The following is a 288,358-nucleotide window of genomic DNA, read 5'->3' on the forward strand; positions in this document are numbered from 1 at the left end:
CAATTTTGCCCATTTTATTGTTTTCAGTATTAACCATTATGTAGCAAAAGACTTTATTTGAGGAAATACCTCCTCCAAACATTTCCTGAGTGAAAAAAAAGAGAAATGACATTTGTATATTGCCTGTTTTAGCAATTATTTCCAGTTTTGCACATCCCATCTATTTTTAAAAAAACAAGTCCATGTTCTTTGTACTATTCAACAAAATGAAAAATGAGTATCTTTCTTATTTAATAAAGGAAGATGAACCAAGAGCTCAACAAGAACAACATGGACTTCTGTCAAAATCTTTCAATTAAATGTGAAGATAACCAAAACATACTATTCCATACTCTTCTCTCTATCTTCCCTTGAGCCATCTGTTCTTTCATATGTCCTGTCAATTGTAGATAGCTTATATCCACTGTGGCTGTGATTATAGCGTATGTCTCAACACTGTTTCCCTTAGCCAGATGTTCATATAAATATACTTTTTAAATATTTCATTGTACTGCATCTACAAATTAGCAGTTGTGGCCCAGATTTTGAGAAACAACTACGATTCAGATATAAACAGAGAGGTGCCAGCCAGGATGGGTAATTTGATGCTGATGATGAAGGCATCAGATTTAAGACCTAGTGTATATTCTTGTGGATAAGCCAATAATTTTAGGTGCCAAGATGCACCTAAAAATCAGGTTTGGCTTATCCATGGATGAGCTTATCCATCAGTATATACAGTAATACTTTTAAAAAATACCTGCATTTCCCATATATTCATGTATAAGCCCATCTGTGGATAAGCAGACCCTCAAACTATAATGAAAAATGTGGGTCGGCTTATCCATGGGTGGCACATAATAGCTTAACATGCTGTCCTGCTCTCAACATAAGGTTCAGACTGCTGACCATACCTTCTGCCTCTTAAAAACACAGGCAACCCACAATGACAGAAAAAATGATGACAAATGTACAGTGATGTTACAATGCAACCCCATCTTACATATTTTCTTTCCACCCCTTGACGCATAAGTCACATTGTTTGTGTCCTGATATCACCACATGCCATCACTCTTCCAATCTTGCCTCCCATAGTAGATACCTAAGGGTATGAGATACCACCTTAATGTGCTTCTTAAAGGAGCTGCATTTTGTTTTCAGGATCACAATAAAGTCTTAAAACATTTGAGCAAAGAGGTCTTGGATTTGGGTTTGCATGAGGTCTAAAACATTTCTAAACATTTTCAAAATGTGCACAACCCTAATAATTATCCTATTCTACTTGTGTCTCAACCCACAAAGCCAGATGCATTCTGGACACATTAAGCTCAGTTTCTATCAATACCTGAAGCTAATGCAGAGGAGAATAAATTAATACAAATAAGAATATGAAGGAGAAAGAGAATCTCCAATCCAGGAATCAAGATGAGCTCAAGTGAAATTTTATTTTAACCTAAAATCAGCTGTTGATATGTGGTCTGCTTTTACTACTATTGGCAATGATGAAAAAAGGTTCCAGGGGCTCTTAAACTTTTTTGCCATCACAGCTCCTTTTAGTGTCTTAATGTACATCCCCCCCCCCCCCAAATCCAAAGACCAAAATGAACACAAAATGAAAAATGAAAACAGTACATTGAAACTTTGGGAATAGGTAGATTTATTGTAACAATATAACTAAAAAGTTCTTCACACCTCCCCTGGACTCTGTCTGTACCTCCCCAAGGTAGGGACATCTCACAGATTGAGAAACCCTGGGTTAAACGTTATAAAAATGAAAATTATACCAAATGAAACTTGAAATATGATAATGACCAAATGAAATGCCTGGGGATTTCAGCAAATAGAATCCAGAACCAAACAACAAAATCTTACCAAGGGGAGGGGGCTCCAGAAATTAGAATTATTTTAAGGGTCTCTGGTTCACAAAAAGAAAGGATGACTGTGATAGGTAGTAGCTGCAGAGATCGTACATGCAAGCATAGTACAATTTTCTTTCCAGCCAAACTCATGTATATATGCTAATTGTGGCCAAATGTATATTTGTTTGTTTGTTTTCCATCCCATCTTTATTATTTTTATAAATAACTCAAGGCGAGGAACATATCTGTTACTCTTTCCTCCTTCTATTTTCCCCCCAACAACAACCCTGTGAGGTGAGTTGAGAGAGAGTGCCCAAGGTCACCCAGCCAGCTTTCATGCCTAAGGCAGGACTAGAAGTCTCATGTAACCCTGTCATTGCCGGCTGCCTCTTCAGGCTTCTGGTGCAGATCCCAAACTGTGGAGTCCTTGGTGTTCTCTGAGCTTGGTTCTTTCTTGCAGATGTTTCATTGCCCGAGTAGGCAACATCTTCAGTGCTAGAAGGAAGTGGGGTTTGCTCTCTGTTTGTATAGAGTAGCTTGCCCTGCCTGTGTTGGTGGTGGTGGTGTTCTCTCCTTGGTAGTTACTTGATTAGGCTGTTGTTTACTGCTTGATTGTACATCTGGTGTTAATCCTGGTGTTAATCTTTGCTTATCTGGGGGTTGATTGCTGGCAAGGAGGTATTCTGGTCTTTTTGTTTCCTTTTTAGCTTCTTAATTGTCTCTTTTGAATGGTATTCAGAAGAGACATTTACAGTGAATGGTAAATGTTGTTTACCTCTATTTGCCTGTTGATGCCTGAAGTGTCTGAATGCCAAGCTTCCAGAAATTCCCTAGCATTTTTGGATTTAGCTTGGTCTTCTAGGATGCTCACAGTTTCCCAGTTGAAAGTTTGGTTGAGTCTGTCCATGTGTTGTGAGATTAAGGAGTTTTTATCGTGTCTTCTGACTGCTAGTTGGTGTTCATGGACGTGCTCTGCATCTGCAAGAGATCCCAAACTCTTCTCAGATCCAAAAGCAAAGAAAACTATAACTATCTTACATGATAGCATGGCTCCACAGTATTATAAATTTTTGGCAGATTTCCTAATTGCCATTTTTCTCACACATACCTAAAATAGCTTGTTTGATTTAATACAAATTTTCTTCTTGATGGTATTTCTCAAAGCATTTGTGGAAATTGGCAGTTATAGCTTAATTTAGCTCTCACAAAGAATGAAGTGATTCAGTGAAAGTACCTATGGTCAAGTCTTCCTCTTATGAATGAATAGAAGAAACACATCCTAATGTTACCCTGCTAAAGTCAAAAAGAATTGAAAACTATTGAAATTTGACATTGATATTATCACAGTTAGGGTGTTTAATGATCACTCTAAATCCATCTATTTTATATTTGTATATATCCAATCACATATGTTCTAAGATAGATAGATGCACACGCACACAAACACACACACACAGACATACAAGAACACTTTCATACTTCTGTACACATCTTTCTCTAAGGTAAATATTTTGAACACATTTTCTAATATACATATGTTTTATATATAATATGTCCCAATACACTTCTGAAATAATGTTTTGAGCTTAGAATTATACTGTAAAAGGTAGAGAAGTACAGAATTTAGAATAATTGTGAATTGTGAATATTTATTAAAGAATAATAAATAAAGAATAAGAATATAGAGAATTATAGTACATAGAATTAGAATGTAGAATTAGATCAATTCATTTTAAAAACTGGATGAATCAAAATTCTCCAGTATTAGCATTTCTTCATTAAATTTCTCTAGGTTTGTTTTAAATGTCAAACTGGAGAAAGAGGGAGATACTTCAAATATTGCAGCTGAAGCTATAATTAAGGATCTACTTTATGCAGGGCAAAGGTGTGCCTTTTTCAGTTAGAATATATATTCCAACTGCAGCTTTCATTAAAATGCAAACAGTAGATAAAAGCAGAGGTCAATTAGATTTACTCAGTAATATTTGCAAGGAAATGTTTTGGAGATACTATTATATATGATAAAAATAGCATGCTATTGAAAGCAGTTGTAAGAAAGAGACAAAGAGACCGTTCACAAACAGGTTAAAGAGGGATGAAATATTTCATTTCTTTTTAATTCACCCACAGGAAATGCTATGAGGTGAGGGAACTGTTGAGTTCTTGGTGTTCTTTGAACTTGCTGTTCTTCTTGCAGACCTTTCATTGCCAGGCTAGGTAACATCATCAGTGCATGTGGAAGTGGCTGCCTATAGGTTGCAGCTACTAGTCCTACTAGTCTGATTGGACACTGTTTCTTCCTTGATTGATCCTGCTTATCTAGGTGTGATGAGGAAGAATGTCTTTAGGACTGTCGTCCCCTTTCTTTAACCTTTGGTGGCTTCCTTTTTTGAATGGTTTATAGATGGAGCCTATTTCAGTGTATCTGTTAATAGCTGATTTGCCAGAGTGCCCAGCCTCTATGAATTCACTTGCATTTTTGGATCTGGTGTGGTCTAAAATGTCTAGTTTTCCAATTGAAATTTTGTTTGAATTTATCAATGTCAAAGGTAGACTAGAATCTTGGGTCTCCCTGCTCCTTGTCCAACACCTTAACTACTGCACCACAGTGAATCTCATTAACAGTGATAGCAAAAGAAACAAAAAATCCATAATTGAAATTCATAGAACAGTAAAATAAAACACACTGTTTAAAAAAATCACCTTACATTTAAAACCTGGCAAACTGAAAGAGTCTTTCCTCTTTTGTTCCACTTTGGATGTTGATGGGGAAGCAACTGAACTGGATATATGCTGCGTCTAACTCACTATTCACTAATTCTAGTGCCACCCATCCGCTCCTTTTCCCCAGCCGCAACTTCCAAATACCACTAGCACAGCAACATGCTTCTCCTCAATGAAGCTTCACCTATGCTGGATGACCAGAAAGCTCATGAGACCCTATACAAAAGGGAGGGTAGCTTTGTGCTGCAATTCCACCCATCTCTCCACTTTGCAAGATGGCTGGAATGGGGCACAGCAGATAAAGCCCCCAAAACACACTTCTAAGTGCTTGGCTCACAGCAAAATGGAAACTCTTGTTCTCTGAGGTTTTCATGGACTAGAACTGTAACCACCAACTACTGACAGCAGGAAGAATTGTGAGGTCATTAGAGGGCTGTTCCTATGTTTGAGGTACAATTTTCTGAATACTGTGTGGACACTATTCCATGCAACAAATTGCTTATGCATCAGTGTCAGTGTCAGTTTTATTGTAAACTCTGAACAAAAAGAGTGTGTATTGATGTCCCTTGCTCACATGTGTCTCTGTGTGGCAGGGGTAGGTTTATACATTATCTAGTAGCAGAGCAATTCTGATAAGTACATTAGGCTATCAACATTTATTTTATTTGCAGGATTTAATCCCAACAAGCCATTAGTTTTTCTAAGGTAGGAATTTAGATCCTTGCTTTCAGAAACATACATGCAGGCATACAGACATACAAACATACACAGTTCTGTTCTTCTGTTGATATAAATCAATAGATTTGAGATAGATACTGGATCCAGCTGTTGAGAAAGGATACATGGTGCAGTTTCACAGGATTATGCCACTTCAGAAAGCATCTTTGATACCTTCTGTTTCTCAGACTTGCCAGCTAACTTTGACAAATAGTGTATACAATTGATATAAACTGCATTATCTAGTTTAGTATCATCTAGTTATAGATGATATCCACTTTATATAATCTAGTTCAGTATTGTCTGTTCCAGCTTCCTCCAGCATGGCTTTTAGGTAAGACTGTTGGGAATCCTGGAAGCTAAGTCCCAGCCCACATCTTGACAATGTCCAATTCAGGAAGGGTCACTGCTATAATGCTACACTGACCACCAACTTCAGGCAATATTGTTCCATATTATTCCTAGGGATATCACACATATTGATGTACAGCTTTTGGTTCACACACATACATGTATGCCAGAAATGTATGTATGTGTGTGTGTGCGCACAATATATTTGGGTATATTAATGCACATATAAGAAACCCTCCCAAAATAGTCCATAGAAGCAAAATAGTTTGTTCTGGAAAATTTTAGCTTATGAACATGTGGGAAATACCAAAATGGAGACTTCTAAGAGAACTGAACAAGGGAACTTCCGTTGGGGACATGGCAGACTGAACAGCTGGGCCCATGGGCAGACAACGTGGCAGTTTTTTTGGGCTCAGGCAGGTTTTTCCTGAAGCCCAGGAGTGTTTTTCTGGAAAAAAGGAAAACACCTGGAATCACCCCATCTGTCCTATGGATGGCTGCTTGCAGCCAGAAGAACACAGTGTTCACGCTCAACTGGTAAGAGCTAGCCGGGAGGCTGGGACATCACCATTTCCAAGCTGCGCTGTAGCCTTAAAGGAACACTAAGACCAGCCACCCCATTTCTAAATCACCCAATTTATATTTCTTTTAAGTATGCGTACCCTAAGAGAGGCTTTCTACAGCAAGGAGAAGTGGGTTCCCTTGGTGCTTATTGTTACTTTGGGGATCAATTTTTTTTAAAAAAATTCTTTTTAAGATTTGAACTTTGTTTTCCATCCAAATACTAAGGAGGATTGAGAGTAAATAAGTGTTCCCCTGTTATTATTTTTGTACTAAATTTGAAGTTATTAGCATTTTCCTACACATTGAATTGGCTGTTTTAAACTTTCAGTTTTCTGCTTCTACTTTCCCTGGGGAACTGTCTGCATATCTCACTTTTGCTTATGTAAACACATTCTGGAATGCTTTCATATCTTCAGCTTTCACTGGTTAAGCTCCTAGGGATGCCATAATCTACTGCTGGAGACATGGAGGATTTTAAACAGACTTTCTCTGACTTCCACTAAGATTTTAAACAGATTCTTTCTGATTCCTACCAAGTTTTTATGCAAGGCATTCAGGACATCATAGGAAACAAGAAGTCTAAAATGTGTCATCTGGCTGGGGATGTCATGAATGAAAGTGAGGAACTTAATAGCAATAGAAATGTTTCTTCTAAGAGTGAGATTGGGACTTCTGTTGAAATGCTGGATGAAGATCGGAGAGATTGAGTTGCAGGCCATAAATGAAATTGATCTTCTGATGGAACGCCATGGAAAAGAAGATGTCATTAGGGCAGAAGGGGTTATTATATATGGGAGGTCTCCTGAAGAGGAGTTGGCGTTTTTGAGGGGGGCAGTTGGGCTGCTCAATTTTTTAAAGAAAAAAGCTCTGTGTTCATTGTAGGGATATGTTAATGCTCTGGTCTATTTTGAAGTGGGATAAAGGTTTAAGAATATTTATCTGGATTGCTTTTAGGGTTTGGCTGATTTCATTTACCTTTAATGATTTGGATTAAGATTATTAAAGTATAATAAAAATAAAAATAAATGTCTATCTGGATGGTTTTGGGTTTAATATGATTAAGATTATTAAAATTGTTGTATTATCAAGTACAATGGCAGACAATTTATATGTTTTTAGTTTGATCTTTATTATAGTAGATAGGAATGTATCTACTATAGTAGTAGGAAGGAAATAATTAAATAAATGTTATCTTTGAGGGGCAAGTTGATTAGGAGGTTTATATATACTGTATATTTTTTTGCTTTTAATATAAGGGGAGGGAGCAACTGTATTTAGTGATTTTTATAATTTGCCAATGGAAAGATTTATAGAAATAATGTGATTTTGGTTTAATATAGAGTAAGGGATTGATTATGGAAATTTGTATATCCTTGCTGTTAAAAGTTGGAAGTCACTTCTTTTTGTAATTTTGAAATTTTTCTCTTGTGTTTCTACACTTTTTTAGTTTTTTCTTTTTTTTCTTTGTAGTTTTTTGTTTTTCTGTAACTTTTATATTTGCTTGAAACTTAATAAAATTCTTCTAAAAAATCAACAAATGTGTTTATCCTATTGTGAGGAGAGTCATACATTCTTGACTTACAAGACACATAATTGTCATAAATTGTTGCCGCATTCAGCTCCACCTTAATAATGTGCATATGTATGCATTTGTAGTGTGGGAAATACAGGTAGTTCTCATGGTTCTTAGATGAGAGCTATGGTTATAGAGCTAGATCTGACCTAATTTCCCAATATTATGGAAGAGATCAACTCAAACTTCATATATAGCTAGCTATCCTTTCTCTGCTTAGAAGAGAGAGAAAAGGAAAGAAAAGAAATCAGGGAGAGGTACGATGTCTCCAGCCCTTTTCTCTTTGCATTGTTTACTGGAGCTTATCCACTGAGAGATTCCCAACAGAATAGTCCCCAGGGAATGTGGGTTTTAACAGATGAAGGGGAGTGATCATCACCCTGTGTGGGCTGAACCAGTAGAAGACAGTTCTCCTTTGGTGAAAGAATTCTCTCCTCTGCTTCCTCTGCTAAACTAGTAGAAATAATCTGAATGCAAATTCCCTGGGGGCGGAGGGGGGACTACATTTGGTGAAATGTATCCTCAGTTCCTAAAAATACATACTTAATATATTTTGCAAGACTCTATGGATAGGTCTAAATGAGAATTCATAATTTGGAACAATAGCAATGACTATTTTTAACAGAAATAGAAAGCCATTTTTACTCAATAAATTTGCTTTAAGGGGCATTTAAGGAAACAAAACCAAAATGCTCCAATCTCTTGACACTGAGGAAGTCCCAAGAATTGCTGTTAACAATCTAAGTGGACCACTGATTTCTTTCTTTTTAGGAGGTCTTCTGGAACAATGTATATAATTTGAAATCTATTTAGGATGTTTTTGTATAGAATATCCTGGATTTTACCTGATCAGGAAGGTTTAAAACTCCAAACCACTCTCCCTAGTGTTCCATTAATTCTGGCAAACCTGTTAATTTCTTCCAAGCCACAAACCATCAAAGTGTCCATGAAATGGCTTGCAAATTTTAGCCACAGCTTTGATGAAAATTGGTAGTTTTTAAGTGTGTAATGAAACCCCAAATGAATAAAATTTCACTTGGTTGCAAATCTTCCTTCCCGCTCTGATCAAAGATGTATTCAGAAAGGATGAGGCTTTGATACTGCAGAAAACACATCTCTTGCAATGTTCAAAGTAAAGCCCTGGGATTTGGCTGAGAGTTTCCTATTGGGAGTACTGCAGCTAAACTTAGCAAAGCTTAGCAAAAGGGGATTGGAGGTGGAGGTGACAGGAAAATGTCATATTTTTAGACCCTTCTGTGTCTTTCCAGGGACAGTTTTTTAATTCCTTCACATCAATGTTCAAAATGCAGACTGAACCAAAATGCATTACAGAAAAGGAATAGCTGCCTGTCTTACAGCACTCTCTCTCTCCCTCCTCCTCCTCCTCCTCCTCCCCTCTCCTCCTTCTCTGCCTCCTTTCTGTAGTTTTAGTACTAAGCAGTGTAACCAAATTTATTGCTCTGCTCCTTGGAAATGCATTTTTAAGCAAATGAAAAAAAATGACAGTAGGTTCAGAGAGAGTGAGCAAATTCTCTTTCTTAAATTAGTTTCTGACCCATATTTCAACTATCAGAGTCCAGTGAATTTTCAGCCTAGGTAAGAGCATTTACCATAACTTGAAATAACTGTCTTCTGCTGTTTATTCCAACATGGGGTATATGTTCTTCCAACCTAGTACCAGCCAGAAGAGTTGGGTTTCCTACTCTCTCAGCATGTTGGCTGAGTGATTCAGTGGAACTGAAGGCCAAATATTTGGAAGGCATCAGACTGGGAAAAGCTGATCTAGTACTTGACAGCATGCTTCTCCCAATCCAAGAAGTACAAGCTTTCTGTTTGCAGTTTCTGCACGTGTTTATCATTGCCTGCGTTAGGCATCAGAACAGGGACCAAAGTTCAAATAAATGTTCTTATTGCACAAGGGAGAGTTTATTGTTTCCGTTCATAACAATGCACCTCCAAGTGTTTTTCACGTGCTGCCTTGGTTGACTATAAAGAAAAAACAATATAACCATCACAGCCATTCAAAACCACACATCCCTTCTGAAATGTGGATCAGACAGAGAAGTAATTATTGTGCTAAATTTGGATCACCAGACCCATTTCCATAGCAACAGACAGTAATATTACTAACAGGATTATGGTCCCATTTAGCCAGAAAATGTGTTCTGATAATGGGAAAAAATACATATCAGAATTATACTTCATAAAAACCTCTGAATGACACAAAGTTCATTGAGGAGCAATGATCCTATGGACTTTTGTCTTCTTTATATGTTTGCTTGTTTATCTTCTGGAAACTCTTCAGATTTATAGCCTCAAGCAAGGCAGTCTGTTCCTTTACATCAGCTGCCATGGGCAGATTTGCTGGCCTCAACAAACAGCCTCATTAAGTCTTTCATTAACCCTGGTTATCATCCATTAGTAGCATGATGATTCTTCCCAGGGATTCTTCCCAGTAATTCTTCACAATTACTGCAAAACAACTGATCCTTTTTATCTGCTCCCATATACAAATGTGGGAGCTGAAAGTTGTACAATCTTAATGTAGTTTGCCCCTGTGCGCTTCTGGAGTATACTGCTAAGAAGAAGACATTCTATTCTTCCATCAACCTGCAGGTACAAAATTCAATATTCCCCAGTCTATCTACAGATAGAAAGCAGGTGGACAGCCTGCAGCCCCAGAACTGCCTGCTTATACTTCCTGGCCTTCTTCTTTGGATGCTTCAGCATCAAGCTGATCCCCCTGCCAAATCAGTCTACAGCATGGTTTCCCTTCCTTTGACATGGGAAACATGTCATGTGAAGAAAAGATATGGTAAGGTTTTTTAACAATCTGAACAGTGAAGAACCAGAGAAAAAGAAAGGCCTAATAAATCCCATCCTTGGTATGAAAGAATTTTGCGCACATAACATCACTGCGTCCCCCAGCCCACAGAAGGAAGGATTCTGCACTAAAGCCACTTGTGTATGCAAAATACCACTACATACCTTCAACCATGTAAAAACTAGTCCAGAGTGAATGAGGCTGTTTTTTTATTCTTGATTAATGTTACACATATGTTTTGCTTTATTTTTATTTGAAGGCATGATAGTTATATTACAAACACAAAATATTTCCCCCCTCCAACATACGTTCCAGAGTAAATAACATTATAAATTGATATATTTATCAATTGATATATTTATCAAGTCCCTCCGGTTGGAGGAGATGGGAGGTGATAAATTTGATAGATAGACAGACAGACAGACAGACAGACAAGGCTAGTTCCTCTGCCAATACAAGGCAATTTTCAATGGAATGGAGAAGGGATTGATTTTCACAATTCTTCCTCCTCTCTGCCCCCATCCCAATCCTCATGCCCTGTCCAAATTTGATCTAGAAATTTGTGGTATTCTTTGGAGCAGATTTTGAGGAGCAAAAGTTACAGTGGAAATGGGTAATTATAATCTCCCTCCTAGTTCACAGATTGCAGATTTGGATATCACCCAGTGTTCTAACTAATTGGATACCATCTAGTTGGAATATTATCCAGTATAATAGTTGGATTTCATCCAGTATTGTAATAACATAAGCAATGGACAAGCATTTATTAACAATGTTTTTATTCTGTGTTTCCTACTTAAAATGATTGTGGAAGATGAGCATTGTTTATTTAGAAATACCCTGAATTCCTACAAATAAGTATTACTTTTACTGTAGTTTTAACTCATTATTTAAATATATTTCTTAATTTGGGTTTGGGGAAGTCTGTTCCCACAGTGCCACACATTGCTTCAGCCCCACTTTCTAATGTCATGTTGTACACAGTATACTCTTCAGCAAAGGATCGTTACCTTGTCATGGTGCTGGAGCTTGAGCACCTCAATGATGCCATGAGCTAAACCGTGAAGGGCCACCCAAGACGGGAAGGTCATGACAGAGAGGTCAGACTAAATGCGATCCCTGGGGAAGGTAATGGCAACCCACCCCAGTATTCTTGCCGTGAAAACTAAATGGATCAGTACAACCAGAGATATGTTGGTATACCATTGGAAGATGAGACCCCCAGGTCGGAAGATGGTCAAAATGCTACTGGGGAGGAACAGAGGATGAGTTCAACTAGCCCCAGATGTGATGACGCAGCTAGCTCAAAGCCGAAAGGACGGCTAGTGGCCGAAGGTGCTGGTGGTAAACGGCGAATCCAATGTTCTAAGGATCAACACACCATTGGAACTTGGAATGTAAGATCTATGAGCCAGGGCAAATTGGATGTGGTTATTGGTGAGCTGTCAAGATTAAAGATAGACATTTTGGGCAGCAGTGAACTGAAATGGACTGGAATGGGCCACATCAAATGACTACCAGATCTATTACTGTGAACAAGAGGACCACAGAAGAAATGGAGTAGCCTTCATAATTAATAGTAAAGTGGCTAAAGCAGTGCTTGGATACAATCCAAAAAACGATAGAATGATCTCAATTTGAATTCAGGGCAAGCCATCTAACATCACAGTGATCCAAATATACGCCCCAACCACAAATGCTGAAGAAGCTGAAGTAGGGCAGTTCTATGAGGATCTGTAGCACCTACTGGACAATACACCTAAAAGAGATGTTATTTTCATCACAGGAGACTGGAATGCTAAGGCGGGCAGTCAAATGACACTTGCAATCACAGGTAAGCATGGCCTGGGAGAACAAAACAAAGCAAGACATAGGCTATAGAATTTTGCCAAGACAACTCACTCTGCATAACAAACACTCTCTTCCAACAACCTATGAGACGGCTTTATACATGGACATCACCAGATGGACAACACCAAAATCAGACTGACTACATCCTTTGCAGCCAAAAGTGGCGGACATCTATACAGTCAGTAAAAACAAGACCTGGAGATGACTGTAGTTCAGGTCACGAACTTCTTATTGCACAATTTAGGATCAGACTAAAAAGATTAGGGAAGACCCACAGATCAACTAGATATGAGCTCACTAATATTCCTAAGGAATATGCAGTGGAGGTGAAGAACAGATTTAAGGGACTGGATTTAGTAGGTAGGGTCCCGAAAGAACTATGGACAGAAGTCCGCAACATTGTTCAGGAGGCGGCAACAAAATACATCCCAAAGAAAGAGAAAACCAAGAAGGCAAAATGGCTGTCTGCTGAGACACTAGAAGTAGCCCAAGAAAGAAGGAAAGCAAAAGGTAACAGTGATAGGGGGAGATATGCCCAATTAAATGCAAAATTCCAGAGGTTAGCCAGAAGAGATAAGGAATTATTTTTAAACAAGCAATGCGTGGAAGTGGAAGAAGACAATAGAATAGGAAGGACAAGAGACCTCTTCCAGAAAATTAGAAACATTGGAGGTAAATTCCAGGCCAAAATGGGTATGATCAAAAACAAAGATGGCAAGGACCTAACAGAAGAAGAAGAGATCAAGAAAAGGTGGCACAAATATACAGAAGACCTGTATAGGAAGGATAACAATATCGGGGATAGCTTTGGCAGTGTGGTCAGTGAGCTAGAGCCAGACATCCTGAAGAGTGAGGTTGAATGGGCCTTGAGAAGCATTGCTAATAACAATGCAGCAGGAGACGATGGTATCCCAGCTGAATTGTTCAAAATCTTGCAAGATGATGCTGTCAAGGTAATGCATGCTATATGCCAGCAAATTTGGAAAACACAGGAATGGCCATCAGATTGGAAAAAATCAACTTATATCCCCATATCAAAAAAGGGAAACACTAAGGAATGTTCAAACTATTGAACAGTGGCACTCATTTCATATGCCAGTGAGGTAATGCTCAAGATCCTGCAAGGTAGACTTCAGCAATTCATGGAGCAAGAATTGCTAGATGTACAAGCTGGGTTTAGAAAAGGCAGAAGAACTAGGGGCCAAATTGCCAATATCTGCTGGATAATGGAAAAAGCCAGGGAGTTTCAGAAAAACATCTATTTCTGTTTTACTGACTATTCTAAAGCCTTTGACTGTGTGGACCATAACAAATTATGGCAAGTTATTAGTGGTATGGGGATACCAAGTCATTTTGTATGCCTCCTGAGGAATCTGTATAATGACCAAGTCGCAACAGTAAGAACAGACCACGGAACAACAGACTGGTTTAAGATTGGGAAAGGAGTACAGCAGGGTTGTATACTCTCACCCTACCTATTCAACTTGTATGCAGAACACATCATGTGATGTGCTGGGCTTGAGGAATCCAAGGCTGAAGTAAAAATCACTGGAAGAAACATTAACAATCTCAGATATGCAGATGATACCACTTTGATGGCTAAAAGTGAAAAGGAACTGAGGAGCCTTATGATGAAGGTGAAAGAAGAAAGTGCAAAAGCTGGCTAGCAGCTAAACCTCAAAAAACCCCAAAATTATGGCAACCAGCTTGATTGATAACTGGCAAATAGAGGGAGAAAACATAGAAGCAGTGAAAGACTTTGTATTCCTAGGTGCAAAGATTACTGCAGATGCTGACTGCAGTCAGGAAATCAGAAGACGCTTAATCCTTGGGAGAAGAGCAATGACAAATCTCGATAAAATAGTTAAGAGCAGAGACATCACACTGACAACAAAGGTCCACATAGTTGAAGCAATGGTGTTCCCCGTAGTAACATATGACTGTGAGAGCTGGACCATAAGGAAGGCTGAGCGAAGGAAGATAGATGCTTTTGAATTGTGGTGCTGGAGGAAAATTCTGAGAGTGCCTTGGACTGCAAGAAGATCAAACCAGTCCATCCTCCAGGAAATAAAGCCAGACTGCTCACTTGAGGGAGTGATATTAAAGGCAAAACTGAAATACTTTGGCCACATAATGAGAAGACAGGACACCCTGGAGAAGATGCTGATGCTAGGGAAAGCGGAAGGCAAAAAGAAGGGGGGCTGACCAAGGGAAAGATGGATAGATGATATTCTAGAGGTGATGGACTCATCCTTGGGAGAGCTGGGGGTGGTGACTACCTACAGGAAGCTCTGGCATGGTCTGATCCGTGAAGTCACAAAGAGTCGGAAGTGACTAAATGAATAAACAGCAACACGCAGTATACCACGATATACTAATTATATACTTACTTTTCTATATGCATGACTGTAATGTATGTGTGGGTGACTGCATGCCTGGGTGTATGTGTGTATGTGTGTATGTGTGTATGTGTGTGTGTATAGTGTTTGTGTGTATACACATTACACACACACACGTACACACCTCTTCTCTACCTCTTTAATAAATTAAAATCTTGGTCATCCTTCTTTCCTTTCTCCTCAACCACTTGCTATTCCTCAATCACTCTATCTTTCTCTCACATATGCTCCTCTTGGATTATATTCTATTTTTCAATCAATCAATCAATCAATCAGTCAATATTCTAGTTTCTTTTGTAATACTTTTGATCTAATAAAATGTAATTTATTTTGCAACAGCCTTGTGACAGTAAAGTTTCTTACTCTGATCAGTTAGCAGAATTACTGGCAGAAGATGCAGAATTGAACAACTGTTCTCAGTCCATCATCTTTGCAGCAAGAAAGTTATTCATTTGGTTTAGAGGAGGACTTTTTCTTCAGACATCACAACATGTTTGCTCTCACACCTAATATATATCAGGTTGTTGTCTGATAAGAACACAAATATCCCACAAACATCACCACTGCAGAATCCTCTCTGTTAATCTTTAGTTTTATTTCTTGAGATAGCATCAGTAGAAGAGTTTTATTTCTCCTTGTTGCCTTCTTGGGCTCTCAAGTGCTGCTGACTTAGTGGGAACATTCATTACAGACACCCACTTAAATTCTCCCATCCAATTTCTTGGACAAATTCTTGTTTGCTCTTCCTATTCACTGTCTCAATGAACTCATTTCTGGAAGATAATGTCTTGTCATACTGCTTAATATTGCAACTGCCATTTATGCCATGAACGACCTGTAGTAGTGATGGAAACTGAGATACATTTTGGTTTTTGTTTCAGACTACATATCATTTTTTCCTCAGGTATGCTAAACCTCTGAAAGTTATGAGACAGATAAAACAGCCACCGTGTTGTTCTTAAAACAGTGATTCTCTGGCTATGGGTTGCAGACCATTGGTGCTCTGTGGAATCCCACCAGGTGCTTTGGGGATTCCCCCTGGCCAGAACCTGCTCACTGCCTCAACTTGCACCTCCTCATGTTCACCTGCAAGTCAGCTGATCAAAGCCTCCTCACAACCTCAGCCCTCACCTTTCCACACTCACTCTAGTCAACTGCCAAACCCTTTGATCTCCCCTGACTCCTGGCCTATGCCTTAAACTTTCCAACATCAAGCCAGATAACAATCTGCTGGCACAAGAGTAAAAAACACATCGTCCCTCTCACTGGAAGGAAAGATGTTGTATTTGGAGGTTTCTCCTGTAAAATGTTCTTGATCAGTTTGTGCTAAGAGTTTTATTATACAGCGTTGGGTACATAAAATAGTTTGAGTGGTAAATTAATAATTTGTTTTAAATTTTTGGTACAAAATTTAATTTTAAAAAACCTTTAAAAATGGAGGGGGTAGGAAGGCATACACAAATGCAACTGTTAACATTATCTTATTCACCAAATGTTCTTAAAGAAGAAAATGTAGGGAGAGTAGTCCCCATATTTTCTAAATGTTTATTTAGTGATCCATGATTGCAGAAAATTTTACAAACACCGCCTTGAACTATATAACTATACAAAAGCATCTCCTCAATGTGTGTGAAAACATAATTTTGAATCTACTTGCAAATTTTACCATTCTTCCATATGGTAGCTATGCCTGTAGCCATCCTGTATGTTCAATAAGCTACTCATTTCAATTTTCCCCTTCAGTTGAGACACACAGTCCCATCTCATACAGTTTCTCATGCACACATACCTGTCACACTATTCTGTTTTAGGTAAGCAACATTATGCCAAGCACAGGAAACAAATAAGAAATAGCAGGTGGAAAAAAATAATAAAGTCATGAGATAAGAAAAGGAAACATAGCTGAACCTAGCTAACACCATTCACTACACCTGGCCATATATGTCTATGCTTGCAAATCATCTTTGCTTCTGTCATAGCCATATACTGTTTAATATTGCCTTTGGGTCTTCCACATATTTCTTTTTTAGGCTCTTATCATCTTCATCCAGCCAGACCGTTCCCAGTCTTCCCTTGCTCTTGATCCATTCACTCTTCCTTCATATCTTTTTGTTGTGATTCATTCATTTGTTCCCTATGCCAAACCATCTCAATTTTTTCTTTTGTACTGGTCACTCACTATTGTATTCAGTCCACATTCATTCAGTGCCCATTCATCCTTGACCTTACTGCCCTTTGTTTTTCCATTCACACTTCTTAAGTGCCTCATTCCTTCTCCATTTAATTTACTTTTATGTTTATCCTGACATACCCAACTCTGACTTCCATACAAAGTGGGCAGAAGTATGCTGTTATGTATAGTTGTATTTGCTGCTTTCAGCAACATGCATTCCTCACAAGCAGGTCACATACCACACACTTCCATTCTACTGGCATTTGTATACCTTAAAATTTCTCTATTCATTTTCCCATCTCTAGTAAACATTCTGCCAAGGTACACATCTACTTCCTCTACCTACAAACTCAACAGTACTCTCATTTGTACTAGCTTTCTGTATCCCCTTTCACTTAGATAATATAATTTGAAATATTCATTTCTACTAAAATAAATACTTTCTAGGAATTAATATCCCCAGATATTTAATTGAATCCCCACAAAATATATGCCTCAATTTTTTTTTACCTACCTCAACAACCACCTTGTTAACCCATTGGCATGATATTAGACTTATTCCAATTTACCCTCAGGAATGGTTAAGAAGACTATAGAGTGCCAGTAGGCATGTCTTATGGTCAGGCAAACAGGAGTTCTAAATATAATCAGTTGCATAAATTCTGGTAAACCCAATTGTTTCATCTCAATGAATCTTGAGAGAACTCTATATGAATCTTGCTTGGAAAAAAAATACTTGTGGTTTGAGGAAACTGCCAAAGAGCCTGAGAGCAATTTCCTTTTTCATTTTTTCCAATCCAGTGGAATATTGAAAAGAGGTATGGAAAGGGGCTAAAGATATGGTCTGTCCATCAGCAAGATAATTCTCTAAAAAATGAACATGACAGGACCATGGTGGTATGGTGGGAAAAGCCAGAAAAAGAACATTTGGGCTTGAAAATGGTCTGGATCTGACTGGAAGCTGAAGAGGAAAAAATATCCCCAATGCCCACCAATGGGTGAAGCAGTAGCGCAGCAGCTCAGAATATTGCTGACTGTTCCCTTTTCCACTCCTGTATCTGTAATGATTGCCTATCCTGATATATTCAGACTCACAAGCAGGTACTTAATGATATCTGATTTATTGAAAGAATAGTATGCAAATACAGAGAAAGCTGAGATGACGAAAAGCGCGCCAAATACAAACTAAAAACCCTCGGCTCCAAACGTAATCCCTCCCCTCACCCGGCCATAGCAACCACCCCCCTCCCAGGTGCTGGTAACCGTTTTCCACACATCCTGGGAAAGCAACCTTGAACACATGAGATAACCCAAACACATTCCAACCCAGCAGCCAACAGATAACAACTCCCCAAAGAGGAATCCTCCTCCCTCCCGAGATCAAACACGCATCAGGCAAATGACATGCGAAAAGTTACGATGTACCAGGAACATTGGAACAGTGAACATGACAGTATCATGATAGTATTAATTTATACAAAAGAGAGACTGACACAGGCTCTGTGCCTTCATGGTTCAATTGTGTACATTGACACATAGGTAATACTCACTGGCCTTACTCTTGACATGTTGGCCAGGTTTACACAACATGCTTGATTAAGCTAAAATAAGAATGGATGAATGTGTGTGTTCAGCATGTAGTAGGAACCCAGCCACTGCCTTAGCGTATTGTGTGAACTAGGCCATCACAGTAAGTCAGACTAGTGTATTCCTTTGGGCATTGCATATGCCCACACAGCAATTATTATTGATTTGATTTATAGGTCACCTGAGTCCTAAATGACCCTGGGCCATTTACAGCTAAAAAGCTGTGTACTGTTAACCAAGATGTAAAGTATAAGGTGTCATGGAAACCCAGCTAACAGAAGGATGCTTTTGCACAGAAACTTTCTTGCTTCTGGGACTCAATTTCATCACCTTCAGTTTGATTAATGGTTTATTTATTAGTTATTTATCGAATTTATATAGCTGTCCATCTCACAAAAAACGACTCTGGGCAGTGTATAACAATTAATTAAAACAATAAATATATAAAAACAGTCATTATTAAAATGTAAAAAATCACAAGGTACAAGAGAGAGGGACCCCCAGGCCTGATGACATAGCCAGGTCTTGAGGGACTTCTGGAACATTAACAGGGATGAAGCTAACCTCAATTCAGGGGAGAATGTTCCACAAGGTGGGCGCCATGGCAGAGAAGGCCTGCCTCCTGGGATCTGCCAAGTGTAGTTCCCTAGTAGACGGGACCCACAGCATGCCTTCTCTACCAGATCTGATGGAACTGGCAGATATAACTGGGGAGAGGCAGCCCCTTAGATAATTGGTTGCAGGAGGTTTTAACTTTATGGCTGTGGAAGGGGGACAGGATCCCCAAGTAGAGTAATAACTGCAACATCATTTTCCAGGGCTTTAAAAAAGGCCATGAGGTAGACATCCCTCGAAGGGACTGGAATTGCAATGGCAGCCAAGTAGGAAGAGCACAGCATCATCAGGGAGATTTTTTAAAAAATCTGTTCAGTCATGTCCTATTCTCATGGACTGACTGGACAAGTCCCTGCAGTTTTGTTGGCAAGGTTTTTTCAGAAGTGGTTTGCCATTGCCTCCTCCTAGGGCTGAAAGAAAGGACTGACCCAAGGTCACCCAGCTGGCTTTGTGCCTAAGGCAGGACGAGAACCCATAGTCGCCTGGTTTTTAGCCTGATGCCTTAACCACTATACCAAACTGGCTCTCTGTCAGGGAGAACAACTTCCTTTTAACATTTCTCTTTCTGCATTTTCCCTTCCATTGCTGTTTGTCCTTGTACTGGTTATGTCTGTCAAGCTGTCTGCAAAGGTAGCATTATGGGGAAGGGGGAATAGGATGCCAATGGAGGAGGGGGGGCTAGAAGGCACAAAAGCCCCTTTCAATTTATGCCAGTTCTCATGCCTTGGAATCCTAGAAAACTGCCTTGAGTTTCATCATATTAAAAACCTAAGATATACAGTAAATATGATAAAACAATAAAATTTACTAACTTGATGTGATCACTGGATCTTAATTATCTCTGGAGTATCTACTTCTCTCTTTAAAGAGAAGCAATATATGATTAATCCATGATTAGGCCACCCTTTTGGGGTTGGTGGGCACATTAGAGTATTATGTGACCACTCTTACAAAATGGTAGGCATCACTAAGCATTCAAGTATGGAAAACCAACTGATGAGATCACAAGATGCATCCTAGTACCTCAGCTTAACTTTCTGCTTCTCTGGTTTTAGACTGGGCTGAAGTCACCCAACTGTTTGGGCTGTGACTTGGTTTTGGAACTTCCCATTTTTTAAAATTAAGATAACCTTTTAAAAAATTAAAATCAGGTGGGGCAGGGAGCAAGTGGGTGCCAAGGGAAGTGTCTATCCCTAGATTAGTCCAACCATCCTAGTAAAAGAGAAGGAAAAATGGAAAAAGGAAGCACATAATCTTTCTCATAGCAGAAAATCATTTTTTAAATTTTTCATAGCTGTGGGACAGAAAACAATTTCATCTAAGCTCCATTAGTATGCCCTGGGATGTGATGGTTGTAGAACCAATCATTCAAAGTTTAAAATGGTTGATTTTTAAATTAAATCAGTAGTTCAGGGGAAATGACCTCCTCTGCTCTGTAAGGCAGATCTTTGATATGCTGCTTAAATGAAATGTGTGACAAAATGTTTATGTTTCTTGGATTCTTGGTAACAATAACTGATATAACTAAGGCATTTTGAACAAATTGTGTGTGTTTGTGTATCTCTTTTTCTCTCTCCAAAGTCATTGTTGCAAACAGTGAATACACACTTCAGCTCACTCATCATTATTATTAATGTTTAATGTTTGTTTAGGCAGCATTTGTTATAATAAGAAAATAGCAACAAAATGAATTGGGTAAATTTCCTTGGTCTCATCTTTGTCTCAACCTGTAAGTAACTGTGAATAAACTTCATGGCATAAAAAAAAACAAGTTTCCAGTAACTCTGGATCAGAGATGTAATCCCTAAACTGCTTCCCTGCTTTGAAGTGGGCTGCGTATGAAGAACATTTTCCCCCATTGGAATAAGAACAATTTCTGTACTCCAATCTGCTCTAGTTGCCCTACAGCTCCTAATGAAGCCCATTCCTATCACTCCAATCTAATGACCTTCAAACGTTTGCAGAAATGAGCTCACTTTGCCATATAAATTAAACAGGACTTTATTGCAATGCATTAAAAAGAAATCATGAGCTTGTTTCATCTGTTTAAACTCTCTTCAGATTTTTTTTTTTTTTTTGCTTCCTCTAGCTTCCTGGTGAATCCAGTGAAAATCAGATTGATAGCTTCTATAGCATCTCTCTTATGCTACCCTGAAAGTCTGGCAGTGAGTTGTGCTGTGTGTGGTGACATCACTGTGATAGATTACACAGGCACATGTGATATGCTATATTTTTCAAGGTCTCTTGACAGCCTTCTTTGCACTGGGTCCATTAATCCAGTTCAGTGAGCATCTTCCAACAGGAAGTATTTTTAAAAGTGCTGTGTGAAAGAATTGTAATCCTCCTTCCACCAAACATGAAATTCTCTTCCCCTTAAAAATGATCCTGAGCAATGCATCAAGAGGGCCAGTAATGTCAAACATCATTTTGGATCTTAGCCATTCTAGAAAGGATTTGGTGTTACTGTTCCTTTATTGGATTCCCTCATGGATGAAGGGAATGGATGCGCAATTACCTGCTGCTGAATATAATTCTTTTATGTAAAATTGTATACTTAAATTTATAACTAATTTCTTTGCATTAGTTTTAAGACATTCAGCCTAAGACAGCCATGTTTAGCTGTGTTATGCTGGTGTGAGAGAAATGAGTTTTACTTTCCTTTGTGATTGTATGTTTTATTGTTAACCACCCAGAGTCAAGTGATAGGGGAAGCATAAAAACTGAGTAAATAAATGGCCCAATGGGAAAAATGCCTTCATGCTGTTATCCATTGGAATTTAACTGTGGCATAGAGAACCAAGGGACTGCAAACGGCTGGAAAGATGATTGTCTCATTTGTCCATCTCATGAGTAAATAAGTGCAAGAACATCACACGCCACCCATGAGAATATTTCACTAATGTTCTCTTCTCCTTTGAATGAAAACTTGAAAGCCAATTCTCCTTCACAAAACTAGTACACTGATAAATGAATACAATATTTTTATACTGTATTTCACCTCTTGTTGTATTATTATATTTTAATGGTTTTGCAGTAACTGCATAGAGAGTTACAAGAATCAGAATGGGTGGAAGGAAGGAAGGAAGGAAGGAAGGAAGGAAGGAAGGAAGGAAGGAAGGAAGGAAGGAAGGATCTATTATTCCTCATCTTTGCTTACAGTTCTGAATATCTTTCAGGTAATTCAAAATCCTGCGATTTTTTTGACCAAAGATAATGACATACAGAAAAGACTGAATAGTGTATGAGAAGAAATCAATTATGTAGCCTTCAAATTGCTATAAAACCTGGATCTGTTTTGTTATTCTTTCTGTTATTTCAGATTCTTGGTGCAAATATAGCCACTGTTGTTGGGACTAAACTGCTGTGAAAATTGCAGAAATCAGTGTGAATTATTTCTCCACATTGGCTATAAAGTAAACGGATGCAGTGCTGAAATCTGCTTTGCAATTCCGCAAAAGTTTACTTGACTTATGAAAGAAGCTTCCTCTTCTTCCTCCTCCTCTTCTTTTAATCATGTTCACTAAGCGCTTGGGAACTTCTGTAATATTTTTCTCGCTGTTTTCCCACTCCCATTATTATTGGAAGAAGCAGAAGTCACTCTGGGTGTATTACTGTTTTCTGTAACACATCTTTCCATCCCTCTGAAACCTGCCTAGCTACCCACAGTGTCAAATAGGAAAAAGCTCCCTGAGAGGAATTCCCTCCTAATGTCTTCCTTGGGATTTAACAGAAGCATAGGAAGTCCAGGATGCTGCAGACCGCCACAGAGATTATCCTGTTATGACAAATAGGAATTTCACACGCATTCCTTTATTACTAAGTAAGTATGAGAGAACCACACTTCTCCTTTGGGGGGGAAAAGTCAATTTCTCTTTCATTCGACTAAACGAAAATGGGTGGGGTGGGGGAAACAGTGCATTATAATAAAGTAAGTTTAGCTTCAGAGCACATTGTTGCCCCAATATCTAAAAGCTCTTTCCAGAATGGGAAGGAGAGCGACTTGACCTTACCCCTTTTTTATAGCTGTAAGGAATTATTGCCTTCCCGTTAATGTCTGCCTGTGCTACAAGGAGTGCCTTTTATTGACCTTGTAGCTCAACTACCCTTATAATTGAGTAATTATTACAAATGAGCTTGCATGGGTGGAGCAATTTGTTGAGATGCCGGAGTGCTGAACTCAAAAAGTAAACAAAATGCCATTTTTGTACATTTCTCCATACGTCTATGTTAATCATCCCCATTTTTGTGCTCATTTTGTTTAATATGCTCAAGAACACACTGGCTTTTAAGTTTGGTGAGGAAAGGAGAGCATTCACCAACAATATAGGGGATACCAAAGCTGGGCTACAAAAATCCAGATGGCCATTTTTTTGTTTTGTTTATTCGTTTAGTTGCTTCCAACTCTTCGTGACTTCATGGAACAGCCTACGCCAGAGCTTCCTGTCAGTCGTCAACACCCCCAGCTCCCCCAGGGACGAGTCCGTCACCTCTAGAATATCATCCATCCATCTTGCCCTTGGTCGGCCCCTCTTCCTTTTGCCTTCCACACTCCCTAGCATCAGCATCTTCTCCAGGGTGTCCTGTCTTCTCATTATGTGGCCAAAGTATTTCAGTTTTGCCCTTAATATCATTCCCTCAAGTGAGCAGTCTGGCTTTATTTCCTGGAGGATGGACTGGTTTGATCTTCTTGCAGTCCAAGGCACTCTCAGAATTTTCCTCCAACACCACAGTTCAAAAGCATCGATCTTCCTTCGCTCAGCCTTCCTTATGGTCCAGCTCTCACAGCCATATGTTACTACAGGGAACACCATTGCTTTAACTATGCGGGCCTTTGTTGTCAGTGTGATGTCTCTGCTCTTAACTATTTTATCGAGATTTGTCATTGCTCTTCTCCCAAGGATTAAGCGTCTTCTGATTTCCTGACTGCAGTCAGCATCTGCAGTAATCTTTGCACCTAGAAATACAAAGTCTTTCAATGCTTCTATGTTTTCTCCCTCTATTTGCCAGATATCAATCAAGCTGGTTGCCATAATCTTGGTTTTTTTGAGGTTTAGCTGCAAGCCAGCTTTTGCACTTTCTTCTTTCACCTTCATCATAAGGCTCCTCAGTTCCTCTTCGCTTTCAGCCATCAAAGTGATTTCATCTGCATATCTGAGATTGTTAATATTTCTTCCAGCGATTTTTACTTCAGCCTTGGATTCCTCAAGCCCAGCATGTCGCATGATGTGTTCTGCGTACAAGTTGAATAGGTAGGGTGAGAGGATATAGCCCTGCCGTACTCCTTTCCCAATCTTAAACCAGTCCGTTGTTCCGTGGTCTGTTCTTACTGTTGCTACTTGGTCGTTATACAGATTCTTCAGGAGGCATACAAGATGACTTGCTATCCCCATACCAGTAAGAACTTGCCACAATTTGTTATGGTCCACTCAGTCAAAGGCTTTAGAATAGTCAATCAAACAGAAACAGATGTTTTTTCTGAAACTCCCTGGCTTTTTCCATTATCCAGCGGATATTGGCAATTTGGTCCCGAGTTCCTCTGCCTTTTCTAAACCCAGCTTGTACATCTGGCAATTCTTGCTCCATGAATTGCTGAAGTCTACCTTGCAGGATCTTGAGCATTACCTTACTGGCATGTGAAATGAGTGCCACTGTTCAATAGTTTGAATGTTCTTTAGTGTTTCCCTTTTTTGATATGGGGATATAAGTTGATTTTTTCCAATCTGATGGCCATTCTTGTGTTTTCCAAATTTGCTGGCATATAGCATGCATTACCTTGACAGTATCATCTTGCAAGATTTTGAACAATTCAGCTGGGATACCATCGTCTCCTGCTGCATTGTTATTAGCAATGCTTCTCAAGGCCCATTCAACCTCACTCTTCAGGATGTCTGGCTCTAGCTCACTGACCACACCGCCAAAGCTATCCCCGATATTGTTATCCTTCCTATACAGGTCTTCTGTATATTCTTGCCACCTTTTCTTGATCTCTTCTTCTTCTGTTAGGTCCTTGCCATCTTTGTTTTTGATCATACCCATTTTGGCCTGGAATTTACCTCCAATGTTTCTAATTTTCTGGAAGAGATCCTAAATTGTGCAATAAGAAGTTCGTGATCGGAATGACAGTCAGCTCCAGGTCTTGTTTTTACCGACTGTATAGGTGTCCGCCACCTTTGGCTGCAAAGGATGCAGTCAATCTGATTTCGGTGTTGTCCATCTGGTGAAGTCCATGTATAAAGCCATCTCTTAGGTTGCTGGAAGAGAGTGTTTGTTATGCAGAGTGAGTTGTCTTGGCAGAATTCTATCAGCTTATGTCCTGCTTTGTTTTCTTCTCCCAGGCCATGCTTACCTGTAATTCCAGGAGTCATTTGACTGCCCACCTTAGCGTTCCAGTCTCCCATGATGAAAATAACATCTCTTTTAGGTGTGCTGTCCAGTAGGTGCTGCAGATTCTCATAGAACTGCTCTACTTCAGCTTCTTCAGCATCTGTGGTTGGGGCGTATATTTGGATCACTTGATGTTAGATGGCTTGCCCTGAATTTGAATTGAGATCATTTTATCATTTTTTGGATTGTATCCAAGCACTGCTTTAGCCACTTTACTATTAATTATGAAGGCTACTCCATTTCTTCTGTGGTCCTCTTGTCCGCAGTAGTAGATCTGGTGGTCATTTGATGTGAAGTGGCCCATTCCAGTCCATTTCAGTTCACTGCTGCCCAAAATGTCTATCTTTAATCTTGACAGCTCACCAATAACCACATCCAATTTGCCCTGGCTCATAGACCTTACATTCCAGGTTCCAATGGTGTGTTGATCCTTAGAACATCGAATTCGCCGTTTACCACCAGCACCTTCGGCCGCTAGCTGTCCTTTTGACTTTGAGCTAGCTGTGTCATCACGTCTGGGGCTAGTTGAACTCATCCTCTGTTCCTCCCCAGTAGCATTTTGACCATCTTCCGACCTGGGGGTCTCATCTTCCAATGGTATACTGACATATCTCTGGTTGTACTGATCCATTTAGTTTTCACGGCAAGAATACTGGGTGGGTTGCCATTACCTTCCCCAGGGATCGCATTTAGTCTGACCTCTCTGTCATGACCTTCCCATCTTGGGTGGCCCTTCATGGTTTAGCTCATGGCATCATTGAAGTGCTCAAGCTCCAGCACCACGACAAGGTAACGATCCTTTGCTTAAGAGATGTCCATTAGATGGCAGCAAATAATTTGACTTTTCTGTATCTCTTTGCTGCCATGAAGTGCTCATCTGGATTTTTGCAGCCCAGATATCATATTACCTAAACAACAAAGCCAGGCAATGATGGTGGCACAAATGCTTGGCAAAAGGTTTGCTGATAAGCCAAATGTACTTTATTTTGTCCCTTTCTTTCTTCCCCAGAATACCCATCAAGGTACAGAATGTCAGTTATGAAGCTAGAAATTGATCTGGAAAATGATCAATTACTAAGTATAGTTGGCGGGACCCTACCCCCCCTTTTTTTTAATGGCAAGCTTAAATGTCTATTTGACTAGCAACTAAGCTGTAAAAAAAAATGTACTTAACATTTTATCAAATTGCAGAACATCCAGTATATTGGAGCACAGCAAGAAAATATTTACAGAGGTATGAGTTACATTTGCAAGGGTTGACAATGAGCACTGATAATTAAAATAGTTCACATGCTTAGTTTTCAAATTCTGAAGTCCCAAAGAGTGGAGACTGGAACTAATGATGAGCTTCTACCCACTATTAAATAAATGTTCTATCCAAATCTGTAAATCAGCAGAAAACTATAGCAATATGAAATTTGCAGTCCCCATTTGCCAATCCATAACCTGTCTTTTTTTCAGGTCACTCCCGTCACTTGACTTCCCTCCAAAGGAAACCTTTGGTGATAAAACCTGACAGATTTTATACACTTTGAGGTCTTGGACAATGTTAGAATAAGGGGGTCAATTTTAATTTAGCACCAATACAGCTAAGGACAGCACACTTATGGGCTAGGAAGGAGATGAGACAAATTATGGGAACTGGTAGAAAAATGTTGCCAGGACCTGTTTATACCATGGCTAGATGCCAATAGGGACATGACCATTGTCTAAGTTGAAAGGTGGTCCCTTTAAAGATAGGAGAGCTTCAGGTGGTTATAAAGTTAAGAAATTATTTGAAGACCTGCAGAGTCTGGGACATTTAACAGATGATAATATTGTTCAGGCCTCAGATTCTTCCATCCAGAGATATATGGGCCACATGGAACAGCAGATGGATTTGGAGATGGCTGATCATAAAAATATCAGCTCACAGAAGCAGCTCATTGTTGATGTGCACATCTTCTTATCCATCAGTCTATAGAACTAGCAATACATGAATGATATATCCTATATCTGTCACTTGACATATGGACCTTCTGCCACATGAGGAGAGGCTCCATGATAACTTGCCAAAAACCACCAATAGTATGCAGAGACTCCCTCTGAATACATTATATCCACCCACGATTTGTCAACTTACTCAAGCTAAGAAAATCAAGCAAATCCTTGCTTGTCCAACTTGCTCCTCCTCGCCTGGTAAAGCCACTTTTGTGGTAGTTCTCCCCACCCCAAAAGTTTCCTAAAAAGTAGCTCAATCAGGCCAGAACCTCATGAAGAGATGGGTTCTTCAACATGTCCTCCCTAAATTATTTCATAAATGTCATGCCTTAGGCATGAAAGCCGGCTGGGTGACTTTGGGCCAGTCACTCTCTCTCAGCCCAACTCACCTCACAGGGTGGTTGTTGTTGTTGTGGGGAAAATAGGAAGAAGAAGGAGTATTAGGTATGTTTGCTGCCTTGAGTTATTTATAAGAATAATAAAGGCGGGATAGAATGAATGAATGAATGAATGAATGAATGAATGAATGAATAAATGTCTGTACCGATGCACTGATTATGTTGTGGCCTGATATAAGCTGAAGCTGTGCTCTAAAAAACTTTCTAGGTAATTTTATTTTATTTTACTGGGCCTTATATGATGTTCCAATCCAGCAAGACTCTAAGCAGCTAATGACTAGCACTTTGAACTAGGCCCAGAAGCATACTGGTAGACAATGCAGCAACTTCAAAATTGCTGTTATTCTGCACTGATGGGCCAAACACATTAGCAATCTTGGTGCTGCATTCTGCATCATTTGCAGCATCTTGGTTGTCTCCAAGGGCAGCCCTTTGTACAACATGTTACAATACTGTAATACTGTAATTAGGTGGTGATCAGTAAATAATTGTTGCCAAGGTATCCTGGTCAAGGTAAGGTCATAAATGAAGCACCAGCTGAAATGGGCGAACCCCACCCCCCACCAGCTTTCACCTGCTTTTTCAGCAGAAGCAAAGAGCCCAGGAGGACCCGCAAGTCATGAACCAACTCTTCAGGAGAATACATCAAGAGTGACTACCAAGTCTCATGTTATTGGATTGCCCAGATGTTTACTGTCAAACAGAAACTGTTTGAAGGATTTACTTTTTTCATGCTTTTTAAATATAAGTATTATTTTTATTTATTATTTTATCTCACTTCCCATGAGATGGATGGCTATAAATTTATTCTGAGCTTGTTTTGCCCCATCCAGACTTTCACATTTTCCAAGCACTGATTCAAGTGATGTATAACAAGGTGTCATCTACATATTGATGATTCCTCACCCCAAATCAATGAATAGCCTCCTCCAGCAGTTTAAGGTAGATGTTCAGTACCATAGGGAGAGGACCAAACCCTGGAGAGCCCCACACTGGTGCCCCCAGATGTTCAACTGCTGCCCTTCCATGACTACCTACTGGAACTGCTTACAGGTTGGTAGCCCACCTCCTAAACATTGCATCTGGTCCAGAAGGATACCATGATACCAAACGCCACTGAAATGTATAATAGGACAGTACTCCCTGTCCTCACAGATTTCCCATCCTCATAGCTTTGTCCTAATCACTATAGTATTTCACTGCCTTCCATACTGCCAATTCCTGAACCTTCTTAAGTTGCTTCATTCCTCCCACAATCCCATGATCTATAGCACTCCTCTCCTTTTCTGTGATGTTTATTCATGTGACCTATCTGAAAAAATGCCTGAAGGTGTTACCTCATCTCTTTTTTCAGGCTTATCCCTTTTTTCAGCATTTCATACAGTATCTGTTGCCTGATTCTTTGCTGTGGCTTGACAATGATCTCATACAAAGTGACCACTTTCAAAGAGGTAACTTAGGTGACATGGCCCAGTTCTGATCTTCCTGGGGGGGTGTGAATTGTTGAGTGAGTTTTGCTCCATTTTTGGATGGGCAGGGTAGGCAGAATGACACATTTCTAGCTTTCTTGGGTGGGAAGGAGACCTTCATAGCAAGGCTTAGGGAGCAAAACTGAGAATTCTGCGAGTTGAAGTCCACACATCTTAAAGTTGCTAAGGTTGAGAAACCCTGCTGTAAACTGTTGTTAAAAATCATTGCTGCAGGATATGCATCTGTAGCAGAGCAGATGACAGTTGTAGTCATTATGTAATTTGGCAGCAAAGAATGCATAATTAAATTTTGCCATATCAGTTATTTTCCTATATAATTATAAAACATTTCATGTATTACAGATGTTTGCCATAAATCTTTTCTTCTTATGTATTCACCACTGATTCTATTTAGAAAGCTTATCAAACTTACAAGAGAATTATTCTGTTAGTTATTTGGGTGGAATTGTGCATAGTTTCTGATAGAATGCTATAAAAGATTTACAAATTAGGACTGTGTATGCTTCAAAAATGATTCAGAAGAAATACCTCAGAACTCATGTAAAACAAACACAGCATCTCTCTGCTGTTCTCCAACATGCTGGCTGGGGAATTCTGGGAGTTGAAGTCCACACATCTTACAGTTGCTGAGGTTGAGAAACACTTAAAGAAACTTCACCCTGTACTTCCACACAAGCCTGAAAAAAGAGGTGATGCTGCTAGTCATAGCCACTCACCACCAGCATTATTTTCCTGCAGCACTAGCTGAGGATGGAGTTTGCTGATTGGATGGCTCCTTCCTGCTTCATTCCACACCCCTCCTCTGTCCTGAGACCCTGACTGGGAGGATCACAGATATGGTGGAAGGGCATGTGTTGAAGAGAGAGGAACCTCTTATCTTGTTTACTTGCCTACCAAATTCCATGTATCTTCTAGGGGGAGATACACAGAGGAGAGGTATGGAATGAAGCAGGAGGGAGTCATCCAATCAGCAAACTCCATCCTCAGCTAGTGCTGCAAGGAAATAAGGTATGTATGTATGTATTGAAAACATATATGTTTATGTGGTACTGCAAATAATAAATAATAATTTATTATTAAATAATTTATTATTAAATGATTTATTATAATAAATAATTCCGCCCTCTGGAATAAGCTACCCCCGAAGGTAAGGCAGGCCCCCACTCTCCCGGCCTTCTGGAAGGGAGTTAAAGCCTGGTTATGCCATCTTGCCTGGGGTGGGAGGGGGGATAGCCAATCATGAGGGGTGGTTGGCCCCTGATGGGACCAACGATAACATCACTATTTCCCATCTTGAATTTTATATTTATAAATTTTATGAATTTATTCTATATGACATATTTTATATTTTTATATTTTACATATATTTATATTTATATTGTTTAATGACATTTTATTCTTTTATTCCTAATTGTCTGTAAACTGCCCAGAGTCATCATAGCATGAGTTGGGCAGGGAGAAATATGACAATAAAAAAATAAATAACTTTGCAGAGGAGGTTAATATGAACTACGAACAACATTACAAGTGTGGGAAAATTAATATGGGTAATTTTCAATTTTGTTTGCACCCAGCAGTTGCCTCTCTGTATCTAGTCCTTCAGATTTGAAGAAGACATGCTGCTGTGCAGTGAACACGGAGGTGGCTCTGCAGTCCCAGTCCGGAAGCACAGAGTCTAGCAGGATGGGGGCACTGGAAGTCTGTTGTTACAATAACACTGGGTGTTGTCCTTGGATGCTGCTCACAGTTCTCCATCAGGTTTTGCAGTGCCTGTCTTCAAAGCTGGTGTAGACTTCATAGCAAAGGGCTCACCAGTGGGTTCTGTCAGGAGCCACAACTTCTAGTTCCCTTTGCTGGATGTCAAAGTAGCATAAGGTTTCCTTCACAGCATCTTTGTAGTGCTTGTGTGGACAAACTTGAGGTTTCTTTCCAGTCTCCAGTTCGCCATAGAGCAACTGGTAAGGCATATGATGGTCGTCCATTCTAATGATGTGTCCCACCTGCCACATCTGGCTCTGATAATTGGGGACTCGATGCTGGTGGACCCCACATGATCCAAGACCTCCAGGTTGGAGAGACACAGTCTTGCCAATGAATGCTGAGGGTGCACATGAGAAATTTATCCAGTTGTTTGATGTGTCATTGGTACAGAGTCCAGGACTCACATCCAGTTTAGTTTGCACCCAGCACATGCCCATCAGTCTCTGTATCTACATCAGAGCAATGTAGATGCCCCTCAGTTTGCCATTAGAGCAAACACAAATGCCACTCAGGTTGGTGAGCAAAATTATAGCTTGATGTTTATTTATTAAACATCAGTAAAAATTTAAAAAAAAAATTAACTGGCAAAAATAGACAAAAGACAGGCAAAAACAGAGGGAAAGAGAGGCATGGACAACAGGGAAGAATTTACATTCTCTCTCTCAAAAGGCACAGAACTTGTTAGAGCTACTGGAAACAGTACTGGCATGGAGAGTCCCAAGAAGAGTGACTTTTATTTTTTCAGCTTTAAACTTCTTATGTACATTATAGCGGCAGAATAGGAATAGAAAGTATGACACTAGGTGATCCCTCTGCTATTTTGCATCACTAAAGAAATTAAGAAGCTCTTTTAACAGCCACATCCCTAAATGGATTTGGGAACCTGCAGCTGCTTTAAAGGCTTATGTAGAAGGAGAGAGAATTCTCATTTATCCTTAGTCCAGCCAGGATGAGGAACCTCTGTCACTACTATTGAGGCTTCACAAGCTCCATAAAGGAGGAGGTAGAGAATGATGGCTCAAAGTGTTTTGCTTGAAATGCCTTACTCCGGATAGAATGAGGTAGTGTGACATCACTCCCCTCCTGCAAAGACCAAAAAATGAATAACTTCAGGAATTAGGCTGAAGTCTTCAGTACTCAGACCTAATTTATTAGCAAGTTCATTAAACACCCTATTCAAAATGATGCAATTTTGTTTTCAAAGTAGCTTTGCATGGAGTTCAGAAGTGTTGAATTAGGCATTTGTAAGAGATTCATACATCTCCTCTGTGGTTTTCTTTGTTCACCAACCTTTAAAAAAGGCATTCTCACATCTGCCCCCAAAGGAAGATCGCTGAGGGTTATCAAAAATGCAAAGTTGCCACCAAATGTAATCTTAAAAGACTTCAAGGTGAATTTGAAGGTTACTTCTGAGGAAAAAGTTCAAGAGAAACAGGAAGAGTAAACATACATGCATACCCATCCTTCTATTCTTTTTCAGGTTAAGCAACATTGTGCAAAGCACAGAAGCTGAATAACAAATAGTAATCAAAAGAAATTAAAAACATGAGATAAGAAAAGAAAATATAGAGCACACCAGATGGGCCCACCAGATACTGACCTCAGCTGCCCAACATGGCTTTGGTCAATCTACACTTTCACTTAACCCTTTTTAGTAAAATAGAGAAGATATAGACTGGGTTATCAGCCTTACATACATCTGCCACACACACCATTCCCTGCTAATAATGTCACTACTGGTCAGCTTGGACATAATTGGGCCATGTGCTACAAGCATAACTAATTCTGAATGATAGAATAACAATGTCCTTCTCTGCATTCTGGCTCACCAAATTACAGATTGGGACTTGAGAGTTGGTGCAGTGCAGTTGGTAACTGGAGTGGCCATGCTAACTGATGTAGGAGAAGGACATCCTTCAGGTAACCTCCAAAGCTAGCCTCATATATGCTGCTAAGCTTCCAGAAACTATTTTCATTTTCTTCTCCTATAATGTTTGATAATACAAGGTGCTGTTTGCATGATATAAACATATCTTTGGAGTACATTTCATGAAGGCATGTCACTAAATTTTATGTATTACAGTGACATTCATCATCCACATCCATTTCACTTTCCTTTGTTCCTTTGCTCAGATACCCTACTATTTTCATACAAAGGATGCTGACATCCTTTAATGATGTCTTGTACCTGCTCAATATTTTTTTCAGTAATTTAAGCACTTTGTGGGAGGTGGGGAGAACCCATACATCTGCATACAATTTTGGAAGGAATCGGTTTATTTTCATCAATATATACAATGTACACTCAAGGCAGTTGACTGAGGACTGATTTTTTAAAAAAGAGAATCCATTTCTTAAATGGCTGAAACATAAGCACCATGTACTGAAGCAGCGTGCTAGCACACAAGATTTGGCATAATTCTCTTTCTGAAATGCTAGTTTATTGCATGTAAACATTTTTATTTGTCACGAATATTCAAACTAGCAATTCCCACCAGTTGATCCCCACTTGCATCATGATTAGTTCAGTATTTCTTAACTTTCATAACAAAGCGTGGGGAATTTTGTTTCCTAGTTGTGGCCTCCGTTGAGATGGGCCCTGCAACTTGGTATTTGAAAGCCTGACTAAATTAGAAGCACCCATGTTTAAACAGTATTGTTTCTATATATTTCTGTTACATGTTATAAAAAGTTACACTTTACTCTCCCTTGTATAGTCAGATAAGAATGTACAATCTAGAAAGTATCACTTGTCGCTAAGGAATCCACAGGGGTGGAAAAATTGATTTTTAGCTAAACTTAATATTGAAACAATTGTTGAGGGGAGCACAGAGCTATTGTTAATTCTTTCTCTCTAAACTTTTATTGCCTGTGTTAAAATCCTTGACACATGCTGTGCGAAGGGAAGAGATAACGTTAGGAACATGGAGGAGGTTAACAAAGTTAAAAGGGATGGTGTGAACTGTTCCTTTTCTGGCCAAGCATCACTGTCAGATAGAACTAACCTTGATGGTCCAAAATCAACAGCTGCCTGAGAGTTCAAATCCCAAAGGAGAATCCACAGAAAGCAAAGAAGGGCTGGAACCAAGCAGAGCCTATGAAGGAGAGATCTCTGAAAAAAAATATATTCTTTTAAGGAAATAAAAAGTGATGGAAATCTGCTTGCATAATCAGGAATCTTGACATGTGCTTTATCTCTCAGACTTCAGCCTTCCCTCCAGCAGGATACCCTAATTTTCTACACCTTTCATCAGCTCTCATCTCAATGCATGGGGAGCTTAACGGCCAGAATCTCTCTTTACACCTGACATTGAAGTACATTACTTCATAGACCTTGTTATTTAATCATTCTTGAATAGGAACTGCTAGGCAGAAAATTCAGTAACTGGACAATGGCTAGGTAAATAAAAACAATTTTATAAGGAATTGTTGCTGGTGAGAGTGATACCTGCAAGAGAGTTGAAGAAGAGGACAGGATTCATAGTCCCCATAAAGGACTATGAGATGAGATATGCATAAACTTCAAAGATTCAGATTTCAGCATAGCTTGGACTTCACAAACTGAGCTGTGGGGATAAGGCAAGGCCACGCTTGGTGTTAGAGGATCTATTGCAATTTTGCTCAGTTATCAGTGCTCACTCTGGCATAATCTAAGGCAAGAGAACTCTGGCAGCCCATTTCTCCAGTGACAATTTACATTTATCCACATACCATTGTAATAAATATACCACATACCATTGTAATAAATACACATTGTGGAGGGAGGGTGTGAATATATGAATATTGATGTCATTGTTCGATTTGTCAGTGTAAATTTATCTTCTGTGTTCACCCTCTCCTCTGCTAATATGAGCATGCAGCCCCCTTAGAACAGGAGGGCTACAAGACACATCCCTGGTAGAACTAATTAAGACACATCCCTTCCTCTTTACTCCTTTGAGGAAACAGTGTGATTGACTGTGGATATCTCTGGGCCATTTGTGCTGAAACTGAAGAGTGCACTAAAGGGGCAGGTGTATTGTAACTAGGAATCACCACCTATGTAATAGCTGTTGAACACATCCTGTTGACTTCTGAGGTTGGTGTGCTCACTAGAGACACAGATCCAAAAATAGACTGAGAGCTGACAGGTCGAACAGCCACAAAGGGCTTTCTCAAAAAACCCAGTAATATCAAACTCTAAATAGAACCCTCCCATCCTTCCACTGTTATCAACTATTTACCCTCTATATTTACTCCCATCCCAAATATAGAACCCACGATGAAAAGTTGTGGTGGCAGAAATTTGATCTTTGAGTGATGATATCTTCAGTTCAGTGTAGTCCCCAAAGAAGGAGAGGGGTCATAACTTAATGATAGGGATTATGCTTTGGTTATAAAAAGTCCCAGGTTCAATCTGTAGCATTTCTATATATAGCTGAGAAAGACCTCTAACTGAAACTTGAGAGAACTGTTGCTGCGTATCCAGTCAAAATACACAAAATACACAATACTGAGCTAGATCAAGAATGGAGAACCTATGGCCTGCAACAGCTAAAGGTGCCCATTGCATCAAATAAACCTTTCTTTCTTTCTTTCTTTCTTTCTTTCTTTCTTTCTTTCTTTCTTTCTTTCTTTCTTTCTTTCTTTCTTTCTTTCTTTCTGTAGAATTGTCACTGCCCCATTTGTATACATAGCCCTTCCCTGCTCACTCCCTAACATTAAACCATCTTCACCTACATCTTATGTGTCCTCAGCCAGAACAGAAAATCATAGTGTGATCCTGAAGATGAAAAAAGTTGACCACTCCTCAGCTAGATGAACCAACAGTCTATTTGATATAAACCAATGCTTGTTTAGAGACATCCATTGCTACTGGGATGCCTGAAAATTTGTTTAGGCACCTTTCCATGCTGGAGCATTTGGGTCTGAAATTGCAAGGGAGCTATAGTGGCTTGACTCTCATATCCAAAAGATCACATCAAAATATCCACACACTCACAGTATTATACTGTTCCTGTGTGAGCTTCAGTGGTGCAAAATAATATTTCCTGACCATATTTCCATGATTTTTGTAGTCCCTCAGAGCACGATTTGAGGTGTTGGGGTGGGTGTGGGTGTATTTTTCCTAAGGAACATGAGAACACTGTGCATCCAATCTATGGGACCTCTTGCTGATTTCATGACAAAATTTGTAGTCACTACTAGTACGAAGGGGACGTGGATTTCTGCATATTTCCTGCTTGCAAGAAGATACTTGCAATTGCAGATTAGAAAAGGTGTGTAATTTTGGTAACTGCTTTTAAGGATATGGACAAAGATAATGTTTTATTTTTAAAAAAGCTATTTTCTACGTGAACTGTACTTTGTCTTATATATTTTATGCCATTGCCTAAAAATGTTCAGGTAGAACATCCTATTCTTCACTTCTTCATGTTGTTGTTTTTCCCCTTACACAAATAACCTTAGTGAGATCATGTAGGTTACACCTGAATAAATGGTTTTGGCAGTAGATGGTGACTAAATCTGCCATCCAATAAGTTTCACTGAACAAAATGGGATTGATGGTTCTGAGTATACATTTTTAGGTTTGTGCTTTAAAGTTAAAACTGGATCCTCCTGGAGTTTTCATCAAATAAACCGAAGATTGTTTAATAACCGAATTAAATAACTATATCTAATGCACTCATCTCTAAATAGATGCAGGGAAGAACTGTGTTGGCAGGCAACAAAAGGGAGCATAAAGAATATGCAAAATATAGGATGTTAGGACTTGACATTTACTATCATTTTTATAAAGATATCTAATAAGTTATAAGCAGCTGTAAATGTCACATTGCTAAAGCACCTCCTTGCTATCATCCCTTATAGTAAACGTTTACAAATGCAAACATAAAATACCAGCCATATGAATCATGGAATAAGCTGAAAGAAAAGACAATAGTGCTATAACTGTCACCACAAGCACTTGATGGCAAGAGCAATGCCATGGGGGAAGTTAAGTCCAGATCAGATTGAGGCCTTCACTTGAAAAGCAATCAAAGTGAGCCAAAGATTGATGTTGGGTAATCTGGTGGTACGTACACTTACTAGGGTTTTTCTTTTAACTGTTACATGCCAGTCAGGAATCAAATCAGAATGGCCTTTTCCACCACTTTTAGAATGCTGTACCCATTGAAATTTTTACCTCAAAAAAGAAAAAAGCAAACATTCTGGCATAATATTCGATACCACTAAGACATAACATTGAGGGAATTATTATTATTATTATTAGCAGTAGTACTAGCAGACAAATCAGCAATGACTCTAAAATGGTATCAGGTGTTACAGGTTTGATTTAAAACCTGAAAATTGGAAAGCTGTTGTTAAAATGCTAAAAGAAAATGCTTCATTGATTTCATTGCATTATCTGGATTGCTTCAAGGAAATCTTAAAGACATTAACTGTTGCCAGCAATAGTCAGAATCCTGTTTATTGTTGGGAGGAGAGGAATTATTGTTTCCATTGAGAAGATAGGGTTGGAAGCATAGGGCTTCTTCTTGATACGTTGTAGGAAAATAGAGAAGTTTGTGTCTGCTTAGTTAGAGTTAAGTGCTGTTATGGACATAGAGCAGCGGCGCATAGTGCAGCCTGGCACATATCACAGCGGAGATGAGAAATGGCTTGGGGCATATTTGTCCAAAATGTAATGTGCGTGCTTGCCTTAGCATTACTTCATCTGCATCTGTATATGGAAGGGCTTGACACCTGCCTTGTAACCAGTAATTTGTTTGTAATTTGAGTCTCTTTGTTTCTGTAAAGTAGACATAGCTTATAGCTGGTGATGGGAGGGGATCTTTCACCTTAGGCGTGTTGCTAATGTGTCCTTTGGGTGACTGACCTAAACTAATTGGGAACTGAATATTGGTTTTGTATCTGACTGAGTAGATCAGCGTTTCTTGACCTTAGCAATTTTAAGATGTGTGGACTTCAACTCCCAGAATTCATAAGCTGGCTGGGGATCAACTGAGATCAACTGCTCTGTATTACAGCTGGCATATGTATGTGTGTGTGTGTGTGTATATGTATGTGTGTGAGTATATATGTATATGTGTGTGTATACACACACACACACACATATACAGATAGTCTTCACTTAATGACCACAATTGGGACCAGAATTTCAGCTGCTAAGCAAAGTGGCCATGAAGCGAATCTGACCTGATTTTATCACCTTTTTTGTGGTGGACATTAAGTGAATCACTCCGAGTGTTAAGCGAACCACATGGTTGTTAAACAAATCACGTGATCGCCCATTGATTTTGCTTGTCAGAAGCCGGCTGGGAAGGTTGAAAATGGCGATCACATGACCATGGGACACTGCAATGGTCATAAATGTGAACCGATTGCCAAGTGCCCAAATTGTGATCACATGACCGTGGGGATGCTGTGATGGTCATAACTGTGAGAACTGGTCATAAGTCTTTGTTTTTCCCACACCATTGGAAGTCTGAACTGTCACTGAATGAATGGTTGTTAACTGAGGACTAACTGTATAGACAGAGAGGGAGAGAGAGAAATAACAGAAAATACATGTCAGGAAAGAGTCAACATGTGTCTGATAACTTGGTATAATCAAGCAGAGGATTTTTTAAGGCTCTGAGAGGACTGGGATTAGATAGTTAATTTGAGCATGTGCGCGCATGTGCATGCACACACATATACACCATCTTTCCTGTATCACTGGAAGTTTCCCTCTTTGTTTCTGGTCCACTGAAATCAGCTACCTATAATCCACATGGTGTGTGGAAACTTGAAACAGTGAAAAGAAATTCTGCATTGTGTTTTAACTGATCGGTTTTGCTGCCTTGAATAGAACACTATTGATCTATCTTATCTTTCTTAACACTGAAGTACACTTTGGTTGTGGCCACTTCATGTGTGCAGCCTGGAGCTGTTGTCCCACTGACTCCTTAAAGGTTCCTGCTCAAGTTGCTTGAATTCTAGCTGTGTCCTCTTTTGCTCAAGGCAATACCAGACTGATTATGGCTTATTCATGAGCAACATGGAGGAAGGAAAGAAGCAGATAAGACATTTGTCTCTCTCATACTTTTGTATACATACACAGAGAGATTGACAAAAGTCCCAAATTAATGAAGAAAGATATTACACTAAGGACCAATAGATTGGTTTATCTCTATCTGACTCCATCATCTTCAATATTTCCACCAATGCTATCTCTGCTCCTAACCAGCAGTGGCTCTGGATTTGTGGCATAAGACAGGTCTTCTCACTGCTCTTCAACTGCATTTTCCGTTGCCTTTTTCCTAGAGCCATACCAAGGGAAATAGCAACGGGGAAGCTGCTGCTATTTCTGTTTACTCCTGACCATAGGAGGGGAGTAAGGGAATAGCAGCAAGGCAGATAAAGGTGTTTCAGGGGTTGGCATTATCTCCTTTTAAAGTGTGGGCCTTGGCAAGTGTTGCCTGGTGTTAGCCTGAACATCTTCATCTGACATCATTGTGGCTTTTGGTAGTCCATAGGCTGCAAGTGGGAAGCAGCTAGAGGAAGCTGATTCTAGAGGAAGCCAGTCCTAGCAGTGAAGTATGTGCAGTAGAGATGTCCCCCACCTGCATGCAGCCTCCTGGCCCTCCCAGGCCTCCCCCAACTCACGTGCAGCCTGCACCGGGCCTCCCAAGCCCTCCCCAGCCTCCCCCCCACGGCACCCCCATGTTTCTTACTGGGACTCCTACCGCTTCCCACTTAATGACCCGGACATCTTGGAGTTACAATGGCAACTGGAACTGCACGGATTGCTGTTGCTAAGTGATGCAATCACGTGATGTCACGCTTTACAATCACATCACTTAGTGATGGCAATCCTGGCCCCAATTGCCATTGTAACCTGAGGACTACTTTGTAGCGTGAAAAGTAACAGGAAAGTAATTCCAATAGTTTATGAAAAGCATTTTGGTGTAAGGGTCATATTGTAATTGTAATGTTTCTTTTATCTTACTTTCTATACTGTAACAAACCAAACATATATAATCTGTAGAGCTGCTTTATTTGGGGGTCTGTCTCCTGCAATCTGTTGGCAAGGAGCCTAGTGATCACTGTAGTGTATTCCTACAAAAGTACACTTTGTTGCATCCATCTCTGATCACTTTGGTTTGTTATTTCAGTTAGCATTTTCTCACAACACTGTTAATAAAATGTAGGTCTATGGAGTCTCTACCTCATTTTTGTATTCATGCAATTTCCTTTATTACCTTTCCTTTCTGCTTGTATTGTTAATTAATATATCTGTTAAAAGCAGTGCTCATTAGGGTTTTGAGCTCTACATTGTTCATAATAACATTTCATTTGAGCCTTTTAGAAATTCAAATATATTAAAATTTTGCTAAAAACTAACAACTCATTTAGTATTATTGAAAATATCTAATGATTGAAAATGAAACTCCCACTCATGCCTAAACTCCAGTTAGTTGTTAGCTACATGAATATGTCCAGTTTTATATGGTCCTTCTGTTCTACAATGCAGATTTTAAATCTGAGTATAATTTTGACAGCAAAAAATAAAGTAAGACAAGCATAAATAATGCAGTATTTTAAAAAAGCTAACTTATGCATGAGAGATATCCTTCTTTGATCTTATTTTAATTGGAATTTATGTTTTAGGTACAATATTTACAACATGTAGAAATAGTTGAATGCCAATCTATAGTGGGATCTTTACTGAATCAAAAAATGAGAGGGAATATATTCCAAGAATGAATTGAAGGCACATGGAGAACATTAACATGAAAACTCTGGATATATCTTCAATTAATCCATTGAATTACATTGAACCTAAGATCTTAAATCATCATAAACTCCAGCTAAAAATGCCGAGAGAGAGAGAACACTTACTCACTCACCTTTCACTAATTATTGTTTGTTTATTTATATTTCAAATTTAGTCACCGCCCATCTCACTCAAACAGCGACTCTGGGCGGTTTACAATAAAACCAGAGTAAATAGCCATTAAAATACAATAAAAACAATGTTCTTAAATAAAAATATATAATCCAAGATATACCTGTTAAAAAAGACTTCAGATCTTTGAAGTCTTTAACTAAGACTTTAATTGTATTAAAGGGACTTTACTGGGCAAAGGGGGGAGAGTGTCCCTCTCTGAAATGTGCACAGAGGGGTTTCAGGTTTGGCATCAACCACAACTCCAAGTCCAAGGGTGGGGGATGTGTGGGTTTGATATTGTCTATCTATCTGGAGACTCTGAAGGTCATCAGAGATGCAGGCTGCTGCCCTGCAGATAGCCAGGTATGAGACCCTTCTGGTGATGTTTGGCCTGAGAAATCAGTTGGGAGTTCTGTTATTGTACCAGCCTCTCTGCCTGCTCTGTTTGAGGCCATCTCTGGGCTGACAGTGGAGTTCCCCAGGGGGACTTCAATCTGCCATTCTTGGAGGTGGACTCAGAGGCAGTACAGAAATTCATGGCCATTGTGACAACCATGGACCTGACCCAGCTTATTGCAGGTCTGACCCACAGAAGGCGCCACACATTGGATCAGGATTTTTTTTTGGGGGGGGGGGGTGGCTACGTGATCTGGAGCTGGGGGACATTGTCATCTGTCATGAATGGATCACTACCTGGTGACCCTGGAGTTTACCATTGCACACACATACACACACACACAGCCTCCACAGGGACATAAAGCCTATTTGACTGGCCTGTCCCAGACACCTATTGGATTTCAGTGGGAGTTTGGTTTTTTTCCTGAGGTTTTGATACACAGTATGACCAAGACCTTGATTGCTGCCTGGAATGTGGTGGCAGCAGTATCTTTAGACCAGATCACACCTATGCAGAATCTCTCTGGATATAGACCCCAATATACCTCTGGTTTTCAGACTGCCTTAGGAGGATGAAGCAACAGAAGAGATGCCTAAAGCACCACTGGCAGAAAGCTAGGAGTGAACCTGAACAAATGTAGGTAAAAGCCTTTGTTAGAGCCTACCTTATAGTGATAAGACTTCTTTCTCCACCCTTACTGCTTCCTCTGAGTATCAACCAGTGGGCCTGTCCCAGGAGAAAAGTCCCTTCTAGGTCAGGAGGGATTGGTGGACCATCTGCAGGTTTGCTGTGAGAACTGTTGTCCACACTTGGTGGGTAAAATTGCTCAGATTCACTTGGAATTGAACTCCAGCTAGGCAGGTCCTAAGGAGGTGATTGAGGCATAGACTTGTGATGTTATCTCGGATGAGTTTGAGCCTGTTAGTCCCAAAAAAGTGGACAGGAATCTTGGAGCTGTAGGTGTGGCCACCTGCGTATTAGATCCATATCCCTCTGGGTTGGTACAGGCTTCCAGGGACGGAGCATGTGGGTCGATCCATGCAGTGATAAATGCCCCTTTGAGGGGGTGGAATTCTGCCAGCTCTGAAAGAGGCAATGGTGCATCCCTCCTCAAGATGCAGTTGAGCAGAGTTCCCTTGTGGTTGTTTAGTTATTGTGTTTGGTCACCATTTTAATTTTGTATTTTATATTTATATAATGTGTTAGTTTTATGTTATTTGGTTATTTTGGTTTATTGTTTGTTTTTCTGTTGTACACCACCTAGAGTCACATTGTTTGAGTTGGGTAGCCTTATAAATTCATTAAATAAGTAAATAAAATTAAAGGGCTAAAGCAGGGTCCACAGAGATTTTCTTCTTCTCCTCCATTTTTAAAAAAAAAACAAAAAACACTCAGCACTTATAAAGAAGCTGCCTTTAAAATGTTTTCAGGGATGTTTGCTTTCTCCCAGAAAATATGTTGCAAAAGGGAAAGGGGGGTGGGCATAATTCACCTACAAGTTCAAGAATTTGAGATCCCTTCACTAGGGCTTTCAGCATTTAATTCAAAGAGGATTAAGGGAGTGGGCACTTGACTGCTAGTTCTACAATTATGCATAAAGTAGAAAAAACGAATAAAGATACTTTCCCCCCAGCTTTTACTATAACATTAAAACACAGAATGCATAATATAAATGATGGTAACTTCAAGTGACCCAAAAGAAAGTTCTTTGTACAAAACACGATTAACCTGGGGAATTCTCTTCCAAAAGACTTCTCGATGTTCTCTGTCATAGATACCTTTGAAGTAAATTATCCAGGTGTATCAGTTGTTTATTTAAATAATTTTAGTCCACTCACTATCCTAAGGATCTCAGAGCAGAGATCCTTACAATCAATAAACAGCAAACACCACCATAGAGTAATAGAGAGGCATGTGTTTTTACAAAGGTTCACAAGCCATGTTCAGGCTGTGCCCAGTAAGTCCCGAATACAAAAGTAAAAAACTGAGTCTTCACTGACACCAAGAAGCAGAGAAGATTAGGGCCACTCTGGACTGACTGAAAGGATATTTGAAAGCCACAATGCCATGACAAAAAAAGGGAATCTCTCACCACTCCTTATAATTTTTATTTCCATTGTTACGATATATGTGGTTGATTTATTTTTTATGTTTATTGTCTTTTTATATTGTTTCTGTTTTAACCTTATTGGGGATTTTTTTCCCCCATGTCTTCTACCCTGCCAAGAGCATGTGGTGGGATATCAATCCAATAAACAAGCAAAGAAACAAATCACCTCTCCCACCCTTGGGGTGCTGAGGTACTCTCCTCTGAAGATCTTAATATTCAGACAGGTACCTACTGGAAACCTACTGTTTCAAGTATCAATGCCATAAACAACATAGACCCTTAAATGCTATTACTAAAACCTTGTAATCTAGCATATATGAATCACAGATTTATCAATATCTGTTAACTAAGATAAATTTCCACCTTCAGTGGCATTTTATTCAGTCTCTTTCTGAATCCAGGAGTGAATGTGGCATCATTCATACATAAAAAGGAGATATCAGCAGGCTTCAGAGAACGGATTTTCATGAGCACTGCTCCAGCTCTCCCCTTCTGCTTCCAAGTTCCATTTGCTAGAAGGCAAAGCACCAGAGAAGAACACTGCCTTGAGAGCTTGCTTGTGTGTTTGCAAAGGCATCTGCCTGGCCACAAGTGGAAACAGGTTGCCTGATGCAATGGACCTTTGGCCTGATCTTGGAGGAATTTTCTCGTGTGGCAGGTTTTTCTTCAGGTATGATTATTTTGCCACTTTACAGATTAGGTAGTCTTATGACTTTTTTTTTCAAATGGTACAGATTAGAAACTCTGTTTCACCGTATCTTGCTGAAGATCATTCATTGAGCTCCAAAGTTGATACTGCAATGATTGGTTGTGTGATAACAAAAACAAAATAGGAGAACTGAATAGGGCTTTCCACTCTAGAGGCATATCCACGGTGACCTTTTAAACTGCTCCTCTCTTGTGCTTATGCTGGCTTGACTCTAAACTGGCTTGACTCTAAACTGGCTTAGGCAAATCCTAGAATATTTTGGCAGCTACCATGGTCCCCAATTGGACAATTTCCCTGCTGCTATGCACTCCCAATTTTCTCTTCCAGGAAAGCAAATGCCAGTTGGTTTCCTTTCTGGGGAAGCTCTTACTGGACATATGTTTATGTCTGTGTCTGTGTAAATGTATGTATATAGATATGTGCAAAATTAAAGCATCATAATGTACAGATAGGACCAAAAATCCTTTCCTGCCTTTTCCCAGTTTTTTTCTGAAAAAGTTTGCTGCTGCTTTTTTGCTAGGTATTTCTCAGTGGCATAGTGGGTACAATACTTGCTTGATATGCAGAAAGCCTTCAGTTTGAAACCTGGAATATTTCATTTTTAAAAAATTACTATTTTTCTTTCCTTTACCTATCTACTTTTCCACTGGGCTTTTTTTTTTTAAGTTCCCCAATTATGTTTCCAGTCACTTGAAATAGAAGGATTACATACCCACCCCTACCTGGGCTATTTGGGAACTGGGGGGCAAATTGTTCTACTTCAAGGGGCTGGAAAAACAATGAAATAGTGCACTGGTGAACTTACTGAAAAAAACCAGGAAAAGTAGATAGCTTGGGGGGAAAAAAGTACTAAACATGCTAACCTATTATAAAAGCAGCAGCAGACTTTCTTCAGGAAAAGCTGTGAAAATAGCTGAGTTGGTGTTTTGTGCAGTAGAATCAAACTACAAAGGATTACCTAGAACAAAGTAGAGCATGGTAGGCAAATCAGACAACAGTGCTTGAGCTGGCACGTTACTTTCAACTTGGAGCAGAAAAACATGACAGGAATTCACATTCCCAGTGAGTTTTGGCTGAGAAACAGGGACGCAACAGGGACTTCGCCATAGAATTTCCACTCATTAAAATCTTTATGTTACTCTGGATATTTCTTCATTTATACATACCTGCCTTTCTGCTCTGGTGAGCAGTCAAGATGGCTAAAAATGGCTAAAAATTAACATAAAGATCTAAAAATACGAATTGATGATAAACTAAACACTAAAATAACCTAACCATTAAAAGTCTGATGAAAGAGATACATCTTTACAAATTTTCTAGTTAGTAAGAGAATGGGCCAAACACAGTTGTTGAGGAAGGATGTACCATAGCTTAGGACTAGTGCAGGAGAAGGCGATCTAGGTATGTATCTATTTCCTAGCATATGGAACAGTTCTGGAGTCCTCTTTACTGAAATTTAAAAGTTAAATACCCATGCTCGTATGTATATAAACTGCAGAATTATATTCAAAATTAATTCCTAAAAGTCATTCTTAACTCTTCTTTTCCTAGCTCACACTTCATTCTTGACATGTCCTAAATTAAGGTGACTCAGGAATAATGACTATTCAGTTCTTTGTCAGACATACATATCCTACTCTGATCTGAACCATATAATGTTTTTGAAGCTACTGTATTCTAGGTCATTAGTCAATGAGTTTTGGACCCCTGATAGTATATTTAGAAGGTGTACAAGTGGAACAGATCGCCCCTGAATAATTCACCAGATAAGTATCACATATCAGCAATCACCATGAAAGCTGCTTCTTCATTTCCAACTTGTAGTCACATTATGCCTTCACAAGTCAAGCAAGCAAGTGAGCCAGAGCCAGCAAGCTTCTGCCTCTTACGGAAAGCAATTTTAAAAAAGAGATCAGATTGAAAAGGAGCTCTTAAGTCAACTTTAATGATCTGCCTGTAGATGCCTCCAGGGCCCCAGAGAAGTGAGTTGCATGAATAAAACTAACATGATACATTCTCCTGGCATGGCATCTGAGCTACAAGGACAAATGGGAAAGGTATGGTATCACTTGCAGCAAATTGTAGAGCCAAAGTTTCACTACAAATTACAGAAGGAGGGAACAAATTAATTAAGGACTGCAGAAGGTGCAAAAATTTAAAACCCTTTTTCATCTATGCCACAGACTTGGTCCAGCTTGCTCATTTTTCTGCCGTGCACACAACATGATGGTGAATAGTAAAGATGCTTTCAAGTCTATTTTGACTCCTGCTGTAGGCATCCATGCAATTTTCTTACTGCATTATAGAAATGGTTTGCCATTGCTTTGTCTGTTGTTGTTTATTCGTTCAGTCGCTTCTGACTCTTTGTGACTTCATGGACCAGCCCACGCCAGAGCTTCCTGTCGGTCATCAACACCCCCAGCTCCCCCAGGGACGAATCCGTCACCTCTAGAATATCATCCATTCACCTTGCCCTTGGTCAGCCCCTCTTCCTTTTGCCCCCCACTCTCCCTAGCATCAGCATCTTCTCCAGGGTGTCCTGTCTTCTCATTATGTGGCCAAAGTATTTCGGTTTTGCCTTTAATATCGTTCCCTCAAGTGAGCAGTCTGGCTTTATTTCCTGGAGGATGGACTGGTTTGATCTTCTTGCAGTCCAAGGCACTCTCAGAATTTTCCTCCAACACCACAGTTCCAAAGCATCGATCTTCCTTCTCTCAGCCTTCCTTATGGTCCAGCTCTCGCAGCCATATGTTACTACGGGGAACACCATTGCTTTAACTATGCGGACCTTTGTTGTCAGTGTGATGTCTCTGCTCTTAACTATTTTATCGAGATTTGTCATTGCTCTTCTCCCAAGGATTAAGTGTCTTCTGATTTCCTTCTTGCTCCATGAGTTGCTGAAGTCTACCTTGCAGGATCTTGAGCATTACCTTACTGGCATGTGAAATGAGTGCCACTGTTTGATAGTTTGAACATTCTTTAGTGTTCCCCTTTTTTGGTATGGGGATATAAGTTGATTTTTTCCAATCTGATGGCCATTCTTGTGTTTTCCAAATTTTCTGGCATATAGCATGCATTACCTTGACAGTATCATCTTGCAAGATTTTGAACAGTTCAGCTGGGATGCCATCGTCTCCTGCTGCCTTGTTATTAGCAATGCTTCTCAAGGCCCATTCAACCTCACTCTTCAGGACGTCTGGCTCTAGTTCACTGACCACACCGTCAAAGCTATCCCCGATATTGTTATCCTTCCTATACAGGTCTTCCGTATATTCGTGCCACCTTTTCTTGATCTCTTCTTCTTCTGTTAGGTCCTTGCCATCTTTGTTTTTGATCATACCCATTTTGGCCTGGAATTTACCTCCAATGTTTCTAATTTTCTGGAAGAGGTCTCTTGTCCTTCCTATTCTATTGTCTTCTTCCACTTCCATGCATTGCTTGTTTAAAAATAATTCCTTATCTCTTCTGGCTAACCTCTGGAATTTTGCATTTAATTGGGCATATCTCCCCCTATCACTGTTGCCTTTTGCTTTCCTTCTTTCTTGGGCTACTTCTAGTGTCTCAGCAGACAGCCATTTTGCCTTCTTGGTTTTCTCTTTCTTTGGGATGTATTTTGTTGCCGCCTCTTGAACAATGTTGCGGACTTCTGTCCATAGTTCTCCTGGGACCCTATCAACTAAGTCCAGTCCCTTAAATCTATTCTTCACCTCCACTGCATATTCTTTAGGAATATTAGTGAGCTCATATCTAGTTGATCTGTGGGTCTTCCCTAATCTCTTTAGTCTGATCCTAAATTGTGCAAGAAGTTCGTGATCGGAACGACAGTCAGCTCCAGGTCTTGTTTTTACCAACTCTATAGATGTCCGCCACCTTTGGCTGCAAAGGATGTAGTCAATCTGGTTTCGGTGTTGTCCATCTGGGGAAGTCCATGTATAAAGCCGTCTCTTAGGTTGCTGGAAGAGAGTGTTTGTTATGCACATTGAGTTGTCTTGGCAAAATTCTATCAGCCTATGTCCTGCTTCCTTTCGTTCACCCAGGCCATGCTTACCTGTAATTCCAGGTGTCATTTGACTGCCCACCTTAGCATTCCAGTCTCCTGTGATGAAAATAACATCTCTTTTAGGTGTGTTGTCCAGTAGGTGCTGCAGATCCTTATAGAACTGCTCTACTTCAGCTTCTTCAGCATCTGTGGTTGGGGCGTATATTTGGATCACTGTGATGTTAGATGGCTTGTCCTGAATTCAAATTGAGATCATTCTATCGTTTTTTGGATTGTATCCAAGCACTGCTTTAGCCACTTTACTGTTAATTATGAAGGCTACTCCATTTCTTCTGTGGTCCTCTTGTCCACAGTAGTAGATCTGGTGGTCATTTGATGTAAAGTGGCCCATTCCAGTCCATTTCAGTTCACTGACGCCCAGAATGTCTATCTTTAATCTTGACATCTCACCAATAACCACATCCAATTTGCCCTGGCTCATAGACCTTACATTCCAGGTTCCAATGGTGTGTTGATCCTTAGAACATCGGATTCGCCGTTCACCCCCAGCACCGTCGGCCGCTAGCCGTCCTTTCGGCTTTGAGCTAGCTGCGTCATCACGTCTGGGGCTAGTTGAACTCATCCTCTGTTCCTCCCCAGTAGCATTTTGACCATCTTCCGACCTGGGGGTCTCATCTTCCGATGGTATACTGATATATCTCTGGTTGTACTGATCCATTTAGTTTTCACGGCAAGAATACTGGGGTGGGTTGCCATTACCTTCCCCAGGGATCGCATTTAGTCTGACCTCTCTGTCATGACCTTCCCGTCTTGGGTGGCCCTTCACAGTTTAGCTCATGGCATCATTGAGGTGCTCAAGCTCCAGCACCACAACAAGGTAACAATCCTTTGCTGAAGATTGCTTTGTCTAGGATTATATTTTAAGGTATAGCCTAGTTTGCAGCCAAGACTTTCTGGATAGTCTCCCATACAAGTACTAACTATGGCCAACCCTGCTTAGCTCCTGAAATCATCCAGTGTCAGCTAGGCAATATTATTTGCTAAGGCAGCATGCTAACTATTTATTAAATACAAAAAAGCCAAAACAAAGCCAAACCACATAATTCCCTTTGGTTTGGTTGTTAAGAGAAAACAATTGCTCTGCACTCTTCCTTCCCAGGAAAGTGTCAAAACCAAACTTTTTCCAAATAACTTAAGCCAAGTTTATTTATCCTTATCATACCCTATAAGTTGCATTTGTGACTTTTCAATAGCTGACTTCTTTGGTGGTCACAAACCCCACACTCACTCGCACTGATGATGTCACCTAGTTGGGTAATGAAACATCTGCAAACTCAGAGAGCACAAAGAACCTCACAACCTAGAGTTCCCCCAGGCATCTTCAAATGCAAAAAGTGAAGAGGTGTTTTATTTGAGGGAGAAAGGGCGTTTTTCAAAATCTGGGTAAGGTGTGCAGTTCTATGATCTTGTGGAAAATAATGTTCCCAAAGGATTTGAACTTAACCTGGATCTGACCATTGTAGGCATGACAAACATTTGATCATACTTGTTTGTGTGTGCAATACTGTACCAATTGAAGTAGATCAATCATATATCATTCTATCTGGATGTGAATCTTGACATCTTCAGGTTTCCACTGTATTATCTTGGGAATCTCTGCCAGTTTTATTGCTGCATTTTAACTTTATTCTTTGAATCTAACCTTTTGAGGCTATGACCAGTAATGGGAGAAGCGTGGAAAGGCACAGAGAATTCCTTAAAATATATGCAGTTAATTGTATCTCCTGGCTCAGATGCATTCCCTCTTTTCTATAAGTTTGTAACACACTTCCAGTATATTTCCTCTTAATAATACATCAGTGCTTAGCCCTGCAGGAAAAAAATGTTAAAATAATTTCCTTCCTTCCTTCCTTCCTTCCTTCCTTCCTTCCTTCCTTCCTTCCTTCCTTCCTTCCTTCCTTCCTTCCTTGCTTGCTTGCTTGCTTGCTTGCTTGCTTGCTTGCTTGCTTGCTTTTACAGTAATAATAACAGTGTGGGCAGGTACAATTCCAGGACTACATTTGCAAACAATCCAGCTGGGGGGAATAGCTATTGGTATTCAAAGTTTCCCAATAGCTATTTCCAACAGTGTATCATTGTCTTTGGTAAGGAATTTAGGGCTGGAAATGAGCTAAACCCCTTTAGAAGAAGAGAGATATTTGGAAAAAGTGGGGAAAGCCTCACCCTAATGTCTTTTGCAATACTGACCTGCTTTCCTGCTGCATCTAACAGTACCTCCGGAATGCAGCACATAATGGAGATAGTGGTGCTTTGCATGCACCCTGCCAATGATACTGTACATGACACATGATGGAGTCATCTTCATACATATTGCTTATTGTTTCAATTTTCTCACTGCACTGCAGCCTCATATGAGCACCAGTAGACATGATATCTCCTTTTGTCTCACCACACCTAACTCCCCACTACTTTCCATGTCCAAAAGGATATCTTAGGTTTCAGAGTCCCCGAGAAAATTATCCTCAGAGGGTGTGTGGTTTAACACTGTCACTGGTATTCTGTCCCAGAAGACAGTGTGCAGGGCGAAAGGAAGATTCTACTCCATTTTTTACTCTAGTTGCTGCCTGTGAACTTGGAGAGGGAAGTAAACAGTTGGGTTAGCAAGGACAAGGATGAAAGCCTTGGCAGGCAGGTCAGCCTGACGCTGCTTTCTGATCCTGCTTTCTTTTATAGAAGGAATAATTGGTTCACTGTAGCTCCTGTCCAGATATTTGAGTCTGCAAATCTCATCAGTCCCAGTCTGTATATTAATGGTCAGAAATCAGAGAGTTCTAGCCCAAAACGTCTGAAATTCATTAGATTGTCTATGCTTGCCTTATAGGATGCTGAAAGAATGTGCAATGGTAATGGAACTTTATTACTTATAGCTGGGGTTTTGAAACTTTGTGGTGCCATGACCCACTAAAATAATATGTGTGAGCCTTCTCATACATAAAATGGTCAGACTACTCTCTAAAAGGCCTCCCACTGCAAACCAGCTCTGCACATACAAACCAGGCTTGTAGATTCAAAGTGGGATTGTAGTCAGGACTTCTAACAGCAGCTTCTGCAACAGCCCCAACTCCTTCCTGAGTGTTGTTCAAAGGGGACCTGGCTAAGACTGAGGTGTTCCTGCCTAGTCTTACCTTCACCTCTTCAAAGGACAGCCTTTCCTGCTTCTTCCTGAGGGGGTCACATTGGATTCTGGACCTGAGATTGCATGCCAGCTCCAGGTAGCCTAAGTGCTGTCACTTGTCTAGTTCTTGCAGGAAAATGACATCTCGCAATGGGAAGCCAACATGGAATGGAAGCCAAAAGGGGGACCACTCAGTCTCTGAAGTAGATAAAGTAAATAAAGAAGGGATCAAATCTATTTTCCTTATCTTAAAGGCTGCCTTGCCTAAGGCGTGAATTTGTGTCAGTTTAATACATGCAGTTGTAATGGTTGTCAAAAACAAGTGACCACTGCTTAACATGCTTTTACTCTAAAAAGCTGCTCTGGATGTGGGCCTTTATGTCTTACAATCAACCTGTTTAACAAAAACAGGAGGTCACAGGCAAGATCCCCACTACTGGCTTAATAGTGTCTTCTAGTGTTTTCCATCCACTGTTGAATATACTGTAATAATATTAATGAAGACAGGTTTTTATTGTCTCATCCATCCATCACCTTGTAGACTTTGTATGGTATACATTATATTGGTTGGGTGATTCTGTAAGTCATTAGTGGGGAAATGGCTGAAGGATACAGGATAGCTGTATCATCCTGGAGTGTCCTCATAGGCTTCATGGTCATGCACACACATACACATGTAGCTTTTTGTTATTTCTCCATTTTTTTGTAGGAGAGGGTAGTTGGATGTAAGCCACATGACAAGGTTATTTTGTTAGTCAATTTGGTAAATGCCAATGACAGGAATATAATTAAGCACCAGAACATGCAGCTAACACAATTACTGTTCTGTATTGCACTACATGATGGACTAAAGAAGCTTATAAAACTGTTGTGAAGAATATAAATCAAGGGCATGTATGCAATTGGGGAGAAAAAAAGCCCATTCTCCCACTTAGAATTAACATCCAAGAAAGAAGAGATAACTTTAATGAAAAATAAGTTTTTAACATTCAGTCTCTGAGCATAATAACTATATTTCATCTTTAGTATTGCAACATTCAAGAAATGAAAGAATTGCATATTCTTCCCCAGCCTCTTTCTTCCATATGCCTTTTGCATCTTAGTTTAATTTCAAAATACAGTTCTTCTCTGAATACTACTTTGCAATTCTATGATCTCAAAAGTGAATTCAATGTGAAGTGACTTTTTACTGATGTTTCTGTGTGATAGAGAAATCTTCTGAAGGTACATTCACAATGTAAGGACTTAAAAGTCTTATGTAGGATATTCTATGTTTTACTTTCATGGTTTAAATATCATTTCAGATAAATAAATCCATGTCAATGCAATGTATATATTGAATTACAGTGCATTGTATTATACATGATTAAAATGTAGAAAAAGATTATTATTTAAAATATAAAACTAAGCAGATTTCAGAAGACTTGTGGGTATACATAACAAATCTCCTGCTGTCCACATTGTCCTCTTCAGCAGTTATTCTTCCTCATGCCACATCCATTTGCTTTATGTCAATACATGCATATTGATCTATATTTAAGGAGATTATCCATCTATCACCCTCTAGACTCTGTGTAGCATAAAACTGGTATCCAATAAATAAATAATTTGAGATAAGTGCTGTGCCATGTGAAATTTTAAGTTGATAAGTACTTTTTAATATCACATGGTTGCAAAGTTTTGAAAGGTAAAGGTGATGGTAAATTGATGCTTATATTTCACCTCATTATTGTAGTATGATTATAGCTCCGACTGAAAGCCCACAATATTTCTATGATTTTTTAAATGCCATTCCAATGTATAGGTATAAAGAAAGTTACAAAAGCAACTGGGCACAGCTGAGGCAAATTTTTGAAAGGTCAAAAGTCCAACTCAGATGGGAAAGGGGAATTGGAAGGGTATGATTATTGTAGGGAAAAAATGACCAGATTCCTGCAGTCTTATTCAGAACATATCTCCCATAATGAGAACAACACACACAAACACACACACACACACAGTGTATATTTGGTGGCATTTAGCATTTTCCTCCCAAATTAACAGTCAGAGTGGAACTTAATGGGAAAATTAAAATGGCAGACTCCATCCTGATGACACACTCAATTTATATTTATTCATCTTAACAAAATATAACTCAGAAGTCAATAAAATGACCTCAGTTTCAGAATAAGGGAGGAAAAACATAGAATATTGGATGACATTTTGTCCAGACCTTCAGTTTTTTGTTTTTATGCTTGTTTGTTTTTTTGTACACTGCATTTCAGAACATACATATACTTTGTTATTAGTATGATCCCCCAGATTTTCATCCTGGAAACTATACTTTTTCCAATGACTATGTGATTGAAGACCTTTAATATACATAGTATATTTATATTATGTCTTGGTTCTGAGATATCACCCACTCTCCAGCCTGGCTGCCTCAGCTTTGAGTGGTACTGTAGATATGGTAGAATCATAATCATTCCATAGCAAAGGAAAAGTGGGACAGAATGAAGTCAAGGTTAGTAAAAGTCCAGACATATTGAAATCAGTTAGAACTGATCAGGATCCTGGCAAAGGAGCCCTGATTAATAGCATTTAGTGTACAAAAGGAGAAACTGTTGCTTTAGTAGAGTGCAACAACCTCCTCAGTAATTATAAATTAGTAGTGATACAAATTCATTGTGATAATCTAAAAGGTAAATATTTGCTAAAGTTAAGCTCATTCCAGGTAAGTGCATAAACATGTTTTCTTGACAGCAATAAAGAAGTAGTTTTCCACTGCTTTCTATCACCTGCTGTGGCCTAGTAAGCTACTTGGATTTTAAAATGGGTTATTGGTTCTTAAAATAATGAGTGTGAAAATGTGAGCTGCATCAGCCAAGTAAGGTTGCATCTTCAGCTGGAAGGGTGGGGTAAAAGGGACAGAAAGATCTTATCCAGGTTGTCCTCAGATCTGGAAGAAAGTTCAAGCTTATTGAACACAAACGCAATCAATATTTAGTAAAATGGATGCTATTCCAAAAGCAATTATCAGCTAAATGTTCCAAATGTCAAACGTACCAAAAGACAAATGTTCCTTGCAGTGAGTTTGTCCAATTTTTAAGTCTCATGTCTTTGTATATGTTTGTGTAAATTAGGCATGCTGGAAAGTAAAGCCAGTATCTTTATAGATAACAAAAACTATTGCTTATGATTATGCAGATGTGTAATTTGCTTGAAACTAGTCAAGCTATTACTCACTTCATATATTACTCTAATACAGTCTTATATTGCAATTACTGCATCTACAATTTTTTCAGAACCCAATTATGCTTTTGCTAATGCAATCCAATACAATAAGCAGGTGTAAACTAACAAAGGGCCATGAAGACCAAGTTATGTGCCCAGACCTGGGGCCCCAAGTGTGTTAAGGGCCCCATTTCTTGGCTATATTAATATCCATACATTGCTTACTTGGCAACCATATATATTTATCTTGTGCTTTTAATTGGTTTTAATTATTTTAACTGTTTTATGGTTTTTATGATTGTAAGCTGCCCAGGGTCACTTGTTCTGATGGGAGGCTATAGAAATCAAACAAACAAACAAACAAACAAACAAATAAATAAAAATGATTAAAAAATAATTTCAAAGAATAGATAGGAAAAGGAGTTAAAGTTGTGGCTCAATGAAAACCTTAACCCAACGTGCAGCTTCTCAAAAACATGGAAAAGTCGTAAGGACTCCTTTATACAAATATATGGGATGATTCTGTTCACTGCTTCTCAAGAAGAAGAATTCTATTAATACAAGAAAAGGTGCAGAGAAGGACAACCTAAATGAGGTGATTCCTTTAATAATTGCATTTTAATCCTGAGAAATCTGCACTTCTTGAATTTCTGATTTTGTGCCTCTGAAGACAATGAACCTTGACTGAGAAACAAATGGAGGGAGTATTGCTCAGAAAGACAGCACGGAACCTGGATGCAGGGTGTTCTTAGGTTTTATCCCTGTATTTCCTTCACAAAGGACCCTTGGAAGGCCTCTTCCAGAAATTCTGTGGAGCTGCTGTTGCCATTCAAAATGGAAAATGCTCAGCTGCCAGTAGTATCAGGCAGCTCCCTTTGTTCCATTTAGGGACCAATTAATATCAGTAACATTCATATCTGTTCTTTCATATCTCAGATATATCCTATTTCTTCTATTAAGCAGCATTTTTGTAAAGACCTCTTTAAAAACTGCATTGAACTTCAAATTCAAATATTATATTTTAAATGTATTTTCTCTTAAAAAAGAAAAAGAAAATCCAACCACACAACATTTACAAATTTTCCCCCACAAGAGAATTCTCTTGGAACATATAGGAAAGACAGTCTGACTTTTCTGATCAGCTTGTGAATTGTGGGGCAGGCATCGTGGAAGTTCATATCCGAATTTACCTTCTGCAGTAATGGACTACAGAAGGACTAGTGTGAAAGTCTGTCCTGTGATGACATGACCTTTTTTAGCGTACAAATGAAAATCAAGTGAAAATCAGGGCAAAGTGAAAGCCTACCAAACTATCTACCACATTTTAAAATGTGCTTGATGCTTTATAAGAAAAAGATGAAGTAGCTTGACATTTCAACCAACCAGCCCATATTCCTCTTTCCTGGTTTATAACTTCAGATGAAGCCTGACATGCTGACCTGTAACTACAGACAAATATCTTGTACATCAAATAATCACGCTTGGAGGTATCACTATTCATTCAGTACATCACATGGCAGTCATTGTAAAAAAATAAAATTTAATAAAATTTAAAAATGAGAGGGGAGCAGAGGAGAGGTGAGGTGAGGGGTGGAGAGTCTGCCCTTTCTTATTTTTGCCCTCTGCCTATGCAGGCTCCTCTTTGTGTCCCGATCCTTGACTCTGGAAGAAGTCCAAGATGGCCTGCGTCACCCTGGAACATGGAAGCTGGCCTTGATTTAGTCCTGATTCTTGATCAGGAGATAAAAAAAGGCAGAGTTGTATTGTCTCATTATGAAGAATGGGGAAAATATAAATAACTACCTGTGTGTGTGTGTGTGTGTGTGTGTAAATAAAACCAGGATCAGATAAAATGTTCAGGAAGGTAGAACATTGGTAGGGAATGAGGCTTTGAAGGAATTAGTGCAGGGCTTTTCCAATTTCATTCAGCACTCATTCATTCTTGACCCCATATCCTTTTGCTTTACCACACAATTTATGAGTAGCCCGTTCCCACCACATTCAATTTTCTGTTATGTTTCTCCACACATACCCAACTCTCAATTTCCTATCATAAAGTTGGTAGGAACTCCCTTAACAATAGCCATTTTTATTTCTTCCAACAAACAATCATTCCACAGAACAGATCACCTTTTACCCACTAGCCTTCTACCAGCATTTGTATGTGTTAAAATGTTGACTTATAAATAGTCACAGTTCTTAGCTAGAATCCATTATTTGTGCTTTGAGCAATGACTTTTTTTCTCTTACCACACACATTTGAAATGGATGAATATATGGGAAACCAAGGGTTAAGCCACTCAATTTTTGAAGTAGATCAAGACAGCATCAAATAGAATTTGAAATGTTGCCTTGCCAGAGGCTTAGATCTATGTTGGTCTAATAAGCTCCCCCACCCCCACTTTAGATGTAGTGGTTGTTAAAAATAATTAAGTACTCTTTAATGTATTTTATTTCCAAAATAAGTTCTGGATATGAACCTTGTTGTCATACAATATCTGGTTAGCAAAAGCATAACTGATGCAGGAAGCTGTATTCTCCTGGAGTGTCCTCACAGATGTCAAACAATTTATTCTTGATCTCTCTGAGGACATTGCCTAATACACTAACATGCACTCACACCCATGCACATGTTTAGGCACAAGGATTCACACATTCCTCTCAGTGAAGCAGAAAGAAATGGGGAAAATACTGCTTACCAGAACAAAAGGCAGGAGGAAGACAACATATGCCTGTATTATAATGTAAACATGGAAATGAATTGGGTCATCCTTTGCAGGAGGAATAAATGAATGGTGACAAAGGGCTAAATTAAAATTAGCACAAATGAGAAATTTCACTAGTTTATTTAAGCAAAATATAAGATTGGAATATAATACCTATTGTGAAAGGAAGGAAGGGACAGACCAAGAAAGAAGTGGAATGTCAGATAAACAAATTAACTGATGAAGAAGCAAAACAGTGGTGATGAGCAAGGTGAATTGGAAAAAAAACCCAGTTATTGCAAGAGAGAAAGCACTGTATATAATCAAGCTGTCAAAATAAAAGATCTGGATGACAATCAAGTGTGATTATAATGGTAGTCAATATACAGATCTGTCTTGTCTTACTTCCTATCGAAAAGGATGCACTTTTCGATAATGGGATCATTTTGATTTGGGAATGGACCTTTCTATCCATTAATCCAATACTATTATTTTATAGCAATATTTTTTTAAAGCATCCACAGTTTTTGTAACCCCCCTTTTTTTCTAAAGAGCATCACCCTGTGCGCTGAATTCTTAAACAATGTATTAATGAAAAGATCAGAGAGTGTTTTGATGAAGATAGGATGAATGAGACACCTTATCCTGACTTTAAGTTAGACACCATTCCAAATTGCCCCATTTGTTGCTGAGTTGAGACTTCATGCCAAGCTAAAGCAGAGCCCTAATCAGAACTGACTTAGTTTGTTCTTGGTCTCATCACATTTTCACATTTGTGGGCTTTATTGTTAGTACTTTTAAATAAAGATATGAATTGTGATGACAGACTTTTCCAACACATGGGGAAAAAAGAAGTATGCCATTTGTCCACCTTTCCTGCTTTTGATAGCATATTCATCTGGTTCCACCTCAGCATCATTATATCCTGTCAGTCTCAAATCCTGACTGTGTTATGAGCATAAAATAGTGTTGCTTCTGCTTCTCCTTTGGATATTATAAGCAGATTTCTATATTATGAAGGAAGGCTATACTATATGGTCATTTCACTTTTGGCTTAATATTTGTTTTAGTCATTCAAGGATCAGCCACTAGTTAATATAGTATTTTCCTGCTATTTTTTCTGTCTTATTTTACTAATCTTTGTTTATTCTGATAAGAACATTGTGCCTAGGGTTTGTTATATTTCACTGAACAGTGAAATATGAGAAATGCTTTAAATAAAAATATGGTTTGTTTGCTCAGTAGAGTAAGTAGCTGATACTCTGAAATCTTGATCTTTCAAGTAAATGACAAAATAATCTAACACCAGTCACAGTCTTGACAGTCTACTTGGCTTTGACTAATAACACACTTTCAGTGGATTTATCATTTGAGAAGGGGAGTATTAAATACAAATACCTTGCGGAGGTGTTAAAGGTAACTTGCAGAGGTATTCAGAAGAAGACACTGTACAAAAGCGCTATTACAAGGTTATCTATTCCTTTCCTTATATATGCTTGTGTTTTGACATCTCATGCTGCTAAAATCTCTGCATGCAAATCTTATTTTCTTATGTGTTACTTATAACCCTCCTCCCGCCACCCAGCAATATCTAAGAGAAATATGGCACATTGATTTAGAAACTTGGGGCAGCCTCAAACCTTGACTCAAACCAAACCAAAGAAACCCAACTCACTGAGAACAATATTTATTTATTTATCCATCCATTCAGTGTATCTAGATGCCCATCTCACATAAGTGACTCTGGACAACTCACTGAATTAAAATCACAGCAAAATATAATCAACAGAATACAAATAAACCATAAAACCATATTAAAACAAGATTAAAAACATAAAAACATAATCAGTGGTATTTACAATCTATACATCACAAACAGTACAACCGAAGTGAATATTTGTAGATCAGGGTTGAACTGTGGAGTCCTTGGTGCTCTCTGAGCCTTGTTGTTTTCTTGCAGACATTTCATTGCCAGACTAGGCAACATCTTCAGTGCGAACAGTGCAATGAAATGTCTGCAAGAAAACAACAAGGCTCAGAGAGCACCAAGGAATCCACAAACAGTACAACCACCTAGCAGGCTCCATATCACAACCAGATCCCCCAGCACAATAGCAAAACCATGTCTTCAGTGCTTTCTGGAAGGCAGGTAGGGTTGGGGCCAATCTAACTCTGGAGGGATGATATTCCAAAGGGAATGTATTTTGAAAACATATGTAATGCCAGTGTGTCTGTGTGTGTGTGTCTCTCTCTGTGTGTATCTCATTTCATGCTGATTTACTCATAAAGAAAGATGGATGTGAAAATAGCAGGATATGTACTTATAAGTAGATACATGCAAAATGCTACAGAGTAATAATATACTAACTGATCTATTTGAAAAACAATGTCAGATGTCCTTGAATAGACTTTTTTTGTGACTGTTTTGTTATTCATCCTCAAGTTAATGTTATTAGGTGGACCATCAGAACCGTTTGTTCCAATTTCATTTAATACTCTCTCTCATCAGCTAATGATGAAATCTGATTTCTTACATTAGCGCATATATTATATTCAGACTCATTATGTAAATTGTACTTTTTAGTATTTATATTAGACATGAAATAAAGCTACTCAGAATATTTGAGTATTTACTTTTGATTTATGAGTCATCATATTCATTTACCCTTATAACATCATTGTGTTGGTTGACTTGATTGACCACATATTGCTGTGATTTTATATGATTCATTGCTGGACTACATATTGCATATTCTCATCCACTATGACTAATTCAGGAACAAACAAGAACTGTTGAAGATGGAAAACATGATAGCAACGCAGTAACAGTAAAAAAAAAAAAAAGACACCAACTTACACTTACAGCATTTTTACCATACTGTTTAACCAAAAAGCTTACATAAACTTTAGTTTCAGATGCTTCCATCTTACTCTGATGCCTATTTCCAACCTAAAATCTGAAATAGAAATCTATTTTAATGCAGAGGCAAATATGATTGCCTTTAGACAACTTTCTGTTTTGTAAAAGCCCAATATTCTACCAATACAAACCTTCTTTGGGCAAGCCCCCCCCCCTCCAAAAAAAAAGAGAAAAGAAATACAAGAAAGAGGAAAGCAGGGATACAACTGTGATGCAATTGACTGGAAGTGTCTTCCCTTGGTCTCTTCTTTTTATTTCCAATCACAATGGTTTTAGGAGAAATATAGGAAAAAACTCTGATGCCATTTCAGTGTGTTCACTATTTTCCTGTGAGTGGCAGAAGAGGCAGCAGTAGAATTCAGGGCTTTCCAGTGTAAACACTTTGGGGTCTCACTCTATACATTAAACTGAATTTCACGGAATTCACTTAATATGAATAATGTGCTCTTCTATTCAAACAACACCCCTCCACCCCCCATCTGCTGGTATAGTAAGGATGTTTCTGCTAAAAATGATGCTGGCCTTCAAATGGAGGAAATTTATAGTAGGAACTACATATGGCTTCAGGTAGCCAAGAAGCAAGCATAGGCGGGGTTGGGGTGGGGAGAGAACTGGTTGTGTCTTGTCCATTCCAACCAAATCAGTTCAAGTCTCTGAGCTGAACTCAGCTTCTGGTGATTTGAAGGGCATATCCATGTTGGGTTTTATGCCATCAATACAGAAGTGATTTTTCAAATGCTTTTACCTTCCAGATCTAACCTATAGCTCTGGAATTCCCTGATGGTCTCTCATTAAAGAACTAACCAGGCTTGATCATGCTTAGCTTTCAAGCCCATACACTGCCACTTGTCAAGACTATCTCTGACAGCTTAATGTCAAACCACAGTGATGAACCAGCATGTTGGATTTCCTTAGTTTTAATGAGATATCCTGTAATATCTGAGATATGATGTAACAAAGTTTTTAGTTTAATCAGAACCCCTCTTCCCTTTAGCTTGCCCTGAGCAAATCTCCCCACTGAAATCCAAATACTGTACTGAATCATTTTAGAGTTATATAGGAGAAAAAGTCTTCATATTAAAAGAGACCAAGAGTTACTATGGAATGAGAATATTATGAGAAATTCTTCTTTTCTTAGTCCCTATCTCCCCTTGTAAATGTGACCTTTTGCTCAGGATTAATACCTCTAGGAATAAGACATCCATTGTGGGGAGATGGAGCAAATATATGGGCATCCTGTTATAAGGTTGATTGGAGCAGCACCTGCTGAATTGGGTTTCACAACCTGGCATAGTTAGGCAACTATGGGCAGAGAAGAAACTGGAACACTTAGAGATGTTATCTTCCTAGGCTCACAACTTCACAGGGATGGTTAATGTAGCCATGAAATACTTGGGAAAATGTCTATGACAAATGTAGATAAAATATAAAAATGCAGGAGCAACTCACTGACAACAAAAGTACATATTGTCAAGGCTATGGTTTCCCCAGTGTACCATGTGGCTGTGGAGGCTAGACCTTAAGAAAGGCTGAACAAAGAAAAAAAATGATGCCTCTGAATTGAAGTGCCAAATATGGAACAAATAATTCAATTCCATTTGAAATAAAACTAGACTCTTTACTAGAAGCACTAATAGTGAAACTAAAGCTTAAATAGTTTGGGTACATAATGTGAAAGCAAGAATCATTGGAAAATACTGGAAAAACTGAAGGCAACCAAAACAAGCTGACAGAAGACAAGGTGACTAAATACTATAAATGATGGCACAAGTGTGAATTTACAAGAACTCTAAGAAGAAGTTACTGATAGACAATCCTGCCAAAATGGCATTCATCAAATCATGTATAGTTGGAAATGAAAATACCACTCTTTTTACTAGCTTACAAAAAGGCAAGAACTGGTGACTATAATCTGTGCCTACTAACTGGAATTTCCTCCATGCTTTTGAATTCCTTCTGTGAATCAGCTGTGTCTTTGTGAGGTCAGATGCGAGCTAGGCTGCACTATGGTTAGCTTTCATAAACTATTGGAATGCTTTTGGGGGAGGGTTGGTTTCCTGATCATTTTTATTCATTCCAAATTACCCTGTGTTCCATTAATTTGGAATTAAACTGTTGGAGAGAATACTGAAATGTATCAACTTGACTATGGAAGCAACAGATATATCATGCAACTTTAAGAGGGCCATATAAACTGTGATAAAGAGTGTCTATTTTTAGCCCTATTCCAATTTTTAATATAAGAATAGAATCAGAATCACATGGGACTCTCTGGTCCTCTTTCCTCTTTTATAATGCTCCTCCATCCTTGCAAGATGCCAAAGAGAACAGTGATACTGGGCATTCAGATAGAATGGGCTTGCTTTTTAAAAGTGTGGACAACTGAAATGCTCATGTTTGCAAGGTCTTTTTCTAAATGTTGATGTCAGCAAGTTCAAAGCAATAAAGAAATGTGTGTGAGAAGCAACACAAAAACTATGTTGAGATACAAGCTTTCTTTTGTCCTATGCCATTGATTTCCTGGTTTTGTTTTCATTGTTGTCACTGACATTTGTTGCTATTCCTTGAATTAGTCATTATGAACCTTATACCTTGCATGTTGAAAGGTCCCTCTGGAATTAGTAAACAAACCAAAAGCATGTTTAAATATAGCGTGTAAAAACCACAGGCATTTTCTTCAACATATACTGTATGAAAAGTCCAAATATACACATATGGAACAATTGAGAGTGGAATCAATAAGCAAAAATTTCAGATAAATTGTTTAGAAGCAGAACTCAAAGCTTCACTCAGCAAGAAAATCATGTTGTCATTGGTTGCTGGTGGAAGACAACAGATCCTTTGGGTAATGATAATAAGATCAGAGAAATTTAAGCTCTTGAGCAGTGGAGAGGCAGAAGAAAAAACTTTAAAGTGAGGTTATCGTTTTAATAGCAAAAGCAGCTATATTTTTCTTGCTGTTCAAGTTTAAATAAGTAAATTAATTGAATCTAAAGACCTACTGGTTTGGAGATAACATCTGGAGAAACTATGTACAAGTACAGTACAATTTACCACTTCTCGTAAAAGTGTTTGTCTCCATTTCAGTTTCATTTTATAGATTCCTTATTATAGTCTGGTTCTATGTATGCCCAGCTCCTTTTCTGTTTAGACAGTTACTTAGTTCTAGGGCATGATGATTCAGTGTCCTCTTTCATGTTTTTTGTAGCAAGAAATCATGTTAGGTCCCAGAATAATTTAAGGGGACAGGTAACACAACCTTCTAATCAGCAATTTTGGGGGAACCTCTAGAGTCACTTGAAGGGGAAACCTCCAGAGTCATTTGAAGGCACCAAAACAAAACAAAAGTCACCCTTTAGAAAAGTCTTATTACCTGCCTAGCATTTCATGTGAAATTAGAATTCTGATAGGAATCTAGTAAATCACTGCAATGTTTATGGATACTTTTATGGCTCAGTGTTCTAGAGGTCTGCTCTCACTTCTGAGCCTATTCCTTCCTTTCTTCACTCCTTCCTTTCCTTGAAACTTCTCCATTCTGGTTGAATTATTATCACTCACATTAATTAATCCTTATTAAAATTTGTTCTGTGCTTCAATGCTCCAAGCAAACATGGTTGGCTTCTTGGTATACTATCAGTTCCTCAAATACAGAATATATAACATTTTAGAGATTGCAAAGGACTTCGAAACAGTGTAATTTTGTACTCTGGCAACCCTCCATTGGTGCAGTATCCCTTGATGATCACATTCAGTTCAACTGGAGTAAACAAGAACAACCTTGGCATGCACATGTACTAAACACACCATCAGGTCAGGAAATTAGATCCCACTGCTAAAGTATCTGGAATATTAACGGTCTGAACCTCATAACATATCTGCTATTTAAGTCAATATATAACCCACAGTTTGAAGCAACAACTTAGTAATAGGAGTAGCATAGAGATTTTCAGCATTGCCCCTATAAAATATCCATTTTGCTCTTGAATCAAAGCCTTCCCACTGTAGGCAGGAAAATTATTTTACTACTAAAGCCCCAAGTGGCAAAATCTGGTAATTGCTACACAGCTTAGATGATATACTAAGGGGGTGGCTGAGGTCTTAGATTGGATCGTGCCTATGAGACCTCTCCCCTCTTGTGGATCCCACAACTCTCCATGGTTCACAGAAGAGTTGAGGGAGATGAAACAGGAGAAGAGACATGTAGAGCGCCACTGGTGCTCAGCAAGGGATGAACTCAACCAAACATGGGGTAGAGCTGCTATCAAGGCCTACCTTGTGGTGGTAAGGGCGGCAAAGCAACAATACTTCACCCTTATTGCATCTGTGGATAGCCATCCCATGGCCCTGTTTTGGGTGACACATGCCATCTTAGGTAGAGGGGGCTCAGACATCCTGTTGCAGAGTTGTGCTGAAGAGTTTGCTCAGCATCTGTCGGACAAAGTCACTCAAATTCATTCATAGCTGGATGCCGGCTTTGTTGCAGGTCCTGGGGAGATGCCCAGGGCAAAGTCTTGCCCTATTATCTGGGAACAGTTTGAACCTGTTGGGCCTGAGGAAGTGGACAGGGTTCAAATAACCATAAGCTGCTCTTTAGATCCGTGCCCCTCCTGGTTCCAACCCTCCCCGTGCCCAGGGGATGTTATGTGAGTGGGTTCTAGTGGTGGTGCACTCTTCCTTGAATGAGGGTGTTGTTCCTTCACCCCTTAAGGAGGAATTGGTTCACTCCCTCCTCAAGAAGCCATTGCTGTACCCTACCAGCTTTATCATCCTCCCCGAAGTAAGGTTGGCCCCATCCCTGTCAATTTTCTGTAAGTACCTCAAGTTTTGGTTGTGTCATCAGGCTTGGGGGTCTCAAGGGAATGGTGAGTTAATGAGATGGCTCCATTGTTTGTAAGAACTGATGCTCCCTCCTAACCTTTTAAATCATATATTATTGCTTTTAATTGTTGATTGTTTTTATATTCTTATTTTATAGTTTTTATTGTAAGCCACCCAGAATCACAGTCTGTGAGATGGGTGGCTATATAAATATGATAGATAAAATAAATAAATAAATAAATAAATAAAAATATATTCAAAAGTATAAAAGTGCTACAAGAATACTTTCACTCCTATTGCAGTTTTTTTTTTTTTTAAGAACACCTTATCTTCTATTTTTGACAAAGGATACAAAGATGGATATGTCCTATCATTACCATACTGGGCCCTAAATCTCAGTGAGATGGTATATTCTTGCATCATATACCACATTACAAATGCTGGACAGTAAGACTATATTTATTTATTGTATGGAAGAACTTTCAGTTGTTGGGGAATGGTGGGGGGGGGGGCTTTTTGTAGTATGAAGCAATGTAATCCAGACAAAATTTATCACTTATGGGAGAACATGACCCAAGTAATCTTTTCTAACTGGTGTGAGATGAGGTCTCTCACTATTTGATATATACATGCCTAACTTTTATTTCCTGAAAAACTTTCAAACAATCCCAGCTGCTGTGCATCAGAAAGAACACACCAATTATTTCAGGTGCATATGGGAGAGATGCCTCTCCTTTCTCTTTTTCGTAGGCAGCTTACAGATGGTGCAGTGGTTAAGGTGTTGCACTAGTAGCTGGGAGACCCAGGCTCTAGTCCATTCTCAGCATGGAAACTCACTGAGTGGCTTTTAGCCACTTGTTCTCTCTCAGCCAAGCCCACCTCAAAGGATTGCTGTTGTGGGGATAAAATGAAGAGTGATCCTGATGTAACATATACATCTAGGAAATAAATAAGCATCTAGACCAGTGTTTCTCAACCTTGGGAACTTTAAGATGTGTGGACTTCAACTCCCAGAATTTCCCAGCTGGCTGGGAAATTCTGGGAGTTGAAGTCCACACATCTTAAAGTTCCCAAGGTTGAGAAACACTGATCTAGACAAATGGTCATTGTGGCAGGTATACAAAAAAGACTAATCTCCTGACAATCCTCCCTTTGTGCTTCCACTGTATGCTACCCTTAAGCCAAGAGACAGCAGCCAGACCTACTGTATTTCTTGCAATACGGACCTTGAGAGACATCATGTGCTTTGTGCAGTAGGAAGAACAGCTGAATCCAAAGGAAAGCTGATTTTATTCCAGCAATCAGGATAAATGTAAAAACAGATACAGATGAGGGGTTCGAGCTGAAGGACACCCGAGATGTTAACAATAATGATCAAATGACATACCCCATTCATTTCTTGTCCATATCTCCCCCACTTAAAAATACTTGTGTATTATTTTTACATAAGGACCAAACACAAATTTAGGTACAAGAAAAAGAAAATAAGATCGTATTCCTCCTTCTTGTTCTTTAATAATGTTTCTTCATTTAAGAGAATGTATCATGCCCAGGTTTGTTCAAGCTCTGGAACATGGCCCACAGAATTCCTCAAAAATTTGATACCACACTTAAATGTAATTGTGGTAAAAAGAAGAAATTATGAAACAGTAATTCCATTAACAGTATTTTTAAAATAAAATGTAAATAAGCCAAAGTTTAAATTAAATTAAACTTAGTTTTTGAGGCTTTTTCCTTGGCCTCTTCTAATTCTTTGTCTTTTGAAATGTGACTCCAGGCTTTCTACTGAGAAGCCAAATCAACTTCTGGTGGAAGTAGATTATTAGTATTTTTCCCTGTTGAAATAGTTATTTTGGCATATCTTTATTGCTTCAATTAGTACTGTATTGTTAAGATAGCAGAATAATATTATTATTTGATCTATATCCTTTTGACTTTTTAATATCCACTGAAACCAGTTTCCAATAAGATCTGTTCTTTGGACAGTAAAATCATTGGTTAAGTTCAGAAAGGAAGAACATATTAATTTTCATTTATGCTTCAAAAAATGAGGAAATAGGGAAATAAGAGCAAGCTCTTACAAATCTCATCAGAAGATACAACATATTTGCTAAGCCTCATGTGCTGTAATGGGCTGAGAAATTAGGATCCTTGCATCTACAGAGTGAATTGGTCTTTTAGGTCACCCCAGAGTTAGGTCTCAGTGTTTGCTTAATTATTACTTACTGAGAATTTTACATAAAGTAAAAAGCAAATCTAAGAAGAAGATATAGTAGAAAGAAAAAAGAAGAAAGAAAGAAGTGCAAGAAAAGAAAAAAGAGAAAGAAAAAAAACTAAAGTTATGAAATATACTGACTTCCGACTTCTCTTTAACAGATATTAACAAACCTGCAAACTATTAACAAACAAGCAAACTATCGTCTCCCCTCTCTCTTAACTCTTCCAGAAATCCCTTCAACTCTTTATTTAATTCTCATCTGTTTCAATCATTAAATCCATAAACCATCATTTCACTTTTTTCTTCTTTTAGCAGAAAGTCCATAAAAGGTTTCCAGTCTTTTAAAAAAGTAGTTGTTGTTTTCTCCCTGAACAAACAGGTCAGTTTTGCCATTTCTGACCTTTTTACGATTGATTCCTCCATTGTGGGAATTTCAATATTCTTCCATTTTTGTGCATGTAATAATCTCACTGCCACCCTGGAGCTAGGAAAGATGCATCCAAGCAAACAATGAGGGGGCAGTTTCCCCATCACTTGACAGAGATCATTCTGATGAAATTATGCTTCAAAGTACCAAATACGACATACAAGTAGATCATGTATTAGGTACGATGTAAAAAGTTTCTAACTTAAGAAATGGTTGTATTATTGGGAAATCCAGCAAGAGCAGCATACAAATACATCAAAATGTTTTAATAAAATAAGAAGAAGCTAATGTTCACCAATGAAATAATACTAACAAGTCACCTAAGGGTAGAAGATTCTAAACATGGAAAGAAGGGAGTCCAATTAAAAGATTTCAAAATTTAATAAACATTTTATTTTTAAAAAAATCAATGTAATAAATATTTTGGTCCAGTTCTTTTGTTCACTTCCAATATAATCAAATCAGCATAAATTATTTTTATCAGTTGTGTTAATGGGATATTCCTTCCCCCAGCAATAAAGCATGCAAGAAAGTTCATTAAGTTTATTGCCAAGTGCTAAAATCCACTGTCCCCCAGACACTGAATTTTTGTGCCTGCTGCTCTCCAGTAATCAGGGACAATTTATCTCAAAAAACTCAGCTACAAACTTTAACCCACCACTAAGGGTATTGACAGTGTGGTTGCCATTTTATATTCTTTACAGCTTGCAGGATGAGGCATCATTTGGTGTTTATGTGAGCAGCTACCACAGAAATGGGGGGAAATGTTAAGAAACGATTAGTCATTTTTTTAAGGAATGGGGAAGAATATCCACAGCATTTTTTAAAGAAAATGTTAATAATGATAATGATATAATATTACATTTATATGTTGCCTGACTTCCAGTGACTCAGTTGACTCAACTCTAAGTATCACCCTTTATGTTGCTGAACATATAATACCCCCCCCCTCAAAATATTGAAGGGGGAAACAATGACGTACTTAATTTAAAAAACCACCCAGTAACTCAATATTTCCATATTACACTAGACAAAACATATGCCCTGAATTGCAAAGAAAGAAGATTGGGGCTGAAAGGTTAATGGACCATGGTGATATATAGAGGCCAAGTTGTGAGCCAACATGATAGAAAATCCCTAGCTTTGCTACATCAGATGAATCCTACCTTGCTGGGTTCTCACAGTGCCCAACAAGATGCCTTGGGAAGTCCATCAGCAGGACTATAGACTATGGTATGTTTACCACCTACAAGTTGCAGAATTTAAACTCTAGGACTAGAACCTGAATTCTTCTTAGTAACTCATTCATTTTACACTGCATCAGTTATCCAGAGCTTCATTGCTTCAGCTCTGAAAAAGAGAAGTCCAGAATTATGCTGCTCTGCTTTCCTTCACATACTATTTCACAATTTTCAAAAATTCTATTTTGTCTGGAATAAGAATCAGTGGTGCTGTGCACACTTAGCACTGAACAAGAAGATTTCGGGAGGCATTCAGCCCCAAAATATGATGATTAAAAATGGACAAGAGACATGAATGAACACATGAGTATAGCTCCATCATCTCTGCATCTCAGTTCTTGATTTTGGAGCTGCTTTCTGTTCATTTGATCATGAATAAAAAAAAAAAACCTCTGTGAAAATTGGAACCCTGCTTTATCAACATTCCCAATCTGGCAGAGATTTTTGTGCATTAAACAAATATTTATATATGCATCTTGCAGATTTTTCTTCATAAATGACTAAGATAACGGAACCAGGATTTAACCTAAAGGGGGTGAGTTTTTATGAAAATAGAATGTGTACTTCTAAAACCTACTAATGAATAGTATTTCACCATGAAACCCATCCTTTTCATAATTTTGCTCTGCAGTGTGAAACTCAAAAGTTGTATATTAACTGGAATGAAGTATGGAACTCTGCTTTAAAAATGTATATAATGGGAAACCTTTATGATGAAGTTGCCAGCATAGGATTTCAAAGTCTGTCCTCAGATCTCTCAGGCTAATGCATAGAATGGTATTGATTTGGATTTTGCCTCCAAAGGAGATGGCCTAGCTCTGAGGAGGGTATGGTTTTCATGCTATCATTGTCATATAACATCTGGAGAACTTTGCTGTAATGGCACCTTTCATTCCCCAGAGCTTAAGTGACCATTAAGACCCCTAAATGAATCTGGTGCATTATTGAATGCTATGAGAAAATTTCCAGAAGCCAGTGCTGATGTTTTGCCAAGACCCTTGTTGATCTATGAAATATTAACAGATCATTGTAATGATGATTCCTAAGTGCCCACTCTTTAGCGTACAATGCCTTATAGAGTGCCATGATATAGTGCCATATTATATTTGTGTGTATTGACACTCATTCGTATATTTGTATGAATGGTCATGTGTGAAAATGGAACATATGAGGAACATAGTTTAATTGGGTTATTTGGGAGCTGGAAGTGAAACCTTTCTACCTGGAAAAATGATGAAGTAGTACATCATTGGACTTTTGTAAAAAAAATCACAGGGAAAAAGAAGAAGTTAATGGAAAGAAAATAATAATTAAAAATCTGTCATGTTTTGAACCAGCAATTTTCTATTTACAAAGTAACTGCTATAACCATTATTCGTGGTAAAAATGCAGGTCTGAAAGGTATTCAGACATGGTTAACAGTGACTTAGTTGAAGGGTTGTGCCTCTGTAAAATAGCCAATGAAATGCTGGAGTTAGCCTGCAACAAACTGAAGCAGACAGAAGCCTTGAGACAACAGAACATGGATCACTGTACTTCAGAAATGGAGCAGAAAAATGCACCTAGTGGTTGCTTTGACATGAATGTGAGATTTAAAGAGCTATGTCACCTCTTTCTGCTCTCTAGAAATGGTTGCCAACCCATTCTGGCAATGGGCAATCAGGCAGTGCAGATAAGACCTTAGTTAACATCTAGGTCTGTGGTAAGGAAATTGGTGAGGGAAGGTTGCTTGTTCCTGCATGCAGTACCTCCTGGGAAGAAGGGTGAGATCAAAAATAATAATATCTGTTACTATTATATACTATACCATTGTACTTTACTATGCACTGGCTTTTGTTTTATTCTTGCAATAAAACTGAGGTTGCTTAGCCTTTTTATGCCCCTGAATAGGTGCTCTAAGCAAGTTGTTTGAAGAAGGATATTTTCCCTAGACACTTTTTTGGTGAGGTAGCCTGCAGATTACAGGCAAAAAATATGGATGTCTCATTTCTTCCTTGGTACTATTGAAAAATGTTTCTATGTGAAGGATGCTGTTTTAGTTAAACATTGACAACTCTTTTGTGACATGGAAAGTTTCAACTGTTGGTGATATCCAGCATGTTATCTTGGAAGTGTCCCATTTAGTGTCTGTGTTCTCCTTGTAATGGAACTGTCATGCTCAGAAACCACTGCAAGCAACAAAGGCTTGACACACACACAGTTTCTCTGCATGGAAGGAAGTTAACTGAATATATGCATGAAAATCAGGAAAAATAGGGGAGAAACTAAAGCCTGTTTGAAAGTGATGGGAGTTGCAGTTCTGTTTTACATGATTGGTAGCTACAGCTGTGATCAAAAATGCCATGGACTGAGGTATCTCAAATTTAAGGCCAGAAACTGGTATTATTCCCTATTCCCCTTTCAGGTTAGTTTATATATGGAATTGTAAGCCCTGCATTAAAATTTCCTTGTTGTAATGTGCACTTCTAGTATTCATTTCTCAAATATTCAGATGTTTCCTTATTCCCATGATGCAAAATTAGCAGGAAATTTACATCTACCCATCATATAAAATTGAATACTGTGCTAACATTTGAAAGTTTTCTTCTGTAAAACTGGTTTCCATTTTTCTATCTTAGTTTTGTGTATTAGATTGACATTACGATTGCAATGGTGGTTTCGAATTTACTGTATGGTTTCAAGATGGCAGAAACCACTGCTATCTTCACTGATGTTGTTCCACACCCTCTGCCCAAGCTTCTTCACTGGAAAAGCCCCACTGGAGGAGCTCTTCCTGACATCTTCCCTTGGGATTGCATTAACGTTCAGGTAGCCCAGAGTTTTCACTTGAAGCACAAATGACCAGGCTCAAATTATTCTACTTCAGACACATTATGCGAAGACCTCACTCTCTGGAGAAGACTCTAATGCTGGGAAAGGTGGAAGGAAAGAGAGGATGACCAGCATCAAGGTGGATGCACTCAGTAACAGTGGCAATGCCTGCACTATTAGAAGACTTGAAAGACCAGGTTAGGGACAGATTGTCACAGAGAAAATCTATCTATGTGGTCGCTAAGAGTTGACAACGACCTGATGACACATAATCAAGCAAGCAAGCAACCCAAGGCAGCTGTAGACTGTTAGAGGGATGATTCTGCAATGTGAAGTAGGATGCTTACAAACACACGTGCACATACACACATACAGAGAGAAAACTGGTTTTGTTTAGTAGAAAGTTGTGCTAGAAATTTAATGCTAAATATTGCACAACAAATCAGTAAATCTTTCAGGTTTGGAGGCACTATCTCACAAATTCTAGCAATGCTTCAGGTGTCAAAAATAAATACATTTAATCATTTAGAATAAGTATCTTTGAATTACACATTTTTATCTTTTAATCAATTTTAATTTAAAAAAATACCCCACATCTCATGCAGTCTCGTGGAAGAATACAGAGCTCTTGCAAAACCTAGCAATCTCATGAGATTTTAATGCACAGATATGCACCCACATACATACACGGTAGAAATCATCTAGTGGAGTTGCAGACAATGGTTTGGCAAGTATCTGAAATGTTGGAACCCGAAACAGACGACAGTCTTAATCATACATGTATGTGGATGAAGGAGGCTTTTTCAGATCTTATGTCAATAATGAGTGGAGGTCATTTGTGTATAACTCAGTTCCTGAGGGTGATTAAGAAATATAATTTATGGGTTGATATCATGGGACTTACATTTCTTCTGCCATTATTTCTGGTAAACAAGTTTTGCAGGGATAGTCTATTGTCTTAGAAATTTGGGAAATCAATCTGTTCAAAATTAGTAATGCAGAGTTCTTTAGTCTGATGTTCTCCAAATATGTTTGGGCTAGGTCCTCCATGCTGGATGAGAAACATAACAACAACAATAACAACAACAACAACAACAACTGTCCTATGTGTAATGGTGCCTCTATCATGTTAGCTTCACCTTCTAAGTTATTGTCAAATGGAGACATCCTTGCCTATGTTTCAGATACTTCTGTTTTATTAAGCTTAGAACACTCCAGTGTTTGGGCTGAAAAATCAGCTATCTATTTTATGAAGAACCCTACACTCATCTCCATGTAATTCTAGATGAAATGAATGAGAAGAATGGGGAGATGTACCTGAATGGCATTCACATCTATTTCAGGCATGCTTTTCCATATCTTTATCATGCAGAGTGGGCAGGAGATGCATGGGGAAACACATAAAGAATGAAAATAAGAAAAAGTTAAATGCAGAAATAATAAATGCCTGCCTGTTTGAGTGACTATAGCTAAAGGTATGAAGTACATGAACACGTGAAAACTAATGGCATTGTTTGAAGATTTTTTGATTTGTTCCAGCTGTTCAAATAATGAATTTGAAGCTGCTCAAGAAGGATTGTCATCAAATGGCTAATCCAAAAGATCTGTGTCCTATCATCTCAAAAAGGTAGATAAGATGAAGCACTATCTCAAGTTGCTTCCAGGGCAAATAATCACACCACTCATCTATTTATAGGATATAACCTTTGTACCTACTGGCATGTTGTTGGACTTACCTTCAAAAAAACAAATCACAATGACTGACCATTCTTTTACCATTGACTAGCATAAGCAGCATACCTAATCTCTATGCCAAGATCTCCTGGGAATACTTTAACCAAGTCCATTTTAGGCTTTCCGTGTGCATTACCTAATCCTGCCATAAGTAATTTGACAGCTATTCTGCAATTGCCTACACTTTGGCCAATTCAAAAAGGTTGAGAACAAGAGGCAAAAATAACTGTCCTCTCCCAAATGACTGTAAGACCTGTTTACAGTCAAACCAAACCACCCACTCCACTGTGCAGAGTTGAAACATGCTAGATATATTGAATAATGGACAGATACAGTACGTTCCTGAAAAGGTGTGTGTAAATATCACCATGCTGCATCTTGGGGGAATTTTGATTTGCTTGGTCCTGATGTGACTATTTTCTATTACTCTGAATGTTCCATTATCAACAATATTTTCAGTCCCCTTCTTTCCGGTGCCTAATTGATTTAATCTTCTATTTGCTCTTTGCTTCCATTAGAGTCATCTAGGCAGCTATAACCACTGCCCATTCTGACCTCACCAACAGTTGAATGCCATGACCAAGAAAACTATTCAAAGCTGATCTATTCATCCCATACCATTGTGAATATAGTTGAAATGCACATATGAGAATTTTAGCCTGGAGAATTCAAAGCAGTGCTCCCCCAAACAGTGAATTTTATTATTTTTTTCCTACCTTGCTTCAAATGCACAGGGAAGCTTGCCATCACAACAGCCAGCAAAAATACATTCAAATCCATTAATGCATTAATGGAGGCCTGTATTAATGGACTGCTTCATTTTAAATTTGCTTCCAAATTGCCCACTGGTTATTAACTGAGGCTCCAATGTATGCCAGCGTTTTGATCATGTCCTTTTAAATACTGTGCTCATGGAATACAATGGTAGTAGAGGAAAACAAATTGTTCTGTTGGTATGAATGTAACTTGGGCTATTATTGATGAATAGTTTGCTCTGATTTGGAATATATTGGGATATATACACACACTGTACATATACATATATACATATACATATACGTGTATGTATGTGTGTTTCATCAAGCTATCAAATTGAGAAAAGGACAGAAAGAATGGAGGGTTTTTTTCTGTGTAGCACTAGATGAGAAGGATTAAGCTGACAATCCCTCTTTCCTTTTTATATCTGGTGTGGTCGATGTATGTAACAGTAAAAATGACTGCAAGTGCTACTCATTTTATATGGGGGAGGCCAAGTTTTTCACCTATTTTTTAAAACTTCACACAAACAAGAATCATATGGCTTTGCTCTCAATATTTGTTTTCTTCATTATGGTTGTGTTTGTCTTTATTTTTGGTTTATTAACTCTGTATGATTAGTTTTGTCTTAATGTGTTTGTTCAGTAAAAAAGCAAAACAAATCATGGTAGGTTTTCTTACTGTGCCAGTTTTCTATTCACAAGGAGGCTTAAAAAACCTGGAAGAACATTTAAAGTAATACGGCTGAGGTAGATTCTGAATGGGTAGTGTGCATCTACAACTCAACATACTCCTGCCTTGTTCTGTCCCCGGTTGATACAACTACCCTTTCTATCAAAGGCTTGCAAAAGTAAGAACAAAACAGTCTAAATGGGAGTAAGTATGATCCCTCCTCAAAATATAAATGCACAGAGCAGTCCATGAACTATGTGGCTCCTCCTTCAAAGGATAACTGTTAGATGTTTGTGAGAACAAGGTCTTTCCTACAAATCAAGAGCAGAGTGCTTTCTAAGCACAGGAGATCTCTACACAAGTGGTAAGTTTATATGATGGTGTGCACAGGACTAAAATATGCATAGCATTGTAAGCTCCCCCCACATTAGTGCATTACATGCAAGGAGTCATGGAAACTCATGTGATAAAACTAGATTAAAAAAAAAATAAGAGAAAACTTGGTTTTTAAAGAGAATGTTAGTTTGTGGTATCCACTTAGTAGACTAAGCCAAAAAGTTGAATTAACAAGGAAGTGGGCATCACCATCTTACCTCCTATTACATGTAGCTCATTAACCAGCATTAGGATTAATTTGTTATCCAATCCCACAGAAGCTGCCATTTGGGGTTTATGGAAATCAGAATGTACAGCATGACTTGGTTTCAAATTCTTGTATCAGTAAATCCAAAATGGTGGTCATTTCAGGTTGGACAACACAATAACAGAAGATTTGTTTTTTTAAAAAAAACACTACATTATTAGAAGTGAGGGTAAAATGATGGTGTGTGCATATATTAACCAGACTTTTGGCTTAAGATGTCATGTGAATGCAGTTTATGTATTATGACCTGATTTAAGTCTTCCACATTATTCTAGTTACTTTATTCAAAATAAAGTTTTAAAAAAATCACAGAGTTTCTTATATTAAGAAATGTTACCTTGCAACATATTTTCACATTATGAAAAGATACGCAATTCTTATTACTATTAAAACATCAAATACTCAGCAGGCAAGGACCTGCTTAATTTCAAAACTGGAACAGAAACAAGGATTTTGACATTATTCTCTGAGTCTCAATTTTTGTTATTTCCATTTCCATTGCACAGTAGAGGACATTCATGTTGCTTTCCTTGGGGGTTTTTAGTCAGACCATTACGATAATTCATCAACCATTTCTTCCTCTTTGCAGTTTGAGCCAAACAGATATCCCCATCTCTGCTCATCACAGCAGCCATGTGCTGTTGGAGGCCATGTCCCGTCAAGCACTGATTTCTCTCCATACCTACTCTTCCAAGATCTAGCCTTAGTAAAAATTATAGCTACATTTCTCTCTGCAGGCAGATATCTTTCATAATGCATGCACAAAGTATATTTTATTCTGTTTTTTTTAGATCCCTGTTTGCATTTTTTAAAAATTTCTTTCTCAGAGGTGCCTTGCTGGGATATGTGACTGCAGGCCAACAGAGACAAAAGAAACCTAGCCTGTGACTATGTTGAGAATACAGGGCATGAAAAACAGAAACAGTAATCAGTCTTATGTCTAAAGTTGCTCCTTAAAAACATTTGAAAGGTTTGATATGATATCCAAACTGGTCCTGCTGCTAGGAAATTAACAAACCCTTCACAGTAGCTTTAATTTTTGTTTTAAAAAAATGTCTCTGTTATATCCATAAAATATAGTGTACTTTTAGGCATTATTCTTTAATTATAGATTTTGGTTAATAGCGAGAAATGAATTAAGCAAAAGATTGTCATGCCAAGAAATTTTGGCTGCATGCTGTATTCCCAAGAATTTTTCCCAATACTCTTAGGCAGGTATATTTGCTTTATTCTGAAGAAACAAATGCAATTTTAAGTTTCTAATACATGAAATACTTCTATGGTTCCAAACAATTCACAATTTGCAATAAGTGGACCACTTCTGCAAGTTCTACTCCAGTATACCACTTGAGTGATTGATTGATTGATTGATTGATTGATTGATTGCTTATGTGCCATCAAGTTGTTTTAGACTCTTAGTGACCACACAGATAGATTTTCTCCACAAAGATCTGTCCCTAACCTCATCTATCAGGTCTCCCAATGATGCACCCATTGCCACCATAACTGAGTCCATCCACCTTGCTGCTGGTCATCCACTTCTTCTCTTTCCTTCCATCTTTCCCAGTATTACAGAGAGCTAGGTCTTTGCAAAATGTATCAAAAGTAGGATAATTTGACCCAAATTAAATCCCAGGGTATCATGATCCCTGTGCTATTTTCTTTCATGGTGAATTAAACATGTAGTATCACTTTATTTCTACTAGATGACTATATATTGTTTTTACACAAAACTGTCCTCTAGTTAAGGCATTCTGTATTTGAAGGGCTATTCAATCTAAATCTGGTTTAGAGATAACTTACGATGGGAGGAGAGGAGAGGTTGTTACAACAGGTAATAATTAGAAATCAGATTGAGCAGTCACACATCTGATTAGTATTGGATGCGATGTCTTGTATTCAAGCTTATTTTTGTGATCAAGGTATCATTCCTGCCTGGTAGGTAGTTTCTGAATGTGTGCATTAATTTATTGACCCTCTTTTGCCTTTTTTTTTATTGGGGATGATGGTGAAGCAGTTTATTTTTCTGGACAATGCATATTCAACATCCTAGGTGACTAGCACAGAAGATGGGGAAAGTTTTACCGATACTGTGTGGTGATTCTGCATCTAGTTTTCATGCACAGGCTGCTGTTGAGATTCTACTCCATAACTTCATCATCACATGTGGGATTCATTTGTTTGTTTTATAATTTTAGGAATGAACCATCCTCCCACACAAATTTGGTTGCAGAAAGCATAATGAAAGCTTGATGATGAATGTATAGCAACTTTCCCAATACAAATATTCGAGCAAGAATTTGTTAATTTTGGTTACTTTCAGTGTGGATTAGTAGCTGTTTTGCATCAGTCCCAGTGTCTATTAGTTTAGGATTCACATCTCCAATGATAACTTCAGTGTTGGTCTAGACCAGTGTTTTTCAAACTTGGCAACTTTAAGATGTGTGGACTTCAACTCCCAGAATTCCCCAGCCAGCAAGTTTGCTGAGGAATTCTGGGAGTTGAAGTCCACAGACCTTAAAATTGCTAAGTTTGAAAAACACTAACCTAGAATAAAGCATCTTTAATTGAGGCAATTTCATTTTACTCTTGAAGGTGAGCTGACAGATTAAAAGAGCCACAAAAATCTTAATTCAGTTTAAAAGTAATTTTTTTATTAATTTGTGGTTGTTTTTTATACAACTCCCCATAAGATATTACAATTCTGTAGAATTGGCATGTTTCAAAATGCTGCTTGCTACCTCCAGTGAAGTGTTCAACCTTGGTCACTAAATTCTAACTTCTTGTCCTTCAAAGCCTAATGAGGCTTCCAGCTGATATTATGAAGAAGACAAACCGTTATACATTCATGGTAAATAAAAAGCCCAGCAAACTGCCGTTTCACCTAATTAATCAGAACTGAATGGGATATTTCACTAGTACTGAAGTATATGTTTAATGGGACCCAAATATCATAGACATCATATTTAGCATGTTCTAAGCTGCCGAGCCTTAACTTTGTTTCATAAAATGACACATGTGCTGATAGTCCTATTATAATAAATAACAAAGACTAAATAAATAATGGAAAAGTCACATTTGTAACAGGAAGGATCCAATTTTATAGGGTGACTCTGTAAGTTCTCCAGGCCTCCAAGTTCTCAACGTGCGTTGGGACCAGGATGTTAGTCACTGGAGCTCTGGGTCTGGCATGAATATATGTGATATGTGTAATTGTGATGTCTGTATTTTGAGATTTTAAATGGGGAGGAGGGTTGATTTGGGTTCTTCTTTATGTTTTACAATTTAATGTTTTTATTGTTGTTATTTTGTTTACCACCCAACCTTTCACTGGATAGATGGGTGACCATATAAATCTGATAAATATATAAATACACTACATTAATACCTAACTTAAATTAACCAAGGGACAATTAGAACTTTTAAGGGAAATGGCAGCAAGAACAGAATAGGGGTACATGATGAATGAGCTCGTGCAAACTGTGAATGAACTGAATTGACCATGGCCTTGTGAGCTCGCATGCAGGTCAAAATATAATTATTCAACACCTACATATTTCTCCAGTGTTCTAATTGGAATCTTAGATTTAAAAAAAATGCCTTTAAAATGTGTGTGCAATGAAGTGTTTTAAAACAACAATTTAAATAAATGTTTGTGAATTGCTATGATGCTCTTAAAATCTATAGGTTCATTTCCTCCCATCGCACTCTGAGAGCCCAGTTGGTGCACAGAAATTTACACGCCGCATCACTGCTTTTAGTGATGGCTGACATTCCTAAGGTCAGAAATAGAATTACTCTTCTTGTCCCACTTTTATATCATCCGGACGACAGAGGCTAATAGAAGACAAAACAAACCAAGTGTATTTAAAACACTATTTTAAAAAAATCATTAAAGACATTGAAAAGGGCGGGTTGAACAGATGAGCTTCTCTTTTCCAAAGACAGAGAGCAAGGAACATGGGCACCTGGAGCTCTGTCCGTTTTCATCAAAATTATGAAAGTGGTGTCATGTTGTTGTGTGGCAGGTGCCACCCCTTGGGACATAATATGAGGCCAGAGTGCACAGACAAAGGGGGCCGGGCATGCACCGTGGCAGCATCTTTGAGAGGGCCTGTTGAATGGAAAGTGATCCACTTCTTGGACTATAGCAAACTTCTTTCTTCCTCTTGATGCTGTTGAGAAAGCAATTAAATTAATACTGAACTCTTGTAGCAGTGTATAAGAACTCTTGTAATCCAGCGGTGAGCTGGAATAGGTCATGATTCTTCTCGGTGAAAAGGCAGCCACGTGCAATTGACAAATAATTGGGATGTAGCTCATCTGGGACATTGTGTACATGGTGGGTGAGGATGGCAGCTATGAATACGCTACTGGGTAGCAGATCATCCTATCCATTAGGATGAACTTCATCATCTTAAAATATATTCCAATTGTTCATTAAGTGAAACCTCATTTCCTTTCCTTTTGTTAAGGCTAGTCACATCTGGTATGGGTGTGCAGGTCAGATTAATCAGTTTCCTGCTCTTCTATTCCCATTATCTAGGTTCAGCATTTGGCTAATATCAGAAAAATGTGCTATCAGAAGAATGATAAAGTAATTATCACCAGACATTGTAGTATGACTGCCCCACCTTTCTGTTAATGAGTATGCAAAACACACAAAGCTGACTTCAACTCAATATTTCCTTTATTCATACAAACATGCTAAAATCAAACCAAGGTTTGGTAGAACGTGTATTTTGAGAAAATACACTGTCTGCCAAATAGTTGAAACTGCTTTATAAGTTTTCTTCCATGGGAGAAAAAAGTGGTGTCATAGAGGAGACATTTTATGAGACAATAATAGTAGGATAAAAGATTAAGAAAATATTCTTATCACTTCTAGTTTTTAGGCCCTAAACATGCTTTCATGAAAAATTACAAGCTAAAGAAATCAGTCAATATGTATTAATACAATATAAATTATCTCATCAGATACTTTAGATTGTATAAAATAGTAGAAAAGTCTTCATCCAAAAGACATAAATATTGTAAATATTTTATTTCATCACTATCTTATTAGCTCTGAATGTACCTTATTTCCTATCCACACGAAGAAAAGATTTCAACTAGCTAGTCCCTGAGTATGTAGAGTTTTTTTTCACTGTGTTTGCTTAAGATTGACAGTATGCTGCAATGCAATTTTATTTAAATAGGTTTGAATACACTGGAAGACATGGTGTTATGTCCAAACATTCAGATTGTACTGAAATCTTTTCTCCCACTATACAAACAAGCCAACATATTGAAAAACTGATATTCATACACAACAGCGATATAGTTCAGTGTGAATGAGCTAAATTCTATTAGAACTAAGGCCTGATGCCTTATGACTGATTTTGATTATCTGCCGTCAAGTCAGTGTCAACTTTTAGCAACCACATAGATTTTCTCTATGAGAATCTGTCCCTAACCTGGTCCTTCAAGTCTTACAATGGTGCACTCATTGCCACTGTAACTGAATCCATCCACCTTGCCTTATGACAGAATATTCATCTCCCCCTCCTCCTTCTCCCTAATTATCCTTCCTTGTTTACAAAGAGGTTGTTCTTTTCAGCCAGTTGTCTCTGTCACAGGTCTTCTTGACCAGGCAGGTGCCTGTAGGTAGCCTAGAAGGAGTGGCAGTGACAAAGAAAAGGCTTTGGTACAGTTGGTGTGCCCGGAGAGTAAATATCTGAGAGCAGATCAGACTGAAACTGGTATTTTGAAGACTGGCAAAATAGAGGAAGCCACGTGGACACTCCTGCTGCTATTACTGTTGTTTCAAGCCTGCTGGTTGAGAAGAGCTAATAAAGGAAGACTGCTGCCCTCTGGGTGAAATGTGGGGAGTGAAGGATGATGCCTCCCTCAAGAGTGACAGTAGAGGGCACCTCTCTCAGACAAGCACCCTAGTGGGAGTAGGGTCCCAGGGGTGGGAAACCCAGATGTGGAGGTTCTGTAGTTTGGGTAGGTTGTGGAGGTTAACCTACTGTAGTTGTAGCGATTAGGGCAACAGTTCTAGTCTATTATCCCATTGGGTTGTGAGGTGTGGTTCTATATGTGATGGTTCCATTAGAGATAGACGGGAGAAGCCTCAGGACAGTGAGAATGCCAGGGGGATAACGTCTACAGGGACTGGTGCATATAACGGGAGGTGTTGGGCTGGCTGTTTCAGGAGAAGGAATGACAATAATTTGGCACAGATCCCTACTTCTAGCCATCAGCGTCTGTCCTGTGACCATCAGGCATGATTGCTGGGCACCAGGTCTCAGGCTGCTCTTGCCAGAACTATGCATCATAAGACTGTGTAATAAGTCTGTATCCATCCACTATTTGACGGTAGTTGAGTATGAAGTATACATCACAGAAATCTGATTGGGTGAGTACAGAAATATTACCCTTTCTAAGATGTGTCCTCCTGTGTATCAAATACTTCAGCAGCCATAACAGTTCAATAGGGGGCATAGTGGCATTTGAAACATTGGTAGTAACCAGATACATTGCTCCACAGGTAATCTGGTATGAGTACCTGCATATAAAGTAGGGCCATAGAGCCAAACTAGGGGTACTACGCTGTACCAACTACCCTCCTGCAACCCTTTTGGATCTCATAGCTAGGCTGCTGTTGGAGTCACCCAGGCTTTTAGTACTTGGGTCTGGGATCTGCAGGGGTTCATATTTTCAAGTCCTCTACAGAACTGATGGGCTTGACCCAGATAATCTGTGGCCTGATGCATATAGGCAGGCATAGGTTAAACCCAATTGGGAAATAGAGCCACAGCATCTCAAAATAAAGCCAACTATCTTTGCTAAGGTTTCAACTTCATAGCAATGGAGCCAAAAATAAATTGGCTCAGCTCTTCAGCATTAGATGTCTGGAACTACTTTCAAACTTGCACAGAATCCTTGAGTAAAGTTTCCTTATCCTTGTTCATGAAATTACCCTGTGCCCATTTTTATTCTCTTACTGCCTTTTTACTCTGGAAGTGATCTTTAAAGGAAAACAGAAAGAATTAGAAATTACCTTTTGATTACCGCAGCTGATTATAGGATTTTCCAGTTAAATTAATTCATGATTTACCTTTATCCCTCCAGTTATTAATTTAATTAAAACTGCTAGAAACAAATTGTGAAATTAGTTGAATTCAAAAGACCTCTAATCTTTTAACTTTTAGGTATATACTGCACTATGTGATTTTTAAAAATAACATGCATTTAGCTGGAGAGGATTATTGGATATACTATATAAAGGGAGTTCTGGATAATTGCATAGGGGTATGTATGTACAGATAATGTCAGAAAAAACAATTCTGAAACTTTAACATTTCTCCAATTTTAACTTAAACACTCTGAATCAAGAATGTTTAAAGACCAAAAATGTGGGCAAGTAAGGTCTGTCCTCTGCTTTGGAGGGTGGGTGCCCATTTTGGTGGATTACAACAGGTGACCAATGCAATAAAAACCTAACATGCTATTAAGTCAAGCCCAATTCCTGGTGACTATATCCATAGACTGACTCTCTGGAAAAAGCTCTAATTCTGGGAAAAGTGGAAGGAAAGAGAAGTAGAGGATCACTAGCATCAAGGTGAATGGACTCAGCTACAGTGACAATGAGTGCACCACTGGAAGATCTGAAAGATCAGGTTAGGGATTGTCATGGAGAAAATCTATCTATGTTGTTGCTAAGAGTCTCCACTGACTTGATGGCACATAATCAATCAATCAATCAATCTGACATGGTTCCTGTTTCAATGTTCCTGTGAACATTGTAACTAGTTCCCATGCCACGCTGGTGTTGACACGTGTTACTGTTTGGGAGGGGGCTGCTCTTGTTCTTTGTACCAGGCACTGATGTAGAGACTTTGGAATGTCTATTTAGGTTATCTCGCCTGTTCAAGGACACTTTCCCGAAGACCGGCAGGAACCGTTAGGAACACCTGCAGGCTGCAGGGAGTGGACTCTTTCTGACTCTGGGGGGAGGGATTGGAACTGTTTAAGCTTTAATTGTTTGAAGGACAATTACTATCCAGTAATCAATCAGATATCCATAAGGTTCGTGTGTGAGTCTGGTTGGAAACTTGGGTAGGCGTTCATCACACAATAATCAATCAATTTCCATAGAAGAATTATAGAAGTGGTTTGCTGCTGTCTTTCTTCTGGGTTGTGGTTTCAACCTCCTAGTCTAGCTAACAGACTTGCAATCCACAAGAGATCCCCCATCCAAGTACATAGCAAAATCAACCCACCTTAATTCCTGGGATAGCCAAGTCAGTTAATTGCATAACAGATGCCTCAAGTACATAAAAGTAATGCTTCTGAGCACACCTATAGAGGTGCGTTTAGAAAAAGGAAAGGTTTCTGACTATGCAAGGAAAGTTTTGCTTTTATGATTCATCCCAATGTTCATCTCTAGAAAAGAAATGCACTCAGAACCTCCTTTTATTTATCATTTTATTTTATTTCTTGTTCTAAATAACTCTCCTAAGACTCTTGTCATAGCTCCATGCTACCATTCTGGCTACCTAAGGAACTGCACACATCTTTGAATGTCACAAATAGACACTATCAACAAAGAATGCATTTTTTTCAACACATAACATTCTAACTGATGGTTGAGTGCATGGTTAGCTGCACAGATTTTGAAATGCTGATGGAGTGACTAAGGGTGTATGCTGATAATACTTCAGTGCTGAAAATAATTGTCTCATTTCTGACAAACTGCTCCAGAACCCTGAGCCCATTTCATTTAGGGCCTTGATACATGCTTGATTTTCCTGTGGATTGTATGTTGTTGTTTATTCATTTAGTTGCTTCCAACTCTTCGTGACTTCATGGACCAGCCCACGCCAGAGCTTCCTGTCGGTCGTCAACACCCCCAGCTCCCCCAGGGACGAGTCTGTCACCTCTAGATTATCATCCATCCACCTTGCCCTTGGTCGGCCCCTCTTTCTTTTGCCCTCCACTCTCCCTAGCATCAGCATCTTCTCCAGGGTGTCCTGTCTTCTCATTATGTGGCCAAAGTATTTCAGTTTTGCCTTTGATATCATTCCCTCAAGTGAGCAGTCTGGCTTTATTTCCTGGAGGATGGACTGGTTTGATCTTCTTGCAGTCCAAGGCACTCTCAGAATTTTCCTCCAACACCACAGTTCAAAAGCATCGATCTTCCTTCTCTCAGCCTTCCTTATGGTCCAGCTCTCACAGCCATATGTTACTACGGGGAACACCATTGCTTTAACTATGTAGGCCTTTGTTGTCAGTGTGATGTCTCTGCTCTTAACGATTTTATTGAGATTTGTCATTGCTCTTCTCCCAAGGATTAAGCGTCTTCTGATTTCCTGACTGCAGTCAGCATCTGCAGTAATCTTCGCACCTCGAAATACAAAGTCTTTCACTGCTTCTACATTTTCTCCCTCTATTTGCCAGTTATCAATCAAGCTGGTTGCCATAATCTTGGTTTTGTTGAGGTTTAGCTGCTAGCCAGCTTTTGCACTTTCTGTGGATTGTATAGGATTTTTATATATGTAAAATGATTGTGAGAAATAGAGTTCAATATAAATCTATTTTAAAATCTCTTCATATGTAATTTCTTCCCTTTGTATTGAAGCACTGTCCTTCATACATACAAACAGACATGTACAGACACACTCACACACATAGAAATGAAGCTGAAATGCCCAATACTAATCTGTGAATTCTGCATTCTATGTAAATTGGCATTTTTTTCAGGCATGATTTAGCTTTTGCATATATCACTATTCAAATCCTCATGAGCTATCACATCAAATATTGGTAGGCAGCCTATTGCTCAAGTCTAATTTCTTAAAGAAAAATCACATCATAGCAATTTCTGAATGTAAGTAATAGGAAATTGACATTAAGGCTCTAATCCTATTCTTACCTTGCAGTAAACCCCAATGGACTCAGTGGGACTTACTTCTGATTATACATGAGGAGCAATTGAACTCTGAAGTTAAATCCTTAGCAGAGGAAATCCGTTCTCAACAAAAATGAAAAATTGGACAGAGAAATTTTGCATGTTGTCATTTCAGGATCTGTATTTTACAGAGCTTGACACTTGCTGAATGTAAGTGGATGTTTCTTCCAGCTCTTAGTAAACATTCCCAATCTTCTATTCCATATTACAAGGTACTAGAAAAGTGGCACAGTCTGACACAACAAATAGTTGCAGTAGTTATGCCAACCCCACTCCCGCTTTTGCAAAAGTCAGACAGCCATTGGAGACTTGGTTATGGATCAAAATGTCCTGCTTATAAAAACAAGATGCTTAATCTTCCTTTTTAATCTTGATTTTGACTTTCAATATAAATTACTTAGTCTCAGGTGTCACCTTAAATTGATTTGTTATGCTAAATACCTGCCAAATAAATAATGAACTCCTGAATTAGTCTATACGCAATAAGTCAAGAAGTGAGTTATTTCTAACAATTCCTTTTATCAGGTGAGGATTAAATTATTTTTATGCTATGACGCTCAGGGCTGGGCCCCCTCTGGAAATCTGCTAGAGATACTTAAGAATTCAAGTTTTCTCTGAACACATTTTCTGTTATTAAATGTCACTCACTTCAGCATTTTATCACGTTAGTGTAGCTGCCTAAGCCAGAATAATATACATCAAGAGAGACAAAGGAAATCCCATTATGGGCAGAGAGTTCTCTCCTGGTGTTTCTTTACATTCACTTATGTGCTCTCAGATGACACCATACAGACTGTCATGAGTGAGGATGGCGAGCAGGGGGCTCCCATCCAGGCTGTAAAGTGCATACGTAGTACTGAGGAATTAGGTGGCCATTCAAAGAGACACAGATCGGGCCCGCCTTAGTCTTCGGGGTTTATATGTCTGGGTTTTCCCACGCTTCTTCAGTTTGTTAGGATTCTCTGTTATGTAGCAGTAAATAAACACTAGAGACCTATTCCTTGTCTCAGCGTGGTTCCTGGCTGTTGGGACACAGACTATGAGAAACTTCTCGTTTCTTTCCCTCTCATAAAGCAAGAACTCAGGGTTTTCCAATGAAATATATGAGTGGTAGGACATAAAGAGAACAGACTTCTTTTCAGATGGTGGGTAGTTGTTTGTGACAGATGAGCACAGCTCAAAGTGGAAATCATGTTGATATTGCCATATCTGAATGTTCAGATAACCTCTGAAGAGCTGTGTCAAAAGAATTGTCAAAGGGTGAGAGCTAATGAAGTCCCAGCAGCCAGGAGAGAGTTACCCAAGACCTCTTGTGAAATATAACAAATAGTTCCTTTCTTAATAGATAATATGCAAATTAAGAAAATTAACTTCTTTACGGAAGGCTGAAAAGAAACTTTAAAATGACATGTAAGATCTATTCAGACTGAAGAAACAGACTGCCTCTTCAAAGGAAACTGTCAGAAAATTTAAATACAAATCTAAATGATCTCTTGATGCCATTACCTTCCCCAGGGATCGCATTTAGTCTGACCTCTCTGTCATGACCTTCCCGTCTTGGGTGGCCCTTCACGGTTTAGCTCATGGCATCGTTGAGGTGCTCAAGATCCAGCACAGCAGGACATAGGCTGATAGAATTTTGCTAAGACAACTCACTCTGCACAACAAACACTCTCTTCCAACAACCTAAGAGACGGCTTTATATGTGGACTTCACCAGATGGACAACACTGAAATCAGATTGACTACATCCTTTGCAGCCAAAGGTGGTGGACATCTATACAGTCGGTAAAAACAAGACCTGGAGCTGACTGTAGTTCAGATCACAAACTTCTTCTTGAACAATTTAGGATCAGACTAAAGAGATTAGGGAAGACCCACAGATCAGCTAGATATGAGCTCACTAATATTCCTAAGGAATATGCAGTGGAGGTGAAGAATCAATTTAAGGGACTGGACTTAGTAGATAGGGTCCCGGAAGAACTATGGACAGAAGTTTGCAACATTGTTCAGGAGGCGGCAACAAAATACATCCCAAAGAAAGAGAAAACCAAGAAGGCAAAATGGCTGTCTGCTGAGACACTAGAAGTAGCCCAAGAAAGAAGGAAAGCAAAAGGCAACAGTGATAGGGGGAGATATGCCCAATTAAATGCAAAATTCCAGAGGTTAGCCAGAAGAGATAAGGAATTATTTTTAAACAAGCAATGCACGGAAGTGGAAGAAGACAATAGAATAGGAAGGACAAGAGACCTCTTCCAGAAAATTAGAAACATTGGAGGTAAATTCCAGGCAAAAATGGGTATGATCAAAAACAAAGATGGCAAGGACCTAACAGAAGAAGAAGAGATCAAGAAAAGGTGGCAAGAATATACGGAAGACCTGTATAGGAAGGATAACAATATTGGGGATAGCTTTGATGGTGTGGTCAGTGAGCTAGAGCCAGACATCCTGAAGGGTGAGGTTGAATGGGCCTTAAGAAGCATTGCTAATAACAAGGCAGCAGGAGACGACCGCATCCCAGCTGAACTGTTCAAAATCTTGCAAGATGATGCTGTCAAGGTAATGCATGCTATATGCCAGCAAATTTGGAAAACACAAGAATGGCCATCAGATTGGAAAAAATCAACTTATATCCCCATACCAAAAAAGGGAAACACTAAAGAATGTTCAAACTATCGAACAGTGGCACTCATTTCACATGCCAGTAAGGTAATGCTCAAGATCCTGCAAGGTAGACTTCAGCAATTCATGGAGCGAGAATTGCCAGATGTACAAGCTGGGTTTAGAAAAGGCAGAGGAACTCAGGACCAAATTGCCAATATCCACTGGATAATGGAAAAAGCCAGGGAGTTTCAGAAAAACATCTATTTCTGTTTTATTGACTATTCTAAAGCCTTTGACTGTGTGGACCATAACAAATTGTGGCAAGTTCTTAGTGGTATGGGGATACCAAGTGATCTTGTATGCCTCCTGAAGAATCTGTGTAACAACCAAGTAGCAACAGTAAGAACAGACCACAGAACAAAGGACTGGTTTAAGGTTGGGAAAGGAGTACAGCAGGGCTGTATACTCTCACCCTACCTATTCAACTTGTATGCAGAACACATCATGCAACATGCTGGGCTTGAGGAATCCAAGGCTGGAGTTAAAATCACTGGAAGAAACATTAACAATCTCAGATATGCAGATGATACCACTTTGATGGATGAAAGCGAAGAGGAACTGAGGAGCCTTATGATGAAGGTGAAAGAAGAAAGTGCAAAAGCTGGCTTGCAGCTAAACCTCAAAAAAACCAAGATTATGGCAACCAGCTTGATTGATAACTGGCAAATAGAGGGAGAAAATGTAGAAGCAGTGAAAGACTTTGTATTTCTAGGTGCAAAGATTACTGCAGATGCTGACTGCAGTCAGGAAATCAGAAGATGCTTAATCCTTGGGAGAAGAGCAATGACAAATCTCGATAAAATAGTTAAGAGCAGAGACATCACACTGACAACAAAGGTCCGCATAGTTAAAGCAATGGTGTTCCCCATAGTAACATATGGCTGCGAGAGCTGGACCATAAGGAAGGCTGAGAGAAGAAAGATCGATGCTTTTGAACTGTGGTGTTGGAGGAAAATTCTGAGAGTGCCTTGGACTGCAAGAAGATCAAACCAGTCCATCCGCCAGGAAATAAAGCCAGACTGCTCACTTGAGGGAATGATATTAAAGGCAAAACTGAAATACTTTGGCCACATAATGAGAAGACAGGACACCCTGGAGAAGATGCTGATGCAAGGGAGAGTGGAAGGCAAAAGCAAGAGGGCCCGACCAAGGGCAAGATGGATAGATGATATTCTAGAGGTGATGGATTCATCCCTGGGGGAGCTGGGGGTGTTGACGACCGACAGGAAGCTCTGGCATGGGCTGGTTCATGAAGTCACGAAGAGTCGGAAGCGACTAAACGAATAAACAACAACAAAGTGACTTTACAACCACATCGCTTAGCAACAGAGTTGCCAGTCCCAATTAGCATAGTTAAATGAGGACTACCTGTAATGCACTGCTTCCTTGCACATCTGTGTTTTTTTGTAGGCCTCTGCAGGGGAACCCTATATGCATTGAACTTTTCTAATGTAAGCCATTTCCCTTCAGTAATCCAATCATAATCACTGAACACTGTTATTAGACAAAGATTTTCAATCCATGAATCTAATTAGCTGGGTTAGTCCCAGGGCCATGAGGTATCCACTTTGTGCATGCCCATCTTTTTCCAAGGAGGGAGGGAGGGAGGGAGGGAGGGAGGGAGGGAGGGAGGGCGTGTAATAGCATGCCCCGCCCAAGAAAAAACAGTTTCTTTGAGGTGCTAAGTGTGTACCCATGCCTTTCGAAACTACATCTTACCCTTGAAATCAGCATCTCTGCACAGCCATGCCCCATATATCTTCAAATACTAAAGTCAAATACCACTTTTAGTGACCGAAAGCAGATAATAACTGAATTTCTTTCTGGCTAGTTTTCATCTGTTCTCGAATCCAGTTTTATGTCAGGATTATAGGCAATCTTCAAACTTTTTTTTGTGGTGGTGCGAGGACAAACTTTATTTTTATCCTGATTGGTCAGTATAGAATAAATAACAATAATAGAGGATATTAAAGGACATATTTGGAGGTGGTGCCTTCAAGTCAGTGTTGACTCCTGGTGACTGCCTGGACCCCTGCAGTTTTCTTGGCAAGGTTTTTCAGAAGTGGTTTTCCATTACCTCCTTCCTAGGGCTGAGAGAGAGTGACTGGCCCAAGCTCACTCAGCTGGCTTTGTGCCTAAGGCAGGACTAGAACTCACAGTCTCCTCTTTCTAGCCTGGTGCCTTAACTACTTGTCAGGCCTAGCCCAAGAATGACAAGGAAGCAATCTAGCCAAACTTCAGTTCTTTATTTGCTCACACTATATAAACAGAATCTTGCCAACTCAACCTTCTCTACTCTAACCTAAAGGGAATTAACCTGGGAGGCTCTAGGGCAGGGCTAATCTGAATCTCTTTGTCTTCCCATGGTCGCACTCTGGGCTGGGCTGTCTCTTGTCTTGCCTCTGTCCTTGGAATGTGCTCCCTCCTTCCTGAGAACCAGCTGCGCTACTGTAGTCCATCACACCACTACACCAAACTTGCCCTCCAGAGATACCTTTAATAGATATTAAAGAATGCTAAAGATAAATTAGCAATGTTTAATCAAAAGAAAATATGGACCCTAACAACACATCCACTCATAGGTAGAATCTATTCAGGGCCAGCCTGAAGGTTACAAAAAGGGGGATTGGGGACTGCATATGGCCTAGGGTACATATTGTCCTCCATACTCTAAGACATTGACAAGAACAAGAAGGTAGGAATAATGAACACACATAAGCAGCAAAGTCCCTGAAAGACTATTACAATCAGTGCCATTATAACATTCCTAGTGATCTGCAGTCAGGACAAAGCAGTGAGAGAATTATAACTATGGATGGTTCCAAATGATTCACCATGATGAAATCTAAACAGATTGTAAGGAGCTTCAAAAGATTTTTTTCTGAACTGGGTGAATGTATCAAATGACAAATGAGATTCCTTCAAAGTAGAGGCACTGTGGTGTGTATTAGAGTAATTGCGGAAGACCAATTTTTCAAAGCAGTAATTCCTGTTGCCACTTTTGTTGCTTTGAGTGGATATGATCAATGGATGTTCTGCTAAGAACTCTTATAACTTTGGGGAAATTGTTTGTAGACCTGAGTTCCAAATCATGTTGATGGTAACATAAATGGATTTATTTATTTGGAAACTTTATATGGCCACCCATCTTAAGCAAATAACTCTGGGCAGCTAACAATGCCAACCAACATAAAACAAACAAAAAAAATTAAAATATTGTATTTTTGACATTGATATTGTGAGCCACCCAGAGTTGTTTTGGATTCAGGTTGTGGCTAAATACAAAATACAAAAGCTGAAGCATTGCACACGTAACTCATAACACATAACTCACAATCCCAGATACACCTGTATTGGGCTCCATTAACAACCCAGCCCTAACATCTGAGGGCAAAGCCAGGTTATTACAGCTTTCCAGAAGCCAACAGAGTCAGGGCCATCCAGATCTCCATGGGGGTAGGGGGTGGGTTGGGGTGGGGCTGTTCCATACTAGAAATCTTCTAAGGGTGTGTATTTAGTTACTCTTCTGAGTCCTGTCCCTAGTCCAAGTGATCCTGTTACATTGCTGCCATAGCAATGTAACTCAAAATGGCAGATTTTAATGCATTACTAGCTGGGAAAGTAAAAATGATATTACTGATTGATAGAACACATCTTGCCTTTTTTGCGGGGGAATAATCAAGTGGAGTTAATGGGACCTCCTCTAATTTGATCACCCCATAAGGTAAGTAGGCGAGACTTAAAGAGAGTAACTCATCCAGTGAGCTGCATGGGTCACTCAGTCAAGTTCTCATTGGCAACAAGGTTGCCATAGATCAGGTAGTGTCATGAGTAAGGATGGCGAGCAGGGGGCTCTCACCCAGACTGTCAAGCGCATGCGTAGCACTGAGGAACTGTTCAGCCATTCAAAGAGACACAGATCGGGACCGCCTTAACCTTTGGGGTTTATATGGCTGGGTTTTCCCACACTTTCTCAGTTTGTTAGGATTCTTGTTAAGTACTACTAATAAATATTAGAGACTAAGTCCTCGCCTCAGTGTGTTTCCTGGTAATCAGGACAGGTAGGTATCCTGCTGTCGTGAAGATATGGTCTGTTATTTACTCAATGTATACCCCACTAGACTATTCAAGGCAACTTACTTCACAAATTAAATAAATAAACAAACAAACAAACTATACAAAAGATTAAAACAATAATTGAAATTTAATAATTATCTTAATAATTATAATAATAACCAATCTCTGCATAGTTCAGTATTCCTTTACTCTGCAGTAGAATGGGGAAGCTGAAGGAAGCCACAGTCTTGAAAAGATTGGTTGGGCCATCCTGTTCAACACTCACTGAAAATTTGTTTAGTGTTTGAATATTGCAGAGGCTCTGGCAAAAAAGAAGCAGCAGCAGCAGCAGCCAAGGAAGATGAGTGGTTCATCATGAACCTTCAGGTTCCTACTAACTAGTTCCAAAAAGAAATAACTTGATAGAAGAAATGTCTCATAGGAAATGCAAATCTTCCCATTGCTTTATCCCTGCATGTTGAATATGAAATATATTTCATTAAAAAAAGCTGGAGAGGGCATTTCTGTTTTATCCACCTGGCTTGTGCCAAACGCACACACAGCATTCTTGATTTGGCAGATCTTCACATCCTGAATGCATGAAGGTCTACTGCGTGGTCAAGGAAGGAATGTTATTTAATGCTTTCTCAGTTCACTAATTTGTGTGCCTGAGAATAGCTACATAATATTCTGAACTAGATAGGCATTGAGTTGTATCTATCAGACTCATCTTATGTTATCATAACTTAAGAGGCAATGTGCATCCCCAGAGATTTATCGAGTTTCTAGCCAAGATGGAGCTGCAATGCTGGTGGAAAAATTCCGAATATTAGATGTTTGCATAAATATTACAAGTGCTTTCTCATATTCCTACAGAAAGTAACATGCTAGTTTATATGTATTTGCTTTTCAGAGTTATACACTGAAAGTGCTACTCTATGCACACTGTTTGAGAACAAGTTCCATTCACTAAAAATGCATAGCATTTGCATTAAGTTGTAAATTCCATTGTTGGCATTTTATCTAAATCTGATGACAATTTACTTGTGAGAAAACAGCTGTCTATATTATTCTTCTACAAGTGTGTATACACACCACACACATAGAGTCTATTTCTTTAAAAAATTTTTATTACATATGCAATAGTATATACCATAGTGCATTATGTAGCCTATAGTGATAATGGATATTTCCCAGAATTTTTGTTTCCACATGCAGCACGTATTTTCCAAAAGAGGCTAATCTTGCCAGCAAACTATGCCAACAAACCTGCCAGTTCAGGAAAATAAAAATGGTCAGTGTGGTAGATTCTTAGATCTTTAGTTTACTTTAAACAGTTTTTCAAAGTTTCTGTTTTAATTTGGAGTAGGAAACTAGGTGTATTGGTTCCATTCAACTTTTCCATGAGCTTCTTACTAGATAATTTGGAGGCTGTTGTGTTGAATTTTCCTCATCCCTGCAATTTCTATTTTTAAAAAGTGAAGAGGAATGTTTCAAAACACTTGAAGATATCTTGTTGAAACTTTTCAGGGTTAATCTCCTCTAAAGGATCTATTTACCACTCCAATGTTTGCATTCCTTTATGGCAAATACGACAGCCAGTTTTGTGTAGTGGTTAAAGCAAAAGACTAGAAACCAGGAGACTGTGAGTTCTAGTCCTGCCTTAGGCACAAAGCCAGTTGGGTGAGCTTGGGCTGGTCACATTCTCTCAGCCCTAGGAAGGAGACAACAGCAAACGGACTCCAGCTAAGTCACTTGATACTAAATTTACAGCTTTTGAAAAAAAGAATGGATGAAAGACTTGTAAAGATGGAAGAGGAGATGAAAGAAGAAGTTAAGAAGATGAAAACTGTAAACAAGTGTCTGAAGATATAAAACAAATCAATGACAAAGTGGAATTTTTGGAGAGTAAGACAGAAGTTACAGATAGAGAGTTGGAAAGAGAACCAGATAATCTGGCTCTATCAGAAGTGAGAAAGAACGAATTTTGTTTGAGACTTAGAGCTATTCCAGAGGTTTCTGATGAAGATATTAGAGAAAAGATTATAAAAGCTTTGGCAAGGTTTTTTTGGGGGGTGGGATTGGGAAGAGGAGGATACAGAAGCAGAAAGATTTAGTAGAAATGTTTCAAGGGATGTTCTGGTGCATTTTGTTAGGGAGAAGACAAGGGATCAAGTTTTGAAGCAGCATTTTAATACAAGACTGAAGATTTATAGTATAGATATAATTGTCCTAAAAGAAATTCCTATTAGAATTTTATGTAAGAGAGAAGAGTCTTTTTGACTGAAAGTTTAAAGCAGAAAAAGATCCCATTTCAATGAGACAAACTGGAAGGTATGATTTTTACTTTTAAGCAGTCGAGATTTCATTTGAACTCTGTTCAAAAGGTGAGAGAGTTTGTAGAAAAATTCAGTGAAGATCTGGAGGAGATCCAAATGGAGGTGTCAGAAGAGACCAAAAGTGCAACAGATGCAATAGGAATCAGATTAATTTACAGCTGAAACCGGAGGTTTTTCTTCTGAGACTGATGGATAAACAGTTGGAAAAAAATCATGGAATTTTGTTTTTATACATGATAACTGCAGCGAGATTATTATGCACAGAAAGGTGAAAAGACTATACTCACAATGCAGGAATAGATGGTGAAGATGATGGAACTTGCTGAGATGGCTAAATTGATTTCTTTGATTTGAGAAAAGGTGTTAACTACCTTTATGGCTGACTGGAAACCCCTTTTAGACTTTTTGCATGAAGCAGAAGAAAATGAAGTCATGATTTATGGATTTGATGATTAGACAGAATAGATTATAGAAACAAGTGAGTTACATTGTAACCATAGAGTAAGAGGTAAATTTATACTTCTAACAGCTGTAAAGAAAACTGGAAGCTACTTCTTTTTCTTTTCTTACTTTTGCACCTTTGACTCTTCCTTTCTTTTTTTCTCTCTTTTCTTTAATCTACATTAGTTTCTGTTAGTATTTATCTTTCTTTAATTTCTTAAATAAATTTTTTTTAAAGGAATGTTTAAAACAGTTTTAGCTATATTTTTAATTATGTGTTAATAGAAGTGCTATTTTTCATTCATTCTTTTCCATTTGTGCATTTTGTGAGTGTGTGTATCATATGCCATCTCGTTAATCCAGTTTGGTGGAGAGGCAGAATATAAATAGAGTGACAGTAACTGAATGACTAGGCAGGCATGAAAGTTCATGGTTCTTCCTTCTGCCCCTTGAGGACCTACTTCCAGTACCCCCCTGGTACTTTCATTCTCTCATAGCTTTCATGATTAAAGTGGGAAAAGACCCTTAAATTAAAGTGCGTGAACTTTGTGACTCTCCAAATAATAACAATAAAAAAAATGTCTCAGAGAAGGTTTGTCTGTCTGTTTTTCTGTGTAGAATACCAGTTTGGAAGAGCTGCCATCCTGTAAATAATAACAATAATAATAATAATACACGTGCAAGAGGCTAGGGAGGAAAAGGGAACTTTTCTTTTTTCTTCTCTGTTACCATAGATGGGACCTGAGAACAGGTGTCAGTGGGTGAGAAAGACTTCGGGTAGCATAAACAAGTGGGCTGCTTTTCAGTTTGCGCTGTCCTGAAGCCTGAGGCCAGGCCAGCTGGGTGTACCTAGTTTGCTCTGACTTGCAGAACACTTGATTAGGTTGTGCTAATTATGGCACTGGGATGAAGCAGAGAGTCACAGTTAAGCTGCTGTGTTTAAATATCACAGCATCCACCTTCTGCTCTGAAATTCCCAATGTGCTTACAAAGCATCAGCTGAACTTTACCATTTGCTGAAGGACTAACCACCCATCTTAGAGGCACCCATGTAAGTTTCCAAGAGATTGGAAAAGTACAGACATGGTACTGTTTCATATATTAAACAGCAGGAACACCGGCTTTGTTGTGAGATATCAACTGAATCTATTGTCCATGACCCGTCTCTGACAAGTATACCTAAGTTTGTTGGCACAAGTGGCGTAAAAATACTTTCAATCATTTTTAAAACTCAGGATTGCAACAGAGTTTTAAAAATTTATTGAAAGTATTCATGTACCACCTGTCATTTGTGCTCTCACATGTTGCAAAGCAATTTTCTTGGAATCAAAACTGAAACACTCCTAAAGCGTATTAGCTGATTATGTAATGAACAGTATTACTAGATCAAAATACATAGAGGGAAAAATTAACCAAAGAGAAACCTTAATGATCTAGAAGAACATTGAAGTTCACCGATATTTACAGTGCAACTTGCCTATTTTTAAAACTATTCGTGAAAGGAGATGAAATTGTCAGAGATGCCTTTATCCATCCCTTTCTGTTCTTGCCTTATCCTTTGTTTGTTACTCTTTCCTCTCCTGATTTGTAAATTACCTTGAGTCTTATTTACTACAGCAAGCTAGGGAAGAAAGACAATTTGAAAGAATCTTTGGACTATAATCAGGTAACCCAGCTGTATCAGTGTATATGAAGACTTGACTTCCTTTTTAAAAATCTTATCCCCCCCTTTAGCCCCAAAGGTTCCAGAACAACTTACAAATATCAATAGTGAGACAATCCTTCCCATCAGGCTTACATGTTAAAATACATAATGTAAAAGGAAAAGGACAGACAAAAAATTTCTGACACTAGTTTTTTAAAGTTACAGTACAGTTCTACTAAAAATCAGCTGGGATAGAAACAATTCAGAATGCATGCTGGAATGATTGACAGCTAGCTGGAAAGAAAACGGCTGAATGGAATGGAATGGCCCTACCCCTCTTTTCTTTCACTGCTATACAATCTGTTGTAATGGTTGCCACTGAGTATCAGGCAAATTTTCAGGGGAGGTGTCAATATCTGGGCAGCTTCCAAAAAGCCTTATATTGGTGCAGGATCCACACTGATACTTGCTCCAGTCTCCTCAATATCTTTTTCCAATCTAGATGTCTTTATTTAAGCTTTACAACACACACATACAGAATATATTGCATTGAGTAAAACAATGCTGCTGCTATTGTGATGCTGCTCTCTATTTCCTTCTAGATAATACATCTTCCAGGTAAATCCTTCAGGGATCACTGATGGAGAAAGGCCCCAGAGAGGCAATTTGCCTAAGTTCTCTTCTGATTTAAAGCCAGCCGTATACATGATGTAGGCTATCACTTATGAAGTTCAAAATAAATTGTATGTCTCAGGGCAGAGGATCTGTATCTTCTAGATCTTGTTTTATCACAATCCCTACCGGTATTGTTTGGTGTAGGAAACACCACTTCAGCAATATCTGGGTGGACTCAGACTCTTCATTATCTAGTTAAAGAAGCAAAGAACAGTTAAGATGAAAAGTGGCAGAGAAACGCAGAGCAATTTTGATGGAAATGAAAAATGGTTTCAGGAGTGGGGGAAGAGAATATAACAAGATGCCTCCAGCAGAGGGTATGGGATTAAAACTAAAAGTGGTGAAATAATTTGGAATGAAACTCATGAGGAAATGCTGGAAGGAACATTTTTGAGATTAATAGGGGAATGATAGTGACATGTTAAAGAGTAAAATAGAAATGAATGCTATAAATATTAGTGTACAGGGAAAATGATGAAAAGGAAGTCATAAATGCCATGAGATTGTTGGAAAATGACAAGATGTGAGTATGAATGGTGCAGCTGGAGAAATTCTAAAATATATATGTGACTTATTTATGAAATGTCTGTGTAACTTGTTTAATGTATGTGAAGACTGTATACTGTCTGATGATTGGAAGAATACCATTATTCATTGCCCATATAAAAAAATTGTTTGAAAGACTATAAGAGAGGACAGTGAACAAAAATTGGGAAGTGTAGTGTGGTTTTATGTTGTGCATATTGTTGTGCAGGGATGTACAGATATTTGTTCTTCAGCAGATCATTAAAAATTGTATAAATGTGAGAAAGTAAGTTTATTCTGCATTTGTTGATTTAGAGGAAGCGATGATGAAGTGGATGATCACTTTTGTGACAAAGGCAAAGCTATCATTTCATAGTGCATGGGAGAAGGGAATGGTAAACCCCTCTTATATACACATACACATACACTAATCCATTCAATCTCAGAGACTGCCTGGACAAGTCCCTGCAGGTTTTTCAGAAGTGGTTTGCCATTGTCTTCATCCTAGAGATGAGAGAAAGTGACTGGCCCAAGGTCACCCAGCTGGCTTTGCGCCTAAGGCAGGACTAGAGCTCACGGTCTCCTGGTTTCTAGCCTGATGCCTTAACCATTACACCAAACTGGCACGCATATATATATATGGTTTCTGCAATCCAATGATTTCTTCACTGCCAACAGTCTTCAAACAACCAAAATGATATCTATATACATGGACATCACCTGATGGAGTACAAAAAAATCAAACTATATTATTGGCACAAGGAAGTGGGAGAACGCAGTTATGATAGCAGAGTTGTGGTCGGGGACGACTGTGGAACACACAACAATCTGCTCATGTGCAAGTTCTAAGTCAAGTTTAAGTGGAAGAACAAAGCCAAGTAGTTTCCATTAGATGCTCTTGAGCATTTTCAAGGATAACACCAGCAACTGCTTTGAAATCTTGAACCTCATTAATACAGAACCAGAGGAACTGTGGAATGAATTCAGATAAGTTGTTAAGGATGAATGTGAAAAGAGATTGCCAAAGATCAAGAAACAGAAGAAAGCAAATTGGATGTCAGAACAAATGTTGCCAAATACGATGTCAGAACAAAGTTGCCAAATAGAAAAGAGAAGCCAAAGCCAAGAAAAACAAAGACCCCGGAAGAAACTTAACAAAGAATTTTGGAGAGCTGTTAGAAAACACAAGAAGAAGTATTACAACAACATCTATAAATACACCAAAGATATAAATAGACATGGAAAACCAAGGAAAATCTTCCAAATATCTCTGAATTCAGAAGAAGATTCCAACCTAAAACTGGTATGCTAAAGGACAGCAATGGACCGACAGTAACCAATTCAAAGGTCAAACAAGGGGTAGGAGTATTCTGTACAGTAGAGATGTCAAGATCCAAGATACCTTAGAACAGCGTTCCTAAATTTTTTGCCATTCCACCTCCCTTTACTGTCATCTTAGTGTACACACCTCCCCTAAAAATCCAAACACTAAAATGAACACAAATGAACAATGAAAACAATACAATGAAACTTTAGAAAAGGTGGATTTATTGTAACAATGTAATTTAAAAATTCTTCACACCTCCCCTGGACTCTGTTTGCACCTCCCCAACAGAGGTACATCTCAGTTTGGGAAACCCTGCCTTAGATGTTCTTCTTTAAAAGAACCTCTAGTACTAGAAGATAAAGTTAGCTCAACACTCCACATTATCAAGTTGAAAAGCTACAGGACTTGATGTACAATCTGATACCAAAGAAAGGAGAATGTGCAAACTGTCATACAATATCCTTATTTTCACATGCTAGCAAAATAATGCTTAGGATCATCCAATGCAGAACAATAATACCTCCCAGCCTCCATCCAATCTCTGGGATTATGACCGAACACCTATGAATCCCCCTTAAACATAATGATAGGTCAGTTTTATCCTACTGTTGAAGCACTGTTGCGCTAGTTCTCCTGCTCAGTACAAGAGGCACTGCAGGTTCAGACCTTTGGTGTATGTGCTTGGCTGAGGAACCAATAGGCAAAGCTACCAATGGGGCAAAAGTTTATGTGATTAATATCTTAATATTTAATAGTTAATTATGCTATAGATAAGATGGTTGTGAAAAAGCAAAACCACACTCATCAATGCTCCAGAGCAAATACTCTGTTTAAGACCTTATTCAATTTGTTGTGTAACACCCAGGGTTGTAACAGAATCCTCACTCCCTGAGACCTGAGCTCCATTTTAAAGCTTGCTTGTGCACCTCCTTGTCTGTAGCATTGTTTTTGTTTTGGAAGGCAAGTATTTCCACTTTTTCTGTGGTTTCACATAAATCAACCAGACCTTTAATTTTAATTGCTTGAAGATGTTTAAGTTGTTTTATGCTCACAATGTGTTGAGAGCTTTGGTGATTTATTGGGAGCTTAAAAGGAGACTCCCAGCAATAAGACATTCCTCTTTCTCACAAGGCTGCTGTGGACAGTTTGAAGACTTTCCTGCACTGAAGTATGTTCTATGGTTATCTTGAAATATTTGCTTGTGAGCTCCTTAGGATTTTAATAGTAATGCTATATCATAATACCCAAGATGTACCCAATGAAGGGCTTTTATTCTTTTTTTTTTTAATTGAAAACATATGATTTTGGCAATTATGTGTTCCTGTAGGAAATACATTTTCCTTATGTAGGAAATAAGCAGTCTACTCCTTTAATTATCCCTCAGCTGTAGTCTATCTAGAGAACCAGGTTCAGAATGAGGACTATGCATGCTTCTTGTTATTAGTATACCCAAGCAGATACATAGACACATATACTGTACAAATCACAACACTTTTATTAACTGTATGCTGATGAACAATAAAACATATATTAAGGTGTTATGCTATACAGAGCAAAATACCCATATTCCCCTGTTACAGATAGTCAAAGACTGAAAACACATACCTCATATGCATCGGGACAGCTCCTCCAGTTCAGGACCCAAGTTCAAAGGAAATGATATGAATCTATGTTTTATAACCTCTTGATTGAACCATATCATTTTCCTGGACAGAGCTGGTGTGCAATTTGGGGATCCTCTTGGACCTGGAGCAGCCGTGGCTAGCGGGGCCTTTGCACAGATTCACCTTGTGCACCAATTGCACAATTGAGTGGGATCTAGGAAGTGTGCCTTTTCCATAGCCCTTGCCCTGTGGAACTTGAGTTGAGCTTGACTTGAGAGAGATCTTAACTTCAATATATATACTTGTATGCACCCACAATTGACCTATAGGCCAACCTCTTTTCTCTCTGGTCAGGTAAGTTGAGTGAAGGAGGTGGCTGCCTGTGAACCAAAATGAGAAAACTAAACAATGGATTCTTACATATGATATCAACAAGCCAGGGAAGTCTCCAAGAGTACAGTTTGGGACCATTGTACAGGGTTATAGGTGCAGACAATGGTGAAGAGAATGGACTACTGATAAAAATGAGGCAATCTGCACTGCAAGGTTGCTCTGTCGTGAGTACGGGCTATCAGCTAGTTAAATCAGTCATTTGAGAGTAACAGGTTTTCACACACACAGCCCCAGTCATTTGAGTAAATTGACTTTTTAAAATTGATTATATGCCATCAAGTTGGTGTGACTCTTAGAAAGCACATAGATTTAAAAGGTTGGATGAAACTGCATGGTTGGGCTTAATAAAAAATAGTGGAAAGAAAAAGTGTAATTAAAATGAAAACGTTTTTGCCAAGTTTCAAATTAGCAACATTCTGTAAGTCTGGCAACTGTTATAACTACAGTACTATTGTAGAACTGCTATTAAATATAATTGACACTAGCGACTAACAGGGTGACAAAAAAAGTTTTTCAAAAAAATTTTGAAGCTGGTTGTATCCGCATATGTAGTAAGTATAGAGGATGGCTTTGAAGGTCAGAGGGAAGTTCCATTCACAGAGAGAAGATCCAGTCACAAGAAAGTGGTTTGTGAAAACATCTCAGATGGGCCTCTCCCCATTCAGACTTGCAAGATTCTGTTACTATAACTGTTCTAATAAAAATAGCTTTAGGTTTACACAGTGTCTGTTTCTTAGTCTGGTCTACCTTACAGGGCTAATATCAATCTTACAAATCTCACTGTGATTTCCTTTCTCCCTCTTTTATCGTCATGTGAATTAAGTGGGGGAGGGCTGTCTGAGGCATTTTCACAAACAACTTTCTTGGCCTGGGCTCAAGCCTTATTTTTCTGATCATTGCCTTGGTAGTGGATCTTCCCTCAGTCTTTCAAGGCCATCCTCTATACCCACTACTCTCTCTCTCTCTCTCTATATATATATATATATATATAGAGAGAGAGAGAGAGAGAGAGAGACTTTTAAAATTGATTATATGCCATCAAGTTGGTGTGACTCTTGACACACACACATGTACATGTTTTAATACTTTAACTTTGTATAAGCAAATTTAATCTGACTTTCCATATTTATTTTGTATGTGGATATGGGTAGGTATGCCACAAGTTTACTAGCCTGTAGTTCAGATGGAATCTTTTACCAACTGTTGCTGAGATTTTCCCATCTGGATGGGACTTTCTTAAGCCAGTTTACAGCCAAGCTGGCATGGACACAGGATATGAGCAGTATAAGGATTCAGTGCAGATATAACCCATGGTGTTACCGACTCAGCTTGAAAAACTCAGCTTTACAACTTTTACAATAAAATGAACGTACATCTGAGGATAATTCCTAAAATAAGAGGAATATTTATTAGCTTTATATCCTGCCTTTCTATCAGGACTTAAGTTGGCACACATGATGCTTTCTTCTCTCATTTTTCCCCACCACAATAAGATAGGTTGGGCTAAGAGAGATTGGCTGGCCCAAAGTCATCTAATGCCCAGCACTGTGTAAGTGACACATTAACTTTTTAACAACTTTCAAGAAACTGGTTTATGTTTGGCTTTGAATTGAATACCTCTGGCTTTCTCCTTGCATTTTCCTTCAATCCTGTCAATTTAGAGGATTTCCAGAGTCTTTCCCTGAGATAGATGCAGGATAGGTCAAGCTAGTGTTTTCTTACTTATCAGCTGTTCTCTGCTTATTCTAATGATGCTCTCCTGAGCCTATTCTTTTCCCCTGAAATTTTCAGAATGATTTTTAAGAGCCCCAATTTCTGTTCACTGAATGCATGTATTGATAAATCAGCAGAGACAGAGAGTTGGATAGATTTGGCCAATCACGGTCCATTTGAATCTCACAACCCACTGATTTTTTTTTTTTTGGCTGTACTTTATGAGCTGCCAAGATGGTGAATACTTTATTATTCAAGAGGCACATGTCATATACATTTCAAGTGAAGCTCCATGGTATGGTAAATATACAATCTTTATTATTGCTCTCATGCAATGATTGGAGAAATTATCTGAAGCAGTTTTCGCAGTTCTTCTGCTCAGGATTCTGAATATGCTGACTCCAACCTACTCATTTATCCCCATCCATCATTTTCTCTTTCCCTGCTGCTTTTGCCTCTGGTTTTGCATAGCTCAAGTAATGCAGATTCTCACAGGGGCAACAGATTCCCTCCTCCTCCTTAGCTATCTCTCAAAATGGCTGATATAGGTGCATACATAAAAATACTATGTCCCAGAAAAAGAAAAGGTTATTTTTAATCCTCATCAATCTAAAGGACAGCCCATTGTTATATGAGAGGTACTGAATGGAAAAGGCAATGTCTGAAGTAAAAGGGGAAGATGTCCACTTAGAATATCTTTAAAGTGTTTTAAAGTGAATAGATACAAGTTACCCAGAGCAACAATTAAGTAAAGCAAATAAAAGAAAAGAGACAAGATCAATAGCAGAAGTCCAGAATAGACAGAATATGCACTATGTAGAGATCAAGTCAAATTTTCTCTAAATATTTGAATTTTGATAGCATGATAATTATGAGGGCATATGTAGCAAAGTATCAATATTTGGTTGACCTGAAAAAAGCAGACCCTGCACATGCAGGAAAAATGCTAGGATGGAAAAAAAAATGTGGCAAAGTATCCCACAGAACTGAGTGCTGTAACTGACTGAAGATTTGGTGGATGTTGTAATAAGCTATTTCCTTTGGAGAAGGACATGTGCCTAGTATTGCCTGTTGATTATCCATTTCACTGAAAGGAACTGTAACCAGTACCCCTTCTACCTTGCTAGACTATTGCTGAAAACAAAGAGAATGTCCAGATATAGATACATAAATATACATCTTAGAATCACTCCCTATTGCTTAACCCTATGCTAAACAGATACAATAGGAATCACTTACAAAATATCTGATCAGGTCAGGTTAATTAGTCAATTTGAATGTCCTGTTTGGAAGATATTCTTCTTAGATGAAATTCCCATTATTATAAACTTGGTTTGTCTTCAAGTGGCTGGGGCAAAGAAGAATTGGAAACTGGAGTTTACCTAATTCTTAAAATGATTAAGGGAAAGTTCTTGAAAAAGGACAGATACTTTTCTAGATATACCCTATAGTCCTGGATAGTTCAGGTGAGGATGATTAATCGCTATTAAACATATGAAGGATGGTGGCATACCCACTTCTAAAATAAACAAAGGTTGCTGGGCAGCCAATAGAGTTAGAGGAACAGACTCCCTGCTTCTTAAGGATCCCAAACTGCTAAAGCATTTATAGAATGAATGTTCAAAAGCCTATAGATATTTGAATGCCTCATCTCCTAAGAGGCATTTTTTTATCTGCTGAGTTCTATTCAGGAGTAATGCAGTTACCAATTTGGCTGGAAGCCGACCACACTAATAAAATTTAGATCTTATTAACAGAGAAGAGAAGAAAAGCTGTGCTATTTCCAGATAGCAAAGATATATTTCATTATGGCTTTGCCAGACATTTTCCTTTTCTATGCAACTAAATGGTTCTATGCGAAAAACTTTGGTAAATAAGCTCTTCCAAAGAGACAGAGAGACCAAAGCTCCATAATTAAAATTACAACTGAGGAACTGAATATGTTATAGTCCAAAATTCAAGGTTTAAATATCATTTGCCCAAGATAATTTTCAAAGCCAGCAGTGTAAATTAGGGAAATTCCATATAATAACTCTGGGCTTAGCTGCATTCCCCAGTTGCCCTATTGCCATTTTTGGATGGCAGGAGTAGACAACATAACTCTGTATTCACTCACTCCCATTACAAACGTGGCCTCTGGGTGCATTTTGTGCTGTGGATTTAAAGTAGTTTTACCCTCCCTGAAATAGTACAATAGTATACATATAGGTATAACACTTGTGTGATACCATAAGTAGAAGGCTATTGTTTTGAAGTCTGGGAGATTTTTTAAAAAATTTCCTGAGCTAGCTACTTTTCCCTGAACTGTTTTTTTTTTTTAAAGTAAGTGCAGAGGTGCATGCTTTCATTTTTCTGGTCATTGAGCTCATTCATCTAGCCTAGCTGCCCTGTCACTAGAACAGGACAGCAACAGGGTCAGAGCAGAAGCAGACAATGTCATCTTTTACTCAACTCTCTCCCAATGCAGATTTGATTTCAGGTATGCTTTTCTGCTGTTGTTTTCCTGTTATAGTGCCTTGAGTGCTCCTGCCCATTTCTGCTGGAGAGCTTTCCTTGCTTATAAGCTAAAATCAGCAATTCATTAGCTACTTTGCAGAGGAAGCAATGCCCTCTCAAGTTAGGCAATAGTTGCTTTAATCAAAGGGCTTCTAAAAAAACCTGCCTTTATCATTAGTATTAAAATAGCAGGGTGTTGTCTAATATACAAGAGATTGCTGGATTGAAATCCTTCAGAAAGCTAGCTAGCTAGCTAGCTTTCCCAAGCTAATTGAGAGAGGGGTTTATTTTTTAGTCCAGGGTTTCAGCATTTCATCATTTCTCCATCATTTTCTGAAATAAAAGGGTTAAAGTGATCCTTCTTGATTCAAAGCTCCTGCTCTAGGAGCAGGTAAAAGCTGTGGCAATGAAAGCCTCTGTGCAACTCCTTGCTCACTTCTAGTTTGGACTATTGTGGCTGCCCTTGAAGACCATTAAGAAGATATGGCTAGTTCAGAATGCAGGAACTCAGGTAGCTATGGATTCATATACATAACATCTCTAAGTCAAAAGCTGCATGGTTATCAGTTTGCTTCTGGGGGCAATTCAAGGTGTTGATGTCAAGCCCTGTATGTTTGGAACTACCTTCTTGCAATTGTTTCTACCCATTCAGTAAGATCATGAAGAAAAGATGTCCTTCAAGTCCCTTAACTCAGGAAATGGCACCTTCAGAAACCTTGGAGAAGTACTGTCTCTTTGCAATTTCTGATGGAGGTTTTAATCCAAATATTATTTCAGAGGAGTATAAATAATGTAAAAAGAAACAGGATATACCTACCATAAACATGGATGTTGTACTAAGCAATGATAGCTAATAGCTTCCAAGAAATTGCCTAAACCTCCCTCCCTCCCTTTCTAAAACATCTACATGCTGGAAAAGTGTAGCTGTGTAAAAGTCTGGTTACAGGACAGAAATACAAAATCTGTGGCCAGTAAATTGACCTTAAGACACATGGGTGTAGTTTCCATAGCATAGCAAAAAGTTAGGAGTGAACTGCAATTTTTAACATGACAAAATAAAAAAATAATTAAATTTGTGGGAAGTAATCATGTGTTAGAAAATTATAGTGGGTAATTTCCAGATTAGTTTGCACTCAGCACACTGCTAGTCAATTCCAATATCCAAATCAGAGCAAGCACACACAATATTCAGTTCAATTAGCAAAAAAAAAAAAGGCTGAAGTTTATGTATTAAACATCAAACATTAAAAATAGTTAACTGGAAAAACAGGTTAAAAAAGCAGCTAAAGGAAGGGACACAGAGAGGGGGGGGGGACAAGAATCACAGGCAAGAGATAAAAGTGAAGAGGAATGAATGTAGGTGGTTGATATATCTATGTATAGCTCTATAGCTATCTATATCAAAAAGCACAGAACTTTCCAGAGCCTCTGGAAACAATACTGTGGGTAATTAACATGGATATTCCCCAAAACTATAGCCTTTGGTTATTCCAGCTTTAGCTCTTTTATTTACACAGCAAAACAGAGATAGAAAATTAGACACTGATCCCTCATCTATTCTGCACCATAAAGGAAATGTTTTTTGTGGATAGGGATGATGTATCCAGCAATAAGAATGAACTTTATGTTATTACATTTTAAATAAAGTATATTTAAATTAGCTCAGCTATGTAGCAGTGCTTAGTTGACTTGACTGATCTCATAACTTTAACCAAGAATAAACCTGGTTAGTTCTTGATGGGAAATCCCCACAAAATTCTAAAGGTGCAAGCTTTCATCTGTCTCCTGGAAGAAGATAATAGCAAGTACATTCTGAGCTTGACTCAAAGGAAACTGTACATTTTCAAATTTAAATACTAATAAATCAAATTTAAGTTTTCGCTCCTGCACTACCTACTTTTTGGACTGTGGCTCCCAATGAGTCATAGAAAGATCTATTGCAACCTAATTCCCTTCCCCTAATTTCAAACTGCTGGTATAAGATATTGGAATATCCTATTGGATATTGGAAGCTTGTTTAATAATTTTTGTGAATTCCAGTTTCACAAATAGATCACAACTCACAATGATGTTGGGCATGCTGCAAATTATTTCTATAAGGAAATTATATGCACACCATCCTTTGAAGCTTTCCATTATTTAATCATATCTGCTAATGTATAAGAATAACTATGTAGGCAAAGCCTTTCTCTGAACTTAGAACTTTGAAAAAACACTTCATCAATGTGCTCTTAAACTCAGCTAAGTTTTTTCCCTAGACAAGCAAAATTATCAATTTTCTGAAGCTATGCCTGACTACAAACCTTTAAGAAATATCCCCAGTTGTTCAACATACGATGTTATAGACTTAAAATAAGAAAATGGTTTATTAAAGTTACAAATCTTCATGATCTTGATATCTTTAATAAAACATTTATCTGTTAATAATGGATGCTATTTCTACAAGTAATTTCATTGGGCTTGGTAGGAAGTGGAGAAAATGACCACTAAAAAGCTACTGATGGGAGCTATTTCATCCTTCCCTCTACAATCCCCCCTCCAACCCAAAATTGACACAGAAATACAATTACACTGGTACATTGTTTATCACTGAGAAAGGTTTAAAAAATTTAACATGTTTAAGAAGTTTAGCCTTCAAGGCATGCAACTAGAAAAAGTAATCTCATGAGACCATGAACAGATATATTATAACTTCCTAGCATGTTGCATACAGTAAATAGCAAAGTTTTGCTCATGTGAAACACAGTTTGTATTACACCCAAGATTCACACATGTTCTTACCCATACATATTTATTTATTCATTTATTTATTTTTCCAATTTTTATCTCCGCCCATCTCCCCCAAAAGGGGGACTCTGGGCGGTTTACAATAAAATTAACAGTCAAAACCATAAAACATAAAATACAGTACAAACAGCCAAATATAAATATAAATAAAATAAGTATTAAATCCAAGTAGTGATGAAATCTAGTTCAGTGGGGAGGGCTCTACAGCGCCAGCCACCCCCCGGAAGAACTATTGCCCTTCCCATCCCAGGCGAGGCAGCAGAGCCAGGTCTTCAAATTCTTCTGGAAGGGTTAGGGTTAGGGGCGAAGGGGCCTGCCTCACCTCCGGGGGCAGAATATGCACACAGACATCAGTATAATTTTGATTTTTTATGTATATCATGCTGGGACACCATATGGCAGATGTAGTTTTAATATTTGTTAGCAGAAATGGTCCTAACAGAATAATAATAAGGTATTATGGATGGGCAACAGCAGATTGCTGTGAAATTATAGGGTGGTTGTACAGAAACAATTCTCTGTGCCTGAAACATACAGTAACTGCAGATGCCTTCAAAGTATCTTTTCCACTCTGCAATCAAAATCAGCAGTATAAAAACAGTGCCAGCACCATCCTCCACTTTTCATTATGGGATTGCTTTTCTTATTATGGTTGGGAGCCTTGAATAAGTTTTGGAAGGAAATGCCATTTCGTGACTGAGTTTCCTTTTTGAGGTTGTTTGCTGCAGTTTCCAGCTAACGAGCTGAGGTTTTTATTTCTGAACAGCCCCAACCCCAAGGATCTGGGGGAGGGGGGCGGAATGCAAACAGCAAGAGAAATAAATAAATAAAAACAAATGTCACAAACATGATAAGTTTCTTTTAAAGCCACTGTGATGTCCTCCTTCAGTTTGGGCCAAAGGAACAATAGAATAAGACTGTTTTAATCCACCTGGAAAGCTAGGAGGGTAAAAGCTGCTCATACCACCAGGGGAAGGGAATTAATTAAATAAAGTGGCGGCTACTACTGAGAAGCTCTGCTGCCTTGTCCACACCCCATGGAAGTCAGAATGAGGGGCTCCCTCAGCAGGTCTTCCCTGATGTCCAAACTTGATGAGCAGATTCTATTCTGGCAACTGGAAGCTGGTACTGTGCTGTGTAAGCAAAGAGATCTCTAAGGCAAACATCACAAGGCTTTGCACTGGCAGTATCAGTGAACTGTGAAGAGTGCTAGGGAAGGCACTTATGGAGAACCATCATACTTTCTTGAGATGAAGATGATGGATAATTAGGCCCCTATTAAATATAAATACCAAAAAAGTATTTATATTTAAAAGCTGGGATGAACCAGAATGAAGTCTGTGAGTCTCCAGTCCATCTGCCTCTGACACTGACTACTTGGCTGATTTGATTCTATTGCCTCCTGAAGTTCCTATTGATCACTTCCTCTGTGCATCACTGAAACTGGTCCTCCCTCATTGAGGATCCCTGTATCCTGTGACTGAAGAGGATCCCTTCTATTACCTTGTCTGTCATTTCCAATTGTTGTGTAAGAGGAAGCAAGTCTGGAATGTTGGACTGCACAATACAATCATAACAATTTTACTCTAAAAAATTACTTATAACATTGGAAGTATTCCAAAATAAGAAGTTTGGTGACACTAGCCTTGCAACAAAAGGAGGGGGAAAAAAAAGAAAACTGTTCATGATTAAATGAATGCTGCATTTAATGCAAGTTTTTCCTCCAAAATTCACATTTTAGGTTTTCACAATCTAAGGAAAAGCAGGTCCAACTGCACTCATCTAAATGAACAAATTAACAGGCAGTAGCAGCCCTGCTATGCTTTTGGAGCTATTAATTAATCGATTACTCCAACTTTTATGCTGCATCAGTTGCAATCGTGGCATATACTCCAATATTACAGGATTCATTTCTTTTCACACATTGCTTTGTGGAAGATTTATTCTGGTTACATAAAGGGAATCTGCAGCAATATTGCTATATCATATTCTGAACTAATACATTGTCTCCCAGAGTTATTATGTTTTGCTGCTACCCAGAATGACCAGCTGCAAATATAACTTTGATCCTTTCTCTCTTTTTTTCTCTTAAGATCAACTATTGCATTTACATTTTGTTATTCACTCTCTTAGCTAGTACAGTAATGTTAAGTATCATGATGGTTTAAATGGACATCAGCTATGCAACTTCATCTCCACTGCATGACCAGGTTATTGCAATGCCTGGTCTGCCTTTGAAGATCACTTGGAAACTGCAACAGGTGCAAAACGTGGTGGCTAGATTGCTAGTTGGGGATCCCCAGTACAGCAGAATAATGTCCATCATGAGGTTACTATGCTGGCTCCCTGTAGGCTTCCAGGCCCAATTCAAAGTGCTGGTTATCAATTATAAAACACTGTATGGCAAGGCATCAGGTTATATCAGGGACCAATTTGCCAGGCATGATTCTTCCCATACAGTCTGAACACCTAAAATTCCTATCTCTAGGTGACATTAATGTGGCTTGGTCCAGAAGACAGATTTTCATAAGAATAGCCCCCGCTTTATAACAGATGATGCCCCCAGACCTATAACAGGATGCTAGCGTACTCCTGTTTAGCACAACCCTTAAAGCCATATTGTTTCAACAGGCCTTAAAAAGAGCACAAGGTGATTGTGGCTAATCATCTATTATTTATAATCATGATTATTATGATAATTATGACTTTTTATTACTGTAGTTTTTTATTTATTTATTTATTATATTTTTCCACCACCCATCTCAAAAACCCACTTGTTTTCAGATTTCTGTTTATATTATTTCATTTGTCTGATGTTTGTTTTATTTTTATACTGTTCTCCCTCCCAGAATGGTTTACAAGATAACAGAAGTTTTCTTAAACCAAATCATCAGAAGAAAATCACAAATACTTAAAAACATATTTTCTTTCTCTTTTCTAGTTTGGTTTTAGAATCTGTTGCCTGCATAATTAGAAATTCTGAAAATTCTGAAAATATCAATGAAGGTTCTTTGTATACTGATATTTTATGGTTTAGAGATGAACCAAAAATTTCAGTTCCTAAACTTATTACATTAATGCATGAGGTAGTATCTTACCCCATTATTCTATAAAATGTCATAAACTGGGCTTGATGCAGATTTTTTTTTAATATGTTCAATCATATCCAATTCTCAGAAATTGCCTGGAGAAGTCCCTGCATTTTTTGGCAAGATTTTTCAGAATTGGTTCACCATTGCCTCCTTCCTAGGGCTGAGAGAGAGTGACTGGCCCAAGGTCACCCAGCTGGCTTGTGCCTAAGGTGGGACTAGAACTCACAGTCTCCTGGTTTCTAGCCTGGTGCCTTAACCACTACCCCAAACTGGCTCTCTGATGCAGATAGGATATAGTAATAATCTAGAAAAATATATGTATTAGGTTTTCAGTAATGTTCTGACTTCTTTGGCTGTTGTGGCATAAGAATTTTCAAGTAGCCTTTTTAACTTTTAACTTTTTCCTTGTTTTGAAGCAGTTGAAAGACAGAGTCAAGGTGTTCATTGCAAACTGAAATTATGTCAAAATGTTGACCCACACACAGTGGAATCATGACACAAATTTCTTATTTGCATCCTAACTTCTGAAGCAGGTATGTAACTTGTAGGGTTTGAATCATGAAACTGTGATGCCTATTTCATCACTTTCCCTTGCTTTTCCTCCTAGATGTCCATACAGAGGGTCTAGAATTCCTAAAAAATGATTAAGTTGTATATGAATCCAAGGTTGGTTTATATTTTGAAAGGCCTTCCCATTTTTATTCCATCACACTATTTTAAATGAATTTAATGCTGAATAAATCACTTTGGCAAGGACATCGTGTGAGATTATCACAGCATAAATTACAATTATCTGTTGAGAAAGATTCTTTCAGGTTATAAATGGGCACTTATCCCCGGTTTGGTAACAGCCTAGAATAAAAAACTTCAACATGCATCTTCCCTTTGGGCTCAACTTGAGAGTTATGACCCCACTGGACTTCTGGTGGGGACATGACAGACTGAGCAGCTGTGCCCGTGGGTTCCACAAGTGGAACTGACAAAGCAGCAATTTTTTTCGGGCTCAGGCAGGTTTTCCTGAAGCCCAGAAACATTCTCTGGATGAAGGAAAGCACCAGGATTCACCCCACCTGCCCTCTGGATGGCTGCTTGTAGCCAGAAGATTGCAAACAGCATTTCATATTCAACTGGTAAGAACTAGCTGGGAGGCTGGGACATCACCACTTTTCAAGCCGCACTGTAGCCTTAAATGGACACTAAGACTGGCCACCTCATTTCTAAATCACCAAATTTATATATATTTTTAAAGTATGTGTATCCTAAGAGAGGCTTTCTACAGCAAGGAGAAGCAGGCTCTCTTGGTGCTTATTGTTATTTTTGGGATTACTTTTTTAAAAAATTCTTTTTTAAGTTTTGGAATTTGTTTCCCTTCCAAATATAAAGGAGGATTGAGAGTAAATAATTGTCTTCTGGTTAATATTTTGGTATTAGTTTTTGAAGATAATGAGCATTTTCCTACATGTTGAATCGGCTGATTTAAACCTTCAGCTTTCTGTTTCTATTTTCCCTTGGGAACTGTCTGTTTATCTCACATTCACTTTCTGTAAACATACTTTGGAACTTTTTAAAATAAATTTTATTAAGTTTCAAGAGAAGAATAAAAACTACAAAGAAACTACAAAGAAAGAAAAAGAACTAAAAAGGTATGAAAACATAAGAGAAATTTTTTTTCAGATTTACAAAGGACGTGGCTTCCAACTTTTAAGAGCAAGGATATACAAAGATTTCCATAATCAATTTCTTATTCTATATTAAACTAAAACACCAGATTATTTCTATAAATCATTCCACTTTAGCACATAGTAAAAATCATTCAGTACAGTTACTCCACCCCCTTATATTAAAATAAAGAAAAAAATTCATATAAACCTCCTAATCATCTTTCTCCCCTCCAAAAGCTAACACCTATTTAATTATTCCCTTCCTACCACTATTCTATACATTTCTGTATACTATAATAAGAATCAAATTAAAAAGCACATAGGTTGTCTGCTATTATACTTGATAATATAACAGTTTTACTGATCTTAATCTTAATAAACCTAAAAGATATAGACAATTCAAAACAGTAAATCCAAATCTTTAAAAGCAAATAATATCAATCAAATACTTAAAGCAAACCAGACAAACATCCTTTAACCCTAATACAACAGTTTTAATACTCTTTATTTTAATAAACCCACCCAAAAGACATTTTGAAGCAATAAATCCAAATCTTTAAAAGCAGATAACAGCAATCAAATCCTTTAAGGGAACCAAATAAATTATATCACTTCAAAATAAACCAGAGCATTTACATATCCCCCATATGTAAATGCTTTGGTTTATTTTGAAGGGGGGTAAGGGCTAAAGAATGTTTATCTGGATTACTTTTAGGGTTTGACTGATGTTATTTCTTTTTAAGGATATGGATTAAGATTATTAGCGTATAAAAATGTTTATTTGGATGCTTTTAAGAATTTGATTTAAGGTCATTGTGAATTGCTTTTCTTTTTTGGGTTTATTAAAATTAAGATTATTAAAACTGTTGCATTATTTAGTATAATGGCAGACAATTTATGTGCTTTTCAGTTTGACTTTCATTATAGTAGACAGAAATGTATAGAAAAATGTATAGGAAATTATTCATTTCCTACAGAAATGTAGGAAATGAATAATTAAATAAGTGTTATTTTTGGGGGGAGAGTTGTTTAGGAGGTTTATATGATTTTTTTTCTTTATTTTAATGTAAGGGGGGTAACTGTACTTAGTGATTTTTATAATGTGCTAAAGGAGAATGATTTATAGAAATAATGTGATTTTGCTTTAATATAGAGTAAGAAATTGATTATGGAAAAGTTTTGTATATCCTTGCTCTTAAAAGTCAAGTCACATCTTTTTGTAATGTAAACATTTTTTCTTTTGTGTTTTTACAGCTTTTTAGTTTTTCTTCTCTTTTTTGTAGTTTTTTGTTTTTTTCATAGCTTTTATCTTTCTTTTTAAACTTAATAAAATTCATAATAAAAAAAGAGAGTTATGACCCCACTGAAATAATGCAAATATATGAGATCCATGATTCTGTGAGGACACTTGTATTTAAGGCTGCAAGGCATAAACTGATTTGCAGATATAACTTTGACCTATCTACCCATGAAAAGGTCACATTATGGTATCATCCCAGTTTAAAAATAGGATCTAAAACTGAAGCTTTTATTTAAAACTTTTACAGAATTAAAAAAAAGTTTGATGTATGTAGAGTGCTTCTTGGTAGTATATGCAATTTAAATGTGTTTTGGCTTATTCAGTTGCAATGGATGCTTTTGAAGTTTCACAGTGGTTAGAGGTTAGTGGATAGAAGCTAGTACCCCTTCTTTATAGGAAGTTGAAAGTAGTTGATGAAATTGATATTAGTTATATAAATGACTTTTGAAATATCAAGCTTGAACATTCTGTCCTGTTAAACCAATGAAGAGTATCATTAAATATTTTAATTCCAGATTCTCTTAAAATGAAGTCAATACAACAACATAAAATGCTTTTGTGTATATTGGATGCCTTGGAGAATGTTCAATAAGAGTTGGTTATGATCTCTGCTTTTGGAGATGTAAATCAGGAGTTGGAATATTATTGTGTTTTGAGCTAACACCAACAAGATTTTTGATAGGACTCAGGATCAATCACTGTATGATAAGGATGCATTATGTTCCTCTTGGCAATATCCCCAGTATTTACAATCTATTAAATTATCAAGAACTATAGATTTGGGGGGCATGGGAACTGGCTAAAGCAATTATTATATAACTCTGTCAGAAGAAATCCATAGTTGATTTGCAGTGATGGATTGTTGGTGTTTGTGGCTCATCAACATTTGCAAAGGGAGAAAAAGAAAACTTTGAAGAATACCATCAAAGTTTTCAGGTTTGTTTGTTTGTTTTGCTTGTTTTCCTCCCCCCAACTTTTTTTATTGCTAAGCTTGCTAATTTTACAGTTGTGATCTTTTAATGTTGCTGCATACATTTTTACTTTTTAGTCAACTAGTTTAGCATAATTAATTTACTTTTTTTTTTTTAAAAGTTCACCTAAGAGAAAAGCAAAATAAATAACAAGAAGCTTAAAGGCAATCTTAAAGACAGACTAGAATTTCTACTCCATAAATGCTTTTTTGTGATTATTTGTGATTTAATGGAAACGTGAGAAGCTGGGATAGCTGTAGAGCATTGGAGAGATGATTGTACAATGAAAACTAGTCCTCTCATAACTAAAGACAGTTAGTCCTCAGTTAATGACCACTCGTTTAGCAACTGTTTGAAGTTATGACAGCATTGATCAAGTGTTACTTACAACCAGTCCTTGAAAATGCAGCCATCGCAGCACCCCCACAGTCACATGATAACAATTTGGGTGCTTGGCAACTGGCTCACACTTATGACAGTTGCAGCCTCCCACAGTCATGTGATCACTGTTTGCAACCTTCCCTGCAGCTTCCCACAAGCAAAGTCAATAGGGAAGACAACAGGGAAGGTTGCAAGTCGCTCCCATTCCCATCATCTTTTCTCCCAGCACCCGCCCACCTGCACTCCATAGTATATGCCCACATGTTCACCCATGCTCATACTGGGGTGCAGCACCCACCTGTGTGCCCACCCCCACTCTGTAGCACCCCCCTCCTGGCCACACTCAAGCTGGGCCGCAGCATCCACCCTCCACCGTCCACTCACCTGCCCGCTGGCCTGCTTGGAAGCTGCCTAAGGAAAGGCTTGTAATCAGGACTTTCAACTTCCTGCCTGCCTCCCCATTGACTTTTCTTGTTGGAAGCTGGCAGGAAGTTGCCAGCTGCAGCTCTTCCATTATGCCTAAACAGCCGGTTTGGTGGAGTGGCTAAGGTGCTGGGCTAAAACCAGGGGACTGTGAATTCTAATCCACCCTCAGCCATGGAGACTTACGGGATTGTTCTTGGGGGAAAATAGGAGGCAGAAGCATTAGGCATGTACACTGCCCTGAGTTGACCAAAGGTGGGATAAAAATCTAATCAAAGATAAATAAATAGTATTTTCTCTGCAAAATTTTGGCGATTGCTTAACATACTAGCCTTCCTATCTCCAGCCTTGTGAAAATGTTGGATTTTTTTTTCTTCCACTCTGCTGCAACCCCTAATTTTTTTTATAGTGTGGAAGTAAGGAGAAGATTAAAAAAAAAACCAAACAAACTTAAATTCGTTGTCCCTTTGTCTCACAATCTCTGAGCCTACATGACATACCATTCATTACTCCTGAATCAAAATAAGGCTGTCTTTTTTACAGTAAATATCCAGGGTATTCATTGCAAAGAAGTTGTTACAGAAGATTAGTTTCTGAGCCAGTTCAGCCTATTAGCTGAACTTTAATTAGAGGGACTGGGTTCAGTCAGATTTTGGGGAGATTTTTCCCTTACATACACTCCCCTATTTTTTAGAGGTGCTTGAGAGGATAAAATCTATGCCACTGCTAATGTCTCGGAAGCAGGGCAGAATACCAACAAGAAAATAACAAAAAAGCTTTGGTGATAACAACATCTATCATAGAACAAACAGATTATGCAACTGGCATACAAGGAATACAACAGTAAAAATAAGTACTTCCGTGGACTGGGAAGGAACAGAAGAAATGTTTCCAGACAGCCAATTTACAATACGCAAGGTTTATTTGGAAAAGCCTTAAACCTACACTTTATTCAATTTCTAAATTTAATTCTTGTAGGGTTAAATGCAGTATGTATAAATGATTGTACAGTACTTATTGCCAATAATTCAGATACATACCAATTTTTCACCTGAAGTTACAGAAACTGGCATGTTTCGAGAGTCAATACTATTAGAGGACATTTATTAGAGGACATTTTCCAATATACAGTAATCTTACATGGGTCAGGACTCTGAAGCACCTTCTTTTCTATGGTGGTCTCAGTGATAGCCACTTAGATGAGCTCTGTTCCTCTTTTAGTTGAAAACTCTTAATTTCCTGCTACTTCACAAAATGATGGGTGCTACATTTCCAGAAAATTCAGCCCTATAGGTTTTTGGTTATGCAAAAGAGACAATCAGAAACAGGAAATGAAGGACAGAGAGTGCAGATATGGAGCTGAATAATTTTGGCTACCTTCAATAATAATGATAATTATTATTATTTAATTAAAATGATGATGATGATGATGATGATGATGATGATGATACAGGTGGCTGTGCTTCAAAGTAAAGCAGTGGTTTCCAACTATTTGCCACTTTTATCCTTCTAAATGCCTCTGTCCATACAACAAAGCTATATACTACTAAAACTCTGTCTGTTTGTAACCTTCAATTGGGTGAAATGGTGCATCATAGGGCAACAATTTTTGAACCAAGGTACCTCAAATGGGCTAACTTACAGAATGTGCCCAAAATACAGGACCCATTACTCCCATGGGATTGGAATTTGGCAAAGTCATAGCTGCTTCAGTGCCACCATGCCTTCTGACTATATCTCCCAGAAACCCATAGGTTGTGTGGCACAAGGGAAGATGGTAGAGCTGTATCCCTGTCCTCTTTCCTGCCTCCCTCTGGCCACTGTGCCACTGGTGGCAAGGCCTGATGGCTGAGTGGCGATTGGCTGCTTTGGAACAAAGGCTGAAATTTGAAATCTTTTAATGGCAGTGGGCAGCAAGGGAAGGATGAGGGAGCAACTCAGCTGCCTGCTGTGAAGTAGGGCTGGCTGGGGGCACCACTGCTTGATGGGTGAGCCCTCTTCTTCCCTGGATGGAGGGGACCCTTGGGGACATGCCAGGATGGGGAGCAGGGGTGCAGTTTTCCTTGTAGTCTGCAGCTCCGTTTGTTCCCCCTCCCCCCAACAAAGTGGCAGGCAGTTTTGCAGGTCAGCCAAGAAGGAGAAGGAGTGATTTCCGACACTCTCTGCCAGCTTCCCACAGGCAAAGTCAATGGGGAAGCCGGCAGGAAGTCAGAAGCTACTTCCGCTCCCACTGCTTTTTTGCTTGCCTGTGGTCATTCTGCTTCTCTGTTTAAGTAAGGAAATATCTCTGAAAGAGTGACCCAATGGGTCACAAGTTGTCTGGTATGACACAATTTTAGAGGTGTGGATGACAGGCAGCTATGTGCTACCATCTTGTTTGAAGTGCCCCAAGCTTCCCAGTTAGGGAAAATCCTAGGAAGAAAGAGATGAATTCTAAAGCCTCAATCTTGTCTCAAAGCTCAGCCAAAATAAACTAAAATTCATCCATCAAAATGGAAAAAGCAGTACCTCAGTCTATAACTAGGTCTGTCAAAATAAGTAAGTAATTTATGCACAAGGTGCCTTGCATGCATACCATAGCTAGTTTTAGATTATTTCTTGACTCTTCTGGGAATCAAGTTGTAATAGCTCCATAACTCACCAAAACAAATCTATTGGAAAACACTTTGTTGAGATAATGGAGATGCAAATAAATATTTTGTACTGCTCTCACTGCCATGGAGTAAACCTTAAAATGAGTTCTAACCTGTGTTCACTTGCATTTTCACTACTTGTTTGCTTTGATTTTGTTCTTCCCTTTCTCTCCTCTTGTCTTCTGCTTGGATACCCACTGCTCAAACCTTCTAGAAAACCAAGAAACCCATCTGTTGTGTTCCAGCAGAGCCCATTTAGGAGTTATTATTATTAACTGCTTGAGTCATCTTCCCTTTCCACAGATCAGTTATTGAATTGCCATTTCAGATGGTGAGAAATTCCTTTATAGTTTTCAGAAATCCATTATGATCCACCAGTCTCCAAGGATAAACTAAGTAGAAAACGAAGTCCTTTGCTTTAGTTATCCTTTACTTTATTGGTTGACTTAAGCAATAAAACCAAAGTCAAGTATTTCCAGTATCATTTAGATTAAGGCTGTTGGGTTTTTTTGTGTTTTTTGTGTTTGTTTGGTTTTGTTTGTTGGTTTGTTTGTTTTGCTTTATTTAATAGAACAAAGAGAGGAAAAAAGAGAAAATTAAAAAGAGAAAAAAATAAGGGAATTACAAGATAAATTGTATATGTAAGGTCTTTTCATGCATACTTAGAGTTTAATACACACACACATACATATATATGAATTTTTTTATATAACAGTTTCAATTTTTAAAAAAACGTGTATTTCATTGTAATTGTTCGATGTGTGATCTGTGCCTGTAGCCAACTTGTTCATAGGACACAAGTAACAACAGACCTTCAATCCACTGGATAATTGGAATCATAAATTTGTATTTCCAATGTTGAAGAACCAATTTCTTGGCAATAATAAGGGCACAGAGAATCCATTTGTATTTTCCATCATTTTCTATATGGTAGGTATGCAGTTCAAAAGAATATGTGTATCTGAAAATATTAAACTTTGTCTGAAAATGAAGTTAATATATGTAATTACTTCTTTCTAGAAGACAGTAATTTTAGGACATTGCAAAAGCATAATTTTTAATGAATAGTTATTCTGGTTATATCTCCAGCAACACAATGATTTACTTGTTTTAGTTACTGATTTATTTTTCATATTTATATAGCCGCCCATCTCATATAAAAGTGACTCTGGGTGGTGTACAACACTTAATTAAAAAAACAATAAATACATAAAAACCAGTCACAATTCAAAAATAACTATAAAAAGGCACACAAAACAAGAGGGGATGATATTAACCACAGTAACGGAGCCACTGCAAGATCTCCCTGGTCCCCTGGGACCTCCAGGCCTGAAGGCATAGCCAGGTCTTGAGGGACTTTTGGAATCTTAAAAGGGATGGAGCTAACCTCATTGCTGGGGGGAGAAGATTCCACAAGGCGGCACCGCGGCAGAGAAGGCCCACCTCCTGGAACCCACCAAATGTAACTCCATGGCAGACGGGACCCGCAGCATGCCTTCTCTGCCTGACCTGATGTATTCTGTAAAGATGTAAAGTTGTTCCTGTTCCTGCTTTTCTGTACAAATGCAATGGAGTCACAAATATTAGGCTAAGCTGATTTATAAGTCTCTTTATGCATAATTACAGCTTGTACATGGTATGCTTCTGCTGAGTTCTGTAACTTGTGTGATTGCATAGATACTGGATATTGTTAGGATTTCTCCTAAGCAGTTTTATTCTGTTGTTGGTACTCATTTGCAAACTGGGCAATTTGCAATGGCTACTATTTTGCATAATTTGCCATCACTGGTGATCTTCAAAACTCTTACCCTTCTGGAGTTCATGAAATTACCAGGACAGTTTGAAGCAAAAATGAGATCTAAAAATTTGTTTTAAATCAGAAACAAAGTTAAGATTTTAGACAGCTGAACTTTTCCAAAATAGGAGCTTCTGCTTTTCTTGCCCTCTCCAGAATTGTTATACATACATACACCGAAACTTGAGCCAGATTTATAATTAAATCTGGCTTAATAGGACTGACCAACCATTTCATGATCAGAACTGCATTATATTGTTAATTTTTTTATTTACTTCCTCTCATTATTTCTCTACTGCAGTTCATAAGACCTGATGCTATGGTATTAAATAATGAAACTCCATCCTCTAGAGAGAGAGGAAAGATATAAAGGGAACAAACAAGGAACTGTGGAAGCCAGGAAAAACAACAATATAAAAAAAAACATATAAATACTTCTGAGGGAGAACTTCACTTCAAAGTGTTGCAAGTGTAGCTTATTTTAAAACTTATTTTCTCCAGGGAATTTGGACTTCTTTCCAGCAATCAGCTAAAGATGTTGATGCCAAGAGTGAATTAAATATCTACCTACATTTTGCTGAAATTGCCTTAAATGAGATTCCCCATCCTATCTCCATATTTTCTCAGGCTGATCTGCATTGGGTGGAATAAAATAAAACAAAGCAGAATAGAAGGCTCTGCTCAAACATAACCATCTCTCTGTCTAGCAGCTGTTGTAATGGCTGTCACATCCCAGTGCAGACTAAAAGTAAATGTCTCTGAGCAAACATTTTCCTTCTATTGGCATAAATGTAGTGCTGAGGCTGAGAAGCAGGGCCGTGTCCAAAGCCAAGTCTCTCCTAAGCAGCTGCTACATGGAGTCCCTGTTCGTAACATGACTTGGCCTTGGGCGGAGGGGGAGAGAAGGGCCCTGTCCCATTTTTTTGTTATTTTCAGGCTGCATATTTTAGGGTTTTTTCCCCCCTAAAATGTTTACAAAATGAGGTAGCAGGGGCCCTCAGGGTAGCATACAATAACACTAGCTTTAAGTTTTGTACAAAAAACAAACCCAGCACTGTAAAGCAGTAACAAAAAATCTATTGACAATCAATAAACAACAGTGGTTAAAACAGCACAAATAAAATTGTTGTCCTGCAATTGTTCTACTTTTACTCTAGTTTCTTTTCCTTCTCTGCCCATTTTTCCAAAGGTTCACTCTTGACATTACCAAAAAGTGGTATGTCCCACATTCAGAACCTCATCACCCTTTTATTCTTCATCAATTTTTTCAGTCTTTTAGTTGCTAACTAAATAGTTCTGATGTTAAGCAGATACATCCTGGTAGTTGTGTTTGTAGCCCACACTACAGAGACAGCTTTGCAAGTCAATGAACCATTTCCCATATCCCACCCACTAGAAGTTATATGCAGTACACTGACGCATTCTAAATACTACTTATATTTATATGGTAAACCATTATGATCAAACTTCAATGGCTTGACCACATTCCTTCATCCCAGGAGCAAAAGAAAGCTGTAACAAAATCCTCCATTGTCTCATCCCACAACTCCCTCAGTCCATGTGCTGGCTTCTTTAGGGCTCCTATCTGCTGCTTTCCATAGAAACAAGTAAACAAAATTCTAAAGCTTTGGATTCAGAGCAAACACAATATGTTTTTGGCAGTGGACTCTGCTTTTCTGCCCCCACACCCTCTAACACAGAATACAGCTCAGTACGAGCAATTGGTTTTTTCCTAAATGAATGACAACAGTTCCATTAGCAGGATGCTTGAAATGACAGGACATGGATATGCTTTTTATTTTGTACCCTAAATGTTCCCAATAAAATCACCTATCTGCCTCCCATCAGACTACACATCCCATTATATCTAGCTCATAGTTGGCACAGCTTTCTGTTAAACCTTTTTGAAAGGTCATTATAAGTACAGCATAGACTCCCCTTCCATTTTGTAACTTGTCCCTTGCTGTTGCATTCAATCCCACTTTTCCAAACCAAGCTTTTATAAGAAGCCTGCTGTGCAATATGAATAGGATCCATCTGTGATGAAAATCCAGTGGAAGCCAGATGTTTTAACTGTGACATTGCAAACCCATCATGTGATACACTACTGATAAAGCATTTTCTGTGATCAACTCAAAATGAGAATGCAGAGACTTTCATTTGGCAATGAATGGCCCAAAATCTGACAAATAGGAATATGCTGCTATGATATTTCAACATGTGAGTTCCCCCACCTTATTATTTTGTGTAATATGACAAAGTCAGTGTTGCTGTTTATTCGTTTAGTCGCTTCCGACTCTTCGTGACTTCATGGACAAGCCCACGCCAGAGCTTCCTGTCGGTCGTCAATACCCCCAGCTCCCCCAGGGACGAGTCCGTCACCTCTAGAATATCATCCATCCACCTTGCCCTTGGTCGGCCCCTCTTCCTTTTGCCCTCCACTCTCCCTAGCATCAGCATCTTCTCCAGGGTGTCCTGTCTTCTCATTATGTGGCCAGAGTATTTCAGTTTTGCCTCTAATATCATTCCCTCAAGTGAGCAGTCTGGCTTTATTTCCTGGAGGATGGACTGGTTTGATCTTCTTGCAGTCCGAGGCACTCTCAGAATTTTCCTCCAACACCACAGTTCAAAAGCATCGATCTTCCTTCTCTCAGCCTTCCTTATGGTCCAGCTCTCGCAGCCATATGTTACTACGGGGAACACCATTGCTTTAACTATGCAGACCTTTGTTGTCAGTGTGATGTCTCTGCTCTTAACTATTTTATCAAGATTTGTCATTGCTCTTCTCCCAAGGATTAAGCGTCTTCTGATTTCCTGACTGCAGTCAGCATCTGCAGTAATCTTCGCACCTAGAAATACAAAGTCTTTCACTGCTTCTACATTTTCTCCCTCTATTTGCCAGTTATCAATCAAGCTGGTTGCCATAATCTTGGTTTTTTTAAGGTTTAGCTGCAGGCCAGCTTTTGCACTTTCTTCTTTCACCTTCATCAGACGGCTCCTCAGTTCCTCTTCACTTCCAGCCATCAAAGTGGTATCATCTGCATATCTGAGATTGTTAATGTTTCTTCCAGCGATTTTAAGTCCAGCCTTGGATTCTTCAAGCCCAGCATGTCTCATGATGTGTTCTGCATACAAGTTGAATAGGTAGGGTGAGAGGATACAGCCATGCCATACTCCTTTCCCAATCTTAAACCAGTCCGTTGTTCCGTGGTCTGTTCTTACTGTTGCTACTTGGTCGTTATACAGATTCTTCAGGAGGCAGACAAGATGACTTGGTATCCCCATACCACTAAGAACTTGCCACAATTTGTTATGGTCCGCACAGTCAAAGGCTTTAGAATAGTCAATCAAACAGAAATAGATGTTTTTCTGAAACTCCCTGGTTTTTTCCATTATCCAGCAGATATTGGCAATTTGGTCTCTAGTTCCTCTGCCTTTTCTAAACCCAGCTTGTACATCTGGCAATTCTCGCTCCATGAATTGCTGAAGTCTACCTTGCAGGATCTTGAGCATTACCTTACTGGCATGTGAAATGAGTGCCACTGTTCGATAGTTTGAACATTCTTTAGTGTTTCCCTTTTTTGGTATGGGGATATAATTTTTTTCCAAATTTGCTGGCATATAGCATGCATTACCTTGACAGCATCATCTTGCAAGATTTTGAACCGTTCAGCTGGGATGCCGTCATCTCCTGCTGCCTTGTTATTAGCAATGCTTCTTAAGGCCCATTCCACCTCACTCTTGAGAATGTCTGGCTCTAGCTCACAAAGTCAGTGGATTGAATATATTGGGAATTTAAAAAAAATACATAATGCCTAGATTGGCTGATTGTACTTTTCCTAGCTTTTGCAAATATGTGGATTTATTGCATCTTCAATCTAAGAGCTGCACATGTTATCCTATGGTAGAATAACAGGGAAAGCAATAAACCATAAAGAAAGTGCTCCATCATTTCTCCTTCATTCAGCTGAGACAGGTTTCCTTCGTACCACTGAATGTGGCTGTAGCATTTCAACAATTCCCATTACAAGATAGGGATTGTACTTTTGAATGATTCACGGGGTTTTGTTTTGTTTTGCTTAAAAATCTCACTGTACTCAGAAAGCTAGCATAGCAGAGATAATTGCAAGCCTTTTTCCATTTTTGTGTATATTCATAGTTCTTTATAATGGAAGGAAAATTATTGGTGGAAGGGAATCTTTGGTCATATTCATCATCATGCTGTTCTTTATGGATAAGCTAAAGATAGATGCTAATTAGGAATGTCTCTAGATGTAAAGGGAGACTGTTCCATAAAGCTGGGCACCTGACTGAAAAACAGCATCTCCTAGCCTTCACACTTCTCACAAAAGTGATGAAAAATCAGCAGCTTTTCCTGGATTATTATACAGGACAGTACGATTCTGGTAGGAAAAGATGATCCTGCCAGTACCTAGGTGCCAACCCATTTAGTGCTTTATAAGTCAAAACCAACACATTTACTTACACTTGGAAACCTACTGGTAGCCAGTGTAGGGCCTACAACACTGGTATGATATGTTCCTGATGCCCAGTATCTACCAGCAAGTAGGCCATTGCATTTTGCATGAACCGCAGTTTCAACTGATTTTCCAAAATAGTTCCATGTAGAGCATATTGCAAGTGATCAGGAGTCATGTCACTGTTGCAAGTCCTAATGCTCCAGGTAGACTTGCAGCAGGTACACAAAGTGGGCAAAGGACCTCCTGACCACAGCCTTCACTTGCTCATCCAGCAGTATTCATGAGTCCTCCCTTAGCAGTACTGCCTTCCCTACAAGAGACAGCCTGAGTCAACAAAGAATCACAATGGCACTTTAAAGAGATTCTTTTTGATTCCTGTCAAGTTTTTATGCAAGGCATTCAGGACACTGTGGAAAATATGAGGTTTAAAATGTGTCATCTGGTTGGGGATGTTGTGGAAGAAATTGAAGAGCTTAACAATAATAGAAATGTTTCTTCTGATAGCGAGATTGGGACTTCTGTTGAAATGCTGGATGAAGATTGGATAGTCAACTTGAAGAAATTAAAGCGAGAGATAGTGTTGCAAGCCATAAGTGAAATTAAATTGCTGATGGAATGTTATGGAAAAATGGGGTTTATTATGTATGGAAGTCTTTTTGTTGAGAAGTCAGAGTTCTTAAGGGGGGCACTTGGGCTGTCTGATTTCTTTATGAAAAACGCTCTGTGTGTATTGTGAGGACATGTTAATGGTCTGGTCTATTTTGAAGTGGGGCAAGGGCTCAAGAATATTTATCTGGATTGCTTCTAGGGCTGGTTTGACTTCATTCAACTTTCATGATTTGGATTAAGATTAATAAGATATAACAATAAATGCTTGGTTTTTGGTTTAATATGATTAAGATTATTATAATTGTATTATCAGTTGTAATGGCAAGCAATTTATATGCTTTTTAGTTTGATTTTTATTATAGTAGACAGAAATGTATAGAATAGTAGTAGGAAGGAAATAATTAAATAAATGTTATCTGGGGGGAAGTTGATTAGGAGATACACACACACACACACACACACACACACACATACATGCATATATTTGTTTTTCTTTTAATATAGGGGGATGGAGCAACTGTATTTAGGGATTTTTATAATGTGCCAATGGAATGATTTATAGAAATAATGTGATTTTGGTTTAATATAGAGTAAGGGATTGATTATGGAAAATTTGTTGTATATACTTGCTGTTAAAAGCTGGAAGTCACCTCTTTTTGTAATCTAAAAATTTTTTTTTTCTCTTGTGTTTTCACTCTTTTTTTGTTTTTTGTTTTTTCCTTTTGTAGTTTTTTTCCCCCTTTTTTGTAGTTTTTGTCTTTGTCTTAAATCTAATAAAATTCTTATAAAGAAAAAGCCAGAGTGTGGTTAACTAGTTAGCTGTGGATACTATTATGCCTGTCAAAAAGTTGTGTGTAGCCAATTTTTTAGCTGGGACACCAGTGTTGATGCCTGTAAGATGGGTTTGTGCTGCTCAATCTACCTCTCTCAGCAGGTGGGCGTGGGTTTCAGCACACCTTCATTTGGTTTCTTGGCAGACCTGGGACAGGAGTAACTCTCATGTCCCTTTGGAAAAGAGAAAATAATCTGAGCTGGGCTTTGGGAAACCACACTAGTTACTCAGCAGTGCCTCTTCCAAGTGCAGGGGTATTTTTAAGTATGCTCCTCTTCCCTCACATACTTCCCCCACTTTTTTACCTTCATCTTCAGCTGGAGAAAATCTTGAATCCCTATTTTATGTATGGGACTGAAAAGCCATCTATTGTAACCCTTTCTTGAAGGTAAGACCATTTAACCACTAGCTTACCAAATTTTGGCTAATGCCAACCAGTTCACAAGAAGAACTGGGGAGGTGTGCAAAATGGTATCTACTGCAGTGCTAGTAGCTTTAAATGATTCAAGCAAGTTAGTCAAGTCACATACTTAATGCATAGGCTAGGATTAGCTGCTTGGAATGTTGCCATTGACTCAACAGTATATAAGCCATCAGAGCTAAGCCCTAGTGCCAGGTCTCATATATATAGTTGATTCAAACAATCAAAAGCAAGCAAATATTCTAAATGCAGATTGTTGTCTGGGTGTGTTAGAAGAAACTCTAAAATCTAAACTAAAGCAAGTTGGTGGCAGTTAGCTCTAAAGACACCCCAGCAATTGCATTTTATTGCATTACAGGCACTTTCATAATGGGCCAGGGCTGATGCCACAAATTGCTAATTAATTCTTCTGTAGTCAAATGTGTTGCTTAATTAAAGGGTGCACTGATTTATAAGTACATGTCCCAAAATATTATTCATTCTGCATCTGGTAGAGGAGAAAAGCAGATTGCTGCTGGGTTGCAACATTTCTCTTGAAATTATTTCATTACACCCTGCCACGCTCCTTCGGCACTGATTGTGACAGATTTGAGAATTATGAAGTCATAAATACAAAGAGTATGTCTGGAAAAATGCAGCTAATGGGAAATGTTCACAGAACCTACAGGGAAAAAAGTATTTCTGATTATAGCCAAAGCAAGAAGAGAGGAGGAGAACAAACCGTAAAGAAATAGATTTATGTGCCATCTCTAAGAAATATGGCAAGTGCCACCAGTTACCAAGGATTTGTTAAGAACAAATCAGGTCAATCCAAACTAAACCTGTTCCTTGAGTTATATTTTGATTTATGTAAGGTTATTGATACAGATGCCTATAATACGCCTGTAGATAGAAAAATATTAACAAAACGATGAAATCATGTTTAGAAAATTACATACAAAGAATACTGTTTAAAAGATCAGTATAAGATTGGAAGGAGATGCAGTACAGAGACATGTCCTGATTTCTACACAGTTCCAGTGGTTCTAGGGATAAAAGATATAAAGAGTTATATAATCTGATACTGGATCTAAATTCTAATAAATTTTGATAGAATACAAATTTCCATAGAGATAATGGCATATTTTTCATGCTGAGATTTCCATCCCACATGTTTAAAGTGATGTTGGGTTTTGATACAATTAATTGTCCAAATAAAAATGACTTGGGAACTCAGTCATTTTTTATTTAATATGTTTTTACAAGATTGGTATTTTCAATTCAGATTAGCAATATACAGTACATACTGATATGAACTACTTTGATCCACTCAAAGTGCAAGTTATCATTTAGTGATCCATTGGTTTTCATACTTCCCAAAATATCCAACCATAATTCAGAAAAAAATCATCAAAATATATTTAGAAATGTATATTTTTGGGGGGAAATGCACTGATTATTATGCATTTTAATGCAGAAATGTGATGAATGTGGTCTTATGACTGAACTTCTACAAAAGTGGCAGGGATTCTCTCACCTCTAAAGCATATATGATGGCTTGAGTGCAGGCAATGTTTGGCATATTTTTTACCAGATGCTGCTACCCTATAACTCAAATATTTCCCAAATCCATGACATGCCTTTTAGTCTGCATTTCACATTATGCTATTTTGCTTACATTGACGGCAAAAGGTATTATTGCACATGTCCTACCATCATAAGAAAAAACAAATGATTCCATCTTTCCATGCATGCATGCATTATTTATTTTAAGGAAATGTTTTAGAAGATGTTGAAATCCTAATTTGACATTTTTGGTACCTCAGTAAATACATTAATTCTATTAATGCTGTGAGCATTAATTTAAGAATGAAATCCAGCTAAGCAAAAGGCCAGATCTGTATTTATTTATTTATTTATTTGTGCTGAAATGTCTCCCATGTAAATTAGCTTTCTACCCAGTCAAGAAATCTTTGCCCTATTATATTAACAGATAAAATGTTTCCCAACTCCCCAGGTCCAAGGGCCATTACCTTGTATTATAGAGACAGTATAAGCAAATTAGTAAGAAGATATCCCTCTGTCGGTGAGTATGTATTTTTAAATAAATGATTTGGTGTTTTTGTCATATAAACTAGAAATCCAGAATTGGGATTTGGGCATCTTATATTTTGAAAAATGTGAAAGACTCAACTTGCTTCAATTGGCATGGGACATTCTGTCCCTCTGATACTGAACTTAAACAGTGCATAACAATGAATCTGCAATGATCTGATATATACTTGGCATTCTCCTCATCCAGTTCCAGAAGGAGTCAATCAATAAAAAGAACAACTTAGAACCTGGTAGTACATTATGCACCTTTCTACTGAGATATATTTTTCCTGACAACAATTGTACCTTCTGTTACAACTGTGTTAAGGAACTTGTTTTTGTGTGTGTGTGTGTGTTTAGGTTTTCTTGAAGTAGCATGGCACTGAATTATCAACATGAAAGTTCCTTGTGGCTGGAGGGCTTGGTCCTCAAAACAGTGCAATACTCTTTGGGCATTTGGCAGCTTGTTCACAAGCAACATTTCTTGACCTCCTCTTGTTTTCTGCAAAATGTATTTGCCACAGTCAAAGGGCTTTTTGGCACTGTAATCTGAGCAGCAGAAAAATTAGAGACTTCTAATATTCAATCTGTATTTGCAACAAGAACTAAATCCCCTGACTCCAAATCCAGAAGAATTAGATCAGCCACATCTCTAATGGAGACCAGAGTAAGTTAAGGAGCTCCATTCATGGTTCCCTACCTATGATCTGCAGACCTGTGCTGGCCCATAAGTCTACTGCAGTTGTTCCCTGAGGGTTAGGGAAGACAATGCAGATAAAGGTACTTAAGAAGAGCTATACATTTATGAATGAGCCTAATATAATATAACTGTATTTTTAATAACTTCTGACACATAGTCCATGTTAAAAAGATTTAAAAGGTGTGCTTATGTGATAATCCACAGAAGCTTTTGATGGCAATGCAGTGGTCTGAATAAAAGAAAAGACTGGGAACCACTGAACTGGCCCTTTGGGGTATTATTAAGTTTTTTACTTGGGTTATTGCCGTAAGGTCTTGGAGTCTGTTTTCTTTTACAATTCTTTGGATTACAAAAAGTATATGTTTTTCCAGTGGAAGACTCAGATCTGTAGGCCTGAAGACACAATTTGATCAGAGCATTACCTCCCATCACTCAGATTTTATTTCCCGACTCAGGTAGCAGCTTGTAATGCTGGCAAACTGCACCACTGAGCACTGCTGGGAGATGATGTGAGAAGTCATGTAAATACTAAAGGGATCCTTGATAAAGCTGCTTTTTGAGCACTTTGTAGCTACATGCATGCTGTATGAATCCTGATGAAAACACACACACACACACACACACACACAGTAGACACTGAGCATAGATGTCCCTCAACAACGATGTGCTCCGGTGTGTCTATTAGCACACTGTGATGCTTACAGGGGAGTGACAAATTTGGTCAATGAGAATGTTAGATTCATAGTCCATCTCAGCATTGTAAAAGGTGAAATCTCTGCTTTTCAAATTCTAAGACACAGACAGAGGTTGAAACTTAAAATGTCTATATTAGAGAAAATATGCACCCAAAGTGTGCATAGGGAGATTTATGCACAAACATACTTTACTAATAGAAGAGAGTATCTGTAGCTCAGAGTTGAACTGTGAAGTCCTTGGTGCTCTCTGAGCTTTAAGCTCAGAGCACACCAAGGATTCCACATACTTTCTCCATTGGGGAAAATGCTTGGAAAGAGATGTACACAATATTCATGGAAATGCTGGCAAATTTCTGTGTGAAATTTACCTACCTATTTATTTAATTAATTAATTCATGGCCGTTTGAACAGACATTTCAGTCAATAAGATAAGAAAGTTGAAGGAAATGAAATTTCTTGCTGTAACTGCTCTCCAGTAAAGGCAACCTCTTCCATCATCCGGTTCTTCAGTGGATAAAACTTGATAATCTATTAATAATCTATGTATGTATTTATTTATTTATTTTTCAAATTTTTATCACTGCCCATCTCCCCCAAAAGGGGGACTCTGGGCAGTTTACAATAAATAATATATTGTATTATAAATAATACAATATTATAAATAATATATTGTATGAACTATTGCTGTTCATTTCTTAACTTAGCATGTAACCTGAAATGCCATAAATTCTATGGAAGCTCAAGTTGACGTAACCCAGGTATCCTGCTTGAGAGATCCCTTCCAAATATATTACAGGGGTAGTTTTCAGACATTCTGATCTGGCTGCTAAGGTTCTGGAGTGCAACTTTTCACTGAGCAAAGAACAAGAGTTTGGTGGTAACTGATCTCTTTATATTTCTGTTCTATGGTCATACCCTATCCCCTTTTGTTGCCTCCAGGAGCATTATGGCATTTCATACATCATTTTGATCTTCTTTTGCCCCCACACTGTGAACACATGCCATTATGCTAAGAAGCAAGTTGAGAATAGAAGGGGAAAGGCAGAGGGAAAGATGATAGATTTTTGTTACAGCTGAATAGCTAAACTCAGGTTTAATCAAGGTAATGTTGGGTGGTAACTTGAATGTGCTATGCATTCAGAACAGAGGGCTTGTTTCAAAAATTAAAACAATGAATTTAATACATAAGTCTAGAAATGAAGGAATCGGGTCTTTTTCTAGTACAGTGTGTCACTTGAGCTATATGTCTGTTATGTTCAATTGCCACATCAGTCTATAATTTTTAAAATGGAATGATGCACAAGTTTCGTTAATCTGTACATCAACTTATTCTACGTGTTTTCTTTTAATTTATGCATTTCGTTTGGTTCATTTAAAATGCAGACAACAAGAAATTGTTTCCTATTTCTAGATAAAAAGAGTGACTTTGTTAGAGAAGGCACTTGCAGTGGGTGGGTGGTATGTGATTATATATGATCAGCTGGGGATATTCTAATCAAAGTCACAAGCAGCTCTGATGTCCAGGAAAGTACAGAATGTCATTCATGGAAGAAGCTTTGTGAGGATGGGAAACATACACAACATCTTAAAATGTCAGCTTTTCATGCCACAGAAACACAATCAGATCAAAGTTAACCTTCTGTGATCTATTTCTCCACAGGGCCATCTTATGTGATCTATTTCTCTTCAGACTGGCATGACTAAAGTACACAGTTTTACCTGGCTAATGAAGGTAAGCAAGAGAATGATATAATCAGCATGACCTCCAATTTCACTTCTGTCCAAGAAATTAGATCTTCATTCAGCAGAATGTTAGACTAGAGATAGGCAGATGTTTTGAAATTACTTGTAATGGGAAGAGGCACTTCCTCCCATCATTTATCCTGTTTATTTTTCTACTGTTTGATGCTGCAATCTATCCCTCAATCCACTCCAAACCATTGGGTCCTGTACCCTGGATCAGTTTGTAGACCAAATCATAATGCCTGTCCCCAAGAAAGCCCTATGTAAATATCAGGTGACAAACTCACAATTAATTGATGGATCTTACTACCAAGAACAAAGCCCCCATTCTATGTGTTCTAAAGCGTATCAGTCTTTAGAGTTCTAATTACGTAACCTGGTCATAGGAATGCCAGTATTCATCCTATTTAATGCAATATCATTAACTAAACTAATAAGTACTGAATATTTCTTTTATACCTTTAATGAGATAACTGGAACTGCTTTGAAACCCATAACCTTGTTAATAGTCCATTTGCATAAGAAAATTTATTTGAAGTTACTGTTCCCTGAGGGACTTGTCGGTTTTCTGTAGGAAGCTGTCTTTATCTGTGTTTACATTTGTTGATAATGATGGTTCAGATCGTGTATGGCTGTATTTTTTTAATGCATGTGTTATTCTTTGGAATTCATACCTGGAATACCAATAACCTTTTGTGAACATCTGGAATGGAATTGACCATGCAGTCCAGAAGATTTTTCTATAAAATAGTTTTGCTGTTTGTTTATCAGTATTGCATGCAAATACTCATTAACAATTAACACAAACTTAAATGGTTAAAAAAATCGATCCATGAGCTAAATATTTCTCAGGGAACTCTTCTGTGCAACAGTACGTTTATCAGAGAAAGCAAGAGACAGAGTCAGTGGCAGATTATGGCGGTGTAATTACTTTTTTTTTTTTAATGAAGAGTATAGTTAACCTTAGTGCAGAATAAACTAGCTCATGCTGGCAAGCTATATTGCTGAACTACAGAATACAGATTGCTTTCTTCTACATGAAGTTATCAGGTTTGTATCATCACAGTTCCTCTGTTTAAACCTGTCTGAAATTTCATGTATCTTTCTTTTCAAAGCAGCCTTTTCTCAGGTGCCTTAGGCCCTACGCCCCATCATCCCTAGCTGAAGGGAAAGGTCATCCACATACTCTGAAGGGATTTGAGCTGGGGAAAAGAGCGATTTGCACAGGGGAGGGCAAGACCTCCATCAGGGCTGATGACTTGTAAGTCAGACGGGCAGGCGGTAGAATAAGGATTAGCAGCCTACAGAAAGCCTAACTGGTACCTGAGTGGCAAGATGCTATACTGAAGAACCAAGACAGAAGAAACAGCTTTGCACAACTGAAAGGCTATCAGCAGCCTTATTTCTAGTAACTCTCATTTAAATTGATGAAAGGTAATTCGTCTTAGAAAATCTGTCAAAGAGAACACAGTTTCAGAGAAACGTTTATTGGTGGAATGCGATATTCTTGTTTTGAGGTACCCAAAGGGAATGTTGTGTTTTCATCTGTCTGTAGCATCTCTGGCTTTCCACACATCCATTAAATCCCAAAGAAGGATACTACTAGAAGACATCTCCTGACAGCAAGAGCACTACTATCACCACTAAGAAGGAGTCCTTTCTTGAGACATCTCCCTTGGCCATTTCCTCCTCTCCTGAAAAAAATCAGAGAAACTCCACCCAATTTCTTTGTCCACAGATTTGGTGGAGAATTCTGTGTGTGTGTGTGTGTGTGTGTGTGTGTAAATTTCCTTCTCATCCGTATGGGTGGAATGTGTCTTCTTTAACCTTGGGTCCTCTACCAGAGTTTGAATGTCCTGCTCAGTATCTCAGCTGTTCCTAGCACTGCACTCTTCTGGACAGAGAGCTCTGATGTTGTTCCTGGGATCTGTTGGAGCCACTCTCCCAGCTTAGGAGTCACAGCCCCAGGTGGTCCTACCACCACTGGGACCACTTTGGCCTTCACTTTGGCCTACATCTATGTATGGCCTATACACATACAGACCTACGGACATACAGATATACATACACCAACACACACACATCTACATATACATGTGTATATAATGTGCTCAGCTCTAACAGCCTATGAATATGCTTACCCCATGGGACAATTGTTGAAAGCTCTGGATCTAACAGTTGCTAATACTAATTACCTAATCACTACTAATCATAATGAGAAGACAGGACACCCTGGAGAAGATGCTGATGCTAGGGAGAGTGGAAGGCAAAAGGAAGAGGGGCCGACCAAGGGCAAGATGGATGGATGATATTCTAGAGGTGACGGACTCGTCCCTGGGGGAGCTGGGGGTGTTAATGACCGACAGGAAGCTCTGGCGTGGGCTGGTCCATGAAGTCACGAAGAGTCGGAAGCGACTAAACGAATAAACAACAATCACTACTAATAGGGTAACTATGAGTGATGCTGAGTCAGAATTCTCAGAATTCTCATCAGAATTCAAAAAATCCTTATAGCCTCTTGAGATAATTGATGATCCATCAAAAAAGAATGCTTTGAAAAAATTCTTTTTTCATGAAAATTTTTGCCTAGTTTGTTCAAGTCATTATGTGAAATTCAGCATTCAATGTACACCTTGTTTTCTTAACTCCCTTATCTACTCTAAAGGCTTTCTTTTTTGGAGTAACATAGCATGTGTCCTCCCTTTCCATGAGTACCAACATCTCTCCTACACAAGTAAATAATTGAGTAGTATTTATTAATGGCTGAGCTGAATAAGTGTAAATAAATAAATAAAATAAAGCAGCATGTTATCTATATCACATGAAGGAACATTGAGTTTCCTCAATAATCATGTTCTCCAAAAGACTTGGGACATGTTCAAGGACTATTGCTAACCTAAGAGGGCTTGGTTATGCTTTTCTTTCATGGAAAGCATTTTGTGGATTATCATATATGAAAAGCCAGCTACATTATAATTCACATCTATGCCATGTTGATGTTGGGATGGAAGATTTAAATGACCTATCTGTGGTGGTAAAATATAGTAAGAAAACTGCATTACAACCTTATCTCTTCTTTCCTAGAAGTTAATATTGTTGAGCTCAATGAGTCTTGCTTCTGAATAGACATAAATAGGACCATACTGCTATCAGCCTCTCAGTACTATTGGACCAATGATCCCCTGGTTATGGTCATACCAGACATTTGGTATGACCCTTTGGGGGGAGATGGGCAGTGATAAAATTTGATAAATAAATTTGAGTGCCCTTTGTAGAGAAAACAGAATGCTGGACTAAATGAGCCATTAGCTTAGTCTAGGAAATACTTATGTGTAAAGGCACAAGCAGCTATTTTCATCCTGCCTAATAGTTCCTATCAACTTTTTCCTCTCCTTTTGGTCTAACAAGAAAATTCCCTTAAATTCTTCCATTTATCTCTGCTGAAAGCACCTGTCATTGCTTATACAATGTATTAAATCTATGAAGTTCATTCACTTTTAACCACATGTTGAATTGTGAACCCTTGGCTCCTGAAATGAACTGGCAAATTTATTTAATGGTACAATGTTGTAATAGAGCACATACTTGCACACACATGCAAAGGGATGTGGTGGGTTGGCTCTGGCTCCCTTAAAGGGAGTCCCTCCCTTCCCTCACAATGTCTACGGACACATTAATGGACTAGAATTCAGATCACAAGAAGTAATTGTCCCACTCTACTCTGCCTTGGTCAGGCCCCATGTGGAATACTGTGTATAGTTTTGGACACTGCAGACAACTTCAATAAGCTGGAGCAAGTTTGGAGGACAGCTATCAAGATAGTGAAGGGACTGGAAACCAAATCCTACGAGGAACAGTTAGCGGAACTAGGGATGTTTAGCATGCAGAAGAGAAGACTGAAGAGATATATGATAGTCTTCAGATATCTAAAAGTTTGTCATATATAGGACAATATCTTCTCTATTGCCCTAGAAGGCAAGACCAGAAACAGCATAAGGAACCCTATAGGGAATTGGATTCAAGTTTAGACATTAGGAGGAATTTCCTTACAGTAATAGCCGTCTACTAGTGGAATAGGCTGGAATAGGTGGTATGTTCCCCTTCACTGGGAGTCTTCAAAGAGACATTGGATAGCTGTCTGTCTTGTTTGGCCACTTTGAAAAAGAGAATGCTAAAATAGATAGATCTATGTCCTGATTCAGTAGTGCTCTTAAGTTCATAATTATCAAGAGGGTCCTGTTTTCATTTCCTGCCAACTATGTTTCAGATGATAGTAGGACAGAAACACAACCTCTCCCAAGGCAGAGTAGTAAGATACCAGTTGAATATAAGGCTGGAGAGAAAATTATAATTCACCATACACAATATTTTAGTAAACTTTCCATTATTTAAAATTATTTCTGCTATTTCAAATAGTGATTATTTCATGATGCTGTAATATTTGCATCCCACTAGTAGCATATGTCAGAAGTAAAAAGCTGGAAGAATGGGGATGCTGAATGTTATCAAATGCTTTCACACTTAATATGGTGTTTCTCATATAACTTCACCTATGATAGTCACAAATGCTTCACTGTTATACTGTACTGCTGCATAAAAAACTTAAGCTGCTGCTGCTATTATTATTATTATTATTATTATTATTATTATTATTATTATTATTATTTATTGGCTGACCAATTCCCAACAATCTGGGTGGCATGCAAAACTAGGAAAAACATAAAAACAGCTAAAAACATTGAATCACACAGACATCCCAGACTAAAATAATCTAATGGACAGCAAAAACAACAAAACAAAAGGGGCCATTGAACAAATGATAAACATCAACTCCAGGCCTGGGACTAAAGCCAGGTTTTCAATGTTTTTCAGAACCTCAGGAGAGAGGGCACCATCTTTATATCTGGGGGGATGCTCTTCCAGAAGGCGGGGGCCACAACAGAGTAGGCGCACTTCTTAGGTTCCACAAAATGGCAGTGTTTAATGGAAGGGAACTGCAGTATACCACTCTTTTGGAATGTATTGGGTGGGCAGAAACAATTGGAGACAAGTGGTCCTCAGACACCCAGGTCCTATGCCATACAGGGCTTTATAGGTAATAACCAGCACCTTGAATTGCACTCAGAAGCTGACTGGCAGCCAATGCAGCTTGTGTAGCAGTGGTGACACATGGGCACAATGAAAGGTACCTGTTGCTGCTCGCACTGCTGTATTTTGAACCAGCTGCAGCCCCATGTAGAGCACATTGCAAGAATCCAATGCAATCATCAGGTGACCAGGGCATGAGTGACTGTCTGAAGGGCCTCCTGATCAAGAAAAGGGTGCAACTGGCACACAAGATGAACCTGTGTCAAGGTCCTCCTGGCTACAGCTGCCACCTGCTCTTTGAGCAGTAGCTGTGAGTCCAGGAGTACCCCAAGTTGTGCACTAGTTTTGCTCATTAGGACTTGCCCAACTCTGAGCAAAGTGATGTGGTATATCATAATGAGTTATTTTTAATAGCAAATTATAGATTTTTCTTTCATAAATCCTTTTCAGGCACCAAATGCTTTGTGTTTAAAATTGCCTAGTCCAGCCTTTCTCAACCTTTTGACCCTGGAGGAACCCTTAAAATATTTTTCAGGCCTTGGGGAACCCCTGCACATTCATGCTCAAATATAGGCCAGAAGGCACAAAATTATTATATTTATTTCATGTGTAGGCCTGTATATATGCATTGACAGTGTTCTTAAACTAAAAATAAAGGATGAAACCTCTTTAATGTGAAGTTGCCCAGTTTTGAAATAATTTTTTAAATAAATCATAATTTCCCATGGAACCCCTAATAACCTCTCATGGAACTCTAGGGTTCCACGGAATCCTGGTTGAGAAACCCTGGTTTAAAGTTTAGTGGACAGCAATTCATAAATAATCAAAATAGGAAATGTGTTATTATTTATTTACTTATTTATTATAAATTGAACTCAAAAGTTTCAATTATCTCTAGAAAGAGTATATCCAACTCATATTCAGCACTCTTATGTCCAGATTTCAGTCAGTGAGAATAATTACATGGTTAATCCTGCCACTAATATAGTTATCATTAGAAACAAAATATTTAAAAATCTATAAAAATTATTGAATTGGATAGATATCCAAATTGTTTTCTACAGTATTTTAATTATTGATCATTACAATGGGTATATTATAAGATAGAGTGTCTGTTCAGAAATCATCTGGCTTCTTAGAAGTTCCATCTTTAGTTCTAGATGGCATTGTGTTTCCCAGAAGAAACACTCTTGTGATCTGGGTTTCTCTTGAACTCATGGCTCCTGCTGGAACTGCAGGTGGAGCTGTGGTCAGGAGGACCTTTTCCCAGGTTTAGCTGATGCACCAGATGTCATCTTTCTCAGAACCAGATGCATTAGCTTGAGTCATTCATGCTATCCTCACCTCATGCTTGTAGTATTACAAAGCACTCTTCTTGGAGCTGCCTTTTAAACCTATTTAGAAATTCCAGCTGTTACAGGTACTCGTGTTGATTGGCACAAACTGGTTCAGCAGGGCAACACCCCTTCTCCAGGCATTGTACTGGTTATCCCTAGGTATCTGGCTACAATTCAAAGTGCTGGTTATCATCCATAAAGCCCTTCTTGGCTCAAGTCCTGGTTACTTTAAGGACCATCCACTCCAGGTAGAATCTCTCTATTCTAAATATCTGTATTGGCACAGTATACTGGGTGCTCCCACTCACTGTGAGACTAAAAAAAAAAGTGCCTTTTCAGATGCTACTTCAGACTAGTGGAATAGCCTCCCTACCTGGGTAAGGATGGCCCCCTCCCTGATGACATTTATGAGGAAATTTAAAACCATTCTCTTCCACCTTGCTTTTGGATCTTGATTTATTTAGGGTTATTTATTTATTTCTATCCTGCCTTTATTGTTTTTATAAATAACTCAAGGGGAACATACCTATTACTCCTTCCTCCTCCTATTTTCCCCACAACAACCACCCTGTGAAGTGAGGTGGGCTGCTATTATATTTGATGACCAAGGTTATTAATTGTATTACTTTATGGTAATTTTTTAACCCAGAGTTGTATGATTGGGGTGGCATAGAATCATAGATTTGGATGGGACCACAGAGGTAATCCGCTCCAAATTCCTGCTCAGTGTAGAATCTGCTAAAGAATTTCAGACAGTTAGTACTTCATGACGCAGCTTCCCCCACTGGCTGACATCTCTCACAGTCGGGAAATCCCTCCTAATATCTAACGTGAATCTACTTCCCTGTAGTTTTTAATCTATTGATTCTACTCTTGTCCTCCACGGTGACAAAGGACAAGTCCACTCCCTCCTCTATATGACAACCCTTTAGATATCTGAAGACTGTGAAGAGAGAGTGAGGGACCTAGTTGTGTTTAGTTTTGAGAAAGTCAGCTAAAGAAAGACATGAGAATACTTTTCAAGCATGTGAAAGAATGTTGCACAGAAGAAGGTCAAAACCTTTCTCTATCATCCCATAGTGCAGGACAGGGAATAACTGCCTCAAATTACAAGAGACAGTACAAGCAATTCAACTGTGGAATCACTTATCAAGGGAGATGGTGAGTTCCTCTTTCCTGGATGTTGTCAAGCAGGGATTAGATAGTCACTTGTCCAGGTTGTTTTAATTTGGATTACTGCACTGATCTGTGGCCTGAATGACCCTTCCTATGGTTCTATAATTCTAAGAAAATGCAACCAATTCAGACTGTTTTATTACATGGACAGGAACACTAGGTTTTTTGTGAAATTACACGCTCTGTCTCACTCTGCTGAGTCCATTAGAATGGGGGTTGACTTTTATCCTGTGATTGTTTTTAACTCTTCAAGAAATGATTTTTCCCCTTCTTTTCCTATCACATTAGGAAATCTAGTTATAACAATTTTGGAAGAATTCATCAAAAAATTCTTTTCAGATGAAATAATTTGATCTGCCAAAATGGAAACTATAAGGCCATGGGGGGGGGGGGGGGGCTACCAGGATCCATCTCAAAGTATTTGTCAAAATGAATGAATGAATGAATGAATGAATGAATATTTAGCAAAGGCTCATACAAACATTTTTATAAGGTGGAAGTTGTGTGAAATCTGCTTATTTGTGGAAAGTTGCCCAACTGTACAAAATTTCATATATATCAGGTTTTCATTATTAGCTAGCGATTCCTAGAGTGAGAATGTAGAGAATGTAAACAGGCAACTGTCACCTGCAAGTGTATATAAGAAACAAGAGGCTAGATTATCATTGCACAGAGGGATATGAGGAAAGAGGGCACTAGATTTGGATCCAATGAAGATACTAGTTTGGGAATCAACCCAAATTGTTCATTGCCTGGGTATTGATTATAATGACAATATTCTTGAATTATGAAAAAGATTTAGTTCTTGGCATTTCATGTTGAATTCTTGGGAAGCTTTAGGAAACTTTGTGCCTGTCCTGGAGGAGACTAACAATATACTGGGAATGTTATTTGCAAAAATACATATTTTAGGAAAAGTTGCAAATGAAAGTATATGCAAATTTCCCTGCTCTTTAAAGGAACACATACCGAGAAACATGTAGACCATTAACTGAATGGACTAACTATTAAATATATGTAATTCTGACAGGACCAGATATAGACCAATCCTAATTATTAATATTAGCAAGAAATCTCTCCTTCTGATAACTTCAGAATCCTTCATCATTTAAACTCATAGTATAGATCCCTCTTTTTTAAATAGTTTAAAGTTGCTGATCCTTCAGATGTGTGTTATTAGTATTCTGGCAATGCATCATATTTTCCCCATTTATAATTTAGCCAAAGGATATTTTCATCAAATGTAAAAAATGGGCATTATAAAAATGCATAGGTTTTAAATTGCTCAACAGTTGGAATAGCTATAAGAACTAGCCAGAGGAATAAATGTACGTTTCTAACATGCCCTTTTCCCATACAAGTTAAAACCAAATGCAACTCATTTATGCTCCTGTTCCATGGGGCTGTTTTTATTCTCCATATTTAAGTTTCAGTCTCTCTCTCTCTCTCTTGCTTTATCATCCCTATTAAAGTGAAGTGACTCAGTAGGTACCCTTACTTGGATATGCAAGGCTTAACCATCTATTGGCTATGATTTACTGACATTAATTTTCGCTTCCTTGCAAGTAGAAACCAAATCTTGTTTTCTTTGGTAATGAATAACAATGCCCTGAAAACACAGCTGCAATGTCAATTCATATTGATACTAACAGTTTTGCCAGTCTACTAGGAATCTGACTTCTCCAAGCAGGAAAGAAATTAGTTGTTTAAACCTTAACTCACTTCACGGTGAAAACTGAAATCCTAGAAGGGTTTCTTACGTTCTTTTAAATTCTGACAAGAAGCACTGATACACAGAAGGGGACAGAAAACCTCTCAAGAATTGAATTGTCTTGGTAGACTGCTCAAAATTCCACTTGTTCTGCCTAATGACTTTTCCACACCACAGCCTTAAGCTGCTTCACTCTCATGAAAACAGCTGGAAATAAAGTCAGTTTAAGAAAACCGTTTCTGGTTTTCAATCTATTATTCTGCTTTGGCCTCAGGGATGGCTTAATGTTCTGCTGAACTATGTTTACCAAAGCCTCTGATGCTTTGGTAACAGCCATGATGCTCTCTTGCTTCTTTACTTCTCCCACCCATATCAGGAAAAAAAGCACCAGTAGCTTTCTTTTCATGGGAGGGTTTTCAGAACATATGCTTTCTGTTGATAAATGTTTTGTATGAGCTTCCCTCCACTAACTCACCTTTATACCTGACATCTTCTGCATCATTTATAGATTTTCCTGTCACTTGGACCTGAAAGGAAAAGGGACAGAATTCTTGCTACTTTCACCTGGCCAGGGCTCTTTGGCACTCTACTGAATACTTCCCCTTCAAACTGAAGTGGAGCCATTAATGACAATTCCTTGGGTGTGGTTATTTAGCCAGCTGTGAGTCCATAAGTATCATCTAGCCCATATTTACCATTTTATAAAGGAGAATGTCATGAGGCACACTGTCAAAGACTTTGCTAAGGTCTACAGATACTATGTCTACAGCATTCTCCTGATGTATTAAGTTAGCAATTCTGTCAAAGAAGGAGTTAAGGTTAGTCTGGCACGATTTGTTTGTGACAAACCTGTGCTGGTTCCTGTTAATTTATGGCATGCTTTTCCGAGTGCTCACAAACATGCTGCTTGATAATCTGTTCGAAAGCCTTGCCCAGTGTAGATATCAAGCCTGTAGTTTCATGAATCCTCCTCCCTCTCCTTTTTGAGGATAAGAATGACAATTGTTCTCTCCATCTTTTGGGACCTTACAGGAGTTCTCAAAAATTACTGAGAGTGGTTCTGTGATCGGAACTACTACTTCCTTCAGTACCTGGGATGTAATCCATCTGGCCCTGGGGACTGCTGTTTTTAAAATTAGCTAAATTCTCACTTACCCTCTCTTTGTCTAAATTAAGATGCAGTTCCTTCCTTTCCCCAAGGGCATAACCACATTCAGCTATAGTGCCATTTTCCTTCTAGGAGAAGACCAACAAAAACTAGAAGTTCTGCTATCTCACCATCACCCATTAACCCTTTATCACTTCCTCCTTGCAGTCTACCTACCCTTTCTTTGGCTTCCATTTTATTTCTAATATACTTAAAGAATGGTTTTTTTGTTGTTGTTTTTGGTATTTCTTGCAAGTCGCTTATTCTGAAGTGCAAGTTTTCTGACAGAGTTCTTACAATTTCTGGAGACTACCTTGTATTCTTCTTTGGTTATATTCCATTTTCTATTCTTTATACATGTCTGTTTTAATCTCTAGCATTTTACAGAGCTCTACATTATCTGCGCTGGTCTGTTTAGATTTCTGCCATTTTTCCTTCTTGTGAGTATTACTTGCAATTGTGACCTCACTATCTCCTTTTGTTGAATTTCCTACTTTTCCTTGACATTTTTCTCATTCAAGATTTCAGGCCATTGCTTCCAACCTACCTTCCATTAGAGTTCATGAAAATTTGCTTTTCTGATGTACAATATGTTCCAGTTCCTGTCCTTTGGATATTATGAATTATAGGATAACTGGATCTCTTTCCACCAGGGTGTCAGTCATCTTCATTTCTTTAACCAATTCCTCCCCATTGGTGAGGATTGGGTACAGGGTAGCAGATCCACTTGTTCTTTCCTCTACCTTCTGATAAATGAAGTTGTCAGCAAGAAAGGACAAAAAATTGTTCGACTTCTACTCTTGGCTGAGTTAGATTCCCAGTAGATGTCAGGTTAACTGAAATTCCTTTTACCGTGTCTGCATGTCTTTTTGGAAGACTGGTTATCTGATGCAGAAAGATCTCATCTGTCTCTTTGGCCTGCTCAGGTGGTTTATAATAAAATCCCACAAAGGCATCACTTTTGTTTGTCCTTCTATTCTTACACAAATACTTTCAACAGGATTTCCATGTTCTGATTACTGAATTTCAGGGCAAACATGTATTATTCTTTCATACATCACAATACCTTCACTGTTTCTATTGGTTCTGTTTCTTTTGAATAAATTGTAGCCTTCTGATGCTGTGAGCCAATTATGAGTATCATCCCTCCTGATCTTCTTGCTTCTTTGGGTCACATTCTTCCATGTATTTAATTTTGCCAAAGGATTTCCTCCTTTGTGAAGAAAACACCAAAGAACAGGGGGGGAAAAAACTTTGTCAGAGTCAAACATATGGAAGAAAGTGACCCAAAGAAGCAAAAACAGCAAGGTGCTCTAAACTAGTGGAACTCAGGAACGGATACTAGATTATTCCTTTAGGGGACAATTGACAGCCATCTGACAAGGCATGCCACTAAATATTGTAGAAGAATTAGAATCTCATGGATTTAAGAAATTCTCTGAGACACCCTGAGAAAGAAAAGGTGTGGAACTGCAATGTAGTATAATTTGTTTCTGCTCCCTGGGGCCATTGCCTTTTATTATTAGTGTTTTTATGTGCTCTTGTTTGTTTTCTTCCTTTTAACTTCTGTAAGCCTCACAGATTTGGTGTTGCAGAAAACTCCTGAGAATACCATGGAAAGCCAAGAAAACAAATGAATAGATCATTGAACAAATGAACTCAGAGTTCTCACTAAAGGCACAAATGACCAGATTCAAATTATACTTTGTTGTTGTTTATTCGTTTAGTCGCTTCCGACTCTTCGTGACTTCATGGACCAGCCCACGCCAGAGCTTCCTGTCGGTCGTCAACACCCCCAGCTCCCCCAGGGACGAGTCCATCACCTCTAGAATATCATCCATCCACTTTGCCCTTGGTCGGCCCCTCTTCCTTTTGCCCTCCACTCTCCCTAGCATCAGCATCTTCTCCAGGGTGTCCTGTCTTCCCATTATGTGTCCAAAGTATTTCAGTTTTGCCTTTAATATCATTCCCTCAAGTGAGCAGTCTGGCTTTATTTCCTGGCGGATGGACTGGTTTGATCTTCTTGCAGTCCAAGGCACTCTCAGAATTTTCCTCCAACACCACAGTTCAAAAGCCTCGATCTTCCTTCTCTCAGCCTTCCTTATGGTCCAGCTCTCGCAGCCATATGTTACTACGGGGAACACCATTGCTTTAACTATGCAGACCTTTGTTGTCAGTGTGATGTCTCTGCTCTTAACTATTTTATCGAGATTTGTCATTGCTCTTCTCCCAAGAATTAAGCGGCTTCTGATTTCCTGACTGCAATCAGCATCTGCAGTAATCTTCGCACCTGGAAATACAAAGTCTTTCACTGCTTCTACATTTTCTCCCTCTATTTGCCAGTTATCAATCAAGCTGGTTGCCATAATCTTGGTTTTTTTTGAGGTTTAGCTGCAGGCCAGCTTTTGCACTTTCTTCTTTCACCTTCATCATAAGGCTCCTCAGTTCCTCTTCGCTTTCAGCCATCAAAGTGGTATCATCTGCATATCTGAGATTGTTAATGTTTCTTCCAGCGATTTTAACTCCAGCCTTGGATTCCTCAAGCCCAGCATGTCGCATGATGTGTTCTGCGTACAAGTTGAATAGGTAGGGTGAGAGTATACAGCCCTGCCGTACTCCTTTCCCAATCTTAAACCAGTCCGTGGTTCCGTGGTCTGTTCTTACTGTTGCTACTTGGTCATTACACAGATTCTTCAGGAGGCAGAGAAGATGACTTGGTATCCCCATACCACTAAGAACTTGCCACAATTTGTTATGGTCCACACAGTCAAAGGCTTTAGAATAGTCAATAAAACAGAAATAGATGCTTTTCTGAAACTCCCTGGCTTTTTCCATTATCCAGCGGATATTGGCAATTTGGTCCCAAGTTCCTCTGCCTTTTCTAAACCCAGCTTGTACATCTGGCAATTCTCGCTCCATGAATTGCTGAAGTCTACCTTGCAGGATCTTGAGCATTACCTTACTGGCATGTGAAATGAGTGCCACTCTTCGATAGTTTGAACATTCTTTAGTGTTTCCCTTTTTTGGTATGGGGATATAAGAATCTGATGGCCATTCTTGTGTTTTCCAAATTTGCTGGCATATAGCATGCATTACCTTGACAGTATCATCTTGCAAGATTTTGAACAGTTCAGCTGGGATGCTGTCATCTCCTGCTGCTTGGTATTAGCAATGCTTCTTAAGGCCCATTCAACCTCACCCTTCAGGATGTCTGGCTCTAGCTCACTGACCACACCATCAAAGCTATCCCCGATATTGTTATCCTTCCTATACAGGTCTTCCGTATATTCTTGCCACCTTTTCTTGATCTCTTCTTCTTCTGTTAGGTCCTTGCCATCTTTGTTTTTGATCATACCCGTTTTGGCCTGGAATTTACCTCCAATGTTTCTAATTTTCTGGAAGAGGTCTCTTGTCCTTCCTATTCTATTGTCTTCTTCCACTTCCGCGCATTGCTTGTTTAAAAATAATTCCTTATCTCTTCTGGCTAACCTCTGGAATTTTGCATTGAATTGGGCATATCTCCCCCTATCACTGTTGCCTTTTGCTTTCCTTCTTTCTTGGGCTACTTCTAGTGTCTCAGCGGACAGCCACTTTGCCTTCTTGGTTTTCTCTTTCTTTGGGATGTATTTTGTTGCCGCCTCTTGAACAATGTTGCGGACTTCTGTCCATAGTTCTTCTGGGACCCTATCTACTAAGTCCAGTCCCTTAAATCTATTCTTCACCTCCACTGCATATTCCTTAGGAATATTAGTGAGCTCATATCTAGCTGATCTGTGCGTCTTCCCTAATCTCTTTAGTCTGATCCTAAATTGTGCAAGAAGAAGTTCGTGATCTGAGCTACAGTGAGCTCCAGGTCTTGTTTTTACCGACTGTACAGATGTCTGCCACCTTTGGCTGCAAAGGATGTAGTCAATCTGATTTTGGTGTTGTCCCTCTGGTGAAGTCCACGTATAAAGCCGTCTCTTAGGTTGTTGGAAGAGAGTGTTTGTTATGCATAGTGAGTTGTCTTGGCAAAATTCTATCAGCCTATGTCCTGCTTCGTTTTGTTCTCCCACGCCATGCTTACCTGTAATTCCAGGTGTCATTTGACTGCCCACCTTAGCATTCCAGTCTCCCGTGATGAAAATAACATCTCTTTTAAGCATGTTGTCCAGTAGGTGCTGCAGATCCTCATAGAACAGCTCTACTTCAGCTTCTTCAGCATCTGTGGTTGGGGCGTATATTTGGATCACTGTGATGTTAGATGGCTTGCCCTGAATTCAAATTGAGATCATTCTATCATTTTTTGGATTGTATCTGAGCACTGCTTTAGCCACTTTACTATTAATTATGAAGGCTACTCCATTTCTTCTGTGGTCCTCTTGTCCACAGTAGTAGATCTGGTGGTCATTTAATGTGAAGTGGCCCATTCCAGTCCATTTCAGTTCACTGCTGCCCAAAATGTCTATCTTTAATCTTGACATCTCACCGATAACCACATCCAATTTGCCCTGGCTCATAGACCTTACATTCCAGGTTCCGATGGTGTGTTGATCCTTAGAACATCGGATTTGCCGTTCACCCCCAGCACCGTCGGCCGCTAGCCGTCCTTTCGGCTTTGAGCTAGCTGCGTCATCACGTCTGGGGCTAGTTGGACTCATCCTCTGTTCCTCCCCAGTAGCATTTTGACCACCTTCCGACCTGGGGGTCTCATCTTCCGATGGTATACCAACGTATCTCTGGTTGTACTGATCCATTTAGTTTTCACGGCAAGAATACTGGGGTGGGTTGCCATTACCTTCCCCAGGGATCGCATTTAGTCTGACCTCTCTGTCATGACCTTCCCGTCTTGGGTGGCCCTTCACAGTTTAGCTCATGGCATCATTGAGGTGCTCAAGCTCCAGCACCACGACAAGGTAATGATCCTTTGCTGAATTATACTACTTCAACATATTATGTGAAGACCTTCACTTTCCTTCCACCTTTCCCTGCTTTATAGACTTCTCAAGACAGCTAGGTCTTCACATGTGTCCAAATTATGATAATTTGTGCCAGGTGATTTGTGCCTCAGATGTGAACTCTGACTGCTTTATTCTGTTTTCTTGGCTACCCTGGTATTCTCAGCAAAGTTCCAAAGTGTCAATCCTCTTTCTATCGTATTCTTCAGACTTTCACTTCCGTAGAGAAAGCATCACAGGGAAAACCGTTGCCTGTACAGTTCTGATCTTCGTAGTCATGTCATGGCATCTTAATTTTTTTCCGAGGTCTTTATTGCTACCCTACCAAGTGCTAGCCTGCAGTATACTGTATTTCTTGATTGCTGTTTCCTTTACTATTGGTAGTCAATCCTAAAAGGCAGAAGCTGTCCAACAATTCAGTAACGTCATTGTCAATTCCAAGGCTGGTTACTATACTTTCTGTCATTAGTTTGATCTTCTTTATATTTAGTCTTAGTTGCATTTTTCCAGTGTGCTCTTTGATGCTTGTTACTGGAGCTAGCAGGTCATTTACATTTTCAGTTACCAGCATAGTTTCATCAGCATAGTGCAGATTATTGAGATTTCTTCTCCAATTTAAAAATACACCCATATTATTCCAATCTAGCTTGAACATCTGGCACCTCCCTTTTCATGTAGGACTCTAATATGTGTTGGATGGTTCAAATAATTATTTTGCTAGCAGATGAAATTAAGGATATTAAGGATATTGTTCACTAATTTGCACACTCTATTAAGTCCTTTTCTTTGGCACTGTTAAGTAAACTGACCTCTTCCAATCTCTTGGCCATTGTGTGCCTCTCCAGATTTGTTGTAATAGATTGGCTAGAACCTTTAGTGGTATAGAGAGCCAGAGAGGAAGCCTTGAAGCAAATATTCAGAAATCATTATGTAAGCAACAAGGACAAAGCATTCCTTAAATCTTGAACAGAAATAGTATTAAGAAGAGACTTGGGCTGGCCTATCCCTGACTCACTGAGGTGTAAGAGGGAGGAGAGGAAAAGCACAATCAGATACTGTTATTATAGCCTACCAATAAAGTATAGTTCTAGTCTTCCTGTGGAATTGATTTTCAGATTTGTCTACCTTGCGGGGCTAAAACTGGTTCTTCTTCAATTGCTAACCTTATTTTTATAAATATCCCATCAATCCCTGTAGCCTTCTGACTTGGGAATGATCAGAGCGCAGATCTAACTTCAGCTGCTAGTACTAGAGATTTCTGTAAATCGGGAAGGTCATTTAAAATATCTTGGATGTTGATATCCCTACTATACAAATTTTCTTTTTTAAAAAATATTTTTGTTAAAAGTTTTAAGAACAATAATTAGAACTAATACAAACTAAATTAGAACACAGAAAATGAAAAAGAAAGAGAAAGATAACAGAAAAAGCTAAAAGTGCAATAAGAAAACAGAAAAAAGTAGAAAAAAGATATAAAGAAAGATATAAAGGTGTAATGAAGTAGTGTCTGATATTCTTCACAGTAGTTATAAGTACCCTACTATACAGAATTTCAGTATCTTCCTTCCATCTTTCTTTCCAGTCTCTTAAGTATTACATGTTTAATACTTAACTCTGAGCTCCCTAGAAGATTCTTCTCTTTTACCAAAATTATCTTGGAAAGACCAAGCATAATCAGTGACCTGACTGATTCAGTGGGTAGGACCCACCATTACTATTGTTATTCTGAATTATAAAATGGTACTCAGTCGTCAGTGGGTGATTTCTGTTGAATCAGACTAATCCAGTAGATTATTATCTACATCTATTCCTCCAGATACATTGGTACTTCAGCTTCCATAATCCCAGGGAATTATGGGAATTGTAATCCAACTCATGTTGAGAGCATTGGGTTAAGCAAGACTGGTCTGCACCTTCCTGGGGTTTCATGCAGGAATATTCCCAATCCTAGTTGGAAATGCTTTAAACAAAACCTGCAAACTGTGGGTTTTGTCACTGTTTTAACAACTGTTCTTTCTCCTAATGAGCACTGTACTCAAACTATCATGGCTACAGCTAAATCTGTAAAAAATCCTGAACAAACAATATGTTATTTCAAACTTTGCTACTCTTTTCCCAAGCCAGTTTGACAGATTTAGGACTAGGTGAATGTGGTTGTTTAACTCTGACAGTTTATAAAGAAATCCACCCCATACATTAGATGCTTGAGACTTATGAGTTTGTCCAGCAATATATTTGCCAGCATCCAACACTGAGATGGAGCAAATATTACCTCCATTATCCGTTTCTCTCATTTTTCAGTCAGCTATACAGGAATCTGAAGATGGTATGTTAAAAAAGACAACCATGCCAGATTCTATGGAACTATCATGTATTTAAAAAAACCCTACCAATTTGACAAAGAATATGTGGCACATCTAACACTTTTATTAAAGTTTGTATTCCCCCTGGACTGCCTTAAATGATACAGTGATGTTCATTGAATGTCTTTTCCTCCATTAAAATATTCTACCTCATGTCTCAAGCATCTAATGTATGGGGTGGATTTCTTTATAAACTATCAGAGTTAAACAGCCACATTCACCTAGTCCTAAATCTGTCAAACTGGCTTGGGAAAAAAGTACCCTAAAAGAATTAATGAGCCTGGATTCAGGCCTAATTAGCTGCTCTGACACCATTTGAATTAATAATTATAAATATACATTAGATCCACTCACAATATTATGAATATTTATCATGATTGGAAACCAAAAAGGCAAAGATTTAACACAAAAGCAGAAGATGACAGCCATATTTCTCTTCCTCAATTCATTTATTGTAATTAGCCCTTCAAATCACATCTCACAGGATTTATGTACATTCCAAATTTTGCATAGGCAGTTATTTTTTACATGTCAACTTTCTTCTGTTGTTAAATGTTATACATTTCTGATTTTTGGCAAATAATTAAATTTTAGCAAAACAGCCTGAAAATGCTATTTCAGGTCAGTTTCTAGGTGGGGCCCAGAGAAAATAATTTAGGGAAGGAGGGAGGGAGCTGTGCGCACATGCGCACACACACACATATATTGTTCAGCCATTGTCTTTCACTTTGGTGGAGAACAATTTGCTTTGAAAAATTGTTTTCGAAGGAGGAGAAAATTTCAGTGAAAAATGAAATAAAAATATAATTAGTAAATATATAAACCAGTCATCTGTAACCATTTATGCTTCATAACCATATAAAAAATAGGTAGAAGGGATGGTTCAATGATCAGTAGTTGCTATGGTGGTCCTTGGGATACTCAAGGCTGACAGGTGTATCCGCTTTCCCCTATCAAGCACCACTCTCTGGTGATTTGTTCCCCATTCAACCAGTGGTGTTCTGGACTTGGGACCTATGATCCAGCCCACTGCATATGAGATCAAAAATTTGGGAAATGTAGACTTTGTCCTTTACACAAACCATTTCATTCCAAAAAGACTTGGAAAAAAGACCCATCTAACCCAGAACTCCTGTCTCCCCAGTTGCCAGAGCAGATCCATATAGGTTTCTGGATAGAATAGGAAGACAATAACTCAGTTGGTATTCCCCAGAAGTTAAGCACATGATAAAACAACAGAATATGATCTATAGGGTTAAATCTAGATTCAGTATAAAGAAAAACTCAGTATGCCACCAACCCCATCTTTGTATGTGGTCTCCTAAGTACTAACCAGGATCTATGCTGCTTAGATTCTTGAGATCAGCCAACATCATCTTCTCTTGTAATTAAACAGCAGTGAAAAAGGACTTTTACTTATATCAGGGTTAAAACCTTAGGAAAAGACCCACAGATATTTTGTTGTACTTTTCTTCAGGAAACGCTAACAACTTCTTCCTCAGAGTAAATGATGCTTCCTTTCACTTAGTGAGGATGGTGAAACTTGAATAAACTTTCAAAATCAAGCTATTACTGTGCTTTTGCACCACCCAGCAGATGTTGTTCTTACCCAAAGAGAAACTGTTTCAATTATTAATGGTTTCCAACAGCTCAGCTTGAAATAATTTACCATTTGAAAGAGAAAAGTCACTTTCATTATTCAAACTGCAGAAACATTTTGGTTATTAAAATTATTCTCCCTTTTGAAAAAAAATCTGTACAATTTATCTTTTTCTTCAGATATCAGCAGGAGAATAAGAGTGGGAGAAACCTGTGTACTTGCTGGAGGTTAATTGATAGACATAGAACGGATAAGTCTGCAAGTGATTTTAAATTCAAGCTTTGCTCATGGGCTCCAATAGAGTGTTTACAAGACATTTAACGTTTGCAATGGAGCATTGCTTAATTTGCCCTGAAGTTTGAGACTACAGCTGGTCAGATTTTTCATAGTGAATGAATTTTTATATTAAGTTAACACACTAGCAAGGTTTGGTCTGGATTTTCCCAAGTGGTGGTTGGATCACTGGAAGAATCCTATTGGCACGAGGCAATATAGCTACATCTTGACTTCTCATAGTGGCAATTTCAGTTGAGCTACCTGCTGTGGAGATGAGAGAGATGCTGACAAGCATTAGAATTCTGCTGCATAATACCAATGGTCCACTACCACTAAACAGAAACTTCTATTGGTAAGCATATATAAAACACTGAAGTATTAAAATGGGACATGTTCCTCTCTATCATTTTTTTTCCCTGTTGTTGGGCTCGAAGTTGGGTTGTTGTCACCACTATTATTTCTTTTCCCAGTCATGCAGCTCTTCTTTCCCCGTGCTTACAATTTTCTAGCAATCACATCTTCTTTTTACTGTTACTGGTCTGTGTTTGTTTTTGAATTTAAAAAAAGGTATACTGTAGATGAAGTAATGTGGTTGAATTCCCATCTGTACAGCACACTCCCATCAGTTCACTTTGTTAATTGTGGAAACATAAACTTTATCTTCTGGATGTCCTTTTGCCATGACTTTTGAATGAAAGGCTGGTCACTGAATATTCTGGGAGAATTATATAGCAAGCATAGCAAGAATGTTATCTGAATTCGGTAACAACTGGTCCCAAAACCCAGTTCCAGCTTCTCTTCTTTCCCTTCCCCCTCTTCTTTGCAATGGATCTACAATACTTCACTTAAGTGAGCATCTACACTCCTCGTTAAACCTGTTCTCTCTCTTACAGCTACCCCAAACACAGAAGACTAGCTCTAGAACTTATTCCTTTCAGCCCATGTCCTCCACATTACAAAGGGACTGAAAGCTCCTTTGCCATCTAATAAAAGCATGATTACTCAAAGCTGCACAGTATGTTAGTCTTCCCTCCCATCACTGTAGGAGGTATAAGACACAGGGGCTTGGGATGCCTAGAGAAGGCACACAGACTTAACTCCCTTACATGTTGCTGTTTTAAAGAGAAAAAGGCAAACTGGGATATGATTAGCAGAGGCATATATAATATTATTAATACAGATATGTTTCCATCTTTAATGAGAAAAGACTCAGTGATTTTATGTGCTATAATTGACCCAAAGCTCCTGGTTGCAAGTAAGAGCCCCATAAATTACAGACGTATGCTTCAGGGAAACATTTTCATGCCCTAGTTGTGAAGCAAGTACTGAAACTTCTGGCTGTCTCCTTATAGAAAGAGACTTCTGGACTAAATGTACCTGGTCTGATTAATTTGGACTCTTAAGATCCTCCCAGATTGTGTAGCACAGACCACATACTAGGCTCTATAAGACGATTGCAGTCATGAGATTCTTCCTTGCTCCACAATGAATGAAAATTAATGACTCATTAATGATACTTGCTATGAACATCATCACATCTAGCACAAGAAAGATTTGCTTCCTCTGTAGATTTATCAATTTGTTCTATGTTGCAACTAAACAAGTAGTCATTTTTATTTACATTTCACAGCTCTGTATAGCTGTAAACATACTGATTATTAATTAAGCTGGAGGTTAAAGTGTTGGATATGCTAAACTAGTTGGTCAAGCTCTGCTACTAATTTTTAACCAACCAAACAAGATTACAAGTTATATTGTGTATGAAGTAAGGAATATATTGCCATTTGCTTGTACATCACAAAATTGACTAGCAGGAGCTGAGCCAGACAGTCTGTGGATAATTAAGATAACTAACAGCAGGTGTTGGGAAAACTAGGTGCTGAGCTACACGATGCTGCTTTTTGGTGGAAACATTTTGCAGAGGCTGATTGGATTTTATATCATTTGATGCCGTAGTGAAGAGGGAATATCTGCAGTTGTGCTGACTCCTTTTGTATTGCTAGGTTTGCAGTTCAACTGTATTGGTAATTTGAAAGTTGTGAATTTCTTAATTGATTGGCTCCTAGCCTCTCTTACCCTTCTTATTTCAGTAAAAGCTAGCATTTAAATATGTATTTTCATTCTTGTTGATATCAAATTTAAATCCTATATCCTGTTCCAAAGGATTTAGAAAATGAGCAGTCTGGTATCTTAATATGAATAGACCTTTTTAACCTAAAAGAGTTTTTGAACACATGGTTGTACTTCTGCAACAGTACCGGTTGACTTCTCAGGATCATGTGGTTTTCTGCTGATTTATCAGAAGCAATCTTTATAGCATATGTAGTCTTTCTAACTTTGCATGCTTTGAGGCATGAATCAAGCTTTTTATGCCATTTATCTGTTTGCATTTATAGTGTACCTCATGAGTCTCTCAAATTGAAACAGTTGAACACTAGCTCCACACAATACATTCAAGCTGTTAGTTGGATATATGTTATGTAGGACAGCGTTTTTAAAAACTGTCTTTGAATTTATCTTACATTATGCCTTTAGAACCTCTTTCAGTTAATTTAATGATTTTTTTAAAAATCAAACTCTACCATTACTTTCTAAATGAGGCAAATAAAATATTTATTATTACCAGTATCCACATCTATAAAGAGAAATGTCCTCTGTCCTTGGGTTGCTTATCAGTATTTCTGTATCATGAACAATTTCTATGGACAGTTGCAATAGACATTCAAATACAAGATGGAAAACAAGGAATATCAACATCTCTTTTCATCTGAAAGGTCATTAGCCTTGTCTGGTGCTTGGAAAGGCCAATTCATCATCCAGAGGAAATGCAGATTTATTCTTCAACTTATTCCTTAACATTATCTCCTTCAGTATATTTTATTTCAGTACTGCCAATGGTAAAATGCCCTAGCTAAAGCATATTTTACTTAACCTTGCCTTGTCTTGCTGTCCTTTATTCATTCATTCATTCTTAAAAACTATCTTGCCTTATACTTCTCTAAAGGCTCTCAAAGTGGCTTACAGTTAACCACTACAGTGAGATTAAAGACAAGAAGAGGAATTAGAACACAATAGCATGGTTAATTTAGTTTAAATATGTAAACCTATGTTGCAAAACTTTTGCAATATGTCTAGACACGTTGCAAGTGTCTAGAATCACAAGAGAGAGAAAGCTAACAAACACTTGTTGGACCCATTCTCTCTGTTGGGCTCCACTGACCTCCATTCACTGCAGGAGTCAGTTTTGCACTGGGCTATACAAATATGCTCAACCAGTCTGTGGATGTGGAAACAGCAATCTGCAGGCCACCCTATAAGCTGACCCAGCCAGCCTGCTCAACCATATCATGGGAAGATCGTTGTCTATTCTTGGTATAAGCCCTCCATATAATTCATTAGAGCAGTCTCAAACTCATGCTCCAGCACATTTTGTGTGGCCTGCACTTCACTCACACACAATAAGATAAAAATAGGCAGCAACTTCATGACCCTCAAGCTGACAAGAAAGTAAAGCCTACAGTTCCAAGCCCTTGGAGCTAGCTAAAGAGCAGTCACCCTCCTAACCCTGCCTGAAGGCAGCCAACGAAACTATGGTTGGGATCTGCTCCCTCTACAGCTGGCCTAGGTCCTGATTTCTACAGAGAAGCATAGCTCTGCATTTAGGAAGTGAGCTGATAGGTCCCAGGTCAGTGCCTCAGTAAGAGACTAGGAGTGTAGATGCACCTCTGCCTGCTCTGACAATTTGTGGAATTATTCTTCTTAAGCCATAGCAAGGATGACCAGTGGTGACAATGGAGGCAGCAGGTCCCAGCCCCTAGCCTGACCTATGATGGCCTTGCTCCCTTTGTATTCCCAGGACATCTCAGGTAGTGGACAGTTGTGTGCTTGCTGCATTCTCTCTGGTGCCTCCAGTCTAAGCTGCTCCTGTTCTTCCACTTGCCATTTTGGGACCAACCCTGGCATTGAGACACCATGTATCACCTCACCCCCTCCTCCTTGCCTGGCACCTTTGCTGTTCTAACCATCCTCCACCTAAGAACCATCCATCACATACCCAGCTTCAATGTCAATAGAAATTCCCAACTGTCTTGCACACCCTTAAGCTACTTAGCTTAACTATTGTGCATGTATGGCCCATACATAAATTAGTCCTCATGTCATTATGACAATTTGAGTTTGAGACCCCTGATTTAGAATGTCATTTGTTCATTTCTATATCATGTGACCAACATTTATGTAATGTATAAGGAACAGTGCCTGAGGGACAATGGAACCAAGGAACACCATGGAGAGACACAATCAACAATTCTGCTCTGGTCTCCCTCTCATGTGATTCTAATCAATGAGCATGGGGAATACCATGCCAAATATTTCTTTCATTTCCAGAAAGCTTCTATCCTTGGAAATAAAGCTGCTGTTTCCCTACCAAAAAACAAAACAAAAGTTATTTTGGTACTCCTGTAGGATTATTTGACCAAAGAATCTAGTTATGTACCACTGCCTGATGCCTAGTTATAACTCAGCATTCAGCGTTGCTCTTTGGGAATAGATAGTTTTCCTCAAGGCTTGAATGCTGAGTTTTATACACATAATATATATACCTAATTTTGTAAAGAAAAGAGCTCTGAATGCCAATATATTATTTTACTCAAACATAAAGTTATTATAAGTTATCATAAGTCAGTTCAATAGCAATAATTCAGTGACAGGGCTTACAGCAATAATAAAGCTTGAAGAAGAGCTTAGTACAAAGGCCAGCAATTCTACCCACTATGACATGTTAAGGAATATTGTGTTAGTATGCTTCAGTTTTTCACTGAGAAAAAAATGAGCTTTTTTATTTTTTGTCTATATAAGAAAAACATTTTCTTCCAGGAGAAAACTGGACAACGTAAATGGATTCTCTGTGCCCTTACTATGGCCAAAAGACTGATATTGCAACATCGGAAAGATGTATGGCCCTATTTCCTCAATGGACTGAAGATGTGATTACCCTTGCCACCTATGAGAGGATTGCCTATAGATGTAGACTTTGTATGGATAAGTACAATGAAATATGGGACTAATTTATATAAAATATAGTAGTTTAGGGAAAAGCATGATGGCTATATAATTGTATTAGAAAAATATATACATATACTTTCATCATATTTGCATTAGATAAATATAGGGAGAGTTGTAATTGTTGTAATGACATATTACTGTATATTTCATATTTTTATTTTATTTCTTTCTATTTTTTCTTATCTTTATTTTTAAGCACCTGTTATGTATTTTTTATCTTTGTGTATCTTTTTTTCCTTTTTCTGTCATTATTTTAAAAAGCAATAAAAAAAAATTTAAAAAGTGAGTTGCTCGTGACCATTAAGCGAAACATCACATAACCATGATTTGCGATTTTACTTCCAGCTTCTCCATTGAGTCTGCTTGTCAGAAGCCAGCTGGGAAGTGTGCAAATGGCAATCACATGACTGAAGGACTGTATGATGATTGTAAATGCCTGCCAGTTGCAAAATGCCCAAATTTTGATCACATGACTACGGGAATGCTGTAACGGTCGTAAGCGCAAAGACTAGTCATAAAGTTACTTTTTCTGCCCTGTCGTAACTTTGAACAGTTGCTAAACAGGGCCATTGTTATGTGAGGATTACCTGTAATTGGAAGACAGCCCAGACAGTTGATCCAGTTTAACATTCCCATCATCCCATCATGTAGTAATAAATAATAATATATTATTACTCTGGAAAATTGAAATAGACAGTAATTATGGATAATCTATCCATTGGCTTTAATAAATATTAGATCTGTACAGAGTGGGTATAATCTATGCTTCAAGCCTCAACAACAATGCAATGCACCTCAGCACTCAATGTGAAGCATCCGAGGCTCTGTTTCATGTGAGACACGAAGCGTTTGCTTTGACCAGAACCTTCACTTGGAAACAAGTGGCTTCCACATACACACATACATTGTGCATTGCCAGAAAAAACCCTACTGAAATATTCGAGAAGTGGCTGAAGTGAAGCAGTTCAGTTGTTTTAATATGTATATAAAAATGTTGCTTCATATATCAGGTTTACTAGGGTGATTCCATCAAATCACTTTTGAATTTGATTACCTCATCAACGTTTTGCACAGCCCTAGTTAATATATTTCAGTAACTGTCAGAGTACAGGCACCAGAAATACTTTGGGTTACTGGAATGAACTATGGATTCAGAGTGTGCATTATATCTAAGGTATAAAGCATGGGAAGGTCACATTGAAAGTTTCATGTAGACTTTGAAATGTTAGGTTTCATTTTGCTGGCTGGTACAATCACTTCATTTGCCCCATGTACCCAAATGAAAACAATGTAGTGCTACAACAGAATCTCCTCAGACAGATGGGTGTTTGAAGTATGTTTGACAGATAAAGTTTAATGGTTGTCTGCCTCCTGCTAGATTTAGAGAGTTCCATCCCAGGCCTCCCAAACTATTGTTTCTGTATTATTACTCTCTATATATATCCTGGAAAAGAAGGATGCTTTATCTGTAGAGTGGCAGATGTCCCAATTTTCCCCATTCTGCCCAATCAACTATACTCCAGTGGCTGCTGTTTGCCTGGCATATCTCTGTAATTGTGAAGTTGGGCTAGTCATTCAAAGTGGCAGCAGATAGAGTGTGCTTCTCAGGAGGGTTGCCTGCAGATACTCTTTATGAATTGGCATTCAAGCCATTACTCTAAAGGAGTAATACTGTCAATGCTTTGGAGATTAAGTTGCAGAACATTATTCTTTGCTAGTGGTGTGCAGAATTTCCCTAGGCTGAAGACAGACATAAAATAAAAAGACCAGGTGTTCACAGCATGTTCACACCTGCCTTCTGAGCCTAACCTCACAACAAAATTGTCAAATGAGCCCTTCAGTCTAACCTTCCCCTGCCTATTCACTCATTCTTGTTTCTATTGCTTCCTCATCCCCTGCTACCTGGGGAAATCTGACAAATCATCCCATCACTGATTTCCGAATATGGGAAGAAGATATGTTGCTTTCCCACCTGCAAGGGATTTCATTCATCCTTGCCAGTGGAGAAAAAGTACTGATTGAATGAGACTTTGCCTGGCAAGCTTTTTATTTTGGTTCAGTAGTGACACCAGACTGAAAAATATGCAATGAGCCTTCTATTTATACTTCAACACTTACATGCTTCTGGAATGAGTCAGTCACCCTGTGATTTGTATAAGGCTGCCCATATAGAATGCAGTTTTGGAATCTCTTGTAGCAGAAGTTGCAATCTATGGGGCACCTAAAACCTATCCCCACTGGATTGATTCCATCATCCCCCCTTATTGAAAAAAATAGCAGCACAAAAGCTCCTTCCTCTTTCTTGATTTCTTCCTAGCCTGTAAGAAAAATAATTCAATTCAGAATCTTGATTCTTATGAGAGTGTGCAATGCACAAGTGGTTCTGTAAAATTCAGCATCTCTCCTAGCTCCAGTCACACAATTAAGCTAGCTGAGACAACTGAATCCTGAAGAACAAAAGGCATTTCATAATGATTTAATGGCAAGAAGTTGATACCAAATGGCAATTTTTTTCACAAAATATATGAAGTATAGAAAGATCACAACTTAATATATGCATATAAGATAATTGCCATGTCCCCCGTTGCGATGTATACATACATCACAACGGGGAACATGCCTTTCCGGTGAAGGGAAGGGGGAAGGAAAGAATCAGTGCTAATCCCATAAGCACTGAAAGACAACACAGATAAAGGACAAAGGAGCCATACCTTTGCCCTGACCCAGGAAGCCATCATCCTATCTCCCTGACATCTCTGCATTACCACGGGGGACACACCTGCTCCGGACACAGGAAGAGGACAGAGGTAATCAGCGCTAATCCCCCTGATCGCCCATTGAGACTCCGGAATCACCCCCTGATCGCCCATTGAGACTCCGGGTTCACCGTCGGTCAAGACTTTGGGACAATGGGGGGTGGGGAAGGATCAGATCCGCACCGCGGGTATTTACCGGCTACCTTGCATGCCATGTGCTCATTCCCGTCTTTCTCTGTGTCTGCATTCTATTCTCAATAAACCAGATATCCTTAGCCCTGGCTGGTGAGTCTGTGTTTTTTTTGGAATAAGGCAACCATCACAATAATATTATATATACCAGTGATCTGAGATGGGAAGAACTTCAGTTACTGTATGCAGTAAAAAAGAAGAAAGTTATTACAGTTGCAGTAATTCTGAAAGTTAACATTAACAAGAAATAGAAAGTGAAACTAGTGTCTTCCTAAATACCTGATTACACTATTCCCTAGTTAGGTGCTCAGTTCTAAGAAGAAACATGGTCCTTTTCCTCCATCATCAATAGTTGTCTTTGTTAACAAGGCATCCTTATAGGGTATACTTTTTACCATTGCTATCACATCAGGGAGAAAAGAGGAATAAGTTGATTCACTCAGTCCCCTCCATTGTATTCTATCAATAATTTCACCCTTTTCAATGGGTTAGAAGATTCCAGTCATAAAATTCCATGCATGATTTAGAACCCAGGAAGACTAGGCATGTAAATTGTGTAAAGCAGTGTTTCTCAACCTTGGCTACTTTAAGATGTGTGAGCTTCAACTCCCAGAATTCTTATTCCACATATCTAGTCCACATATCTTAAAGTAGCCAAGGTTGAGAAACACTGGTCTAGAGGGTGAGTGGAAAGGGGGGGGTTAGGAAAGGGACTAAAAAGAGTGCATTGTGATGGACTTATACAAATATGGTATGCCCACATATTGAATATTATATACAGTTCTGATGTGCTACAATTTGAAAAAGGATATAATAGATCCAGAAAATGTGCAGAAGAGGGCAATCAAAATGAGGTTCAACCATATTCCTTTCAAGTAGAGACTAAAATATTTGGGATTCTTTAGCTCAGAAAAAAAAGGCAACTAAAGGGGATATGTATAAAATAAAGCATGGCATAGAGAAAGTGAGCATGGAGATTTTTTCCGACTTTCTAACACAAGAACCAGGAGTAATCCAATGAAACCTACTGGAAGCAGATTTAGAACAGACAAAAGAAAGTACAAAATTAACCAGTAGAATTCATTATTATAAGACATGATGATGGCTACTAATCATACATTCTTATGATAGTTTGGCCCAGGTCAAGTTCCAAAGGAAGCCTCAAAGCTAGACACTTGTTATTTGTTTTTATTTTTAAATATTCAAATTGCATTTCACTAATTTTTGAGGCCTTATTCTGTTTTTATGTGCCTTGTTTACTATGGCTAAAACAGAAAGGAGCTTAATTATGGACAGGAATCCCCAGTTCTCTTAGAGATCCGGTACTTTATCAAACAGAACTGAAGAAAATGTTACCTATTTTATTGCTTGGATTGAGTTCCTGCATACACACTTTAATGGACTCCAAAACTCAATGTGGCTCTGATAGAGTAAAAGTCCATGAAGCAGGGCTATGTCTCAAACCAGACTGACTCAGATTAGTGCATGACAGTAGATTAATGGAAGAACAAATAAGCAAGCTCATGAAAACATTAAGCAAGCAAACCATTATTCTGAGAGAAGTCAAACAGGATGCCTATTATTAAGAAACTAAAACATATATGTATGCAGTTATTTCCCTGAACATCACCAAGAGACATTTCATTGGGACCAAGATCCTAATATTCAGTACCTGAGCTAGCAACAGATTATTTATTTTATTTATTTATCAAATTTGTCACCACCCATCTCCTCCCACCAGAGGGACTAATAATTATCATTATTTTTTTCCCTGTCATTATTCTGCTGTAGACTCATTTATACATACCTACTTATTTACACACACATGCACGTGCACATGTACACATAGTTGAAATGAGCAGTTCTCAGCCTTTTCCTTATGCAGACCACTACACAGTTATTAAAATCTTTTGCAGACCACTGGTAACTTAAAGTTTAGCAATGTGGTGCTTGAAGGCACCATCAGTGTGTGTAACTCTCTTGTCCTATGGGTTCTAATATATATAAAATTTAAAATGGCTGACATTTTGTGATTATTACCAAATCTTGCAATTTTGTTGTTCTTATCTGATACCTTGTACAATCTGGGGTAAAACCATTCAAATCTCAGGGTATCTGATGATTTTGCAAGATGTCCACCATATGTTACAATTATTTTAGTGTCTACATTATGGACAGACTTGAATATTATAAGGTACTTATAGTGGTCTACTCTGTAGACCACTACCAGATTTCAAATAAAGAGCCAGTTAGCAGTCTTGCTTTGGAAGCTCTTTTAGTCGGGTAACAAGGAAAGGGCATTTGATTATGCTCTTTTAATTTCAGTGGTCTATAAACACTGAATGAATGAATGAATGAATGAATGAATGAATGAATGAATGAATGAATGAATGTCATTGTCTCCCATGATCTGATGCAGATATTTCTTCCTATATACATGGTCATAACTATATGATTCCGCCATGTTCTATTCCTCCAAGTAACAGCAATATGGGGATAAACTGTATGGAGCAGCTTCCAGTACCTTGGACTAATATCATATTTGAGAAGGGTAAATTATTCATTTAAGACTAAATTATAGAAAAAAACTAAAAGGACACAATAAGAACCAGAGCGCCATATAGTCTACCCCTACCTTTAAGTCCTGAATACACTTTTCTCTCAGTCTTAGTATTTTATCAGCTTAGTTTCTCACTTGAGATGTCAGAAAGAAAGCCTGAACAGAGTAATATAGGTAGAAGGACTGCCTGAAGAATGTGTTCAGTTTGCATCTTTAAGTGAACCAGCCTGATTTGTGTATCCAGGATACTGGAACACCACTGTCCTTTATGCTTCACTTGTCTAAATTTGGGGCTAATTCAAAATGTAGACCAAGAATATAAAATACATATTTTCAATATTGACCAATGCATTTTGAGGATTAAATGCATGTAGAAAGCATACTCTTGAGAAACAAAAGTATTTAAAGCCATACTAATATTCAACCTAATTTTTAAAAATTGCATCAAACAATTTTGATGCAAAAATTGGACTAGATTTATAAAGGGATACTTATGAAACTGATATGATTCAGTTGATTCATCCATTATTAGGGTCTAGTATCAGCGTACAATAATCTTTAGAATATTATTTATGACAATGTTGTAATCTGCAATGCATTATCTCTGAGTATTCTAGCATCCCTTTAGAAAGTTTCTGAATTTTTTTTTTTAATCTTGCACATTTAGTAAAAACTCGAAGACAGGAGAGACAGAGAGAGAGAGAGAGAGAGACCAAATAATATAAATTCCTACTCTTTCTTGGCAATGTTGGTAGAAACAGTAATAAACATCACAAAATTTCTATACCTGCACATGCTACAATACTGATCTCCTCTTGAAGATTTGACAAATGCCATTTTGAAGGAACAACTTTGGTTTCTTGACAATTCTTTAGAATTATGATCCAATTTATGCTTTCTGTAATAATCAGCACAACAGAAGCAGTAAAGCTGTCTTTGCTGAGTATAGCAGATTTATATTATATCACTGCAATATAATCAATACAATAAGAAACTAATAACACACAAACATACCCCCCCCCCCAAAACCAATTGCATAAAGTAGAGGACTTAGGAGACATCACCTACTCAATGTATTTGTTGGGATCCACAGCCCCTTATGTTGGTTTTAGAGAAGGTTTATGTACACATCAGCCATTCTTACTACCAGTCTATGATGCTGTCTCTCTACCTTTCATTACAGCTTGAAATATCAGCCACTATGCTGTACAGTAATCAAAAAGCATTTTCTTTACTAGCACTTTTATAGCCAGGGGAAAAAGGATTTAAAGTAAGTAAAGAAACCATTTTTTAAGCTGACCTCACAAAGGATTGAGAAGTAAACATATGACTATATATTATTCTACTAATGTATTTTCTTGAACGTTAGATCAATAATAACTAATTCTGAAAGGATATGAGCATCCGTGCCTTAAAGATAATGCCTCTTCGGATGGGTTGCTTATAGGATTCATGAATGAGAGATAGGTGGCAGGGTTTTGTTTTTTGTTTTAATCTACTTTCCAGTTTCAAGAATTGGATGAGAAAAATCTTCTTGCTTTTTCTTCAGGTGGGACTAGACCTTAGACATGGAAAGAGTGTTCTTCATGGTAATCTACATGAGGGTACAGAGCAGTTAGAAAAGGAGATGAAAAGTCACAGAGTGCAAGAGAGATTATTATACTATGAAAGACAGGAAACAACCAATTAAGTACTCGAATTGGTCACTCCAAAGTTAAAATAAATGAAAGAATCCTGCACCCACACCTAAGATAATTTCATCAAATTTTAATTCACTTCCTAATTAATTCATTTATACTTAATTATTGCTTAGAAATAACCCAGTCATGATTTAAAGGAGGACCGTGATAAAGCTGCACTTTGAAATAAAGGCTACTGCTTTGGCTGTAGAGTGGAGACAGATAATGGAAACCAGACACTATCCTTCCTTCGATTGTGAACAGAATGGTGTGAAAGGAGGCAGTAGGTGGATACAATGGTCACTATAGTTTTCAGAACAGGATGATGGTGCTTAGCAGAATAGAATCCTTACAGTGTGAAGGAATGCAGAGGCACCATAGTAAGATCACCCCTCAATCTCTTATCAAAGTCATTCCAGTATAAGGGTCACCCTGTGATTTACAATATTTTCTTTATCTTTCCAATGTAGTGTAACAAACAAATGGGTATAATCTGTAACCTTGCTTTGTTTGCAGCTCTTCTGCAGTCCTTGGTGTGGAGCCCAGTGATCACTGTAGTTTGTGCGTGCCAATAACATATACTTTCCCCAACGGCTTTGGTTCCTAATTTAAGTGGGTATTTTCCCCATAACACTAAACAAATAAATGGCATTTTCCATCAAATTAAATAATAATGGTAAAAACAGTGCAGAAGAAAAATGAATAAATATTTGTTTTACTTTGCACAGCGGTGGATATGATGCTTTGTTGAATGAGTTTTTTCCAGGTTTTTTTTTTTTACACTACTTGGAGTGTGGTGATATGGCTGGTATAAAAATACCATAAGCAAACAAATAATTCCAATGAAGAAAAAAAAAAAGAAAGACGCAGAAGAAACCAATGTGACTCCACAAAAAGCCCACATGAACATCTGAGAACAACAACAAACAGGCCGCATAAAGGAAGTGGAAAGAAGTCTAGTTTATTAAAGGTGATTGTAGAGAGATGAAGTGAGACTAGTGAAGAATGCTAAGAATAATAAAGTAAGGCTTTGTCAAGTATGTTCAAACGAAAAAGAACCAGTGCACCAGAGGTGCTCAATGAAGATGGCAAAATCATTACAGGTAACAAAGAAAAGGCAGAACTACTTAACTTTTGCTTCAGTCTTCTCCAATTAAAAAAAGGTATACATTCCACCAAGAACTTGTGAAAAGCAGGATGAAGAAGTGGGATTGAAGCTTGAGTTAGAGAGAAACATGGTCAGGGAGTATCTATTTACTTTGAGTTAAAATCTCCAGGACCAAAGGAATCACATCATAGGTATTAAAGGCACTAGCTGATAGTCTGAACTAGCCATGTATTCTCTTTGAGAAATCCTGGAGAAGTGTTGAAGTTCCTGATGACTGAGAAGAACAAATGTTGTCTGTTGTCTTCCAAAGGGAATAAAAAGATGTGACAAGCTATGGACCATTCAGTACAGCAGATCATAAAGAGATGAACCTGTAAGCACTTTGACAACAATGTGGTCATTACAAGTGCTCAGCATGGATTTGTCAAGAGCAAATCATGCCAAATGTGTCTTGACTCATATTCTAGTTCAGATACTGGAAGTTGTTTAATAGAATATGGAAATGCTGTAGACATCATGTATTTTGACCAGCAAAGAATTTGAGAAAGTACCCCATGACTTGCTCATTAGCAAGCTAGTTAAGAGTGAACTGGATGGCATGAAAATTAAGTGAATACATAATGGGCTGGAAAAGCATATTAGAGTGCTCATCAATGGATCCTCATCAAATTGGAAAGAAGTATCAAGTGCAATGCCACAAGGAACAGTCACGAGACTTCTATTTTCCAATATTTTTATTAATGACATGGATGAAGATACGGAAGGAATGTTTATCAAATCAAAGATGTTGATGGAGAGATGTCAGAACTTAAAGAATGAATCCTTTTCAATTTAAAAAATAGTTATGTATTTAAAAAGATTTAAATGGCTGTCCACCTTGTGGAGCACAACTCTGGGTGGCTAACAACAATAATAAACTCACAAACAATAAAAACAATTAATCAAAACCCTAGAAAAACCAGGCACCTAATCCATCATCTGGATCCATTCATCCCTGGGCTCCAACCTTATAGTTCTATACAGCTTTCCAGACGTCTAAGGAGGTGGGCACCTGCCAGCTCTCAAGAGGAAGGGTGTTCCATAGAGTAGGGGCTGCTATGGAAAAGGCACCCTTCCTAGGTCTCACTAGATGGCAACATTTAAGGGAAGGGACCTGGAGCATGCCCACACTATCTGATCTGGTGGAATGAGCAGATACCCTCAGGGAGAGGCAGTCCCACAAATAACCTGACCTTGTACTATGTAAGGTTTTAAAGGTGGTAACCAGTATATTGGTATTGGTATTGGTATTATTAAAATTTGTACACTGCCTGACTCCAAGTGACTCTGGGTGGTTCACAAAGTAAAAGAAAAACACAGATAAAATAACAAACCATATAATAATAAAAGCAAAGGAGCAAAAAGTTTGGTCTAGTGGTTAAGGAGCTGGGCTAGAAACCAGGAGACTGAGAGTTCTAGTCCCGCCTTAGGCATGAAAGCCGGTTGGGTGACCTTGGGCCAGTTACTCTCTCTCAGCCTAACTCACCTCACAAGGTTGTTGTTGTGGGGAAAACAGGACGAGGAAGGATTATTAGGTATGTTTGCTGCCTTGAGTTATTTATAAAAAAAAATGATAAAGCCTGGATAAAAATAAAATAAAATAAAAAACATGGCAAAACTGGGCAGCAATGAAAAACTACACACACTACTTAGAAGGGGCTTTAACCAACCTAATCAAAATTTGGGATGCCACCTTAGTTTTGCCAAACCGTATTCAGGCCCTGAAACTAAGTCTGAATTTTCAGTGAAGCTGTCTATAGACAAAAATTATTGAAAAAAATGCTGAAGGTATACCATAAAAGTGAAGGAATGGCTTGGAATCTATTCCTTCTGTAACAGATCAGTCTGATACTACTTGTAGAAAGAGAGATCATACTGGAGTCCTGAGAACTGTCATGTCTTCTTTAAATGTTTTAGAAATGATAGTTCATAGCTAGCCAACTGTGCTATTTTTCCCCTGGAGCTGAAGATTTTTATATGTCTTTCAAAATAACAATGGGCTAATGAGGCTAACCTTGATTTCTCAATGTTACCTTCAATTCCACTTTTTAAACCATTCAGACAAAATAACCCCAACATTTCAGTTCATCATTAATTAAAGTCTGAGACATATTTAAACATGCACGATGCAATTCAGTCCACCAGCCAAAGGGAAAGGAGAGGCCATTTTTCTGTGATTCACAAAACAGTAACACAGAGGTGGATTTTAGCTGAGCTGCAGTGCCATGGCATCTGCCTGGAGGACAGGGATGCCAAGTCACAGCACACACATCCTAACATCACCACACAAATGACTTCGTGATATTTCATGGCAACATGATAGCTGGTACCAGAAGCCTAGCACATCGTACCAACTTTTCAAATGGAAGAAGCCAGTTTCTTTAGATAATGCTTTCAGGTTCACATTATATTTGCATGCCTTTTCCCATAATCCACTTCCATCTTAAATGAAGTACTTATGTTTAAATTGAGAGACAATTTGGTCATCAGGCTAGAAACCAGGAGACTGTGAGTTCTAGACCCGCCTTGGGCACAAAGCCAGCTGGGTGACCTTGGGCCAGTCACTTCCTCTCAGTCCTAGGAAGGAGGCAATGACAAACCACTTTTGAAAAACCTTGCCAAAAAAACTGCAGGGGCTTGTCCAGGCAGTCTCCAAGAATCAGACATGATTGAATGGATTAAAAAATGTTTAAATTATTTGCTCTCAAAGTACACAATTTGAAATGCATTTTTTCTTTGCATGTTGTATCTTTTTGGCACAGGAATATTTGAGAAGTGGTGGTTGGGAGTCCGGGGAGGGGTCCTCCAACATTGCTAGATAGCACTAGCTTAAGAATTTAAATTTATCCTTTACCTCCAAACCTGTAGCATTAAAGCTACTCTAATTGAACTGCATAAGGTAACCTTGGTAGTGAGAGGTGATGTAATACAGTTGAAATACCCAGTAAGAAGGAAGGAGATAAGTTATAAAACACAGACATAGTAAGTTCAAGAAGCAAAAGAAAAAGATCAGTTTATCTGATTCATCTCTAATAGCCATTTCACTTTTCCTATGGTAATTGTAGGGATTTTGTTATTTCACTACTGTACCTGTGTCCTTTTGCTCCTCCTTCATTATAATGAGCAACAAAGACAACTGATGAAATTGTGTTCATAGGTCCCTGAAAACCAGTGTGTTCTGCAGCAGTATCTTGGAGATACTGGTCTGCATCTGTTTCTTTTTCAGAGAGTAATGCTCTCTCAGACTTCAGAGAATGCTGGAGAAAGGCCAACCCCACTGTGCCATAAGATAGAATGATATGCTTCAGGCAATACAATGAGTGGGGCAATGCATGAAAGTGAGGTTTGGTAACTGGACAGTGGAATACTTTTTGAAGTATTGGTCCTAGCAAGAAGACGCAGGTGGGGCTTTTGGAGAGCACAATGTTCCATGTTATTGTACTTGCTTTAAAGAAGACCAATAACCTATAAATTGATAGTTTTACATACTATTATAATTACATAAACATTCTAACAGAGACATCTGTCACTTGACTTGCTAGAAAATAGAGAAGAGCAGGCTATACTGAATATTTTCCCATTGTTATAAGGAATTGTGTTTTTATTGTATTTTATGTGGAAGGGGGAAATTTATAGGGGGGGAGTGCTTTTTTTCAAGTTCACCCCTGTCATGAGTGCCGTTGAGCTGAAGACATCAGCACAACGGCACAAATGACAATAACGAGGAAACAGAGGAAGGGGCTCAAGATAAGCTTAGCACGCACAACAAAAACCACAGACCCTAGCTGGAGCATGCAGCCATCAAAATACAAAAGAGAGAGAAGGAAGGACAAAGGATAGGCAGATTGCGAGGCGCACCCAAGCTGTTAGCACAAGCGCAATGGAGATCGCCCAGCTGACAGCAATCACCGGCTGAATGAGGAAACCGATGATGGGCGATCCCGGGGCACCCGCTGGGGCCTCGCAACCCTTCACCTACCGGCAAGACAGCATGCAGGACAAAGGGGGGATGACGTAACCCAGGGTGAGGGGGCGCTGACCGGCGCGGGGTATTTAAACCCCGCACCGGCGCGCGCTCCTCACTCTCAGCTTTTTTCCGCAACTGTTACTACGCAAAGAAATAAACCTGAACCTGCTCTCGCATGAATCAGCGTCAGTGTTTTACTCTGCGGTAGGCAGTGCATGACATAAAGCTGAGAGTCACAAACTCAGCCTCGCCGAGCCCCACCGGACAACGAGCCGCGGGAGGAATAGACGGCAAGAAGACCACGAGCAATGAGGCCGACGCATCGCGGCCAAAGCGGGCGAACCGCACGGCAAGGAGCGGAGGAGGACAGATCGAGGCCAGAGGCACCGCGGACCCCAGGAGACACGGACACCCGCCCGGCCCACCCCGAGCCTCAGCTCCAACCCCAGAGGGAGACGGCGGCGGAGGCGACCCGGCCACGGGAGGGAGCAACATACCTCCCGAGACCAGCGGAGACCCCCCCACCCCACATCGCACCCCAGCCACAGGCGTGGAACGACAGCCCAACGGCAGCAAGCACGGTGGAGGACGGAGAGGCAACCCAGCCGACGCACCCCCAAACGGAGGAAGCGGACCAGCGGACGGGACTGCCTGAACCCCACCAGCGGCTCAACCCGGCGGACACCCTGACAGACCCGACCCCAGCTGCGGCGCGGATTTCGGATGGGGAAACTCAAGCCAGACTCGCGGCCATGGAGGCCCAGCTACAGGACCTCAGAACCATGCTGCAATCGCTGATGTCCCCGGCGCCACCCAACGACGTTCCCATGCAAGCCCACACCCCGAGCGGGCCGTCACTCCCCCAGGGGCCGAATGCGAATCAACAAGCGGCCCAAGCGGACGAAGCCAGGAGTCGGGAAGCGAGAGGAAGGGACTCCCAGAATGCCCGGGCCCCAAAGGACTTCCCCATTTTCTTCGATGGGAACCCCGCGAAACTGTCGTTCTTCATTACGAATGCCAGGGAGTTCATGGGGCGGCACGGACACTCCTTTAACTCCGAAGCGGACAAGATCGCAGCCGTGGCGATCAAACTACAAGACCGGGCGGCAGACTGGTACGTCCAAATGTATGACTCCAACTCCCCCGCCCTCTCTGACTTCCATGCTTTCATTACGGAGATGAGGCGCTACTTTGAGGACCCACTAGCCAAAGAGAGGGCCAAAAGCGCACTCCAAAGCCTCAAACAGGGCACACGCACTGTCCCAGACTACGCCCTCGAATTTAAAGCTTTAGCAGGGAAGATCAACGACTGGTCCGAGACCACCCTGCTAGAAATGTTTAAAAGGGAGCTCAACCGTGAAGTACTTCAATGGGCTCTCTACCGGGACGATCCGGAGACTCTGCACGGCTGGATCCACCTCGCAGGGAAAGCAGAACACGCGCACCGCACCTTCCTAATGGCAATGACAGAAGACAAAACCAACACCTACCCAAAGGTATCCGCGCCACACGTGGGGACGGCCGGTCCCACATACCCAAGGAAGAAATTCACTCGCGGGCCCTGCAGGAGGTGTGGGAAAATGGGGCACAAAACGGCAGATTGCTTCTCCAACCGAACCCCAGCGAGCGCTCCTAAACCTGCACCGAAACCTAACCTCAAACCAACCAACCCGCCGGCACCCCCCCACCGCCGAATGACCGGAGCCACAGCGACACCGGACGAAGGCTGGGATGCTTACTGGGGGGGAGAGGACGCCGTAGACCCAGACCAGCCGGCGGGAAATGCTCCCCACCTGCCCTAAAGCGCGCCGCGAGGCAGGTGGTGGGACAGAGGCGCGGACCACTTCGACAGAGCGGCGAAAACGCCGTAATAATGGCGGCAATCAAGCTCTCTGGGAGCAATGGAGCCACCACGGCCGCGGCACTAGTGGACTCGGGGTGCTCGAAAAACCTGATCCACCCCGACATAGTCGCAAAACTCGCCCTACGCTGCCTCCCCCTCCCCACGCCGCTGGCATTTCACCAGCTGGACGGCTCAACAGCGGGAGGGACACCAGCCACGATGCAGACCGAGACGGTTATCCTACAAATGGGTACCCACACCGAACGAACATCGTTCGTGGTAACCCACATAGGACGGCCCATCGTAGTCTTGGGGATACCATGGCTCGCAACAAACAACCCGCACATCGACTGGGCGACCCGCACCTTCCGATTCGACAACGGTGAGTACCGGGCGCCAGTCCCAGCGGGCAGGACCAACCCCACGGTAGGACGAGCAGAGGCGGCAACCCAGGACAACACAACCACACCAGAAGACCTACCGGAGCAATACGCTGACTTCTCGGAGGTCTTCGGAGAGGCGGAAGTTGATCAACTACCCCCCCACCGCAAGACGGACTGCAGGATTGACCTGCTGCCCGATGTCCCCTTACCTAGGCCGAAGATTTACTCGATGACCCCGAAGGAGATGGCAACCCTCCGGGAGTTCATCGACAAAAACCTAGAGAGGGGATTCATAGAGCCGGCATGCTCACTGGTCGGAGCACCCGTCCTATTTCGAGAGAAAAAGGACGGCACCCTACGGCTCTGCACCGACTACCGGGGCCTCAATGCAGCTTCCCTATCCAATAAATACCCTTTACCCCTCGTAAAAGACATGCTCGCCCACCTATCCACGGGCAGAGTATTCTCCAAACTGGACCTGCGCGAGGCGTACTACCAAATCCGAATCAGGGAAGGGGACGAATGGAAAACGGCGTTCAACTGCCCCCTAGGCGCCTTTCAGTACAAAGTGCTGCCATTCGGACTAGCAGGGGCCCTGGGGGTATTCATGCAGCTCATCAATGAGGTTCTGCATGAGCACCTGTTCAAAGGGGTCCTGGTCTACATAGACGACGTCCTTATCTACTCCAAAACGCACGAGGAACACGTGACCCTAGTCAGACAAGTCCTCGACAAGCTAAAACGGGCGAAACTCTATGCCAAACCCTCAAAGTGTGAATTCCATAAAGCACGCCTAGACTACCTGGGGTACCGAATCTCCGGGGAAGGCATAGAGATGGACCCCGCAAAAGTCGAGGCGGTGGTGAACTGGGAACACCCCCGTAACAGGCGCCAACTCCAGAGCTTCCTCGGCTTCGCGAATTTTTACAGGTCATTCGCCCGGGGGTTCGCGGAGATAGCCCTCCCCCTAACAGACCTACTCAAGACTAAAGGGGTGGGGGACACACGACGTGCCAAGAACCTGGGCACAGTACTGAATTGGACTCCCGCGTGCCAAACCGCATTCAACAGGCTGAAAGCGCTGTTCACCACGGAGCCAATCCTCGCGCACCTGGACCCAGAATGGCCGTTCGTGGTCCAAGCCAATGCCTCAGACTTCTCCCTGGGGGCCATCCTACTCCAAAAAGACCCCACAGGAGTCCTAAAACCATGCGCCTACCTGTCGAAGAAATTCTCTGAGACAGAAAGGCGCTGGCACGTCTGGGAGAAGGAAGCCTTCGCGGTGAAATCGGCATTGGAAACATGGAGGCACCTACTGGAGGGAGCCACCCAACCATTCGAGGTCTGGACTGACCACCGGAACCTCGAGGCCCTCCGAACGCCCAGACGCCTCAGCCCAAAACAGGTCAGATGGGCCCAATTCTTCAGCCGCTTCAACTTTCAGCTGAAGTTTATGCCGGGCAAAAAGAACTTCCTAGCTGACGCCCTCTCCCGACTGCCCCAAGACGAGGAGCCCGCCCCAGATATGATCGGGACGGTCCTATCCGCTTCCCAGCTGGGGATGGTGGTGACCACCCGGAGCGGCACTCAGAAGCAGCCCAACCCCACGGCACAACCGATGGTGGGGCAACCAGTAACCAGACGGCGCCAACCACAACTGCCAGAGGGGATACGCGCAGACCTCACTGCCGCCCTCAAAACCGACCCTTGGCTCCTAGCAAACCCCGACAAGGTGACGATGGCACAGGACCTGGCATGGGGGGAAGGCAGAATATATGTCCCAGACTCGCAACGCCAGGCGATCTTGCGCAGATCCCACGACGCCAAGCAAGCGGGACACTTCGGGTTCCTGAAGACCCTGCACCTCACACGACGCCAATTCTGGTGGCCTGCGCTGAGACAGGACGTGAAAGCCTATGTAGCCTCCTGCCCGACATGCGCCAGGGCCAAACGGGCACCAGGTAAGCCCCCGGGACTTTTACAAAAGGTGGCGGAGCCCTCCCGCCCATGGGAGGAAATCTCCATGGATTTCATAGTAGATCTCCCACCCAGCCAGAAGAAAACGGCCATTTGGGTGGTGAAAGACTACTTTTCGAAACAAGCCCACTTCATCCCCTGCTCATCGGTCCCGTCCGCCCAACAACTAGCCAAACTCTTCCTGATACACGTGTACAGGTTACACGGATGTCCCGCACGTGTGGTGACCGACAGGGGCACACAATTCACTTCTAAATTCTGGCGGGCCTTCCTAAAGCTGACGGGGACCCAACAGGCCCTATCCACTGCCTGGCACCCCCAGACGGACGGAGCCACAGAGGTCCTCAATGCCACCCTAGAACAATTCATACGCTCATACACAAACTACCACCAAGACGACTGGGTCGAACTGCTCCCATTTGCAGAAGTCGCATATAATAACGCCGTCCACACGAGCACGGGGAAAACCCCGTTCGAAGTAGTCTCGGGGCGCGACTTTGTCCCCATACCGGAGCTACCACAACCCCCGGGACCCCAAGTGGATGCTAGTGACTGGGGACGGAAGATTGCGGAATCGTGGCCAATAATCACAGCAGCGCTGAAGGAAGCACAGGCGGCCTACAAAGAGCAGGCCGACAAGCACCGGCGCCAGCAACCGAAGTTCCAGGCAGGGGATATGGTCTACCTATCCACCAAATTCCTGAAGTCACTGCAACCCTCGAAAAAACTGGGGCCTAAGTATATCGGGCCGCTTCGGGTAACCCAGATAGTGAACCCGGTGGCAATACGCCTGGACCTGCCGCACAATCTATGGAGACTCCACCCGGTATTTCACACCAGCCTCCTGAAACCTGCAACCACCTCCCGATGGCACCCGAGCACGCCACCGCCCCCCCCCCCAGTGATGATCGACGGCCAACAAAATTTCAACGTAAGAGACATACTCGACTCTCGCCGTCAACGGGGAATATTACACTATCTAGTAAGGTGGAAACACTTCCCCCACCCAGAATGGGTGGCGGCGCAACACGTCAAGGCGCCAGACCTGACCCGGGCATTCCACCAGACGTACCCCGACAAGCCAAAGGGGCGACAAGCCGAACCGGCCCCTAAACACCCTTTTCCCCACAGCCCCCCCGCCAACCGCACCCCCAAGGGAAAGGGCCCCCCAAGCCCGCGACTTGGGTAGACCTCCCTCCCCCCGGGACTCACCCTTCCCCCGCCCCGGGCCCACGGGGGAGTGACATTGGTCACCTATGCATGCCTGGGGGGAACGCCCAGGATGCACACATAACAAAGACGACGCACTTGGAAAAAAGATAAGGGCCCTACCTGGAGCTGAAAAGCACCCGACCAGCCATGCCTCTCTCCTCGCCGAACTGCGCCAAACAAGCAGGGTGTGGCCGGAGCATGCGCACGCCCAGGGTGTGGCCGGGGCATGTGCACTGGGAACACACCCTAGATGGACACGAGGTAGAAGGCGGAACAAAGGGAGGGGCGAAATCACTCCGGCGGTAAATTTAAAAAAAAAAAAAAAAACCATTTTGACAGCTCACCTGGTAAAAAACCGGAAGGCCGGGGGGGGGCACAATTTGGACAGGGGCAGTATGTCATGAGTGCCGTTGAGCTGAAGACATCAGCACAACGGCACAAATGACAATAACGAGGAAACAGAGGAAGGGGCTCAAGATAAGCTTAGCACGCACAACAAAAACCACAGACCCTAGCTGGAGCATGCAGCCATCAAAACACAAAAGAGAGAGAAGGAAGGACAAAGGATAGGCAGATCGCGAGGCGCACCCAAGCTGTTAGCACAAGCACAACGGAGATCGCCCAGCTGACAGCAATCACCGGCTGAATGAGGAAACCGATGATGGGCGATCCCGGGGCACCCGCTGGGGCCTCACAACCCTTCACCTACCGGCAAGACAGCATGCAGGACAAAGGGGGGATGACGTAACCCAGGGTTAGGGGGCACTGACCGGCGCGGGGTATTTAAACCCTGCACCGGCACGCGCTCCTCACTCTCAGCTTTTTTCCGCAACTGTTACTACGCAAAGAAATAAACCTGAACCTGCTCTCGCATGAATCAGCGTCAGTGTTTTACTCTGCGGTAGGCAGTGCATGACAACCCCCAGCTTATAGAAACAGAAAGCCACATTGCTGCCAAGAGCAAGGGAAGAAAATAGCTGACTTGGAGAATATGGCCAAATCAATAATAAGACAATTGACTTCTTCCAACAAGCCAAAATAGCCTTATCAGGATCACTTACCTTTCTAAATACTGAATTCCATTCTTGCATTGCTGTCCATTGTATCAAGGTTGGATTTTTATGTATATTGGCATTTAAAACCCATGGAACCCAGACTGATTCATCAAGGATACAAAACAATGCCAGTAGCATGCAATTGCTTTTGCAATCCCTACCTGTGAATAACATACTAGCAAATTATAGTAAACCAATTCCTGGGAGGTTTTTGATTGACCCAGTAGATTTCCCTTCCATACCCAAATTCATTGGAACCTCTGAAATGGAGGTTTTATATTGCTAGGAGGTATCAAAACTTCAGTCTCATACCTTGAATTATTTCTTCCCAGGTTCACAGAAAAACTGCTGAAAATTTATTCTGTTTTTGTTCTCAATCATTCTCATACAATTTATCAGGAAAAAAAATGCTTTTAAACAAACCAAAAGGATAAAAATTCATAGATTTCATGTTTGGTTCATCTGATCTTAATTAGGCAATGTGTGTATGTCCTTTCTTTTCATATGCAATCATATCTCTGGCAATCTTCAGACTCCTGAACCTCCCCTGGCTTGAATTAGAATGCAAAGGAGGACATCATCATATAACTCCAGGCCTGGGTCTTTTCCATACCTGAAAACATTGACAACCAGAAAGGCTGAGAAGTGGTGGGAAGATGTGTAATAAAAAGGAAGAAGTGGACCTCTTGAATCCTCCTAATAACAAGGTAAAGTTAAAAAATAACCCAAGAAATGTGAAAGCTCCCTGAGAGAGAATAAATTTTTGTGAAACTCAAGGACAGATTTCAGCACCCTCCTTTCTTTTGACTTGATGAAAGTAAAGCAAGAAGACCAAAGATTCCATGTTAATGTTTCCTTTTATTCTGATCATATTTCAAAATAAGTAAAAACTATAATCCAATAAAACTGTCTTGCATTAAGATTGATAACATCTTTCCATGCATTTTGACTGGAGGTGGGGGTGGGCTTTGAGTCAATATCTGGAATCCTGGAGCCTTGTGGACAGGTCCATATACTGTAGCTTTCTTAGCAACATTTTCAGAAGGGGACTACCAGTGCTTTCTTCCATGATGTTTTTGTTATTTCCCAGTCTAGGGCTGAGAGAGAGTGACTGATCCAAAGTCCCTCAGTGAGCCTCCATGCCTAAGGAAGGATTAGAATCCAGGTATTCCCCACTCCCAATCCATCTTCTTAATAAATACAGATCTAGCTAGATTGGGATTGTATTTAAATTTTGAATGTAGCCACTTATACCTGGTTGCTAAGCATTATCTATAAGCCCTTTGTTCTGACCTTTAATTTCAAGTCTATTCATTTATGAAGTTCAGTTCTTATTAATGTCATCAACAGGGACATCCATAGGGGGACAAGGGGGGCAGTGTAACCATGCAAATTCCACCTCTTATGTACTTGCTGGAGACATCTCAGTGCAAGTTTAAAGAGTGGCACGTGCATAGTCATGTTACAATCCAAATTTTGTCATCTGGGGTGTAATCATGGCTAGATCTAGATGCCTATGAAAGTATACACACACACACAGAGAGAGAGAGTATATACACAAACACAGGAAAAGCCACATCCACTTCCAGCTGGCTAATTCAGTTCTTGCAAAGTGCATCCTGAGATCCAACAATCTGCTGAGGAAAATTAAGTAGAAAAAAGAAATTGAATATGATAGAAGCTAATTTAGGACATTTTTTAATAAAGAATCTGATAAGAAGACCCATCCCTGTCAGAAGAAATAAGATGGTGGGGTTTGTTTATCTAAGCAATAGAAAAGGGAAGCAAAGCCATATACAGTATTCAAATAACAAAACCTGTCCCAGATTCACCAACAACCTAATTTTTTTTTTTACAGTGTAACAATGAAGTAATTTTCTAGAGAATCCCTTCAGGCATTTATGTTAAACGAAAATGAGCCATTTATGCCTGTTTTCTTAAATAAAGTACAAATTAAACAAAACAATGCAAGTATTTCCTTAAAGGTCTGTACACAAAAGGTCATAGATTTGTACTGTTAATCTAATAACCCCTCCCTCTCTTCCTCTCTCCTTGTACTAACAGACTGAATGGAGAAGGTTCCTAATTGCTAAGAGATAAGGTAATTGAGTGGTCTCTAGGGTTCCATTTAGTGCAACAAACTTCAATATAGTTGACAAACGTTGATCCATACCACAGGATTAATAAGGTTGTGCTTGGCTTCCTCTTTAGCTATCCATTTGCTCTTTGGGTCTAAGTAACACCTTGATTGCTTGGAGAGAACTGACAAAGCTTTGCAGTTAATGAGGCTGTCTGGTAATTTGTCAAATGGGGCTTCCACACTTAAAGGGAGGAAGGAAAGAAGGTTATGTGCAAGTTAGGAAAGTCTATGGTCTACCTAACTGCTCTGAATTAGAAAATGCACCTCATGTATTGTTTCTGTTTTAACATAGTAGCTGGTCCTGAGTTCAAGAAGCTTCTTCTCCTGGGGATTATTGCGCAGCATTCTTTCAACTTCTACCTAATTCACTTTAAATAAGCATATGTCAGTTCTTCAATCAGCATCCCCTCGTTCAGTATGATAAGAGATAAGTTACGATAAGAGAAGAACAGTTTTACTTCAATACTTGCATTAAAAGAAATCCAGTAACCAAACAGATATAAAGACAATATTACACAAATACAAGGGTTTAACAATACTACAGCAGCAACCGAATTCATTGTGAACAAAATCTGCTGTGTGCCTAGAGGGGCTGGTTAAGAGGTAGCACACACATTCTCTCTCCCCCTCCTCCATATCCAAATTACACAGTAGATGTTTAGACCAATAATCCCCCATCCTCTGGTACTTGCTAGCCCCTTTATCCATTTTCATTATATTTATTTTATTTTATTGAAATCAGTGTTTTTCAACCTTGGCAATTCTACGATGTGTGGACTTCAACACCCAGAATTCCCCAGCCAGCCATGCAAATCATCCCATATTTTGGGATGATTTGCAACAGATTAGCAAGAGTGATTGAAGTATTTATATTTGCTATAATTTGTATGCTGTCTACTTGCAATGACTCTAGGAAACTTACATGCATAAAAATCATAAAAGAACCATTAAAATCAGAAAAACAGCATTAAACCATTTTATCCCAGCTTCCCACAGTTGCAGCCAATTAAGAGGTAACTCCTGCTCAGAAGGCTCTTTGGAAAATACATTCTTCATACCATTCCAGAGTGATACGGAGGAAGGGGATATTCTAGCCTTAGGGATCAAGCTACTTCAGGGCATGAGGGCTACTGCCAAGAAGACCTGCTCCCAGCTTATTCTGGCCTCCCTAACAGGGAGCAGTTAAAACAAGGCTGCTGGGTGATAATCCACAAATATAATAACCATGGAGAAGAACTGATGCTACACCACTGTTATCACCACAGTGTAAGATCAAACACATGTTTAGCTAGATTTGCTACTGAGCTTCCTCAAGCACTGGTTTAGGCATCTTTTCTGATGTTTCATGTCAGGGAGCTCCTCAGTGAACCAAAGGGTAATCCTGATTAGCATTTTCATTGTCTCCAAGAAATTAACTAGGCACCCACTGAACTGCCTGCCAGATTGTTGGTAAACTCTCCAAGAGGCCACTGGGAGCCCATAGTATCCCAAAGGTTCCTGGGGAGGACCTTCATAAAGTTGCCTGCTTAAATGAATGTAACTTAGAAATCTTGGAGTGGATTTCTGTATGAAATACTCTGCAATCAGATCTGCTGTTGAAAATTCTTGAGCCACCACTTGGCATCAGGATGGTAAAATTCAAGCTTCTTGTAAAATAAATAATGTAAATGTCCCCTCAGCCACAAACCTTGCTTCTGCTCAGCAATTGATCAGAGTGCTTAGCACTGTAAACATTGGACTGTATTAATTCATAAGGGATTCAAGTTTTAATGCATCTGCCCTCTGCAGCAGCACATTATAAAAATCTGATTCTTTCCAGAACAAAATTAAATAGTGAGAATCTCCAATGACAGTAAGATGGCAGTTTCATAGACAGGTCAGAGATTAATTTCATAGCCATTGTTGGTTTTTGTTGCATTTTTCATTTAAAAATACAAAGTATGGGATATTTGCAAGCTACTCTGTGCTTTATAAAAGGGACCATGTGCCTTCCTGGAGCATTGAATTATATATCACACATCTGACTGATGGTCAAATGTACCCATAAATCTCTTCTTCAGGTTGAGGATTAGAAAATTGCTAGTTTTATCCATTCAATTTAAACTACTCATCTGACTACAAGTCCAGAAATACAGCTCCTCCCTTGAAACAGATTTATGAATTCTATACAATAAATAGGGATTTCTTTCCCTATCTCACAATTCCCAACCAAAAGTTGAGGTGGGGCAGGGCTGGAATGTATTGAAGCCTCCTAGGCAAGAGCTTGTGTTATTCATTGGAAAGACACGGTAGGTCACTCCTCAGTGTTTAGGTAATACCATCAAATGCCTTGGGCTTTTCATTTAAAAGTTATTCTAGATTACCATGTGGCCACCTGTCATCAACAAATCCAAAAATGGGAACTGGGACACATTAGTATACATGCTGAGATAATATCAAGTTTAACAAGATTATTCTGCTGTTCCTTATTATACAATACCTTACAGATATATGAAGTAGCTAAATATGAATACATTATTCCACAACCTTTATGACAGACTGTATTTCTGTATCAGAAACAGCTGCATAGGAGGAGTCCCTTCATGATATTTTCCCCTCCTCCATGTAGGAGTCCCTGTGTGATATTTCCTGTCATATTAACTGACAGATTGGCAACTAAGAATGCTGCAGATCACAGAAGAGGAATATCAGACCAAAATATGTCAGCCCCATTTTCCAGTTCATTTTTAGGGAGAGATTTCCAATCTATCCAATTCTGTTTTTCTCCAAATTTTAAATTCACAGTCCAGAGAAATTGGCCAGGCTGAGATGGAGGCAGACAGTTTAACTTGTGAAATGGATGAAAGGTCCTTTTCATTTTTTTTTTTTTTTTGGCAAAGAAAAGAATTATAGCTAAAAATAATTCAGCTTAAAGTCCATCTAGATATGAAATACCCAAATTTGCTTCCACCACAATTTTGGGAAGACTTTGTTTTAATCCATACTATTGTTAAGGTGTCAGTGCTAGACCTGACCACCAATAGGCTTTTTAAATTCTCTTTCATTTGGGAGGTCATAAAAATTGGATGACCTACCTCAGAATTTCTTCAGGGAAGAGAAAGTTGTCCTATAATTTCTCTGTTATAGAACTCACCTTTAGTGCTGATGGTAGGACAACTACTGGAAAAGCCTCATGGATTGGTTTCTTTATGGTATCTTCTCTCGGGATTGAATTAGAGCAAAGGAAGTCCGGAAGGCTGCAAACCTCTGGACTTATTATTATGGGGTTAAACATCTGAGCTGGAAAAATCCAAAAGGCCATTAAATGTAACCAAATAATTTTTGTATCTGTTTGCTATAATCTGGTGGTCATTCAGATTTTTGCAGCTGAGATGTAGCAGGCCTAGATTATTGTATAATAAAAGAAAAGATATACACACATATCTCTTGACTGCCTTACACTCTGCCCATGAGAATTTTACTGAACTTGTCTTCTTTGAAAGAGAATTTGAAAATAAATTATCTTGTATCGAACTGAATGAGAACTGGTGTGAAAAAAAAATGCAGGAAAATTTTTCTATCTGACACTAAGATCACAACTCCTAATCACTTCATGAAAAAAGAAGATAGGCTCAAGAATCCTCACTTCAAGAGATTTCATCAAGATTTTATTTTCCTTTGGAGGGGAAAAACATGAAAGCACTTTTCCTCCAAGCTGAAGGAGAATGGCAAAAACCTAAACCCAAACTACAAACAATTTCTTTTCCTGGCAGCATTATCCCAGACTGTGCTATAGTCATAAAATCTTGGATGCTCTAGGATTGTCTTTTCTGTTCCAGTGGAATCCAACTCTTCAAGGTTTTAAGGAGAGGTCTTTCCCCATCTAGTGCTAAAAAGCTATTTCTTCCTTGGGTTTAGCGCTTGAAATTTTTTTCTCAGGATTTCTTGTTTCACTCTGTTAGTATGAAATAGTGGTGGAGTAGTACTTTAGAGCAGCCTTCCTAACCTGGAACTTCCCAGATCTGTGGGGACTATAGCTTCTAGAATTCATAATTACCACTTGCGCTCTTTTCTTGATCAGAAGGCTCTTCAGACGATTACTCATGGGCTGGTCACCTCATGGCTGGATTATTGCAACACACTCTATATGGGGCTGCCCCTGAAGACCACGCAGAAACTACAGCTGGTTCAAAATGCAATGGTGCAGGTGAGCTGCATTGGTTGCCAGTCAGCTTCCAAATGCAATTCAAGCTGCTGCTTATTACCTAAAAAGCCTTGTATGGCATAGGACCTTGATATCTGAGAGACCACTTATTCCAATTGTTTCTGCCTGCCCTGTCTGTTCTGGCAGAGTGGGTGTGCTCCAGGTTCCCTCTATTAAATGTTGTCATCTTGTGCCTTCTCTGCTGCAGCCCACATCCTCTGGAACAGCATCCCCCCAGAGTTAAGGACAGGGCCCCCGGAAAGCTCTTAAAACCTGGCTTTGGTCCCAGGCCTGGGATTAATGTATTGTTGCATTTTTGGCAGCCCTGTGTGATTTGTGTCACTTTTAGATCATTTTAGTCTGGGCTTTCTGTGTCATTTTACGTTTTACCTATTTTTATGGATTTTGGGGTTTTGTACTCTGCCTAGAGTCCATCAGAGGCTGGGAGGCTGTAATAAATTTTAATCATTGTCATCATCAGGACAAATGATTTGGAATTCTGGGAATTGCAGTTCTAACCACATATGGAGGCCCTGGTTAGGAATACTGGCCTATTTTATCTCACAGAATCATTGTGAAAATAAAATTGAGGGGAGCAAGAACATTTATAGGAATGTTAGGATATAAATGCAGTTAATATGCATGACATATTTTTCCTGCCTAATTCATTTAGCAGTAAAAATTGCAGTTGCAGCTACAGATATTTGTAACATAATCACATTATCTGCTGTTATTGATTATAAAAGCCACCAGTTTCAATTTAATCTTATATAACTGGTTTAGACAAATGTAAGATTGCTGACTTTGTGACTAATTGTAGTGTAATTTTATTTGATTGTAATTATACTTGGAACCACCAATAATATGTGTAATGTCTTTCTTCATGACTGGGTGTTTATGATGTAATTATTTTGTATTGTTCTAATAGCCAATTAACTGAGCAATAAACTTGAAAGTTAACCTGGCATGTTATCTAATAATCTCTTAACTGGACTAGCTGTCACATTACAAACAGCAAACGAATATGCCCAATGTTCCCAATAGATAATCTAGCCTTGATCCTAATATAGAGTCCACTGGACTTCTTTATGTAAGCATATAGTATGCAACTGTAGTTCACAAAATATTACAGTATTCAGTTTTGGTAGGACATCAAAGAAAAAGACTGAGGGGTGCAGTCCAGTAGCCTGCAAATCAAGACCATCCACAGGGGAGGTAAAAATAAAATATCAAAATGGCAGTCATGACTGCACAATTAAGTCCTGACTGTTTTGTATATGTGTTGACATCACACATATGTACAAAATGGGTGTGGCTTCATTGCACAGTGATGACTGCCATCCTGTTTTTTGTTTTTTGTTTTAACTCCTCACACTGCTGCTGTGGATTGTCTGCTATCAGACTAGAAACAAATCAATGTAAAAAGCAGATTCTTCTGTTCTTAGAGAAAGAGAGGACAGCTCAGATTGGAGCTGTGGCTGAAATAAAGGCACCCAATGATGAGTTCACATTTAAGTTTAGCATTATTAGAACTAAGCAGCAATTCTTGAGAAAGTCACCAGATTCAGCAAAGAGATACAGAATTGCTCCCAACTAGTGGTCTTTAGACTGCTGCTGCCCAAATATGCTAACACTGGTTTATTTACTATAGTCATTCCTCATACACAAAGAAGCAAATCATACACACAGATAGACAGAAGCCATAATAAGGCTATTATCCCATAAATCTTAAAGTTGCCAGAATCCATTGTTGCCTAAAAAAACTCAGGCATGCCAAGTGGCGTGGAGCTGAAGACCAGGCCTATTCTCTGATTTTAGGAGACAAAACAATGTTACCTTTGCAAAGGTGGCTTTTTGCCTACCCGAAAACACAAATCACAAAGTAATTCAGGCAAAAGCAAAAGCGTTTATTGGGGGGGGGGCTGTCAGCTCTTTTTATAGGGTACAGAAACAAATGACACATATGTTCAGTATATGTGATATGCCATAAAGCAAGTAATTAGACAATAAAAGACATTGATTACGTGTGAGAATTGAACATTAGGTCATTGTCCTGTTCAGACTATGAGGTGGACAGACAGGTTTAATATCAAAACAACTCTTTATTAAATAACAATTTACAATAAATAAGTCCTTATGGTCTAGAGGTAGGCTGGTTACGCTCAAGACCAACCAGGCAACAATGGAAGACTAGGCAAGGTTGCAGGATCACAATGTGGCAGAGTCAAAGGGCATGATTTGCTGACTGGCACTGTGGAACTAGATGACTCTAGGGTGCATGGCAAGGCTGGAAATGGAAATGAACGTCTGTGATCTGAAACACCACCCAAATTGGAGTGACATGTGGAGGCTAGGCGAGACCAAACTGGAACCTCTGGGCAAGGTTTGACTGTGGAGGTAAAGCTGTATGGAACTGGATATTTCAGGCTAGACTGGGTACTAAAAGCAAGACCACACTGGGCTGGAGACTCAAAACAAGGCTGAGAACTAAAAGCCAGACTGGACTGGACTGGAGACCCTGGGCTGGGCTGGAAGCTTGGCGTATGACTAGGATGGACTGGAGAGTCTGGACTAGACTGAGAACTTGGAACATGACTATGCTGGACTGGAGGCTCTTGACTAGACTGGAAGCTTGGAACATGACTAGACTGGAGATCCTGGGCAAGGCTGGAAGCTGGAAGCACTATGAAACTAGGCTGGAGATCTTGGGCAAGGCTGGAAGCTGGGAGCATAATAAAATGGAACTGGAGATCCTGGGCAAGGCTGGGGACTTAGAGCATGAGAAAGCTGGACTGAAGGTTCTGGGCAAGGCTGAGAGCTTGAAACACAACTGAACTGGACTGGAAACCCTAGACATGACTGGAGCTAGGAGCAAGGCTGGATGCAAACCTGATCACACTAGAACGCGGCAGTGACGTCCAGAGGATCCTCTGAAGCAGCTTGTACAGAAGGCAGTTCCTCGGAGGTAGAAGATGCTGGCGCTGATTCCTCTCTGGCGAGGACCTTCCGACGCAGGTAAAGACTCTTCCTCAAGGGTTGTAAGATTGAAGGATTGGTTGTCTCCGGCAGCTTGCTCTTCACGCATCTGCCTTTTATGCTGATCCCTTGTGTGCCTATTCCCTTCTGCAGCCAAAGACTGCTTTCTCCTTCACGTGCTTTTCGGCACATCTTTCGCACATGCTGATTGGAGGATTCAAATCCTCCTCCAAAGACTGACCAACCCACATCTGTGATTTCTCCCACACTGCTGAGTCATTTCTGGGTTTTGCTTTCCCAGTTTTTGCCTGGTAAGTTTCTGTTACCCCCTCTGACTCAGAAACAGTTTCATTTTCTGAGTCAGAGGCTGGCTTGAACCTCACAGTCATAGTCTCTCTGTTAAAATAAGGGCCAAAACACCACTCATAAGGAATTTTCAAAGATTTCAAATATTTTCTTGGTAGCACTTTCAGCAGCAAGTCATTAAATGTTGCTAAAGATGTCCAGCATTATTTCAGAGACATTACATTAGTAGGCAACTGAGATAAAGCTCCTGCTACTCTTTAAAGGAGGAATTCAGACAATTACTCCAACTTCTCTGAAAATTAAGATCCCAGATTTATTCTGGTATGAACTCTGGAATGCTACGCAGCTTCTAACTGACTTCTCATTCCATTACTTGTTATATTCAAAAGTTTAAAAAGTAAACTCTAAAAGTAGCATCTTTTGAAAGGTTGAAGAAAGTGTATTACGGATAAAACACTGAATAACAGAAGCAGACTCAAATGAAGTGCAAATCTCAGGATAACCTTAAAGCTACACAAATATTTCATATCTGTGAGAAAAGTAAGAAAAAAGGAACTGGTACACAAAAGCACAAAAAATCCTTAAAAATATCCCAGTGCTCATCAATAAAACATCCCAAGATTGTCTTTGCTAGATCACCTAAATGGAATTTTACCTCACAGAGATTTCTGTTCAGACCTGTGGACTGGAGAATATATTATTGTAACTTTCTTTATCACAGTGATAAAACTCTGCACAATACCTTTTCTGAATGAAAAGCAGATGAGCACTGACAGCAACCTGTTTTGTCCTGTTTTCCTTCATTATTATTCTCTCCTTTTTCATTAGAGTTAAAGTTCCCAAGCAGATAAACTACAGAATATAACTGCAGTGATTGAAACTGACTTCAACCACCAATATCCTTAATAAATATGCATTGCAAATGCAGTTTGATTTTTTCCTCCCCCATCAACAAACTTTTAACTTTGCTGTTATTTGGATTCATATTTCTGAAGTTCCCATCTGCAATTATAAAGCTGGAGTGCAGGAGAAGCAGGGAAGAACATTTGCAATTCATGCCATGTCTCTCCAGCAGGAAAAACGTTCCTTTTCCAAATTCATTTTGAAATTATGAAGTGTATGTTAAATTACAGTCAAAGTTTTGAAGTTGTTGACATGATAGTTCTCTAAAATGCTGTTTACAAGGCATAGTCCAAAAATGAACTTATTCTCTATACCTAATGGTAGGTTGGAGTTTGTACTGTAAAGTTATCTGTAAAATAGCTTTGAAACTTATGGACAGTAAGCCTGAAATTGGGATCAAAATTTTCCAGTTGTTCCTTCCTGCTTCTCTGTAAATACGTGTACAAATAATGCAAAAATGGCAATGGGAAAGGGAGGGAAGCAGAAGAGAAAGGCTTGGTCAAAGTAGGTTTGGTACTTCCCTAGAAATCACATTATTCTTTTTGTATATAATTTGTATTAAAAATTTCAATTATAATAGTACAATCCAATGCAAACTAAACTTAAAGAAAGAAAAGAAGAGGAGTCTAAACTAAAGACTCTAGAGTAAAAGTGCAAGAAAAAAGAGAAGAGAAAGAAGAAAGAGAAAAGAAAGAATATAATAAAGAAAGAGAAAAGAAATATATAAAGAAGTGACTTCCAACCTTCCACACAACAAATATAAACAAATTTCATGACTCTTCACCCCCTCTAAGGCTACAAACATTTATCTCTTCATCTCATATCTCATCTCTTATCTACAAACAAATCCATACAACATCATTGTTTCAGTCCCAGTGTCAGCAGAAAGTCCATAAAGGGTCCAGAAATAGCAGCATATCTTGTTTTAACCTTGATTAAATAAACCAACTTTATTTGGTTAAATAAATAAACCATCCCTTCCTTTTACTTCTAACAGTCTTAATATTTAGTTCATTCAAATATTGTTGTAGGATTTGATTTCTCTTCATTTCCTCTTTGTCCCATCACACAGAATTCTTCAAGGCTTTAAAAAGCCTCTTTTGTAAATCCAGTAGGAAAAACTTACCCAGGTCACTGTTTTGGTTTGTCATTTGTATTTCCCTTTTTAATTTTAAAACCTCAGCCATTTTCTTTTTTAGATCCAGCAAAAGATCTTTTCTAAGTCATTCTCTTGGCTTGTCAGTTGTAAATCCACTTTCAATATCATCTCTATCTTGTCAGACAAAATTTGTTCTACATCTGTCATTTCCTCAATAATATATTTTGGGCATAGGCTATCCATAGAAGGAAACATCATTACTGACATTGTTGATATTGTGGCTATTTTCTGATTCCATTTTTCAAAAGTCTTCTTCAGTATTGTTACTGTTAAAACATTTTGCATCATTTTGTAGGCTTGTATTGTTGTTGTTTATTCATTCAGTCGCTTCCGACTCTTCGTGACTTCATGGACCAGCCCACGCCAGAGCTTCCTGTCGGTCGTCAACACCCCCAGCTCCCCCAGGGACGAGTCCGTCACCTCTAGAATATCATCCATCCACCTTGCCCTTGGTCGGCCCCTCTTCCTTTTGCCCTCCACTCTTCCTAGCATCAGCATCTTCTCCAGGGTGTCCTGTCTTCTCATTGTGTGGCCAAAGTATTTCAGTTTTGCCTTGAATATCATTCCCTCAAGTGAGCAGTCTGGCTTTATTTCCTGGAGGATGGACTGGTTGGATCTTCTTGCAGTCCAAGGCACTCTCAGAATTTTCCTCCAACACCACAGTTCAAAAGCATCGATCTTCCTTCGCTCAGCCTTCCTTATGGTCCAGCTCTCGCAGCCATATGTTACTACAGGGAACACCATTGCTTTAACTATGCGGGCCTTTGTTGTCAGTGTGATGTCTCTGCTCTTAACTATTTTATCGAGATTTGTCATTGCTCTTCTCCCAAGGATTAAGCGTCTTCTGATTTCCTGACTGCAGTCAGCATCTGCAGTAATCTTTGCACCTAGGAATACAAAGTCTTTCACTGCTTCTACATTTTCTCCCTCTATTTGCCAGTTATCAATCAAGCTGGTTGGCATAATCTTGGTTGTTTTGAGGTTTAGCTGCAAGCCAGCTTTTGCACTTTCTTCTTTCACCTTCATCATAAGGCTCCTCAGTTCCTCTTCACTTTCAGCCATCAAAGTGGTATCATCTGCATATCTGAGATTGTTAATGTTTCTTCCAGCGATTTTAAGTCCAGCCTTGGATTCCTCAAGCCCAGCTTGTCGCATGATGTGTTCTGCATACAAGTTGAATAGGTAGGGTGAGAGTATACAGCCCTGCCGTACTCCTTTCCCAATCTTAAACCAGTCCGTTGTTCCGTGGCCTGTTCTTACTGTTGCTACTTGGTCGTTATACAGATTCTTCAGGAGGCAGACAAGATGACTTGGTATCCCCATACCACTAAGAACTTGCCACAATTTGTTATGGTCCACACAGTCAAAGGCTTTAGAATAGTCAATAAAACAGAAATAGATGTTTTTCTGAAACTCCCTGGCTTTTTCCATTATCCAGCGGATATTGGCAATTTGGTCTCTAGTTCCTCTGCCTTTTCTAAACCCAGCTTGTACATCTGGCAATTCTCGCTCCATGAATTGCTGAAGTCTACCTTGCAGGATCTTGAGCATTACCTTACTGGCATGTGAAATGAGTGCCACTGTTCGATAGTTTGAACATTCTTTAGTGTTTCCCTTTTTTGGTATGGGGATGTAAGTTGATTTTTTCCAATCTGATGGCCATTCCTGTGTTTTCCAAATTTGCTGGCATATGGAATGCATTACCTTGACAGCATCATCTCGCAAGATTTTGAACAGTTCAGCTGGGATGCCGTCGTCTCCTGCTGCCTTGTTATTAGCAATGCTTCTTAAGGCCCACTCAACCTCACTCTTCAGGATGTCTGGCTCTAGCTCACTGACCACACCGTCAAAGCTATCCCCGATATTGTTATCCTTCCTATACAGGTGTTCTGTATATTCTCGCCACCTTTTCTTGATCTCTTCTTCTTCTGTTAGGTCCTTGCCATCTTTGTTTTTGATCATACCCATTTTGGCCTGGAATTTACCTCCAATGTTTCTAATTTTCTGGAAGAGGTCTCTTGTCCTTCCTATTCTATTGTCTTCTTCCACTTCCGCGCATTGCTTGTTTAAAAATAATTCCTTATCTCTTCTGGCTAACCTCTGGAATTTTGCATTTAATTGGGCACATCACCCCCTATCACTGTTGCCTTCTGCTTTCCTTCTTTCTTGGGCTACTTCTAGTGTCTCAGCAGACAGCCATTTTGCCTTCTTGGTTTTCTCTTTCTTTGGGATGTATTTTGTTGCTGCCTCCTGAACAATGCTGCCAACTTCTGTCCATAGTTCTTCCGGGACCCTATCTACTAAGTCCAGTCCCTTAAATCGATTCTTCACCTCCACTGCATATTCCTTAGGAATATTAGTGAGCTCATATCTAGCTGATCTGTGGGTCTTCCCTAATCTCTTTAGTCTGATCCTAAATTGTGCAAGAAGAAGTTCGTGATCTGAACTACAGTCAGCTCCAGGCCTTGTTTTTACCGACTGTACAGATGTCCGCCACCTTTGGCTGCAAAGGATGTAATCAATCTGATTTCGGTGTTGTCCATCTGGTGAAGTCCATGTATAAAGCCGTCTCTTAGGTTGTTGGAAGAGAGTGTTTGTTATGCAGAGTGAATTGTCTTGGCAAAATTCTATCAGCCTATGTCCTGCTTCATTTTGTTCTCCCAGGCCATACTTACCTGTAATTCAAGGTGTCATTTGACTGCCCACCTTAGCATTCCAGTCTCCTGTGATGAAAATAACATCTCTTTTAGGCGTGTAGGCTTGTATATCTTTACCTAAAATCTTTAGTCCCCTGTAAAGTCTGGTTTTTGAAATAATAAAATTGTTTATCTTTGTTATGTCTTGTAAAAACCAAAACAGAATCAATTCCCTATGAGAAGCTGTTTGTTCTTTATAATTAATTCCAAAATCTTATTGTAAAAGTTTCAATATTCCAATTTTATCTGAACCCTTAGTCCATTTATAATTCTTTAAATTCTTAAGCTTATGATTAAAATTTTCTTTCATTCAGGATTGAAGGCAGATTCACCTGGCGTTTTCAGACTTGTCATTCCAAAGGTCTTTAATAGCTTAGAAGTAGTTAATTAACAATTTCCAAAAGTGACTAGAAAGTGAGGTTTACGAACTTAAGTGTCCTTTAAAAGTCTCTGCTGTGGTTGCGAGCAAGATGGCTAAACCCGTCTCCAGCACTCAAACCTGTGGAAAACCACTGTCCTGTAGTCTCCTTGCAAGAAGCAGCCAACTGGAGCACATGTGGGCAATCTCCCATCTTCTCCTCATTTGGAGAGGTTCCAAGGAACGGATCTACTCACCAGTTCCTTGGTCTTTGCCATGGTCATCAGCTCTGCTTTCACAGAGTCATCTTCAGTTTGCCATACCTCCCCCAAAAGTCCCCTAAAAATCACACTAATCTGGCAAAGATGCTGTTGTGATGTTGTAGGGATATTGGGAAAAATTGCTGTGGTTTTGAACGTTTCTCACTGCTGTGGAATCTGATGCAAAGCCCAATTGCTTTCCCTGCATTCACTGTAGGGATGCTCAACATTTCTGAGCTATGTATTATATAAGACATTTCTTGGAGTTTTAGTAGCCCCCTCAGAAGCTACTTGAACAACTAGAATGCATTATGATCTTAAGCCAAAAAGAAAGAGCAGCAATTGATCCTAATGATGTTTCAACCTATCCCAAATCTGCATGATGTGGTGTGACAAATCATGTTCAAGTAGTAACTATATTACAGAAGGACTCCCACCTCATTTACTGAGATCTTCCAATCTCCTTCCCTGCTCTTCTAGCTTTCTGCTATCTATAGCCTCTTATCCTGCTGCAAAATGCCTGTCTCCTTCGCTATCTGTTCTCCTAGTTATTCAGTGGTCTTATCAATCTCTTAATTTTCAATCATACATTTCCCATCACTTTGTCTAGCTGTCAAGTGCTCCAGTCCTAACTTGGATATCAACTGCTCCCACAAAGAGTCACCTGTTAGATGATCAATACATGCTATGATCCCAAATGTCATTAAACTGTCTTCTAATTTTACTTTGCTGAATTTTCTACCAAAATTGACTATAAAGCATAATTCTCTTCAGGAATGTTTGATTTCCAGGAATCTGTCACTCTCTTTTTATCTCTTACTATTATATATTGATTTTTCTCTTGTTGGTTTTATCTTTCAACTGCTGAAACCAGAGGGGGAAAAGGGAAGCAGCTGGTGTTTGAGTATTTTGCAGGCTCTTGATTAAGATGAACAATAAAGATTCACCAGGGAAAAAGATAAAAAAGGGACATATACTGTACTAGCACAAGAATTGCTTGTGCTGAATTATGTGACTAGACGCGACCTTGAAAACAGTAACAGTTAATTAAATAGAAACACAACTTGCCAAAATGACTATGTTAGTAGTGGCCAGATAACTGCTAAGCACTCACTTTAATGTATTTAACAAGTAAGAATGCCCTAGCTTTTAAACAGAGAGGATACTGTTTCTAAATTCTTTCTGCTCACTATTTATTTATATGTGATGTAGTTTTATCCTGTTCTTTAAAATCTCTCCCTTTCTTTCTAGCCTGCCATGATGTATTCCCGCAACCTTTGACCCTTCTATGAAATACTGTTGCTTTGGGGAATCATTCTGTAAAAGCTGGGACTCTCAGAGGTTAAAATTGTATGAACTGTAGCAAAATAGGGAAACAATATGTCTTATTAGAGGTTTATTTAAGTTCAGGAGAAACACTTATTTGTAGAACTATTCTGGGTAGTAGGAAAAATAGGAGAAAAAATTACTGCTTTGATGAGCTTCTTTCTACATGAGATGAAATGCCTCACAGACCTTGGAAACACAGAGGAGGAAGCAAGACAGCTAAGGGAGGAAACTGGACATTACAGAAACAATTTTTGAGATCAGGGAGGGAATAAACATGAAAGAGTAACTCCACCTTAATTACACTCATTATAAATTGTGCAGGATTGTCATGGAGAAAATCATTGTGGTCGCTAAGAATCAACTTGATGGCACAAAATCAATCAATCAAGTTGTGGAGGAGCATTATTTTGGTTGGCTTTCAAGATTCTTTTATTTTACCCTACTAACAATAAAGATATTTTCAAGTGGGTTTTTATTTCCTAAGTCTCCCACCCTTGCAGGGCTTGACAATAATCTTGAAAGTTTCCTGTCATGAGTACTGATGGCGAGCACGAAGGGGCCTCTATCCAGGTGAGAAAATGCATGTGTTGCACTGAGGAATTAAGCAGCCATTCAAAGAGACACAGATCAGACCCGCCTTAACTTTTGGGGTTTATCTGTCTTATGTAGCAATAATAAACACTAGAGACCTACTCCTCGTCTCAGCATGATTTCTGACTGTTAGGACACTTCCTCCATGTTCCTAAGGTCTGTTGGGCATCTCATCACACCATGATAATGGTAATTAATAAGATTAATTGTAAACAGTTTGACACTTGAGGAATGAAAGTTTGGGAAGGTGAAGTTTAAGAGAGAGGGTAGAAAAAGAGGTCCTTGTTTCTGAGGATTATATTTAACGTGTTGGTTGTTCTCTACCTTAACGGTGTTTCTGGAAGGTGGTATAATAAGATTATAAATAAATTAATATTATGAGAATATTTAGTTGTCGATAGCATTGTCTCCTCATTAAATCTGGTCTACAGTAGGATCTAAGTAAGATAGATAACCAACTATGAGAGGGTTATTGTAGGAGAGGACAACTTAAATCAATATGAGCTTGGACTAGATTATCTTCAACATGATTTTATAATTCTAAATGTAACTAACATGTAGTTCAGCAAATCCACTCCAAGTTCCTGGCAGGAATGAACAACTGAAGATTGCTGCATTCAGTGCTACTGGGAACAAATATACTGTATTTCTTCAACAATTTGTCTGAGACGTTTCATTTTGACTGTTTATAGGGAGCCCTGCTGTAACAAAATCAAGCAAACAGAATATATGATGACAACATACTAATTCATATTTCTCAGTTTGTTATTTCCCTTCTTTACTATTCAGTAGGCAGTGCCATTCGTGCCATTCCCACATTCCTACAATTAAGGTAGAAAACATTTGATCAAGTTATATGGGACTGAGACCTCTTTAAACTTGTACCATTTGTCAGCTAGTCTTCAGCCAAAAATATAATGGTCTGAAGAGGTTAGGAAGTAGTAACTTTGGTGTAACTGCATGTGTTAAAGTCTCAGAACCTTTTTCAGATGATCAATATGTGCAGTATTAATCTGCAACTGGCAGACAGTATTAAATTTCTGGATTGGCAAATCTGCCAATGTGGAATGGTAGGTAGGGTCCTGGGGAGGACAGGAGGGAGGGTCACTGGGTAGACTGAGATTCCTTCAATGTGCAGGTTCACCAGGTGACTTTGGGCCTGTTACTCTCAGCCCAACCTACCACTTAGTGCTGGGGTTGTGAGAAAAATGGGAAGAGAGAAAACTAGATATGCTGCCTGGAGCTTCTGGAGGAAAGGCAGGCTAGTTAGTTATTTATGTATTGATCTAACATGTACAGCTTTGTATCCTGAAGCTTTTCAAGGTAGTTTACAGCAATAAAATACACAATAAAACATTATTTAAAACATTATAAAACAATATTCAATAGAATAGATTGTCATGATCACCATTGCAATGTTTGCTACATTGTAATGGTTCGCATGCCAGAGTGTTGACACGTGTTCCTGGCTGGGAGGGTGCTGCTGATAAACCTTGTATGGGGAGATGTGTGGGGCTGTGCCAGGAAGGAATGTGTTTGGGTTATCTCTTGAATGTCAAGGTCTTTTTGCCCGTTGATCAGCAGAGCTCATTAGGAGCACCTGGGAATGTGGGATTGTACTATATGTAAGGGGTGGGTGGGACGTTGTTGGAAATGGAGCTATTTAGTTTGAGTTTAGGCGCGCTTTTCTCATTCTCAGCTTTCTCTCTGTTTGCACTCTATTCTAAATAAAACCAGACCTTAAACTTTGATTTTGAGTCTGAGCATTTTATTTGGGTTAAGGCAATCATTACATAAAGCTGAGAATCATTCCAAGAACAAACCTCGCTAATCTCTACCAAGAAATTTTCTTGCGAAAGAAGAAGTTAGCGATGGCAGAATTGGGGAAGGAGTCAACGGGGTTTGGGGAGGCGACCAGACAGCTCTTGGAGACGGCATTCCCGAGCAGGGACCCGAGCCCCCTCCCAACCCACCCCGCACCCCATTCTAGAGACTCAAGCTCCAGTCCAGAGTTGAGGGACCCGACGGATGAAGGGCTTGCCGAACACCAACAGTTCCTGTGGGATGCCATGGCAGACCCCCGGCCGGGGACGTCTCACACCACATGGAAACTGCGATGCCCCCAGACTCCCGAGAGGGAGTCCACAAAACTGTTGGGGAGTCAGCACCTTGAGGTGCCGGGGCTGGAGGACTCCACCATGCCGGATAGGATCAGAGTCCTTGAGTCCAAAATCGAATCCATGGAGTACATGCTACGCTCCCTTTCAACCGCAGTGAGTGACCTGGTAAAGGTTGTTACTGGTCCGGGGGCAGCAGGCAAACCCAGCATCCCACCTACTCCATCACTGGCTCCAAGGGGAAGGGGCCAGGCACGGGACTTTTCCCCAGCTCTCCGTGATTCCACTCTGGTGGTAGTTACCCTGGCTCATCCACCAGTTGGGGTGCCTCCGGTTGGCGGGGTAGCTAAGGACTTTCCAGTGAAGTTTGATGGCAACCCCACAAACTTGTCATTCTTCCTTACCAACGCGACCAATCATATGCACCAATATGGACATTGTTTTACCTTGGAAGGGGCTAAAATCACGGCTATTGCCACAAAACTGAAGGGTAGAGCTGCTGACTGGTATGTACAGTTATCCGAGTTGAGAGCCCCAGCGCTGGCTGCCTTCAATACCTTTTTAGCTGCTTTGAAACGGTACTTTGAGGATCCCCTTGCTAAGGAAAGGGCTAAAGACACTCTGAAATAACTGGTTCAGGGACAGAAGTTGGTTGCTGATTATGCCCTAGAATTCAAAGTTTTGGCAGGGAAGGTCCCTGAATGGTCGGAGGCTACCTTGATCGATAGATTTAAGGATGGCCTCAATCAGGAGCTGTTGCGATGGGCACTGTGCAGAGACGATCCGGACTCACTGCATGATTGGATCTGTCTTGCCGGGAAGGCTGAGTGTGCCCAGCACACCTTTATACAAGCTATGAAGGGAGACAAGGCCCCCTCCAGTGGGAAGGGGCCGAGGATGCAGTCTGGCTCAGGCTGGAATGAGGAAAGGCAGCGCTGTTTCACCTGGGGCCAGTGCATCAAGTGTGGCAAAACGAGTCACCATGCAGCGGAATGTCAAGGAGCTAAGACGGCGGATCGCCCCTCTAGACCAACGCAAAAGGCACCACAAAAGGCACCTACCCCTCCTCGCCGGCTGGCAGGGGTGCTGGCAACTGCGGACGAAGAGGATGATGTCTACCTTGCAGGAGACGCTTTGGCTGCCCTAGAGCAGCCGGCGGGAAATGCCTTCCACCTGCCTTAAACAGCGCCGCTGGGCAGGTGGTGGAGAATGGGCACGATACCAACATGGTGAGTGCTGATTGCCCCATCCTAGCTGTAAAGATCCAGTTGGGCTACCAATCCAAGACCGTCGACGTCTGGGCTTTGGTCGATTCAGGGTGTTCCAGATGTTTGATCCATCCCGACCTGGTTGATGCATTGGAATTGCCCTGCTTCCCTCTCCCAAAACCGCTGATTTTTCAGCAGCTTGATGGTTCCACAGTGGGAGGGGGTCCGGCCACCCAGTTTACTGGGGAGGTTACATTGCGGATGGGCATGCACATTGAACTGATCCAGTTCATAGTTACCCCAGTGGGAAATCCTCTGGTGGTTTTGGGGATCCCCTGGCTAACTGGGCATAACCCATACATCAATTGGAAAACCCGTACTCTAACGTTTGAGGATGGGTTCTACCAGGCGACCGTCCAGCTCCTGCTCTCCCCATGGAGGGGCTGCCGGCAAGGTACTCTGACTTTGCTGACGTCTTCGGGGAGGAGGAGGCTGACCAATTACCCCCCCATCGCAAGACTGACTGTGCCATCGAGCTTCTTCCAGATGTTCCCTTGCCCAAGCCGAAGATTTATGCTATGACCAAGAAGGAACTAGGGGTGTTGCGGGAGTTCATTGATAAAAACCTTGCTAGGGGTTTCATTGAACCGGCAAACTCCCTGGTTGGGGCTCCTGTTTTGTTCTGTGAAAAAAAGGATGGTACCCTTAGACTGTGCACGGACTATCGTGGGTTAAATTCCGCCTCACTTTCGAACAAGTACCCTTTGCCTCTCGTAAAAGACATGTTAGCCCATTTGTCCACTGGTAGGATTTTTTCCAAGCTTGACCTTTGCGAAGCATATAATCGCATTTGCATTCGGGAGGGGGATGAATGGAAAACGGCTTTTAATTGCCCCTTGGGTTCATTTCAGTATAAGGTTCTTCCTTTTGGCCTAGCGGGAGCCCTGGGGGTTTTCATGCAGCTGATCAATGAGGTTTTACATGAACATTTGTTTAAGGGGGGTTTGGTTTATTTGGATGATGTCCTCATCTATACTAAGACTGAGAAGGAGCATGAGAGGCTGGTTAAACAGGTTCTCACCAAGCTCAGGAAGGCTAAGCTTTATGCTAAGCTTTCTAAGTGCAAATTCCATAAGTCTTGCTTAGATTACTTGGGCTACAGGATTTCTGACAAAGGCGTTGAAATGGATCCTGTGAAGGTTCAGGCGGTTCTCAACTGGGACCGCCTGCGCACCTGCCGCCAACTTCAAAGTTTTTGGGGTTCGCTAACTTTTACAGGTCCTTTGTCCAGGGGTTTGCGGAGATTGCTCTGCCCCTGACTGATTTGTTGTGCACCAAAGGGATCGGGGAGATGTGCAAAGTGAAAAGCCGGGGGCCGTGCTCAGTTGGACTCCTGCCTGTCAGGCGGCTTTTGATCAGTTGAAAGCTCTTTTCACGGCGGAGCCCATTTTGTCCCACCCTGATCCTGAACGGCCTTTTGTTGTTCAGGTTGATGCCTCTGTTTTTTCTATTGGAGCTATTTTGTTGCAAAGAGATTCTGGCGGGCTCTTAAAGCCTTGTGCCTATCTCTCCCATAAGTTTTCTGAACCAGAGAGGCGCTGGCATGTTTGGGAAAAGGAGGCTTTTGCAGTTAAGGCTGCATTGGAGGCTTGGCGTCACCTTTTGGAGGGGGCGACTTGGCCTTTTGAGGTTTGGACAGATCACCGCAACCTCAAGGTGCTCCGCACACCCAGGCATCTCAGCCCAAAACAGATACGCTGGGCTCAGTTTTTTAGCCGTTTTGATTTCCAACTGAAGTTTATCCCAAGGAAAAAGAATTTTTTGGCTGATGCACTTTCCCAGTTGCCACAAGAGGCTCCGCGAGGGATCAAGTGAGGGATCTTCCCATGACAGGAGCCTGGTAGAACCCATCCTCAAACGTTAGAGTACGGGTTTGGGATTGTGCTAACAGAGCCACAATTAGGTTTGGTTGCTGTCACCCAGAGCCGCACTCAGGGGCAGCCTCCTCCCCCCTCGCAAACGGTTTCGGCACAGCACGCTCGAACCCACAGGCAGCCTCAAATGCCTGGTGGGTTGGGTGCGGATTTTGTCTCAGCTTTGAAATCGGATCCTTGGCTCCTTGCTAACCCTGACAAGGTTTCGCTTGAGCACGACCTGGCTTGGGTGGGGGGGCGTTTATACGTGCCTGACTCTCAGCGAGCTGCAATACTTGCCCGTTCTCATGACAGCAAGCAAGCTGGTCATTTTGGTTTTCTCAAGTCCCTCCATTTGGTCCATCGACAGTTTTGGTGGCCCTCATTGAGGAAGGATGTCAAGGCTTATGTCGCTTCCTGCCCTGTCTGCGCTATGTCTAAGCGACCGTCAGGTAAACCCCAGGGGCTTTTGCAGCCTGTGGCTGACCCTTCTCGCCCTTGGGATGAAATCTCCATGGATTTTATTGTTGACTTGCCCCCCAGTCAAAAGAAAACTGTCATTTGGGTGGTCAAGGACTATTTTTCTAAGCAAGCCAATTTTGTTCCCTGTGCGTCCATTCCAACGGCGCAGCAGCTGGCAAAACTCTTTTTGGTACACGTGTACCACCCATATGGCTGCCCCTCCTGTTTGGTGACCGATAGGGGCACACAATTTACCTCACGATTTTGGCGGGCTTTTTTGAAGCTGATTGGCACTGAACAAGCATTGTCCACCTCTTGGCATCCCCAGACTGATGGATCTACTGAGGTCCTTAATGCCACCCTGGAGCAATTTCTCTGCTCTTACATCAATTATCACCAGGATGACTGGGTTGATTTGCTCCCTTTCACTGAGGTCGCTTACAACAATGAGGTGCACCAAAGCACTGGTCAGACCCCCTTTCGGGTTGTTTCGGGTCAGGATTTTGTTCCCATCCCTGAGTTTCCCCAACCTCCTGCCCTGGCTGTGGCGGCCTGTGATTGGGGTTCTAGGCTCGCTGATTCCTGGCCCGTCATTAAGACCGCTCTCAATGAAGCTCAGGCTTCCTATAAGCTCCACGCTGACAGGCACCGGCGCCAGCAGCCGTCTTTTCGCGTTGGGGACTTGGTCTATCTCTCTACCAGATTTATCAAGTCTCCTCAACCCTCCAAGAAGCTGGCCCCTAAGTTTATTGGCCCCTTTACTGTTATTGGTATTGTGAATCCTGTCACAGTCCGTTTGGATCTGCCTCATAATTTGAAGCGTTTGCACCCTGTTTTTCACTGCAGCTTGCTCAAGCCTGCCCATGACTCCTCTCGTTGGCATCCCCGGCCTCCTCCCCCTCTGCCTGTCATGATTGATGGACAGCAGCACTTCGAGGTCAAGGAGGTTCTTGACTCTTGCAGGCTTCGGGGGTCTCTTCAATATTTAGTTCACTGGAAGCATTTTCCTCATCCTGAATGGGTTGCTGCACGCGATGTCCTGGCCCCTGATTTGGTTCGCAATTTTCATGTTGCTTATCCTTCCAAGCCTTCTGCATAATTTTTGTCAGGGAGGCGGTATGTCATGATCACCGTTGTGATGTTTGCTACATCATAACAGTTCGCATGCCAAAGTGTTGACACGTGTTCCTGGCTGGGAGGGTGCTGCTGATAAACCTTGTACGGGGAGATGTGTGGGGCTGTGCCAGGAAGGAATGTGTTTGGGTTATCTCTTGAATGTCAAGGTCTTTTTGCCCGTTGATCAGCAGAGCTCGTTAGGAGCACCTGGGAATGTGGGATTGTACTGTATGTAAGGGGTGGGTGGGACGTTGTTGGAAATGGAGCTATTTAGTTTGAGTTTAGGCGCGCTTTTCTCATTCTCAGCTTTCTCTCTGTTTGCACTCTATTCTAAATAAAACCAGACCTTAAACTTTGATTTTGAGTCTGAGCATTTTATTTGGGTTAAGGCAATCATTACATAGATTTCTTAAAAACATGGGGGGAAAGAGAGAAAAATTTTCCAACATTCATTCCAGGAAGGGGAAGATGTATGTTTTCAGTAGTCCCTAAAGATTATATAGTAGGCACCTCCTGAATTTCAAGAGGAAGAGCATTCCACATTATGGGTGCCATCATACAGAAGACCTTCCCACAAGCAGACACCAGATGGCATTCAGCGGCTTTCAGTACACATAACAGGATATCCCCTTATGATCTCAGTGATCAGCCAGATCTGCAACAATGAAGGTGAAATGAATGACAGGTATCCAGGTCCCAAGTTAGAGCTTATATGTTACAGCAATACTTTAAACCTGGTTCAGCAGCTAACTGGCAACCAGTGCAGTTGCTTCAATAAAAGTGTAACATCTATACAACCATGTGTCCTATTCAGTTGGGATTGTGCATCGGCTGTAACTTCTGGACCAAGCATAAAGACACCCCTGCCAGACATGGCAATGGATGTCAACTCTTCAGAAACTCAGCAATACATTCAGTAATAGCAAAGGCTTTTCAGACTCAGCAAGGCTAGATAAATTGCTTTCTTACAGACAAGAAAGAAGTAATATACAGACAGATCTGCTGAACAGAGAAATCAAGCCCTATATATATATGACAGTTCAGAGTTTAAATCGTAGGCTTTTTCCTCCTGTGCTTTGAGTCAATTGACTGTTTTTTGCTATACTTTTCTTAGCCTCACTAGTTGGAGACATTTCTTCCATGTTTCAATAACAGGTCTGCCTAGTCTGAGAATCGTTGAGTCCCACCTCAACAGCTTCATAATTTACAACATACAGTGCAGTAATCTAAAGGTGAGGTTACCGTTGCAATAACAACTGTGGATAGATTGTTCTTATCCATGAAAGAACATAGCTGGGATACTAGTCAAAACTGGTAATGGACCTTCCAAGCTGAGAGGTCAATTGGCCTGCCAATGACAATGCTTTTTAATTTTTAAAAATTATTTTATTTTCTACCGATATGAGGAAAAAAATTAAAGGAAAAAAGAGCAACTGAAGTAAGGCAAAAGATATCACAACATATGTATAGAGTATTACAACATGGTTTACTTTTTTTTAACAACAAATTAACCACATGGAATCATATGGGTCAGTCTTTACATTGTGTCTATAAAGGGCCAATTCAAAAGCTGAAAGTGAACTACTATAGTGAAAGTGAAAGTTTAAACTATGAAAGCTGAAAGTGAAATCAAATAAATCAGGGTTTAGAGTCTGGCATTTTGCTCAGTGCTATTTACAATTTGGGTAAAGTTGTCATGCCATCTTGAACCTTTTATTCATAGAGTGAGTAATAGTGTACTCATTTTTGATTGGAGATATAAGAATTTCATATCAAACATTATCTCTGCTGGGATTATAACTCCCAAAATTCCCAGTCAAATAGATCAACATGAACTTCAGATAAATCCAAAATCTAGATTTGAAACAAGCCACTTAGGAATATGGGTGTAATGATTGCCTATTCTAACATACTCAGCCTCACAAGCGGGTTCTTAATGAAAACTGATTTATTGAAAGAATAGTATGCAAATACAAAGAAAGCTGAGAATGACCAAAAGCGCGCCAAATACAAACTAAAAACCCTCGCTTCAAACCCGATCCTGCCCCTCGCCCCACCATAGCAACCACCCCCTCCCAGGTGTTGGTAACCGTTACACATCGGCCTGGGAAAGTAACCTTGAACACTTGCCATAACCCAAACACACATTCCTCAGTAACATGAAGGACAGTACAGCCCGGCACGGCTGAAATTCTACTCCCAGCAAATGACAGACATGAATCTGGAAATTGACATGTGAAACATTACGATGTACCCAGACCATTGGAACGATGAACATGACAATGAGTTAAATTCTACTATAGATTCTCTGGGAACAAATTTAGCTGCTTACTCCTAGTGGATTTAGCTGGGATGAATACTAACAGGAATGACATCAGTCTAGCATTTGTCCTGCCCCAGAAAAAGGCAGAGGTTAAGGTTATAAAATATATGAGATGGTAAGGGTTTTTTTTCTTCAAAAGGCCTGATCTGCTTACAAGAGCAGTGGGTTCTCTGAAGAGCAAGGTTTTTCCCCCAGCCCTACCTGGAACTGGTCTTGATTGTATTTGAATCATTTATTCAGTCTGGATTCTTGAATTGATTTGGACTGGATTATTGAACTAGTTTGAATCACCTAAATCAATACCAAACTGGTAGAGGAAAGAATGCTCTCCCAAATTTTTATGATGCTACAAAGAGCTTATGTTATACGCACCAAACTTTTGTTCCAACGCTCAATTTTAAAAGATTGTCTTCAGACATACACAACAACAACAGCCTTTTTATTGTTCCCTCGGACACAGTGAGCAACCCACACCCCTCTGCTTTGAGTTTACCCCAATTCTTGGTGGCATCATTGTTCAAAATGTCCTATCCCACCATTTTAAGGCAAGAAAGATAAAAATTGCAAAGTACATTTTAAGGTAGGTTTCATGCAGTTAAGACACACAAAGGAAAAATAAAACTTTCCATAAAAAGGTAATCCCAGCCAGGCCGGCCTACTTGCATCAACACCCAAAGTTGTAAAGTATAGCCTCAAGCACCAAAAGATTACCCGCTCCTGCCCCAGAGATTTTCTTCCTTTAACACCAGACCTTCGCCTTTCTTCTTAAAGGGACTCTACAACATGAACAGAGGTTTGCCTCCAGAGAAAGATATAAATAAAATGAAGGTGGGTGAAATGTAAAATGAAGGTGTTAGAAGTAGTAGTGGTGATAAAAGTGGAACAAATCCCTTGATTCTTGGAGAGCTGTGTCATTCATCAAGGATCAACACTAAAACACTCAGCTCTAACATAATCAAATTATCCATCCCTTGCTGCGTTGATAGGTAGCCATGGAGAAAAAATCAACATCATGACATTTGCCGAAGCTTTATACAAAGTGCTAGTCCTGATGTCTTGGAAAGTCATTCTTAAATAATAGCAGCCAATGAGATTTTTGTCATGTTACTGAAGATTCCAGAATTTAATACTTTAAAAATATCTGATGCCGCTGCAGCAGAAAATAGGGCTGTCCCTGGTCTTGCCCTGCTCTTCTCCACATCTGTCTAACCACTGTGAGGAGGAATTGGAATTGGACCTGTATTTGCTTCAGCAGATGGGTGAGGAATCATCTCCCACAGTTTATAATCTTCAAAGAGAAACACAGAATTTCAAGATAGGCCTGAACAAAAGCAATTCTACTCCCATGCAGATCTGATGTTACAAAATCCCAGGTATATACAGGTACTATACAGATGTATTATGTAAATCTATGATTGATTTACCTACATGAAATGTGTATGCAATAGTACACATACACACGCATTTGTATACAATGCCAGATGAAACATTTGTAACCCACAATGGATATGTCTGTTGGCTCCCTCTAGGATCTCCCACTTGACTTTCTTGTACTGTGACCTGTGTCCACAATATGTTCTTCAGCTTCCAGATGTGCTCACCAAGCAAAGAAGCTCAGGACCTCCAGTCTATAATGGAAACCTCCAATATCTATGGTGTCTCTGCATGTATTGGAAGTCATTGGAAAATGAGAATCCTCAATGATGTGGATAGCTTCCATGGACAGAAAAAGCTTGAACTTTATCAAATTGCAGTCTGGTCCTGTAACATCTAAGGAATTTCCCTAGAATGTGAAAACAGAATATGAGAACAGAAAAAAGTATTCCTTTACCATTCTATCTTTCTGTATTGAATGTGTCAATGTTCCATAAGATTTGCTTCTGCATTTGCTGTTTCCCCTTGAATGGATCATTCCATTTTTATTGATCATTTAGATATTATGGGAAATACAGATGGTGTTGTTGTTAAATCACTGCATTCCAGTGCTAGGTCCTCCTGTTTATGGCAATCTTTCTGATTTTCAATGAAAATTTTGCTGCCAGCCTCTCTAGTGCAGTTTGACAAGTTCTACTTATCAATCTGGCAGGAAGAGAAGTCCATTAGACATTTGGAGACATGGTTGGCAGTGACACACCTTACAGGATTTCTTGCTCTTAGGATTCTAATATAAATGGTTTACATCCTGACTTGTGGACTGATCCTGATTTGAAGATTCAGAAAATGCTTCATTTGTTGCCTCATATGTATTATGAAGACAGAATCTGAAACTGTGTAGTTGCCATTAACTATTCTGAGAAAACCACAAATGGCTACAGCTATTGTCCATTAATAATCCCTCATGAGTGAGTATATTGGACCAAATTTCAGAGAAATCGATATAAATACATTTTCCTTAGGTATATTTTAGATTTCTGCTTGCATATTTGAGAGAAATACTAATACCTTCATCATTTCTTGGCAGAATTCTATGAAATGTTTAGGAAACATTGAGTTTTCTAAGAGTATAAAAGTGATGACTTTCATCTGCACAGCTTTAGTTAGGTTATGCAAGAAAAGTAATTCCTGCTGGAGGTTTTCTAAAAGCTTATGTGTGAGTATGAGTGTGTGTGGGTGTGAGAAAGAGAGAGACTGTAAATGGACACAAGGACAAACAACTGTTACTAAACTGACAAAGAAAAATATTAGGGTTGATTTGTTTCTCTTTCTTCTGTATTGTGTCTGCTTTTTTATTTAGCAAATTGTATGTAATTTGCGTCCATGATAAAATAAAGCAAAAAACCCTAAAACCCTAAATTTTCAGATGGCTAGGGGAGAGACTAAGGAGTTACAATGAATGAAAAACAATTTAACTTTATGTATTGTCTTGACTACGAAATAACTGCAACCAAGGTAAGTCAAGAGCAACTGATGCAAATTTTGAGCAAACACAGTGGTAGAAGAAGTTTCTAATCATCCAGCATTTTGCAAGTAAGCACAAATGGTACATCCTTTCAGACCCCAAAGATAACATCATAACTCTTTTAATATTTTTGCTGCTGTGAAGAAAAAAATAGCAATGAACTCTAGACATCGCTAGCAATTCTTTGACAAATATAGTGATTGAAGACACCTGAAAAAACAACTGGCTTTGATCAGAAGCTAGAACTGCCATTCATAAAACTGCATCCTCTTCTCCCCCTCCTTATCTTATAGGGGAGCTTGTAAAATATGTACATCCTGCCACTTTGGGGATAAAATTATATGACATTCCTGACTTCAGTGGAGATAGATTCTGCCAAATTTCAAAGAGGCAAATGTAGAGGTTAATTAATTATTCAATTATTTTGATTAGAATCTTCCTGTCCAGTCACTGTTCTACTTTTCTTCCTTCTCCATGACAGGTGCATGTAAAGTCTTTTACATACATGTTTTCTGTACTTCTATAGTATCTCAGATTGCATGACAGTTACAGTTTGGTTCAGACCAGTTTGTAAGACTCCCACATGGAGCCACAAAATCAGTTGAAGCAGTATGATTCAGTTTGATGTTCAGCTGAATCCAATGCATGCTTCTGGTTCAGTGATAGACTGTGTAAGTGTGTGTGCGCTTGCAAGCGTGCATGCAGGCACATGAATGTGTGGGATTTTTTTTACTGCAAAGGGAATTATAGACCCGACTGAATAAACATTGAATCTGAACTCACTAGAATGTCATCACAGCAGACCATTCATAATATATCCATGATAGTAAAAGCAATTATGCAGGTACCAGTCCACTTTTCTGTGCTCTGCCTGCTGTTTTTGGATGTTCCAACAACATCACCAGCTTGATCATTCTGGTAAAAGTAATTGGCAGTTAGACAGCTTAGTCACCCAGGCAGAAAGAAGAAATTGTATAATTTGAATCTTTCATGGCTGGGAATAATACAAAAGTAAGTTGTAATAAATAGAAAGACAAGACTCAGCGAGATGAGTGTTTTGAAACATGCAGTGCCAAATGTCAAGCCTTCTGAGATTCCTGAAACCCTGACTTCAAACTGGTTAATTGGCATTGAGATTTTTTGGGATAAGCCTCTCTTCACAACGACTATTGCGCAGCATCATTTTTTAGTTTATATTCCTTTTCATTGATGCAGCTTGGGTTGTCATACTTGCATTCATTCTTCCAAGCTGTAACACTGGTTTCTCTCTTTAGATAGATGATAAAAGAAAATCAAACATGAAAATTCATGTTGATTATATGTATGCTTGTATATATGAATGGCTGAACTATACTTTTGTACAGAAAGGGTTTTAAGGCATTTCTCCAAAGAACATTAAGAACACTTTTCACTTTGGAGAAAATCAATAATGATGTTGATGTGAAGCAGAATTCTGAAAATGACAAACTTTATATTGAACACCTCCAGTTTGTGTAGGCCTAGTTAATTTCTAGACAGAAATGCCAATCCCAAGAAAAGTATCAAAGTACCCATTCAAAGAGTAAAGTTTTAAAGCCTTATGAGCTTTGGACAAGGTCATATGAAGGATGTTTTCATTCCTATGTTCTTGTACACATTTTATGTTTATTTCACTGTTTCTTCAGGAATGTCCTCAATTAAACTCTGTTGGTTGAGTTCTCTGAGGGTGTTAAGCATATAACAAAAGTGACCCATACTTACCACATCCTTGGATTCAGATCTCAGAGAATCTGTAACGTGATCTATATGAAAAAGAAAAACAAATATCTGACTGCTTTTAACTCTTGTATAAAATTTGAATACATAGAAATGCCTTTTGGCTTATCTTCAAGTTCCTCAGTCTTCATGATAACAATCAATCATATCTTTAATGACATGTTGGTAAAAATCTGATAGTTCATATGGATGATTTGCTGATTTATTCTGAGGATCCATCTACCCATATTAAACAGGTTCAGACACTTCTCCCAAGGTCATCCAGAAGGATCTTACTAAAGTAGAATCCCTTCTGTCCTACCCCAGCATTCTCTCTCTGTACCCCCCCATTTGGAGTCTCAAGGACATACAATGTTTTCTGGGATTTGCAAGCTTTTGTCATTATGTTCTTCCTTGCACAAAGACTGTCACCAGTTTACCAGGAAAGTAGTTCTTTTGAAGTATGATTCTGATGCTCAGCTGGCTTTTCCCTCACTCAAACAGACTTTTGTTTCACAGCCCCTTCTCCCCCCCCCCACCAGATCCTTCACACCCCTTTGCTATTCAGATGAATACATTTGATTTTGCATTAGGAACCACTGTCTTACAGATAGTTAGGCACTTGGAAAATAGCTTATTGCTCTTGCCTTTTTTCCAAGAAAACTCCTGCCAGCTGAAAAAAACTGTTTTTAGCAAGATGCTAGTGATCAGAGACATGTTTCAATATTAGCACCCTCTCCTGAAGGAGCTTTGCAACCTGTCAAAATTTGAACAGACTACAAGAATTTGGAACACCTACAGATTTCTCACAAGCTCACTCAGTGCCACATCAGTTGGGTGCTTTTTTTCTTTCATTTTAACTTTTACATTGCCTACATTCCTAACTCAAAGAATAAGCAAGCTGATACTCTTATGTTTCCTAACATTTCGCCTCCTACAATTTCCCCTCACCTCCTGTAACCTGAAAACTTTCTCCCTGCCACTTCCAATGGTACAATATGTGAAATTCTCTACACTGGAAGGCATATTCCTCCCCTCACATAGCAAATTTGCATCGAACAGCATCATGACATAGATGTCACCCTGGGCAACACCATCATTGTTATGTAACTACAAGCAAGACAATTGGCCTGCGCTTTTGCTTATAGCTGAGTTCACCTATAACAGCCTAGTCCATTCTTTTGTCTTCTGACTCAGTCCCTTCTCCTTCTCCTTCTCCTTCTCCTTCTCCTGCTGCATGTCAGTGTTTCAGGCCTCAAACAAGCCTGAATTTACAACCTACATCTGTTTCTTAACAGCTCTCCACCTTCCTCCACTTCTGAGGCCTTTCACATTCTCTAGGAAGACCAAGCAGCCTAGCAACTCCTAGGAACAATTAGATCTTGTTAAGCCATCCTAGAAATGGGCTGCTGATCAACATTACCAGGAAGCTTCTTCCCCATTGCTATTGGAGACCATGTTTGGCTTTCTACTAGATTCTTCCCTTTCATATGAGCATGAAAAAGCTGGATTCCAAGTTTCCAAATAAAAATCTGGACTGCTCCTATAGAGCTTTCAGCCTCAATGAAGATGTATTCCTTTTTCTACCATTCCCTCCTGGCTCTAGAATGCCCGCTGCCCCTCGAATGCTGACCATGACTCAGTGGGAAGGAGGGAAAGAATTTGAAGTGGAATGTATTTTGGATTCCTAGCAGAGGAGAGGGAGGCTGGAAGGGCTACCCAGATGAAGAGTTTCTGAGAGGCAGCCAAGGACATCCATGCATCCCTCTGCTATAACATTTCTCTTTGCTGTATATGCAAAAACCGAAGCCTCCTGGTTTGGCTTGCACTCTGGTTTATACCTTGCACAGATCTCAGTAGAGCTTTATTATGTTAATGGTCATTCATAGCTCCCATTATTTTTATGTTTTTATCCATATTCTTTTTCTCTCCCTCTAAGATAAGCCACCATGAGATCAGGACTATCACTGGTGTGGAATGGCCAAAATTCCAGTTAAATCTATATTGGAGGATGGCACCATTTTTTTCATCTATAGGGAAGTAGTAGCACAGACTGAAGGATTGACAGAAGAAACAATAAAAATAGAAATACCCAGGATAATGGACCTCATCAACCTCTGCCTTACAACCTACTTTCAGTTTGATGGAGAAATATACCAACAGATCAAAGAAACACCCATGGGATCAACGATTTCAGGACATACAGCAGAGATTGTAATGCAGTGTCTGGAAAGGATAGCACTCCCACACATACAACCCAAAGTATGGATCCAGTATGTAGATGACACCTTTGTCATAATACAAAAGAAACAACTGGAAGAAACTCATGAAACCATCAACATCTTTCATGGAATAAAATTCACAAGGGAGGAAGAAAACAACAACTCACTGTTGGCATTTTTTTTTCTGCTCTTGGCTACCATGGTAAGTAAGTACTTCCTTAATCATTCTGGCTGGGTGAAGAGGTCGAATTTAATTGTCCTCAGTTTAGGTGTTAATAGTTGCACTGCCTGAGGGGAAGGCAGCTTGCAGGACTTTTGTTTTAGTTTTGTCCTAACAAGCAGGAACCACGCTGAGATGAGGAATAAGTCTCTAGTGTTTTATTACTGCTACATTAGACAGAAAATCCTAACAAACTGAAGAAGCGTGAGAAAACCCATACAGATAAGCCCTAAAGTCAAGGCGGGTCTGTTCTGTGTCTCTTTGAATGACTGCTCAAATCCTTGCTACTACGCATGTGTTTTCCCCCTGGATAGGGGCCCCCTCCTGCTCACCATCAATGCTCATGTTAAGTTTTTTAGCCTTGCAGCCAAGTAAGCAGCTCCTCTCTTCCTGCTCTCTGAGTCTGTGTGAATACACAAGCCTGTAAATATGTTTTTGTGCTTTCTGTAAATAAATTTATTTTTATAGAAATGCCTGGTGTGTGATGTTTCTGATCTCTCTGGGCCAAATGCTTTCCAGCACTCTGCAAGACTCACTACCATTCCTGGACATCCTCATCAGTAGAGGAAATGATGGTAAGTTGGAAACACAAGTCTACAGGAAAGCTACCCACACCAACCAAGTGCTCCATTACCACAGTAACAATCCAACCTCCCACAAGAGAAGCTGTGTAAGAACATTATTCAGATGAGCACTTATACACTGCAGCAACCCAGAACACCAGAAAAAAGAAAAAGATAAGCAGTACAGCATCTTCTGCTCAATCAAAAAGTGCCTCACCACCCAACCCACTACAACCCAACCAATGGAAACTATGAAAAGGATAACACTGCCATACATCAGAAACATCTCAGAAACCACCAACAGACTGTTACAACCACATGGCATCACTGTAGCACATAAACCAACTACAACTCTTCAAAACATATTAAGCAACCCAAAAGACCCAAGAGCCCAAGAAGAAAAAACAGGAGTTATTTACAACATACAATGCAAAGACTCTAACAGCCACTATGTAGAACAGACAGGCAGAAGACTAGCAGAGCACATCCAAGAACACCAACTAGCAGTCAGAAGACATGATGAGAACTCCTTAATCTCACAACACATGGACAGACTCAGCCATAGTTTCAACTGTGAAACTGTGAGCATCCTAAACCAAGCCAAATCCAAAAATGCCAGAGAATTCCTGGAAGCCTGGCACTCAGACCAAGCAGCCATCAACAGACACGTAGAGGTAAACAACATTTACATACCATTCAAAAGAGACAATAGAAAAGCCAAAAGACCAGTACACTCCCTTGCCAGCAATCAACATCCAGATATGCAAAAATCAACACTAGGATTAACACCAGATGAACCACCAAACAGCACAATACACCCAAATCAAGGAACTATTAACTCAGGCAATCAACCAAGCAGCAAACAACAGCCCAATCAAAGAACTCCCAAGGAGAGAACAACACCCCTACCAACACGGGCAGGGCAAGCCACAGTATATAAACTGAGAGCAAGGCCCACCCCCTCTTTGCACTGAAGATGTTGCCTAGTCTGGCAATGAAACATCTGCAAGAAAACAAGGCTTAGAGAGCACCAAGGACTCCACAATAAAAAAAAGAGAGAAAGAAAAAATAACATGATAAAATTTGGAATGTGATAGTTCCAAATTCAGGAATTGGTCTTTGCAGTAACGGTACATTATAAGACTTCTTGTTGAAAAGCTGTGATGAGAAAACATCAATCTATGCATTTACTAGGAGACCCAGCTATAGCAGTACTGAAATTAAAAAAAAAAGTGCAAAGGAAGAAATGAATATAACTTAGAGCAATCCTCCTGCATTGTTTTGTCATTTGATCTGATGGAATATAATTTGCTTTTGAAATTTTAATAAAAAATACCAGATTTTTGGTGAAATTTCATTGTACAAAATGAAAATTATGTTTGTTTTATGCATTTATCTGAATAAACTAATTATGGATCTTCCAAATATACAGTAGAACATAAACATTCATATAGGCATACTTTCTGGAATATTAAGAGCTGGCTTGCATCTCAAAAATACACGTATTAGAAAAAAGCATGCATGACCATTTTACTATTGAAAAATACCTGCAAAAAATGTGCAATCTAGGAAAAGGGCACATGTAAAATTGCATGTTTGGAAAAATGTAAACAAAAAGTTACATTTATAATTATGTAGGCTTCTTCCACCAAATATATGAAGTCTCATCCCTCCTTACTAGGATTTCAGACAAAAAATTAGAGATGGAATCCCAGTTGTGCACTGAACACTTTAAGGAGAGAACAAAATTGGCTTCAAACAGATAATGACTAGAAATTCCTTATTATTGGGAAAAGAAAGTTTCCATGTAGGAGAAATACGATTCAAGATATAAATCACTATCATTGGTCTTGCCAGGAATGTAATGAATTCAGAGAACAAATGCTTTATACCTGAGATTAAAAAAAGAATCTTTTACTCCAGTCAACAACAATGCAATCTATTTGGCTTAGTAGTAATTACTGAAAACCATTTAGTTGTCATTATACATATTTGCTGTGCAGACTCAAAGGCAACCAAAAAACAGGAGCTTGATGTTAAACTTGTTTTTAATTGTGGACTGGATTCATTTATTGCTGTGGTTTCTAAAGTGTGAAGCAGACAGACTGCCCTAATGAGGCAGTCATTTGGACACTTGCCAGGAAGATACAAAATTCTCACTAAACCTTCTCAGTGTATTTCTTTTTTGTGTCAGACTCATGCATGAAGTTAGCAAAAAAACTAAGAGTTGCTGCAGTGAATGTACAATGGTCCTAATGCAATAGAGGGTAAGTCAATCTTAATACTATTAGCTGGGCCTGGACGTTAGGATTTTTGTTTATTCGTTTAGTTGCTTCCGACTCTTCGCGACTTCATGGACCAGCCCACGCCAGAGCTTCCTGTCGGTCATCAACACCCCCAGCTCCCCCAGGGACGAGTCCGTCACCTCTAGAATATCATCCATCCACCTTGCCCTTCGTTGGCCCCTCTTCCTTTTGCCTTCCACTCTCCCTAGCATCAGCATCTTCTCCAGGGTGTCCTGTCTTCTCATGATGTGGCCAAAGTATTTCAGTTTTGCCTTTAATATCATTCCCTCAAGTGAGCAGTCTGGCTTTATTTCCTGGAGGATGGACTGGTTGGATCTTCTTGCAGTCCAAGGCACTCTCAGAATTTTCCTCAACACCACAGTTCAAAAGCATCGATCTTCCTTCTCTCAGCCTTCCTTATGGTCCAGCTCTCGCAGCCATATGTTACTATGGGGAACACCATTGCTTTAACTATGCGGACCTTTGCTGTCAGTGTGATGTCTCTGCTCTTAACTATTTTATCGAGATTTGTCATTGCTCTTCTCCCAAGGATTAAGTGTCTTCTGATTTCCTGACTGCAGTCAGCATCTGCAGTAATCTTCACACCTAGAAATACAAAGTCTTTCACTGCTTCTACATTTTCTCCCTCTATTTGCCAGTTATCAATCAAGCTGGTTGCCATAATTTTGGGGTTTTTTGAGGTTTAGCTGCAGGCCAGCTTTTGCACTTTCTTCTTTCACCTTCATCATAAGGCTCCTCAGTTCCTCTTCGCTTTCAGCCATCAAAGTGGTATCATCTGCATATCTGAGATTGTTAATGTTTCTTCCAGCAATTTTAACTCCAGCCTTGGATTCCTCAAGCCCAGAATGTCGCATGATGTGTTCTGCGTACAAGTTGAATAGGTAGGGTGAGAGTATACAGCCCTGCCGTACTCCTTTCCCAATCTTAAACCAGTCCGTTCCGTGGTCTGTTCTTACTGTTGCTACTTGGTCGTTATACAGATTCTTCAGGAGGCAGACAAGATGACTTGGTATCCCCATACCACTAAGAACTTGCCACAATTTGTTATGGTCCACACAGTCAAAGGCTTTAGAATAGTCAATAAAACAGAAATAGATGTTTTTCTGAAACTCCCTGGCTTTTTCCATTATCCATCAGATATTGGCAATTTGGTCCCGAGTTCCTCTGCCTTTTCTAAACCCAGCTTGTACATCTGGCAATTCTCGCTCCATGAATTGCTGAAGTCTACCTTGCAGGATCTTGAGCATTATCTTACTGGCATGTGAAATGAGTGCCACTCTTCGATAGTTTGAACATTCTTTAGTGTTTCCCTTTTTTGGTATGGGGATATAAGTTGATTTTTTCCAGTCTGATGGCCATTCTTGTGTTTTCCAAATTTGCTGGCATATAGCATGCATTACCTTGACAGCATCATCTTGCAAGATTTTGAACAGTTCAGCTGGGATGCCGTCGTCTCCTACTGCCTTGTTATTAGCAATGCTTCTTAAGGCCCATTCAACCTCACTCTTCAGGATGTCTGGCTCTAGCTCACTGACCACACCGTCAAAGCTATCCCCAATATTGTTATCCTTCCTATACAGGTCTTCTGTATATTCTCGCCACCTTTTCTTGATCTCTTCTTCTTCTGTTAGGTCCTTGCCATCTTTGTTTTTGATCATACCCATTTTGGCCTGGAATTTACCTCCGATGTTTCTAATTTTCTGGAAGAGGTCTCTTGTCCTTCCTATTCTATTGTCTTCTTCCACATCCGCGCATTGCTTGTTTAAAAATAATTCCTTATCTCTTCTGACTAACCTCTGGAATTTTCCTTTAATTGGGCATATCACCCCCTATCACTGTTGCCTTTTGCTTTCCTTCTTTCTTGGGCTACTTCTAGTGTCTCAGCAGACAGCCATTTTGCCTTCTTGGTTTTCTCTTTCTTTGGGATGTATTTTGTTGCCGCCTCCTGAACAATGTTGCGAACTTCTGTCCATAGTTCTTCCGGGACCCTATCTACTAAGTCCAGTCTTCACCTCCACTGCATATTCCTTAGGAATATTAGTGAGCTCATATCTAGCTGATCTGTGGGTCTTCCCTAATCTCTTTAGTCTGATCCTAAATCGTGCAAGAAGAAGTTCGTGATCGGAACTACAGTCAGCTCCAGGTCTTGTTTTTACCGACTGTATAGATATCCGCCACCTTTGGCTGCAAAGGATGTAGTCAATCTAGTTTCGGTGTTCTCCATCTGGGGAAGTCCATGTATAAAGCTGTCTCTTAGGTTGTTGGAAGAGAGTGTTTGTTATGCAGAGTGAGTTGTCTTGGCAAAATTCTATCAGCCTATGTCCTGCTTTGTTTTGTTCACCCAGGCCATGCTTACTTGTAATTCCAGGTGTTATTTGACTGCCCACTTTAGCATTCCAGTCTCCTGTGATGAAAATAACATCTCTTTTAGGCGTGTTGTCCAGTAGGTGCTGCAGATCCTCATAGAACTGCTCTACTTCAGCTTCTTCAGCATCTGTGGTTGGGGTGTATATTTGGATCACTGTGATGTTAGATGGCTTGCCCTGAATTCAAATTGAGATCATTCTATTGTTTTTTGGATTGTATCCAAGCACTGCTTTAGCCACTTTACTATTAATTATGAAGGCTACTCCATTTCTTCTGTGGTCCTCTTGTCCACAGTAGTAGATTTGGTGGTCATTTGATGTGAAGTGGCCCATTCCAGTCCATTTCAGTTCACTGACACCCAGAATGTCTATCTTTAATCTTGACATCTCACCAATAACCACATCTAATTTGCCCTGGCTCATAGATCTTACATTCCAGGTTCCAATGGTGTGTTGATCCTTAGAACATCGGTTTCGCCCTTCACCACCAGCACCGTTGGCCACTAGCCGTCCTTTCGGCTTTGAGCTAGCTGCGTCATCATGTCTGGGGCTAGTTGAACTCATCCTCTGTTCCTCCCCAGTAGCATTTTGACCATCTTCCGACCTGGGGGTCTCATCTTCCGATGGTATACCAACACATCTCTGGTTGTACTGATCCATTTAGTTTTCACGGCAAGAATACTGGGGTGGGTTGCCATTACCTTCCCCAGGGATCACATTTAGTCTGACCTCTCTGTCATGACCTTCCTGTTTTGGGTGGCCTTTCACAGTTTAGCTCATGGCATCATTGAGGTGCTCAAGCTCCAGCACCACGACAAGGTAACGATCCTTTGCTGAAGGGACTTTAGGATACTATATCTCAAAAAACAACTTAACTCTAGGAAGCGCCTGGAGATGTCTCTCTTGACGCCCTCCAGGCTCACTGCCCAACCTGACATTTAATTAATCTTTTTTTTCTAATCATAGAAAACCATAATGAGGAGAGGCATGCTACAAAGCAAAGTACAAGCCTGTAGCATCATTTTTCATTGCAAGCATGCATCCAGGCTCAGCAGAAGCCCCATGGGTCTTATTAGAAAAGAAAAATGATGAATGACTGTAGTCTCCTGATTTATTAATTTATTTATTGTGGATTCTTTGCAGCTTTATCCCACCTGTTCTATCTGAGCATATGTGGGTGGGTCTCTCCTAATTTTATCCCCAAACTGTCATGTTCACTGTTTCAATGTGCATTGTACATCATAATGTTTCACATGCCATGGTGCTGACGTGCGTTTCTGTTGGGAGGGGGCTGCTGTGGAACCTTGTGCCAAGGTCTGTATCTAGGTTCATGTCAATGGAATGTGTTTGGGTTATGGGCTCTGTTCAAGGACGTTTCCCATGGACCAGCAGAGGCCATTAGGAGCACCTGGGATTGTGAGCCTGGGAAGATTGTACGGGGGGAGGGATCTCGTTTGTGCCGAGGGTTTTTTAGTTTGCATTTGGTGCGCTTTTTCCATTCTCAGCTTTCTTTGTGATCCTGCATACTATTCTTTAATAAATCAGATATCTTTATGAACCTGTTCATGAGTCTGATGGTGTTTTAGGATAGGCAATCATTACACAAACCGTATACCTTGAAGTAAGAGAATGACTGGCTTGAAGTCCCCCAGTGAGCTTTGGGGCTGCAAGGAGACACTAGAACCTGGCTTTTCTCAGTCCAAATCCTAGTTCTTCTCCACCAGACTAGACTGAGCTCAACTACCCAGCAAAAAGACAACAAGCTATGGGTAGTACAAAACATCCTTGGGGTAGGTGGGGTATCATGGAACAATCTCCCCAATTTGCCTTCCAATTGTCTGTGTGTGTGAGAGAGAGAGAGAGATTGGCCATGCCTCTGATGACAGCCATTTTGTCAATTGACATGCAACTCATGATAGCTATTTTGTAATAGTACCTACAACATTTTTGGAACATTATCCCTGGCATACCACAGAAAGCTGACTGTGGCCATCAGCACCAGTAAATTGTACATTCTGTTCTAACTGTATTAATAAATTAGCAATTCATGAGGTAAAGCAAAAGCGGCCATTTTCAAGCTGGAAAGACAAAATGGTTGAAAACTGCATTATTCTCATCAGTGTTGTGAAAATCCAGTTTGCCTTCCAAGTTTTAATTTTCAGCAAATCCAACTCTATCCCTGTAGGTCTTCAGCTCTGAAAACAAAGCCAAACTAAATGGAAGCTTTCTTTACCAGGCCTTCCATACACTCTCTTCAGTACAGTAACACTGATTTGTCAATTTGGGGGATCTGACTCCAACATCTGTTCATACTTTATAGCATGTTCTAAAATGCCTGAAAACCGAATTGTTTTAAGTCCTTCACTTGTCAGCATTAATCAAGCATAAAAGCAAGTGACAATCAGATTTTGCTGATTTAATGAATAATTCCAGCTCATTTGGTCCATCTAATTCAAACTATTACAACTGAATATGAACTGACTACTGACCATCCCAGCATATCTTTGTCAATATATCTAGATACAGGTCAGCGCAGGTAATCAGACTGAGAGAAGTTCAGAATGTTGCTGAGCCTTTCATGTATCTATGGATGTGTGCATTATATATTTTGCTTCACATTTTGCCCTTGTCATTATTGTGAAGCAGCTCTGTTGGAGAACAAACCTTTCATCTCTACTGGCTATGCATAAAAACAATCCTTTTGTCATTTTTATGCTACCTTCAGTAGACATCAGGTCACTGAAGGAAATGCATTCACAATAAAATATTTAATAAGCAAAATAACCATATTGATCTAGTTTGAAATGGCCTTCCAACTGATCCAATTCAGTGTACTTACTTCCTGGAAGTTAGAAACTATTATCACAGACCTTTGGAAACAACAGAGAGATAAGACCATAAGTCTTGCAAATGCTATGCTTTTACAAAGAAACAAATGGGCGTTATATTTCAAGGATAAGAAGTGAAAATTTTTAGTCCTTGCCATAGGATTTAATTTATCAACAGAAAGACACTTAAAGGTTATCAATCTTTCCCAACATCAGAGATAATTGTCCCTGAAAATTAAATACATTGAATAACTCAGGAAGGAAGAAATTGGAAGTTGAAATTTCTGAATATGGTATATCCAATAAACAGAAGCAAATATGATAAATCAGCCTTGGAGGCTGATCACTGTTTTTGTCCAGAACAACAAATGTTTATTGCCACCATAAATTATCTGAATAGAATATACATCCTCAAAGAGTTACTTTGGATATGATTAGGCCATCAAGTATGCTCTGACTGATTTACATGAAAAGTGAGAAGGAGGAGATACAAAGGTCATGTGAAAGGAGATACGAACCATCTTTGGTCTCAGGCTTTACCTTCCTGCAGTTGGTACTTCTAAGTCGGGGGGGAGCAGCCTGGGTCCGGAGGCTCCCTAACATATTTGATGGGGGAGGGCCCTCTGGAGCAACAACTTGGCCACAATTGCTAAAAATTGGTTGGTGTAATCTTCTTCCATTTTGACTTGGAAATATTAAGAAATGATTATATAAGCCACAAGATAGCATGTTTGTTGTTTATTCGTTTAGTCGCTTCCGACTCTTCGTGACTTCATGGACCAGCCCACGCCAGAGCTTCCTGTCGGTCGTCAACACCCCCAGCTCCCCCAGGGACGAGTCCGTCACCTCTAGAATATCATCCATCCATCTTGCCCTTGGTCGGCCCCTCTTCCTTTTGCCTCCCACTCTCCCTAGCATCAGCATCTTCTCCAGGGTGTCCTGTCTTCTCATTATGTGGCCAAAGTATTTCAGTTTTGCCTTTAATATCATTCCCTCAAGTGAGCAGTCTGGCTTTATTTCCTGGAGGATGGACTGGTTGGATCTTCTTGCAGTCCAAGGCACTCTCAGAATTTTCCTCCAACACCACAGTTCAAAAGCATCGATCTTCCTTCGCTCAGCCTTCCTTATGGTCCAGCTCTCGCAGCCATATGTTACTACAGGGAACACCATTGCTTTAACTATGCGGGCCTTTGTTGTCAGTGTGATGTCTCTGCTCTTAACTATTTTATCGAGATTTGTCATTGCTCTTCTCCCAAGGATTAAGCGTCTTCTGATTTCCTGACTGCAGTCAGCATCTGCAGTAATCTTTGCACCTAGGAATACAAAGTCTTTCACTGCTTCTACATTTTCTCCCTCTATTTGCCAGTTATCAATCAAGCTGGTTGCCATAATCTTGGTTTTTTTGAGGTTTAGCTGCAAACCAGCTTTTGCACTTTCTTCTTTCACCTTCATCATAAGGCTCCTCAGTTCGTCTTCACTTTCAGCCATCAAAGTGGTATCATCTGCATATCTGAGATTGTTAATGTTTCTTCCAGAGATTTTAACTCCAGCCTTGGATTCCTCAAGGCCAGCTTGTCGCATGATGTGTTCTGCATACAAGTTGAATAGGTAGGGTGAGAGTATACAGCCCTGCCGTACTCCTTTCCCAATCTTAAACCAGTCTGTTGTTCCGTGGTCTGTTCTTACTGTTGCTACTTGGTCGTTATACAGATTCTTCAGGAGGCATACAAGATGACTTGGTATCCCCATACCACTAAGAACGTGCCACAATTTGTTATGGTCCACACAGTCAAAGGCTTTAGAATAGTCAATAAAACAGAAATAGATGTTTTTCTGAAACTCCCTGGCTTTTTCCATTATCCAGCGGATATTGGCAATTTGGTCTCTAGTTCCTCTGCCTTTTCTAAACCCAGCTTGTACATCTGGCAATTCTCGCTCCATGAACTGCTGAAGTCTACCTTGCAGGATCTTGAGCATTACCTTACTGGCATGTGAAATGAGTGCCACTGTTCGATAGTTTGAACATTCTTTAGTGTTTCCCTTTTTTGGTATGGGGATATAAGTTGATTTTTTCCAGTCTGATGGCCATTCTTGTGTTTTCCAAATTTGCTGGCATATAGCATGCATTACCTTGACAGCATCATCTTGCAAGATTTTGAACAGTTCAGCTGGGATGCCGTCGTCTCCTGTTGCCTTGTTATTAGCAATGCTTCTTAAGGCCCACTCAACCTCACTCTTCAGGATGTCTGGCTCTAGCTCACCGACCACACTGTCAAAGCTATCCCCGATATTGTTATCCTTCCTATACAGGTCTTCTGTATATTCTTGCCACCTTTTCTTGATCTCTTCTTCTTCTGTTAGGTCCTTGCCATCTTTGTTTTTGATCATACCCATTTTGGCCTGGAATTTGCCTCCAATGTTTCTAATTTTCTGGAAGAGGTCTCTTGTCCTTCCTATTCTATTGTCTTCTTCCACTTCCATGCATTGCTTGTTTAAAAATAATTCCTTATCTCTTCTGGCTAACCTCTGGAATTTTGCATTTAATTGGGCATATCTCCCCCTATCACTGTTGCCTTTTGCTTTCCTTCTTTCTTGGGCTACTTCTAGTGTCTCAGCAGACAGCCATTTTGCCTTCTTGGTTTTCTCTTTCTTTGGGATGTATTTTGTTGCCGCCTCCTGAACAATGCTGCCAACTTCTGTCCAGAGTTCTTCCGGGACCCTATCTACTAAGTCCAGTCCCTTAAAGCGATTCTTCACCTCCACTGCATATTCCTTAGGAATCTTAGTGAGCTCATATCTAGCTGATCTGTGGGTCTTCCCTAATCTCTTTAGTCTGATCCTAAATTGTGCAAGAAGAAGTTCGTGATCTGAACTACAGTCAGCTCCAGGCCTTGTTTTTACCGACTGTACAGATGTCCGCCACCTTTGGCTGCAAAGGATGTAATCAATCTGATTTCGGTGTTGTCCATCTGGTGAAGTCCATGTATAAAGCCGTCTCTTAGGTTGTTGGAAGAGACTGTTTGTTATGCAGAGTGAGTTGTCTTGGCAAAATTCTATCAGCCTGTGTCCTGCTTCGTTTTGTTCTCCCAGGCCATACTTACCTGTAATTCGAGGTGTCATTTGACTGCCCACCTTAGCATTCCAGTCTCCTGTGATGAAAATAACATCTCTTTTAGGCGTGTTGTCCAGTAGGTGCTGCAGATCCTCATAGAACTGCTCTACTTCAGCTTCTTCAGCATTTGTGGTTGGGGCGTATATTTGGATCACTGTGATGTTAGATGGCTTGCCCTGAATTCGAATTGAGATCATTCTGTCGTTTTTTGGGTTGTATCCAAGCACTGCTTTAGCCACTTTACTATTAATTATGAAGGCTACTCCATTTCTTCTGTGGTCCTCTTGTCCGCAGTAGTAGATCTGGTGGTCATTTGATGTGAAGTGGCCCATTCCAGTCCATTTCAGTTCACTGACGCCCAGAATGTCTATCTTTAATCTTGACATCTCACCAATAACCACATCCAATTTGCCCTGGCTCATAGATCTTACATTCCAGGTTCCGATGGTGTGTTGATCCTTAGAACATCGGATTCGCCGTTCACCACCAGCACCGTCGGCCGCTAGCCGTCCTTTCGGCTTTGAGCTAGCTGCGTCATCACGTCTGGGGCTAGTTGAGCTCATCCTCTGTTCCTCCCCAGTAGCATTTTGACCATCTTCCGACCTGGGGGTCTCATCTTCCGATGGTATACCGACATATCTCTGGTTGTACTGATCCATTTAGTTTTCACGGCAAGAATACTGAGGTGGGTTGCCATTACCTTCCCCAAGGATCGCATTTAGTCTGACCTCTCTGTCATGACCTTCCCGTCTTGGGTGGCCCTTCACGGTTTAGCTCATGGCATCATTGAGGTGCTCAAGCTCCAGCACCACGACAAGGTAATGATCCTTTGCTGAAGACAAGATAGCATAATTGCTTTAAAAAAAAATATTTTCCCCAAACTTCAATTAAAAGGACTCAAAAATCCTTGTCTTGCCTGCTCTGCATATTTACACCTCACACACTCACACAGTGGGGCCCTTGGACACAAGGCCTGTGGGAGGAAGCTTAGATCTACTTTGACCAACAGCATCACATGTGGAGGCAAAGATACAAAAAGGCAAAGTGATTTGCCTCAATGAAGTATATTAATTGCCTCCACTCCTTCCTGTTGTCTCTTAATATCTATCACTTGCAAAAGCCAGAAGAGGCTTCTGCATAGGTGCTAGGCAGGTACATAAGATTCCTCCAGGTTATCTTCAGATCTCCTCTTAGCATCCAGCTTCCAGCTTTTGCAAGTGTTGGAGAACAGTGATGAGGGGTTAGGAAGCAGAGTAAAGCAAAGCAACATGGTCACTGGTCTGTGAAGTAAGGGGCACAATGCTTCATGAAGCAGCTTCAAAGGGAAGCTTCACTTGGACTTCAGATCAAAGCATCACTGTGGAAGTCTTAAAACTGTGCTGGATCTATGGCTCTAGATCAAAATATGGCTCTATCTATCAAAGGCTGCCCACTCCTGCTTTGGGTGATAGGTAGAGAAAGGGTAGCCTTCCCTATACTGCTGAGCTGTAATTTGCTACACTCCCATTCAGTTGTGAATTGTACTGTAACTGAATAATGTCTGGGGCACCACAGGTTCCCCATCTCTGCTCCATGTACTTTTTTTCTTTCCTGTCTTTTTGGGAAGTGATCTGAGAGATGGGTAAACTGCCTGGATGAACGAATGAACATACAAAATGTATACCTACTCTGGTAAACACCTTAGTCCTTTTCACAGTATCTTTCACATATTTACAGGCCACATTTAGAGATGCCCTTGGGGATAGAGAAGGAATGAACAAGCTTGCTTCATTCTAGAGATTAATCAAGCTTTTTTTACAAGCATAAACTCATACAGCACAGAAATTGCTGCCTAAATATTCTTCATGATATAATTTCTTAAAAGTCAGAATCATTATGGTTGTTGTTGATTTTAAATGCTGATGATAATTCTTGGCTTTAGCTTATAGCATTTTATTGATGTGAGATTTTAATATTCTGCTTTTTAAAGGTACTGCCATGATGGTTGGCCTGGGCTAAATGTGACATCTAGCCTCAACCATGGTCATGGACTGGCAAGCCTGAAAAGCATGTAAAAGGATGCTAGTTGAAGTGATGGTGACTGAAGGATTTCTTTCTTTCTTTGACAGGAAAGGATCAGTGAAGAGACAGTTTAACAAAGCCAACCAACTTTCACAAGGCTAAACTGACTGGCAAATAACATTATTACAAGTACTATCTTTTTCTTTCTATCTCTCCCTTGCACACCAAATTGTCGTGCCTTGCACCCTCAGTAAGGCATTATTTTTGGTGATGATGATGATGATTGAAACCTTACCCTGAATGTACGCAGGGAAGCTGTCAAGAAATCTCTTCCTTTCTTGCCCATTGCTCAGGAATGACAAGACTGACTGAGCAGAATTGTACAGTCCATGAATATGTTTGGCCACATAAATCTGATTAAGGCACTCTGGAAGAGAGAGGGAGAGAGAGATGACAGTTTTGACATTTAGAGGTGAAGATGGCTTAATCTCCATCTGTGTTACAGTTCCTGATGCTTTTCTGTTACTCCAAGCATTCCAGATCACCTGGAACATTCATTCTTTCATGGTTGCTAATCTGAAGTTTCAGGGACCTTTCACAAAGTGATACTGTATTGTATTCATTGGTAAAAAGGATTTGTGCTCACCCAAGAGGGCACATGCCATTTTTCCAATCCTGCCCCTGTAAGATTCTGTACTATACTCTGTATGAGTCTGAACAACCTTCACTTAAAAAAAAACATTTTAAAGGACACTTAAATAACCTATAGAGCATAATGGGTTGGAAATGCAGCATCTGTGCATGCCAAAGTGCCTACATATCCCTAGTTGGTATCTGTGCAGCCCCCAAATTAAATTAACTTAAAAAAGAATAACCCAGATCTCATGAGGTCATCGAATTGCAGCAGAGTTTAGTATTCTGATGTGAGATCTTACAAGATCTCAGGAGTAAGACATGATTTTATCCATTTAATTTTTAATTTTGTTTCTTTTGTACCTGGCATCAGAAAAATTGCCATTTCCTGACCTAGATACATGAAATGAATTCATCACTATCAGCATGAAAGAAATAGGATGAAATTTAATATATAAAAAAGTGAAACCTAGGTGGAAAGTAAAATAAAGCTTGATGAATCTCTAGAATGAAGCAGTCTTCAGATTTTGAAGTCCTTTTAAAAGGTAGAGGATAGTTAGTTACATTGTTCATTTGTTTTTACCATTACTAATGGGCACTGTCATTTTTTTAATGCTTAATTTCGAAAAAGAAACCCTTGCTATATAAAAATACTTTGGGCAGTTTTACTTTAATAAGAAGTCTCTATTAAATGAGAGATTTTATTAAGTTATTTAGGCTGCTAGTGGCCTGGATCTTGACAGTCTGATATGACCTGTGTGCATTCCTCAAGTGAGAATAAGATTGCAGGCTAAATCTCCTATCAGCTGTCAAGATCACATAGATTCTATGACATATCATCTCAGTAATGCACCCCAATAGAGAGCCAGTTTGGTATAGTGGTTAAAGCATTCGGCTAGAAACCAGGAGATTGTGAGTTCAAGTCCTGCCTGAGGAATGAAGTCAGCTGGGTGACCTTGGGCTCTCAGCTCTGGGAAGAAGGCAATGGGAAATCACTTTCAATAACCTTGCCAAGAAAACTGCAGGAACTAGTCCAGGCAGTCACCAGGAGTCAACAGTGACTTGATGGCATACAAACACACACAAAAATTTACCCAGATAATGTAAGTGTGATAAACTCCCTTACTGGCCCAAATGCATCCATCATTTAGTGGGGATTTGAACCTGGTCTCTGTAGTCCCAGTTTGTCATGTACATTAAAGTTGGTTTTATCAGAAATTTTGGTCTTACTGAAACCAAGGTCATTGTGTTTGGATCAGGTGATGATCAGTGAGGGATACTATTTTATTCCTAAAACTACAGAGTTGTGATGTTAGCATGCACATCACATGCCTGGTTGTGGCTTCTCAGCTTTTGTTGAGAAAAAGAGCCTGAAAAGGCAAACTGCTTTATTTGATCTTGCACCTGTATGCCAGCTGGAATTGCCTTGAAAACAACATTGAGCTACCATCTGAAGGAGAGGAAGAAAAGGGGGAAGATCAGAAAAATGTTCCTTCTCTTTTTGATCTCTTTTCTTCCTTGAAAAGGAGGGTTCGTAAGCACATTAAAGAAATGAAAGTGAACAAAAGATAGTTCCATCAGGAGAGTCTTCTTAGATGCCAAGAAATCTGAGGCATACCAGAATTCAAACTGAAATTAGATCTTATAGCAATAGTGGTCTGGGATTGAGGGAGAGCCTACAGCAAGTACAAAGAAAACCAACTTTTTCATCAAGTATATGAGAGCTGATTTTGCAATCACCCATAATGCAAAGAATACTATTCACTGTCTTATTGTTATGTCTTTGAAGGACGTGCCAATCAGAGTAAATATTAGTTTTACATATGCTACAAGACAAAACGATAAAGTTCAAACAGAATAGAGTAGATGCAGTTGGGACACATCACCTTTAATCCATCCCTCATTAAGCAACACTCATCATTTCTCCATTGTAGTGACTTCCCAGTTACAGAGATTTTAAAAAATGGTGACACATTCTGTTAGTGAGGCAGAACTTTAACTTGGACACAAATGCTTTCAGACTCTTCCACCAAATCTGTAGAGAAAGAGATAAGATGGATAAGGTCTCTGAATTCCCCCATGCTAAGGAGAAATGTTCTTAAGGACAAGCCTCCCCCATGGGACAATCACTGGAAAAGCAAATGGGAAGCATTTCCTGATGATGTTTTCCTTTGTGCTTTAGGTGACATGCGAGCAGCCCAGGAGGCAGTAGCTCCATGGAGTGAATGCATTTTATTTCTAATTAAATTATAGGAATTCTTTCTAAATGTATATGCATACTGCTGCATTTCCATATGCAAATTTTGTATATGTCTGTGAATTTTTGCTGGGGGGGTATCTTACCTAACCTACCATTCTTTAGGATCAGAGCACCTTAATCTACCCAGCCAGAACTTTTTCTTGCCTACCTCTACTTTATAGTTCCCTCTCCTTCTGTGGTATTAGGCAGGTTTAGATGGTCCTTGTAATATTTTTACAGCCATCATCACTATAAAATTCATTCCTCTATTGCAATGTATGTTTTTATATTTCACTTTTTAAACTTCTGCTTCTTGCTTAGCCTATGGACACCCCAAAATGAGGAAATAAAACTCTTTCTCAGCTAAATCTAAATAAAACATTACTAAACCACCATTTGCTGTGATCATGGAAAGCCTCTTTTTTGTGATTAATTACCATGTTATTTCACAAATATGACCAAATTATATTAGCTGTTTCCTTCAGCCAAATACCAGAACAAATGCCTTTATTTTGCAAACTACTGTAATCAGTCCTATTTAAAAGGCCCATTCAACACATAGCATCATGTATATGGCAGTTTCCTAGTTATCAAGATTAAGAAGAATCTGTGGTTGTAAAAAAAAAAACCGTAGAGTTTGCAGTGTAGCTGGACTTCTTTCAGACTGTAATATTTGATCGATGATATCTGGTTAAGTATCTTATCACAGCATCTCTTTATTGATTCCAGCAACCAATTTCAATATATAGGATAATACCTACACCTAAATTTAGAAAATTTGATGCAAAGCAATGTTCAATTGATTAGTGAGAAATGTTGTTAACACATACAGTATATCAACAACTGTGTACCTGGGCTGTCAGAAACTATTTACAAATATGAATGATGCGTTCAAGAGTTTTTAGCCCTGCTAGAATTGCTTATGTCATAATATCACTAGCCTGATAAGTTTAGCAGACAACAGGATCATCACTGGGAATATAGGGGAAATTGTCCACTGATTTATTTTCAACAGAAGTGATTCTATCTACCAAAGCAAAATTTGTCACAGTACAAATGAACACACAATTCATGGAGTCTATGTCTATCTAGAAGTAGTCCATGGGTCCAAAATGAATTGAAAAATGAACTTATGCGTTCAAAGAATGCATACATTTGAGATATTTAGCTAGGTAGCTAGCCATAGAGAAATCATATTAGGGACTTATATATTGGGGGAAAATTAGTTCAAGTTAATACTTTAAGGGAAATGGACAGAACAAGAGAATATATACTCATGCAACACTGTTATGGATAGGATATACACAATTCTGTACATCCTTACTATGGTGAGACATAAGTCACAGGTACACTATCTATAGCCTGGGAGCTAAGTACATTCCTCATCCAAGGAGTCTTTCAGCATCCCTCCTGTTCTTATGCTACTGATTTTCAGTAAATAAGTACAAGCTACTTTAAGACTGGATAAAATGAAATGCAGCAGAATGGATAGCAGTAATTATTTTGTAGCAAGTCAAAGCCCTGGAATATTTGCATTATATATCAACATACTAGCAACAACCACTTCTATCCTCATAATATCTTTTTATAATAACTGCTTCATTTGTTGCAAAATGCCAAACAATATCTCTTCATATAAACACATACACTTAACATGTATATTGTTCAGGGTGTCCATGGTGGGGAGGAGAGGGGCAGGGTTAGAAACTCAAGACCATGGCTGCAAGTGTATGATTGAAGCTCTGCCCCTATTATCTACAAAAAAAGGGTCAGGGTTTTGATTGTGCAAGCATGGTCACCATCTTCACTTTTTTGACCATCTGCAGATGCCCTTGGATCCTGATCTTGATGATGGCGATGATGATGATATCCTTCTTCTTCTTCCCCTTCCCCTCCCCCGCCTTCCCCTTCTAGGGTCCCAGCACCTCTGGAGGTTATGAGGTTGCAGGTGGTTTACAGATGCAGTTCCATGTAAACACAGAAAAAATTATCTCTAATTCTAGCTATTTGCATATTTTACTTCAGGTAACCTATTCTTTGGAAATTGGTTAACTGATGTTTTAGCTATACTGCAGATACAGCTAAAATTTGTTATTCACTTTTGAGGCTAACAAACTATCTGAACAGTCACAGAACATTCTCAGTGTCAATTTAATTGGATTCCTGAAAATATTCTTCTTAGATTCTTTTTCAATATTTATTTCCTTTTTTGCATTCTTCACAGGCTTTACTGCCCTGAAGTATGAATGAACTGAACATGTTTGTATTATTAATTAGAATGGAGGGTCATCGTCTGATTTGGACATGGTTAGTGATTTGACTTGCTGAGTTCTTTGGCCTTGCTGTAATGGCTGCCTATTCTAAAACACCATCAGACTCATGAGTGTGAATTCAAAGATATCTGATTTATTAAAGAATAGTATGCAGGATCACAGAGAAAGCTGAGAATGATGAAAGCGCACCAAATTCAAACTAAAAACCCTCAGTGCAAATGAGATCCCTCCCCCCATAGAATCTTCTCAAGTTCACAATCCCAGGTGCTCCTAACGGTTTCTGATGGTCTGCGGGAAAAGTCCTTAAGCAGAGAAGATAACCCAAATATATTTCATTGTGCTGATTTCACATACAGAGTTTGGTACAAGGTCTCACAGCAGCTCCCTCCCAAACAGAAACGTGCGTCAGCACCATGGCATGTGAAATGTTACGATGTATAAACTACATTGAATCAGTGAGCATGACACTTGCCTTGTTACTGAATTTGCACACTTGTCAGTGGCACCCAGCAAGCTTAGCAAGACTGCTGGGATCATATAATTTTTCTTGATCACTCTACAAGGCAAAAAAGATGGAACAAGTCACACCAATTACTCTTCCTGACTTTAAACTATCCAAATTTATGAGCAGCTGTCAGATACTATGGTTTAATTTTTTTCCTACTGAAAAAGGATAAACTGTTCTCCTTTTATATACACCGGGTACATCAATCATATGGAAATCCCATCTCCCCACACAAGCTTGCAAAAATTACTGTACTTATTTATTCATTTATTATGTTTATAATCTGCCCAATAATCAGAATATGTATGTGAGACAAAGAGAAAAAGAGTGATGTCATAAAGGGCCCTTTTACATGCAAATAATACAATTAAATATAACAGATTCATATGGCAGTTCTGGAGTCACCCATGTATCTTAGTATAACAAAACCCTTTCTTCCAAACTTTTATTAAAAAGATAAGTGGGAAAGAAAAAAAAATATATAATCTATTAAAATCACCTACATAATGACAAAACCATGTGGCAATTTTTAAAGATCAGCTGAAAGAAATTGAGATGATCACAAAATAATGCAATCCAATACACTGACTTGGAGCAATGAATTCACTTGTGCTGGCTTCAGTGGATACATCTATGGGAATGTACTGTAAAGCTTACAGTATAGCCATGTTTTCCCCAAGACCCTTTCAGAGGTCCGCAAAATCAAAATTATTTGCCAGAGATTGAAGATATTGCAAAAATTTAAAACAATGTCACTCTTCTCATTATTATTTTTATTTGTTAAAAAAATAGGCTTTTTTGTGAAAAATTTTATTTATGTTAATATCTAATGGGGTTAATATTGTTATTTTTACATGATTCAATAAATAAATGTTCTACAAATGTATAACCTTTAATTTTTAATACAGTAAATATCATAAATATAATCCATACAAACAAATGCTCTTTTGTCCTCCATAACTTTTTAAAGTGGGAATGGGTCTTGAGAGCAAAAAGTTTCAGAAACACTTCATATAGCAAATAGTCAGCACTTCACTGCTTTCGAATGTGATATTTCCCTCCTAAAATCAAATGGTATTAGATCAAAATATGTTCAAACTCTAGACAATGAATTTAAAAAATCTTGAATTTGTGGATATAGTCTACCTTCCTTGTAAATTTTGATGATATATTAAGCAGAGAATATGTTGAGATCTTAAATTTACCCTTTTCATCTTTATATTAAAAACTCATCACACATTTATTGTAGGTACTAAATGAATGTGGACATGGGCAATAGGACTACGGCAGCAAATCCCAGTTATGAGGTACTCTTATATATGAATCATTTGGAGGCCTAACTCAAAGTGCAAAATATGATCTTTTAAGACCTAAAAGGTTTGCAAAAGGGATACCTATAAAAGACTGTTTTCTCATTTAGATCTACTTGCTCATTAAGATAACTTATATGAGAGCTTATCAAGGAACAGCTAAATTTTATCCGGTTGGGAAATGAAGCAATATCTTTTCTACAATAGGTTATAATATAGGTTTGGTAACTCCATGTTCTGCTTCAGAATTATTCAGTTTTCAGAATAGTAGGATCACACTTGCAAGCATACTCCTAACTGGAAACAAGACACGACAAGAAATAGAGGAGTAGCCAAACATTCACTGTCAGTTATAAGCAAGGTCATATCACTGATCAAATACAATAAAGGCAAAAAGTTAAGAAGACTCAGTTCAAGGGAAGTTTCTTGACCCCAGAAACATTCCAACGATCAAAAGGTGAAGATGTATCTGCCAGAAACAGACAGAGATCAGAATTCAGGCATCATTTTAAAGCTGATTGCTAAGAACTGAAATCTCATCAAACCAGACTTCCTGAATTCAATTGCCAGCACCTGGACCAGTCTTCCTCAACTTCAGCAACTTTAAGGTGTGTGGACTTCTGGGCGTTGAAGTCCACACATCTTAAAGTTGCTGAGGTTGTGAAACACTGATCTAGACCATCTAGAAGTCATTCCTTTTTGTGAATAGAAACTATCTTATTTTAGAAGATGGCTGTGGCCCTGAGGATAGAAGGATAAAAGTCCCAAATGTACTCTCCCAAAAGCTCTCTAGGTCATTGTGACCTGATCTCGCCCGCTGTTTGAAGTAGTTTGAAGTAAGAACTTGGTAGTTCCTGCTGATAACCGCTATCTTACAGGGGCCTCTCATCTGGTATTCACCCCCTAAATCAAGTGTGTGTGTGTGAGAGAGAGATCCCTTATATCCTGTGCTGCTTTTATAGTAATTAAAAAGTCAAAAGTACAAATGTTGAAAAAAATTACAATAGTGCCATATCCTGGCCATGTAGCATAGAGACATATTGATAGAGAATACCAGCCCTTCCTTCTCCATCTTTGAGGTGCTACCCAATCTCACAGAAGATTTTAAAAAATCAACTGTTTTAAAAAACAGACAAAATGTAAGCCTGTTTAACTTTACATGTTAAAAAGTACACATTCAGTGTTAGAGCAGATAAATTACAGAACTGTCCAAATCACTGTATACAACAGTTGGTAACTTGTTAAAAAACAGAAATTCAATTAGTCTGCTTCAAACAGAGACCTCTCTGCTCCAAAAGAGCAGTTTCAAATTTGTTACAAATCACATGAGATTTAAAGTAAAATATCATACCTTCATGAACCCCATTATAGTAGAATTACATCTATCCTGAAGTTGCTGTGTTGGTTGCCAGCAATCAAAATAGAACTCATTTTGAAGTTGCTGTGTTGGTACGAAGCTCAAATCAAAATAGAACTCATCACTTTTAAACCCCTGATTATTTTATTTTATTTTATTTGTTTATATAACTGTCCATTTCATAACAGTGATCCTGGGGGGCATACAAAGATTAAAACCCAGCAGTTAAAAATGATAACCCTATGGCTGTGCACCAGATTATATCAGACTATGCCTTGCCAAGATAGAATCTGCCTAGCAGGTACAAACACCTAGAGAGGGCTTGCTGAGGGCTTGTTTACTCTGTCAGGTCTGTGGGCTATTGAATCAGATGACAGGCCTTCTTAGTAGCAACCCTTACCTTTTGGAATACCTTATCTCTGGAAGTGAAGATAGCCCCCTCCATCCTTGTATTTAGGAATCATTAAAACCATATAATTCCAGTGGGCATTTGTCCCTTAGTATGTCCTTGTGCCTGTTGTATATTTCCTCTTTATTTTTATTTGCATGGACTTTATATTATGGTTTTAATGTGCATACCAATTGTCTTGTTGGCCACCCAGAGTTCCAGCTGATTGGTTGTTGTTTATTCGTTTAGTCACTTCCGACTCTTCGTGACTTTATGGACCAGCCCACGCCAGAGCTTCCTGTCGGTCGTCAACACCCCCAGCTCCCCCAGGGACGAGTCCGTCACCTCTAGAATATCATCCATCCACCTTGCCCTTGGTCGGCCCCTCTTCCTTTTGCCTTCCACTCTCCCTAGCATCAGCATCTTCTCCAGGGTGTCCTGTCTTCTCATTATGTGGCCAAAGTATTTCAGTTTTGCTTTTAATATCATTCCCTCAAGTGAGCAGTCTGGCTTTATTTCCTGGAGGATGGACTGGTTTGATCTTCTTGCAGTCCAAGGCACTCTCAGAATTTTCCTCCAACACCATAGTTCAAAAGCATCGATCTTCCTTCTCTCAGCCTTCCTTATGGTCCAGCTCTCGCAGCCATATGTTACTACAGGGAACACCATTGCTTTAACTATGCGGGCCTTTGTTGTCAGTGTGATGTCTCTGCTCTTAACTATTTTATCGAGATTTGTCATTGCTCTTCTCCCAAGGATTAAGCGTCTTCTGATTTCCTGACTGCAGTCAGCATCTGCAGTAATCTTTGCACCTAGGAATACAAAGTCTTTCACTGCTTCTACATTTTCTCCCTCTATTTGCCAGTTATCAATCAAGCTGGTTGCCATAATCTTGTTTTTTTTGAGGTTTAGCTGCAAGCCAGCTTTTGCACTTTCTTCTTTCACCTTCATCATAAGGCTCCTCAGTTCCTCTTCACTTTCAGCCATCAAAGTGGTATCATCTGCATATCTGAGATTGTTAATGTTTCTTCCAGAGATTTTAACTCCAGCCTTGGATTCCTCAAGCCCAGCTTGTCGCATGATGTGTTCTGTGTACAAGTTGAATAGGTAGGGTGAGAGTATACAGCCCTGCCGTACTCCTTTCCCAATCTTAAACCAGTCCGTTGTTCAGTGGTCTGTTCTTACTGTTGCTACTTGGTCATTATACAGATTCTTCAGGAGGCAGACAAGATGACTTGGTATCCCCATACCACTAAGAACTTGCCACAATTTGTTATGGTCCACACAGTCAAAGGCTTTAGAATAGTCAATCAAACAGAAATAGATGTTTTTCTGAAACTCCCTGGCTTTTTCCATTATCCAGCGGATATTGGCAATTTGGTCTCTAGTTCCTCTGCCTTTTCTAAACCCAGCTTGTACATCTGGCAATTCTCGCTCCATGAGTTGCTGAAGTCTACCTTGCAGGATCTTGAGCATTACCTTACTGGCATGTGAAATGAGTGCCACTGTTCAATAGTTTGAACATTCTTTAGTGTTCCCCTTTTTTGGTATGGGGATATAAGTTGATTTTTTCCAATCTGATGGCCATTCTTGTGTTTTCCAAATTTGCTGGCATATAGCATGCATTACCTTGACAGCATCATCTTGCAAGATTTTGAACAGTTCAGCTGGGATGCCGTCGTCTCCTGTTGCCTTGTTATTAGCAATGCTTCTTAAGGCCCACTCAACCTCACTCTTCAGGATGTCTGGCTCTAGCTCACCGACCACACCGTCAAAGCTATCCCCGATATTGTTATCCTTCCTATACAGGTTTTCTGTATATTCTTGCCACCTTTTCTTGATCTCTTTTTCTTCTGTTAGGTCCTTGCCATCTTTGTTTTTGATCATACCCATTTTGGCCTGGAATTTACCTCCAATGTTTCTAATTTTCTGGAAGAGGTCTATTGTCCTTCTTATTCTATTGTCTTCTTCCACTTCTGCGCATTGCTTGTTTAAAAATAATTCCTTATCTCTTCTGGCTAACCTCTGGTTAGCCAGCTGATTGGAGTGGCTTATAAATATGGGAAATAAATAAATAAACCTGGTTTGAAGGATGAATAAAAACTGAGACTATGCCCAATTCTTTAATTTCTATGGAGAGGAAGAGGCAGTTAGATTTTGCACCACAGAGAAAAGAGAAATTACTACTACTGTTGTTGTTTTCAGTGTAAAAAGTTTATTGCAATCAGTCTGAATTCCCCTCTCATAACCCTTCTATGACATGCCATTATTTCTTCTTAAAAGATAGGTGCCAGAAGGTCAGAGAAACTTGCCAAAGCTTCATTGCTAAGCTTGATGGATCTAGATTTTATTTTACATTACATTTCTTTACATTAACATATTTACATTAGATCATTCTACATCTGTTAATCTTCCTGGAGGTTACAGCAAAAAATAACCCTAAGGCCCAAGGTTTGTTTTCCATTCTCAGAATACTTTCAGCCCCAAGCGTCAGAATTGCTAATTTGAAATGGCAGCACTGTCTAAATGCCTCTGTTAATTTTCATGCAGCATGCAGAATATCAGCTCTGCTAACTCTCCTGGTAACACCACAGCATCTTGACAGTTAATGAGCTACACACAGGGTTTAAACCAGCAAGTTTTGACTGAGTAAATATGATAAACAACCCGTTTCCAGATGGCTTTTTATGTAAAACGGCTTATACAACATTGATAGATGGCGAATTTTGTGCCAGTAAATCCTTGTATTTTTATAACATTTGCCTTCTTGATTGACCAGTTTACACATAAAATATGTTTCTGTACATTGCTTTAAGTCAAAAATGTGACATGGAAATGTCATTAGGGTAAGCAGGCATCACATACATCATGGACCACCTGTCAGAATTTACAGATGCAAGGGAAGACAAGGTTCTGCTCCTATGGAATGTATGATGTAGGAAAGATAGTCTGGAAAAAATACTGCTTACTGTTTTACTAGGATCAGTTCAAATCAGTTTGTGTCTGTGGCTTTTTGGCAGACTCTTCCTAAACCACTACCCTCTAGTGTTGTTGACTACAGTTCCCAACACTCCAAGTGACGAATTTGGTGGCTGTGCGTTGTGAGTGATGGCTGCAAAAGGCCAAGAATCACCACCTCACATCTGATGGGAGGTGTTGCATCAGAAAACAGTACTGAGTGACTTTTCACATTGCTATAATGTTTCTAAAAGAAAAAGTAAAGAGTGGTGGAACTTCTTATAAAGTTAGTATTATAAATATTGGGTAAGTTATACATCACACCCAATTTACTAATACAGAAATTGGACTGAAGGTCATTCCACCTCACACACTGATATTTATGTCCTTAGTTAGATGGAAAATTAAGAGGAACATATGCCAAATTATCTCCATTTTCACATTTCTCTTTTTGCTTCCCCGTTTCCATCTTCTTAACCCATTATTATCCGAATGAGGGTAATACCTTAGCCTTGTTCAGGTATGTTGGATTGACAGTCACAAGAATTTTTAAAAAGCTGTGATTTTAGGGCTAGTTATTGGCATACTAATGTATGTGCCCTTTGTACTATGGTTTTCCCAACAGAACCAATTATTTGACCTTATAAGGTTTTTTTTTAATCTGCAAAGGGTTCAATACCCACTTGAGACTACATTAAAATGGATTTGTTTAACTTTTAGTCTGCAGTGTTGTGGTCCCTGTAGAACAGTAGTGGAAGGCATCAAGTGCCATCCAGTTGCCAAGGCAACATAGGGACATGTTGCCAGTCTTCTGATGGTCTGCTGCAAGATCAGGCAATGTCCCTGCCATAGCATGACCAATAAAAAAAATATATTGCTTCAGCTTTCAGGCAATTCTTTTAATGTTACATTGTGGTAGCTTCCAGTATTGTGCAATCTAGCCATTTTAGATCCTTGAATCAGTGGTCTAAAACTAATGCTATGCTGCAGCCTGTTATATAACTCAGATGTTTCCTACCTCTGCAGAACAGACTTCTACTTTTCTACCATATTTGCAGAACACTTGAGAATTTCTTTTGAACTTCTCTTTTTGGTGTTTTTGATCTTTATGGTCAGAGGTGTTAGAGAATGGTTCCACTGGCACTGTTTTCTATTAGAGTCATTTGCAAGATGGGTGGTGTAAAAATATGAGAAATAAATAAAATACATAAATTACACATCTTCTCATCATTTGACAGCCTCCTTGGCTGGCCACCCTTTTCAGTCTGGAAAAAATATGTCAGGAATTCTCTTATGTATTCCCACAGGACTGAATTGAAGCATGAGAAGCCAGGGAGGCTGTGGACTACTAAAAAAAATATATTTTAAAATGAAACACATACCTTTGGCCAGCTCTAGGAAGGAAGGAACTCTTTGCCCATCCTGATTTTAAAAATGTGAATATTCACATTTTAAATCAGCACCATCATGACAATGGGTATATATGGAATTTACTGCTTATAAATATATTTTTCAATTAAATCAATCAATCAATCAAATTTATATAGCTACCAAACTACCCAAGGAACTCTGGGCAGTGAACTAAAATAAAAAACAAATCAACTATATAGATGTATTTAAAAGAATGAGTCAAGGTCCCTAAAAATCACATTATCAGCTCATCAAACAAACTACAACCATGTCAGAGCACCATCAACATCCTGACTCCAGTGCCCAGGGAAGAGCCAGGTCTTCACAGCCTTCCAGAAGGCCAAGCCTTCCAGGGCTGTCCATATCTCAGGCAGTTGCCTGTTCTAAAAAACAGGTGCTGTGAGAGAGGAAACATGCTTCCTGGGGCCCACCAGATAACCCATCATGCAATAGGAAAAAAATATTCATCTGAAAATCTAAATATGAGCAACTCTAAGAATGCTTACAGAGTGTACTGGCGGCTCAAATGCCGAAGCTGGGCCCTGAGTTTCTCTAAGAAGTTATTTGTTCTAGACTATGGAGTCTGAATTTCAGCTTCTAAATCCTATTTCCTTCAACACTGATTTTTTTTTTTTTTTTGCTGCTGGAAAGGACTTTTATACTCTCACTTTTAATATGGTTGATCGCATAGTCAGCCAGATGTTTAGACTGGATTTGGCATTTTTGTCCATCTATCAAGTCCTTCCCAAGGACCTGGGATAGGCAGATGTTATTTAATAATATTAAGGGTTTTTTTTAATCGTATGGCATAGCACTTCAGTGTTCATGCTGCTTTTTCTTGCTGGGGAATCCTTGTGAGGTCCAGCAGCCAGATGTGTAGACTATTTAGCCGTAACAAGTCACGTTGTCCAGGGTGCACCACGAGGAGGCTAGTCTACATTGCACCAAGTTGGGCTGAAAGAGGGTGACTCACAGACTCCTGGTTTCTAGTCCAGCACCTTCACCACTAGACCAAACTGGCTCTCAATATATTAAAGGTATTGTCACAGGATAAAAGCTGTTCTAAGCAAAGCTGCCTGTTGCAATTGACTGATGGTGATTTTTGTCAATGCTGATGATATTATTATTATTATTATTATTATTATTATTATTATTATTATTATTCCCTTGTGATCTAAATCCCAAAGGAGGGAGGGGCTGATTTCTCTAGTCACACACTGCAGCACTCCAGAGCCAGGTGGCATTTTATTTCATCTTCATTTTTTTCTTCTGTACTTGCCAATAATACCCACCGGACTGTGTGATCCCGATTTGATTTGATTTGATTTGATGTGTTATAGCCAACCACTCTATTAGACTCTAGATGGCTCACAAAATCCAGAAACAATAAAAATAATTAAAAGCAATTAAACACAGAGAACCATACACATAAACAGGTAGCCTGGATTAAAACAACCAGAATGATAAACTGTACAGATATGATAGTTGTTCTACAAATACATCAATAAACACATATTTTTTAGATTTTTTATCCCACCTTTATCATTTTTACAAATAACTCAAGGTGGCAAACATACCTAATACTCCTTCCTCCTCCCATGAAGAACACATTGCAATAGTCCAGTCGTGAGGTGACGAGGGCTTGAGTGGCCATCTGAAGGGCCAGTCCCTCTCTCTCAGCCCAACTCACCTCACAGGGTTGTTGTGGGAAAAATAGGAAGAGGAAGGGGTATTAGATATGTTTGCCACCTTGACGTATTTATAAGAATAATAAAGGCTGGATAATAAATAATAAATAAACTGGCATACAAGAAGGACCTATGCAAAAACACTCCTGGCCACAGCTGCCACCTGCTGTTTGAGCAGGAGCTGCGAGTCTAGGAGGACCCCCAAGTTTCAGACTAGTCTTGAATGGGGAAGAGCAACCCCATCCAAGGCCAACAATGAAAACATCCCCAACCCAGGGGGCCGAACAGCCACAGCCACTCAGTCTTGTGAGCCAAAGTCTATTCTTCCCCATCCAGATGCACACAGCCCCCAGGCACTGGGTCAGTACACATTCCCCCAGAGGTGAGACAGGCCCCCTCGCTCCTGGACTTCCATAAGAAACTAAAAACCTGGTTTTGCCAGCAGGCCTGGAGCTGGAAGGGAAATAGCCACTCCTGGGCATGGCTATCACCCTAGAATGGCCCTAGAATGGCCCTTTATACTCATGGATAGAGAACCTTCAGCCATCTGGATTTTATCACATTTTACATTCTTATTGTTTATTTACATTTGTAGTTATTGTATTTATAATTGTATTGAATTTTAACTTTGTTTTTATTGTAAACCGCCCAGAGTCCCTCCTTTGGGGGGAGAGGGTTGGTGATAAAATTTGATAAATAAATAAATAAAATATGCTTCACCTGTGCAGTCCGGAGTTGAGAGCTACAGCTGGGTATCATCAGTGTACTAATAATACCGAACCCTGGACTGATGGATGACCTCACCCAGTGGTTTCATTTAGATGTTAAACAGGAGTGCAAGACTGAGGGCGAAATCTCCCCTCACCCATCAACACCAACTGAGATTGAGCACTGAGGTAGGAGGTGGACACTGTAACACAGTGGTGAAAAATCCAATTTTTTCTGGTTGGTTTAACCCCTCTAGTTCTAATAGCTAACTTCTCTTCACCCTGGAAGCAGGTGGTAGAATATAAGCTGGCTTTGTACGGACTCTCTCCAGTATTCTTAATATAATTAGGCCAAACAACTAGTCTTCCAAAGAAGAAGGGACATGGAGTTCCAGAATGAGCTTAATAGGCTCCCACAACATAACAGAATTTGGATAAACAGGGACAGATGGGAACCAGCAAGATATTTGTTAAAACCTAACCTTCCCTAAGTTGAGAATTGCATTCTTCAAAGCTAGATTCAATATTCTTCGATCTGCAAGGCAGGTATAACAAAGTCCCTATAGCTGAGCGTATCTGCACATGTGGTGAAGAGGAAGTAGAAACCATCTCGCATGTACTGCTACACTGTAAATTTTATAGGGATATCAGGTCAATCTACATTTTGCCCCTAATAGATAAGTTCCCTGGGTATCCAGATAATTTTTATGTCAACTATCTACTTCAGGATCTAAAACCACACATTATGTGTACAGTTGCTAAATTCTGTGTTGCTGCAATGAAAAAGAAGACAAAACCAGACAAAGAAATAACTCCCTACTTTAAAAAGTACTTTTAAATTGAAATATTTTAATTAATAAATTGTCAGGGGATATATATTTTTACTTTTATTTTATAATTCTTAATGTTCTAGGCTCACCCCACAAAGGTAACAAATGTATTAATATAGTAATAGCAGAGAGAACACTCTATTATTATGTGATATATCTTATTAGTCTGTAGTATATTATTGTTTTACTTTGCTTTTCTCCTTTTAAATTTTGCTGGTCATTGACCAAATAAATATGATTTGATTTGTAACACAGTGCCTCCCACTCCCAGCCCCTGCTGCCTGTCCAGAAGGATTCTGTAGTTGATGATATTAAAAGCCACTGAGTGATCAAGGAGCACAAGGATGGGTGCACCATCCACATCCTGATTCTGCCAAAGGTCATCAACAAGTGTGACCAATGTTGACTCCATACTATACCCCAGTCTGAAACCTAGGTGAAATGGGTCCAAATAACCCATTTTCTCCAAGATCCTTTGCAGCTGCTGTCTGACCACTATTTCCCTCACACTCTTGGGCTAAGGGGGAGAACACTAGGTAAAGGCATCTACCTAGCTGATAGGTAGTTACAGCAGGACCAGGATGTATGGGTCCAGATGGCCTTTGGAGAGATTTGAGATCTCCCATTTTTCCCTATGGGATCAATCATTCTGCTATACTGTATCTGCACTGATATTTTCAGAGGGCATTCTTCTTTTGATGTTCTCCTTTGGATATTGGACACTTTGGCTTCTTTGAAATACCAGGTACAGAGCTCATACCAGCACAATTTCTAATATTTCTGTATATACTGATTACATCTCCAGATGTGCTTGGGTTGATATTATGTCAACAGCAGAAGGGAACAAAGTTCCTTGATATGTGAGCAAGTGCAAATCTCTGAATTTTGGTCTTCTGTGGCAAAGCCAGAATTAGAAAGTTGGCATTTCTGGCCTACTTCCAAAGATCTCAACTAACAGGGGGTCCATTTGTGATCTCCCAAGCCAACAGCCATTTCCACCCCTACTTCTATCTCTTTAAAATGTGCAATCATTGACAAAAATTAGTAGAAGAAAGGAGACTCCAATTTCCTTGTCCTCATCTTCTGGATGGTGTTATTGATTGGGACCCAAAGGTATGCAAATAGGCAGTGCTGACAGTAGTGAAGAGATGGACCCATTAAAAAACTGGGGGCAATGAAAGGCCTATATAAAGTATTGACCATTACACCCTAGATGTCATGAGTAAGGATGGCGAGCAGGGGGCTCCCATCCAGGCTGTAAAGCGCATGCGTAGTACTGAGGAATTAGGTAGCCATTCAAAGAGACACAGATCAGGCCCGCCTTAGCCTTTGGGGTTTATATGTCTGGGTTTTTCCCATGCTTCTTCAGTTTGTTAGGATTTTCTGTTATGTAGCAGTAATAAAACACTAGAGACCTATTCCTTGTCTCAGCGTGGTTCCTGGCTGTTAGGACACTAAAGGCATAAAACATGAGCTAAATTGCTATTGCAGTTGGAAAGATGTCCTGTGTCTCCCAGGAAGGGGCCATGAAACCTGTATTCAAAACTGTAGTTAAGTCACCCACAAATTTACAACAGGGATAGGTATTATATTATTGGTAAAGGTAAAGGTAAAGGTTTCCCTTGACATTAAGTCCAGTCGTGTCTGACTCTAGGGGGCGGTGCTCATCTCCGTTTCAAAGCCGAAGAGCCGATGTTTGTCCGTAGACACTTCCGTGGTCATGTGGCCGGCATGACTACACGGAACGCCGTTACCTGCCCACCGAAGCGGTACCTATTAATCTACTCACATTTGCATGTTTTTGAACTGCTAGGTTGGCAGGAGCTGGGACTAGCAACGGGAGCTCACCCCATCATGCAGATTCGAACCGCTGACCTTCCGATCGGCAAGCTCAGCAGCTCAGCGGTTTAACCTGCAGCGCCACCGCATCCCTTATATTATTGGTACTACTGTTCTAATTGTGGATGGCAGAGAGAAAGAGAATGATTGCATTCTATTAAACGTAGCACCTATAATACAATCATAGTTTCTTTCTTTTTCATACTTTACTGGCCATTTGTTCTAATAACTTGTATCATGTGCAACATTAACATAAATTGATACCATGGAGATTTATTCATTTCAACATGCTTAGTCATTTAGGAGTTGAGCTACAAACTAAGCAGGTTGTACAATAGTGTATTTAGTACAACCACTAAGCAGTGTATTTTATTTAGCTTTTAATTCGTTGATCAGATCATTATAGAAATCGCTGCCCCAAATTACTAAACTACTGGCCTTCACACATATCATAAATATGGCAGTTTTATCTGGTATTTTTCTCTGTTAAGTGCAATGTTTATTTCACCTGATTTTTGAACCAAGTTTGTTGGGCACAGAACTGCCAGTTGTTACCATATTAAAATATTAGGGTTGCTCTCTTTCATATTAGACCAAAACAGATTTTTCCTAGATTGCTTAATTATCACCTTCAGTCACTTTATCTAGAGACTGTTGGGAGAGCAAAAAAAGGACCAAGTTATTGATTTCTTGCAATATTAACAGCCAGTCTATTTAAAGGCCTTAGTAACCAGCACTAAATATGGTGAAATACTTTATTTTGGTCATTAACCAATACAAAATATAATAACTGGTACTAAATATAATAGCTACTCCATTAGGGTATAATATAGAGCTGCCTTATATCAGATCAGTTATCTACTTATCTAAGAAGTATTATCCTTCAGCTTTCTCCAGCCTGGTGACCCCTGTTTGCTCTCCCTGATTATCAAAGAGAATTGGGTCCTGCTTAGAGCTATACTCATGTTCAATCAAATATAAGTATTATTAAATCTGGGCATAAAATGATATTTCAGTGTTCTCCAACAAATTCTGTGGACAGAGGAATCTGATAGACTAATTCTTTTAACTTCTTCAGGGAAAGAAGAAATTCTCCATATTTTCTCAAGGGCAGGATTTCTCATTAGTGCTATCAATAGAGCTACTACTAAAAAGCCTCATAGGAGGAGCACCCCTCGCAGTGTCTTTCCTTGGTGTTTATTGGAATTAATGGGAAGTCAGAGAAGCTGCAGGCCATTGGCTGGCTGACCTCACAATAAAAAAAGGGACATGCACATGAATTGCATGTTTGCACATGAATTGCACATGAATTTCCTTGATGCACTGTAACTAAAGAAGTACAAAAATACCACATTTCATGAATGAGATTTTCTCCAAAATTCTCTTCTCCCTTGAAATAAATTTGGAAAGTAAATTCTCTTCCTCTGATTAAACAAGAATTGGTAAGAAATAAACAAGAGAATGTATCTGCTTAGAAATTAATAGATCTTTCCTTCAAGGACATTAGAGAGAACAAAGGTAGGCAGGATATCAGGAAATCCTGAATCATCAAATTGACTTTCTGAATTCTACTGATGATTCATATTGAATTGCTGGATGAAACTGGATGCATCCAGAATGATTTGATGATTGAAAAGGTTTTTCTGCAGGTGCAAAATCCCTATTTTTTTAATGGATTCAGAAAATGAAATTGACCAGATGTAACACTTCCAATCAAAACACTATATTGATTCAAATTTGACTGAAGACAAATCACTAAATTAAAGGACAGGGAAAACAAGGGAAGCAATAACAGATGAGAAGAAATTATTGCTTGTAATGTTACATAATTAAGATACTTATACCAAAGATATGCTGGAAATTAGAGTATGACTCGTAACATGAAAGCAGGATTGGTATTGCAGTTTTTAGGCATATGTCTCAGACTCAAATCTCCTGTAAAATGCAAACAGTATTGTGCTTGGTAGTGTCTGAGACAATAAAGGCTGTCAAGTCTTTTACAAAGGCTATATTGACAAATGTATTTTTTTCATGAACAATTTCTCAAATACCTATGTCTGACCAAATGTTTCTGAGAGTTCTCTTAACTTCCTGTCTTCTTCATGTGGAAAGCTGTGTTTCAAACAGTTAATGTATGATACTAGCACCTAACTTGGTCTGGACAGCTGGCTTGTCTATATGTAGACATTTATTTTCTATTTTTTATTTTATTTTTTAAGAGCCTTTTGTTGATCCCCAATAGTGAGCATTTATCGTTCCCTTTCTTTTTCAATCTGGTCCAAATCCTATTAGCTCTGGTACAATTCAAGAAACACACTTGGGGATTGCTTGAACCCTTGTTGCTTGTTTTTATGGCCTGTTAGCACCATATCCAATTAGGTGCAATGTCTCTTTGTTTTATCAGCATTAATTGTTTCACATACACTTAGGTGCTTTAGGGAAGATCTTAAATTTCCCCAGAGAATTTGTATTCATTCTTACTGCCTTGTTATTCTTCATTTTCTTTCTTCTCCAATAGGACTTGTCATCCTACTTATTTTCTTTCCAGTCCAACCTGCCATCAGGTTTTTGTCATCAGGTTGCAATCCACTTCTTGTCATTGTTCATCAGCAATGAATTAGCCATGCTTGCAAGCAGGCTTTTAAGGGAAATTTGCACAATACTTTCTGTACTGATTTAACATTTCCTTTCTGGCTCGCCTTCGTCCAGATTTGTAAAAGATGCTTAATATTCATATGCAAGAAAAAAAGTGCAGGCAATTTTGGCAGATTGTAATAACAATTCTGTCTAAGAGTTTCACCAGTTGGATCACCATATGTACCCTAGAGGTTCGAAGAACAGTGTATTGACAGGTTGCCCCAATTTAGATAAACAGCAATGAACTATGATGACTGGGCCCTACAATCACCCCACAATGGTAATGTAATTAGAAACATCAATAATACAAATATTCCTAGTCATCGAGAAATAAAGACAGAAGAGCATCCAGTCCTTTCAGTGAAGAATGACATTAATTTTATAATATACCACTGACTTTTGAACATATCAAATAGTTTCTGAAGGGGAAATCAAGAATTCCTGTAAGATATATTCAGCATGGGCATTAATGAGTACGAATGAAATAAAAATGTGAAGTGTTCATTTTGTGGCTAGGCCCAGGAAATGATAGATGGAGAACTATTCTTGAGTGGGCAATGGTTTAGTCAATCTCCTGAAAGAGTCTGGCCTTCATTTAATCCTCCACATTCTATAAAACTGAGGATAAAAGTTAGCAGAAGGGAGGAGGAGAAGAGACAAGAAAGGCCTGCCTATGAACACCCAAGCAGTCGGAAATTCCTCTCTGCAACAAGGAAGATCTTACTCAAGGAAGCAATATGTGACCAGTTCAGCTTGGCCAATTGTACTGATGTTATTTGGAAGTCTGCCTCTGTAATGGTTGTCTTCCCTCATTTTTTCTGAACTTCCTTTTCCCCAAGAAACTCTTTTTTTATATCTAATGACTTTGGTTTCATTGTTTTTAAGAAGGGATTTCTTATTACAACCCTTCTCATATGCAACACCCACTGTTATAATCAATTCTTGCATTTCTGGATTGGCACCAGATTTCTGTGTCTGGGCTCAGAACAAGAAGGTCCAAAGCTCCTTCTGCTATTATTTTGCTAGAGCTGGGCTGAGGATAGAACTTCTAGGTAAAAAAGCTAAGAGCTCTCCAGATGGATAAACTAGTGGGCATCAAGAGGTTCAGGCTGACTGCTAGTGGTCAAGTCTCACGTGGTTCAGCCAATCTTCAGTATGTTTTATAGGGGAAGAAGAGGTCTACCACTGCCAGGGAGATTTTAAATTATCCCTCCTCTAGTTTGTGGCAGATTGTAATATACAATTCTGTTCATGATTTATACCTGCTGCCTCACCATATAAGAACCAGGAGGCAGTAACATTTATATGCCAATGGAGTAGATTTACATCACTGTTACTTCCTAATTGTGCTAGCATTTACCTTACAGATGAATAGATTCCCTCAATTCCACTCCATAGCTCTTCCAAGATTCCAGCATCCCACTGGGGACTGTGGAGGAAATGTAACTATTGGAAAGTTGCTGCTTATGCTAGAAGCATTTTCTTTCCTGTGTATTGCACAGAGAAAATAAGTTAAATATCCTCCTTGGTCACTGAGGATGCTACTTTCATAACAAAAATAGGCTCAGAGTCCCTCTTGGAGGCGAGATGGGCAGTAGCAAAAATTTGAGAAATAAATAAATAAATAAATAAATAAATAAATAAATAAATAAAATAGGCACATTGGTTATATTTTATAAAATCAAAGCAGGGATATACAACCTTTTTATTTATTTAGGGGATCTTAATTTTGAGAACTTGGGTGGCATGTCTAGGAATGAAGAGTCATAAGCAGTGGAGGCTTAACATTTTCTGCCCTTTCAGTTTAGGTCTGGGAATACTTTATTATCGCCTTCTTCCAGGATATTTTTTTTCACATTCCCAGTCTTAGGCTACAAACCTGGAATTCTACATTTGTGTCCCATCCAAGTACTAATCAGGCCTGGCCCTGCTTAGCTTCCAAACCCAGCCAAATTTGCAAGTGCTACAAATATATATGCATGCACACAAATGGTATCTTCCCTACAGGGAGCATCGTAATACTGCTTGGCAAACTCTTACAAAGTATATACTGTTGCACTGGAAACCCTACTTCTCCATAGCTACAGTATTCCCAGCAGCTCACCAATCATCAAATTAATAACTATCACAATTGGGAACAGAGCTCTCTCACAACAATCAAGCTCTCTAACTGCTTGCCAATCAGCTGACTGGCAGGCTGCCAGATAATATGAAGTAGTTCCCAGCATAAACCATAGCCCCATTCCCCATCCCAATCTGCAAACTTCCACTCTTGAATTATATCTAACTATGGTAGCTGCAAGTTTTAAACAACATAGTTAAAAACCAGGCGCAAACAGGACCCAGAAACCTGAAATAAATCCTAAAGCCAGGGTGATTTGTTGTGAATGTATAGGATCACATGGAAGACATATTTGTCAATATAGTTGACAGTACCAAATAGTGTAATCCCATACAAATGTATGTAACTGAGAATAAGAACCATGTTGCTTGTAAAAACAATTCCCCAAAGAACAATACACTGATGGAATTCTCTTGCGTAGCTTATTTATTTATTATTCAAATTTTGCTACCCCCCATCTCCCCCAAAAGAGGGACTCTGGGTGGTTTACAATAAAATTAAAACTATAATAATAAACAATTAAGATCGTATAAAAACAATTTACAAATATAAAATACAATATAAATAAGTATAAAATCCAAGAGGTTAAAAAATTCTAATCAGATGGGAGGGGTCTAAGGTGCAAGCCAATCCCATGAATGGTTGCCCACCTTCCCGCCCCACATGAGACGGCAGAACCAAGTTTTCAGGGCCCTCCTGGAGGTCAGAAGTGAAGGCACCTGCCTCACCTCTGGGGGCAAGATGTTCCAAAGGCGGGGGCAACTGCAGAGAAGGCCTGCTTCCTGGACCCCGCCAGATGAAGTTCTCTTACAGACGGGGTCCGTAACATGCCCTGTCTGCCTGACTGGGTAGGGTGTGTCGATGTTGTGGGGATGAGGCGGTCCCTCAGGTAGCCTGGCCCCATGCCATGTAGGGCTTTAAAGGTGATAACCAACACCTTGAATTGGACCCGGAAGCAAACTGGCACCCAGTGCAGCTCATGCAGTAAAGGTGTTATATGTACTGATCTAGGGGCACCAAAAATAGCCCACATGGCTGCATTCTGGACCAGCTGAAGCTTCTGGGTACTCTTCAAGGGTAGCCCCATGTAGATTGCATTGCAGTAGTCGATATGGGAAATGACGAGGGCATGAGTGGCTGTTCGGAGGGCCTCTCACTCCAGGAACTGGTGTAACTGGCGCACAACCCGAAAGTGAGCAAAGGCCCTCCTGGCCATGACTGCCACCTGCTCTGTAAGCAGGAGTTGTGAGTCCAGAAGAACCCCCAGATTACACACCGGGTCTGTCTGGGGCAGTGCCACCCCATCCAGAACTAAAGATGACAATTTCCCAGAAACTGAGGAGCCATCAACCCACAGACACTCTGTCTTACCAGGGCTCAGTTGAAGCCTGTTGTTCCCCATCCAGACCCCCACAGCCCCCAGGCACCAAGAAAGGGCAGTCACCACATCACTTACCTCACCCAGGATGGAGATGTATAATTGGGTATCATCAGCATACTGATGATACCTCATCCCATGGTGATGGATAATCTCACCCAGTGGTTTCATGTAGATGTTAAATAAAGGAGAGAGGACTGAACCCTGCGGCACCCCACAATGGAGGGGCTGAGGGTCGAACCTCTCGCTCCCTATCACCACCAATTGGGAACGGCCATGGAGGAAGGAGATGAACCAGCACAGAACCACACCACTCACCCCCAACTCTCTGAGCCATCCCAAAAGGGTACCATGGTCGATGATATTGAAAGCCACTGAGAGGTCAAGAAGATCCAGGATGGATGTACTACCTCCACCCCTCTCCTGCCAGAGATCATTATGGATTGCTTGCACTTCCCTTAGTCAAGGAGTTGGCAAAAGACTGCATGTGATTTCCTGTCTTTCAGTGTACAATCACTTCTTTAGGGTCTGCAACTTCTCTGGCTTCCTTCATCTCAGTTAAAGCTTAAAAAAACTCAGAAAGTGAGGCAGCTGAAGCAGCTGCAGATGATGGAAAGATCTGTGATAGAAGAGGAAGAGAGGAGGAGGGAACATCACAGCATGTTTCATCAACTGATAACAAAAGATAAGGCAAAAGGTACCGGCAAAAGAAAATTTGAAAGACATTCTAAAGTATTAGGAACATGAGGTTATAAGAAATAGAATCTCTTTGGCAATGGAAGAAAACTTTCAAGGAGTCAGAGAACAGATTGCATCAAAGCATTATCTTGTGTGATGTGTGATGTATCATGGCCTTTCTTCCCTATTACAACTGAAAAATTAATTCTGATGGCCCATCACTTAAACTACAGCCTACTTTCATTTCTAGAAATACCCAATATAACAAACAACAGTTTCCCCTTCTCACTGCCATGAAACAAATGTCTTCATTTTGGCCTCTCTGTTCCTTCATCCCATTCCTTCCCTATTTCCTTTTGTTCAGTTCCTTGGGTTTGTCTTATACTTTTACAAATGGATGCTACCTCTAAAAATTCACTGTATAGATTAACCATTTTTCAAAAGAATGCACTTGACACTACAAGAGGAGAGATTTCTAGAGGAATATATATAACTATAATCACAGCAGCAACAAAAATGATTCTTCCAGAGAATTCCTCACAGATCACTAAGGAAAAAAAAAAAGCTAAACCACTGAATCATAAATTCTCTGTTTAATTATGGACATACAGAGTTATGATAGCAGAAAGGTGATGCCACCATCACACAGATTCCAGACAGCATTATTTTCAGACAAGAACATTAGCTTAAGAAGTAATTCTTGAACCAAGTTACAAAGGAAAAAAATATAGCCAAAAGCTTTTGTAAGCTTAATATCCCAGCCCCATTGTGACCTGAAGGACCTTATATTTAAAAAGTTTAACAAAAAGGGAAGGGAAGGGAAGGGAAGGGAAGGGAAGGGAAGGGAAGGGAAGGGAAGGGAAGGTGCTGGTTTTGAATAGAGATCAGGATAATATTATTGTGACAGATATGAAATGGCATTTCTTCTTTTATAGATGAGGAAGGAACATTAGTCATTTTAAATAGTTGGCATGCCATCCTTTAAACTAGAGTTTCCCCAGGAGGTTTACAATACAGTAACATCACTATTATCTACACAAACATGGCAAGGAACAGAAGAAGATTCTAACCAAACCATATCAGCTAATTTGGAAAATGACACAGTGGTCAACAGTTTGGAAGATATCAATCTAAATATCAATAGCGAAAAAGGATACTTAGCAAACCATGCAAACTATCATATAATACCCTTAATTTCACATGCTAGCAAAACGATGCTTAGAATCATCCAATGCAGATTGCAGTCCTACTTGGAAAGAGAGGTGCCAGATGTTCCAGCTGCTTTAAGAAAAGACTGAGGAACAAGAGATGCTATTGCTGATGCATCCTGGATAATTGAAAAATCCAAAGAGTAAAAAAAATAGTCAATATCTACTTCATTGATTATCAAAAGGCCTGTCAAGCTGTAGAATGTCCTTAGGAAAATGGGAATCCCAGTACATCTCAGTGACCTCATGCAAAACCTATACACAAGTCAGGAAGCTATGGTCTGGATAAAACATGGTGAAACAGATTGGCTTCAGGTTGGTAAAGGAGGAAGTTATACTCTCCCTTATTCAATCAATCTATATGCTGAATTGGAAGAAAATTAGCATGGTTTAAAAATTGGAGGAAGAAACACCAATAACCCACACTATGCTTTTTTTTAAATATAATTTTATTGAAAGTTTTAAAAACAAGAGTAAAAATTAATACAAACTAAAATAAAGTAAGAAGGAAAAAAAGAAAAAGGAAGAAATAAAAGAGAAAGCTAAAGTGCAAAAAGAAAAAAGGGTAGAAGAAAAATAGAAAAGAAATAAAAAATCTTATTTACAGCAGTTATACTGTAAGAACAATTATAGATTTACCTCTTTCTCTAAAGTTATATTGTGACTCTCTTCTTTCTAAAATCTATTCTATCTAATCATCAAAACCACAGATCATAAGTTTACTTTTTTCTGTTTTATGCAAAAAGTCCATACGGGATTTCTAGTCATCAGTAAACATAGGTATTGTGTTTTCTCTAATCAAACAGGTTAATTTGGCCATCTCAGTGAGTTCTATCATCTTCACCAACAATTTCTCTGTTGTAGGTATTGCCAAATCTTTCCATCTTTGTGCGTACAATAATATTGCTGTGATTATCATATATAGTATCACACTATGCTGATGATACTACTCTGATAGCTGAAAATGCAAATGATCTGCAAGATCTGGAAATGAAAGTCAAGGATCAGAGTGAAAAAATAGAACTAAGATTAAATGTAAAGACCAAAGTAATGACAACAGGTACAGCAACCAGCTTTAGAACTGACAGTGAAAATATTGAAGTGGTGGATAGCTTCTGCTTTTTAGAATCAATCAACAACAGTAAAGGAACTAGCAGTCAAGAAATACACCACAAACTATCACTTGGTAGAGTAGCAATTGAAAATATATTCAGATGTCATAATGTGTCTATACCAACAAAGATCAGAATTATGCAGGCAATGGTTTTCCTTGTGATACTCTAAGGAAGTAAAAGTTGGACTTTGAAGAAGTAGGATAGAAAGAGTGTTGATGTTTCTGAACTTTGGTGTTGGAGAACATTCCTGAGAATATCATGAACAGCCAAGAAAACAAATGAATCATAGAACAAATAAATTCAGAGTTCTCTCTTGAAGCACAAATGACCAGACTCACATTATCATACAGTACTTTGGACACATTATGTGAGAACCATGCTCTCTTGAGACATCTATGATTGTGGGAAAGGTAGAAGGAAAGACAAGAGGAAGACCAACAGCAAGTGGATGGACTAAATTACAGAAGTGATGGACAGCAAGTGGATGGACTAAATTATGGAAGTACTATTGGAAGCCCTGAAAGACCAGATTTGGAACAGATCATCCTAGAGAAAATCCATGTGGTTGCTAAGAGTCAACACCAACTTGATGCTACATAATCAATCATAACATTGCCATGTGGTAATCCAGATCTTGGAATTTATTTATTTTTTTTAATTTATTATATGGAAAATTTGGATGGAAGCTGAGATGTATATTTTGAATCAATTAGTAAATAAAAATGATGTTTTTTGTCATTCTCTGCTATAAAAGATAAATATTATTTGCCAAATATAGCTCAGTGGCAGGATTTACAGTTGCAACATCTATTGACATCTCAGTTTGGACCTGTTAATTTTCGTCCTCAGAAACACTTAATCTACTACAAGCTATTATTAAATTCTATGACACAAAAAAAGCCTACAATTTAGTTTTTATAAAATTCTGTTAATAATAATCAATTTGATATACAAATTTTAATGGTTGAATGGAATAAAGAATTAGAGGTTCTTATTTTGCCTAGGTGATGAGATGAAATGTTAACAGTAATACCCAAAATGTCAATAGATATTAGATTATACCTTATTCAACAACAAAAAAATAATATTTTATATTTATTGGACTTCTTTTCACTTACTGTATATAGAAAAGCTTGAGTAAATTGTCATGCTGCTGAAGTTCTAATGAGATCAGTTCTTTATTTAAACATAAATTTGTTCAATGTCCTATAATTGTTTCTTTTCAGGAGGTAGTTATTACATATATTAACTCAACTGTGAGACAAGATTTAATTTTCTCACATGTTCATATTCTTTTGAACTGTATCCCTATCAAAGGGAAATTGACATCTGGACAAAGAAAGTACATTCTCTGTGCCATACTTATACTGAAAAGATTTATTCTTCAACACTGGAAAGTCAAATATATGGCTATAACTACTCAATGGTTTTCAGAGTTAAAGTTATTAGCAACTTAAAAATGGAAACTTCAGTGTAGATTAGCTATGGATGAATATATTGTGAAATGGCTACCATCTATTGAAATTTTTATGTAAACTTTTCACATATATTGTAGATGTAGATATATACAAACACATCTATGTATGTACTCTATGTATGTTTGTATGTATGTGTGAAAAAATGAATGTTTCAGCAGCCTCTCAACTTTTGTAAATTTCTTTTCACTGTTTTCATATACCATGAGTTATTTTGCAAAGGTTTTTTTTCTCCTATTCTTTTTATCAGTTTCATTCATATGGAGGTCACATGTGGTTGGGTCCATGCGATGGTTAATACATCCTTGGGAGACAGGGTGTTTCCGGCAGCCTTTAAAGAGGCATTGGTACACCCCCTCCTCAAGAAGCCATCGCTGGACCCTGCTGTTCTGGACAATTTTCATCCAGTCTCCCACCTCCCCTTTCTGGGGAAGGTGGTTGAGAAAGTGGTGGCTTTGCAGTTCCAGAGGATCCTGGATGAAACGGATTATCTAGACCCCTTTCAGTCAGGTTTCAGGCCTGGTTATGGGATGGAAATGGCATTGGTTGCACTTATGGATGATCTCTGGCAGGAGCAGGATGGAGGCAGTGCATCCATCCTCGCTCTCCTTGATCTCTTAGCAGCTTTCGATACCATCGACCATGGTATCCTTTTGGGGAGACTCAGGGAGTTGGGGGTGGGCGGCGTAGTCTTACGCTGGTTCACCTCCTTCCTCCAGGGCCGATCCCAGTCGGTGTTCATAGGGCAGGAGAGATCGACCCCGCAGCCCCTTCCTTGTGGGGTGCCACAGGGATCAGTACTCTCCCCTCTCCTTTTTAACATCTACAGGAAACTGCTGGGATGAGGTATCATCAGTATGCTGATGATACTCAATTGTATATCTCCATCCCGGGTGAAGTAAGTGATGCCGTGACCACCCTCTCCAAGTGTCTGGGGGCTGTGGGGGCCTGGATAGGGAACAACAGGCTTCAACTGAACCCTGGTAAGACCAAGTGGCTGGGGGTTAATGGTTCTTCTGTATCCGGGACGTTAACATCTCTGGTTCTGGATGGGGTTGCACTGCCCCAGACAGACCCAGTGTGTAACTTGGGAGTCCTCCTGGACTCACGGCTCCTGCTCAAATAGCAGGTGGCAGCCGTGGCCAGGAGAGCCTTTGTGCAGCTACATGCTGTGCACCAGTTATGGCCCTTCCTGGACCAGGAGGCCCTTCGAACAGTCACTCATGCCCTTGTTATCTCTCAGATAGACTATTGCAATGCGCTCTATATGGGGCTACCCTTGAAAAGTATCCAGAAGCTTCAGCTGGTCCAGAATGCAGCTGCGCGAGCTGTTTTTGGTGCCCCCAGAAGGGCACATGTAACACCAGTGCTGCGCGAGCTGCATTGGGTACCAGTTTGCTTCTGGGTCCAATTCAAGGTGTTGGTTATCACCTTTAAAGCCCTACATGGCATGGGACCAGGTTACCTGAGGGACCACCTCTTCCCCATTACATTAACCCGTCCCACCCGATCGTGCAGAGAGGGCATGCTACGGACCCCGTCTGTAAGAGAATTTCATCTGGCGGGGTCCAGGAAGCGGGCCTTCTCCACAGTAGCTCCCGCCCTGTGGAACATGCTGCCCCCGGAGGTGAGATTGGCCCCATTGCTCCTGGCCTTTGGGCGGAGTCTGAAGACCTGGTTCTGCTGCCTCGCTTGGGGCAGAGAGGGGAATAGAGTTACATGGGGATGGTTGTTATAGACCACTCCTCTCACACTTGGACTGTTTTAGATGTTTCATCACTTGGATTTTTATTCTTTATTCTTTATTTCTATTTATAGTATTTTTACTGTATTTTATTTTTTGTATTATTCTGATGGTTTTAATCACTTGTTGTAAACTGCCCAGAGGCCTCCGACGGGAGGAGATGGGCGGGGATAAATTAGATAAATAAATAAAATAATATAAATAAATATATTTTTAAATTCTTAATATGAAGAATATTTTTACTGAAATACCAATTGTCTGATTTATATTTCCCAACACTGCATTTACCAACCTGACTGCCTCCCCACCTCCATATCCTTTTTCAATAAAGTGGATGTTGAGATGCTTGTCATGGTGAAAGGAAACTATCCTCTGAATGATTAGCATTTGCATCTTTCCTCAAAGCCCAGTAAATTGGTTAAGAGCGTCAGCAATTGTATCTTGAGCTACACTGACTTGGTTCAAAGCATTAGAAATAAGTAGCTCTTTTCTATTAGAACCAAACATTTGGAAGGTACTCAGTTCTACAGTATCCAGAGATTGTACAAATCAGGTAAAGCTGACACCACAAATGTACATTGCATTTTACAATCCTACCTTGGGTATTCTTGATGGTTATAATATTCCATCACACAAGCTGAACAGACCGTCTGTTTCTAGATTAATGGAGCACAACCAGCAGAAGTCTCTAAATAAATCACTCAGGATTATTAAGTGTTAGCTACATACTAACTGCTCCTCTGTTAATGGTTGCATTCCTGTTTGCAACTAGCATTTGGCTGAGGAAGTATCAGGTGGGATGATAGAGATATAAAGAAACATCTCGTTACCTAGAGACGTAAAAAACAAATCAGATTTTCACAAAGATCTTGGGATGAATATTAACCCCAAGGACTGTATTTCCTTGTAATGACTGTTTTTGTGTGTGTATGTTTCCCCCTTCCTTTTCCTTCTTTCTTATGAGGTGGATTAAGCTAAAAGAGAACTTTGCATAAGGTCATCAGTAACATCATATGGAGCAGGGAGGATTTTGGCCTGCACTTCTGTTACGTATTTATCCACTTATCCTTTGGTACTTAATGCTTCTCAGAATTTTACGATGCAGACTGTTGATTTTAAAATGTGTATTTAAATGAATGCATTAGGGAGACTAACACATAAATATGTATATTGGGGAAAACGTGGATAGAAACAATACAATATTCAGCATATAAAAATATGCATTAATTGTTTTACAAAAAACAGAACAGTAGATAAAATATTCAAAAAGCAGCTGCACAATAGATGGGAGATAGCAACCAGGGAAGGTGTTGATACATATTTTGAATGGGTAATGGACTGATTACAGCTAATGAACTGAAGTTTAATATAGAGAAATTAGAGGTTGTTGTGGTCAGGACAAGGATTATCCGTGGAATGGAAAATGCACTGAAAAAATCTAAAAGTCTGATGAATGTACATTTTCACGTTTCTGAAGCTCTTTCATAAGAACGCAATTTGCTTCCACTGCTTCGGGCAAAATGGAGTCACAGAAAAGTAAGCTCCCACAGAATCCTCAACTGGGCAAATGAGAGAAGGAAATGTTAGAAGGAAAAATAGCATGTGGTTATATAGATATGCAATGGATAATGCCAGTATGTAAAGGGCTTTAGTCTTTTAGTTCAGCTTTACTGCATTATAAGCATTAGCATGACCCCTATTGACCAGCAGAAAGAAAGGGACTGAAAGAATCTGTAACAGATGGGAGAAAGCAAAACTCTTCTGCTGCTACCTGGATTAGGGCATTCGTTTAAAAGCTAACTTCAGAGATGAATATGGAGAAAGGACCTACAGTATTCTTGAAAACCCAGCATGTTCTACTCTGCTATAAAAAGAAGAGGAAGAAGGATCCAGTTTATCAAGTAAAGTGTTTCTTATGGGGGGGGGGTGTTTCCCCACAAAACCATCCTGGTTACTAAGTACCAGATTGATAATTTACTGGTAGGCATCATTTAGAGTAGCCTTATGCAACCTGAATGCTCTCTAGATATGTGGACTTCTCTTCCTAGAATTCTCAGAAATAGTCCTGCTACCTGAGGAATTCTGAGAGTTGAAATCCATATACAGTATTTGAAAGGTGCCCTGTCTGGGAAAGGTTGATTTAAAGAGATAAATTAATTATTTTTTTTTAATTTTGGTTTATGAATGTTGTCCCATTACAGGGCACACCCTCATAGAACCTACACAAGATTCCTATATTTTTCAGATAATTTTGGAGACTGTTCTAACATGCATGCCTTATTCAAAATTGATATTAGCTTCTAGAACTCTAATGCACTCAGTTCTCACCAACAACTAGTTATTACAGGCTGTAGTGATAGCAAGTTCTTTGTCAGAGAAATGCTTATGTAGAATCCATAGGCAGCATTATCTAACTATTGTGACATTGAAATGTGTGTCATGACATCACAGCGTAAGTTCCACCCTTTTATACTTGCATTGCAATATTGAATACAACTACAGTACATAAAGGGTAGAGTTTATGTCATAATGTCATGAAGTACATTTTGTCACTTATCTCTCCTGCCCCCCTCCCTGACTTCTGCAGACACCAGTAAAAGAATCCCATAAAGACCTTTTCAGTCAATTACCAAAAAGTTGATTATGTAAAAGCAGTGCTTCTGGAATAAAGCATCCTAGTACTATCAACAGAGAGTATGTTCCTTAGCAGGTTAGATTACAGACTACAGAAAACATGCACAAGCTATTTGCTTGAGTATCTCTTTCCACCAAGAAAGGTTGCCCATTGATTAACCCTGTACACACAAACACGCTTTAAACCATAAGTAAGAGATTGTGAAGAACACGCAGTTATGCAGCTACCTTCATGAATCAAAACTCAAACAATGGAAACATAGTATAAAGGCCTGCTGTTTGGGGTTGCAATAGGTAAGCAACTATCAATATCAGCTTCAAAGGACTCAGCTTTGATTAAATTTGTAGTGGGGCTTCTCAACAGAAGCCAAGGCTCTGTTATTTTCCATCCTAAGTTATCCCCAATGCAATAAACAACCTACAGATGGCATTAAGCATTACATTTGTAGCAATCTACAAATCAGCTCCCATTCAGAAGTATCACTGCCTGCCACTTCTGCCACTATCTCCCTAATAGGTTTACTTCATTTTAGATTATCCCAAGCTGAATGCCTGACATCAGGACTATGTTTGGAGTAATTTTACATATTAGGTGGCTTGTACTGAACTGAGCAGTAGCTGGGCTTCCATTCAGAAACATCACTGTTGCATATGGGGAAGAAGTAACTTGTTGCCAAGGTGAAATCAGTCTATAGCACTGGTAGGCCAGGCAAGAACTATCAAGAGTTGAGGGGACAGTCCTGTTAACTACTGTATGGCAGAAGCAATGGCATTATTCTGGGGAGGAGACATTATTGGTATTTGTCCAAGGGCTTCTTGACATTTAGCACTGACAAAATATCTAGCAGTTCGAAAACATGCAAATGTGAGTAGATTAATAGGTACTGCTTCGGCAGGCAGGTAACGGTGTTCCATTTAGTCATGCCAGCCACACGACCACGGAAGTGTCTACGGACAAACGCCAGCTCTTCGGCTTTGAAACGGAGATGAGCACCGCCCCCTAGAGTCGGACACGACTGGACTTAATGTCAAGGGAAACCTTTACCTTTACCTTTACTATGTTGATATTAAGTTAGTTGGTAGTTGATAGGAAAATGTATGTTACTACATACTGCACTGGATCAGGTAATCAGATTATATCTATATCTATATATCATTAACCTTCATTAATTAATTTAATCTCCTTCTAAAATCATTTAATCAGTAGCCATCACATGTTTATGTTGCCAGAAACACCAAAACAACCTATCTACATAATTTAGCTATAGAAACTATCATGACTGCTGTCATCCCCACAAGGTAGACCAGACCAAGACACAGACTCCACAGAGGTCTAAAATTACTTTTATTCAGATTGGCCACAGTAACAGAATCTTGCAAGTCTGATTGTGCTTCTTCTCCTTCCCCTTTTATATCCATGTGAATTAAGGGGGTGTCTGTCTGAGATGTTTCTGTAATCGACTTAAGCAATGCTTCCTCTCTCATTGCTATGATAACAGATCTTGCCTCTGTCCAACAAGATCATCCTTTTTACTGTCTACCCCTACACATCCACATCGCCTGATGGCCTTTAGGTGTGGTCATACACATGTGCAAAAATGTAGGGCTTTGATCAGTCATGACCAGCATTTTAATGTTTTTATCCCCCTCTGTGCATGCCACTGGCTCTTACCATGATTCCCAGGCAGATGTGACCCTTTTGACCTAGAGTTGCTACCCTCACATTTGAGCATTGCTCAGCAATTTGCTTTCTTTGAAAACTAGCTCAGCAAAACTATATGGCTCTTTCCACTCTTGACCTTGCCTCCATCTTCAAGTAATTCCTCCTTTCTTCTCTCTCAGGTTTTCTTTTTGCCTAATACCCATCCAGGTGATCTCTTTTCTTTATCTCAAGTCAAATGCTTGAACCAGCAAGGACAGAGCCAAGGAGATTCCCTTGTATCTTACCTGGGCAGGAATGGAGTCCTGCCTGGCCCACATGTTTTCAGCCATTATTTACAAGTGAGCTACCTTACTGTCTTGCTTTGACAGAGATGTTGATTCCACATCTGGGAATCAGCTCTCAATCATGTGATGGCTGGAAGCAAAGTTAGTCAATGGGGTGTCAGCTTTGGGAAGTAGTCCAGACAAGTAGCACGCCCAGAAGAACTAGCTCTACTTTATTGTAAGTTTAATTAACAAGATCTTGCAAGTCTGAATGTACATTTCTATTCTGCCCCCTTTACAGACCAATAAACTAGGGAGGGTCACTTCTGAGATGTTTGCCACACTCATATTCCTGCTCTGGGCTAAGCTGCATCTTTCCCTGGCTGTGCTTCTTCCCCCTGTCTCCTAAGGTCATTCCCATATACCGTTACAGGGGGAGAATTATCCTGGCATGTTTGGGCCTGCTTGTCCATTCACTACAATGATACTGCATCTTTAATTAATTATCATTTAATAAGTGTAATCACTTCTGGTTAAATCAAGGATGATGGCTGCCAGAAAAAGCAAAGGTCTCATCTGATGGCATCATTGTATTAGTATCATGCAACCTTTTTAGAGAGGGGAGAGGATTTTAATAAACAAAGAATAAAGAATAATTTTATTTAGTTCACTTTACAGTTATTTATTAAGATTGGGACAGGTGTTCATAAACAGGATAGAAAGTACTTCGGATTTTAAGGAAAACCTTGATGTGGGCAAAAGCAAAATTCTCATTAAATGGCTGTGTATTCAAATATGCTTATAGAGCAATCCTGGAGAAAATAATTATGGTTCTTGAAAAATGAATCAATTGTAGCATAAACTGACATTTGATTCATAGGATCTACCAGGATCTCCTATAATTTTCTCAAATATTTAAAAATAATTTGCAGAATTATGAGGAAATACAATGGGATAAACTTAATTGCTGTTGTTGTTTATTTGTTCAGTCACTTCCGACTCTTCGTGACTTCATGGACCAGCCCACGCCAGAGCTTCCTGTCGGTCGTCAACACCCCCAGCTCCCCCAGGGACGAGTCCGTCACCTCTAGAATATCATCTATCCATCTTGCCCTTGGTTGGCCCCTCTTCCTTTTGCCTTCCACTCTCCCTAGCATCAGCATCTTCTCCAGGGTGTCCTGTCTTCTCATTATGTGGCCAAAGTATTTCAGTTTTGCCTTTAATATCATTCCCTCAAGTGAGCAGTCTGGCTTTATTTCCTGGCGGATGGACTGGTTTGATCTTCTGGCAGTCCAAGGCACTCTCAGAATTTTCCTCCAACACCACAGTTCAAAAGCATCAATCTTCCTTCTCTCAGCCTTCCTTATGGTCCAGCTCTCGCAGCCATATGTTACTAGGGGGAACGCCATTGCTTTAACTATGCGGGCCTTTGTTGTCAGTGTGATGTCTCTGCTCTTAACTATTTGATCGAGATTTGTCATTGCTCTTCTCCCAAGGATTAAGCGTCTTCTGATTTCCTGACTGCAGTCAGCATCTGCAGTAATCTTCGCACCTCGAAATACAAAGTCTTTCACTGCTTCTACATTTTCTCCCTCTATTTGCCAGTTATCAATCAATCTGGTTGCCATAATCTTGGTTTTTTTGAGGTTTAGCTGCAAGCCAGCTTTTGCACTTGCTTCTTTCACCTTCATCATAAGGCTCCTCAGTTCCTCTTCGCTTTCAGCCATCGAAGTGGTATCATCTGCATATCTGAGATTGTTAATGTTTCTTCCAGCGATTTTAACTCCAGTCCTGGATTCCTCAAGCCCAGCATGTCGCATGATGTGTTCTGTGTACAAGTTGAATAGGTAGGGTGAGAGTATACAACCCTGCCGCACTCCTTTCCCAATCTTAAACCAGTCCGTTGTTCCGTGGTCTGTTCTTACTGTTGCTACTTGATCGTTACACAGATTCCTCAGGAGGCATACAAGATGACTTGGTATCCCCATACCACTAAGAACTTGCCACAATTTGTTATGGTCCACACAGTCAAAGACTTTAGAATAGTCAATAAAACAGAAATAGATGTTTTTCTGAAACTCCCTGGCTTTTTCCATTATCCAGCGGATATTGGCAATTTGGTCCCGAGTTCCTCTGCCTTTTCTAAACTCAGCTTGTACATCTGGCAATTCTCGCTCCATGAATTGCTGAAGTCTACCTTGCAGGATCTTGAGCATTACCTTACTGGCATGTGAAATGAGTGCCACTGTTCGATAGTTTGAACATTCTTTAGTGTTTCCCTTTTTTGGTATGGGGATATAAGTTGATTTTTTCCAATCTGATGGCCATTCTTGTGTTTTCCAAATTTGCTGGCATATAGCATGCATTACCTTGACAGCATCATCTTGCAAGATTTTGAACAGTTCAGCTGGGATGCCGTCATCTCCTGCTGCCTTGTTATTAGCAATGCTTCTTAAGGCCCATTCAACCTCACTCTTCAGGATGTCTGGCTCTAGTTCACTGACCACACCGTCAAAGCTATCCCCAATATTGTTATCCTTCCTATAAAGGTCTTCCATATATTCTTGCCACCTTTTCTTGATCTCTTCTGCTTCTGTTAGGTCCTTGCCAACTTTGTTTTTGATCATACCCATTTTTGCCTGGAATTTACCTCCAATGTTTCTAATTTTCTGGAAGAGGTCTCTTGTCCTTCCTATTCTATTGTCTTCTTCCACTTCCGCGCATTGCTTGTTTAAAAATAATTCCTTATCTCTTCTGGCTAACCTCTGGAATTTTGCATTTAATTGGGCATATCTCCCCCTATCACTGTTGCCTTTTGCTTTCCTTCTTTCTTGGGCTACTTCTAGTGTCTCAGCAGACAGCCATTTTGCCTTCTTGATTTTCTCTTTCTCTGGGATGTATTTTGTTGCCGCCTCCTGAACAATGTTGCAAACTTCTGTCCATAGTTCTTCCGGGACCCTATCTACTAAGTCCAGTCCCTTAAATCTGTTCTTCACCTCCACTGCATATTCCTTAGGAATATTAGTGAGCTCATATCTAGCTGATCTGTGGGTCTTCCCTAATCTCTTTAGTCTGATCCTAAATTGTGCAAGAAGAAGTTCGTGATCTGAACTACAGTCAGCTCCAGGTCTTGTTTTTACCGACTATACAGATGTCCACCACCTTTGGCTGCAAAGGATGTAGTCAATCTGATTTCGGTGTTGTCCATCTGGTGAAGTCCATGTATAAAGCCGTCTCTTGGGTTGTTGGAAGAGAGTGTTTGTTATGCAGAGTGAGTTTTCTTGGCAAAATTCTATCAGCCTATGTCCTGCTTCGTTTTGTTCTCCCAGGCCATGCTTACCTGTAATTCCAGGTGTCATTTGACTGCCCACCTTAGCATTCCAGTCTCCCGTGATGAAAATAACATCTCTTTTAGGCATGTTGTCCAGTAGGTGCTGCAGATCCTCATAGAACTGCTCTACTTCAGCTTCTTCAGCATCTGTGGTTGGGGCGTATATTTGGATCACTGTGATGTTAGATGGCTTGCCCTGAATTCGAATTGAGATCATTCTATCATATTTTGGATTGTATCCAAGCACTGCTTTAGCCACTTTACTATTGATTATGAAGGCTACTCCATTTCTTCTGTGGTCCTCTTGTCCACAGTACTAGATCTGGTGGTCATTTGATGTGAGGTGGCCCATTCCAGTCCATTTCAGTTCACTGCTGCCCAAAATGTCTATCTTTAATCTTGACATCTCACCAATAACCACATCCAATTTGCCCTGGCTCATAGACCTTACATTCCAGGTTCCAATGGTGTGTTGATCCTTAGAACATCGGATTCGACGTTCACCACCAGCACCGTTGGCCGCTAGCCGTCCTTTCGGCTTTGAGCTAGCTGCGTCATCACGTCTGGGGCTAGTTGAACTCATCCTCTGTTCCTCCCCAGTAGCATTTTGACCATCTTCCGACCTGGGGGTCTCATCTTCCGATGGTATACCGACATATCTCTGGTTGTACTGATCCATTTAGTTTTCATGGCAAGAATACTGGGGTGGGTTGCCATTACCTTCCCCAAGGATCGCATTTAGTCTGACCTCTCTGTCATGACCTTCCCGTCTTGGGTGGCCATTCATGGTTTAGCTCATGGCATCATTGAGGTGCTCAAGCTCCAGCACCACGACAAGGTAACGATCCTTTGCTGAAGGATACACTTAATGCTCCAATACATTTGATGCTGCAGCAAACTAGATATTCAGATTCAAAGGGGAAAAGGTGATTTGGAGCACATACAGCATAACACATCTGTCAGCAGTCCCTTAAATGAGATGTGTCTTTTCTTGGGCTTACACTGCAGCTTGCAAGCCCAGGAAAAGATGAATTTTCTTTAAGGAGTTGCTGACAGGTGCTACAGGCGCACATCTGTGAGCTCCAAATCATCTTCTTCCCTTCAAATTTGGATCTCTGCACAGCCCTGCTAGATACTAACTGATCCATACAACTGTAGTGATTGCCATCATTTTTCTGTCCGGGCTTTCATCTCTAACAGTTACATGTCAGGCATCCTGAAAGGTACTGTCTATGTAATTGACCAGAACAGATGGGTAAGAATTTTGTTTCTTTTGTTTACTTTAAAAAATTACCAAAGTGGAAAGAATGAGATGTTTAAAATACAAATGTGGAGAGAGAGTGAAACTGACAGATTCAGGCATCCCTAGTCCTGCTTGAAATTGCTAGTTTTGACTAGAGATCAAAAAGGGGAAATAATCAGTGGGACCTCTTGTCCACCCATGGAAACCATAGTCATCACACATCTACATAATCTGGTTCAGTTCAGCAGGAGGAGGCTTCTAGATACACATCGTACATTGCAACATTCCTCCCACTGCCCAGCGACTGGAGAAACAACAGGAGAAAGAAATCAGCAGGTTTATAGACCTGCTCCAGCACTTGATTAAACTGTCTATATCAGTGATTCTCAACCTTGGCCACTTTCAGATGTGTGGTTGAGAAACACTGGTCTATATAAATGTGTATATTAATATCAGCAAAATGATTTATGCAACTTTACCACATTATCTTTAAGCTGTTACACATAAAAATCTAATACTTTGTAGAGAAGAGAAAGCATGCTCTATCACAGCAACATGGTGCTTTTCCAAGCATTTGACACAACTGTCTTAAGGTAGGTCAATATGTTAGGAATACTGTCAGACCATTAATCCATCTGGCCCAGAACTGTTTAAGTTGACTAGCAGCTCTTCATCAGGGTTGCATGCAGTTTTTCCAGCTTTACCTGAACATGGCATGGACTGAACCAGGAATTCTGCTATTATTCTCTTGAATAAACAATGATGTAATTGGCAGCAGAGTGGGTATGGTGTCACTTTCTTCTCCTCCACTCTCTAATTCTCCTTCCAACTTTTTGACATCTCTTCTATTCTACTGGTTGGGACATGACTACCCACTCTCTAACGTTATAAGTTGACAGCCTTTGCTGTCAAACTTATTCTTTCAAAGCAGAAATCTTTGAAGCCAGTGCTCTTAAAAATGCTAATTATAGCAGGTATTTACTGCATTATTGGAGGCACAGCGTCAGAAGAAGGTGGTGTTATTCTAAAACAGGAAATGTCCAGTAGGAATTTGGCCCTAATTATTATTATTTTTAGTTTTCTTATTTTCTCTTCTTTTTTCTGTATTATTCTGTGCATTTGGAAAATTCTCTCCCCTTCCCTTCCCCCCTCTTCTCTTTTGCAGTGCCTGCCCTCTGGAATGAGGTTCCCCTGAGATTTGGGTGACTTCCACCCTGATGGAATTCCAGAGGGCCTTGAAGACCTTAGGGTGGTCGCAGCCCCTTGTGAGTTTTGTGTTCTTCAGATTTACCATCTTGTTTTTATAACTGCTTCTTATTTATTTTGTTAGTTTTCTTTGAATTGTTGTGCTTTATCTTTTTGTTACATTGTGAGCCACCCAGATTCATTTGGAGTCAAGTGGTGCATAAGTTGAACTAATTTAATTTAATTCCTATGGTTTTAGACATAAATATTTTTTTAGCTCTAACTGGAGTAATCAGAGATCGAAGCTGAAACATTCCACCTGGGAAGTAGGCTGTGCATCCTATATGGCGCTTCAATATGTTGTAAACTTTTGTGAACATTTTTGTAAACAAAAAAAGTACTTTGGAAAAAATATGTATACACATACACACAAAAACACAGATAGACACATATATGTAAATGAATTAGGCCAGAAGAAGTGGGGGACCCAAGGGTGTTCCCAGGAATAGCAAGAGGGATAAGTGATTAAACATGCATTATGACATTATGCAAATAACACAACTGTCATACTTGTATCAGATGTCACGATGAAATTGTATAAGTGTCCCTGCACTTGGGTCATTTTTGTACCATTGTGGCCTGCTGTAGATGCTGGTCTACAACCAGGATGGGATAAGTGCATTTTTTTCCAGTATATTCAAAATCTTTGTGAGGCACACAGTAACCATGGTTACTCCCATCTTGAACTAACATTTCTCCCAGTCTACATGAAGTTATCCTAGTGATAAAAAGAATCCAAAGGCCTTGTTCATTCTGGCTTAGCTAAGTAAGCCCTCTTCAAGTTCAAAAGCATCCTTAAATACTTGGGTTATACTGCAATGGCAGGTTAGGTAGTCTTTTTGGCCAGGGGCACATTTAGAATTTTGAGAATGTGTGGTGAATGCATTCACAGAATGGCTGCCAATGGAGTTTTACCTATTCACAATGTGGCTAGACATCCATTTACCATAAGGTAAACTAGCGATGTTAACAGAATCCTGCTTCCATGAATATGGTGCAATTTTCTGTAATGGGGAGCCTTCCTATGCAGATTTGTACAGATTCCTGCAGATTTGTCTTTCATTTCAGGGTTCTAGCTCATAGCAGGACTGTGCAGAGGAGAAGGGCTACTGAATACTGTTTGGGATCTGTACCTTCATTTAAGCATTATTGGCAAAATTAATCCCAATCATGCAAACATTTTCCTTTGCAGCTGTTTACATTTTCACTCCTGTGCCACTTTAGGAACTACAGCTCCTCTAGGCATTTTTGCACCAATTTCTATTACAAACACAAACCTTTCCAAGTCCTACACTTGCCACTAACATGCCCCTTGGTCTTTGATATATTCTACTTTCACAGCTGACAGACCTCATCCAAATTGCACAGAATTGCACCTGTGCAGCCTCTCTTGTCTCATCAAGCCCAGCACTCCCCGTGGTTTATGGAGGAGCTGAGGGTGCTGAAGAGGGTTAAGAGACACCTAGAGCGCCGCTGGAGGAAGACAAAGACTGAATTCGGCCGAACACAGGTAAAAGCCGCCATTAAGGCCTACCTTGTGGCGATAAAAGCAGTGAAACGTCAATATTTCTCCGCTCTTATTGCATCTGCAGAATGCCGCCCGACGGCCCTGTTTAAGATCACTCAATCCCTTTTGGGGAAGGTGGGTTCAGCGACCCACCTACAGGGCCATGCAGAGGAATTTGCTGAGCATCTGCAGGACAAAAGCACTTGGATCCGCTCCAAGTTGGACTCCAGGCATGAGGCGTGGCCTGGAGAGATACCAGGGGAACAGGCTTACCCAGTTATCTAGGAGCAGTTTGATCCTGTTGGACCTGAGGAAGTGGACAGGATCCTATGGACAGTAAATGCCACCACATGCCATCTAGACCCGTGTCCCTCCTGGCCAGTAAAAGCAGGCCGGGAGGTCACATGTGGTTGGGTCCATGTGATGGTTAATACATCCTTGGGAGACGGGGTGTTTCCGGCAGCCTTTAAAGAGGCGTTGGTACACCCCCTCCTCAAGAAGCCATCGCTGGACCCTACTGTTCTGGACAATTTTCGTCCAGTCTCCCACCTCCCCTTTCTGGGGAAGGTGGTTGAGAAAGTGGTGGCTTTGCAGCTCCAGAGGGTCCTGGAGAAAATGGATTATCTAGACCCCTTTCAGTCAGGTTTCAGGCCTGGTTATGGGACAGAAATGGCATTGGTCGCACTTATGGATGATCTCTGGCGGGAGCGGGATGGAGGCAGTGCATCCATCCTCGCTCTCCTTGATCTCTCAGCGGCTTTCGATACCATCAACCATGGTATCCTTTTGGGGAGACTCAGGGAGTTGGGGGTGGGCGGCATAGTCTTACGCTGGTTCACCTCCTTCCTCCAGGGCCGATCCCAGTCAGAGTTGATAGGGGAGGAGAGATCAGCCCCGTGGCCCCTTCTTTGTGGGGTGCCACAGGGATCAGTACTTTCCCCTCTCCTTTTTAACATCTACAGGAAACTGCTGGGTGAGATCATCCATCACCATGGGATGAGGTATCATCAGTATGCTGATGATACTCAATTGTATATCTCCATCCCGGGTGAAGTAAGTGATGCCATGACCACCCTCTCCGAGTGTCTGGGGGCTGTGGGGGCCTGGATGGGGAACAACAGGCTTCAACTGAACCCTGGTAAGACCAAGTGGCTGGGGGTTAATGGTTCTTCTGTATCCAGGACGTTAACATCTCTGGTTCTGGATGGAGTTGCACTGCCCCAGACAGACCCAGTGTGTAACTTGGGGGTCCTCCTGGACTCACGGCTCCTGCTCAAAGAGCAGGTGGCAGCCGTGGCCAGGAGAGCCTTTGTGCAGCTACATGCTGTGCACCAGTTACGCCCCTTCCTGGACCAGGAGGCCCTTTGAACAGTCACTCATGCCCTTGTTATCTCTCAGATAGACTATTGCAATGCGCTCTATATGGGGCTACCCTTGAAAAGTATCCGGAAGCTTCAGCTGGTCCAGAATGCCACTGCGTGAGCTGTTTTTGGTGCCCCCAGAAGGGCACATGTAACACCACTGCTGCGCGAGCTGCATTGGGTACCAGTTTGCTTCTGGGTCCAATTCAAGGTGTTGGTTATCACCTTTAAAGCCCTACATGGCATGGGACCAGGTTACCTGAGGGACCGCCTCTTCCCCATTACATCAACCCGTCCCACCCGATCGTGCAGAGAGGGCATGCTACGGACCCTGTCTGTAAGAGAATTTCATCTGGCGGGGTCCAGGAAGTGGGCCTTCAACATCAACATCCACTTTATTGAAAAAGGATATGGAGGTGGGGAGGCAGTCAGGTTCGTAAATGCAGTGTTGGGAAATATAAATATAAATATAAATCAGAGAATTGGTATTTCAGTAAAAATATTCTTCATATTAAGAATTTAAAAATATATTTATTTGTTTTATTTTATTTATTTATCTAATTTATCCCCGCCCACCTCCTCCCATCAGAGGCCTCTGGGCAGTTTACAACAAGTGATTAAAACCATCAGAATAATACAAAAAATAAAATACAGTAAAAATACTATAAATAGAAATAAAGAATAAAGAATAAAAATCCAAGCGATGAAACAGCTAAAACAGTCCAGGTGTGGGAGGAGTGGTCTATAACAACCATCCCCATGTAACTCTATTCCCCTCTCCACCCCAAACGAGGCAGCAGAACCAGGTCTTCAGACTCTGCCGAAAGGCCAGGAGCGATGGAGCCAATCTCACCTCCGGGGGCAGCATGTTCCACAGGGTGGGAGCTACTGTGGAGAAGGCCCGCTTCCTGGACCCTGCCAGATGAAATTCTCTTACAGACGGGGTCCATAGCATGCCCTCTCTGCACGATCGGGTGGGACGGGTTAATGTAATGGGGAAGAGGTGGTCCCTCAGGTAACCTGGTCCCATGCCATGTAGGGCTTTAAAGGTGATAACCAACACCTTGAATTGGACCCGGAAGCAAACTGGCACCCAGTGCAGCTCGCACAGCAGTGGTGTCACATGTGCCGATCTTGGGGCACTAATAACCGCTCGCATGGCTGCATTCTGGACCAGTTGAAGCTTCCGGATACTCTTCAAGAGTAGCCCCATATAGAGCGCATTGCAATAGTCTATGTGGGAGATGACCAGGGCATGAGTGACTGTTCGGAGGGCCTCTCGATCCAGGAAAGGGCGTAACTGGCGCACAAGACGAAGTTGCGCAAAGGCCCTTCTGGCCACGACTGCCACCTGCTCATCGAGCAGGAGTCATGAGTCCAGGAGGACCCCCAGATTATGCACTGGGTCTGAATGGGGCAGTGTATTCTTCTTGTTAAAGAACTATTTTTATGACACTCACAGCTTTTCTTTTCTTTTCTTTTCTTTTTTCCTTTCCTTTCCTTTCCTTTCGTTATGTTCCTCTGTATTGGAAGGAACAACCAGGCAACTCCATTTGCTATAGAATGGGAGTCCACAAACGCCACTTCAGTTTTCACAAATAAAATATTATTTGGAGTCCCATCTATGTGCAAAATAGCATCCATAGGTGCCAGGGCATCTGTTATCCACAAACCAACAAATTCACACATACTCATCCTATGACATTAAAGTTAATAGAAGAAAAATGGCTATTGCAAGATGCTACATGTGATTTTATATAAGATCTTATATATGGTAAGAGGGAACTCACTACTTCCTCAGTAACTGATTCCAGTATCAAACTGTTCTTACTGATAGGATTTTTTTTTCCCTTCACATTCAACTGGAATATGACTATCTGTAACTTAGTGTGATTATTCCACAAACTGACCTCTAAGATGATAAGGAACAGATTCTGGCCTTCCGGGGCTTCCAGGTGAGGACTATGGTGAACTAAGATGTCTCTGAGGGAGCAGAGATTATGCTGCAGCACAGACCAGTGGCCAGGCAATAAGTCTGGGTACGCAGAGCCTTTCCAGACAAGGAGAGACTGAGAGATCACCCACCTGAACTCCAGATGGCTGCTCCTTGTGAGGAGACCACAGGATTTGAAGGTTCTCGTGGTTGACTTGTGAGTCAAGTGGCTGGGAAATGAGGAAGAGGCATCTAGCTCACAGCCACAGCAGAGCCTTTAAGGACAGGGGTTTGACCAAAACCTCACTTTCTTAAACACATTTGGATTTAATAATTTTAAAGTTAAAGAGGGATTTTCAGACCAGCAGGCCAAAAAAACAAAACTAAACAAAACCACTTCGTGAGTCACCCTTCATTCTGGATTAAAGAAAAGAGTGAAATAATAGCTTTAAGAATTTTAAAATAGCAGCAAAAAGTTTAACAAGATTTTTATCTAAGAAAGTTTTAAACAGACAAAGGGGACAGCTAAATTTGAAATATTAGCATATTGGTGAAAGTGCTTTTGGCCAATAATAATTGAATACATAAACAATACAGTACCTTTCTGGTAATGTTGATTGCAATGAGACAATTGGTGGATTTTACAGAATAAAGAGATAAAGGAAATTTGAGACAGACTATGCGACCAGAACTAAGGAGTGCCAGAAAGGACTAAAGCCTTAAGAATACAGAAAAGGCAAAAGAGAAAAGAGGAGAGAAAGAGAGAGAGAAAAGCCTCCATTTTACTTTCACCTTTGTAATTGACACTTTCACTTTCTGGATTAAAATAAAGAATGGTGACTACTAGGAAAGCAGCAAAACTTGGAGAAGAGAAATGAGGATCACCAGAGCAACCAACAGAACAGGGGATTACTCCAGAAATGTTACAAAAAATGTTTGAAGAATTATGAAAGAATTTATCTGAATCTCACAAGAAAAATTTGGCTGCATTTGAAGGGAGAATGGAAGAAAGATCTGTAAAGAGGAAAAAGGAAATTAAAGAAGAGGTTTAAAAAACTGAGTCTGTAGGTCAATTAACTGTAGAAGTAAAAGAAATTAAAGACATAGTGGACATTTTAGAAAGTAAAAGAGAAATAACAACTAGAGAGATGCAAAAAGATTTAGTCAACTTGACATTATTGGAATTGTGAGAAAAAGAATTTCATTTGAGATTCAGAGCAGTTCCAGAGGACTCTGGAGAAGACAGTAGAAAAAAGGTTGTTCAATCTTTAACAAATTGATAACTGCAGTGAGATTATTGTATGAATAAAGATGGAAAGACTCTGAAATACCCACAATGGAGGAATGACAGAACTGCAGAGATGGCAAAATTGATTAGGGCAAAGACAGCTTGTTTGATTAGGGCAAAGACAGTAACTACATTTGTCAGTAACTGGAAACCCTTTATGGACTTTTTGCTGAAAATGGGAAAAAAATGAACTTGTGATTTATGGATTTGATGATTAGAAAGGAAAGAATATCGAAAGAAGGGAGCCACGATATACTGTACTTTAGGGAGACAAGATAAAATATATAGTAAATGCATTTATAATTGCTGTAAAGAAGATGGGAAGCAGCTTCTTTACATCTTTTTTTCCTTTCCTTTCCTTTCCTTTCCTTTCCTTTCCTTTCCTTTCCTTTCCTTTCCTTTCCTTTTTTTCTTTTTTCTTTTCTCTCTTATTTGCTTACAACTTTTTTCTACTTTTCTTTTTCTTCTTTAAATTTATATTCTTTTTACTCTGTAAAAAAATTATTCAATACAAATTAATAAAAAAGAACAGATTTTGGACTTCTGTGTGACATTCTTTCAGGTACTTGAAGAGAGCTAGCAAATTCTCCCTCAGCCTTCTATTTTCAAGGCTAAGCATTCCTTCAATCTCTGCTCTCAGGATTAGTTTCTAGTTCCTTGATCATCTTCACTGCTCTTCTTTGAACCCATTCCAGTTTGCCTGAATCCTCTTTAAAATGTGTCCAGCCCAGAACTGAACCCAACACATGAGGTCAGGTCTGATTAACTCAGAATGAATCGGAATTGCCCATTCCAATGGGGAATGAGGGACATTGTATTTCTTGTAGCCAGCACCGGCTGTAACATAGAAGATAGAGTAGGCATTAAGTTTCAAAGCCGAAGAGCCGGCGTTTGTCCGTAGACAGTTCCGTGGTCATGTGGCCAGCATGACTAAATGGAACACCGTTACCTGCCCGCTGAAGCCGTGCCTATTAATCTACTCACATTTGCATGTTTTTGAACTGCTAGGTTGGCAGGAGCTGGGACTAGCAATGGGAGCTCACCCCATCATGTGGATTCAAACCGCTGACCTTCTGATCGGCAAGCTCAGCAGCTCAGCAGTTTAACCCGCAGCACCACCACATCCTGATACTATAAAGTTAGGATTACATAAAATAGCTATTGAGAAAAAACATTTACATCATATTCCTTTTAAGTAAATCCAATAAATTATCAATCCAGAAAGAATCACCCAGAATAAACATATCCCATTTTATCTCTGGTCAAATAAGCCAACTTTGTGGTATTTTCTTTCTTTTATACATGGCAGGCTTTCTCAGTAATTCATTCAGGTGATTGTTGATCCTTGTCACAAGTTCCTTTAGCACTTTAAACAGTCTCCTTTGTAAATCCAACAAAGGGAGATTATTCCAATTATTCTCTGGGATTGTCGTTTTTATTTCCTTCTTGATTTTTAGAATCTCATCCAGTGTATCTGGTGACAGGTTTTTATTCAAAGCGTTCGTGTTCTTCTCAGATAAATTTTGCTGCATATCTCGTTCTGTAACATCTTCATTTGGGAACAAAATATATTCCAGAAGATGTAACGTAGCTTCTATTTCGTGATGCAGGTCTCTACGCAGTTCTTCAAAGATGTCTCTAAATGCCTTTATAGACTGCTTGTCTTATGACTCCAAACTCAAAAACAGGTTTTCTTTTCCACAAGCATACATTTATCTTTTTTGAAAAATAGTTTCAAAATCTTAATATTCAAAGTTCAAAACTCCAATGTTTTCTGAAACCTTAGAACTTTCTGTAGCCAAAATTTCATCTTACTTTTTGCTGTTTAAGTTCTTAAAGATTATAAAAATAAATTTTCATATTCTTATATTGAGGATTAAGAGCATTCACTCACACTGCATTCCCAATTTTGACATTTCTTTAATCTTTTAATAGGCAATTAGAAGGTAGTTAGCAAGGGAAATGTATGAACTTAGTGTCCTTTGAAAAGGCTCCATTTGCAGCTAGAGCAATTATGGCAAATTCCCTTGTCTCCCGATCTCCACCCCCCACCCCCCCAAGATCACTGTCTTGTAGTTTCTTCCTGAGGAAAAGGAACAACCATTAAAGAGAATCAACTCAGGTGATCTTGCATCTCTCTTTTTGATCCATAGGGGCTCAAAGGGAGCTGAACTGCTTCAGCTCCCTTAAAATGCTCCAAATGTCCAGCTCCACTTGTCAGTGGGCTGGCTTCAGTCCACCATCTTTCCCAGGAAGTCCCAGTCACTCTCTTTCTGACTGGTCAAGCTCCCTTCCTCCCCCCATGCCCACCATCAATTCATTGGGTGATTTCCTGGCTGGTGAAACTTGCCAGCCCCTCTCTCTCTCTTTCCATGCCCATGTTGGCCAAGTATGTCAATTGATGTACTATCAGAAATTGCATTTTCTCAAGCTGACCTTTCCTCTTATTAGTTGCAGAGAGTGGAATCCAAGCTAGGCAAAGTGCTGCAGGGAGAAAAGACTCATGTTCCTCCATCCCTTATACTGTCTCTTTCCAAGCTAGCTTCTCCCTTTTCCTCTTTTTCTTAGCCATGCCTCCATACTAAACTTCTTCTCCTCTCCTTTCTACCCCACACATGAACTGACTCTACCGGAACCAACTGGGTTGCATTTTGTTAATTGCATTTGTCTTTTTTCAGACAAATTATTATTCTGACTCACACTGAAGAAGTTTTTCATAAAAATTATAACCAACCCATGTATCTCCTATCCTATACCTATGCATGTGATTTCTGTTTTCTAAATGAAAAATTCTACATTTGTCTGGGTTTGTGTGTGTGTGTGTGGGGGGGGAGGATCTGGTTATTTTCAGTCCATTTTTATGACATCAACAGATTTTTTAATTTTATTCCTTTCTTGTAGGTTATCAACTATCCCATCCAATTTTGTAGCATCTGCAAGTTTGATAAGCTTGCTTCCCACCAAAGCAACTAATTAATAAAAACGTTGAATAGTGCAGGGCCCAGGAACCCCTCATGGTACCTACATAATGCTCCTTTCAGTTTGATGAAGCATCTTTGATGAGCACTGTTTGAGTTTGATTGCAGGATCAGCTATGTATCCACCTAATTGTTATACCATGAAGTTCACACATTACTAGCTTGCTGATCAGAGCATCATGGGATACTTTGTGAAGTGCTTTGCTTTATGCCTACAATATTTCCACATTCTATTACGAAAATTACCCAATCAAAAATGAAATAAAGTTAATCTTCCTGCTGAACTTTTGTAATTACCATGTTGTTTTCAAAATGTTTACGGGTCAATCTCATGACCTTCTTTAGAATCTTCCCAGTTATCTATATAAGACTAGTTTTTTGGACCTTCCTTTTCTTCCTTTTTGACAACATTTGCCCTCATTCATCTGCTGCTGCATCCATTCTTCAGGATTTCTTAAAGTTCATAAATGGAGATTCAGCCTGTCATCAAGTTTCTTCAGTGCTCTTGGAGGTAATTTATCTGGCCCTTGAGAATGAAATTCAGAGTGACTTCCAGGGGAGCAATGGCAGAGTGAAGATGGCTCCTCTGAGAGTGGAGCTGATGACCACGGCAGAATGAGGAGCTGGTGAACAGATCGGCTCCACAGAATTCCTTTCCATACAAGGAGAGGACTCAGGATTGCCCACATACACTCCATATAGCAGCTCATCACAAGGAGACCATAAAACAGTGCTCTCCAGTGGGTTTAGAGCTCTGGGAGCTGGGGGATTGCCATCTTTGCCCAAGCCATGGTTGGCACTTTCAAAAGGACACTGGATTCACATACTTCCTTTCTTAATCACTTTGGGAAATTGCTTGTTAACGTTTTTTGGGATATTAAGAACCTTCAGAAACACACGTTTCTTTGCACTGGGTGAGTTTTCTTCAACCCTTGGTAAAATAAGTTTTATGCAAGTTTAAGGACTTAAAAAAATATTATTTTGGAATAAACATCAAAAGGGTGATTAGAACGTTGATTTTAGAAAGTTATAGATGGACTAAGAGGCCAGATGGATTTGAAATAAGATTTTGAAATTAATTTTTAAGAAATCTTCCCGTGGGAAAATGATGATTAGGAAAAAAAAACATGATAAAATGGGACTTTGAAGGTTGGACAGTAGAGGGAACTAGAAAGAACTAAATATTATAATTAAAGGAGACCAACTAATACAGAATGGAACAAAATATTCTAACTTTGGAAGAATTCAAGGATATTTGGGAAGAATGCACTCAGAAGTTACTTTTAAGATTGTCTGCTCTCATAAAAATTAATTCAAAAGAGGTGATAGAAGAGGACAAGATTGAGACTGAGGCTGTTTCAAATGTGGATTTAAAAATGACATGTTACAAGAATAATATGGAAAAAGATGTTACACTGGATTTACAAATGAAACTGGCTGCTGTCTTAATAATTAAAAGGGACATACAAATAACAAACCAGAAGAGTGACTTGGATAACTTTCTTATCTTGGATTTACAAAAGAGATGTGTTAAACTTATGAAGGAGTTTCTGAGAAGAGACAAAGAGAAAATGAAAAGAAATCAACTTTTGGGACACTATTTAAAGAGATTAAAGATCAAGATTCTTAAAAGTAAAGGGAAGGAATATAAAATTGACTTATTTGATCAGGGTTAAAATATAGTTAAAATATAAAATATAGAGAGAGCCAGTTTGGTCTAGTGGTTAAGGCAACAGGCTAGAAACCAGGAGACTGTGAGTTCTAGTCCCACCATAGGCATGAAAGCTGGCTGGGTGACCTTGGGTTCTCTCTCAGACCAACCCACCTCACAGGGTGGTTGTTGTGGGGAAAATAGGAGGAGGAAGGAGTAATAGGTATAGTATGTTCCCCACCTTGAGTTATTTATAAAAATAATAAAGGCAGGATGGAAAATAAATAAATAAATAAAACATATGTTGTTATTTCTGGTAACTCTTATTTTGCTGATTAGGACTGAATGACAAGGCTTTAAAAAAAATTATAGATAAGAGATGAGATATGGGAATAAGAGATATTTTGTTGTACTCTCAGAGAAGGTGATAAGTTACTGAAATTGTTTGTACTGGTCTTGATGAAGGGGGAAGTCATTTCTTTGTATATCTCTTTTCTTTTTTCTTTACTATTTTTTCTTTTTTCTTTTAAAAAAAAATTTCTATGCACTTTTTCCTTTTTCCTTTTTATATTTTTTCTTAGTTTGTATTAGTTTTTTTATCTTTGTATCTGTAAATTTTAATAAAAATATTATTAAAAAAGAGATTGAATTTCAGACTGAAATAACTATTCTCTGACCATGTTTCTGTCAATCTCAAACTTCAATCCTGTCCTGTTCAATCTTCTTCAGAATTTCCTGGTGAAATATATACTCTTGTTGAAGAGGAATGTGTCAAAATAGGAAAGCAGCAGTTCTGCCTTTCCTTTGTTTCTTGTTACTATTTTGCCATCTCTATTGAAGACCTAGCATACTGATTTTTTTTCTTTTTATTTGAATGTATGCCTTTTCTTTTTTCCTAGCATCCTTCACCAAACTTAGCTCATTCTGAATATTCTGAACTCTGATCTATCTCTGTTCATTTATATGTTTATTAATTGAGATGATGATGATAATGATGATGATGATAACAACAACAGCAATGGCAGCAGCAGTCTTTAAAATCTTAAGCCAATTCCTGTAAGATTACTTTTGCCATCTGCTACATGGCAAAAAAGAGGTCTAAGTTGCCTGATTCTATAAACATAAAGAATTCTGACCAGCACTAGTATTTATGATCTCCCTGATGGTAACATCTGAGAAAGGGAAACTATTTACAATGTCAACAATTTGAAATCAACATCAGAGAGTTACACATGCTTGCAAGAAAAGGAATTTAAAGATAAGAAGAAGAAAGCCTGCTGGGAATTAAATTTATTTAATTAAGGTGAATTCTGAAAATCTTCTGAAAGGATGGATTTAGGAATACTGTAGTTAGCCAAATGACCCAGGAAAGCATTGTGAGAAACTCTAAGCTCCTGCTGAAAGTGATCACAGTATACTTCTGCACAATTCCCCAAATGTCTCCTCACCTACTGTATATAACTGTCACTCCCATCTGTCTCCACACACATCATTCACTGCTGCTAATGATACCTTGAGGTACAATTTGCTTTCTCAGTAGAAATGCTACTGAATATCACAATCCGATTTTTACAGAATGGGGGCAGAGGTAGTATTCTAGGACAGAAACTCTTCCCTCACCGCTGCCAGTGATACCTTGAGGTACAATTTGCTTTCTCAGTAGAAATGCTAATGAATGTCACAATCTGATTTTTACAGAATGGGGGCAGAGGTATTATTCTAGGACAGAAACTCTTCCTGTTGATCATGCTGCCTCAGAATTCTGGGATTTGCAGTCCTAACATGTTTGGAGGGCACCAGTTTGGGGAGGACTATTCTATAGATATTCCAGTTACAAAATCTAGTGAAATAACCAAGAAAACAGAACATTCTGTTACATGTATCATTTATATAAACATTTGTATATTGAGTATTATGTGGAAGATACTTTCAGGTTCCATCACTGATTAATTTCTTGTCCTTTCAAGTATTGTTTAGCTTTTAATACCTTCCAGTTATAAGAAAATGCCATAGATTAAGAGTTTCATGTCACAAGGCCTATATGTCCCCTTCTGCACATCCCAGCTGCCTCGTACTATCCCTTTTTGTGTGTCAAATTTATTTAGATGGGTATTTCTTATATAGTATTTGCTAATCAACAAACAGAAAATGCTTCCAGTATGAGGTTTGAGCCTGCTTCTGACTCCAAAAATGAAACTTATTCAGAGTCAGAAGGGGAAAACAAAACTTTACAGGAAGGACTTGAAGAATCAAAACCAAGAAGTGACTCAGCAGAGCGGGAGAAATTGCAGACACTGATTGGACAAACTCCAGAGGGAGATTTGAAGCCTCCAATCAGTGCTTGAGAGAGGAGACGAGAGCAGAGCAGAGAAGCGTGCAAAACAGAAAGAAGCCCGATTGGCTGCTAAAGGAAAATGGTGCGAAAAGGAGCGAATAAAAAGGCAGGCACACCAAGGGCAAGCTGCTGGAGACAACTGATCGTTCAAGCTCACAGCACCTGCAGAAGAGTCCTTACCAGCATCAGAAGCCTTGCCTGTAGCCAGCGTGGAACCAGAGCCAGTGCCTTCTGCCATCATGGACCAGCTTCCTGCACAAGTCACTCCAGTCAAGCCTCTCCTTGCCATCCCTGCTGAGCACAGACTCACAACCAGCTCCAAGCCTTGTTGCTTCATTCCAGCATGATCCAGGTGTGCCTGCAGATCTCAGCCTTGCCTAGATGCTCCAGTCCAGTCCAGCCTTGTCTCCAGATTCAAGCCTTGCTTAGATGCTCCAGTCCAGTCCAGCCTTGTCTCCAGATCTTAGCCTTGCCAAAACATTCCAGCCAAGTCCAGTCTTGCCTCCAGAACTAAGCCTTGCCTAGATGTTCCAGCTAAGTCTAATCTTGTCTCCAGAGCCAAGCCTTGCTTATATACTTCAGCCCAGCCTTGTCTAGCCTCCATGTACCAGCCTGATCCAGCCTGTGTGCCAGGGTGCAAATCTGAGTGTTCAGCCTCTCCTTAGCCATGCACTCTACTTCCTTCCAGTCTTGCAGCTTCAATCAGAGGATTGGCCAAGTTCTGCCTCTCTGTCTTGCCATGGTCTGACCCTGCAGTGTTGCCTGAGTGTTCCTTGCCATCTGGGTGGACTTGATTGATTTATACAGTCTAATCTATTGCAAGAACTTTTGCTACAGTAAATAGTTAATTCAATAAAGAATTTTATTAGTAAATCTGCCTGGCTGTCTCATAGTCTGAACAGGACACCCAGTGTGAGGTGTAATAAAAACACAAAACACAATGAATACAAAAGCATAAAAATTAACATGAATAGAAACAGTCAAAAGCAGAGGTCAGACATGGTATTGGAATAGAAGCACATTAGAATCTAACCAAACAGCAGAAGTGTAAGAAAATAGAAAGGGCTAAAGGATGCCGGGAGGCTATATATAAATAAGGGTATTTCCTATGACTATTAGTGAAAAGACCTGTTCCTAAGTAGCTGTCTGCAATAAGACCTGGACTTCCCCAGTGTCTTTCCCAGCAAATGTCATCTTACAGGATGAACAAGGCAGTTTCAAGGCTAAAACCAGCCTTACACTCAAGTGAACTGGATTGAATTGATTCTGATTGCTTCAGCAATTGAGCTGTGAATTCCCATCCTCATTCTTTCATGTAGATAAAGAGTACAGTGGAGAAGAATAGCCAGTCAGGGGTGTAGGTAGAGCTTTTTGGCTACATGGCAAGTCTCTCAGATACCTCTCCCCCTGCTCCTCCCCACCCCAGTCTTCATGAAAGAGCTAGTGGTTACATTTGAGGGAGCAGACATGTTCTGGTACCTAGGGCTCGCATACACAAGCTGTTCTCAGAGAGAAACATCAGTGGCTCAGGATACTCTTTTGGGGATGGGATGGCACCAGCAGATTGCACCAGTACTATGCCTAACTGATCTGGGCTGCAGAAATACAGATGACCAGTAGATGGTTGCAAAAAGTTCTGGGGTTTTGTATCTTGTTGCTTCCATCTTGTGGTTAGTACTCACTGACCACTTCTTCTTGCCATTCCAACCCCCGGCCCTTATGCTGCCCTAGGCAAATGCCTTGGTCTTCTATGGATGCATACTGACCTGGCAGGAGACCATGACCAGGTTGGTTTGTTTTAAGAATGAAGACCCAGCCTGGGCCCACTGGGTTTGTGGGCTCCAAAGTGGCCACTTCCCTTGCCTTGACTACATGTGTGCCTAGTTGAGTTCACTGATAACACAAGTTTTCTGCCAAAAAAAAGACTTCTGAATAGATACTATTTTCCCCTAAATATGTCATTTATAATAAGCAGCACTTTGACTGCAAATAGAATAGTAGAATGTATCATGTAATACTTGCTGTTTAGCACATAATAGTTACCTTTCTCCTAAAAAGCATCTTAAACAGCATATCATGAAATACTCTTATTAATGGCAGTGCTCATAATTGTTGGCCAAGGAGGAATGGGAGTTTCATATAAAGCAGGACTAAATTACACACTGTATTACAGTGGGGCTACTAGCTCTAGGTTGCAAAATCCCAAATAGCCATTAGATAGTAGCAAAGAGAGTTCTGTGTATGTCTTTGCTGCCATGAAATGGTTGTCTGGATTTTTGCAGTTCAGATCAGGTAGCTATTACAAGTAAATGACTGTTCACACTGGGGAATAATAGTCTATTGCCTGGTGTTCTACCACATAAATCAAAGGTCATTATATGCATTTTCTGAAATGCAAAAATGTATCTCCAGATAGATAACTAGTACCTAACTATCTATCTCAATATACATTTTTGCATTTCAGAAAATACATATAAAGATGGGTACTGTTTTTATTTGCTGTCTACTAATGTTGTCAATATGTCTCCATTACATGTATGGTAGCTTATAATGAACATTTACCAAGTAAAAGCAGACACTGTTATCAGAACCACACAAATGAAATCCGAACTGTCATTTTCAGAATTTGGTAAGAATAATAGTTGTCCTTTAGGCTTAAAAAACAAAGCATAAGCATGTCTTTGAAATGGTCACTAAATGCTTTTTTCAGCACCTCAGCAGTGTAAATAAGGCCTATGTTTTAGGGATAATTCATAAATCAGTCTGGAAAAGTGCCATATTGCATTTGAGCAACTGTCATAGCCAGACTAAAGGTCTATCATATGCCCTATTTTTAGTGCCAGAAGAACCCCACAGAAGTTCAATAATCTACAGGTTTACTAAAGGCTAAACCAGAAGGATCTAAGCATAATATGGTTCCCATTCTAGAATATTCCTGTGATGTATTCAGATGCTTTTGAATGAATATTCCACCTGGGTTGGGGAGAGCTTCTTTTGCCATCCTGAGTGTTTCACTCAAGTTTCCTGTAGTTGTTAGGGATATATGCATGCAGCTGGAAGGTCCTCTTGGCTCAGCGAAACCCTTTTCCCAGTAAGTACCAATGAGAGTCTAGTTAAGAAATAAAACTGATTCAGGAAGCCCACTTGCCACAGGATAATTTAATTTTAAATTTAATTTAACTTCAATTATTAAATTTGTAAGTTGCCCAACTCTGTTCTAATTTGGGATAGCGTACAACATACACAATTTAAAATAAAACTATCCACACAATACAATAATACAAAAAGAAAGCAACAACATCTTACAGATCAGACAATACCCATTATTTTTGATAATGGAGATACCATACTCAATTGTTTTTTTTTTAAGGTAAAGTTCTATTGGGCTACATGTTCACTGTATTATTTTTGGCTTTATTATTATTAGTAATTAGTATGCATTCAAATCACTCAGACTCCCAGCAGCTTAAAAGATACAATAAAATAGTTGTGGTAAGAAAAATAGACAAAGAAATTTAACCCACAATGCTAACAACACCAAACCCCAAAACAACCCATACAACCAAAACCAACACTAGCTTTTGGAAAGTCATTATGAAGAGGGATATTCTAACTTCTAGAGGAAGACTGTTACAAAGCATAAACACCATGATTGATAAACAACGTCTTCTAGCCCCAGCACCCCTCACTTCAGAAAAAAATGGGACATCACTAGCCACTTTTCCTGGGATGACCTCCCTGGACATCTTTGCAAGTACCTTCAAAGGCAGCCTCATGTAGGCCTGAGTTCTGATTGGAAAGGATCCAGATAACGCATTTTCTCTAGGGTGCTCTACAGCTGGATCCTTACCATGAGCTCAACAATCTTCCCTGAGAAATGGAAGGTAGAGACTAGGCAATAGTTGCTAAATAACACTAGATTCAAGGAGAGCCTGTAAAAAGAAGGGATGAATTACTTTCTATTTTAGACCCAAAGTAATTAATTCCCAGCTATCATAAATAAATGAATAAACAAACAAACAATGTAACTTGAAAATAGTTTGCCATTGTTCTACCAAGTTTATTTTCACATTAGTTGACAAAGTATGAAGAATATCTTATATGTGACAAGGCTAATAGAATTATATCTACAGTTACTTGGTCCCTCTTTTTTCATTTTTATTGTTATGCCTCTATTTTAAGGACACCAATCTTAGCGTATAGCTTGTTTAAAGGATTGTAGCCATATGTTCATTTCATTCTTGTTAGTGAGACTTTGAAACCAAAGTCTGCTAGTGTCTGTCATTCTCCTCTAAAGGAAATAGAGAGATGAGGTTGAGAGAGAAAGAGAGGATAGAGGGGATAATTGTGTTTTTATAAGCATATATTAGAGAAAGTTCTGCATAAAAATAATTGCTTTGTTTTGGAAGATTTTTTAAGGTATAAAAATAGATAGATGGCTTAATGCATGAGCATCTGTGACACTGATACATATGTCTACTAATCAATAACATCCCTATTGAGTCATTAAGTTTTGCTTTCCTAGCTGCAACAAAATCTAAGCATTTATGTTGATATATAAAGATAACAACGTTGATTTTAATTTCTGCTATAGATTTGGTTCTCACCAAGGAGCCAAAGCCTTGCTGATGTTGTTCCGTTTTAGCACTGCTCCTTCTCTGCTTTCCCTAATTGCATTTTCTGCTGAGAGAAGCAATTTGAAGAATTTTGAGAGGATGCAGGTGAGTTCCCAAGAGGCTCTTCATAGCTCATTAAGACCTGGTAACTCACAATTATTGTGATTTCAGAGAGATTGCATATCGCCACTTGTATGGATCCATGACTTTCTGCAAAACAAAACAAAATTATAAACACCAATTCCTGAATCACATTTTGGAGCTTTTTGGAATATACACAGATATGCTTAATGTGTCAGGGTTTTTTTTAGAGCAGTTTTACACATCCATCCTACTTATATAGCACAAAGGACTAACTGAAGAGTTGGTTAAAATGGTAAGACTTTCAGTTTAAGTTCATCCATTTTCTTTTCCCTGAAATAAACAAGTAAATAAATAAATAAATACATTTCAATCGATCTCCAGATTTCATTAATCACTCTGAGCCCCAGTTTTCTTTCAACCATAACTTACTGAAAAAGTTACACAGATCATCCTCATTTAGTGACAGCCTCGTTTAGCAACCATTTGCAGTTATGACAGTGATGAAAAAGTAACTTTATGACCGGTTCTAACATTTATGACCTCCACAGATCTGTCAAGCAAAGGAAAGCTGAAGTAAGATCATAAAAGCTGTCACAGTTTCACCTAGTGACCATTTCACTTAATAACTGAGTTGCCAGTCCCAATTGTGGTCACTAAATGAGGACTACCTGTAGTGGCCTAGCTCATATATAATGCTAAATTATAATATAACTTCTTTGGTTTTAATTTAAAATGGTGAATAAAACAAGGTTTATGACTTAGTCATAAGGAACTCTCATGCAGCTGCTTCAGAGGCTATCTGCCCATGTCCGTGTATATGTGCATACAACCACCGACAAAGCAAAGCAGCTGAGCATGCACCTATGCTTTGTAACACAACTCTTTTGAATTGTTTGTACAACCCTATTAAATATAATAATATTGTTGATAGGGAGCAAGAGATCTGTCCCATGGCCCCTCCTTTGTTAGGTGCCGCAGGGCTTGGTACTCTCTCTGCTCCTTTTTAACATCTACATGAAACCACTGGACAAGATCATACGTCATCACAGGATGAGGTATCATCAATATGCCAATGATACCTAATTATACATCTCTGTCCCGGGTGAAGTAAGTGATGCTGTGACCATCCTCTCTTGGTGCCTGGGGGCTGTGGGAGTCTGGATGGGGAACAACAAGCTTCAGCTGAAGCCTGGTAAGATGGACTGGCTGTGGCTGGAGGGCTCCTCAGTATCTGGGAATTTAACATCCTTAGTGCTGGATGGGGTTGCACTGCCCCAGACAGACCCAGTGCGGAATCTTGCGGTCCTGCTGGATTCACGACTCCTGCTCAAAGAGCAGGTGGCAGTCGTGGCCAGGAGGGACTTTGCGCAACTTCATGTTGTGCACCAGTTACACCCTTTCCTGGACTGGGAGGCCCTTCATACAATCACTCATGCCCTGGTCATCTCCCATATAGACTACTGCAATGCGTTCTACATGGGTCTACCCTTGAAGAGTATCTGGAAGCTTCAGCTTGTCCAGAATGCAGCCGCGTGGGCAATTCTTGGTGCCCATAGATCAGCACATGTTACACCATTGCTTTGTGAGCTACATTGGGTACAAGTATACTTCCGGCTACAATTCAAGGTGTTGGTTATTACCTTTAAAGCCCTTAATGGCATGGGTCCAGGTTACCTGAGGAACCATGTCACTCCCATTGCATCAACCTGTCCTACCCAATCATGCAGAGAGGGCATGTTATGGACCCCATCTGTAAGAGAATTCCATCTGGCAGGGTCCAGGAAGCAGGCCTTCTCTGCAGCGGCTCCCGCCCTCTGGAACATCTTTCCCCCAGAGACAAGACAGATTCCATCTCTTGTGGTCTTCTGAAAATGACTGAGGACCTGGTTGTGCCACCTCGCTTGGGGCGCAAAGGGAAGTAATCATTCCTGGAGATGGTTAGCACCCTAAAATGGCCCCTTTAGATATACGTGAGCGGTACCACAACTATCATCATCATCTGGATTTTATACTATATTTGTGCTTTACATTATATTTGTATCCAATATCTATTTATGTTTATAGTATTTTAAGGCTTTTATCTTTATTGTAAACCACCCAGTGTCCCCCCTTTGGGGGGAAAAGGGTGGTGGCAAAATTTAATAAATAAAATAATAAATATATAAATATATAAATAAATAAATATAAATATAATATAAATATATTAAATATAAATAAACCACCCAGAGTCCCTACTCTTGGGGGAGATGGGCGATGGCAAAATTTGATGAATAAATAAAATAAAATAAAATAAATATACTGTTGCACAAAGCTACTGAACACTCTAGAAGTGATGGTTCAATGTGAAGCTCTTGAAAGAGTTACCTACTACACAGCATCACACTGCAAGCTCCGACTCTTTGGGCTGTGCATGTGCCATCATGATGCATATAGAAAAGGGGTGGAGTCTTGTGTCATGTCACCTCCTTGCCACCCTCCCCCAGATTTAGTCACTGGAGTCAGTTGTAGCTTAGTGGTCAGCTGGAAAAAGGATAGAGGAATATCTAGATAGGTTTGAGTTACTGGACAATATGGCAAACATGGGGTATCTCCAACTTTGCAATTAAAAAAATAAGTAAATTGCATAGGGAGACCGTTTGGTCCTGTGGTTAAGGTGTTAAGCTACGATTGGACTAGGAGTGGAGAGACTGAGTTCTGGGTGTGCCTTAGACACGATAGCCAGCTGAGTGACTTTGAGCCAGTATCTCCCTCTCAACCCTAGGAAGAAGGCAATACCAAACAACTCCCAAAAATGCTGCTGAGAAAACTGCATGGACTTGTCAGGAATCAAGTCTGATTTGAAGGCAAACAAACAAAGAAACAAATGTTGCATTAAAAAGTGCCAGCCTCTAAGACCTAATTGGCATTCTTAGAAAACAAAAAATGGTGGCTGGATACAGCTCAGTCCTTTGTATGTTAATGTTTCCACTTGTCCAGAAAAACAAAGAGAGTGTGTTGGTGATTGACTTAGGAGCATCTGTAGTGGCTAGAGGACATAGTAAGGAGCAACCTCAGTAGTTGCCTTTTGGTAAATTGATGTTTTAAGGTAAGAAGTTATGGGCTGCAATAATCAGCACAACCACTAGATGGTAGAAAAGAGTTGAGAATTCTCTGTATTCCATTGCAGCCATCTAGTGGTCACCCTCATTTTTGCAGCTGAGATCTGATAACTGCCCTGTTTTATCATTGGCCAAATCATTATAACAGTCATTATAACATTATAACTTTATAACAGTCATGTTATATGTTAACTTCCTCCCCACTGACAGTAATTTTATATAAGTGCCCACAGCATGCTACTTGCCTACTTTTGACTCATATTTCTGATTTCTGTCACCAATACTATTTCCAGAAACTTCTGGACAGCCATAGATTCCCAGCCAGTTTCCTCAGAAACTACTCAAAGAATTTTGTCCAGTTTCTAAAGCAAGTCATCTTCTAATTAAGAAGCTTATACTTGTTTGACCTAGTGAGACAGCATGTTAATCACCACTGAAACCATGGAAATTCTTTATTTTCTTTTATAAGCAGCTGTGTTAATCAATCAAGCTCTGGGATGCACATAATTGTCATTTTAACATTGTTATTTTAACTAACCAGCAAACAGATTTTTCAAATTCTGCTATGGTTTAATCCACTCCTGGCAACCTCCAGACTGACAAACTGCTGTTTTGAAGAGAAAAAAAAAGTGGGGTAAGTTTTGCATTTCCCTTAAAAGTGATTTTAGAAGCTTCAGTAAAAATTGAGAATACATGTTGTCCAGAAGGAGCCATTTATTTAGACCATATTGGTTCATGTGTCTTAGTTCTGTCTGCAATGTGTACCAAGTTTGCTCTCTAAGTACCCAACCTCCTGAGGTTAAGAATAGAGATCAAAGGGAAAATTCTATGTGTTTAAAGTGTGGGAGTAACTTTATGCAAGAAAATATGTGTGCAGAGAGAAATAAATACAGAGTATATCTGGTGCTTATCATTTTATTTTTTTAATCTTTTCTAGTCCCCACTAAGCAGATGTATCTACTGTAATGACACCTTTTGACTTTGAAGGCTTGCTAAAAAAAAAAAATCCTTATCTTCTCCTCCATTCATTCTGGTGGGAGGAGATGGGCAGTGACAAATTTGAAGAATAAATGAATTCATGTTGTTCTTCCATCTACTGTCCATGTTTTTGCACCAACTCCTTCTGTCCACATCATTTCTTCAGCTCTTTCTTCTTTTAAATTTTACTGTCTTGCCTTTCCCTATCAGGCCTCCATCATCCATACTCTTCACATTCCTCCCATGTGTTCTGGTAAATCCTCTTTCCATACAACCAATTCCTGTACTTACCCTGAATAGTCAAGAGTCAAGTCTCCAGAGACTCTAGATGTTTTCTGACCTGCGCTTCAAACTAAATCACTATACCACCACCACAAGAGATTAGGTATTGGTATCAGAAAAGTCTTGAGGAGTTTCTAGCCAGTAATAGAATCAGGCCACCATTATCTTTTATTTATACACACACACGCACAGAGAGAAAGAGAGAGAGGAGACTGTGCAAACAGTTCTGTTTGTATTTAATAAACAGATGTAGAATCCTTCTAATCTTTTTTCTCAACACAGGAAGGTTAAAGGTATGAATGGTGTGGTATGTTTTGGGGCACTGGTAGACATGTAATTGAAGAAGTCCTCTAGAATTTGTCTCAGGAATATTTCTTGATGCAGAATTCCCAGAAAATTGAATTTATCTTGATAGGTTGCATAGAAAAGATTAAATTTTAGGGATAATTTGTGCAAACAAAAATATACAGTACATATCAGGATATATTGTAGGCATATACGTTCATACTGGAATGCAATATGCATATGGCTACACCCAATCCTCTTTGCAATGTGGTCTGCAGGGGCAATGGCTTTACCTTAGCAGCAGCAGGCCTGGAGCTTATTCTCTGACTAGCTGGGTGAGTTTGAGAAAGGTGGTAGAAAAGACAAGGGCAGAACTGAAATGTTCAAATCTGAAAGCACTTTTGGTAAATGGAAAGCAACTGAGGAAGAATACTATTCCAGGGAGAAAAAGAAAGCAGTTGGCAAATCTGAGAATACCACATGATGAGGAAATCAGTCACCATAAGAAAGAAAGAGTCCGTGGAAAGAAACTGAATTTTGTAAGTAGAAAATTAAGAAGCTTGATTATGCTCATCACTATGTCACTGCAGTTATTATGTGATGGATAGCTGACAATATTTTAAAATGGTCTTTGAAGACCTAAGACTCTGTTCTTTTCATAGTGTGAAACAAATAATTCACTCTCAAAAAAATAAAACCAAAGGATCTGGATACCTATGGGACTATCTTTTTCCTGTTACTTTGCCCAGTCAGTAAGATCTGGTAGAATTGGTACACTTCAACTCCCATCTGGAACTGAGGTTCAAAACTTCTTGAGAGTACTAGCTGGGAGAAAGCTAATGTGGATTGTTGAATTTTTTATTGGTAAGTAAACTCTATTGTATGAGAGGTTAAAGTGAAAAAATACTTCTTCAACAAAAGTATCTGTAGAACTACTGGTACTTCTGAACATAGATAATTACATTAGTAATCCTTTTAAATTAAAGATTTAGGTATTGTTCAGTTAGAATTGTCTGAAAAGCAATAAATATTTGTCTGTGATTAAAATAATTAAGCAGCCCCACTGGAAAACCTCTGATGTGTTTTTGTCAATTGTCAATGTAAGTAATGTCTTCTACTTGTTGTTAGTAACCAGCTACCATTGTGGAAGTCATACATTCAACTCAAATAACAGTTTGATATCAGGTTTGCATTTTGATGAAACTGTCCTTGATCATTAGGAGTGAAAAGACTATATGAAGAATGCTATTCAGTGGTGAGCAGATATGCACAACAACCAGGAGACTGTGAATTCTAGTCCTTCCTTAGGCATGAAAGCTGGCTGGGTGACTTTAGCCCAGTCGCTCTCTCTCAGCCCAACCCATTTCACAGGTTGTTGTTGTGGGGAAAATAGGAGGCAGGAGTATTAAGTTCTCTGCCTTGAGTAGTATCAAGTTCTCTACTGAGAGAGAGAGAGAGAGAGAGAGAGAGAGAGAGAGAGAAGGTGGGATGAAATAATAATAGCAACTTCAAGCTGGAGCTAAAAAAAACATTTAGGAATATTTATCCATCTAATAAAAGAGACTGCAAAAGCACCTTCTGCTATAGGAGATGGACTTTTAGTTTACAGCTCTGCTTGTGCAGGCAAATGAAGCAGAAGGTATATGGGATCCTCTTGCAATGAGGGACAACAATTAGTCCACAATTAGGTTTAGCAAGATGAGAAGATTTTCAAGTGATCTCTCCAAATTTGTTGTATGTGTTGCACTTGAAATCAATCTGAATTAAAGTCCTAATATGTAAGCAATCTGTTCAATATCGTTAGGTCCTCATTTATATACCCTTCTACTCCAGTTTGTTGTTATGTTCCAGTGAGTCATAGCCAAATCCTGTGACTCTATGAATAAAAGGTCTCTAAACTGTCCTATTTTTCACCACATTATGCAATTCTTTCAGATGTATTCCTGTAGTTCTACAAAGCTGGAAAGCTCCCAGTGGCCATGGTAACCACCTGTAATGGCATTGGGGAAGAGGACAGAAATGGCTAAAAGAAGTCTGTTTTCTCTTTTCTAGAAAGAAAGCTTGAAAACAATAGATGAGCACCCAGTAAGCTCAAATGTTGCACTTGATGATGACCTAACTTAACAAGATGATGGGTTGTAAATAAGGATTTGCTGTGGATGAGAAGAGAAGGCTCTCCTAGAGATGCAACATTCAGTGCAAATCTACTCTGTGTCAGTCTTGCATGTACTCACATCTTTCTCTGTTGCAACGCCTTTAGTTTAGCCACCTAATTTTCTGTGGTTCTATTTGTATAGTTTTGAGCATGTAGTCCCTCAATATATGCACTTTGTGCCCATTTACCACATCTTTGTGCCACATCTTTCAGAACTACCCTTAAGTTACGCTTTTTTACATGTATTAATTTTTCTCCACAACTTCCTAAAATGTTTTTTATTTAAATACAACTAGCTCACATACTCAAATAGGTATGGGTATGGGTATGGGTATGGGTGTGTATGTGAGTGTGTGTGAGTGTGTATTCCAAAAATGCAATTTCCCCCAATAAACATTACTTCCATGAAATCATCTACAGAACAGGATCACAGACTACAGTGTACTTTGTTTTCTGCTGTCATCTATTCCACCGCAAATTTTGCTTCACTATAAGATTATCCTCTATGTCTCCTTTTCATCTTACCAAGTCTGAAGAGTACAATATGATGTACTTTGATTCCTATTGTTTCATAACAATTCTTGGAGAGATGAGAGATGAGAGATGGCTTTTCCTGTAAGCTTGTAGGTCTCCCCAACCTCAGACCAAGAACTGCTAGACCCAAACTTATATTAATGAATCTCAGCCAAGAACTGCATTTCTGCCTGTCCTTGTGCTGAATTGCTGTATGTGCAGACCACATAGAAATAGCCACCATGGAATAACATTTATAGCAGCCTCCTTTCGCTGGTTACAGTGTGAAGTCCTCATAGGATTATCATGGATGTAAATTTGCCCATGGATTCAGCCTTGTATGAAACTGAAAGCAAACATGAATTGCTTCCTTCTTGGTCAAAAACCCAATTCATTTCAGGTTATGTTTTTGTTATATGAGTTCACCTCAATACAAACTTCTAGGCCTGTAGATGTCCAGGCACTTATCCTGAAACTGACACTGTTGCTGGCACAGCTGAATACCATATGGAAGGCATGTCTCTTAAGGGTTGTTTA

This window comes from Candoia aspera, chromosome 3 (genome assembly GCF_035149785.1).
Source record: "Candoia aspera isolate rCanAsp1 chromosome 3, rCanAsp1.hap2, whole genome shotgun sequence".
Taxonomy (NCBI): Eukaryota; Metazoa; Chordata; class Lepidosauria; order Squamata; family Boidae; genus Candoia; species Candoia aspera.